The sequence below is a fragment of the Columba livia genome, chromosome 4 (genome assembly GCF_036013475.1).
Source record: "Columba livia isolate bColLiv1 breed racing homer chromosome 4, bColLiv1.pat.W.v2, whole genome shotgun sequence".
Taxonomy (NCBI): domain Eukaryota; kingdom Metazoa; phylum Chordata; class Aves; order Columbiformes; family Columbidae; genus Columba; species Columba livia.
The window spans coordinates 51540561-51828918 of record NC_088605.1 but is presented as its reverse complement, the minus strand read 5'-3'; the positions used below and the strand labels follow the sequence as shown (position 1 = coordinate 51828918).

Sequence of the window (288358 nt, the reverse complement as noted above, 5' to 3'; positions counted from 1 at the left end):
AAGGAGATATGAATTTGCTGCCTTGTGTAAAATCATATGTATAAACTTGGTAAGCGTGCTCTCCCTAGCTGTCCCTCCCAACTAGAGTTCTTTTAGCAAATTCTTCATTGACCAAATTATTCAGTGTTCTGTGTTTTTTACCAAGAGTAGATAATAAAAAAGATGTGTCTACTTATTTACATGGTAGAAAATAGTAAAAACTCTGCAGTATTATCAACTACGATGAATGAGAACTGGAATTGGAGCCTATGATTTTCATCTAATTTCATGTTAGACTAAAGAATTAAGACTATCGTCATCTCTTTGGAGTAGTTAAATTCTGTTCCACATAGTACTGATAGGGAGAGGCTAGAGACCATGTAGACTAGTGTAAATCTAAAGAAACTACTAGAACTCACCAAACCTTTTCCTCTGAATTCAACACATTGTGGTTTGAGCCTTCTTTTTTTCTTCTTTTCCTTCAAACTCTAATGTCCAATATTTGTTTTCTGATGATTATTTTTTCCTGTGTAGCATGATAAAATACACTGAAGTACATTATCTTATTATTTGTTTATGTACTTGTGTGCAGGGTCTGTGATGAATCACTTGGGCAAAAAATAGTTTGTCCTGGATTAGTTAAAATAATGTGTTTAGAAGCCCCTGGAAAATGGGAGACAAATAATGTTCATTCCAAATTTTCAGATGGATAATTAATCTTTTTAGAAAACACCAACATGCTTCTGGGGATTGGCAAACATTTTCACATAAACAAGTAACGAATGCAATACTATACTCCTGAAGCAAACAGTATAAATATTTGCTCCATTTCAGTTTCATCCTAGATTTATCCTGCCTCAGAAAAAGCAAACCTGTTGGCAGGGAAACACTTACAGTTCTGTTAGTAGGAGTTTACAGCCATGAAGTGGAGGGAAGCTACCATTTTGCTGTTTGACTAGATCCACACGGAGCATTTGTATCAGTATAAATATTGCTGGTAAGAAGCTAATGATTTTTTTTTTTTTTTTTCTCACTGAAATAACTATTTCTACAGCTATTCGCTTGGATTCCGTTGTCAGTAAACATGCATACATACCTAGAGAGTCAACTGTGGGAGGGTCTGAGCACTCTGTTTTGCTTTAACTGTATCCACATGCAAAGATAATCAAGGTGGGCATGCACCATTTTTCTTCCACCAGGATCATGTAATCAATGTTTTCGTGAAAGGCCTTTGACACTATACAGTTGTGTTTTCCCAAGAGAAGACTATAATCCACTGGTAGCACTTGTCTTGGATGTCAGGGTCTAGTTCATGCTGATATCTGTGCTGCAGCCCGTATCGCTGCTGCATTGGTCTTCTATATATGTAAGGCACCACATGGGATGGCATATTCTTGTAGCAGTGTTTCTGAAAATGTGTCACTTGTAAAATGTTTTTCATCCTAAGCTCCAGGAGAAATGAGAAGACAAGGTAGTCTGGGATTGCACTATATTTCAACTGGAATGAGAGAAAAGCAAGACCTACCTACTTCCACTCAGAAAGTGATGATCCCAGGCTAGAATGTACATTAACTTGCTGAGGATGTTTGAAGACAAGGAATGCCATTTGCTTTATAAACTAAGGAAAACCAGATTGTTATGCAGCTACCGCAGTTCAGCTCCTAAATCTCACCTTTCCTTATTGTGTGTCTTGCCAAGTCTATTGTGGCTGCTTTCTCAGGGTCTGATGAGCTCCACTCAGAGACTCAGCAGAGAAGTGTTTCTGTAGCCCAATAATTGATCTTTAATAGAAAGAGCCACTGCTGTTGTGGATTTGTATCAAGCCGTCTGTCAGTAGGTGGTAGGCAAGTGTAGTAAAAATTATTATGCCCAGCAGAGACTACGCTGTTTCACCTCGCTGGTGAACGAATATGATGGATTTCAAAGAAATCATACTTTTGCATCTGCACTTGAAGAGTAAAAATATGGTTTTGGTACTTGTTGCTGGCGTACAGCTGAGAGCTTGTGATAGTATCATAAGCTTGATTTTGGCTTTATGAGTCCAAGGCTCAAGTGTGTTCAGTGGAGGGGCCAGAAAGGTTGAAAAGTCATTTGGAATGTTGATGGGTACCACACACGTTGTAGTGGGAAGAATGTTGTTAATTAGAAACAAATGCCAGCCTTCAGTATAGCAAATTTTGAGGAAAAGGGCCTGTCAGATCCAGGAGTTTGGGCCTTACTTTGTTCGTTTTGAATTTGCCTGGGGACTCTTTCTCAGTGCTGATCAAAAGTGGTGTGCAGTTGTTCCTGAGTGGATAAAATGCAAAACCATGGTGGATAATTGATCCTTGGAAGTGCGAGAGGGTGAGAAGGAGTTTTGGATCATAGCTAAAATGTGCTTCTGCAGCCAAGTTAGAGCATGCAAAGAAGTTGCTTTTCCACTTCAGTATTTTAAGATGACCTGTAACAAAATCCAAAGAATGCTTTGCATATGGTGTGCATTCATATCTTTCGTACTGCCTTGTATTTCCCCTTTTTCATTGCAAAATAACCATGTGTTCAAATGATAGCCTAGAAGTACAAATATATGTGTGGCAGGATGCAAACCCCCCTCTCTCCCTCCCTTCCTTCGATATGAAAGGAGTAGACACATCTCCCTCTCTCTCTGCTATTTGAGGCTACCAGCTTCTTTTGTTTAGCCCCAGAGCCGTTAGGAGAAGGGCGTGTGAAGGCACCAGTGAGCCGCTGGGCGCCCGCAGCCAGTATGGGGGACATTTGGAAGCTTCAGGGGCACCCCATAGCCAGTGTGGGGGTGCAGAGAAGCTTCTGGAATGCCTACAGTCAGATCTGATCAGCCAATAAAAAACGTGACTCTAGTCAAGACTCCGCCCCTTCTCACGAATCTCTTGGAGCACAAGCCAGATGCTGCCGCAGAGAGCCCCCCCTCCCCGGGATGGAGACTCCGCTTGCCTTGCCGCCACGTGTGTGAGTAAAATTTCTCCTCATAGGACTGCGAGTGTATTTACTTTCCGTACTCAATACGAGCACGTGTAAAATTGATCCTTACATAATCGCAGGTGTATTTTCCTCCCATGCTTCCACATAAGCATGTGTAACTTCCCGTGCACATTTGCACGTGTACTTTCCATGCTTAATACAAGCACGTGTACAATTAACCCTCGCAGGATTGTGAGTGTATCTACTTTCCGTGCACGTTTACACGCATATTTCTCCTCGCAGGATTGCGAGTGTATTATAAATTTACCCTCGCAGAATCATGAGTGTACGCTTTCCGTACTCAGTACAAGTATGTGTATCCCTTTAAAATAATCCCACACCGTGTTCAGGCAAGTGTGTACCCTTCCCGGACTCAGGGGCAGCTCCAGCATTGTTTTGGGTGAAGCCACTTGCAGGCACACTGTGGACCTCCTGAATTATAAGTTGCTGCCCCTTAATAATTTTCCTCAACTGATATCCAAACCTGTATTCAAGTCACTTTTGGAGTGCTAAAACCCTGTTTCTCACCGGTTTAATAAAAGTTGTTTTGGACCCTGGGACCCTGTTGTCCCTTAAACTAACCTCGGGGTGCCTCTGTGACAATATGTCATTCCACTTAAAGGCTGTACAAATCAAGTAAAGAAGTTTTTCAAATAGAATTAGTATTTGCAGATATGCAGACCTAGTTCCTAAACAGCTGAGCAGTTTTTCTCTATCATAGGATGGTTTTAGCCTTTGTGAGCCAAAAGATCAGTCTCTGTGGTTTGATTCTCTAGAGTATTTTTTCCTGTCATTAGTCCCTATATTTAAGAATGTCTTCATGTTGCAGATAATGTTCTGATTTGTACTTTGATAAGCCTGGATAAAGTTGAAATATTGGTATGCAAGCTAATAAATTCTGAAGTCTCTTTGCAAAGATTTCCAGCTGCACCACAAATGTACTCATTACGTGGGATGTGAGGAGGAGAGGGACAGCAGAAAGAAAAGTGGTGTTATAGTTTCATGTACACTTTGGAAAATTTTCCAAACTTTACTCTCTGTGTAGTCACTTTAATGATACACTCTGAAAAACTAATGGTGTAATTAGTAAATACATGGGATAAGATATTGATTATACTTCTGTCAATATAGGATATTGACAATACCTCTCAGTCCTTGTGGAATTACTGCCTTGCAAATAGTTGTAGTCTGTTTTGGTTGGGTTTTTTTTTGTTTTTGTTTGTTTGTTTGTTTGTTTGTTTTTTCAACCTTACTCTGTAGTTAGTACCTCAAGGAAAGTGCAGTTATTTGCCCTCGATCATTTATTGTCAGCAGCTGTGAGCAGTTGAGTAGTACAGCACGATAAAAGAGTTTCTGTGACAGTGGCTGTGGCATGAGAAGTGAACAGTTTGTGCAACTAGATATGTTGGAATGAAACAGAGCAGAAGTGTATTCTGAATGTGTCTATATACAGTATACATTACGGGCCTTGGTGAAGGCAGAAATTGCAATCTCCTAGCCAGAAGTGAGAAGAGAGAGTCCTTTCAGAGAATCAGAAGGTGTTGCAGACTCCAAATATCATCCAGCTCCTTTAAGATGAGTGGCTAAGAAACACTGGCAGATAGTACAACCCATTGTCCCATGGAATAATACTCAGAGGGATGATCTTTTCATTTAAATATGGATGTATGTTACAGAAAAGTATATTGTTCGTTTTAAGACTCAAGTAGCTTGAATTGAGCAAACCTGGCAGGAATGTGAGAAATTATCTAAGGTTGTGGATGCTATTTATGTGCTTGAATTTTTGTGGGCAAACCAGCATTCTGTAATGTTTCCAGCAGCAACCTATGGCAGAGTTGGCAGCTATGGGTCTTGTGACAGCAGGTTTGGTTTGTAGGTACTTGACAGAACATCCTACTGTATGCTGAGCGTACACATTATGTTACAAGGAGCAATTTGTTTATTTGAATCTTCTTTTGGGGGCTTTTTGCATTCCAAATACATTTTCTGTCTATAGGGTGGGATTGATTGTCTTTGGTAACTGAAATTTGCCTCAGGACAAGAGATGCTAAGGTACCACTTCCAGCCTACTGGTAAGGAGAAAGTAAATGATCACCTGCCAGCTCATGAGTCCTCTCATACTTGACATCTGTGGAAAATGCAAGTGGCCAAAAAAAAGAGCAGCTGTATTCCAGTGTGATCCCAGATGGAAGAAGGCTGAAATGCAGAAATTAAGTTTTGAATGCCCTTAAGAGTTCAAATTAAAACTGAGGCCCTTTTTGGAAATCCTCTTGAGCATAACTATGGATTTATGTAAGTCAGGAAACGTTCTTAAGGAAGTGAGAGTTAGAGGAACTCCACTGTAAAAATGCAGTGTGGTTTGATATGTAACTCTTAGGCTGCAGAAGATGCAATATAATCTAACTCAGCTTCACTTGCAGTGAAAGAGGAAGGTAAAAGTGCATTAACTTAAACTTGTTCCCCCACGTACAAATGAAGACCTTTTCCTTAGCTAAACTGGTGTATCATAATTGAACCCAGAGCTGATTCCAAAGTTCTTCCAAAAGGATGGTGGCCAAGCCTGGTAATTTTTTTTTTTGTTCTTGACTTGACTGAAATAATAATTCCAGACACTCTGAAATCTTGAAACTGCTGACGCCAGGAGGAATTTTGTGAACTATTTCAGTGGAATAAGTATGTTTTTTCCTCCTTTTTAATAAGACAGGTTGAAGCCAATTCAGTTGCCACTCTCTTGGATGGTAGTTGTCTGTGCAATGCACTGGTCTTTTAAGTTGTAACAGTGGTTTGCTGAATTGTGCACTGAATGATGAGAACATATCTTCAGACTTCAATACTGGTGATGTGCTGAGAGTGGCAGATGATTTATGAAGTTTTCTGTCAACTGTACAATACTATATGTGGTAATTCACCTAGAACATTGACTTTAATTTATGCTTATAATTATGTTATTATTGAGTAGTTTTGCACAGATTAGGCTGTTAATTTTGTATTATTTTGAAGTCATTAGAGATGGAAGAGGTGGAGACAAAACCAGTGGACAGTAATATGTACATTTTCAGAAGAGGGGGTTTTACAAGTTAGTAAGTGATTGAGGGTCTCAAACAACATGTTGAATGGTCATTGTGAATTGTGTTTTCCAGTGGAAAGAGAATCTATTCCAACAGTCTGAGACAGGCACAGACAGCCCCTGGTGAGTGGGTCTGTAAGTAAACAAAGAGCAGCATTCTTCTGTTAACAACAGCCACTGAATGGACTGAAGCCCAGCAAGCCAGTTCAGCTGTTAACTTGGAGAACCTGCCAGGTAGCCCTTCATTTATGTAAGAATCCTGCAAACAAACAGGTTTAGAGGTCTGGAATTTCTGAAGGATAAACAATAATTGTGGAATTAATATTTTGCTGTTCTTGCTACTATGAGTATACCCATTGTACTTACTAAGACTTTTAAACAGGTAAGCGAACATAACAGACATTATGCTAGTGTCTGGGCTCTGGTTTTCTAACATACACTAAGCTTGTAATTGGCTCACTTGCTCTATCAAAGAAATTTACAAGAAATAAAGCCTTTATTTCTTGTTGCTACTCTTTAAGCTATACATCTCTCCAGGTGATAATAATAACACAAATATGAATAATATCCCACCCACTGGTCAGCAAAACACAAGTGAGTGTAAAGGGAAGGGAGAATTGTCTGGAGAGCAGTGTCTGGAGCAGAAGACAGATGTTTGAAATGCTAATAGTGGCTAGGAGCCAGCATGCAGCTAATGGAGCACATGAACTGTTTTCTTTGGAGATAAGTATTGCGTTTACTAATACGTCTTTGCTTTTTTAATACTTACTGGTATTAAAAAGCCCTCCATGCAGAAACTGAACTAATGTCTTGTAAACAGGGTGAATATAGCATCTGAAGCTCTTGAATGTTACAAAGATTGTTTCTTTTTTTCGTGCTTTTGATTATGCTACAACTTGGAAGAGTATACAGAGAAGAAACATTTTATATTATGTCTGTGTAATGACTGCCAAAAACATTGATGTGGTTTAGCAACAGACACTTTTCTCTGTAACATAAGGTTTATGACTAAGCAGCCCAGCATTCTTGGTAGAATTCTTTCTTACTGTTTCTATCTAAATAAATTTGTTTTATGAAAGGAAGTTGAGCTACCCGTCATGTTAGCGCTCTCTCAAAGATGAAAAAGAAACACTCCGAGAAGTCAAATGTATTAGCTTTGTCTGAAGTTTGTCACAGATCAGAACTCATAGCTTATTTTAGAAGGGCTTCTTACCTTGTTTTGGGAACCTCTATTCTTCAGATCTCTCTGTAGATATGTGGATTGTAAGGAATGTTAGCATCAGGCTGCAATGACCATTCTGTTATTATGTCTGTCCCAAATCTATCTGGAGATACTGTCATGCCAGTTACAGAAGTTGCAGCCATTTTTTTGCTTAACCTGAATTAGTATTCCAAACTTGCAGCCTGTGCTATCTTTTATTGCTAAAATTTGATGTTGAGATGCTGGATATCTTTGTAAACCCAAGGATAAGTAAACCTGAAAATAGTAAAACCTGGAAAATATAATATTTTCGCAGCAGTAAGACTATTTCTTAATGTGAAACTATATATGTATTGGTATTTCTGCCTGCATGTATGTCCATACACATGGAAACTCCTTGTATTTGCAAACATCAGGAGATATCCCCGAGTGTAATAACACACCTAGAATAATGAATTTTTATTTTTTTTAACATCTGATGGGAAATAACAGAAAGTTTGGGATTTTTTTTTTTTGTATAGTTATCCCAGGCTCTTTTCCGATATGCTGGTATTTGCACAGCCATTGAAGGCTGACTATCACTAAATTTAGCAGGTGACTTACAGAAGATATGAGCTTTTGACTTCAACACTGGATGGGAGTAATATGATACTATTAGCAGTTAACTACCAGCCAGCCACTGCATCGCTGCTTCCAGTTATTTCTGAATTGCTGACCTGTTTCTTGTGTGTATGGTGTCCTTTTTTCAAGGCAGTGTGAAATCAGATGTATTTTTTCTCAGTTCAAAGCTGTAACAAGTTACTGTTAATCAACAGATTTTAATTAAAGAAACACAGCTGTAAGTAGAGAGACCACCTTTACCACAGTAGGCAGGTATCTTCTATGAGGCTCCAAGTACTGGCTCCCATTTTGACATCCACATCCTTTGATGCATCACTGTCATATGGAAGAGTCTTAGCAAGAGAGAGACCTCTGATATCAGTCTGGGATACCCATCCCTGAACACTACAGAAGAGCTTTAGGAAGGAATATCTGCATCCAGGGTACCTTTTCTGCCTGCTCACTGCCAGTGTCAACACTCACCCTCAATACAGGTAAGAATACCATTTCTTAATGCGTTTCTCTTGATTGAGAGGTGTATGTGTGCATGAGGTTTCTGGTGAAACTAGGGCATTGGTCTTGCCTCAGCAGAGCAGCAGTGAATAACTGCTAGCTTGCCTACAAGAGCTGTACACCTTGAAAAGCAATGCCCTGGGACTGTGAGAGAAATCTTTGACACACTAACTAACCCATACCAAATTCTACCTGCCCAGCAACCATCTTGTTGGAGTTCTTAGCTCTGTCCTTGTGACAAGGAGGCTGAACATGCCCTACGCTTTGTTAATCCTCATTTCTGTGACTTCTGTACAAAAATATTGCTCATGGCTCCGCTCCTCGACAAAAGCAGCAGGTGGGGAATATGAGACTTTAATGGCATTAGGCACAGTGACTCTTGAAATCCTGCCCTAAAGGTGATGTTCTCATGTAAAATTTGTGTGGTTTCTGATATTTGGAGTATAAGGCAGTGGCAAGTGTAGCAGTTGGTTAAGGTAGTGCTCTCTGTTCCTCTGCCCCCTCCAAGCTTGGGCAAGCATTGACAACACAGTCATTGAGGGTGCAAGGCAGTGGACTTGAAGAAAGTAAAAGTTAACCCTTGTAACTTTTACATGTTTTCTTTCTTATTGATCATTTTAATTCTCAGATTTTATCAGATTGTAAGTTTTTAACCATGGACATAATTTTGTAGTATGTGTACATGCTTCACCTACTACTAAGTACCTCTAACCACTGCTAGGGTTCCCAGGCAGATCCTATCTGTAATACAAATTATAATTCATGTAGTTCTTTTGTGCTAAAATAAAATTTACATTTATTCTAGATAATGGCACTCACGCAAACTATTGTGCTTGAAATAATTTTGGAACTGAGTCACATAAAATCAAATTAGCTTATATTATTGCTGGGAAAAAGAAAGTCCTCCAGCAGCAATTACGTCTACATTTCTGAATAGTATTTTCTGTATGTGTTCCCTATGCTTCATGGACTGTATATGTACTTCATTGCATCAGGGTCGTTCAAGATCTTAGAATTTATAGGTGCACAGATACTTCTAGATTTTTACAGCTTGACACTTGGACTTGCAGAAGAATCTAGGTAATTAGCGCCTAGTAGTACTTTCATGTGCTTGAGATAAAAAAATAACTGTCTCAGAATACAGTTTTCCACTGGCCCTGTTTACATTAAACAAGACAAAATTACGTGACATCTTAGGCAAGTCTTTGGCTACAGAGACTGTGCCTCTTTGAAAGGACTGGAATCCTTAGAAGCATTTTGGTTTAGAAGACAAGGGAAATGTGTTTGGAATGAAAGCAGAGAACAACTTGATAATTTCATATGAGAAGGTAGAAATTGCAGTCTTAATAGTTCTGGAAGACCATGGTAGAAGGGGTCATGTGACATCGCTGCTAACCCTTTAGCATGAGTTAATGTGAATGTGAACTGAAGAGTGTAATTCCTCACTGCAGAATTGCAAACTAGGCCTCTCTTTGCTAGATATTAAATGGAGAAGAACACTGAATACTGCATTCAAACAAGATTATACTGTGTACCTACGAACATATCTTGTTACACACACACACACATATATATACACACACACACGAAAACAGGCTGTGTTGTTTCCCAGGTAGATTTTTTTTTTTTTTTTTTTACTAGACTGCTTACAGTAGACTGAGCAGGGGAAGAAAAATCCTGCTTACCCAAATAAAAGTTACGGGTGAAGTGGCTATGACTGGCACTTACTTTTGTTTCAGAATCTATTAATATTACACAGGTGACTTTGATGTCAGACATGCCTTTATATTATTTAGAAAGAGAAGTATTAGACTGACTGACTGTGACTGTGAAACTGTTATTTCTTGGACTTAAACCAGCATGGCATATTTGGTGTAGGGCTGTCTTTGCTAGAACATCCCACATCAGAAAACAAATTTCAGTGGCAGCGTTTTATAGACTGTATGTTAGTTTTTTTGTGGGTGTCCTCTCTGGACAAACTGTAGGTTTGTTAGAATTAAATGTGTGGCTGAAAGACTGCAAATTTTCAAGTTTATTTCTGTGTGTGATATTTTTTAAAAGAAGTTTCAAGCAAAGATCTGTAGTAGTCCCTCAAGTGATTGGAAAGAAAAGTGGGTAATTTTTGATGTGTAAAACTGACAGAGTTCATGTGTTCATTAAATATTAATTTATGCATATGCAGTAATGCCTGTATTGAACAAGAAATAACCAAATGGAGAGGAGGTAGGAAAAATCTTGCTGCATAGACTTAGAACTGGGGACCTTCATTGTATTTCTAGCCTGCTGCTGTGTGACTTTCAGCAATCACTTCACTAAGTTCAGCGGTCACTTAAGTTTTTTGGGTTTGTGCTTTCCTTCTTGGCCTTTATCTAGCCTACTTTGGTTGTAAAGCTGCCTAACTAGGGTCTATCTCTGCCTATGCTTTACTTTGACAAGCTAATCCATGTTAAAATCACAATTTATTTGTTCACAGTGGGATTTAAATGCAGCTTGATTTATAGTTTAAAACAGTCTACTTTCCAGGCGTGAATACTTCTAATGTATAACCCTAACACAGCTTTTTATACAACCAGTAAATAAAATGGTGTTTGCTTGATATAAGCTAGCAAACTAGGAGTTTTGCTTTCTTCCTGTCCCACTTTGTTCTTAGATACAGTTCTAAGAAATAAAGACAGTTCAAGATTCCCAACTTCTGACTCATAGCATTATGTGATTTATGTTGTGTTGAGAAGAGTCACGCAGGCTATAGCACAGTAGTTGTGTGTGTGTGTGTGTGTAGTCAGTGTTGCCTTTTTGAGTACTGTTTGATGCACAGCTTCATATTTCTGCAACAGACAATAAAAATGCTTGTGACTTCCAAGTGGAAACTACATGCTCATGAGATGTGTGTGTCATTTATCCCTGTTACTGTTTTCTAATATAAGTCTTCAAATTAGTTGCATAGGTTCAGTCATTTCAACCCTCCAGTTATTTGATTCTATGTAACATAGGTGCTTAACCCTTTCTGGTACCATTTTGATATACTGCTCACATCATTAAGGTAACTGTTCAAATAAATGAAAACTAGAGACCAATAAATTGGCTTCTGCATTTACTATTAAAAAACCTAGGTCAATGGCCTGATTCTGATGCCATAAGAGCTTTGTGCAGGGAGTATAAGCAAAAGTAATTAAGGAATTTTGAAATATGTTTCGTTTGGGTAGGGGAGAGTTGTGCTCCTTCACACCACGAGGACAGCCATAAGGCAAGTTTTTCTATTACATGTCATGGGAGTCCACTGAACACTGGAAACAGAATCTGAGTCCAAAGAGTTGTTTTCTTAAGTACAGAAGACAGTTTTGCTCAAAGTAATTTAGTCAGACAACTTCACTGATGTTACATGTGCCATGAATTTGACCCCTGAGATATGTAACTATCGCCCTAATTTGGTGCAACTGTATGATTGCAATATGATTTTATAATGTTTTAACATTTGCAGCTTAATCTTGCCCACACAATTTAACAAAAGTGACAAAAACTGGATTTAATGCCGGTGAGATGTTCACTGGACTGAAGCAAACATTTGAACTTGCATCATTCAAATCACTGTTGGTATGATGCTTCCCTTCTCTATCACATCTCAAACATAGTTTCAGCCAGGGTAAACCCCAGGGCTAATCCACAATATGGTGCTTTGTATTAAAAATGTGAATGTTTGAACAAAACCAAGGTATGCATGCTAATTGGATAGCATTTACAATTCTAGGGCTATGCTCATCTGTACTTGTGTAGTCTTGTGGAAACACTCAAGATCCAGACAGAAAGGTTGGAGTCATACAACTGCTAAGTGAATTCGTACTAATGGCACAAATATCATGCCTCCTTATCTCAAGCATATCAGTCTTCAGTGGTACCTGTTGCTGATCCTTATGTTGTGTATGTGAGGCCTGGCTGAAAACAGCACAACCTGCTGTTGTTTTGGCCAGAGTTCTAGAGTTTCTTTTTCTTGCCTTTTGAAACTCTATTCTGAATCCATTCAGCTACAATGCAGAAGGAGATCTTTGTCAAGAGGAAGAAGAACCTATTGATCCTTATTACTAGGCAAAATAGTAGAACATTTTGTTGGCCAGCTGTCAGAGAACTCAAGAGGAGTAGTATATTCCAATTCCCTTACCTAGATCCTGGCAACTGCTCACCAGAAGTTTATTGGACTCATTGAGACGCAAGCAGGAAATACTGACTTGCTGGCTTGGGTTGTGGAGTTTTCTCTGTGCTACAGAGAGAAAAATCTGATGTGCATGGCTAAATGTTTTGTTATGGGAATTTGCTTTGGCTAATGCAGTTTTTAAGACCTGTTGGTTCATTGAGAGGTCAAGGAACATTTATGTAAGAGAGTCTTCTATAACATTCCTTTAACTTGGCAAGCTGAAAAATCACAGTGCGAGTTTTTCTCCTCCTTTGAGTATTAAATTTTTGCATGGATCCTTTTGATTTCCAACCAAACAGTGGAATTGCTTTTAAAATGTGAAGGCAGCATCACATAAAGGCAGAGAGACATGTCTTATGAATTAGTTTCCATTGTGGTTTTTGTTTGTTTGTTTTCCCTACCTCCCTATTAATGAGAGTTTACCTAAACCCCAGCACACTAAGAGTTCTCAACTGAAATACTATACAAAAGGTAAGATTTGTCTAAGCCTGCGTAAGTCCACCTATCTACTGTTAAGATTTTTAATGCATTCAAACATTTTGGAGATAGCAGGTATGGGGAAAGGCCTTGTATTCTATGTGTGAAAGCTGCTTCTTTTGACTGAAGAATCTGTAGTATTGCGGTGTTTCTGTATTTCTTTCACATTTGCCATCTGTATAAATGTTCAAGACATTTACCTCAAGTCCATTAAAAAAAAAAAAAAACAACAAATAAACAAAACAAACAACACCAAAACACTTTTGAGTGAATTCCAGATTAAGAGCATCAGGTTAGGAAACATTTGAACTGATTTTTTTTTTCTGTAGAAAGGCAGACAGACTCGTCTGTCACATGCAGCAAAGTGGGTTGCAGGGTGATTTACCTGAGCTGACTTGTGTGACTTCAAGCAATAGAAAAAGCAAATGTTTCTCCACAGAGTCTTCTTATACATGAAATATTCTTTGTTACACTTCCATATGCAGTTATTTCATATTATGTGCACAGAATTAATATTTGATTTATATAAAGCTGAAGGAGGAGGAAGACTGAGGACACATTGCTGAGAAGCAGGATGAGATTCCTCAGCTTCCTCATTAGCTGCTAGCTGCCAGAAGGATTTTGGATATCATAGGAACAGTTGAAGGAACACTACTCTTAATTTTATTTTCCTCCTTTTTGCCATTTCCCTTGGGACAGAATTGTATTGGTTGTTTTTTTTTTTTTTTTTTTTTTTGACAGATTCCGTGCTCTGCAAAAATGAACTTAGAGCAAAAGTAATTGTTTCATTATGGAGTCAGGTGCTTGATGTACATTTGCCTTTTTTTTTTTTTCTTTTGATCCTGGGATTTAAACAATACTAACCCAGTCCCTCTATGCAAATGCATACTTACAACATCTAGCTCATACTGAAAATATCACCAGAAAACTTATCAGTTTATTTTCCTGCCAGGATGATCCTACATTACCTGGACTGAAACTCCAAAACCCAGCCTTGCCACAGACTGTGATTTCAGCTGAGAAGGTAACACCCTTGAGCTGAGTCTACGCAGTTAAATAAAATGAGCCAGATACTGCTCTTTGGCTCAGAGGGCAGATGTCCTAGCTTAGTTTGCATCTGTGCAGTCTGTAGCTAAACACTTCTATATCAGAAGATGAATGGTTGCATCAAAACTGCCTTGTTAGTAGAGGTTTCCTGAATCGTGCTGGGGTATTATTCATTAGAGTGACAGATGACATGGGCAAAAATTGGGGCGGGGGGGGGGGAGTGAGAAGGAACAAGGATGAATGGCCATCTGGCAGTGTTTGTGTTAGAGCCTTGTCCCTGTTTTATATGTAAGCAGGGACAGAAGCCTGTCAGTTCAGTTGTAATAATATTAAGTGTCTTCTGTCTGCTTATATGGTCTCTTTCTTCAATTGGCATCACTTAACAGAGAGCTCTCAAACATGAGAGCAAAGCCTGTCATACCTTGCTTTGGAAAATGATACGGTGTAAACGGTCCACCACAACTACTGGGGCCACTCAAGACTGGAAATATACAAGTGTGTGCACTTTGTTTTTCCCGCCAAGGTTCAAAACCACTATATGGCTGGTCATCTCAGAGTCCCCTACTCCGCCCCAGCCGTTCCTCCCCACCCTCCCCTCCCCCCCCCCCCCCAAAAAAAAAGATGCCTGGATTTAAGAAACTAGTTATGGAGCAATATTCTAAATGATGGGTCAGCTCTGTGATTCTGCTGCTTCTTTCTCAGGAGAGGTAGTTTATACCCATGTGTGATTTTTATGATAAGAGTAGTGAGAATCAACTTTTTGGGTACCTCAGTAGTATTAGAAGCTTAGCTGTCGTGAGACAATGTGGAGAATGCAAAATTGCCGGCAGGACCTCTTTGAGCATGACGGGCGGGCCGGTGAGAGTAATGAGTCTAATTCAATATGAATTTAACATCAATACCCTTTAATGAACTCTTAACAACACTGAATATCAATGTCTGCCAGACCACGTTTTTCCAACCCTTATATACTCTATACCGAAAGGCCATGCGGCAAGCACAGGCTACGATTGGTTACACTTGCAGTCATTCTTCCCCCCCCACGATGGTGATTAGCTGCAGGGCACTGTCCACATGCTATTCATGCGCAGCGACGATGGCAGTGCCCCTCCTGCAGCCTGGGTCGAGGGCAGACAAGCTTCTGTTTACTTCCATGTGGTCCTAGTGCACCACAGCCACCCCAAGCCCTGGCTTGTTCACAGCATACGGCCCAAAAACTCTGCACACTTAGCCATTTTCACTGGCCAAAATTGAGCCAGCAGTAATGCATATTCAGCATAGTCACTACTCAGAGAACAGCCACTTCTATCCTTTATCCCACCAGAATTAACTGCCAAAACTGAGAAAAAAAATCAGTTCTTAATTGAAGATTTATCTTATGACATGGGTTGGTTATACTGATCAGAAACTCACAGGCAACCTGGAAAAGAAGTTGCCTTTTCTTTCTTTAGGCAGCAGCAATAGCATTCTGGTTCAGTTTTTTGCTTTGTTTGGTCCAAGTCAAGTCAAGATTTCCATCATCAGGCAGAGCTTTAGCTGATTTTTCATTTCCCTTGATGTTGCTTTTCCAAACCAGTGATCACAGAATCACAGTATGTTAGGGATTGGAAGGGACCTTGAAAGATCATCTAGTCCAATCTCCCCGCTGGAGCAGAAACATCTAGATGAGGTTACACAGGAACGTGTCCAGGCAGGCTTTGAATGTCTCCAGAGCAGGAGACTCCACAACCCCCCCTGGGCAGCCTGTGAAAATAGTCAGTGCATTTGCCATACTTACAACTTAGTTTCTGCCTCTGCCTGCTCTCTGCTTCCTGTTTCTACCTATGTTCACATTGGTATGTGCTGCAAAATAGCAATTTTGGCAGATGAATTGGAGTGCGTCACGCCAACACCATGTGAAATGGAGATTGTCTACTGTAAGACAATACAAATCAGGAAAGCTTCAATAGGCACCTACCACTGGAAGGGTCAATAGTGTCTGTTCTAAGGCTTCCATACATTATCCTCTCTATCTAGTCTATTGAGTGCTACCTTAAGGCAACATTAAAGTTTGCCCTTACCACTTGTGTTGGAACATGAGTGAGTCCCAGCCTCAGTCCTCTTAAGTATAGACGCTTTATTCTGATTTTCAGCATGAATTTTATCCCTGGCTAGTTTATACCCTTTTATTCTTTTGTTATCAGCATCCTTTAACTGAAAGGTTTTCTCCCTTCTTTGACACTCCATGATATTTTCAAATAAATGGATATTCCAAAAGGACATTGAAATCTGTATCTGGATTATGGAAATGGCATTTCAGTTATCTGTTAAAATAACTTCTCCAATCTATTCCATTGTTGTATTTGTGTGTATTGGTGATTGTGTCACCAAAATGAAATCCTGTTAGAATTGATTGGAAATATTATTCAAGCATTAAGTACCTTTGTCAGGAGAGGAGGGAGAATAAAAGACATTTACTTATGAAGAAAGAGCCCACAAAAGAAAACTTTATCCACAGGATGTACAGAAGTCAGTAAACTGCTGGGCTCTCTTTCACTCTGTCGTCTGAAGGAATGCCATGAAATGTGTCATGAAGAAAGCTCTAGCTCTGGTTGGTTGTCCTCCATATGTGCTAGATTTAAGAAAATCTGCAGGTTTGCTGCTGATCTGGTAGGGAATTCCTTTCTGTGAAAGGAAAAATCATAATTTTAAATTGTACTGTAGTAGAAACTTTTGTTGATATTGCATGTGGCATTTGTTTGCAAATTTAGCTTTATTCTGTAGGAGCTCAACAGTAAACTTGGGCTACCAGAATAGCTGCCAACAGCCTTTTCCACCAGATCTTTTTTGTGGTTTATCTATGAGACTTATAGTGCATCTTTCCTTACTGATTTGACTTTTCAGTTACTGAATTCAAGGTTCAGTAAAGCCAGATATTTACTTCATTATTGACTGATAGTACTATAAAATAGAAATGCAATGTGATACCAGAGATTTACCATAAATCACCTTTCTGTACTTTGGTACTTTCTGTACCAAACCATTTTGTTGGATGCTGTACATGGTTTCTTTGCTTATATGATATACTTATGGTAAAATGGGCAAACTTCCTGAAGGAATCAAGGTATCAAGGTGTCTTACATGGTCCAGGAGGTTTGGAAGTAGTCTGAAAAAGTGCTCTAGATAACAATATTTCTCTGTAAAATTAATGTCTGGCATATTTTTTCTGTTAAAGCTTTTGGAAGGTTTTTATTTTAAATTGAAAAAAGGAGAGAACCCCAGCCTGTGCCCTCACTGGACTACTTTGTGATTTGAATTAGGTTTAATATTTGTAACCAGTTCTCAAAACAGATTTGCTTGTGGTTCAATGCAGCGTCTTGTACAACTGTCCAAAGTTTAGGGGGAAGGAAAGGATGAAGGGGAAGATTGGGGGCTTGCCTATGTGGGCTTGCTGTGGACAATCTACACTGTATATGTCAGTAGCTCCTTGAGGAATGGGTTGTTTCTGCTTTTCTGGGTGGGTCAGTTCTGCTTTTCTTATACTGATGGTGAGGGAATTTGGGTTCTTGAAGGAAAAAAAAAAAAAAAGAAACCTACATCTTTTTAGACTGAATAAAGTATATAAACCTGCTAAAGATCCTGGTTCGTTGAGCACTTTAACATTGCTGCTCAGATTTCACTGCTGCTTTTATCCACTCAAAATGGTATTTTAGCACATTGCACATTGTGTCTGCCATGTTTGTGCATGTGTGGAGTTCTGTCAGGCTTCCAGTATTTTTCAAGCTAAAATAAGCTTTCCAAATATTTTGCAGCACCCCAGTGCACCTTTGTTTCAAAACCACTGATAGAGTGGAGTGCCTTTTACTGTTTAAAATGCTTTTTTTGAGCCAGCTGCAAACGATCTGCTTTTGCTCTTTTTTTTTTTTTTTTTTTTTTTTTTCCCCATCCTTTTTAACCTGAAGCACTGTTTGGGGAGCTTATGCAGTAGACTAGAGCTTCAGTTTGAAGTGCAGAGTTAATGTCCAGAAGAGGGCACCCCTAACCCAGGGGAGCATAAAGGTAGTTTCCCAAGCAATACATCAGAAATCCGTTTCCTTTGTCCTGCCACAAGTGAGCCAGGAATTATGTACATGATAACATGATAACACTGGATTTGAATAAAAAGCCATTATTTTTCAAGAGGCATTTAAGAGATGAGATTTCTTTCCTTTCAATGAGATATGTTTCTGAGGTTTGTTTTATTTTTAAAAGACATTTATTTAGAAATAAAAATAAAATTAACTACTTCTGTCAAGACCTTACCTATCCCTGATGTATACAAACAGTGTCATCTAAGTAGAAATAATATTTGAGCATTACATGTTTGCTGCCAAGTTTTCAAGAAAGTTAAACTGCTGAGCTGGTGCTGGTCTCCAGCTAATCACCCAAATGTTTGCTAGTGATGTACTGGCTTTTAGATGACATTACTCTCCTCTGCAGGAGCAGAGTGTTTCCTTCATTTATTCTGTTCATTCAGTTTAGTCCAAAACACCTGGTTCACTCACAGTTGAGGAAACCAAGTGGAGGAGAGGGAGCTTGTGAAGCAGGGATGCTGCTTTTACTTTTTGACTGTAGGAAGGAAAGAAAGCTGGGATGTAGCAGTGCTAAAACCCTGAAAAACATAACAATAAAAAGTGTTACGTTCACTGATTACAGGCAACACTTGAATTAATTTATTATTTTCCCTTGCAAAACATAATTAAGAGGTCTTCTTTTAGGCTTACGGCTTGTTTTAACTGAGCTGCTGCGCTTAATTTAAAATTTATTAAAACTTTATTAATTGTGTGCTACTAAAATGGATGCATAATGTATTCTGGTCATTGAGAAGTTCAGTTCAGAGGTTTTATTTGCATGTCTTAATGGTTACAAATGATGAGTGAATCTTTCCTTATGATAACAACTAAAATTTGCAAATGCAAACCTTAGGAAATGTTCCTTGTTTCTGAAAGAAATCCAGTTTCTAATCAGTGGTGATCTATAATACATTGTTTTGTAAAACACTTGAGTACTGGTCATTTAATAGAAGTTAATACTCAACAAAGGGACATCTCTCTCTTTGCAAGTGTTCTCAGGTTTTAGCAATCTCACATCCCAGGATAATGGAAATTCCAGCATCAGGTCTGATTCTGTACTTTCGCTGCATCACTTCCTTTTTCACTTTTAGGTCCTCTCCTTGGTACTGCAGGGATTCTTTCTGCAGTCAAACTATAATAGCTTATTGTGATTGTAACTGATGTATCACCTCTTTTTAACTTCCTGTTTGTTTTTGAGTCAGGATAATGAATTCACACTAATCAATCCAGACGATGCTGGAGTTTATTCTTTATGTTTAAGAGTCAGTTTGAATGGACATCCTGGGAAACTGGAGTCCTTTTCCTACTGGTTAGGTTTGCCAAAGGTAGCCAAATTTCCATTTAAGTCCCAAGAACTCTGTGCATGAGTCCTGAACTTAAGACCCTGAAAACTTTCTCATCCTCATTTTCATCCCTGTTCCTAACTTTTCTGCAAGTATAACTAACAAGGGTGTTTCTAATTTGAATGACTTGAGAAAGTTCGAAACTGAGCTGGAGTATCAGAATTGAGTGTTTCATTTAAGTAGGCCTACATAAATTTGTAATTTTTGGCCCAATATCAAGCTAAGTTAGATCTGTTCTGTTGCTTTGCTGATTCAATGTCTGATATCAATATCTGTTAATGTTTAGCAGTCTCAATATATTTCGGTATATATGATACTATGAACGAAAAGATCCACATTAAATTGATGGTACACAAATAGAAAGTGAATGACTGGCTATTCGGATGTTTTGAAAGAAAAGAAATGCTTGTTAGAAAGAAATGTCTTCTGGTTTTCCTAATGGAATTATAAATGTAAGAGCATGCTTCTTGCTTAAAATAAAATATTTTTTTACTGTTTCTTCTTGAATGTACTATACTAGAACTTTTAAAGGAAAGGCTAGCATAAATGGTGCTGTTGTAACGGTTATGTATATAGAATGCAGTAATAGTGCCATTAATAACATGCTATTGATGCACGTAGCATCAGGCAAACCTGACTGCAGACATTGCTTCCAGTGGGAAATGGAAATGAGAGGAAATGGCCTCAAGTTGCACCAGGGAATGTTCAGATTATATAGTAGGAAAAAATTCTTCATGGAAAGTGTTGTGAAGCACTGGAACAGGCTGCCCAGGGAAGTGGTGGAGTCACCATCCCTGAAGGAGTTTAAAAGATGTATAGATGAGGCTCTTAGGGACATGGTTTAGTGCCAGAGTTAGGTTACGGTTGGTCTTGATGATCTTGAGAGTCTTTTCCAATCAAAATGATTCTGTGATTCTAAGGTCTTTCAAATATGCTACCTTGAAGTGGGATCTCTGTTCTGTGCCTGCGGGAATAAATACTCCCTCATTTGGAAGAACCTGTGAGAATTACATCTGAATTTCTTCAAAAGTTAATTCTTTTTGGGGAAGGCTTAACTTGCTAATAATAATCTTCTACTGTCTCCTAAATATGTTAAATGCTAACTCATAGAAATGATATGGTTTTATAGTATTACTACAGTGGTTCTTGGGTTGCTCTCTGTTGTATTTATCTTTAAAAGAACAAAATAAGTGGGTAAAAGTGGTTGAAAAAAAATCACCTACTAAGGAAATATGTGTTTGTATCTATTCAGGTAGAAGATACACATAGCCCATTAATAAGCAATGCACAGATCTCAATAGATTTTTGTGGTCACCAGTAAGAAATTAAGTTTTCAGGTACATATTCAGTTATCCAAATTATAACCCAGATCTCTTAAACCTTCATACTGAGATAAGAAGTCTGAGAACAAGACTGCTCCAGAAGGATTTGGTACTGTCTGCTCTTTAACTGTGAAAGCAATGCTGTGATTTCTTGTCTTTCTTTTAAAATATTTGGGTGCATTCAAGATCAAATTCCTGGCTCAGTCACTCTAGGTAATAGTGATAAATTTAGATAAATCAGTAGATATTCCGACAGTTTCCAAAATGAAAATAAATTATGCTGGAAGATGTTTGCTCAGGCAGGAAAACTGATAAACTAGAAGATGCAGCAGGAGGAGTAGAAGGCAACAGAGAGTGAGTCTGATTGTCTTGGGTGGGAGATAGAAGGCAGGCAGGTGGCCATGCAAGAAATTATCAGTGCGACAGAAAACACTTGGAGGCAGAATGCTTGCACCTACATGCTTTTCTCTTCTGCATGATTGGCAATGGAGAAAGGAACTGATAGAGACAAGGGAAGTTTTATTATGAGTTGTTTGCTCCGCAGAACTTAACTGCTAAATACTGTCCTGGCTGGTGTTTTGACTAACAGAACAGCTGTGAGTCCCCTATAAAGAGTTATAGTCATGTGTGACTGTGACAAAAGACTTAGCCATCCATCTTCCCTAGCTCTGAAGAAGGAGAAATTGTGTGTAAACCTTAGTGGACCTGTAGCCCTAACTCAGTGTTGAGTTTATTCTGCTCAGTACACTGTTCATTGGTGTATGGGAGAATTTCTGCCAGGTGGAATTTTAGTGGAATGGTGGATTGGGAGCAGTGCTTGCTGGATTTAGCTTTGGCATAGGGAGAATGGCATTTAAGTGGCAGCCTACGCTAGAGCTGATGAGGAGTATGCTTTCGGAGAGGTAGAGTCCCTCCCCGGGGTGAAAGATTTGTCTGTGGCCACAAAGCTAATGCAAGCAGTTCCTGTTTAGTGTGGCTCCTGTAAGATATGAAAGTGTAAGGAAGAATTAGATTAAATTATCTGGCTGTCGTAATTTCTGTATCTTGTTTGAGCACTGACTACAAAGACAGTGAACCGAAAAATATGCTACCAGAAATACTGGATGATGATATCAATAAAGCATAGGTAAAATAATGTTGGTATTTGCTCTAATTCTTCCCTATTGCCTTGGGTTTCGGCCTCCACGTACTCCCATTTTCTGGACTACAGAAATATCCATGTGACATAAGTGTTGCTTTAATGATTTATCTCTGCCACTGAATGTACTTCAGTGCTTGATAAGGCATACCTGGCTATGAATGATACAACAAAAATATGCTGTCTCTTACAGTCATGTGAGTAAATCTTAGCATCAGTCCATTTTACATTGTAGCTTTTATTACTTGGTGAGTAAAGTTTCATGTATTAAGGGTGTAAACATTTTTTTCTGACAATTGTAAATTTATTTTCTTTACTTGGTGTCTCTAAATTAGAGCAAAGTTTCCAAGCCATTCCAAACAATTTTCTAACCTCTGCTAGAACATTCAGCAAATGTAGTCTACAGAAGCAGTTAGCTTAGCCAGAAAATATTTTTTCGTCCTTGCACAGCACAGTGTTTTTAACAATCTTCAGAAAGAACACAGCAACTACTTCTTGTTGGATAGAGGAAAAACTACCTCGGTCTAACAGGCAGCCAAATTTTTATCTTTCTGCCTACCCAGCGTTTCTTCAGTAACCACTATTTAAATCACTGATACTTTACTGTGAAGGGAAGGACTCTTTGAAGTGCTGTGATTCACAGATCTTTCTAAAACAAACTAATATCTTTGGAAGAAAGCTATGTCAGATAATAAGGAAAGAGAAGCTTGGAAAGTGATTTTTTTCAGTCACTATATTTCTCTGATTTCAGCAACATAAAGAATCTGCCTGAGATTGCATGAAAAAATTCTCTGGCCAGTGGAGGAAAAAGAGGAAGGAGGGGGAGATGAAATTTGAAATAAAGAACAGCAGTTGTGTGTGTATTGAAAAGAGAGAGAATAGGTGCTCTGTAATACTTATTATATATGGTGATGTCAAGTTTGAATAATTTACATATCTCAAGATGATAAAGAATACAGTTAGATATCTAAAATTATCACCACAAATTCAATACCTATTCCAGACTTTTATTAAGCTTCAGTTAGAATTAATTTCACAAGTTTTGTCTGCTAGGTCAGTAACTAGCATAAGTGGAGTGAAGATTTTAGGGAGAGGTTTTGTTCATACTTTTTTTTTTTAATAGTAATTTTCTGTAGAATTAAGTCATCTCATTCTTAAGTTTTATTATTATGTGTGCCTGTATATTACAAGTGAAAGCCAAATGTCAAAGAATATTTAAGAATTTCCCCTTGATACAGAGGGAGATACAGGATCACAGAATCACAGAATGTTAGGGATTGGAAGGGACCTCAAAAGATCATCTAGTCCAATCCCCCTGCCAGAGCAGGAACACCTAGATGAGGTTACACAGGAGTGTGTCCAGGCAGGTTTTGAATGTCTCCAGAGAAGGAGACTCCACAACCTCCCTGGGCAGCCTCTTCCAGTGCTCTGTCACCCTCACTGTGAAGCAGTTTCTTCTCAAAATTAAATGAAACCTCCTGTGTTCCAGTTTATACCCATTGTCCCTTGTCCTGTCATTGGTTGTCACTGAGAAGAGCGTGGTTCCATCCTCGTGACACTCACCCTTTACATATTTATAAATATGACTGAGGTCACCCCTCAGTCTCCTCTTCTCCAAGCTAAAGAGATTCAGCTTCCTCAGCCTTTCCTCATAAGGGAGATGTTCCACTGCCTTAATCATCTTTGTGGCTCTGTGCTGGACTCTCTCAAGCAGTTCCCTGTCCTTCTTGAACTGAAGGGCCCAGACCTGGACACAATATTCCAGATGTGGTCTCACCAGGGCAGAGTAGAGAGGGAGGAGAATTGCTATTCACAAAATGACACCTGAGAAAAATCAATATAAATGGATAAAGACCAGTCCCACAGTACCTACTATAAATATAGGCCCGTCCTATATTAGCACAGAACAAAAAAACCTCATATGCATAATTTTGTCAGTTTGTCTCTTCAGCTGCCATCCATATGCCCATGTCAAGTGAATATACTGAGAAACACAAGCAAACAGAATGCAAATGTGGCCTTAAAGAAAAAAGGCAGCAAACCTTCCTATCAGACCCAGAGATGAGAATTAATTTTTTTTTCAAAAAACTCCAGTGGTCTCTGCCTGTCTCCCACTCCAGCCATATCCGTGAAAGTTTCATAAAGCATTATGTAATCTGAAAATGTTGCCTCGAGTTTTCATGAGGGCAAACTTCAAATCATGCAAATAACATAAAATATATAACAACCCCAAAGACGCCTAATCTGACATTCACTTATCAGTGACGTGTATTACCAAATACTGCTGTTTAGGGGCAGCATAACTGGGTTTTGTAAACATGGGAAATGTTCCCTGAATGCTAAGTTCAGGCACAGAATCTCTAGTGTATTAGGTGGGATGATGAGTGCCTGAAGTTCGAAGGCCACACACTGCAGAGTATGGCTCCACTCACAGTGAAATAATGTCATTTCTTTACAGCTGACTGGATTCTCAAAAGGTCACATTTCCAGCAAAATTTGAACTTCTGGCTGACTCCAGATTTTAGAGGACACTAAGTTCAGGTTTTTATTTTAAACAGTGCTTAAACTAGCCATACATCTTATTAGAGAGAGAGAGAGAGAGCAGGAGACTGCTGACATAGGATGAGATAAAACTGCAGTCTTTATCGCATTTCATTGCTAAGGAACATCTTGCACCTATCAGAGAGAGGAGGGAGAGGTCATCCTCTGACTCCCCCATCTTTGCTTTCAGGGGACTGTCTCAGAGCACTGGGTAGTCTCATTTTCTGGCTGTGCTCCAGCATCAACAACTGCGTCGAAGAAGAGGTTGCCAAGAGTGGGCAGCACAGGTTGAAATATGACTGGTCACACTGTAATTGCTGTGCCAAGGAGCATATATAGTCAGAAACATAAGTTGGGATCTTTCAGGGTGGAAGCTGCATGCACAAATGCATACTACCCTAGCCGGTGTTTGATTTCAAATAGAACATATTTTTCTAAGAAATAACTGAATCACTGGGGAATGCTGGAATTAAGTCAGAACATGAGATTCCAGGAATGTCTTCCTGTCCTAGTAGCAATCAGAGTGAGGGCCAGGTTTGGCATCTTAAAAGGATTGTTTTTCAGGCTGATAATAGTGCCTCAGTCAAAATGAAAATTGGTCCATCAAATCAAAATCTGGCAACGGTTACCATGGCCCTGGTAGAAAACAGACTTCTTCACAGTCTGTGAATGCAACACACACTGGAAAAATGCAAACAAGTTCATGTTTCATCCCATTTCCAGTTCTGACACAGAAAATTAAAGGCTTTCCATGTTGTTCTTACTTGTAAACATAGAAGGGAAGGCAAAGGACTTAAAAAAAATAGGTACAAACAATACTGGACCCCATTTTTGAGTTTAATGGATTCAGAAATCAAGTATTTTGCAGAGATGAAAGCATAGAACTAGGTTACTTGATGCTTAAGTTCATGCTATTTCACTGGCATCATACTGGCAGTGATCTAAGTAGCCATGCAGTTTGTAACCAGCCTGCAGCAAAGTGGGTGAAATACTGCACAGAGAAAGTGCTCATCATGTCCCAGCTTGGCGGCTGCATGCAGTATTAGAGACGTCTCCATACAGCCATGGTGCAAACTCACAAGGGGTTTTACAGTTCCCGTTGTTTGTCAGCTTCACGAGAAGCACAGAAAGAACAGAACACAATATGGGCTTGGGGCCTGATGGAAATCCTGATACAGTTTGGATCAGGCTTCCTGGGATTGAGTTTGCAATATATGAAAGTGACCTATAGAAAATGAGCAGTAGGTGAGAGAAACAGTAACTGGTATTTGCTATCAGAAAGCCAACCAATGGCTGTCAGAAGAGTTTGTCAACATTCAGAGGAGTTAAAAACAGGTCTATTCACACCTATTTACAAACAAGAAATAAACACATGATTCAGAATCAGATACTTAAGATTTACAGACACAAGTCTGGAGGGACTACTCCATATTTACAGGGAACGTGAGGACATCCTAAGTAGTTACTGCCCACAAGTGAGACATGATAACTGTCAATACAGACATTCTCATTTCATTACAAAAGTCAACTTGAAAAAACAGCACCAAAACTAAAAGTAAACTCAAAATCATCCTCATAGCTGAAGTCTCTCCATTATCCAAAGCATATTTTGCTCTTGCCATGAGCCAGGAGGGTGCATGCTATGAGTTCTGGAATTTCACTCTTCTTAACAGTTGCCCTGTCTCTGTTTTAACATGAGTATTTCCCATGAGCCTCCTGCAGTCAGCCACCTTTGCTTTGAAAAGAAATGTCACAGTAAAAAGATGCCACACAATGCAGAATCCTTTCCAGGTATGTTTGTAACATCGTTACATTAAACTGAGTATTACTCATAAGACCAGACACAGGAGTACCACATAACTGATTCACAGACATTGCAGACACATTGTGTTGAGTTTGCAAGACATGGACAGTCAGATTTCTCTCTCGTGTCTTTGATCTACTTTAGCCACCTGGAAGCCTGCCTGTGAAGCGTAGAGATGCTTAAGATATAGTTTTCACTGATAGTTCATCCTTTTGATCTTGAATACCCAAGATTGAAGTGGATGCTACCAGTGCTACAAAATGACATTTTGATCTTGTTTTTCTCTTGCACAATCAGTATTGCAAAAACATTCGGCTTTGCCCAGCCCTACATTCCCTCAATGATACGGAAGGCATTGACTTTGGCTTTCAAAATATACAGATGGAACTGCACAGATGCTTCAGCCAAAGGCACTGTGAGACAGCACAAATGAGAGGTCTAAAATCTGTTTGTTCATTCACACCCTAGCAAAAGAAACCTCCATAGCCAGACATACCACCTATTAATCTGGAACAGACAACTATGATGAGAATATAATTTCAATATGCAAAAATAGATACAGCAAAAAAGTGCTTAATGAAGATAGACATTTGGTCACAGCTGCTACTAAGACTAGATTCAAATAATAAAAAAATTAAAAAAAAAATAAAAAAGAGCATATTTAAATTAGAAGGGGAGATTGACAGTTTGCTTCTGTAAAGAAATCCCATCCTTGACATTCAAAATATTTAATCCCAACTACCAATGAGTCTTCTAGATCCATGGAAGGCATCTTTCAAAAAACACTTGGAGTCTTTGCAGACCAGAAAGGGTCACCACAACTTTTCTGTGTCTTTCTTGAGTTGAATCAGCAAATAAAAGAAGTGCTTGTGCTCATGGTGGCTGCTTGTCCACAAAAAATTCAGAATTGGGTACACTCAGAACATCAGAGACTTTTTAGAGTGAAAAGGAATATTACTTATGAAATTTGTACAGATGGAGTTTTGTGTGTTGTGTGAAAGGACTGGGGTCAGTCTTCTTAGACACAATAGGACTTTATTCATTATGGATGAAAAGATTCAGATCTTACCATTATGCAAGTTCAGTTGTGGTTTAGACAAATTTACCAGACTTGCAGAAGAGTGACTTTAACTACTCAGACAAACTAGCTGGCACACTCGGAAAAGCTACTGGAGCATTTGTATGATGCCAACCCATCTGTTTGACTTATGCAACACAAATATAACTTCCATTATCAAAAGGAACAAATAGCAAATGCTCTTAGCAGTTTGGGCTACCACTCCTTATTGTGAGGGCATAAGCTGATCACCAGCTGAGATCACAAAGAAATCCCCTGTGCTCCAGCCCCATTGTGGATATAGTATTAGATAATGAACAGTATATTGAGGAACGGATTATTAACACCTTGCTTTAAAGCATCCAGAAATGCGATATTAGGCCAGATGGACAATTATCTGTTCTACTAAGACAATTCTTCTATTCTTGAAAATGCACCATTGTTCACCAGAAATTCCAGATTATTACTGGGTTCAGTACCATATGAATCACTAACCACTTCAATTGCCAAGATGTAAGCAGATTTTTTATTTTCTGTAGCTCCTGGTATTTCTCTAAGTCAGGCTCTTCCCTCTCACCCTTGCTAATCCACACTGCCAAACTAGGGAATAGCCATCTCTCTTTGTCATGGTAAAGCAGTAAAAACGTTCTCGTGCCACAGGACATATAGCCTTGATCCAAAGCCTTCAAAAATCTGTCTGGGATACAGCACAATATAGGTGCTGCCACTATGCTCAAAATAAAGAGCCTGAATTGTCTAATAGCTGAAAACTGCCTTTTTTTGAGACAAGATGCTCATGTCAAAGAACTTAAAGAGAATGAGGCAGCCAAGTATTCAGCCCACATGAAATTATTTTGGCAGTGAAACCAATGAAGAAAAACACAATAAAAATTCTGCAAAGAACTTTGCCAAGTATTTCTTTGAAAGAAATTGTACACAGCCAAGAAATGTTGATTCCACACCAAACTCCTATGCCAATCTTTCCTTTCTTCCTTCCTTTTTATTTTCTGAAGCTGGTACCTTTAAATTTTAAAGTTTTTTATAAGACAGAAAGAGTACCTTGCCAATGACTTGTCCCCTACATCTCTGAAAGGTTGGTTTTCATTGTTTTCCCATTATTTTAAAGTATTTTAGGTTCTAAGATCATCAGAATTTGCATGACTTAACAGTTGCAAGACTCTACTAAATGTCTGATATGGCAGTGAAATGGTTAACAGCTTAATTGTCTACACAGAGACTGTAAAGGAAGAGCACAGGCAAAAGTCACCTTGGTAGAGACGAAAAACATCTAGATGACAGCCTCATGATTGCTCATCTGTACTTAATAATAATGAAATCAGCTGCAGCCCTTGTAATAACATGTAATAACATGTAATAACATGTAATAGAAATGTTCTGAAAATTTCTATTCCACATTTTTAAGACTGAATAAACCTTTCAAAGCTTGATTCTTTTAAGCATCATCTCACTGGAATTATTGCTAATTGTCACTTATTTCCTTCATGTTCAATGAATTTTAAACAACTGAAAGTAGCTATTAGTAGTTTTAAAAAGACAAAATTGAAACGAAACACTAAAACTTTCGGTTTGCTTTCAGCTGCTTAAATTGTTATTGGATATTCAATTGCAATTATAATTACATATTATGTGTTTTTTGAACTGTACTAAACCTACAGTTCATTAAGACTCCAGTTTGATTTTGTCCAAATAATGCTTGCCTTTAGTTTTGTATAAAATGGGAGAGGACTTTTCAAACTGCATTTGCTTCTGGGAAAACTATTTTCTTTTACTTTACACAAAATAAATATCTGCTTATTTCTATTTTATTTGAAAAAAAATTTTTTTCAGAAAAATGCTTGGGAAGCATTCAGAAAATGTCATTTAACCCAAAACTTTACTAGGATATCCTAGTGGTTTTGGAAACCTCCAAGCAGTCCTGAGTTCTATAGTATACACTAGGCTGTGAAATGTATACAATACTGGGAAAAAACATCATGTTAACTTTTAGCCAATGTGTTAAATGAGCATAGGACAAGCAGTAATTCATTTAGGAAGATGAAGAGATGAAGTCCAAGTACACCACATATGCACTTAACTACAAGACAAATCAGTGCCACTAAGCTTTTAGCTGAATGCTTAGTTCCTACGTGCACCTTTAAGATGGGGACTCCCTCTGGTCTCAGAGCTTGTTTCATGAATTGTACGGACAAAGCAATCCTCAGGTAGTCAGCAGTGTCTTGGCTACCAACTTTGAGCCTCTTCTGAAAACTACTTTTGAGTCAGTAAAGCTGTCCCAAAAAATGGAGTTTGCCCTGTTTGAAACAGTTAGTCACCCTGCTTCAGAGGACAAAAGACAAATGTTCCCTTGAGACTGGACTCAACACATTGAGATTCTCCTCCCTCTCCGTTAATCTCTGAAGTATAACAAATGACATCTTATGGGGTTAGGAAAAAAACTTTTTTACAAAACTAATCCTATTGTTTGTTCAATTCTTGCAGTTTCACAATGTTGGCTGGAGTTATTATTATTATTGGGGACAGTAATAATATACTGTAGGATCTAAATCAGTAAGCTGGCTCAAATAGTATCTTCTAGGATAGGAACAGGGGTAGCCTTCACCTAAACTGTGTCGACACAAGTGCACAATATGAAATGGTGGGTCAAGTCAGCAGAAAGGTGGCACTAGGTGAAAGCTATGAACAGAAAGACAGGAGCCAGTCATGGCACTGCTGGGCATAGTAACACACCACCATTATGGACGAGATCATCATGCTGCCTTAGAGCACGTGAGAAGGGAGCTAAGACTAGTGCACACTCTGTTCTCAGCAACTTGCCTGGACCACCTTTGAGAGTTACCTTACAGAAATACTGTTGGTTTTTTTCTTCAATGGAATATAAGGGCCCCCCCAAAAAAACAGTTTGGAAAAAAAAGGCAGCAGCAGAAAATGGTATATGTTTTATAACTAGAGTCAGCACAATAAATATGAATGAAATTAACAATGGTCACATTGTGCATTAGATAAATAAAGAGCTTGAGGCTGCTACTCCCTGTAACACAGTTATTCTTCTAGAGAATTGTTAGTTTTGGAAGCATTTACCATGCCTGTTGTATTTTTCTGAAAAACAAAAACATTTATTCTGCCCTTTTTCAGATGAGACATAAAATAACAATCCTAAATTGATGTGGCCATTAAAAATCATCTGCTATCTTTTGCAAGAGCATGGAGAGCCACCTCTAACAATCAAGCCAAGTCCCCATTGCAGAAAAAAGAATTCTCTCTCCTATCCACTTCCCAGGTTATTTCACATCTGAGTTAAGTCTTAGGCTGATGTTCATCTGTATCATTCCATTCATCATACAGCCACACTGTTGTAAGTCATATTTGGTTCTCTCTCACCTTAAAAAACAGCTTCGCTGACTGACTGTACTGAGCAAGTACAGGAATTATTTCAGCATGCTACCTTATTCTGCATTTCCAAATCTTTTTAGGAGCATTTGACAAACAAAAACTTCCCAGAAAGCTTCCAGACTTTCCATACACTACTCAATACTGCCATTTTACAAGCACAAACAGAATGTAAACTTAAAACTCCAGGTTTCATTTTTTTTTTTTTTTTTTTTTTCACGGTTACCTACAGAATCAATGCCATTCTGTGCATTCTTTTCCTGATCTGCCAGAAAATAATATCTCTGGGCTGTGATGCACTGTGAAAAGAACAAGTTATCCTCCTAATCTCTATGTTTGGACATAAGTGTTCTTTTAAATATGTCTTCTAAGTTCATAAATATGTCTTCTAACTTGATAAATACATTTTCTAACTTCATCCACTCAGTCTCAAAGACAGAATTCGTTTCAGTCATTTTGACTATGGACAGGACAACCTATGCGGCTGTCAGGAGCCTGCTGTGCTGGCCACTTTATATACACTAAATTAACTTGTGTAGACTACTCTTTTACATATGCCATCATGAACTTCATTCATATTTACTTCACTCAGTTTCACACCCTTAAATCCATTGTTTAATGGATTTAGCTCATCCCAAAACAGTTAAAACTATGGTACAGAAACACAGGCTTTGATAGGGAACATTTTCACAAAAGTCTACAAAAAGGGCTACAAAAGTCAGCTTAAAGGCTTAAGGTGAATTTTTCAAAACTTAAGTGCTCAAAATCCTCCTGAAACTGAGTTGGTAAACTGCATTAGGCTTTGAAACTTCCTCAAGCTGCAGTAAATCCACATTCTTGTTTGTGGCCTCATGAACAAGGTTAAGTAACCACCTTTAATTAACTAACTGCCTTGAATTAATTTTGTGTGTGCACACGTGGAAGCAGACAAATGGCCAAAGAGTTTAGAAGCAAAATGGCCATGCAAATGGCAAGATCTACAAAAGAACCACCCAGATCAGGACTAAAATCAATAAAGAAGTCCTGGGATAAAAGCCTTGACCTAGGCCCAGGTAGCTACCTGATATGACTGAAAATACCTTGTACATCCTTTCAAACAGAAATCCAAGACAAACAGTCATACTGCAGAGATCTGAGGATTTGAGAAATATCTCCCTGTTGCATTTTAGGCAACCTTTTCATTACCTGCCTTCAGAAAAGTATCTTCCAGGCAAACCATTAACAAGATGTCAAAAGCTCCCCTCAAATATTAATATATATCAGCTCAAGGCTGACAATAAGCAGTATTCAGCCTTCTGACCCCTGGAAACTGCCCTATAGTGAAAATACAGATGTTGCTCATTCAGAGACACAGAAAGCATGCATTTATATCCCAAGCAGGTAGGGCTCAAGCCACCTCCAGTTCCCGTCTGGAAATAGGTGGCTTTGCCATCATGAGAAGGTCTTGATGTTCAGATTAAACACAGTCAGATCTAATATATGACTGTACTTGGTGACACCTGCATTTTTGAAGCCAAGTCTTCTTTGTTTGACACAGTCTCCCACAGCATCCTCACTGCTAAACTGAGGAAGTGTGGACTAGATGATCAGGTAGTGAGGTGGACTGGGAACTGGCTGAAGGAAAGAAGCCAGAGAGTTAAGGTCAATGGGGCAGAGTCTAGTTGGAGCCCTGTATCTAGTGGAGTGCCTCAAGGGTCAGTACTGGGACCAGTACTATTCAATATTTTCATCAATGACTTCGATGAGGGACTAGAGTGCACTGTCAGCAAGTTTGCTGATGACACCAAAATGGGAGGAGTGGCTGACACGCCAGAAGGCTGTGCTGCCATCCAGCGAGACCTGGACAGGCTGGAGAGCTGGGTGGGGAAAAATGTAATGAAATGTAAGAAGGGCAGGTGTAGAGTCTTACATCTGGGCAGGAACAACCCCAGGTTCCACTATAAGTTGGGGAATGACCTATTAGAGAGCAGTGTAGGGGAAAGGGACTTGGGGTCTTGGTGGACAGCAGGATGACCAGGAGCCAGCCTTGTGGCCAGGAAGGCCAATGGTGCCCTGGGGTGTATTAGAAGGGGGGTGGTTAGTAGGTCCAGAGAGGCTCTCCTTCCCCTCTACTCTGCCCTGATGAGACCTGGAATATCGTGTCCAGTTCTGGGTCCCTCAGTTCCAGAAGGACAGGGAACTGCTGGAGAGAGTCCAGCACAGGGCAACAAAGATGATTAAGGGAGTGGAGCATCTCCCTTATGAGGAAAGGCTGAAGGAGCTGGGTCTCTTTAGCTTGGGGAAGAGAAGACTGAGGGGTGACCTCAGTCATGTTTATAAATATGTAAAGCGTGAGTGTCACGAGGATGGAACCACGCTCTTCTCAGTGACAACCAATGACAGGACAAGGGACAATGGGTATAAACTGGAACACAGGAGGTTTCACTTAAATATGAGAAGAAACTTCTTCTCAGTGAGGGTGACAGAGCACTGGAAGAGGCTGCCCAGGGAGGTTGTGGAGTCTCCTTCTCTGGAGACATTCAAAACCTGCCTGGACACACTCCTGTGTAACCTCATCTAGGTGTTCCTGCTCTGGCAGGGGGATTGGACTAGATGATCTTTCGAAGTCCCTTCCAATCCCTAACATTCTGTGATTCTGTGATCCTGTATCTCCCTCTGTATCAAGGGGAAATTCTTAACTATTCTTTGACATTTGGCTTTCACTTGTAATCTACAGGCACACATAATGATAAATCTTAAGAATGAGATGACTTAATTCTACAGAAAATTAGTATTAAAAAAAAAATGTATGAACAAAACCTCTCCCTAAAATCTTCACTCCACTTATGCTAGTTACTGACCTAGCAGACAAAACTTGTGAAATTAATTCTAATTGAAGCTTAATGAAAGTCTGGAATAGGTATCACATTCTGTGATTCTATGATTTCCTTGTCAGCTTTCAGCTATTAAAAAATGCAAGCTTCTTTCAACCAAACTACTTGTATATTTAGGCAGATTGAAGCATCCATTTATCCTGAGATTTGACACCAACATGAGGTAAAACATTAAAATGTTTACAGCAAATTATGCTTTATTGTCAGGTTTAGATGAACGGCTGTCACTTAAACACACTCTCAGTTGTGCAATTTGCAAGGACTGGCAATATGCAAAGAAAAAGTACAATTTGTTTTATGTGGAAAATTAGCTGCTCTTAGAATTGACTCTAGTAAAGCTGGAAACTATGATAATGATATTTTCATAACACAGTTAAAACTGAGCCAGCTCAGGTGGCACCATGCTTTCATGCACAGTGCCCAGATACACACATTGCCAAATTGCATGGAGCCTGATCTTGCTGCTGGAAATGGGAGGAAAATCAGGGCAGAGCTAGTTCTAGTTCTGTTGATATGTCCATATTCTATCCATGCATACTGGCACTGGATCAAGGAGTACCTTTTATTTGTGCTTCATTAGTGATGAAGTTATAACAGAGCTGTGAACTGGTGAGGATCTTAAAAAAATGTTTTAAAACTGAAGGGAGATAAGATGGGTCACTTTTTAAAACAATCATATTTGTGTTATATCCTCAAGAGGGTAATGGAGTTTATTTACAAGTTAATACAAACATTTTCTTTTTCTGCTACTTTAGAAATTCAACATAGTTGTTCACAAAGTGAATTAATAATTTCCCATAAAGCCACCAAGTGACATTTGGAGACTTCGCATATTTGTGTTCCTTGGACAAAGCTAAGTCGCAGGAAAGGTGGTGGGAGTTTAGTTGGAGGACTACAGAAGCAAGTCTCTGTGCACTCAGGTCTGAAGCAGCTAACAGATGGATGCCAGTGGACACATTTGCACAGCAGTTGCTGTTAGCACATTCTGCATCAGTAGGAAGCTTTGACCCGTAATGATGTTATTACTGTCTTTGCTGGAGTATGAAGCATGTGCTAAGTATAGTCTCCATCTCCTCTCTATATAACCAAAATTTTTGGATTTTTTTCTGTCTTGGGAGAGATCTCTACATAGTGGTCACTTTGTTTGTATTTTATTTGTACTGGATAACTGGAAGAAGGCTTGCTTCTGAGTATGGAGAACCATGTTACAGAGAGACATGTTAGCTTCCAGCATCTGCAAACATGCTGCTTGTCTTTGCTAAAACCGTATCATCTCCAGCTACTCACTAAAAGGCCTTTTTTATCTGAAATATTGCAAATGCGAGCTGTCAGCAATCCTACTTTTCCCTAACATTCTCCCTATTGGTCCAGGAGAAACAGGAGCTTGAATGGCAGATCAAATATGGATAAAAGTGTTGTCTGCCTATTTCTTGCGTGTGCTGCTGTTCTTAGGCCCAAAAACTCCTCGTAGTCTCAGAAACATAGCCATTTTATCTCTTGTATGGTGTTGAATAAACAAAGGCATGGCCAAAAAAATTGCAAAATTCTATAGAGCTGAAGATTTTTATTTTCTGTTTTGTTGTGATTGCTATTTTCCGCAAGCTATGAAGGAGATAGTAACAGTCTTTAAAGCATTTTTCTATGGAACATGCCTAGTTAAAGCTTTTGGTCTTTTTCTGTTTGTCTTTTGTGGGATGTCAAAAAGCATTTTCTCATGCTTGTATTAGAGTAGATGTCCTTTGAGCTGTCGTTTGGAGGTTTCTCCATGTTGCACAGGATCATCAAATCAGACACTACTTGTTTATAGAACATGATGATGAAGAAAGAATCCCAGAGAGGATTTTGAGCCTTTTGGTGTGCTCATGCCACGGGCCAGGCACAAGTGATACTGTTAGTTGTTGATGAGCTTGTGGGGTAGGCAGACTAGCCTTGTTACTCTTTTGTATCTCATCAGAACTATTGTGTTTCGTTACATAAGCGTACTGATTGGATTTAAATTGACCAGATCAATCGGTGAATGGAGTAGCACTTGAAGCGGAAGGAGGTGAAAGAAGATGGGGTACTGGTAGCACAGTGTTTAAGCAGGAAGGAAACTGCAGACTTCTTGCCTCCTGTCCTTTGAAGGTAGCACTTAGTTAAGAATCGGCTGCCACTATCTAGTGAACTGTTGAGAGTAAGTTAGAGGATCCAAAGGAGCATGTGACTTGTATTGATAGCTGCTACACTGTGATACAGCATTTCTGCACATTAAAAACCTTATTTATCTCACTGAAACCATTGCAACCTCCACCATCTGTAAGACAGACTGTTGGGAGTATGCCTCCAAAAGCAGTTAATGAGAGGAAAATAATGGCAATAATGGAACAGGGAATAAGCTTCTCAGGGACACTTGCTCAGGTATGAAACAGCAGCTGTTAGTGAATGCTCTTGCTTCTGTAACTGCCTATAAAGCTCCCTTGATAGCCATCCCATTTTCTTTGGTCCTCAATAAAGGAGTTCGTAAAATAAGTTCACAATATCATTCTCCCTGAAAAATGGTATTACCTGAGTTTATAATGTATTTCCTTACAGATTCTTGTATGAGAAGGCTTTTAGCTTTCAGAGGGCTTGATAACCTTTCCTGCATCTGGTCATAGCTGGAGCAAATTCAGTAGAAAATTAGATCCTTAGGATAAGGTTTTGTAGAATGGTATTGAAACCTGCCACAATCTTCCTCATTATTTTATTTGTCAAGGTTTCATTATTTCTATAGAGCTTTATTAAACCCCATTATCAACATCTTGATTTCAGTCCTCTTAGGTCTATTGAAAAAGTGTCTGGTCCTACTGTGCATTTCTAATAATTATTAAAATTAGTTGATCTGTTAGAAATGCTGTAATTAACAGACAGTTTAGATTGGTGTTGTCATTACAGGCAACAGAATTGGAGAAAAAGACAATATTACAAAAATTCTGATGTTTCACAGTTTAAGCACCCAATTTTCAGATTTTTATCCTGATTCTTTTGCATATTTTATTCAGATCATCTACATTTTACTATTAATGAGAAACATATATTGTTTAAAAAAAAAAAATTAGAAACAGCTTAAGCAGCTTTGATTACCAGCTTTGATTCCTCCATGCTTCCTTACCAGAAAAAGACAGACAAATTCTAATGATTCTCTTAGTTACGATGAACTATAATATATGTCAAAAGGAGTGTCTTTACGAGTTCCCTGATCACAGCCACCTCTGTGGTGGATCCCATGGAGCATGGTGGTGAAGTACAGCCAGAATACTGCAATACATAACTGAAAAATGGGTTTGGGTTGTGGCTTGTGGGCAAAGTGCTGCCTGTGAATTTTGTGCTACCACAGAAAATTAAAAAGTCACAAAATGAGCTTGGCAGGGCAAGCAAGCAAGTACCAATTTTAGACTTCTAAAAACAGGCATGGCCTTCTTAGTAATTTTTGCTAGGCGTTGCATTCTCTGTCAAAAGGTATCATAGCTTCAGCAGCAGTATGCCTGCTTAGTTATTGATTCAGCTCTGTCTTAGAGTAAAAAGATATTTTTTCTATTTTCTGTCCTATTTGCATGCATATTTTCTTAGTATTTAGTCATCAGCTGTGCTAGATAGAACAGAAATACATAATGTCAGATGAGGGCAGTTTCCATCCCATTATGTTTATGCAACTGTTTTGGTGGTGGGCAAACCTAAACCCCTTTGGGCCTAGTCTGGCTTTGGACTCAGTTCCCTGCAGTATGGCTGTCTGAGCTACATAGCCCGAATTGAAATACCTAAGAATCTGTCTTCAGTGCGTTTGTGACAAGTTACTGGATGCTCTGCTGACTTGTTTGTATGGTGCTGTGAATCTTAATGTCATGCTCAGGAAGCACTTTTAACCTACTATACTATGTTGCTGACCAAGAAACGGCTCAGGAAAATGAGAAGGCGATTTTGTTTTTAGCAAGTGTAATAAACAATTCTAAGAGTTAGAGATGTTTGTTCGTTAAAGCTTCTTAAAAGGAAACGCTCAGGGGTTATTGAGTTAGAGATGTTTGTTCATTAACACTTCTTAAAAGGAAACGCTTAGGGGTTATTGTGCAACACGGGAAGCCCCTGCCCTTTGTTATGCAATTGCCTTAAATGTTCGATCCTCTAAAGGTGGGAGGGGGGCAGGGGTAGGTGAGAAGATAGGAGATTAACTGCCTGACAACAGAGGACACATTCGCAGAAAGAACAAGTGACGTGGCACTCTGAGCAACGAACCCGGCACCCTATAAAAACGCTGGAAGAAGTTTTCCCCACGCGCGCCATTGGAGAAGCGAATCTCATGGCCGCCCAGCGCTGTCTTTGCTTATTGCGTTGAAATCCATCGGGAATAAATTTGTGTTATTCAAGTTAATTTCGAGTCAAAATTTATTACAATTTGGTGCCGTGACTCAGATGAAGGATATTCGGTGGCAACCCCTCTAAGGGAGGCGCCCCGCTTCTTTTTTTAAGCGGCCCTTGTGGGACTCTTGTCACCAGATCCTTCACCGACGAACATTCTAAATTGCAATAAGCAAAGTAAATGCCGGCAGCCCCTTAAACTTTGTGCACGAAGACCCGAGTGAAGACGCAGGACGCGTGGTATAGGCCGGTTATCCACTCGGTTGGGAGTGGGATTCCTGAGATACAGCAGAGGGTATCTCAGAAGACGGGACAGAAGAAAAGTAGGCATTCTGTTCCCATGGGAGGGGAACCGCAGGAAAGGCTTCCCCCAATTCCCCCAGATAGTCCGTTAGGATTAATGATTAGGTATTGGGATGATTACCCCTCTAGGCGGGGTAAAGGCAAAACGAAAATGATACATTATTGTATGGAAGTTTGGGGTGGTAAAGAGATCCGTAGAGACCACCTATATTGGCCAGTTTTCGGATCATTTGAGGACTGGATCTGTCAGGCTTTAAACATTTATGTTAATTCAAAGGAGCCTTTTAGTTCAGAAGAAAGCGAATATGCATTATTATGAATAAGATCGGAGACTAGGGTTAATCTATACTCGTTAAAAGAAAAGGGGGGTGATAAACATGGCCGCCAGAGAAATAAGCGGCATGAGGAAGAGATCCCGATGACACCCCCACCTTATGTACCACCACCGCCACCCCCGGTACCAGTTCCTAGCCCAGTCCCTAGTCCACCCCCTTCGGCACCGAACCCAGAGGGTTCGGATGATAACCAGTCCACGGGGCCTGTCACGCGTAGCAAGACTAGGCAACAGCAACAGCAAACACCAGGGCAACTATATCATCGCTGTGAGAGATCGCAATGGGAGGGCCTCAGGCGGGAATGGGATATGTGGCAGTACCTCTTAATTCTGGGGATGTTAGAGATTTTAAAAAGGAAATGGGGAGTTTGCTAGAAGACCCGTTGGGGGTAGCGGAGCGGGTTGACCAATTTTTAGGGCCCAACGTATACGTGTGGGACGAGCTGCAATCGATAATAGGAATATTGTTCACTGCAGAAGAGAGGGGAATGATCCGTAGGGCCGGTATGCGGATTTGGGATGAACAGCATCAGCAAGGTCCTGCAGCCAACACAAAATGGCCGCTGCAAAGACCTGACTGGAACGATCAGGATCCATTACATAGGGGTCATATGCAAGACCTACGGACTATATTAGTCCAAGGCATTAGAGGGTCTGTTCCAAGGGGTCAGAACATTGGCAAGGTATTTAGTGAACACCAAAAGAAAGATGAAACACCTACAGGGTGGTTGGAACGGCTCAGGAAAAACTTACAATTGTATTCGGGGTTAGACCCTAGTACCCCTGTGGGAGAGGCGCTGTTAAAAACACAATTTGTAGCTGGATCTTGGATAGATATTAGGAAAAAGCTAGAAAAATTAGGAGATTGGCAAAATCGTGGGTTAGATGAATTATTGAGGGAAGCTCAGAAAGTGTATGTTAGGAGAGAGGATGAGAAAGAGCGGAGGACTGTACGAATGATGGTTGCAGCAGTCAGAGAAGGTACAGCCCAACAGCAATGGAAATCCAGAGACCGAAGGGCACAGTATAAGGGCACAGTCCTAAGGCAAGACCTCTTAATGATGAGACTGCAATGGAACAGGGTGAGCCGATAGAATGCTTTTACTGTGGAAAGAAAGGGCACATGAAGCGGAACTGTAGGAAGAAAATGGTGGATGAGAAAATGTTTAAAGCGGAATAGGGGTGTCAGGGGCTCTTTTTGCTGGGGACCCAAAAAGGAACGAAGCCCTTGATAAAACTAAAAGTGGGTCCTCAGCAGCAAGAAATTGAATTTCTTGTAGATTCTGGAGCAGAACGATCTACCATACAAACTGTACCCAAGGGATGCGAGATACCTTCCGACACTATGCAAGTAATTGCGGCAAAGGGAGAGCCATTTTGGGTCCCTGTTATAAAAGGAGTAGTTATTGAAACCGATTTCAAAATAGGAGTGCGAAATTTACTTTTAGTTCCTGAAGCTGAATATAATCTCTTGGGACGGGATTTAATAATTGAATTGGGTGTTAATTTAGAAGTAACGGGGAAAGAAATTCAGATAAGATTATGTCCTCTCAGGGTGGAAGATTAAAATAAAATTAATGCTGAAGTATGGTATACGGAAGACTCAGTAGGGAAGCTGGACATAACACCCTTTAAAGTTAAAATTTCTAGTCCAGAAATACCCATTCATGTAAAACAATATCCAGTATCCGAAGAGGGCCGAAGGGGATTAAAACCAGAAATAGAAAGATTACTAGAAAAAGGCCTACTCGAGCCCTGCATGTCCCCCTTTAATACCCCCATTTTACCCGTAAGAAAGAAAGATGGAAAATGGAGACTACTACATGACCTGAGGGAGGTGAATAAAAGAACCGTGAGTCGATTCCCTGTAGTGGCCAACCCATATACCCTCCTGAGTCAATTAGGTCCGTGTGATCAATGGTATAGTGTTATAGATTTAAAGGATACCTTTTGGGCTTGCCCGCTTGATGAAGAGAGCCGAGACTATTTTGCCTTTGAGTGGGAGGACCCAGATACGCATAGAAAACAACAATTGTGATGGACTGTGCTTCCCCAGGGGTTTACGGAGTCACCTAACTTGTTCGGGCAAGCTTTAGAACAAATTCTGCAGGAATATGAGCGCAGTCCAGAAGTGGTACTAGTGCAATATGTAGATGATCTCTTGTTAGCAGGGCAAGACGAAGAAGTGGTTAGACAAGAAAGTATTAAATTATTAAATTTCCTTAGTCTACAGGGGCTCAAAGTGTCAAAGACCAAACTCCAGTTTGTTGAGCAAGAAGTGAAATATCTAGGACACTATTTAAGCAGGGGGACCAAACATTTGGACCCAGAAAGAGTAAATGGATCTTGTCATTGCCAGCCCCAAAGTCTAAACGACAGATAAGACAAATGTTAGGACTAACTGGATACTGTAGACAATGGATTGAAAATTATACAAAGAAGGTAAAATTTTTGTATGAAAAATTAACACAGGAAAAACTGGTACAATGGACAGAACAAGATGAGGAACAATTTGACTGCATAAAGAAAGAGCTGATAAGTGCCCCTGTGTTGAGCTTGCCAGATATACGGAAACCATTTTATTTGTTCACTAATATAGATGCAGGGAGTGCATACGGGGTCTTGGCACAAGAATGGGCTGGACATAAAAAACCAGTAGCTTATTTATCTAAATTGCTAGACCCCATTAGCAGGGGTTGGCCAACATGCCTACAAGCAATAGTATCAGCTGCATTACTAGTAGAAGAAGCACAGAAAATAACATTTGGAGGAGAATTGCATGTTTTGACACTGCATAATATACGAGGGGGTTTGCAACAAAAATCTGATAAATGGATAACAGATTCTAGGTTGTTAAAATACGAAAGTATTTTAATTGAATCCCCTAAATTAACCCTAGAAATTACTTCCTTGCAGAACCCTGCACAGTTCTTATATGGGGAATCTAGCGAACAATTAACACATGATTGTTTGCAAACAATTGAAGAGCAAACAAAAATAAGACCTGACTTAGAAGAAAAGGAATTGTCAGAAGGAGAAAAATTGTTTTTAGATGGCTCCTCTCGAGTCATTGAAGGGAAACATAAATCAGGATATGCGACAATAAACGGAAAAACTAATAAGGTCTTAGAATCAGGGCCATTAAATCCTGGGTGGTCAGCACAAGCCTGTGAGTTGTATGCCGTTTTAAGAGCCTTACAATGGATCGACACGGGTAGTGGAACCATATATACGGATTCGAAGTATGCATTTGGAGTAGTACATACATTTGGTAAAATTTGGGAAGAACGAGGGTTGATAAATTCCCAAGGGAAAAACTTAATACATCAGGAATTGATCACACAAATCTTGCAAGAAATAAGAAAACCTAGAGCAATAGCAGTGGTTCATGTAAAGGGACACCAGAAAGGCCTGAATCCCATTATTAGGGGAAATAACCTTGCAGACAAAGAAGCAAAAAGGGCGGCCTTATTAAATCTTAAAGGATTGACTTGTGAGCTGCCAGATCCAAATAAATTAAGAGAAAATTGCCCTAATTGTGGACAAGGAACAGAACGGGAAAAAGATTTCCCTTGCTATGAGTGCTGGAAAGAGTTTAACGTAGACGCTATTCCCTGTACTTGTCTTGGGCTAAAAGATAGACAGTGTCCTAGCCGTCCACGCTCAAATATATATGTCTTTAGTACTGTAGAAAAAGAAAAGCTAACCAAATTAGGGGCAAAGCAGCAAGGTGAACAATGGAGATTAGAAGATGGGAGAGAAGTAGTTCCAAAAGTAACTGCAGTCGGTATAATGAACAGGTTACATGATATTATGCATTGGGGAACGCAAGCATTAGTAGATCAATTTGCCACAAAATATGCTTGCATAGGAGCATATAACATAGCAAAACGTATTGTTGAAGGGTGCCTTACATGCCAGAAAGTAAATAAACAACAAATAAGGAAACAAGTTCCTGGCGGAAGGGAACTCACATACCGGCCATTCTCAAGAACACAGATTGATTTTACAGGGTTACCAAAAGTCGGGCGATACCGCTATTTATTGGTGCTTGTAGACCATCTCCTGCACTTTGTGGAGGCATTTTCAACAACTAGGGCCACTGCTCGTACGGTAGCAAAAATATTGTTAGAAGAAATAATTCCCCGATATGGAATAACTGAAGCTATCGATTCCGACCGGGGCCCACATTTTGCATCAAGAATTATTACAGAAATCTTTCAGGCACTAGGTACTGACTGGCAGTATCATACTCCATGGCATCCACAAAGCTCAGGAAGGGTCGAACGAATGAATGGAGAGATAAAAAAGCAGCTTACTAAATTAATGATAGAGACTAAGATGTCATGGGTAAAATGTTTGCCCCTAGCACTGTTAAACATAAGGATCCAGCCGAGAACAGACCTCGGAATATCACCCTTTGAAATGTTATATGGAATGCCATTCGATTTAGAAACGCCACAAGATCACCCAAAAGTGAGTGATTTTCAGATGAAAAACTACTTAGTGCAGTTGTTGAAGCAAAGGAAATACCTTTGGGAAAAAGGGTTGGTGATACAGCGTCCACCTCTGGACATAAAAATACATACCCTAGAACCTGGAGATAAGGTACTCATAAAAACATGGAAAGAAACATCATTAACCCCTTGATGGGAGGGACCTTATGTTGTTTTACTCACTACAGAAACAGCCATCTGAACTGCCGAAAAGGGGTGGACACACGCCAGCCGAGTTAAAGGTCCAGTCAAGACTAATGCCTGGAATGCAGAGCCCACAGACGACACTCTGAAAGTTAAACTACGGAAACAATAAATGGACTTGGGCTTGTTGAATCATATGGTGCAAGTACAGAAAAACGATAAAGTTGTTTATGAATATCCCATTTGTAAAAATCAAAGAGTTAGATGTATTAATATAAGTTGTAATTGTTATCCTTTTTATATGCTTTAGGTGCATAGTGTGCCAAAACAATTGGTGGTTGCATTGTATAGACGGTATTCCCCTAGAGGAATACGCAATCAATGTTATAATATAGAATTAGAAATTACAGATTTAGCATTGAAATCAAAAGTCAGACGAAAAAGAGATGCAACTCGACAGTCCTGACTGGTGGTGTATATACCACTACGAAATATAGCCTGAGCAGTTTTGCTCTCACCCTAATGAACCAACCCCACTAAAACAAATAACAAGGGTGTGCTGTAGAACTACCATAAAGAAAATACCATGCCACTCTCCTAATAGCCAAAGACTATAACTGGGAAGCGTATAAACAAAGGCATGGAGAGCAAAAGCATTCAGGGTTTCCTGAAGAATATTCTTGCTGCTGAGAAGATGGTTTACCCCGTGGCTCGAAGCAAGCGGGTCGATGGGCGAGGCAGAGGAATAAGAAACGGTGGAAACAAGAGCCTGAGTGGAACTATGCCAAAATATTGGCCGAGCTACCCCAATGTTAAGCAGCACACCCAGGCACTAGCTAAAAAGCAAGGAGGAATGAGCCAGAGTCAGTGCAGCCCAATCTAGTACACTATGTTGATGTTGCTATTATTGCTGAGCTATGGAGAAACAGCGCATAGAACGTATAAGAGGACTTTAATTCAAGCAGAGGAAAGTCGTGTGATTGAAGAAAATGTAACCATTTGTGCAGCTTTCAAGGAGGAATGCTGTGTATATGCAGACCACACAGGTCTAGTAAGAAATACCATGAATAAGCTACGAGAAAATATAGAAAAACGAAAAAGGGAATATGAATCTCGGGAGAGTTGGTACGAAACCTGGTCTAGACAATCACCTTGGCTTACAACCCTCCTCTCTACTATAGCAGGGCCGTTGATTATCTTAATGCTAGTGTTGATGTTTGGACCATGTATTTTTAATAAAGTAATAGCTATTGTGAGAAGCAGGCTAGAAGCAGCACATTTATTATTAGTTAAAGCAAAGTATGAGCAGTTACCCAATCAAGATGATACTGAGTTATTTGTATTAAGTAGTCAAGAATTACGACGCTTTAATGAACAAAATAAGTAGAAAAAGAAAAGGGGGGAATTGTAATAAACAATTTTAAGAGTTAAAGATGTTTGTTCATCAAAGCTTCTTAAAAGGAAACGCTCAGGGGTTATTGAGTTAGAGATGTTTGTTCATTAACACTTCTTAAAAGGAAACGCTTAGGGGTTATTGTGCAACATGGGAAGCCCCTGTCCTTTGTTATGCAATTGCCTTAAATGTTCGATCCTCTAAAGGTGGGAGGGGCAGGGGTAGCTGGGAAGATAGGAGATGAACTGCCTGACAACAGAGGACACATTCACAGAAAGAAAAAGTGACGTGGCACTCTGAGCAACGAACCCGGGACCCTATAGAAAGGCTGGAAGAAGTTTTTCCCACGCGCGCCATTGGAGAAGCCGCCCAGCGCTGTCTTTGCTTATTGCGTTGAAATCCATCGGGAATAAATTTGTGTTATTCAAGTTAATTTCGAGTCAAAATTTATTACAGCAAGGGTGGTTTTAACAAGTTTATAATGTATTATGTTAATGCACCCAATATTTGGTTTTGTTTGCTGCTGGAGAGATTTTGCTCTAAGTAGGTAAGGTAGAACTGTTTTGCCTGGAGATTAAAACATACCCAGAAGACATGAGGATTTTAGGTGACTTCATGAAAAAACGTAGTGAGCTAGGGTTTTGGAGTTGTTTTTAGATTCATTAGAGCCATCTGCATCCTCACCAGCAATGACAGTGGAACATTCCTTTAGCTATTACATGAGGCGGAATCTCCTTTCCAAAGTACTAGAATGTGCAGTCGGTCCAGACATCTGAACTACTAGAAAAAAGAAGTAGGGGGACTGTGATTTTTTTGTGGAATGTATTATTTTTAATCAAAATGCCCTGGATTTGTGAGATTAAAAGCATTTGGGGTCCCTGCAATGAGCAGCTAATTTGTAATTAATGAAAGATATTAATGCAGAAACCAATAGAATGAAAACACTAACCCAAATGTTTTGCTGTAGATGGTAAGAATGCTTTATAGCCCATATAAAACTCTTGTGAAATATTGCAGTAAAAATCCTTTCCATTGTGCTCTTGTAGTGTGTCAACAATTAGTGGGTTGATACAGTATAATATATTAATGCAGTGAAATCTAGTTATTAAAACAGGATTAGAGAAGACTGAAGCATTCTGCATTCTGTTTTTTTTTATCATCAGACTATTCAGGATTTCAGCATTAATTCTAGATGTCAGATGTTGACACTATTCATTGCAGGTTGAAATAGCTAAGTTTAAAAAAAAAAAACAAGCAGACCCCCACCCCAGGAAAAACAAAACAACACAACAACAACAAACAAACAAACAAACAACAGGTTTCAGATGCCACAGTCTATTCCAGGAAAGCCTGCCAAGTCTCCAGAAAACTGAACTTAGTAACTGAAATTATTACAATCATAAACTTCTACAGAATTTTCATTTGATTATTCCTTCATCCTAAAGTATTTAACAGATGTTACACACAGGACATCATACACTTTTCAGGCTTCATCTGCAAGGTCATTGTACAACTAACAGCAATTTTTGCAGCAAATTGCACTATGTAGGTATAGTGGTGCACCCTTCTGAAGTGTTCACTGTGCAGCTTGGGAATTTGTGATATGCACCCTCTCTACATCAGGAAAATATCATGCTCTCACAATTATGTGCTTCATTGTACAAAATCTGGAAGAGGGTAACACATAAATAAAATATGCAGTCTCTTGTGAGACTGCAGATGGAGTGTGCCACACATTTTTAAAAATAGTATAATAGTTAAACGAATTAAATAGTTTTCCAAAACATCACTCTTGGTATGACTGCTAGATGTCCATTAATGATATCGTTTTGTGGCAGGAGAGTGTGGAACACGGGAAACAGTCTTCTTAGGCTAAGTTAAATTTGCCCCTTAGCAGTTATCTCTGAAAGTTAAACGGATAGGCATTATTCCATAACAAATCCAAAAGCAGTAATGTAATAAAAAGAGGGACAATAAAATTGTAAGCAAGGGGGAGAGTCTGGGTGATCAGAGCATTGGACAGAGACTCCATTTTCTTTTCTTCACTTCTGTCTTGGTATGTCAGTTAGACCAAATCCTTTCCTTACTGTCTATCCATGTGAAAAGAGCTGGGAGGATGCTAAGCTGTATTGAACTACAAGCTCTCCCCAAATGTTCGTTTAATGGATACACGTTTCTCTCCTACTCAATCAGGTGCGAGAAGTTGGCTATTGCTTCCTTACAGAAGAGAGGCAGGTATTCCTATGACAAACTGTGTCATAAAAACAGAAAGAAGGGAAAGTGGTAGTGGGCATCCAGTTCCCTGCAGCACCTTGCTAATACAGCTAAATACCTCCAGAGCCAAATATAGCATCAGGCTGTTTATTCTGTGCAAACCTTGGTATCACTATGACCATGTAAATATTTGGGAGCATTGCTCTTAAGTGGGTGTTGGCATGACTGTGTCTGCACTGTCCCTGCAGTGTCCACACCTTTCCTGACAGAAATTAATGGAAAACATTTCAGGCACATCAACTCCTTGATTAGCTTTAACTTGTGTTTGCTAGACTGATCTGTGAAAAGGCTGCAAAGGAGAGGATCTGAGCAACGGTAATAAGGGTTGCTTCAGCTGGTACTTCTGAAAGTGGAGCCACAAGTTATCCCATGTTATGCAATGGTGTATCTACCTTCTGCACATGTGGTTTGAAAGAGATGTTTGTCGTTAGCCCTAGAACTGTGGCATGGTATGACTTTTTCTTTTCTCCCATGTGCCACTGTCTGAGAAGTCTGGTAGACTCTGCAGCTGTGGCACACTAGCTTTTCCTTGCAGTGATGAGTGTCTCAAGCGAGGGTGGACTTGCTAACTGCTCTGAACTATTCTGAAAATGTGGAACTCGTTCCCTCTGGAGTTATGAAATGTGGACAGACTCCTCTTTTTTTTTGCAGTGGAAAAGTGTGAAATCATAGCCACATTGACTAGAGTTGTTATTAATTTAACAGTTAAACTTCCATTATGTTTTACTGTTTGCTACATGCCATTTTTATGTTTCAGTTTTATGTATTTTGCAGTTAACTGTTTGAAAGGAGAAAGAAGTGATTTACTAGGACTCTGCCCTTCAGCCCACTAACTCTGTGCTTTTCTTGTTGCTAGGATGACGTTTGTTTCATATTACATGTGGGCATATTGTAGAATATAAATGTGTAAAGTTTTACTGTCTCATTTCTCATGAGAGAGCCCTAGGAAAAAAAAAAGACTCTATGTATGTTGTGTTAAATCATCCATATATGCAGGTATAACTATAGCTATAAGTACTGTTGTTGGTTTGGAAGATAAATTACTGAGAGGTGTCTCACTGTTCCAGTTCAAAAACGCTCAGGGCACAGTGTTTGCTTTTTAATTAGCAACTTAGTGTGCTAGTTTGAAAAACTAAAAAAGCTGATGCATGTAATTCTTTGAAATAAATAGCAGCCTTTCTGTTATCTTAATTAACCTTGGCCTATGTGCATTATCTTCTACTTATTCATCAGAAAAGGTTTTCTCAAGCATGTTTGCTTTGGCTTAACTGAAAATCTGTTATTTTTTTGCATTAATTTTGTGCTGTGTGGCGAAGTTCTCTGAGCAACCCCTTTTCTGAAAGAAGCTCCACAAAAGCAGGTGGGTGTGACACTGTTGCTTTGAATTTCAACTTAAGTCTGCCATTTGGTACAAGTGAATATAAGCTCCCACTAAAGTAAGTGGATGCTCTGTATAGGAACCACTGGCCCATCTGGTGGGGGCTTTCATTTGAAATTCGTACCAGAAGTCTTGGTAGCAGTAGCTTTTAGTTAGATAAATAAAGACTGCCTGAGGGGCAGTGCCAAATGTGTGGGGGGGGGAAGGCATGGGGTACTTCTTCCTTGGCCCACCCATGCAGGTATCAAATGTGGTGTGGATGGTTTTGTTTCCAGAACCCTCTAATCCGAACACCTGGGAGAGGAGACTGGTTTATGCGGTGGTTACTCTCCAAGAAACAGGGAGAAAAGGTCTGCTTGGTGAGCGATATGTGGCTATGGCCTCATTGCACCTTCTTCTCAGGCAGAAATATGAAGCTGGATGCAGAAGAGGATATAGAGTGGTCTGTCTGAGCTGTTGATGAAATAACTACTGCAGTATAAGGACTGAATGCACAGTTAAGCATGGGTTATTAGAGGTACTTAAGAAGGCTTTTGCTGAAATAACACAACTGAAGCAACCCAAAAATCATTACTATATGCACACTGCCGTAGTGTGTTCACAACTGATAAAGTCCAGTGTATTGGTCTAATTCTGTATAGATACAGCACTTTAGTAAGATGGACCTAAGGCCAGAAGCTACAGAAGTGACCAATGCAGTTGAGTCAAGAGTACTAGAATTAGCACTTGTATATTGTACTTGGGCAGTTTTTATCTCATGAAAACGTAACTAGATTGACCTCCTTTTACTTAACATAATCTACATGGTTATTATTTTATGTAACTGAAATTATTTTGAAAAAGATGGTGCAAACTCTGCTTGACTTGATGTCTTGCTTCCTATCTGTGAAGCTTGTTTTTGTCTTGTGATGAGGCTGCCTGCTAGACTATGACAATGAAATTATACCGTAATCACACAGGTTTTTAGGAGAAGCAACTTATTTTTAGTTCCCTGGTTTTGAGATTCCAGTTTGGGAGTTAGCCTGAAGGTTTCAGGCTTTCGCTGGCCTTTCCCCACTGGAAATAGGGACATGTTGCCCCTAAAAATTGGGCCAATTCAAATTTGCATGAGGAAAAAAAAACCAAACCAAACATAAACAACAACAAAACAAAAACACAAAACAAACCAGAAGGCATTTATTAGAGTCTGCTAAGTAATTTCCATTGATCTCTGTGGTAATTTCCAATATGGAAGTCCTAGAGAGCAATGAGTTGAATGTAAGCCAGCAATACAGCAAAGAAGGGCCAACAGTATCCTGGCCTTTGTTAGGAAAGCATCACTAGGAGGGTGAAGGAGGTACAAGAGGGACATGGACATACTGGAAAGTGACCACCCACAAAGGTGGTGGACTTAACCATCTGTCATATGAGGAGAGACTTGAGAGAGCTGGGACTATTCAGGCTGGAGCAGTGGAGGCTCAAGAGGATCCTACTGTTGTATATAAATATGTGATGGGGAGAAGTAAAGAAGACTGAGGTCTTCTTAGCGGTGCCCAGAGACAGGACTAGGGGCACTAGGCAAAAATTGAAATAGAGGAAGTTAATTTTAAATGTAAGGGGGGGGGGGGATGGCAAGAAAACACAACAAAAAACAACCACAAAAAAACCAAAACAAACAACCAAGCCCCCCCCAACAAAACAAAATCCACACCAGTACTGTGGAAAGTGGTTGAATACTCTCACAACAGGTTGCTTAAAGAGGTTGTGGATTCTCCATCACCAGAGAGAATTCAAAACCCAACTAGATGTGGTCCTGAGCAATATGCTGTAACTGACCCTGCTTTGACCAGAGGGGTTAGAGTGGGTCGTCTCCACTGGACCCTTCCAAACCCCAGTGTTTCTGTGGTTCTGTTGGTCAGAATTTGCCTTGGGCAGCATTATATTTGTCTGACATTAATGATGATTTTGTGGTTGATTTTTTTCTTCTTTTTTTTTTTTTAGCTGTTAATCAAAGTATTTTGCTAAATGAATATTTTGTAAAGTACAGTATATGTTTCAATACTATTCTGGTGGGTTTTGATGTTACATACATTTCCATTTGTGTCTATATCTTTTTGTTTGGTTGTTTTTTTTTTTTTTTTTTTTTTTTTTTTTTTTTTTTTTTGTTGTTGTTGTTTTTTTAAATTGGTTTCCTGAGTATAAGTTAAGTTGAAATGCATAGGAAATGGGCTATAAAAAAATGGGCTATAAAAAAAAAAGCCTGTCTTGGAATTAACTGTTTTTTATTAACAATTGTACCTTGTCAATGATTTAAGGTTCAGTCTCAGAAAAGAAATACAGCAATGGCATGTTGTGGTTTTGTTTTGTTTTGTTTTTTCATTAAATGGTAGCAGACCGCTTGCCCAGAAGTCAAGAAAGTGTTTGGGGTTCCAACAAAACTTCTTTGTTAAAAACCTAAGAATCTCAATAGCTTTTGAATATACAGAGAATGCAAGACTTGGCTGAAAGGTAAGGAAGAACCCAGACAATAAAACATGTCTGGGCTTAAACTTTCCAAATATGTAAGGGTTCCAGTTATGGCCACCTCTGCTGTGAAGGAACATTTCAGGAATGTAGGGCTTTATCAGGGTTGGTTTCATTGCTTCTGCACACAGAGCTCCAATTTCATTTCTGGTTTGGCAGTGCCTCATCCTGAGCCCTGTCAGGACTTGGTGTTTCATCTGCTAGCATGACCTAATCACTGTAGTAATGCTGCTGAAATAGAAATGCAAGGCACGTTTCTGAAGCTGAAGAAGTGTGTAGCACTCTCGCACTCTGTGCTTCTGCCAAGGGCAAAGACCACGAGGAAAAGAGCAATGCTTGCAGTGCCCCAAGGTCAGCTGATGGAGACAGCTCAGCCAGAACCACAGATTGGTAGATGACATGTACAGGGGGCGTTTTTGGTTGTTGGGTTTTGATTTTGCGACCCGGCAGCACCCAGCAGCCCTTGTGAGAGCGGCTGATGTGGCGTGGACATTGCCATGGTGACAGCGATCACACCCACCCACCCCTTGCCTTGAAGAAGTCTCAGAGAGGGCAGCAATGCGTCGCTGCCCACCAGGCACTGGAAGGGGCAACCAGCTTGTGAAGTGATTGAGTACCAACCACACTGTGCTACAGCAGCGGGTGTGGTAGCTCATGCAGCAGGGTGCAGAGGTTGTCACTCCTTGCTTGTTAGACTGTCTATCTCACCTATTGGCAGTGTCCCAGACTGCATCAGAAGACTGTGGTCTTCTCCAGACAGAGAACTTGTTGCAAAAAGACTGTAGCAACCCAGAGGGAGAACCCGCCCTGAACTGTGACTGTTCAGGTCTCTGGCTGCAAGGAGTGCCAGCTGCTGCCAGGGGAGGGAGGCCAGCATTCCACCTGCGTGGGGTGTGAGAAGGTGGAGGATCTGCTCAGCATGGTGGTGAAACTTAAGGAGGAGGTCAGGAGACTGAGGACCATCAGGGAGTGTGAAAAGGGGATCTGACTGGCGTGCCAGTCAGAAAGGTTCCAGGGAGATACGCTCCAAAAGGTGATGGACCCTCTGCCCTGCTAGGCAGAGGGGAGTGACCTGAGACAGCCCCTGCCCTGTCACTGTCAGACAGGGGATGAGGAGGGTTGTAAGTGAGTTCCAGTTTGGTATCACAGCCAGCCTCTCTCCCTACCTGCTTTGCTTCCCCAGGTGACCCTCCGTAATAGGTTTGAGGCCCTGGATCTTGATGAAGAGGTAGGTGAGGATGTGGTGCAAGGCCCATCTACAAGGAAGAGGTGGTTGACTCCACACCTCAAGACTGCCTCTGATAAGAAAGAAAGAAAGGTAATTGTAGTAAGCGATTCCCTTCTGAGAGGGACAGAGGACCCAGTATTCAGAGTTGACCCCCACCACAGGGAGGTATGTAGTCTGCTGTGAGCGTGGATCAGGGATATCACCAGGGTACTCCCCAACCTGGCGCACCCAAGGAACTACTACCCACTACTGATCTTCCAAACAGGTGGGGAGGAAGCTGCATCCTGTAGTCTGAGGGGAATGAAGAAAGATTTCAAGGCCTTAGGATGGTTGGTGAAAGAGTCTGAAGCACAAGTGATTTTCTCTTCCCTCCTTCCATTTTCAGGTGATGATATGGGATGGAATAGAAAAATTCAGTCCATAAATGATTGGCTATAAAACTGGCGCTACAGGCAGGTCTTTGGACTCTTTGATAATGGCTGGTTTTATAAGACACCAGTCCAGACAGTGAGAGGTGTGAAAGGTTTATCTCACAATGGCAAAAGAATGCTGGGACAGGAATTAGCAGAGCTCATTTGGAGAGCTTTAAACTGGATTTGAAGGGGGATGGGGTTGTAGCTGGGCTTGCACCAGTGGGGCAGCACTTTAGAGTTGATAAATACTGGGAGGCCTCTCATCTCTCTAGGGTGGAATCGGTGTACTCACCTTGCTCCCTGAAATGCCTGTATACCAATGAGTGCAGCATGGTGAATAAGCAGGAGGAGTTAGAAACCTGTGTTCGGGCAGGAGATAATGATCTGGTGGCAGAGACATGGTGGGACAGCTCACGTGACTGGTATGTGGTCATGGATGGCTATGTCCTTCTCAAGAAAGACAGGCCAGCCAGGCGAGATGGTAGAGTCGCTCTTTATGTGAGAGAGCAACTACAATGTACTGAGTACTGTCCAGGGGTGGATGAGGAGCTGAGAGTCTGTGAGAGAGAATTAAGGGGCAGGGGCGATACAGTTGTGGGTGTCTGTTACAGGCCATCCGATCAGGATGAGGAAGTTGATGAGGCCTTCTACAGGCAGCTGAGAGCAGCCTCACAGTCACAGGCTCTGGTTGTTGTGGGGGATTTTAACTACCCTGATGTTTGCTGGAAGGAGTACTCAGCCAGCCAGCCACAGTCCAGGAGGTTCCTCCAGTGCATTGAAGATAACTTCCTCATGCAAATGGTGGAGCACCTGACTAGGAGAGGTGCACTGCTGAATCTCATCCTCACTAATGAGGAGGGTCTGGTTGAAGCAGTAAAGGTTGAGGGCTGCCTTGGTTGCAGCAGCCATGAGATGGAGTTCGGGATCTCATGTGGCAGGATCAGAATAGTAAACAAAATTGCAACCCTGGACTTCAGTAGAGCCAACTTTGGCCTTTGCAAACAATTGCTGGGGGAAATCCCATGGGCAAGGCTGCTTGAAGCTAAAGGGGCCCAAGATAGTTGGGTAGCATTCAGGGACTGCTTCTACCAGGCTCAGGATCAGAGCATCCTGACACGTAGGAAGTTGAGGAAGGGAGCCAGGAGACCTGCCTGGTAAAACAGGGAACTGCTGGGCAAGCTCAAGTGAAAGAGAAGCGTTTACAGATCATGGAAGGAGGGGCTGGCCACTTGGGAAGAATATAAGGCTGTTGTCAGAGGATGTAGGGAGGCAACTAGGAAAGCTAAGGCCTCCTTAGAATTAAATCTTGTGAAAGGGGTCAAGGACAACATAAAGAGCTTTTTCAAATACATGGCAGGTAAAACTAACACTAGAGGCAATGTAGGCCCACCGATGAATGAGGTGGGTGCCCTGGTGACAGAAGATACAGAGAAGGCAGAGTTACTGAATGCCTTCTTTGTCTCTGTTTACACTGCTGAAGGCTGTCCTGAGGAGCCCCGTACCCCTGAGGCCCCAGGGGAAGTCAGGACAATGGACAAGTTTGCCTCGGTTGATGAGGACTGGATTAGGGACCAATTAAGCAGTCTGGACATCCGTAAGTCCATGGGTCCAGATGGGATGCACCCGTGGGTTCTGAGGGAGCTGGCTGAGGTCATTGATAGGCCACTCTCCATCATCTTTGCTAAGTCTTGGGAAATGGGAGAGGTGCTGGAGGACTGGAGGAAAGCAAATGTCACTCTAGTCTTCAAAAAGGGCAGGAAGGAGGGCCCAGGTAACTATAGACCAGTCAGCCTCACCTCCATCACTGGGAAGGTGATGGAACAGCTTATCCTTGGTGTCATCTCAAGGCATATCAAGGATAAGAGTGTCATTAGGGGCAGTCAACATGGCTTCACCAAGGGGAAGTCATGCTTAACCAACTTCATCGCCTTTTATGAGGACATAACAAGGTGGCTAGATGATGACAGAGTGGTGGATGTGGTCTATCTAGATTTCGGTAAAGCATTTGACACAGTCTCCCACAGCATCCTTGCTGCTAGACTGAGGAAGTGCAGTGTAGATGATCAGGTAGTGAGATGGACTGTGAACTGACTGAAGGAAAGAAGCCAGAGAGTTGTGGTCAATGGGACAGAGTCTATTTGGAGCCCTGTATCTAGTGGAGTGCCTCAAGGGTCGGTACTGGGACCAGTATTATTCAATATATTCATCAACGACTTGGATGAGGGAATAGAGTGTACTATCAGCAAGTTTGCTGATGACACCAAACTGGGAGGAGTGGCTGACACGCCAGAAGGCTGTAGTGCCATCCAGTAAGACCTAGACAGGCTGGAGAGCTGGGCGGGGAAAATTTAATGAAATATAACAAGGGCAAGTGTAGAGGTTCCACTATAAGTTGGGGAATGACCTATTAGAGAGCAGTGTAGGGGAAAGGGACCTGGGGGTCCTGGTGGACAGCAGGATGACCATGAGCCAACACTGTGCCCTTGTGGCCAGGAAGGCCAATGGCGTCCTGGGGTGTATTAGAAGGGGGGTGGTTAGTAGGTCCAGAGAGGCTCTCCTTCCCCTCTACTATGCCCTGGTTGAGACCATATCTGGAATATCGTGTCCAGTTCTGGACCCCTCAGTTCCAGAAGGACAGGGAATTGCATGAGAGAGTCCAGCGTAGGGCAACAAAGATGATTAAGGGAGTGGAGCATCTCCCTTATGAGGAAAGGCTGAAGGAGCTGGGTCTCTTTAGCTTGGAGAAGAGGAGACTGAGGTGTGACCTCAGTCATGTTTATAAATATGTAAAGGGTGAGTGTCACGAGGATGGAACCACGCTCTTCTCAGTGACAACCAATGACAGGACAAGGGGCAATGGGTATAAAGTAGAACACAGGACATTCAATTTAAATTTGAGAAGAAACTTCTTCACAGTGAGGGTGACGGAGCACTGAAGCGGGCTGCCCAGGGAGGTTGTGGAGTCTCCTTCTCTGGTGATGTTCAAAACCCATCTGGATGCCTTCCTGTGTAACTTAATTCCTGCTCTAGCAGGGGGATTAGACTAGACGATCTTTCGAAGTCCCTTCCAATCCATAACATTCTGTGATTCTCTGATTCTGTGATTCCCCAAAAGCAACGCATGCTCCAGGGCTGCTGCAATAGCAGTAGCTGATATAAGTTTACATGCTAGTTGGAGATGGATTGCTTTGCTGAAAGGTTTAGGTGATGATGGTGTAAAGCACTGAGTGTAGCTAAGTCCAGCTCATTGTTTTTTGCCGATTTGGGATGTGACCTGAGGAGTGGCACAGTGTACCAGTTATGTAGTAGTAGTAAGACCCTCCACAGGCTGGCAATTCTTCCAAGTTGCCAAGGTGTCTTGTAGGTGCTCAGCTCTCAGTGATGGTCACTGTGATTTAGTTGCCTCATTTTCCATAAGCTCTTTGGAAGTTTGACTCTGAATTCCAAAATGACAGTATATACTTACAGTACTGCCTTACCTGAAAATATGCCCTGCCAAAAAAAAAAAAGCATTGTGCACCACCTTACCTATATACTTTTAGATACAGTTGATGTGTAATTGAAACTTCGCACTGGATTAGCTACCGTCTCCAGTTCAGGAGAATCCTAAACTGTGGTGCAAGTAATCCAGAGGAGCACCACTAAGTAACATTATTCTAAGGGCAACCTATCAATCAGTCGTTCATGCACTGGGAATGAATGGAAGGAGTGGGGAGTTGGGTTGTTTTGATTTAAACATCAGATTGTTTTGAAACATAGTCTGTGCAGTATGTAGGTCACTGCTAAAGGGATAAACTGTATCTGCAAAGGTGCTGAGAATGATTAATTTTCCTGGACAGAATTCTAGGGTGCTCCAGTAAAGCTGCATATCCTCATTCATGATGTGCTCAGATTTCAGATGGTCTGCCCAAAGGGGAAATGTATCCTGGTAACTGCTGAAAAGGGAACTTCTGTGGATTGGCACCAGTTCATGCATTGAAAAAAAATAATTTTTTTGCTGCATTTAGGGTAGCTTTTCAAGGATGGTTTATTTACATTTCCTTCTGTGTTCTCTAACCTTTTGCATCAATGAGAGCTTATATTTGTGTGCTTTCTAGCAGCTGCCAGGCATCACATAAGATGAGTATTTTGGCCTCCTTTTACTGCCATGAGCAAGCAATACTTGTATTGCTGTGGAAAATTGCGCTTAGAGTGCTGGCTGAGTGTCTGCTTCTGTGTGGGCAGAGCAACTAATGGGATTGGTCTGCAGGGCCGTGTTGCTTAACAGAGACAATTTTTTACTAGTCAGTCAAATTTATGCTGGTGATTTTGTTTCTTATAGCTATGAAGTCACATGGGAGTGAAGGCCTTCTTTTGAAGCAGTCTTTAACTGAGAAGTTCAGGTGAGATTTTCTCTGAAATATAAGGGATGTATCATGTAAAATCTCTGCAGCAGTCCTGACCAGAGAAAAGCTGTCTGCGTTCAGACTTTAGGCAAAGCTCTTTATCAGGAGCTTATACCAGGGAGGTCTGCTCTAGGATCACTTATTCCCCATGAGCTTTCTCCTTCCCCTTAAGCTCATGGAGTGTATAGCTCTACCTCTTTCACTGCTGTGCGTTAGACTGGCCCACATACTCACCAGAAGAAAAGACATAATTGTGTGAGGAGGATGGGTGGTATCCATGCAGGGGTACCAGTCTGTGCACCAGTCCGTGAGGGACAACCAACCTGGCCTCCAGGTCAGGCTTACTTCAGGTATTTGCAACAGGGCTTTGGGTGGAGCAGGAATGGCAGAATTTCACACTATTGCAAGCAACTGTTCTGACAGGCATATAGGTCTTTTTCAGCTAACAGACCTGCACTGCTTGGTCTTTTCCACCCCTGATTTCCTAGACTGAGATCTCAAAGATGCTTATAGTAATAGGTTTTTTGGTCATTGCCTATATGATGCCTAGCCTAGCTAAAGTCTGTATGGTCAAACAGTAGATGCTAATTGTATTGTATTATTTCAAACATGTTAAAATCCATCCTAATGGAATATTTGGGGAAGAGCATGAACCTTGTTTCCCTTCTGCCCCTTGATCCCAAGCAGTCTGAACTTTAGTCAGGGCTCTTCAGTCTCAAACAAAACGTTTAAAACTTGGCTGATATGAAATTTTAAATCACAGTAGAAGAAAGTCTGGAAAAAATATTTTATATTCTCCAATATTAGCTTGAAATAGTAATTTATTACTTTTTGGTACTTTGTTTGGTGCTCACATATGCAGGAGTGTATTTTTAAAGCAGATTCTGTGGTTATTACGCATTCCATCTTCTCATGCTTTACAGAATAATTGTGGTTCTCAAATTGTAACAAAGGAACATGTCTTGAGGGCCTGAGTTTTTAGTGTGACTGCCAAGATGGCGGAAAACAAAGCCTGAGTTAGCTCCTATTCATTCTTTCCTATATTGCCCAATATGCAGAGTCCCTGGTAGATGAGAAGCAGGTGGAGAGATTATGCAGAGAGAAGACACTGCGTGTGTTCTGTGCATTATGCTGCTAAGATTACTTAAAAATGGCTTTACTCAGTAATTATGTCAGTCATATTTTTTAGTGCAATTTGGTAAGTTCCTCTGAACACTATTCCTGGTATGCGCATGCATAACTTATAACTTGAAAGAATGCAACTTTATAATTTAAAAGAAGGTTTGCAAAAGGTGCTATTTACCGAGTAAAATGTATTTTCAGGGAATCTTGATGGATTGGTTTATTGCTGCTGCTGTTTTTTCTGGAAGCTGACACGTTGTGGAATTGTGCCTTCTGGGTCAGAGATGAAAGGAGCTGGCCAGTAAGTCTGTGGAATCGAACAATTTTTTCCAAATGTACAGTAAAATTTTAGCTGTTCTGTTGAAATGGACTGTTTTGCCTTGTCAGTAAAGACTAATAATTTATATTTTTGCAGCAAAGAGAATATTTGGATTTTTGTTGCAGGACATCTTTGGTTGTTGCTGGATTTTTGAGGAGTCTGAACCAAAAAATGCTCTTATTTTTATTTTGACCTCTTTTTCATGAAAAATTGTTTATCATATGAGACTGGCCACCTGATTGTTTTGGGATGGCAGGAATTATAAAAGAAAAACAACGCAGATGTACTGACATCATGTCACCTCTGAAGGTTTCACACAAATATAGGCATTATCATATCAAATCAATGGCTCTCCTACTGCATGTCTAATTGCATGTCTATTACATTATTATAATACTCAGTGTTGAAATCATGCCAAAAGCTTGCAGTCTTCAATAGGTGAGAGAGATAAACAGGGGAAGTGCACTAAAAGTAACTTTACAGTATCAGTTTAAGAGATTATTTCGTTTCACATTCCTATGCAGTACAGTGTTACCTATACTTTTTTTTTTTTAAATCCTGTCTCAGCAAGAAGCAGGAACCAAGAGAGGAGGAAATGTTGCAGGTGAATTCAAATGTAGTCTACTGACTTTCCTTAAGCAAAACCCCAGCATGGTAGATTTTTTAGGTATCGTAGTAAGAGCATAGGCAAAGAAAGAAAATTTGCCAAGTAAGAAACTGTTACAGACCTTTACTAAATAAATAAATCGGTGCTCTCTAGATACGAATTTATTGCCGCTTATACAGATCTGAGGCTGTTCTGCTCTCTCATTGTAACATCAGTCAACGTGGAAGTAACAGTGAGAAGTGTGTTCAGAAGTGTGCCAGGGTTTAAAATTCCCTCCTTTGTATTTTATGCAGTCAAACGTGTGTATTTTTTAAAATTCCTCACCTTCTCATGGTTGTTTCAATGTTTTCAATTCCTTTAAGTCAAGTATTTTCTTACAGGGGAAGAGTACAAACAAAATTGCTCAGATAGTAATGTCTGCCATTCTTGGATGGCATTTATATAGTGTGTTGAAAAGGCACAATTAGGAGGGGCTAACATCTGATGGCCCGTACTGATCTTACAGAGGACCAAGTAAGAATTCCTAGAAGATATGTATTAGGCCTTGAAATATATCCTGCAGGGGACCCTGACTCCAGCTGTAGTTGTTAATAGGCTGATAAGGCCTTAGTTTTCTACCCAGTACCTAGGCCTGCACACCAGCAACACAAAAATAGCTGGTAGTGGGCATTTGGTATGTATAGCCTCAGCTGAATCTTCATTCTCTTTGCTTTTCTAAATCTGTGTCATATTCTAACCATGCTTTGTGTAAACAATGGATGAGAAGTGGGTATAAACCTTTTACTGGCTGAGTGAAACCATTGCTCTTAGTACTCATTTGGCATAAAGCATAGGCTAAACTGCCTGTTTGAGTTGCGGATAGGTGCCAGCTCTGTGCACTTGACCATTAAAAAAAAGTTTTACATCTGTTGGTTTGTCCACTAAATTAACTTTGTAATTCTAAAAGCAAGGCCAATTTTTTTCTGTTTCTTTTTCCTTTTTAAGCTTTTTTTTGTTATCTTTTTCACTGACATGGTTTTGCAGAGGTGAAGGTTGTTATTTTTAATAAGTATCTTTACCTAATGTTGCATATAGAATGTGTATGATTATGAAGAATAGACCTTCAACATCTTTTATCTCGAATTCAGTTAGTTAAAGATATTTATTGGTAAATATTCTAATATTCCTTTGCCCTTGCAGTCTTGAAGTGTTATGAAAAATAAAGAAAAAGCAAAATCAAGTTCTAGATGAAAAATCCTAGGAGTCTGCCCATGTAATACATACTGCTTAAGCAGACCTTCATTTACTGAGGCAGTGGCCTCTCTTGGAAGCCTGTGCTTTAAGTTTGGGAAATATGAGGCTTTTCTCTGCATGTGCTATTTAAAAGCCCAGCCCTGTTCAAAGCCTGGCACCCTTGTGGTAGCTCAATAGGCAGAGAGGAAAGAAAGGAATTAGTGGGACCAAAGGATATACTTTGAAGTTGTAAGGCTCCTTGTCTTTGGACAAATGTGTGTACGAGTGGTAAAGAAATCTTACTTTGTTCTTAATAATTGTCTGCTTAGGCCTTCAAAATTATAAACTAGGTAGCAGCCATGTCCTGTGCCAGAATGCTTTATTTAGATGGGTGACCATGAAAATCTCTAAATCTTAATATTATTCCTACAGAGAATGCAAGAAAGCAGCCAAACCTATTTCACAGTGAACTTCATTTCTGCATGGAAAGAGAGAGCCTAATACAAAATGTATGTGAAAAGCTCCCTTGGTTCCCTCACATTTCTCACATCAGTTTATATATGATACCACTTCTGTTAATTAGAAATGGCTTCAAAAGAAACTTTGCATCTAAGCAGAAGGTAGGGAAGTGAGGGGTTTTGGTTTGACCAGTGTATAATCTGCAGAAGATAAAGGAAGTATATTATTGGAATTAAATATTTTAATATGGCAGTGTATAATTTTCAAATAATTTCTTCTGACCCAGTAGAATACTGTTTTATTGAAAAAAAACCACTATTAAGGATACTTAAAGAGGTTTTATGTTTAGGACTCTGTCAATATCACACCTGCCTTCAAAGGACTATCATTCTGCTCATAGGTCTGATATATTTTCATCTTGTTGAAAATATTTATGGTGGGAAACGACATTGCAGTGTTAAGACAAAGAAAGCATAGCGTGGAAGCTAAGTTGCAGGGAAAAGTACTGGTAAATTGTTGAGATTTGTGTGTTTCTTGTCACCACTCAAATCACACCCAAATTCAACTGCTTTATGATTTTAAAGCAGAATTTTTAAAAGTCTGCCGATGTTTTTAAAATTTCAGATTTCAGCTGAAACTCAGACTATTAAAACAGGATAAAAAAATCTGAGCTGGAAGCATTCCCAGCCAGGTTGAAACCAAACCACCATTGGAATTTTCACTTGGCAAATCTGACCTTGCAAAACTGCTTTGTGTATTTCCAGGCCATTAAAGTATGGACAGTCTAAGATAAGCAGCTAAACTCCACGTATTTATTGCAGCTAAATCTAAGTTGCAGAGGCTCACTCACACCACTGACAAATCTCCCTTGTTGAGAGGCATGTACAGGCTTGGAGTTTGCAGTGTTTGATCATTATTCCTGTGTGTTACACAATTCACAATGATGCATTTCTACAATCCGGAATGACCCAAAAATGTACTTGAACAATCATTTTCAGTTTGGTGGAGCAGTTCCTGACTCCTGCGCAGGCTGATGACTTGAACTAAATGGGTTATTCTTACGTATATCCACAAATATCTGCAAATTTTTGCAAGGCTAGAGAAAAAAAAAAGAGTAAGGGTATGTTTGTGCACTGTATTTGCTGCATTTTGTTTAAAACAACTGATTTAGCTTGAGCTGGTAGAACTTTAAATCAGGCTACATTGAAAAGGCTATTATTTTGGGGTTGTTTGTAATATGTATATCTTGATCTCAACAATAAACAAATAAATAAAAAACCCCAGCCCACAATTATGTTTAAAAGCACTTCATCTGCTTTTAAATAATTAGGATTTTTTTCAGTTGAGAACTTACCTGTATTTTCTGTTGTTTGGATGGAGGATGTATATTGTTCTCAACAGTATCTGTACATTAATTTAACAGCAATAGATTACCATTTTTTTGGTAGAAACTGCAAAAAAAATCAGCTTTAATAATTTCAGAAATTTTGGAATTTCTGGAACTATATTCAGAAATATAAAACTGGTTCATTTTTTCTGAATTTGAGTATCCTCCTACCAAACTATGAAAGGGAAAGATTTCTGCCAAAAAGTATAGACAGGTCCAGAGGGGAGCTGCAGACCTATAATCCCATGAGAGTTTGAGTGTATTAAGTGTAGGTTATCAAGGAGGAAATGACTTTTTTTTTTTTTTTTTTTATCAGTGACTAATGTTCCCAACAAATGCCCAGGGTTACTCCTTTTTGTTTATTAGTAAAAGAAGCTGAAGGGCAACATTGTGATTATCTTTTCTCATCTGCTGTTTCATTAAGAGAGGGAAAAGTGCTTTCCTGCATAGTAGACCTCATATTTTGGGAGGTGAAAGCCCTTCAGGAATAAGATGCAGTGTGCTGGCTGCTGTTTTACACAATTGTCAGGAGAAGTACGAGGGCAACTCAGTTTTTTTTAGCGTTTTAATGTGGGTTCAGTGGGCCTAGGAACCCTCAGCTCCATACAGATCGGTGCAGCAATAGTTAAATCAGGCAGAAGAGTGTGTGCATGTGCAGTGTTTTTGCCTACGTTTGCAGTATATCCCTGACCTTTTTTCCCAAAAGCATCGGTAGTCAGGATGGTGGTTCTGCATTTGCATGAGTATGAGCAGATACTGAATTGTCATGGCTGTTGATGGCAAATACCAGCATAAAGAATATTTTCAGGGTATTTCATTAGAACATGCAGATTTGCTCTTTTATAAATAGGGAAGAACTGATGTTGAAAGAGTAGAGGGTGGGCACTGCTAATGAATCCAGGACCCTTTGCTGGAACACAGGGAATTTAGGGATTGATTGTTGCAAGACCTAAGAAATATATCCCTTGGGAGCATTTCTGAACCTTAAGTGCATCCTACAGGGATGCCTATTTCTCACTTCTTGCAATAAAAGAGTGTAGAGAATCCTGATTATCATCTTCACTGGCTTGCTGTAAATTAAATTTTCCTTCTACAGGGAATTCATATTGTAAGTATGCCCTGTGTGAAATAAATTCAAGTTCTTAGGAAATAAGGCATGGTAGTTTAATTCTTGCTTCCTTAGTGAGTAATCAGATGCTGTCTTCAGGGCTGAAGCAACGGTATGTGAGCAAACTGGGTTATCCCTTAGCCAGTGCATGGTAACTTTGCAAGGGTCAGCATGAAGTGGTAGACATGGGTTAGCAACTGTGCTCATGAACATGAGAAATCCTGCAAATAATAAGGTTATTTAGTCCAATAGAGGTTAAGTATTTATTTTGTGTTCTTATGAAAAATCAACATGAAAAAAAAATCTTATTTTGAATGGTGGAGCTCATAGACAATAAAGCTACTGAAATTTAGCCAGAGAAGAATTATTATTTCCTCATAAGTATTAGATTCTTGAGATACTCGTCTATTAGTACAAGAATATTACATCCTTGTCCTTTGGGAATCACCATTTCAATCTTTGTCTGCTTCATTCTGTAAAATGCTCTGTGAGAACGAAGCAATTCCCTGTATGAAAACAAATTTTTTCTGGCCTTTTCCCTGCTGAAGAACCCTATAAATACAGAAAAGAATTAAACAGAAGAGAGGAAACAAAGTTATACTTTCTTATTTAGGAAAAAAAGTCCATTTAGAAAATCATGTCAGGATTTTCCACTGGCACCCATGAGAGGAGCAGTTAGGATTGTGTTGACAAACATAACTAGTATGCACAGTTGTAATGCTGTTTTTTAATTGCATCACTACACTGGTCTGTATTAGTTTAAGCCTATTCTCTGTGTGTTTCTTGGCTGTGTTTGTTTATGAACAGGCATCAGTGAGTGTTTTTGTTGCCTTCACATTTCTCATAGTATCGTGTGAGGCTTCTGCATCTGGGAATGTTTATTAGATGGAATCTGGGTAGTGGCACTGATTTTTAGAGCCTCCATATATCAGGTTTCCGTATGCATGGCAGATGGCTCTTAGGAGGGAGCTTTGTATTTTAATACATTGAATGAGATGCTTGGTGATAGGCTGCCTAGTAGTTTGGCAGTTCTGCAGCACTGAAAGGAAATAGAAGACCCTGCTGGCATAGAGCGCAGGTTACACCCCATTTCTGCGGGGTTTATATATGTAATAATGAAATGGCCTATTAGAGAAGAGCGTGAGCGAGTCCTCAATCCTGATACTGTTTATGTGTCAGTAGTTTACTGTGCTTATCATTCTGTCTTGGTAATTGTTGGAACAGTTCATGAAAAGAGGAGATGTGGAGTTGCGTTTGTTTTGTTTCGTTTTTTCCCAAAAGATGCACTACAAACCTTCCGACAGGTTTGAGTGGGTTACTGTCACGTGGATGACAGGCAGCTCTGTTAAACTGTTAAAAGTGCATCGTCAAGATTTGATTCTTAATGAAGTGACCATAGTATAGTGAATAGTCATCACAATCAGCCATAACTGTTGGTTTTGTGGAGATGCAAATGTGCACTACAGTATCTAAAGCTGTATATATACTTGGCATAACAATTTAAATGTTCAGACATTGTGTTATATGTTTACACCTGTGTAATACCTTGGTCTTCTACATTACAAGAATCATGATGAATCTGCAGCCTGCTTTAAATTACCTGTAAACTTCAGCCCCTGCAAATATTTCAAATATACTAAGAAAGTTAATGGCTATGGTGTGGTACGTAAGCCTGTCATTGTTTGAATTAAAGTTGGGAATCTTATTCAGAGGTCACTGAAGTCAGTGGGGTGACCAAGGCCTTGACTGGCTGTGACTCCTGTTGCTCTACCTGCAATGATAGCTAGCAATGGTGATTTGTCGCCTTGTGAAAATTACCTGAAGCTTCAAACAGTTTTCCTGGAAGTGGAGTGTCCACATAATGGAAATTACCCATCATGTTTGGCAATTAGAAGAGAAAAAAACAGGGCAAAATTATTTGCCTTGTAATGATAGTTATCTTCCCTCCACATGTTTTTTGGTGATCTCAGTGTAGGATGTAGCAGCAATGACAAGGGTCAAGTTCACACTGTCAAACTGGAAGGCACCAGCTTGCAGAGGTGGAAATCTGCTGAGTTTTATATAAGTATCAACTTGAATTTTCAAGCAACTTCAGATATGAGACTATTATTATGGTCTTTAAAAATGCAGATAAAGAATTACATGTTCTTTTGGAGTTGGTGAGCATCCTCAGACACAATTTTGCTTGGGATGAACTTATTGCACTAGTCCGCCTGCTAATATCAGGGATGTTAGGGATGCCATGGTGTTGTGTCTAGAGAGAGTGCATGCATTTTTTTTTGAGTGAATGTAGCTGCGATACTGTGAAGTCTGCATAGTAGCATCATACTGTGTGTTGCTTTATTTTAAATGACTTCTTGTTAATGTGTCCTTGTGAATTAACAAGATCTAGCAGATATGTAAAAGATACCTCTTTCCCCATAGTGTATTTCTCATGCTGTCACTAGATTTACGGTAACACCAGGGGAAAGCAAACTTAGAAATATAATTTGCATCATTTTATCCATCAGCAGAGTAAAGTTTGATCAACAGCATGTTTTGGACTTCAAAATATGTATTTGATATGTTGTTTATAGCTGTTGGTTGGATTTGTCATTTTTGGAAGCTGTTGAAAGGAAATGTAATGTGGTCTGCAATGGTAATTCCTTCATACATATATCCATTGGGTGTCACTCTTCTTTCTGTTTGATCTATACCTTGTAGAGGACATCATTAAAAAAGCTGTCAGATTTCACCTTGCTGCTGTTTTTTTTTTTCTTGGATGTGTGCTATTGAGTAATAATGATTAGCGTTACTACTACTTGGAATAGTAAAAAACAAACAAAACCAAAAACCACCAAGAAATCCTAGTAAAAGCAGAAGAAATCATGACTGGCTATTGCTTTCTACCAGTCAGTTCCATTAACCGTTCCACAAACAGAACCCTCATCTCAGCTGATAATTAATTTTACATCAGAACTAGACTATGGGACTAGATGTGATGTGATGTTTTGGGAAGAAGCAGTCATAGCTGTGCAGGTAGATCTGAAAATTCAGAGAAGAGCTTTCAGTAGCTCACTTAGATTCCCAGATGATGGAAATATGGATCTGTTAAAGTATACCTCTCAAAGTTGCAATTCTTTGTTTAAAAGCCAGGCTCCTTGAAGTCAGAAATAAAGAGTTTAAAGCATTGGTTTTGTTGGAGAACACAGGACTTTGTGAGGCTCCCCATATTAAAATTTTGACTAGTAGCACTACTGCGGTATCGTACTAATTTTCTACATTGTTGGCATAAAAATACCACTTTATAAAGAGTTCATTGTATTGAAAGATGAGAAAGTACAACTCATACACATCATAAGGCCAAATAGAAACTAGTAGGGCCCTTCCCAGACCTGTAGAAATGACATAGGTGCTGTCATAGAGGAAAATGAGGATAGTTATCCTCTGTAGGAAATGATGGTCCAAAAATGTAAGAGAGGGAAATGATCTGGTCGTCATTTCTTCACAGGTGATACCCCAGTGAAGTTTTTTATACGTATGTCTGTATTTTTGTGTATACATGTACTCCTGTCATAGTACTCTGTGTTTTGGTAACCTGGCTGTCTTGTCATTCCTGGTATTACTGTGTAGATCCAGCAAATCATGAGACCTGCCTAAACAATACATGGTCAGTTTTAGCTAAAGTTAAATCAGTTTTATAGATGCTCCGCAAAAAAGTGCATTTGTGTTTCCCCGGACATTCAGACTGCTCCATGGAAAATCTTATGGCAGATTTTAAGCTATTTTTATTTTTGTTACCGATATTTTATAAAGCTGTAATTTAGGACTTGAGCCTGGATTAAATTTATATGCATCTATTCAGTGGGAAATCATGCTGGAAATTGCTGGTGAATGGTGTTTCTAACAGCTCCTGGTTTCAACAGGCTTGGAAACATAGACTTTCTGGTTTCCAAAATTCCATCAGACTTCAAAAGATATTTTTGTCATTTTAGTTTGGCTTTTTAGGCTAACTTGAACTCCAGTTTTTAATTTATTTGAACTTTGTATGCATTCTCAGAATTGGCTCTGTAGAGAGCCTGGAGGATTTCTATTTATGAGTCCCCTTTTATACTTTCAGTTCATATAGCAGTAATATTAAATTCACTGTTTATGTAGCAGTCTCACAAAGGTCTCTTTGAGCTTGGTGGCAGTCTCTATTTATAGACAGGTAAGAGAAGTACACAGATTTAATGACCTGTCCATGGTCACCCATCCAGCTATTAGTGACAACAGTCTTTCTTGACACCTTGCTCACATTGCAGCAGCCATAAGACTGTGTGTGTGTGTGTTGGATGGATTCTTTTTATATGAAAATTATCTGGAATTTGCATGATTTCTAGAACTATAATGTACAAGGCACTCTGTGAATGAATGAGTGATAGCTGATTTTCTTGAGATGAGCTTCTGTTCTTATTTTAGTGACTCTATTGGACATTTTTACCCAGGGGCAGCTTGTGGATAAAAATGCATTTAGAAATGTGTGTCTTCTGTGTAACTTCAGTATTGTACTGTGGATACCAATATGATTTTTGCTGTATGCACTAATTTGCACACACATTTTGAGAGCTTCTGTGTGTCCATTTTTGAAATGGCTAAGGAGAAAAGAATGGGGTAGCTTCTTTGGACAGAGGGAGAAATGCTTATGGAGAAATTACGCACCAGAGGAGTCTGGAGAGCTCCAGGGAAATTCCAGCTGACCTCCATCTTGCCCTTCACTGCTTTTCTGTCTTTGTCTTGAAAGTCCTCTCTTCTTGAGCAGCCACATGAAATGTAATATTTTCTGCACAGTAGACAAGATGGGAAGTCTGGCAAGGCCAGCTTTTGAAGAAAGTGGTGTCAGAAATCTTTTCTGGTTTGTTTGTTTTGTTGGTGTTTTTTTGTTGTTTTTGTTGTTTGTTTTTGTTGGTTTGTTTTTGTTTTTTGTTGGGGGCGCTGCTTGGGGATGTGTGTGTTTTGTTGTTGTTGTTTGGTTGTTGGATTGTTTTGTTTGGGTATTTTTTTGGCAGTGTATGTCATTATGTGTCAACAACTTATGTTTTAGAGGCTTAGGATAAGCTGTGTGTATGTGGGGGCAGGTGTGAGCACAAGCCAGGGCATAGTACCGGTACAAAAAAGAAGGCAGAGTCTATCATAAAAATGTGAGGACAGCTAGTCTGTAGAAGTTAGCTATTCTTGCCTTGGGCAAGTGCATAAGCATGTAAATCTAAGAAAAATAAGTATTCTTTCCGTAGGAAAGTTAGCTTAGCTAATATACTTAATTTGCTGCTGGTTATCTTTAAATTAGAGTTAAAATCCTCTGCCTGATTGATTCAAGATGTATTCTTTTTTCCTGCAAGGACTCTTAAATCCCATGAGAATTCCTTTAAACATCTGTTGTGGCTTCACTAGACATAGCGATGCGTGACTGCTGTGGTACCGTAATTAGATATGGCTGTTTGGTTAGCTGTGGTTGCTGTGTCCATCTGGTACCATCTTTATAATGTGAACAGTTACATACATCCCATAAGCCAAATAAAAGCATCCATTCAGCATTCTGAAATTGGACTCAGTGCTTGTTTTCTCAGCAAATTTTATAAATCATCGAACTCTCAATTTGAAAGCTTAGAATATGCATTTGAGTACTGAGCTCTTCAAAACGGCTGCATCCAGGGTGCAAACACAACCTTTAAGACAAAGCATGTTAAATATGTACTTTTAATGTTAGCTATGCTTATATGGAAAGAAAGTAAAGATATAAGCAAAGCCTCCAGTGCCAGTCTAGCCTAGCTTACAACAGTAAATCCAAAATGCTCTTTGAAATTAGTACTGATGGTTTACACAGTTCTGAGAATGAGAATTTGGTAGACATTTTCACAATTCACATCTTGGAATTTCCCAGAGAAATATCTAAGAGTAAAATACTAACCAGCAGATTTCACAAATTCTCTGTTATTCAGTCTCAGCAGCTAAATATTGCGGGTAACTTTCTCATCTTTGCGAACGCAGTGGTGTGTTTTAATATTGTACTGTGCTTATGTTTTACTACTTCCAATCAAAGCTTATTTAGCTTGCAGATTAGCAATATATCTAAAAATTGAACGTAATAGAAAAAAATTAAAAAGCTACTCTTACAGATGTGTCTTAGGATAAGTCAAGACGTTATTTTTGGCAAATCCATTATTATTAATAAAGGTTCTGCAGTTGGGACTTTGTTAACCATTCCATAAATGATCCATCATGAGCCACGGTAACCCAATTTATCGTTGTGAAGGCTATATTGTCTCTGTATTTTCCTGACTGCGCTTACATTTTGTGGGGAAAAAAAAAACAAAAAAAAATCCAAAAAAACCAAACCCAATATATATTTTTTTTATTTAGAAGCTACCATTAGTCATTCCCTGTGTCGTTGGTAAAATTTAAAAAAAAAAAAAAAAAAGTCCATCAGAAAGGTCTAAGTTGTCTTAACCCAAAAAACTGTGGATTTATAAACCAATTTCACCTGTGCGTAAATAAGAATAACTTCTGTTTAGTGTAATTCGATCCACAGTGTTTCAGCAGAATTAAATTAACCTAAGGAATTGAGGTTAAGAATGATGTGCAGCCTTACTCTGCTGTCACTACAAGTGGTTCATTTTTGTTAAAGCCAGTTTCACCTGTTCAGTCACCAAAGCTAACTTGCTGGGGCTCTGAGGAAAGGTAATAATCTGTTCACTTGATTTCAGTTTAATCTGTTTTAAGAATGGCCATAATTCTGTCTGCTTAAAACCCTGCTATTTTGGTGCTTAGAGCAATTAATTTTTTTTCTGAAAACTCATATTTGTAAGAGCTAATTTTTCTATTCCTTTAAACATACAGACTGTTAAGGGCCTACTGTTACATTAGTGTATATTGTAACATCTAATTTCTTTTATGTAAAATCTTGGGAAATCATCACTGCTTAAGTTCATGTTTTGGTGCAGCTGCCATGAATGATATGCATCCAGTGAGTATTATTTTAATGGTCTCATGAAGGGTAAAATTCCAAAATACTTAGTACTGATTTAATACTACTTGTATTAAAATCATCAGCCTGTTTACCTCATATTAGTTCTTGTTGTAAAATTGTGTGACCTCCTTGTGTATTATTTCTGAGCACTCCTGCATATCTGGCTGAGAAGTCTTTTCTGTATGGCTGGCATGACCAGCACAGGGAAATGTTCATTCTTCCTTTGCATTTTGAATGCATTTCGAATACAAGCTTTACCAAAACCTATGTTTTGAAGCACCTCTTTCTGCCTTCCAGACGTCTTTTCTCTGCCTTCTCATCTTTTTCACGTTATTTTGAATGCTTTTCAAGAATTGGCCAGGTTGGCCCTCCAATAAGTAAAATGCAGGGAATGGTCAACAAGATTAACTAATTATTTGTGTTTCTGTTATTTTCATTCCTTAAATTTATTGGTGGTCATTAATTTGACTTATGATCATGTGAAAATTGGCTTGAAAACCTGGAGCTGTATCTGAATGCTACCAAAGAGGAGGTGCAGTTCAAGTAATATGTGTAAATAAAGACTACCATGTATTCACATTTGATTGTCACTTTTTTGCTTTACTGGAGGAATGGGCACAGCTTCATGACTCAAGTGGAATTACACTGATTGTGTCAGATTATCTCTGCTAATGCTGGTGGCCAATTTCTAGTATAAAGAAAAAAAATAATATTATTTCATCATTGCTGCAGGTAGATATCAGGCTAAGAGACACAATCTTTCATGGAGATCTCAAGGAATAACAGGCTGCATTGCTATATGCTGAGAGCAGGAGTCTGAAAGGCTAACTTGGCTTCTAGTCTAGGCACAGCTGCTCTAAACTGGGGTTGTAAAGAAGCCTGCCCGGTCCGCAGAGCTGAAAGTAACTCCTGCGTGTTGATTCTGCAGAGTCACAAAAGTGTCCTTGAAAGATGCCTTACTGCAAGGGTGGTGACAAAGGAGTTCTTCAGTTAACAACGAACTTGTCTGTTGAAGAGACTCCACTTAGGAATGAGTTAGAGAAAGGATTAAATTCTTAACTACTAGCTGAATCTTTAGCACAGGAATGCTAGGTTTGTAGATTAAAAGACTGAGTTTATATTCGGATCCTCTCATAAAGACATTAAATACACAAGAGGAGCTGTGACATATGGGCCGTGTTCCACATTTTCAAAGCATATTTCAGAATTAATTGTGCTGACAAAATTTTATAAAGAGCAGCTCTAGGCTCTTTTCTTTTTGCCAACAGTTGGTTCTGGCTGTCGTCTAGCAGATGAGCATGTATTTATGGTTTTATTATTTTGGGCTTGGCTCACATGCTTATTGTAAAGATGATTGGAGGGCTGGGGGGAGAATTACCTTACATTCATTAAGCAGGCTTAGAATACTTGCAACAGTTGACAAGTTTTTAACGTGTTGCCCTGAGTACCTGGGAAGTCAGGAGGGGGAACAGCAACAGGACTAGATAGGGAGAGGTGGGAGTGAAGCCTGGAATAGGATCCAGGCTGTGCTGTTGTTTGCAGATAATATAGATGACTGTCCGGGATCCAGAGGGCTGAAGTCTAGTCTGTGGAGAATTCCAGTGTGGTTTAGTCTAGACTAAACATTTTTGGATGCATTGAGTCTATCACTTTTGCTCAGGCTCCTCTGCCAGGGACTAATTGGAGCTGATGATCACCTACCCATGAGAATTGTGAGTTCCATTCGGAAGGTGGTTGTTTTTTTTTTTTTTTTTTTTTTTTTTTTAAACCTTTCAAAAAAAACATTTTACAGAATACATCTGTCTCTAAAATTATGAAATACTTTCAGCATAGATTCAGGTATTAATGTTTAATACTCTCCAGATACCTTAATTTAAAAATTATGCCAATTACAAACAAACAAAAATCCACCCCTCTTTCTCATTTGGTTAACTAAATTTACTTTCTGCTCTTTTATTTTCAGACTTGAGTAGCTCTTTCCTTCAGGCCTGTCAAGGGTTAAGATTGCGGGGTGACAATAAAACTCTGGCAGATGTATTGTTAACCCCCTTTTCCCCCCCCGCCACTTCCCCCTCCCTCTCCCCCCTTTCCACTAAGGAGAGGCGATTGGGAGGAAAAGAAGGACAGAGTGAAGAGAGTTGGAAAAATTAAAGATGTTTTACTAAAGCTACTAATAAGAATAGAGAAAATAATACAAAATATACAAAACCAATCTTGAAAGTCTCAGCAACTGCAGAGCCGGCAACCAAAGTCCTGGATTAGACTCTGCAGCCAATCGGAGCTGGATTCAGTCTCTCACTAGGCCTCAGTTCGCAGGGACGACTAGCAAGGTCCTCTCCTAATGTCGGCCATAAGCAGAAGGGAAAAGGCAAAAAGGGACGAGATCCTTGTGATCTCCCACTTTTATATGAAGTATTCACGTGAATGGAATGTTATACACAGTTGGTCAGTTTCTTGGTCTCTTGCTTCTCGTCGCCCCTCTCGTGAGATGTCCATCCGTGCTTATCAATAAGTTTGCATTCCATTGCTAGGTTTACCAAAACATGTGTCTGGTTCTCCAGGAAAATGCAGTTAATATGAAGGCTTTAGCTGACAGGCAAATTCACTAAAAGAGAAACTTGTTTTTAGCAAAACCAGGACAAGGCCTTGTAACATGGAATGTATTCATTCATTCTTGTTTTCATAGGCTTTCGTTATATGTTTCTCCCACAAAATTTGCATGTCATGGTGAAGTGATATGGGTGGGATTTCCAAAGGGCTCACCCTAATATTACTCTAAGTCAGCAGGATCAGTGTTAAGCTGTCTGTGGGTGCTTTTGAAATCTTGTTGTTGCTCAGACAGTTTGTGTTTGTTCGTTCACTTCTTATAATGCATTTTCCATGGGTAGACCTTGAATGCTTTTACTTCATACTGAGTTTTCAGCTTATATTACTTGACAATGTGAGCAAAAGGAAGGCGATATATAGTGTAATATAATGAATTTTAGTAATTATTGCAGATTTGCTCTCAAATTTTATAAGGCGATTCTTCTCTTCTCACCCTGTCTTCAGTGTTGTCAGGAAAGAAACCTTAAGGGCAGATATTTTAATGTTGCCAATCAAACAAAGGCTTTTTCAGAGAAGATATATCAAAAGGCAATCGTTGTGAAAATTAAGTGTTTTTTTAATTAGTTCTTTTGTGTATGTTTACATAATGTTAATTTGGAAACGAGCTTTTGTAAAAGCCCCAAAGTTCTGAATAATACAATTATAATCAATGTACATTTCCATTTTTTTTTTTTAAATCAAAACCAGAAGTAGCAGTGAAGGAGCTGCAAAACTCATGAACAGTCAAAAACAGAAACTTTGCAAAGGAAGCCTACTTATTGCATAAATGTCTTCAGGCTGCTGCCTCAAGAAATGATATTTATAAGCATAAGGTAGCCTTGCTGTCATTGGGATGAGGTGAAGTGTCTGTGTCATCAGGTATTTGTGTAACAATAGCATTAAAGGAAGTATGAAATTACTTGCTGTTAGTGGAAGAATCTCTTGGTAAGTGTGATGAGATATTTGGGACTTCAGTAGCCCTTGCATCTGATGTAATCCATTGTTATAATTTTAAGTCTGAATAGTTTTGTTGGAGATGACCCATCAAGTTTCTCAATATACTGATTTCTCTCATTGCAAAAAGCCTCCTGAAATTGGTAAAACTTTAAGTGTTTGGAGTTAAAAGACGTAATAATAGTAGCTGTTGCATACCTTACTATAAGAATCAGAAAATAATTGTCTTATCTTTGTGTGGTGAAGTTCAGATTAATACTATTTTTGAAAGTCATAGCTCAAATGTCTGGCTGAATGGGAAGAAATGCAGAGTCCAAGGAAAGTTCTCCTCACTTACTTGTGGTTTCATATTTTCTGTGATAAAGCCTATTTTGTCATTAGTCAGTTAGTTTTGTTACAGCTGTCATACAGCTATATACTTGACTCCTCTGTCCTTCCAACAGGAGTAAATGCTTCCTGAGGGGCTCTGCCACAGGACTCTTTCTTGCCAGCCCAGGCAGTCTCACTTAGAGCACTATGAAGTAGCAAGGAGAACATGAAGTAGCACCGTAAGGGATTTTGTAGTCAATTTGATCAGCTTTCCCAGTAAGAATTTTTTAATCTATTTTTTCCTCCTTTTTTTGTGTTTTATTTTTTGGTTGTTTTTGTTTTTGTTTTTTGTTTGTTTGTTTTTGTGGGTTGGCAGAGTGTGTGTGTGTTATTTTTGTTTTTGTTCAAGTTCCTCCTCCTCCACTATAGGATGTACAGACCATTCCCCTAATACTGCCAATCGGTTTGAGGAAGATGCTCACTGCTTTTGAGGAAATTTCAATGCTTTGTATTAATTGCGAACAAGCTTTCAAGAAGCAGTTGTAGCAAAGCTTAAAATCACTAGGAGATTAAACTCCCAACGTCCTGTTATTCCTCTTGTAATAGTTGAAGCCTCTTGAAATCTTCTGAGCTCATTTCAGAGCTCCTGTAGAGATTTCTACAGGGGTCTTTGGAGTGGTCTGGCTCTTCTGGAGAAGTCTTCTCCAGGAGGGTAATATTCCTGCTTACTCCTACCTCATTTGTGTCCTATAATTTCTTGGAAAGACTTCTGAAAAAGTGGCAGCTGACTGACTCAGGATGAACTGTACTTCAGTTCCATAACCACCAGCTAGTTGGTTTTTGGGAAATTATTTGAGGAGTAGATGAAGACTTGCCAACAGTGCTGTGTTCTTAGTGAGAAATACTAGATTCTCCAGTAGTCTCCAGCAATGCTGGTGAACATATGAAGCTGTTGAAAAAGCTGTGGGACATGGCAGGAATTTTTTTTTTTTTTTTTATGGGCTGACCTAATTGCATTCAGTGAGTCCCCAGATAGATGTGATGGTTGCTTGCTCTGCCTCCCATAAGGTCTTTAAAGTGCTGAGTTTCATGAAACTTAACTTGTCCACACTATTTGTTGAGATTCTTTGCCAAGCCTCCAAAAGTGAACCTAAAATTGTAAGTCTATTTGCAATTCTTAACAACCTGTCTTCTTTCCTCTGGGTCTTCATACAAAAATTTGACTCCTTGATGTTCCTTCTGTACACAAGGGAAATTGTTAAATGTAAGTACAGACAAATAAAAAGTGAGATACGATAAGGATTGTTTTGAAAACAAATGTTAATTCCAGTTTCTAAACTGTCATCTGACAGACCAGACAGCAGTTCCTCTTGTGTCAACAAGTCTCATTCTTGTGGTCTTTTGACTGACTTTTTGTAGATAGATTTCAAATGCCTGCCATGAACATGAAGTCCTAGAAAACAGTTGAGATTTGCATGCAAGACAGTCTCAGTCATTGTATCTGCCTTCCTCTGCCTCTACAGATTTTTGCTGTCCTCTCTGTGTCTGAGCAGTGTCAATTCTGTAAGTAAGCAAGACAGTAGATGAAAGGATGATGCTTAGTGTTGTTCGATGGAGGCCTTCAGTCCTGTGTAAGACTGTAGAAAGTGTATATTGTCAGGCCTTTATTGCTTTCTAGGAAGAGAATTACACAGTGGCCTCACACCTAATTTCAACTTGCCCTAGGATTAGGGCATCACAAAAGTTTTGTGTAGTGTTAAAATTTCACCATTAACTTTTGTGGAGGAGAGCACACATGGCTTTTCTTTGAACACTAGATGAAAGCCAAAGTAAAAGGCTACTGTTGTAATGATACTTTTTTTTTCTGAAGAGTCCAAGGTTGATCTATAAACCATTTGCACTTACTTATAAGAGCTTGTGCCAGTTGTATGCCCTCTAATTACATTAGCCCAGGAACTGAGGTGTTAGGAACAGCACCAAATATTTCAGGAGGTGCCAAAAGTGATTTCTTCGAAGCATTGATGCATAATTTCAGCCTGTGTTGAAGTCAAGTTGTATTTTAGCAGCAATTCTTTCACTCTCTGCTATAGTGTTATTGAAGTCATGTTCTTTGAACGTGCTAAGTGGAAAATACTGGAGAAATGCCATGTTAAGATTCAAAATGCAAGATGAAAAATATTGGGTTCTTACATCATTGTAAAAATGAGGATATAAAAGACCTACAACAATAACCCAACAATAATTTATTCTCAAATAGTAGAAACAATGACCCAAGTAGTATATATTACTATCACTCCATTAAAGTCAATTAATTTGTCTTGATTTGGAAGAGGGGTGTCAAACTCATTTTCACCAGGGGCCACATCAGCCTCGTGGTTGCCTTCAAAGGGCTGAATGTCATTTTAGGACTGTAAAAACATAGGAGTAGTTACATTTTGACACCCCTGATTTAGACAGAGTGTCCTAACAGAGGTGTCATTACTTCTTGCATTGTTTTATGGAGAAAGGGCTGCCAAAAATGCAATAATGATGGACTTTTTAATCATTTAACTCATATGCATAATTTCAACTCATCAGTCATAATCACATTATTAATCATAGTTCATCAAATTAATTATATGTAAGATAATAGTAACAACAATAAATTTGTAATGTGAATATGACCTTTTTTATTGAACTATGCTGTTGAAAAAACACATTTCTTATAGTAAGGCAAGCTGGACTCAGGAGATGTGCAAAGTATTTTTTCTTAAATAAACCTAGTATAAAAAAAATGTAGAAGAGGTCTTGTCACATGGTTTGAATTTACCTTGCCCATAGCCAGCAACCACAGATTTGATTTGTGATGCAGCAGGTCGCTGGAGACCATAGTGTTTGCATTAAAATACACTTAACTTCATTAAAAGGCAGCATATACAGATAAAATGTGATCAGTTACCAGTTTTAATAGAATTACTGTACAAAAATTGGCAAGAAAACTGCTGCAAGCATTGATGTGTCCTGTTATGCTGTTTCTTCTAACATATTTTCTTAGTTTCTACTATACTTAAATGCAATGTCTATTCTTAATTATTTCCAAATGAAAAAAAAATAAGACATTTTACAGCATTGTAATAAAAACTGCAATGCATAGCAACAGAATTAGTCTGCTTGTTAGAGAAAGGTTTTAAGCAATCAATAAATATAATTATTTTAACTAATTCCATAAAGGAAAAAAGACCAGCATGCTGGAGTCAATTCATAGGCTTATACTTTTCACTGACTTGATTACATTTAGCTTTGGAGGAATATATAACTAATTTTAATAGAAAACACACAAGTAGATATATTTTCATTTGAGAAAATTTTGTAATCAGTTACAAGAGACAAGAACAGATGACCCAAACCAAACATGAAATTCATTATATTTTCCTTGCTTAGCATAGACAGATGCTTTAAACTTAGTCTACAAGCAATACTCTTGCTGTGAAGTGGTGAGGCATGCAGTGGGAGGATAGAAAGAATGAAGTCAAAAGAATTGCCACTTGTAGGAAAGAGATAGGAAAGAGATGGAGAAACTGTAAAGGGTGGGCTTTTTCTCTTCAAAAATGACTGCCAAGTAGTTTCCTGACTTAAACAACTATTCTGAAGGGCCTGAGTGAGACATTTTGGGTATATACTCACCTCAGTGTGGTCTGGGATTTAAGTATAAAGCAAAGCTGTGCTCAGCAAACTAAAAATATAATACTGTGCCTCTTGGATGCTAATGTTTACAAATTGTGTGGGTTCTAATGTATGTAGCACATTTTGTTTGGTTGTTTTTGGTGGTGTTATTGTTGCATTTTCTATCCACTGCCTTGGATTTCCTTTATCTTTTCTATTACAGCATTTGTGTGCCTTCTAATAGTTTTACTTGCACAGACACTGAATTAATCTCAAGATTTACTTGGATTATTTCCCCTTTTACTCATTTCTCTCCTTGAAGCAGTGATGTGAGAATGTCAGCTGCTGTCCTTAAGTCAGAGGCTTTATGTATCCAGAAGGCAAAGCTGGTTTATTTTCTTTTTCATAATCTCCTTTAACATATTGCCAATGTGTCTATCACTTCAATCTGCTGACACTTCCCTACTGCATGTTTCAATTTAGATAATGTGAAGGAAAACAAGGCAAGCAGGCACCACTGATAGTACTGCTTTATCTGTGCAAAACGCTTATGCTCACTCTGAGCTGTCTAAATGTGAAGGTGTTTCTGCCTGGCTTTAAAGTCATCCAAATACCACGCATTTGGAAGACTGATATCCAGTTCAGATTAGGTTTCAATTAAAAGGATGACTAGAGGGACAAAGTCTGAGAGGGGAATAGTAGTAATAGGAGAAGACCACAAAAGAGTTTAGAAGTGGAGAAGAGAGAAGAATGAACAAGCCTAGAAAAAAAGAAGTGGAGTGCAAAGGGAAGAATGTAGGAGCCAATGGAGAGGAAGCACAAGGAAAATCAAAGGCTGCAAGAAAGTAATGGGAAGGGAGAAGCATGGATAGGGAAAATAGTAGAAATTCTAGAAATGGTGCTTATGTATGATTCCTTGTATTATGGTAATTTTATCTTTGTTATTATCACATGTTTCTCCTGATTTAAATCCTCCCTCCTTTCTGTGCTTAGCACGTTAGTCGTTTATTGGTGTTTCTTATTTCATCTGCGTCTTTAGTGGCAGAAACCCTTTGAAATTTTCCCCTGGCTTTCTGTAGGTGCAGGATTAAATCTTCTGAAAGAAAGCAGTAGTGTAAAGAAAGAGTAACAGGCAGGAATTTGCCTCTTGGTAAAAGGAATTCCAATAAGGAGCACTACATTTCAGAATATCATAAAGCCTTCTTTTAAATTGGAATTTCTAATTTTAAACTGCTGAAACTGATGAAGACCTTGGCTGTATCAGCTGATCAGCTCCACAGGGGTCTTTTTCATCCTTTAAGTCTGTGACTTTATTAAATTGTTTCATTCTGAAGGGAAACCTCAGGAAAACTCCTCTTATATATATTTATAGTTAGCTATCATAATATTTTTCCAGAAACCAATTGATGATGATTGCCAGATAACAACAGCAGGAGTATACTTTGTTTTTACAGAGTAATAACTCATTTCAGGAGCAGTTAAAATTTAAGGCTGACAATAGGATTATTATGGCAGAAAAACAGAGGTGTCAGTTCTGTTATGCCTGTCAGACTGGGAATGAAATTCTTTGGTACTAATAGCAATCATGACAGAGTTTTATGTATTAATGGAGACATCATAATTTCCTGTCTCCTCACCCAGCCTTGTCCCTAGATGTGTTTTGATGCTTAGACCACCCAGATTCTGAGACAATTACTGCAGCTGAAGTCTAAATTCAGTTCCAGAGCATGGCCAAGAGGACTACGAGTCACAGAATGAGTCACAAAATAAAATAATAAAAAAACAACACTGAAACTTGAAGAGGCTACTACTGTTCTGTGTTCCTGGGAGTCACCAGGAGAACAGGATTCAAATACTGAAGGAGAATAGGTGAAGGACAGTATAAATCTACAATTTACCTACCTGCTCTGGAAAGGATAAATGCTATATGGGATGCAAATGATTATGTATAAAGTGATCAATGCTTATTTTTTCTTTCTTTCATCCTTTTATAGGCGATGAGAACAGAGATGCCTCATAAGTGTAAGGGCAATGGGCTTTGAACAGATGCTGACTGAACATCTGTGGGATATTTAGGAGCTGACTAAAGCATCATATAATAAAAGGAAATGCTGACTTTAGGTTTTCTAAGGGGCTACATAATTTGATGATTACTAACAATGTCTGTAACATAGTGATGTCAAAGTCGGTTCAATCTCAACTTCAGGGAACGCCTAAGTGATTTCTGAAGTATATGGCTTGAAGGCTGGTGGCCAACTTTGTCTGGCGTATATCAAGCTCAGTTTTGCCAGGAGCCAACATTAGCAGAGGACTAGGAAAATAAGTTATGAAATTCAGTTTGGCAAATTCTGAGTTTGTGTTAACTGAGGGTACAAATTGTTTGATGTAAGTGATTTTGTGTTGTTGGTGGGATGGAAGTTATGGGTGGGATGTGTGGCATGCAGCTGCAACAGGGGAGGCACGAAGATTCATTATCTTGAGAGATAAACCCCTTTGCATGTTATGTTGCAGAATATTTATGTAATGTGTGGGATAGGGAGATTGCTATTGGCATTATCCTGGTATCTGTGCAGACAGAGTCATCTTGTGTCCTTCCCCAACAGAAAATAATGCATTTTCTGGCTTGTGCCTTTCTTGTGGCAAGAAGAATTCTGTGGGACTGTCACTGCTTCTCTTTGTTCTGACTTGATGGAAGGATTGGGACTTTTCTTTTAAAAGAGAAGAAATCATTGCTGGCCACAGAAACAAGAGAAAATCAATGACTGTGTCTTGTGTAAAGAAGTAGGAGCAGCAAAGCTGTCTTGATAGCTCTCTTCAGTGTTAGTCTATAATGCAATATTGTATTGATTGTGTTCTTTTGTCCTGTGAGTGTCTGGAGCTGTCTTCCTTTTGTTTCTGGTAATGTGAAATTATATGAAGATATTGACTTTTAATATTTTCAGTAGGAGTAGTTTGGGAAGTACCAGCTGTCTCTATCTTAATTTTTATATTTCTTGGACTTTTTCATCTTCTCATTTAGATTTTTACTTTCTAGTTATTTCTGCTTTTTCATATTTCTGTTTTGATATTTTTGCTCCCTTTGTTGTTCTCTACTCTTACACTCCCTAGGAAAGTATGACAATTCAGGTATTAATACTGGATGATTTTTAGTACTATAGTTTCAGCTTTTAAACTTGCAGCTTTCCCTTGTTTTCCTAATGTTGATGAATTCTGTGTGAGAACGGTTGCACTGATCTTCTGTATTGATCACAGAGTAAGCGACTATTTAACATAAAAACAGTGGAACTGGGTCTTAACTTTTTTCATTCATCTTCTTATCATAGCTGAACTGGACAAGGTGCTGAGCAAGCGACTCTAGCTGACCTTGCCCTGAGTTGGACCAGAGATCTCCAGAGGTTCCTTCTAGTCTCATTTATGCTGGGTTTTTTGTGGTAATCTACATTTCCACCCAACAAATAGGTAGAAGATGGAGTAAGTGAAGCTTTTAAACTGATTAAGATACTTCTGTCTTCTGAAAACTGATACTAAAAACCATATTCCTCTGCCATGGACCTCCACAAAAGTCAGTATCTGATGCAAGCTTTTCTTTCCAAATACATCCCTCCTTAGCCATGCCTTTCAAGATTTGTTGTCAGTCAAACATTCAGTCAAATTCTTCCCTGAACACTTTTGGTGAACACACAATGTACCTGGAGGAAAACCCACAGTTGTATTGTTTCATCATGGCTCCCCATCATTCTCAGAGAAACATCTTGCTGAAAGAGATGACATTTTGACAGGATGTAAGAAAAGTCTTCATTAGGGCAGTATATACCAGCTTGAAGTTTTTCTCTTTTTCATTGCATTAGTACAGGTTTTTCAGCTTGTTGTTTATAAACAAGTGCTCATTTTTTCTGAAGATTAATAAGATTTCTGTATGGTGTGTTTATTTAAAATATCTTAAGATGTAAGACGTACAGATCCACCTTGAGCCTCCTTAAAAGAACTTACCCCCAAATGGTAAGCCTTCAGAGGCCTATTTTAGTGAGTTATAGCAATTAGAAGCATGAATTCTGTCTAACAGCTCAAACTGCTTCTGTTGACCTGGAATTTTTCCCAAAACCTGCAGAAATTTAACAACCAATATTTATCCAGATAAAACACACTGTCCTGGCCAAACAATTAACATTGTTAATAGGTACTCTGATATCAGGCTTTTTAGAGTGCACAACACCTCTGTCAGCAGCCGAAGCAGCAGTATCATCTTAGTCCAACACTGCTTAGGTTTCTGTAGATATATCATAAGCACAGACTTAAAGTCGTCCTGAACATGCCACTGTCATTCACTTTTGGAAATGCTGATACAGAAGTGTCCTATGGAGCCAGCAGCCATCAAGACCCCACTGTTGTCAATCCTGTATGTGTGCAGGACAAGCATTTCCTGCATGGCTTCCACCTGCCTTCTAAGCAGGACAGAGAGCAGCAAAAGAAAGCTGGTGCAGTGAGGGGAAGTGATGTAACTGAGCTTATACAGAGAAAAAACCCGCATCTTCTAGCAGTGCAGATTCTGCAGTGCTGTCTCTGCTAGCTGCATATTCAGAATAACATTTAAGCAAAATACTTAGGTATTAACAGAAACTGTTTTGGCTTTGAGCCATGTGTATGATGTTTTAGTTATGTATGACTGAAGTCACTTTAATTCTCATTATCATTGTTTGCAGGAAAGATCTGCTTAGCTTTCCAAGGATGAAACAGAGTTCACAGGGTCTCTTCCTCTGAAGACGAATTATTTGTAATATATTCTTTTGGGTGACTCCTTTTTAAGAGAAATAGGCTGGGGATTTCTCCAATTGCTTTTAGGAAAAAAAAAAAAAAAAGTTATTTAAGTATTTAGAGGCATAAAACAGAAGCTGAATTAAATGCATTGAATGCTTATTTTGTCAGGATTATGTGTTGCTCTTCACAGTAATGCAAATGTTTTTTCTACAGGAGAAACCATTCTGTGAAAGTAAGGCAACAGTTTCTAAAGGTACAAACAAATGGCTAGTTAGATTAGCAATGATCAGAAAATGTTTCTGAGGACAGAGTAAAGGCAACAATTTCATTTTCTGTTTGGATGGTAAGAGACAAATTTAATTTTTGTGCTTGGATGGAAGCAAACTCAACTTTCTGTCCCTGGCCTAAGCAGTGGCATGTGGTTTTCTGGTACGTTCAGTGAGATTTCCTGAAGATGTTGTGGCTGTGTTTTCAAGGGCTCAGCAGCTACCAATGGGGCCAGAATTAGGAAGGCACCATGCACAAAACAGCTTCCACTAGGACAGTTCATCTTGGCTTTTCTGACTTTCCCAGGAGGTATGGCCCTTGCTATGTTGCAGACTTCCTCTGAACCTCCAGCTGTAAGATACAATTATTAAATATGTAAAACTTTTCATATTCCTTCAGTGAATCAGCTTCCACAGACACATATTGAGACCTTCGGCCTCATCACTCCTTCTGAAAATACCTTTTTTTCTTTTCTTTCAGAGACGTGAGCAGTGGAAATTTAAAATCATAACTTCATCCATGCTGTGAACCATTCAGGATGATGAAAAGCGTTGAAATGAAGCCCCAAAGCAATCTGTATAGTCATTTTGAACATAGTCTCCCCAGTGTTCCTGGCACAAGGTTTTCAGTGAATGTTCCCAAAGAAAGGAGTCGCTTTGTGTAAACTATCTATCTATTGTCTGCTTTCATTATAAAAGCATCAAATAGCATTTCTTTTTCCATAAAATTCCATAGACTTATCTTGCCAGATGTGGAAATATACAGTTGTGAATCAAACCAGTGATTTTCTTTACAACACTAAAAGCTATGATTCTCAAAGGCCCTTCGCTATTGCTTCCTCCTCAAAATCAGAAGATACTATTACGAGATGATATGTAGACTTAGTCTCCAGCTCTTTCTCAATTTTTTCTGATACTGATAAGCAATTCATAATGGTAATGTGTTACTGGTATTGTGCAGCACTGATTTGGAGTCAGAATGGCCTGGAAAGGTGCCCTGGAAGTGATTCTGATGTACCAGAACTGTGTCCCTGGCTGTATATAGTAGTCTGCTGGCACCTCCTTCTTTGCAAAACTAGCTAGGTTTTGAATCTCTGTTTTATGATGTTTTACATACTGCAAATGTTGATGACATCCATCTGTTGCTTTATTGTGATTCCAAGACCTATAACAAGCTAAACATAAAAGCTGGAAAGGTAACTAATCCTTTTGAAACCAGACACTTACTTGCAAATTCAAGTGACTTTCCATGTAGGATTTTTGAGTACAGCAAATTATCAATGCAAGATTTACCATGGAAGCACATTTATTTTCTAAATAAGGAAGTTATCTTTTACTTCTTTATAAGCCTGATTTACTCATTCTGTGTAGAGTGTCATTGTTTCTTGCTTTTTCTTTGTGTGTTCTCCTGGGGTAGCAATCTGCAAACTACTAATCCTAAAACTCAACTTATTTTCACTGCTGAATTGCTGGAGTCTTCAAGGGACATCTAACTGTTCATAAGGTATGAGTCAATGCATATTTTCTCTTGAATTCACACATTCACATCTGTTTATGCCAGATGAGGATGTTTGGAATCTTGGTCCTTTCTGAAGGAAACAATTTAGCTGGTGCTCTGTCAGCAGACAACTACACAAAACCCAAAGGATTTCTCCTGTTGATCATGTGCATCGGCCTGAAGTGTTGTCTTTTGTTTAAACACAAACTTTTTAAACATCCAAAAAATCAGTTTCTTGCAGTGGGCAACTATAGCAATTACTTGGCCTTTATCAGCCAGTGCTCTCTTGTCAAAGCCCCTGTGGTCTCGTGTCAAAGTTATTTGCACAATGCTTGCTAATTAGTAACTGGTATTTAAATGTTTCCCTGCTATCTTCTGATCCATTGGTGTCAGCAGTCAAGGGGAGGAAAGTAAAAGGGAGAACTGTTGGTACAGAGTTCAGATAAGAGGTATTTTCAGTATTAGCTTGAAGTCAGTCTGTCTTTTGAGTTAGAACAAAGTCTGTTTAGTAACAGATATTTCTATGCACAAAATCCAACAACTAAGTTCTTAAATCCATTGCAAAGTGGATTCAACCAAACTGTCAAGGAGATTGGAGTATTTTTTTGTGGAAAGTAGAGTTCTTTTGTAGAGTTCTTGTTCTAGTATGAACTGATTAATTCCTTTTACTGTGGAAGGTTTCATCTGTATCATTGCGTCCCACTATGGTTTCTTTCTTCGTGACATTCTGCGTGTTTTATTCTTCTACTCTGCAAATATTATTGACTTGAGCTTCACTTTGACTTCATGTAGTAATAAAAATGGCAAGTATGTAAAGTTTTTTTGTGTTAGACAAACATTTTGTCTGAATCTAGGATCAGCTAGAAGAAGCTTTTTGCAGGACACTCCATTAGTTATGTTGCTTTCATTGTACAATTTTTACTAATAAACAATATTGTTTCTGCACAGTATCTATGTTATGGTAAATATTTAACTTTTTCCTTTCTGGGACTAACATTTCCATAAACATGTCTATATCTCTGGTAGCATAGTGACAGACTTGAACAGATTTTTAAATACTTGGGAGCACTATTTTTAAATAATACAGTATATCATGACTGAAAGAGCTTATCATGGAACTGTGAAATGATTGTTCCAGCTTATCTGCATGAGCAGACACCTGATTTCAGTGCAAAATTGTGACAATGCAACACTAATAGTAAAGCAGGAAATAGAAGACTGTCAGAGTGTGGAACTACTGCAGATTTTCTGAACTGTCAGACAGATAGGTGACAGAAATGGTTTCAATGTATGTCATGCTAGGTGGTTTAACCACTGCCTTGGGAAAAGGGATATGGCTACAGATGATCTCTGTAGCTCTTTGTAGCCCTATCTTCTGTCTGTTCTAGGGTCATTGAGACAGTTGCATGTGTGTTTTTGCAGACTGAACACCCATCTTTTCCATTCCCTCTTGTTCATCCTGGATTCTGCCTCTCTCCAAGGTGACTTGGTTCCAGGAATGAACCAGTATCACAGTTTGATTGCAGGGTGACAATAAACCGTGGCAGATGCTTTGCTAACCCCCGCTTTTCCTCCCTCAATCCCCCCTCCCCACTAAGGAAAGGCAATAGGAGGGCAAAGAGAGGCAAAGAGAGAGAGGGCTTGCAAGTTGGAAAAACTTAAAAATGTTTTACTAATGCTACTAATAAAATAGAGAAAGTAAGACAAAATATACAAAACCAACCTTGACATTCCGGCACAGCTCAGCACCAGCTCCGCACTGCAGACCAGGCAGGTGGGAGTCCTGGGTTGGACTCTTCAGCAGACCGGAACTGGATTCAGTCTGTCACTAGGCCTCAGATTTGCGGGGATGTCTGGCAGACTCCTGCCTAATGCTGGCCATAGTCCAAGAGGGATGAGACCCCCGTGATCGCCCACTTTCATATGGTGTTATGACATGGATGGGATGGAATAATTACTTGGTCAGTTTTAGTCACCTGTTCAGTTCACTCCTCCTTGCTTATGGGATGTGCATTCTTATCAGCAACCTTGCACACCATTGTTATGTCTACCAAAACATGTATCCAACTTCAGAAAAGTGCAGTTGCTAAGAAGAACTCCGCTGAAAGAAAAGTTCACTGAAAGAGAAACTGGTCTCATTTTTAACAAAATCAGGACAACCAGTCAGACCTGGAATGCGAAACTTGAACTAAATAAAAAGGTGGACACAATCTCTTCATACCAGTGGAATAACTGCCATTAATTCAGTGGGGTTTAAGTGATGAGAAATTGTGCTCATGAGACCAGAATGCAGTTTGAAAACATTTCAAGTTGAGTGTATTTGAAGTAGCTGTCTTAAAGTCTTTGAGTACATGCCTTTTTACTGTGCAATTGCTTTATACAATTTTGACATGTTAAGGTTAGCTAGGAAAATGCATTTACTGCTTTTTCTCCAAATACTGTTTTATATGTAACCTGTATGCTTGTTAAACCATAAGGAGTTAGTGGAAGGATTTCTTCAATAATATTTCATCCTGGAAATGCTGTCCTAAAAAGTGGTGTCTCTTGAAGAGGCTGAATCTAATGATGTACAGAAACACAGGAAGGAGCAAAGCTGCAGATAAATTTAACAACGTCTATGTTTGAACATAGTATGCTGCCAAGTGGGTTAAATAGCATGATCTTTCAATGAAAAAGCTGCTTGAAGCCCATAATTATAGTGTCTTTGAGAAAGCAAAGTCCATTCATTATAGAGCAAATACTTCATGAACTATGAATCTCTATCTCATGCAAAACTATTTTAGATTAAATCTCTTTCCAGTTTTCATTGTTCAAATAATGATATTTAGCTGAGGTCAGAGTATTGACAGTGCATTCCTATCCCTTGGGTTTATTAACTGGCTTCAGGACCAGACCACAATGTCAAACAGCTCAAGTTGGTTTTCGATTTACTCTGTGTTTTGGCTATTTTAAGCTGTGCTGCTCCTTCCTGCTGCAGTCTAATCAATGTAGCTATTTGGTAAGTGCTTCTCCATTCTGTGACATGCCTTATTTGCTAAAGCTTTGCTTTCTAAACAGAAACATCCACTTAAAATGCAGAGTCTATATTTAAGACTACATTCTTCAAAATGAACTACTTCCCAGTTCTGAGTAGTAAACCACGGTTAAAACAGTAACGGAAAGATGGTGTACTCAGTGAGGATCAAATCTGAGGGCAACATCTGGATTTGTTAGTATGAACAGCCCAAGTATGCTGAAGTGTTGCTTTTAGAGCAAAATTTTCTCCACATCTGGCTTTTTGGTCACCCTGTGTACATGCTTCATGCCATTAACAGTAACAGGACGTCCAGGCAGAGCAGGGTAGTAAGGTAACAGAGCTGAAATCTGTTATGGGATTAGAAAGGACCTTGGCAAATGCAGTTGCCTCTGTATCATAAACAGCATCCTGAAGAAGCCCATGCAATTTCTTTGCTAAGTCGGGCACGCTGCATGAAAAAACAGGTGGTTTACATTTCAGCTATATGAGCCATGTTTCATTGAAAGACCACTTGCTCAAATAAAATATTGTTCTATGTCCTCTGAAATATGTAGAAGTTTAAAAATAATTTCCTCAAGTCATTTCAGTTGGGGGGAGAGAGGCTGTTTTCCTCTGGGAAGTTTTATAATGATGGCCTGTACATCATTGTTCCTCTTGTCATTCCTGCCCGTTCAGAACTCTGCCTTCAGAAGAAACAAGAATGTGGCTGTGGTTCCTTCACTGTTAGTTTCTGTGGCCCTTAAATCACTTAAGCAGTTGGTGTGACCTCTTAGGAGTTGCTTTCCTTTAGATGGTTTGATGCTGCATAAAATTGAAATGTCAGACAGTGATTCTTTTACTGTTGATACCCTCAGTTCTTCCTGACATCTGCATTGTCAGTCCATTGTCAGTAGTCACAGAGAATGAGCTGCCCACACGTTTTTGGAAATCTAACTCAGACTGGATGTAATATCTTTTTATTCAATGGCCTGTGTACATGAACTTCCAATGACTGTTTCAGAGCTGGGCAGGGAATCAAGGGCTTATTTTTCCTACTGATGAGACACCTTTCTGGAGGAACAGGAATTGGAAAACCAGATGGACGTGGAGTGAGATAAGGGCTGCTATGCCAACTACTGAATGACAAATATTGTGCATGAGGACCATCTCTAAGCTTTGCTTCTCATCTCTGTTGGCCTTCTGGTGTATCTTATTCATGTTTCTGGAGGTCAGCAACTAACATGTGGCTATCATTTGTTTTGAAATCAAGGGGCACTATTATTTGATATGCAGCAGTACATACCTTAGCAATTACAGCAGTACTCTGCTGGGCCCCAGCACTGCCTTCTTTGAACCTGACTATGTAACTGAAATTTTCACAGGCAAGTGCTGCAAATCTTTTCCTCTAATTTTGGGTCACAACAAACAAACTTGATCCTGTGGAGGGCAACTGTTTTTGTAGAATTTAAAGGTGTGTTTCACCGCCTACCTCTTATTGAGCTGAAATCTGAAATCACTTACAGAGCCATAGAACAGTTTGGTAAGGCTGCACTGTCATATGTACAACACTGGGGAATTGTGTAGATTTTTCTTCATCCCTGCCCAGACTTTAGACATAGAAAAGGAAGTAATCTATCTCATGCAGGCAAGAGGGGGTGATTTCTTCAAGTCAGCAACCTTTAAACTGAACCTTGTTTGGCTTTCTAGGTAGCACCACTTTGCTGTACTTCTTATGTACAAGCTACATAACCCCTGCTGCAAAGCTACCATATGCTCAACACGTTCAGAGAAATGATTCTGTACTCCTCATACTTCAACCATTTTTTTCCTTGTATTTAGATTGATTTCAAATATATTTTGAGGTGAGCCTAATGATCCTTTACATAATTGCAACACAGTTAAAGTAGTTGCACAGTTTTTAGATATTTGCTTGCATTCCAAAAGTGTTTCTTCTTCTTCCTAGGCCAGGCAGACTAGCAGTGGATGTATTTCTATTTCAGTCACTGATTTCTATTAAGAGACAGCCAGCAAATTGGTTCAAGTCATGGTAACAGTTTTCATTATGTAAATGCAGGTCTGCAGCACTGAATCCACTGATTGGCTGTTCGATGGTTTGCACCTATATAAGGATGGGGATTTTTCTCCTCTGACTGCTCTTGGTTCTGTGCTGGACCACTGTGAGTTTTGGTTCTGAGATGAGGTTAGCATTTACACTGGTTCAGCAAAAGTAGCTCTTGAGGTTCATCTTTTCAAGAATTGGGATTGCCATTGCTGAATTATACCAGCTCAAGGACCAAAGCAAAAAATCTAGGGCTAACTCACTGATTGCATCTGTGATACAGTTTGATTTTGAGTATCATATTTAGAGAAGAATAAAATAGCAGGAGGTGAAGCTATATTTCATTCACTGTTTCATTGTGCATTCCCAAGTTAGTAACTATTGTAAGCCTCTTGTGCTACAGAGCTGAGAAAGCAAACTGATTTTTAGAAATGACGCACACTGGGACGCAGACTGAGATTCACGCACAGACAGAGATCTTTTTCAGGAAGGAGCGCAGAGCCAGGCAGAGCAGAGAGCTGAGCCAGGCTGAGACCCTCTTTATTAGTCATTGACAATTTACAGGATTTCCAGATATGGACCTGGACTAAAATGTAAGATGTTTTTCCAATAATTGTTACTATAAACACACCACACTCATATTATGTTTGTTTCAGTTACATTCTCACTCATTCACAGACCAGGCCCAAGGACATTCATGCATCCCATGCACATGGGGGGTGCTTATCCAGCCTGAGATACCATTCACAAGTTTGGGCTATCACTCTTTACAATTATGAGAAACGTACTTCACCACAATATGTCCAAGGCCATTTATATTTTGCTGTTAGTATTATTTCTTTTACCGTCCAGATGGTCATGTTAGTATTGATTGTCCTGTATCATCCAGGTGGCTGGAACTGCACATCTTGCTTTCCCACAGTGGCTCTTTTGAAGACAAATCTTGTATTGATGGAAGTTTCAAAGTTAGTAAACTTGACAAAGCTAAAGGTCGGTTGTAGTGTTGCATTTCTGTGGCTTCCCCTTTGCTGTGTAGGTGGTGTGATTCTCTATAGGTAAAAGAGGGTTACTGATCCCCATGTAAAATCTAAATTATAATTAGCCAGAAAATAAAAATAGTTTTCGGGTATGTCTCTGACATAACTGTCTCAGGCCCTGCATGGAGATTATATTCTAAGTCTAAAGGGTGTTTTCTGGTAGGAGTTATGTCAGGTACTGTAATGCTACTGTCCATATGATACTTGGGCTGGTACCTGGTTTGAATGATGCTTAGTAGACAGCAATGGATGCCGAGTCAGACTTTGTACAATCATGAAAGGGAATGATCTTGCATCACTTAAATGTACTAGGAGAAGAGCATATCAGGTGTGTACTTTCTGTGATCCATGAGCTACCTCATAAACTGCTTACTACTCTGAGATGGCCTTCTCTGAAAGAATTGTTACTTGTGTAGACAGGACAAAGCATAATTATTCCTGAATGATAAATCTTTTCTGTTGAAGTGTGTCCAATAGGAGATTAAACTTTAAAAGCCCCAGGACTTCCCCAGAGTGCACAAAGTGCGTTGTATCCTAAAAAGATGCAATTGTCTGCTTGCGCTTCATTGTGGCTAAAAACTAATGGAAACATGGTTTGCAGGGTCATGTCCCATTCTTTGTACCTCAACACATGTAACAGTTCACATATTCAGTGCTTTCCAGAAAGCAGAAGTATTATAAGTTAAAAACAGGAAAAAATGAGATGTATGTACTTCTGTGCTATTACTGAGATCAGGAATACGGACTGGTTTTTGAAGGAAGATGACAAATGAGCAGGATGCCTCATTTTGGGGGAGGGTATTCTTGTTGTTAAGGTACCCTAATACTGGGTTTCCCAGTTGATTTGGAGGCCCTGACATGGGCCTTTTTCAAGACATGGTGCAAGTCATCCTTCTCTGTATGTCCATTTTGACTGCGCTAGTAAATTAAGGCTAATATTTTCTACATCCCACATCAATCTCTGTGTGTTGAATCATTTGTTTGTGATGCACAGTTTCTACTGTAATCAGGCCCTGGTTTCTGTTGAAGACATTTGGTACTACTGTAGTATCAACAAAATTAAATACTGTGTGATGGGTCCTAATCCAGAACACTTACGGTAAAACTTTATTAAATATCCTTGTGCAACATGCATTGGAGCTTTGATGTGTTTGTGCCTCTCATAGACTATCTTATTTGTTTACTGAAAGATAATAAAAGATAGGCATTGTTTGAGAATTTTTTATTTATATCTGGTTCATCGTATTATTATAGTATTTCCTCTGTCCCCATGGAGGTGCTACCATTAGTTGCAATAGAGTTATATCAAACTGTAGTAGTTTATACAGACCTTATCTGGAAACATGCGTTTCCTCTCCCTAGAAAACAGAATTCACAGCTTACATTGTTTAGTGACGTTTTCTACAGATATTTTCACTGTTGAACAATTTGTTTCTTGTCTCTGTAGCTTGAGGAAAGGACATCAAGTGAGTCAAAAGCTTCATGTATGTGAAGACTCAAAAAAGTGCTGCCATCAGTGACTCCCAGCAGGGACAGGAAAGGCTTCTATTGTGAATTGCAAAGAAATGGCTCTGCCTGCGTAACGCTGGAGTGGGCTGCAGCAAGAAAGTCACACAAGGGAAGGCATAAGTCAGCAGGTAAGCCTCTCGGTGTCTCATTAATCAGTCCAGACACTTCATGGTTTCTCAGGTTTTGAAGTCTGTGGTGCTCAGAAACACTTCAGCAAGTTCTTGTTGGAACTCTCTGGTTGCTGAACAAAGTAGGGAAGAAAGAGAGAGCGGGAAACAGAGAGAAGAGGGAGTTACTGACTTGGCATGGGGCACTAAAAAGGGAGCCAGGCATCTGACTTCAAGTTTTTTGCCTTGTTCACAGAAACAGGTAACCTGATGTATGAGATTTTTAAGGCATTTGGCAATTTTTGGTGCAGAATTACAGTGAGACATGTCTTTGTCCTTTCTTGTCTTCTTCCAGTTTTAAACAGCTATCCCTGTTAATTAATTAATTAATTCCAAATTAATTAATTCCAGCCACTACTGCTACTATTTGTCACTGCGCTCTTGTTACATTCTATCTATGGTTATGTATGCCCTGAATAATTGAGTGCCTTTAAGGGCACAATTTGCAGAAGCAGCCACATCACCTCCCCACTTGAAATTAGGTACTTGGAATAATCTTCACTTGGGTGAGAAGTAAAGAATACTAAGCTGCTTTGGATAATAAAGTTAGGTTCCAATTTTTAGGTTTTTTTGTTTGGCTTTGTTTTTTTGGGGGTTTTGTTGTTGTTGGTTGGTTGGTTGGTTTTGTTTGTTTGTTTGTTTTTAAAGAAAGTACTGGCCAAAGATCTTTGTCTGTTCATTTCAGTGGGAAATTTTGAGGTGCTTAGCACTAGCAAACCGACCTATTTATTTATGTATGCTTTACACATGGACTTTTGGTTCACGTAAGTCAACAGTTGTCCTCATAAGTTTGTATGCATCCCTTCATAAGATGGATGTAAGCCAGAAAACATTAGCCTTGGGCCAGATCTTCCCAAAGGATGCCTGCCTTGATTCAGGTCTTGTTGTGTGACAGCAGTGTAAATCAGGAACATTAATCTTCAGAAAGAAGGCCCTACCAAGACTGTAGTTCAACTACCACAATCACTAGCTACTTCTCAAAAAACAGTGTTTTCAACTCAGGATTTTCATAAGTCACAGTCTTGCCACCATACGTGTTGCAGTAAATTTAATTTCATAGATTACACTGCACTCAACACTGTGATTATATCTAGACTATCTGACACATCCTATTTTAAAACACAGAGTGCATTGTACTGCATATATGTGAAGTAACAGCAGGCCTTTCCTCTTCAGTGGTGAAAACTAATCTCCTGTAAAGACAGCTGTATATTTTTTCAGAACTTTAGGGAGTAGAATATTACAATATATAATTTATGGACATGCAGGCTTATATTTACTGTTGGTTTTCAACTCTTTCTTGCTAGGTTGTAACCCTGAATTAGAATTTAATTCTAAGAAAGAATTTTAACCAGTATTGAAACTGAGAAAACATCCAACTGTTTTTTAAAAATTATCTGATTAATTTGAAGCCCCAGTTTATTAAGGAAATTCCTAGGACAGGATCTAAAATCAGTAAGAATTAGTTGGGTATTTTTTCCATATTTTTGCTCCTAGAATAATTCATAGAAATAAGTGCAGATGGAGTTGTTAATAGTACTCATATTGCTTTCCTTCATCTAGAAAGCTGAAGGAGAAATGCCTTTTTCCTCTCAGTGCAGACAGAATCAGTCCTGAAACACCTATATGAGAGTGTAGCGAAGCGTTTCGGCTTTTCCCTGGATCCAGTCCGCTCCTGTGTGCTTTCTGCTGGGTATTTCCTATACCCACCTCAGGGGAATGCAGGGCAGTTGAAAATTCTGCCTTTTACTCCTCATTCCTGTAATAATAATGAACCTAGATCAGGTGCTGTATTCAGTAAGGAGCAATGAACAGCTTAATGATAGGATATTAAAAAATTGAGGAAAAATATTTAAATGCAAGTGTGAGAAATGCAGAATTCTGTTTATTTTGTTAGATCTCCAAACCAATGTCTTTAAGGCAGCATCTTTTAAAATGATTAAGAGTTAAATCATTAATTTTTCTCACTACCTGCTTTTACACAAAGTCTGTTATTTGGCATTAAATTATTCGTACACAAACTAGGTTAAGCCTGCCGCCACAAAGCACTCAAGAAGCTAAAAAAATAAGAGCACTTATATGGGAATGTATATACTTCAGGTTCTTAATGAACTTAAGTTTTTTACTGTAGCATGGGACTTAATAGATGCCCAAGGAAAACTTCTGACAAGTATGATAGGGGTAGTGTAGTTTATCCGCATCACAGTGAGTACCTCTAGCATTTAATTCAAATTTCTTATTCAGTGTGTACCTGCTTAGTCAAAACTGAATCTTTGTAGTTTTCATTTAGGAACTGTTTTTGTGCCTGTGATGACATTGCTTCAATAAAATACAAGTGCTTAGCTGAAACTGTATCATAGCACAGAAGTGTTAAGCATGTCTCCCAAGTATCAAAAATTTACTTCTGATCTTAGATGCCTATTTAGAAATACAGTCTATGGTAAAGAACTTTGTTTTAAGCTTTCTTTCTAGTGTCCCAAACTGTAGTTATGAATATTAATTATTGATCATTCCAGAAAGGAGGCCCTCCTTCTGGCCACCTGTATGTGTCCCATTAGTGAACACATTATCGTGTCATTGTTTGAACCTCAGATGAGGTTCTTAAAAAATATACACCATGTCACTTCAGTCATGTAGTTACAGTGTGAATTAGGGCAAAGTGGAGAAGAATCTGCTGATCTTACCTGTATGGATACTCTATATATTTTTGGTTTCACCCTGAAAACCTCAGACTCTCCACCTGTGTATTCAGCAGGTTTTGAATTACCCATCAGAAATGATAATTTAAAAAAATCAAGTCTGATCAGAAAGGCCACACCCTGAAAAGTGGTGAGGTAAAAATGCTGCTTTTTGGCTGCCAGCATTTCAACGTTTTAGGTCAGTCTTTTTCTTTTTTTTTTTTTTTTTAACAAAGCTAACCTTCAGTGCTGTCTGATAAAATGAAATAAGAGTGAAAAGTTCAAATATTAGACTTTCCTGTAGAGCTGGTTTCATAGTAGCCTGACAACCAACATCAGTAGTATGGTAGTAAGGATTTCATGTTTCTGTCTCGTCTGTGGTGGCCTGCTGAGATGGCGTATGCCTGGGAGTGAATAAAAACTCCTAATGGCTAAACCAATCATGTACCTCATATAGAAGTCTAGCTTAATGACTGAAGGGGATTTTTCTTTTCCTCTTCAGTATCTCAGATCAGGTATCATTTATATGTCTGTATGGAGGAAGAATGGGAAAGCACATCACGCCTCAAAAAAATTGTTTTTTCATTTATTTAAATAGCAATGGGAGCCTCAGTCTTGGATCCTAAATTCAGTTCTTGATCAAATTTAGGCTGTTGCCTTGAAATCCATAGTTGCTTTGGAGAACTGAGAACAAAAGTTCATGCAGGTAGGGCACAGAGGGTGAATATTTTGTTGATGTTACAGTTATTGTTAGGGTTGTGCATGTGTGTTGAGGCAATAAAAAACCAAATTATATCTTAAAAGATGTAGCTTTTTTCAAGACTTCAGCACAGAGGAGAAAAACAAGAAGAAATCTTTGTAGCATTCATTAGAAAGCTTCTGCTGGGCCTTTTTGTCTGTTTATTGATGTTGTTAGCATTTTTTTAAAAGTGAGATTAACTACATTTCATGTTTGTCTGCTAAAAGTAGTATGTCATCTTACAGGGAAGAAGGTGTTAGGACAAACACCTGCTGAAGATCAATGATAAAGTGCAAGTTGTTGCTTGAATTATTTATAGCTGTTGTCTTTTTCATGAGCAAAATTTGGCCTTATTGCATTGCTGTGGGAATGCAGAAAGCCCCAAACCCATGCATATAGTGCAAGAGAATAATTGTGCCTGTCTTTTATCAACAGAACCTAATACACAGGTTTTGTGAAAATGGTAGCAAAGGGGAGAACCTTGTCTTCTCTTTTTGTCAGGTGGTGAATACAGAAGAAATGTGAAGGAATGCAAATTCATGGGCATTGTTCTGTGGTGTCACTTGTGGAGTATGAGAATCGGATTTGTAGAGTCATTCCTATTCATCAGCCTTCTATCCTAGCAGTGATACGCTAAATTAAGTGGACGATGATTTCTCTTATCTGTTCTTTGACTACATAGAGGAAACACAACTGTTCAGGAGAAAAGCAGACAGATACCTCACTAGGCAGCAGACACTCCTCTTTTTCAGCTCATCTTTTCCCTTAAAAAACTAAAAGCAAAAATCCAAATGTCTGATTTCTTTAGCAGTGATCAGTAATTCAGCTGTTTTCTTGCTCATTCTGAAGAAGAAAACTGCTGATTCTAATTCTTGCAGGGAATATGAATCTATTTAGTTTAGAAAACCAAGATCATGTTTCTTTAAACTCCAGTTATAAACTACACTGCACAATCAAGGCATACAGTGAGTGAGGCATGTAATCAGTAAATACTAAAGTGTGTTTAAAATTAGCAGTGTGTTCCTGAACCCAGTTAGAGGGTTTCTTGAATCTGCATGTGGATCTGCATCAAGCAACCACACAATTTTTAGTTCGGTGACTTCTTTTCCTTATAGTAGGTTGTTCTTTGCTCAGAGAAGAGGTTATAACTAAACCTGTAAGTAAAAATGAAAAAGCAAGATTTACGTATAAGGCCACAGTAAGATTTCAGCATAGTGTTCACCTCGAAGCATAGTCGAAGCACAGTGAGATGCACAGTGAGATGCAGCCATATGCTTAAAGATAAGTATACGAATCACGACCGCAGGAAAATTTGGCTCACTGGTTGTGCTGTCTGTGAATTTATCATTAAATATGTAGTTTTGTGAGCAACATGAGCCTAGGTTTCTAACAGATTTGTGTCTCTTTGGTGACCGATTTTGGAGGCTAAGAAGATATGTTTGAACAGAAGCTTTTTTGATGTATATAGCGTTTTTAGGACTTCTTTTCCTGTAAGGCTCATGTTGCAGCTTTTCTTTTAGGACATTTGGACAGTCTTTCTCCTTTACTTTACTGCCTAGATTGCAAAATATGCAGGAACCTGATTGTCTTGCCAAATTTTGTTAAAATTAGACCGCAAGAACAAAACTTAGTAAGGAAGCACTTATGTATGCACAGTGATAAAAGAAGTCTTTTTTCTCCAGTAAATTAGCAAGAAAAAAAAAAAGGTTTGGACTTTTCAATCATCTGGCTTCTACTTAATCAATTTTCAAGAGGTCTTAGTAGCCTGTGTCTTGATATTTGATAACTGGTGGCAGTTGTGAAGATAAAGCGGGAAAGGTTTATCTCGCAGGGGCAAAAGGATGCTGGGGCAGGAATTAGCTGGGCTCATTTGGAGAGCTTTAAACTAGGCTCGAAGGGGGATGGGGTTGTAGCTGGGCTTGTCCCAGTGGGGCAGTGTTCTAAAACTGATGAGGACCGGGTGGCCTCCTGTGCCCCTAGGGAGAAATTGGTGTGCTCTGCTCGCTCCCTGAAATGCCTGTACACCGATGCACGCAGCATGGGGAATAAGCAGGAGGAGTTAGAATCTGTGTTCGGTCGGGAGATTATGATCTGGTGGCAATTACGGAAACATGGTGGGACAGTTCACATGACTGGAATGTGGTCATGGATGGCTACGCCCTTTTCAGGAAAGACAGGCCAGCCAGGCGTGGTGGTGGAGTTGCTCTCTATGTGAGAGAGCAACTACAATGTACTAAATTCTGCCCAGGAGTGGATGACGAGCGAGTTGAGAGTGTATGGGTCAGGATCAAGGGGCAGGCTGGCAGGGGTGACACTGTTGTGGGCATCTGTTACAGGCCACCAGATCAGGCTGAGGAAGTTGATGAGGCCTTCTATGGGCAGTTGAGAGTGGCCTCACAGTCACAGGCCCTGGTTGTTGTGGGGGATTTTAATTTCCCTGATGTTTGCTGGAAGGACCATTCAGCCAGCCAGCCACAGTCCAGGAGGTTCCTCCAGTGCATTGATGATAACTTCCTCATGCAGATGGTGGAGGAGCCGACTAGGAGAGGTGCACTGCTGGATCTCATCCTCACTAACAAGGAGGGTCTGGTTGAAGCAGTAAAGGTTGAGGGCTGCCTGGGTTGCAGTGACCACGAGATGGTGGAGTTCAGCATCTTGGGTGGCAGGAACAGAATAGCAAGTAGAATTGCAACCCTGGACTTTAGCAGGGCTAACTTTGGCCTTTTCAAGCAATTGCTGGGGGAAATCCCATGGGCAAGACTGCTTGAAGGAAAAGGGGCCCAAGATAGCTGGATTGCATTCAGAGATTGCTTCTTCCACGCTCAGGATCAGAGCATCCCCACACGAAGGAAGTCAAGGAAGGGAGCCAGGAGGCCTGCGTGGTTGAATAGGGATCTGTTGGGTATGCTCAAGCAGAAAAGGAGAGTTTACAGGTTATGGAAGCAGGGGCTGGCCACTTGGGAAGAATATAAGGCTGCTGTTAGAGGATGTAGGAAGGCAGCTAGGATAGCCAAGGCCTCCTTAGAATTACAGCTGGCGAGAGGGGTCAAGGACAGCAAAAAGAACTTTTACAAATACATAGCTGATAAAACTAATACCAGAGGCAATGTAGGCCCACTAATGAACGGGGTGGGTGCCCTGGTGGCAGAAGATACAGAGAAGGCAGAATTACTGAATGCGTTCTTTGTCTCAGTCTACTCTGCCGGAGGCTGTCCTGGGGAGCCCTGTACCCCTGAGACCCCGGATGAAGCCAGGTCAATGGAGGAGTTTGCTTTAGTTGATGAGGACTGGGTTAGGGAGCAATTAAATAGTCTGGACATCCATAAATCCATGGGTCCAGATGGGATGCATCCACGGGTGCTGAGGGAGCTGGCTGAAGTCATTGCTGGACCGCTCTCCATCATCTTTGCCAAGTCTTGGGAAACGGGGGAGGTGCCCGAGGATTGGAGGAAAGCAAATGTCACTCCAGTCTTCAAAAAGGGCAAGAAGGAGGACCCGGGTAATTATAGACCGGTCAGCCTCACCTCTGTCCCTGGGAAAGTAATGGAACAGCTTACCCTTGGTGCCATCTCAAGGCATATCAAGGATAAGAGGGTTATTAGGGGCAGTCAGCATGGCTTTACCAAGGGTAAGTCATGCTTGACCAACCTCATAGCCTTTTATGAGAATGTAACAAGGTGGATGGATGATGGCAGAGCAGTGGATGTGGTCTACCTTGAGTTCAGTAAAGCCTTTGACACAGTCTCCCACAGCATCCTCACAGCTAAGTTGAGGAAGTGTGGTCTAGACAATAGACTAGTGAGGTGGGTTGCAAACTGGCTTAAGGAGAGAAGCCAGAGAGTGGTAGTCAATGGTGCGGAGTCTAGTTGGAGGCCAGTATCTAGTGGAGTGCCTCAGGGGTCAGTGCTGGGGCCAGTATTATTCAATATATTCATTAACGATTTAGACGAGGGAATAGAGTGTACTATCAGCAAGTTTGCTGATGACACTAAGCTGGGAGGTGTGGCTGATACACCAGAAGGCTGTGCTGCCATTCAGCGGGACCTGGACAGGCTGGAGAGTTGGGCGGGGAATAACCTGATGAAATTTAACAAGGGAAAGTGTAGAGTCCTGCATCTGGGCAGGAACAACCCCAGGTTCCAGTATAGGTTGGGAAATTACATATTAGAGAGCAGTGTAGGGGAAAGGGACCTGGGGGTCCTGGTGGACAACAGGATGACCATGAGCCAGCACTGTGCCCTTGTGGCCAGGAAGGCCAATGGCATCCTGGGGTGTATTAGAAGGGGAGTGGCTAGTAGATCGAGAGAGGTTCTCCTTCCCCTCTACTCCGCCCTGGTGAGACCACATCTGGAATATTGTGTCCAGTTCTGGGCCCCTCAGTTCAAGAAGGACAGGGAACTGCTGGAGAGGGTCCAGCGTAGGGCAACCAAGATGATTAAGGGAGTGGAGCACCTCCCTTATGAAGAAAGGCTGAGGGAGCTGGGGCTCTTTAGTTTGGAGAAGAGGAGACTAAGGGGGGACCTCATTAATGTTTATAAATGTATAAAGGGTGAGTGCCATGAGGATGGAGCCAGGCTCTTCTCGGTGGCCAACAATGATAGGACAAGGGGTAATGGGATCAAGCTGGAACACAAGAGGTTCTGCTTAAATTTGAGAAAAAACTTCTTCTCAGTGAGGGTAACAGAGCACTGGAACAGGCTGCCCAGGGAGGTTGTGGAGTCTCCTTCTCTGGAGACATTCAAAACCCGCCTGGACATGTTCCTGTGCGACCTCACCTAGGCGTTCCTGCTCCAGCAGGGGGATTGAACTAGATGATCTTTTGAGGTCCCTTCCAATCCCAAACATACTGTGATACTGTGTGATACTGTGATAAATAACTTCAAAATTTAGCCCATAAATATTAAGTACCTTTGTTGTTAGATGAAAATTTATGCTGTCAAATCTGTTGAGTGAGAGAGTAAGACTGAAGAACTTTTAACATCGTCTTTAGACAGAAGGAAACAAATTGCTTGTCTCACTGCTAAGTTCATGTCAATCTTAGATCCACTCTTGTGGAACATTTTGCTTGTTGGGTTTAGCAATCTAGAGATCTAGCAACGAAGTCTGAATCCTCTTGAGTTTTAACTTCATAGAGCCAATGGGAGGGAGAGATTAGGGTGTTAGAGAGGTGCTTAGTGCTTCCTGAACTGGCCCAGAGCTGTGCTGTGAAGTCTCACCTCAACCCAGCCCCAAAAAGGAGAGCTGGGCAGAACAATCCCTTACAGTGCAGGACTTTCTATTTTTTCTTCTAGAGCACTGATGATACTACCCACTGCTGTGCTATATTTGCACAGGAGTTATGTAGGTGTTTCAGATGTTTGAGTGGCCTCTGCTAGCTAGCTTGTAGCTGCTTCTGCATTATATGAGTCTGCCCTAATAACTCAGATTAAAAACAAACAAACAAAAAAGGCACTAGAAAACCATTTTGTTTGTCTGTGTTTTGTCCAAATTTAGTGCTCATACAAGAACTCATGTGAATGTGAAGCACAGTGGAAAAGAGGACTGGGAAAATTAATTAAGAATTAATATTGGCAGGGGTGTATGGAAAGAGATTAATAGGAAAGCAATAACAGCCATCCTTAATGTGAGACAGAGGCCTCTTCCATTCAAAATAATGAACAGAAGTGAGTTTCCCCCTTACAAGATGTTGAAGGCAAAAACTGTTAACTTAGACAAGTGCTGGAGCTCTGGGATTTTACTACATTGTTTTGAAGTTTTCCAGTCGCTGGAAGATATTGGAAAAATATTTTCCTAGATATTAATATTGTTCTTGTTGTAAAATGTATTCCTAGACCAAGTATTCATTTTAGAGGACTCTAGCAAATCTATATTTTTATTAAAAAGCCAAACAAACAAAGACCCTTTTTTTCTATTAATGGCAGATGGTAGGCAAAATGGGAATCTGGAAGGAGATAGGCCCAGGCTCTGCTATCATAATTTCAGAAAAATGTACCTGGGGTTGTATTCTAACTGGCAGGAAAGCTAATTACTTTAAAGGGGAATTCTTTTAAATATGAAGTGAAAGGTTGCTCATCAGTGAGACTGAGAAGGCCAAGGCTTGTACCAATCAGTGGAAGGTTTTCCAGATGTGTTAGCTTAGGCTCTATTTTTTTTTGTGTGACTATGGAGAAGTCTTCTTTCCTACCATACTTCTTTTTACTCAGTACCTCTTTTCCTTTTGCTGCAACAATGTCCTTTATTAAACATTTTTTCTAGGATGCTGAAGACTTACTATCCCTTCCGTATACTTACCCCTTGATGAGGTCAGAGGCTCGCCTGGTAGCAATCCATTGTTTTCTAAGGAGCTACGCTAGGTTGTACTAACCAAGAGGATCTGTCTTTCTCCCATATGACTGTATAAAAAAAAGTGAATGCTTTAATATATGTACAGTGGAATTAACCTAAATAACTACGTTGGTATTTGGAAAAGTAATCTGAAATAGAGCAGTATGTAACTGTTGAGTTGCTGACTCATCTGGAGTGGGCAATTACAGTTATGATGGGCCAGCTGGATGCAAAGAAAAGTGCAGATGGAGAACATCAGTGAAAGCTTAGGTTAAAAAATGCAAGAATGCCAGGCTAGGACAAGAGAAGGACTGTGAATGATATTATTGCACAAATAAAAATGAGAATAAAACATCACTGCACTGTCAGCACTTAAAAGCAATCAAGAGAGTTAAGTCAAAGTCCAGGGAAGTTAACAGCCTCCTGTTGCCTGCTATGGTCTTTGGGCTGAGCTCATCAAGTGGACTCAATTTTGCTTCCAATGGCTAGGTATAAAGGCAGCTCTTATCCTTCAGCTATTTTAGAGGCTATTTTGGGCAAAAAGACAAATATTTTATTGGACAAATGTGATTGTCAGTCCAGAATATTTCAAGATATTTTCAATGCTGGTGATTGTTTTTTTACTGTAGCTGGTTGAAAGGATAGTGTTTCTGCACGGTGTCACAGAGGGTTTTCTATGTTCACCACTGATCTTGATGCCAAACCATAACTTTGTTTGGGGTTTAGACTGGCAGCCAAGTAATTTGCTGCAGCTGAACGGAGTAACTGTGTGAAATGCAGGTGGAGACTGAATGTGTCCAAGTCATACAGACAAATCCTTAGTGCAAGAGAAGAAACCACAAAGCTCTCCTCTGAACTATTTAGATATATTTGCTTGCTGGAAGATTTGAGCAGTGAGAGGAACATCAGGACTCTTAAGAAGTGGGGAGTGGGGTGCTTTTCCAGGAAGATTTAAGGTAGACTTTAATTTTACATGGAGCATCCCATACTTGAGGAATACCAAAGTGTTTTATACAGTAGTATGTTGAATATAGAATGGTGACTTGGTAGGCAAAACAAAGCAACCACTAAATCAGTTCACACGCATAACATTGGACAGCAAATGGAGGGCTTCAGTAGTAGTAGTGCTGTGATTTCTGACCTCTCACAACTCCTCCTGGGGTGATGTTAAGGGGTTACTGTTTATTGCTTTCCACTCTGGCCTGTATCAGAGGCGGGTAGCTCACTTCTGGCAACAATAACTGAGGAAGATAACTTTTAGATCATACCCATGTGCCTTGCCAGAGCTCATGAGTTAGAGCCAGAGCTTCTGACTGCAGGAACTGTGCCATACATAAGAACCAAAACATTAAGGAAAGAAATCGGCTCCTTTTGGAAGGAAATAACTGCAACTCTAGCCAAGTCAGGTTATTCAAAAGTGTTTTTGTTGTTCATGTGGGGTTCGTTCCAGTTGGTGTCTCATTAAACAGCTTACATTGCTCCATTCTTGGTTAAACAGCCAAAACGTGAAGATACAGAGCTGTTTAGCTGAAAGAGAAGGCTTGGGAGTATCTTATTAATATCTGAAATACCTGAAGGGAGCATGCAAAGAAGGTGGAGCCAGATTCTTTTTGTTGGTGCCCAGTGACAGGACCAGCGGCAATGGACACAAACTGAAACACAGGATGAACCTCCTGTACATCAGGAAGCACTTCTTTCTCTGCGAGGGTGACCTTAGCACTGGAACAGGTTGTTCATATAGGTTTTTGTGTCTCCCACACTGGAGATAGTCAAAAGCTATCTGGACATGATCCTGGGCTCTGCTTGAGCAGGGAGGTTGGAGAAGATGACCCGTAGAGGTCACTTCCAACCCCAACCCTTCTGTGATTCTTCCAATGGCCACATTTTGTTGAACTTCGATAAATCTGTTAACTGGGACACTGTAACATCTTTCTCAGATTTGGTTGAAACTAGAGTCAGTAAGCAGCAACTGGGTATACTGCTTATTGTTTTTTACAAAGCTGACTATAGTCTTTTCTTATCTTAAGGACTGGTGCCCTTTCCCAGCCCCAGGCAGTTACCACTGATACTGTACAAACCTACTGAAATTTGTCAATCACTTGAGAGAAAAGAAACATTTACATTGAGGTGCATATGAGAATTTCTTTGCCTTAATTTCCTGACTCCTTAAACTATAGGTTTCTGTTTTCTCAGTTGTGCAAAATGCAAAGCTGCCACATGTGGAGATATTTATTTATGTAGGAAAAGGAAAGAGAGTTTGGGTTAGGAAGCTCATTCAGTTTCTGCAATTGTTTTTGATAAGAAGGTAAAATTAACAATCCTGTTGAAGTTTACCACTAGGATTCAAAAGATGCAAGAGACAATTGCTAATTCACAAAGTATGCTCATTGTAAACACTTGGTTCCTTTGTTGTCTGAGAAAACAAAGAAAAACCACATGGGCCAGGAGTGACCTAATGGCTTTCTTTGCCCATGTTCTTGCTGTGACAGTTGAGGACCTTGCTGGTGTGTGGGAGAAGGTAAAGAAGGGAAGGAGGCTACGCTTTCCTTCCAGGCTTATGCAAAACCACTTAAAAATTCCAGCAGAGTGAAAGATAATGGAAGGCTATGATTTGGCCAGCATTGGGTGAGGGATACAGACCTGAGGTTGGTCATAATGAATGATCATTCTGTATTCAGGTGAACAGTTGTGCACAAATTTGATTTTGTAGTCTTCATATATGTGGAACCCACAATTTCACTGTCTGTTAATAAACCAGTTCTCAAGACTAGGCTTTGGGCAATCTTCTTAAGAGCCAGTGTCTAAAGTCACTATAGAAATGTTTGCTTCTTGTATTTTCAGTGATCAACTAAGCAAATAGCATCTCTTGCATTGGCATATGCCAAATTTGCATGTGCGCCATTTTTTATACCACAAAAGTTGTATTTGCATATCAGATAGACATTTACATATTCAATTTTATATACAGATATTGGCTGAGGAGTCTGTGTGTGCAATTGCAAACTTGTCTGCATGTCAGAATTTTTTTGAACATTTGTCTCTTCATATCTTTACAGAATCTGGTTTATGTAAAGTGAAATGTTATCCTGCACTATTTGTTGGTAGTAACTAGAACTACACAAAATACTCACAATTAAACCACAGACCATATATGCTTCATTCAGATTTCATTATGGTTTCAACTTAGGAAACCTTTTCTATAAATTTGGTCTAATACTTGAAGACCTTTTAAATGGCCTGAGTGCCATTGCTGTTTAAATCATATGAAATACATAGCTTTACATAGTTCTAAAGAAAAAAAGATAAAATCCTGCAGTTTTTATTATATTTGCCTTTGAGGTGTCAGATTCAGTAAAACCTGAAATTCCAATAAAACTTGGAGCATGCCAACCCACGTGGATTACCACCCAAAGTCATTTTTGCATGACTTCTATACATTGTAGCAATCTGTAAGACATAAGGGGCTGGTTAGTAGTCTATGGCCCTGAACTGCTGTCAGAAGAAAGTCCTTCTATGTCTGGCCTATGCTGTGGTCACAGAATTGACTGCAAGTTATTGTAAAGATTCCTGAGCTAGTTTTAAGCTGGATAACTGCGATGCTGTGAGCAGTCTAGGCACCACATTCTGAATCTCAGCTCAGACAAATTTATCTACTCTTTCTGTTGTTACAGCTGGACTTACAGCTAAAACCAAGTTAACATGAAGTTACCTTGGATGCAGTGCTGCATTGCATTCATTCTTATGCGTTGGAAAGAGGAGGCATCTTCCTGGTTTCAGTCTGAAAACTGTGTATGCTCAGAAGTCTGTAGAATTGGAGGTGTCTGCAAATAAAAGTGGAACCGAAATTATTTCCTTCCAGAAAGATAGGTGTTTGGAGGCACTGGGATCCACTTCCAGAGGAGGCAAAATTAGATGTCTCAGTTTCTCCAGGGCATATGTTTAGTCAGAGAGGAGGTGAGTAGAAACGAGCAGTAGGGTGAGGTGTAGTGATGAGATTGTGTTATCTCTAGATAATGGTCTCACCAAAGTCTGCATCGTATGTTAGTTCTAGTTAATGAACTAAATTGTAAAAGAGGCATGAGTATAATAAATGAATATGTTATTTTGGTTTTGCACTGAGGTCTACAAATCCTGAGAAATCCAAAGCCTAAAAGTGAGTCTGTTGCAGTGACACTTTACAGTTATTCTGTAAAGTGCAGATACTTTTACTGATGTTGGTTCTGTGTGTACTTTATTTCTGTTGTCTCTGCAAGCAGAAAAGAGCTGAGCTCCACCATCTTCAATTTCTTTTTTGTTTTTGTAAGAGTTGAAAAAAACAAAAAACCCCAAACCACCACCACCACTGCCAAAACAACACAAAACCAAAAACAAACAAAAAACCCCCACAGACAAACAAAACCAAAACAAAAAAGACATGAAAAAAGCAGGCTGCATAGAAGCTTATAGGTAGCCCATATAAATTATGCAGCAAAACAGTCCATTTGTAAAGTAGAGGTAGCAGACCAATTGACAGCCATCTCAGACTGAAAAGCTGAGATGTACAAAATAATTTGGTTTCGGTTTGGTTTGGTTTTTTTCTGCATACATGAGATGTTGTGAAAACTGTTGAGAGGGAGAGGATCACTGTGGATACTGGTACCTGTTCTGTGTATATGCGGAGTTATTTCTGAGAATCTGCTCTTTAAGGTCCATGTGAACCTGGACAATCTGCTGGATAATCCACTGCTGGATAATCTGTAGTTTTCCTTAGTGCCAAGAGTCCAAATTGTTTTTCCTTCAAGTAAAAAAGATCTTTAAAAAAGAAAAAAAAAAAAAAAGAAAAAAAAAAGAAAAAAAAGCCAGAAGGCTAAGAGTGAGGTTTGGAAAATTTGCCTTAAAATGAGCATCTTAAGACACTCATTCATTTGACTTATTAGGAGAAGGGCAAGAGGAGACTAAATTGCTTTGTGTTTATATGGAAAGCAAATGTTTGTTAGAGTAAGTCTCTTTAACAGAAGCAAGACAAATGGGAGCTGAAGCAGCAAGAGGTAATACAGTTGATAATAAGGAACTGAAGATGGAAATCATAATTTTGTAGGTAATGAACTGTTTGACCAGCATATCTTGTTGGCTTCTCCCTTGCACCGGAGGACTGCTACAGCTCAGACACCTTGCCAATTACTAAGGGGAATTAAACTACCTATGTTATTGTCACCGTTTACTGCAGGGCGACAATAAACCATGGCAGATGCTCTCTGTTAACCCCCTCTCCCTCCCTTCCCTACTAAGGAAAGGTAGTAGGAGGAAAAGGGAGAGAGACTTGCAAGTTGGAAAAAGTTAAAAGTGCTTTACTAAAGCTACTAATGAAAAGAGAAAAATAACACAAAATATACAAAACCAACCTTGAATTTCCTGGGGCAACGCAGCATTGCCCAGTGGAGCCTGCAGGGCAGGCACCCGGAAGTCCTGAGCTGGACTCCGCAGCAAACTGGAACTGGATTCAGGGATGCAGAGTATGGAACCAGGCGTCGGATCACAGGGACGACAGGCAAGGTCCTCTTCAGATGCTGGCCATGGCCAAAGAGAGCAAGACCCTCATGATGTCCCACTTTTATAGGGTGTGTGATGTGTATGGGATGGAATACTTAGTTGGTCAATTTTAGTCACCTGTTCTGTTCGCCCTTCCTTGCAAATACGTCCCTCTCACTTACGATACATGCAGAATTTATCAGTAACCTTGGCTGCCATACCAATAAGTCTAAACCTGTGTCTCTTCTGCATACCATTGCCACTGTTATCAGCTCCTGTCTAAAAAAACATGCAGCCAAATCCAGAAAATTGCAGTTACTTAGAAGAACTTAGCTGAAAGAAAAATTCACTATAGGAGAAACTGGTCTTGTTTTTAACAAAACCAGGATATTCTACCCCTTGTTCCATACTGTTTATGGCATGCTTGGGCCTTATCAATACATGCTAGTTAATTACTACTACTATATATATACACATATACATATACACAGGTGTAATTCATCATTCTCTTAGTTCAGGGACCATTCTTCTGAAAAGTTCGTTAAGTTCATTTAGTTAATGACTTTAAGCTTAATTTATCACAACAGTCTCCCAGGGCAGGAAAATGGTATACCGACTGCATCTCATGCCCACGGTTTGTGGGTCAAAGACATCAACTTCGAAGAAGTTGTCAGGTGCCACTTATTGAAGCCAGCTCTGGTTTCATCACCACTGCCTTGATCTGAAGGGTGCTTATTGAACACTGTTACTATGGCATATAGCATCCTGTAGCAATTAACATAATGCAGTTCAATACTAAATATTCTCACCTAAAATCAAATCCCCTTGAGGTACACATCAAACTTCCCTATCCTTCAGCATTACCCACCAAGTGCTGCCAGATCCTTGGGTGAAAGTAGTCCAATGAATGGGCTTGCCTTTGCCTGAGACAGAAGTCACCCAGATTGTTGTTCCTAACATATTTTTTCTGTGTACTACAGGGACTTTATCTCCTTATACAATACGTAGAATTTCTAATTGGGCAGGCCCGGCTCAGTTGGTTGATCCTCTAGTGTTAACCAACCAAGTAGCTTTTGCTAAATGTGAATCTCAGTTTTAAAGGTTCCACCACCCATTGCCTTTAGTGTAGTTTTTAGCAGACTCTTGTACCTTTCAGTTTTCCAAGAGGCTGGTACGTGATATGGAAAGTGATATACCCACTCAATACCATGTTCTTTGGCCCAATTGTCTATAAGACTGTTTTTGAAAAGAGTCCCATTGTCTGACTCAATTCTTTCTGGTGTGTCGTGTCGCCAAAGGACTTGCTTTTCAAGGCCCAAGATTGTATTCCGGGCTGTAGCATGGGGTACAGCATATATTTCCAACCATCCGGTGGTTGCTTCCACCATTGTAAGCACATAGTGCTTACCTTTTACAGGTGTGTGAAAGTATAATATAATCAATCTGGCAAGCCTCTCCATACTTATATTTTAACCATTACCTTCCATACCATACAGGCTTTAGCTGTTTGTCTTGTTTGACTTTGGCGCATATCTCACATTCATGAACAACCTGTGAAATAGTGTCCACAGTCAAGTCCACCCCTCAATCATGAACCCATTTATATGTTGCATCTCTTCCTTGATGCCCTGAAGAATCATGGGCCTACTGAGCTAGGAAAAGTTCACCTTGATGTTGCCAGTCCAAATCCACCTCAGCTACTTTAATCTTAGCTGCCTCATCTGCTTGCTGGTTGTTTTGATGTTCCTCAGTGGTTCGACTTTTAGGCACATGAGGATCCACATGGCGTACTTTTACAGACAGGCTTTCTAGCCGAGCAGCAATGTCTTGCCATAGTGTGGCAGCCCAAATGGGTTTACCTCTGTGTTGCCAGTTGCTTTTCTTCCATTGCTGTAACCACCCCCACAAGGCATTGGCTACCATCCATGAGTCAGTATAAAGTACTGGCCACTTTTCTTGTTCAGCAACATCCAAAGCCAGCTGGATGGCTTTCACTTCTGCAAATTGTCTAAATTCACCTTGTCCTTCAGTGGCTTCTGTAATTCGTTGTGTGGGACTCCACACAGCAGATTTCCACCTCCGATGTTTTCGTACAAGACAGCAGGATCTATCTGTGAACAGTGCATACTGCTTTTCAGTCTCTGATAGTTTATTATACGGTGGTGCTTGTTCAGCATGTGTTTACTTCCTCCTCATCTGGTGGCATCCCGAAGTCTTTACTTTCTGGCCAATCTAAGATCCACTTCTAAGATCCCTGGGCAACTGGGACTCCCTGTTCAAGCTCGTTGTGTGATCAATGCAATCCACTTACTCCATGTAGCATCGGTTGCACGATGTGTAGAGGGAACCTTCCCTTTGAACATCCAGCTCAGCACTGGCAGTCGAGGTGCTAGAAGTTGTGCTTCAGTACCAACCACTTCTGAAGCAGCTTGGACCCCTTCATATGCTGCTAGTATCTCTTTTTCAGTTGGAGTATAGTTGGCCTCAGATCCTTTGTATCCTTGACTCAAAAAACCTAAGGGTTGACCTCGAGTTTCCCCTAATGCTTTCTGCCAGAGGTTCCAGGTGGGGCCTTTATCTCCAGCTGCGGTGCAGAGCACATTTTTAACATTTAGTCCAGTCCAAACTGGCCCAAGGGCCACCGTATAAGTGCTTAATTTTTTCAAAGGCTCGTCGTGGTTCAGGGCCCCACTCAAAATGGTTCTTTCTCTGAGTCACTCGGTAGAGGGGGCTCACAATCTGGCTGTAGTCAGGAATATGCATTCTCCAAAAACCTACAATGCCCAAGAAAGTCTGTGCCTCCTTTTTATTAGTAGGTGGAACATAGCTGCAATTTTGTTGATCACATCCATCGGAATTTAACCACGCCCATCTTGCCATTATATTCCTAAAGACTGGATCTCTCGTGCAAGTACTTTGACCTTGCTTTGTTTTATGGAAAAATCAGCATTTAGAAGAATTTGAATTATTCTCTAACATTTCTCAAAAACTTCTTTTGCTGTATCACCCCATACTATGATGTCATCAATATATTGCAAGTGTTCTGGAGCTTTACTTTGTTCCAGTGTGGTCTGGATCAGTCCATGGCAGATGGTAGGACTGTGTTTCCACCCCTGGGGCAAGCGATTCCACGTGTACTGGATGCCCCTCCAAGTTAAAGCAAACTGTGGCCTGCACTCTGCTGCTAACGGAATAGAGAAAAATGCATTAGCAGTGACAATTGTGGCATACCACTGAGTTGCCTTTGACGCCAGTTAAAATTGCAGTTCTACCATGTCAGGCACAGAACCACTCAATGTTGGTGTAACTTCATTCAGGCCGTGATGGTCTGTTAGTCTCCACTTGTCACTAGATTTATGCACTAGCCAAACCGGGCTGTTAAAAGGTGAGTGACTCTTACTGATCACATCCTGGATCTCCAGCTGATGAATCAACTTCTGGATAGGAATCAAAGAGTCTCGATTGGTGCAATATTGTTGGCGATGCACCGTTGTTGTACCAATTGTTACCTGCTGATTGTCAGCCATCAGCTGTCCTACAACAGAAGGGTCATCTGAGAGACCAGGCAAAGCAGACAGCTGTTCAATATTCTCAGTGTCCACAAATGAAATGCCCACCAATACCCTTAAAATACCCTCTCCTGAGGTAGTCTATGCCAAGGATGCATGGACCATCTGGGCCAGTGACAATGGGATGCTTTTGACAGTTTTTCCCAGTTAGGCTACTACAGTCAGTTCCTGGGATCTCCCAGTCACTCAAAAAATACTGATGGATTGTGTTCCTTTATAGTTTGAGGGGATTATCATGCACTGAGCACCAGTGTCTACCAAAGCTTCGTACTCCTGGGGGTCCATTGTACCAGGTCATTGTATCTGCACGGTCCAGTAAACTCTGTTGTCCCTTTCCTCCGCCTGGCTGGAGGCAGGGCCCCTCTCAATTGTGTTTTGCACAGTCTCTGGGTATGAAGTAGAGGTTCCTTCAAGAGGATCAGAATCTCTTCTGCCCCTTCTGGAAATTGGAGCAGCCATTTTCCTAGGAGTTTTTCCTTTTAACTCGTGTACTCATTCCTGAAGTTCTGAGGTAGGTCTTCCATCCCACCTCCACATGTTTTCTCCCTGGTCACGTAGGAAAAAACACAGTGTGCCTCTTTTTGTGTACTTCTTCTGTCCTTTCTCTTGAGACTGGAAACACCTTCTCCTAATAGCTGAAATACAGGTTCGTACAGGTCATGAGTGGAACCTATCTTCTCTGAGTTCTTTGATTTCTTGCAACAGCTTTTCAAACTGGTCATCAGATTTTTCACACAGTTTCTCCGCAGTTGAGACACAAGTCCATAGAGAGCCAGCAAGGCTGTCCTCAAAGTCCCGAAACTGCCTTATCACATCAGAAATGTTTTGTACACCTGCAGCTGTTCAGGTCATTGCTGCCAATGACTTGGCATATGCAGGTTGTGCACTTTGTACAAACCTATGCCACATAGGTGGTGTACAAAGGAATCTGTCTGGGTCTGTCCCCTCTTGGCTGTTTGGCCCAAAATAGACGATCTCCTGCACAGCTAATTCTCTCAGGAACTGGATACCTCTCTCCATAGTATCCCATTTCCCTGGATTACATATAACATCTTCCTTGAAGGGAAACCTTGCCTTCATGGCTGCCAGGAGTCAACTCCTGAGTGTGGAGGAGTCATTCTCTCTTGAAATTGCCCTATCAAGGGTGGCATCCCTTGACAGAGATCCCAGCTGCTTGGCATCCCTACCTTCTAGTTCCAGACTATCAGCTCCGTTATCCCAGCATTGGAGCAGCCAGGTTACAACATTCTCGCCTTCACAACGACTAAAGTCTTTTCGCATACCTCTCAGCTCACTTATGGAAAAGGATCAAGTGGTCACTTCCTCTCCTCCTTTTGTTGATGAGGATGCCTCTTGTGTTGATAATGATGCCCCTTGGCCTTCTCCTGCAGCATGGGCAGCCCACCTTGTGACTCTCTTAACACCAGCAACTGATGCTGACATGGGCTCACCACCTCTTGATTTATTTCCAGAGTCTAAGTGACTTATCACTGGCATTGGCCTAATTACAGTGGCTGTTGTGGTTGCAGAAGCAGTGGTGGTGCCCATTTTGGAGGGGTACAATAGTTGCCTTGTTAGTCTTTGAGGCTGGAGTCTTTGAGGCAACAGTGTCTGTGTTCAGGGAGGCAGCGGCCTTGGCAGCTTCACTCTGTGTGGGAGCTGGAGCTGCTTTGTGAGCTGCTGAAGCTTGAGAAGCTGCAGTATCGTTCGGCAGGGGGAGAAGTGGCTACGGAGGCTGTAGCCACTTGCTCTGTTTTGAGCGGCCAGCAGCTGTAGCTGTGCTTGTTGCCAAGGCTTGTGCAGACACAAGTCTCAGGAGTTAGAAAAGGTGTCATCCTCCTATTTAAACTCATCTCTCTTATCACTAGTATGACCTGACACACATTCGGCAAACCTGACAATATCAACAAAGTATGGTCAAAGCTCCATGGATATTCAGAGCTCTCAAAAACATCTGTAATCTGTCCTAATGTAAAAGGAAAGGTATCATTAGTCAGCTTTTCTATAGGTTGGCACATTCAATTAGAAAACATGTAGGTTTATTTCTCTTTAATCTCTACCAGAGGTTTCTCTAGGTACAACAGTGATGAATATAAATTAATTATCAGCTGAAGTATAATAAAATAAAACAGTGCCAAAACACACAGTAAGGTCATCACCATCGTCCAGTTTCCAGTTTCAATCTGCTTTAATACTACTAGATGATGTCCAGAGCACACAGACCTGTGACTATCTCAAACCTTTGAGTTGGCACCATGCCAAGAAAATTGAATCTGCATCACAGCAGGAAGAACACTAAAATCTCCAAATTTTACCCCTTTTTAGTGCCAAATTTTAACATTTCTGAGCCACACGTTGGGCAGCAATAAGTCTGACACTGTTCACTGCAGCGTGACAATAAATTGTGGCAGATGCTCCCTGTTAGCTCCCCTTTCCCCTGTCCCCACTATGGAAAGGTAATAGGAGAAAAAGAAAGAGAGACTGACAAGTTGGAAAAAGTTAAAAATTGAAAAAAAAAAAGAAAAAAGTTAAAAAACATGCAAAATTTATCAGTAACCTTGGCTGCCATAGCAATAAGTCTAAACCTGGGTCTGCATACCATTGCTACCATTATCAGTTCTTGTCTGAAAAAACATGCAGCCAAATTCAGAAAAGTGCAGTTACTTAGAAGAACTTAGCTGAAAGGAAAATTCACTAAAAGAGAAACTGGTCTTGTTTTTAACAAAACCACAAGAGTTACATATAAGTTAAAACAAAATCATAAGAGTTATTCCTTTTAATTCATAGTATGTCCAAGCTGGAGGAGAAAAATATATGAATCTGAAATTTAGGTTCAAGAATTTGAAACTGAGAATGATGAGGTACAAATTTCCCTTTCTCTTTGCTCCAGAACTGGGCTCGTTTGAGGTGACATGGCTTGAGTGAAATAAAAGCAGTGAAAATGAATTGAAGCAGAAAAATGTGTTGAGGAAGAGTAGTCAGGATGCTTAGTGTCCTGGTTTTGTTAAAAACAAGACCGGTTTCTCTTTTAGTGAATTTTCCTTTCCGCTAAGGTCTTCTAAATAACTGCACTTTTCTGAGTTTGACTGAATGTTTTTGTACACAGGAGCAATGGTATGCAAGATCTCTCATAAAAACGCACATGCCATAAGTGAGAGGAGCATATTTGCAAAGAGGGGCAAACAAAACAGGTGACTAAAATTGACCAACTAAGTATTCCATCCCATTCACCTCAAACACCCTACAAAAGTGGGACATCACGAGGGTCTCGCTCTCTTTGCCCATGGCTGGCATCTGAAGAGGACCCTGCCTGTTGTCCCTGCGATCAGAGGCCTGGTTCCAGAACCTGCATCCCTGAATCCAGTTCTGGTTCACTGCGGAGTCCAGCCCAGGACTTCCAGGTGCCTGCCCTGCAGCTGCCAGAGCAGCGGGCTCCACTGGGCAACGCTGAGCTGCCCTGGGAAATTTGAGATTGGTTTTGTATATTTCGTATTATTTTCTCTATTTTGTTAGTAGCATTAGTAAAGCATTTGTAACTTTTTTTCCAACTTGCAAGTCTTTCTCTTTTCTTCCTATTGTTTTTCCTTGGTGGGGAGGGCTGAGGGAGTGAGGGGGAGCAGGGATTAACAGAGAGCATCTGTCACAGTTTATTGTCACCCTGCAGTAAATGGTGAAACTTAGAAGCAGTTATTTACCATTTGCAAAAGACAAGGAGATTGTATACTGCAAAAGATAAAAGAGGAGTTATCAAAGCATGCTACTGCTAGCTCAAAGAAGAAGCGGAGAAGCAAGCTAAAAAATGCTGAGAATGGCCAGAAAGTACTGAGATTTCCAGTCATATTTTAGTATTCTATGTGTTTGCTTTTTAGGCTTTCCTCTTGCAGGGTTTAAATGTTCAAGTTGTAACATGTGAGCCAAAAGTTCAAAAAGCCTTTTGTTTTTTATTTATGGAAAGTTGAAAGTCTATGCCTGTGTTTTATCTAGGATAACTAGCAAAACCATGTCCTATGAGACTTGACAACACTGATGACTGAAAGGCACATTATTTTCTATTTAGTATACATCAAGGAAGTTTTACAGCAACTTCCTCTCTTCTTATTTCCATTTAAAACCTCTGCTCTGATGCAGAATGAAAAAAGGATGCATCAATTTTCAGTACTCTGGCAGTCACAAATCATGACTCCTCTTGTTTTTTCTGGCTAAGCTAGTGTCAGACCTTGATTTCTACTAGATAAATTGAAACATTTATCTTTCTTTTGCTGCTTCTTTCACATACCTGGCTATCTGTAACCCCTTATCTCCTTGCTCCTTTCTTCCATTACCTTTTGTCTTTCTTTTGCAGTTCCCTTGCTTGGCTAATCTTGGACCTGGTCCAGCAGCTGGAGCTGGGCAGTCTAGTTCAGCAAAGTTTGCTCTGTCACTGTTTCATTGGAAGAATAAGACCGAAGGGCTCTCTGATGTATCTTAATCAATGGCTTGTGTAAGTAATAAGCAAAAAGGATCAGCCGATACCTTACCACTGGTAGAATTACGGAGCATTTTCCATGTCTAGCTGAAACAGCTGGGGGAACACCGAAACATGGTTTCTAATTTTTGTTACATTTTGTGCCAGTGGCTGTGTGTCCCTCTGTAATTTGTACTGTTTTGTAAGCTTGCCCCCACCCACCTTGTTTGTGAGTTAGTTTTATTTCTATTCGAATTAATGGAAACACAGCAAAGATAAAAACTGTTCCCCTAAATTAAGAAAACTGTTGAGAGATCATAAGTATTTGGAAGTTCACTGCTGCAGCATTTGTTCTGTTTTGAATATGGGATCAGTGAGCTATAAGCTGGCACTTTTACTTTGCTCAGTGTATTGAATTCCCTCTTCTGTGCTGAATTCAAAGTTCTAGTTGAGTGTAGAGTGAAACCTATGGAAAGACTGTGATATCAAGTTTCTTTTTCAACAAAGCTGCAAAGCAGCAAATAGCAACTTAATAGAATAGAAAAAGGATTATCTTGCATGTTTCAAGCTACGTGGCACTCTAGAAGAATCATTTGATTAGAATTTTCAAAAGGCATTTTGTATTGAATAGTGATTGGCTAAGCCCTTATTGTCCTTGTAGATTTTAAATATGGATTTTTCTTCAAGATGCAGATCTCTTCTAATGGGAATGCAAGTTTAGAAATTCTAATTATTTGTATATTTTATTAAAAGACATTGTACTATTGCTTAGGATATGACAAGGGAAAGATAGGTGAATTATGGTGGCAGTGAGTGAAACAAATGAGTGGTAGCAGTTACTGATAGTGTAAATTTGTCTTGAATTTTCTTAGATTATGAAAGTACCAGTTTGAGGCTGAATGCTACCTTTGAGTTTTGGACCTCCTTCTGTAACTTGTCTCAAAGTCAAAACCTGCTCCACTGAATGGGAGACTGAGGAGAAGCTGAAGAAACAAGACACCGGTAAAACAAAGATTTCATATTGAAGTTGGAAACTTAAAGGTAAGTAATATGGTTTAATCCTCCTTGCTTCATTATTACTTAAAGTCCATCAAAAACAGCAGAATGCCTGTGTCCGTTGCAAGCTTATGTTTATTCATGTTTCTCCACAACTCCTGAATTTGTGGGCTGAACTCAGCTGAATCTGATTAATATACAAAGGTATCAGAGGTAATGAAGTTCCTACAAATGACACACACTGTGTGAGCTTACAGATTACCACACACAATGTGAGATTTGAGAAAGAGCTTTTCTACACATTCAATCAAAGGAAAATCTGCAGTCAGTGCTCACAAACAAGCATGTGATAGGAACCTGCAGGAAATCAGGCTTGATTAGTTCCAGTGCTTGGGCAATTGTACTTCTTCCCATTTTTCTCTCCTATTTTTCTTAGGCTCCCTCAGCAGAACATTAGAAGACAACTACTGAGACTAGAGCTTAATTTATAAATGAGGTCTCTTGTTTCTGGTTATTGTAGTAGCTCTCTGACTTAAACTGAATATAAATGAAACTGCCAGGAAGAAATGCATATAAAGCTTAGTAAGTTATAAGCCTAATGTATGAGCCTTTGGCAGCAGGTGAAAATTTAGAAACTGCGGAAGTTTAGAAATTGCAAAATGTACCATGATTTCATTTGCAAAATCTTCAACATCTGAGTGGGTTTTCGTGATAAGGATCGGGGTAAGGATCCACACGGCTTTTATGTATTAGTTCATAACCGGGATGTATTTTGTTTTTGTTACCTGCTATTCCCTTGAAGAGTAAGTATCCCAGCCTTTGTGAAAACTTCCTGCTGTCTGAGTAGTACTTGTGAAATAAAGGTGGAAAGAGGACAGAGTGATATCCCTGAATTAAATTGATAGTTGGATCTGTAAGAAAATATAACTGATAATCAAACCTTTCAAATGCCTTGCATTTTTAATTACGTTTTAAATTAAGTGTTGTACGTTGCAAACCACCCAGATTTCCCCCATAACCATGGCAAATAACACCAAGCATTCCAGTCTGGGTAAAAGTGTGCAAACCAAATAAACGGAGTAAATAACTCTGTATTTTTAAAGTATTTTTCCATTTAGTTGTCACACAAAAGTGAAAGTGCTGTACTTCAAAATCCCAGAAAGAGAGGGGGAAAAATCCAACTAGCATAAATCTGCATGTAGCACCTCTCTAATTTGAAAAGGATGCCTCAGGATGTATTTGTACTACTTGTTTGCAAGCACAGAGCTGGCTTTATGATAACTAGCTTTGATGGTGATGCTGGACCGGTGTTCCTAGTTCCTGTTTTTTCTCAGATACTTATTTTCCGCCTGAGCTGTGCTGGAAAATCTGTTGGTAGTGTGCACTTCAAAACTGGTGACAGGATTGATCCAAGTTGAACATAACCTTTACAGAAAACAGGGCAGGTGGAGGAGTTACCACAAGGTAACTACTCTGATCTGAATGTCTAGCTGGTGTGAGTATTGTCCGTTGCTCTTGCAGTCAAAGCAGGCTTAACTTTTTCACCCTTGAAATTCAGTGCTTAGATTTTAAATTTTAACTGTTCCTCCCTATAACAATGTTGTATGTATATGTGTGTCCATTGTGTGTTATGTCATAAACACTGATAGACTTTACTAAACAGACAGAAAATAAACAAGAAAGAGTGAAGAGAGTCTCTGTTTTTATATATTTTGCTGTATATTTTTATGCATATATATATATGTACATAGCTGTGTGTAACTATACTAATTTGAGGTGAATTTTGAAATATTCTTATGCAATTGATTGCCAACGGACTGGAATATAAATGAAATCAACACATAACAATCCTAAAAGAATACCCTGCTTAGTGTTTTAATCCGTTTTTAAATATGGATAAGAACAATCAGCCATCTCATGCTGTATGGAGGATTTCTGTGCAAGCATAAGAAGGAGAAAATATTGATGTTGGAGTTCGTGTGTGATAGCTGAGCTCTGGAGGATGCTAAGGTGATCACAAACTCTGTCACATTTGAACTGAAGCTTGCAGAGTAGCCTCATTTCACTGGAATTTATATACCTGAAGCTGAACATGTGCATTCATATTACAGTCCCTTCTGCTAGAGTTCTCCTTCTTCCTCCCTCCTCCTTGGTGCATGGAACTGGAAGCTGCTGCTGCTGCTTCTACACTTGTTGGACGTTGCCTAGAAATCGAGTCAGAAATATTAGTTTCTAATTAGGGGTTGTGCTTTGTGCATGAGCTACTCAATGCCTGTGTCTGAGCATGGCACTCCCACCAGAGAGTGGATGTTGTTGCAGGTGGACTTGTGAGGTGCTGTCAAGCACAAAGGCTCTTTCGAAATCACTACTTAAATTTTTCTCACAGTTCTGCCTTTCCACAGCCTGGCAGCTGAGAAAGCATTCTCAATAGACACTTGCTTCATTTTTAAAATCTTCCTTGGCAATTGGCCACTCGCAGAGGCAAGATACTGGGTTGGATGGAAGTTTGGTCTGATGTGTTCGGCTCTTCTCACGTTGCTGTATTCTTATTTCCTGTTCTCTGTGTCTGATTACATGTTGAATCATATCACCATAACCATGTCAGTGAATAGAATTTTGTGTTTCTTTTTCATGCTGTCTCTCAGAACAGATATGAGGTTCAGGAAATAAAATTTTGCGGGGAGCTCTGCTGTTTCTAGGAACCCAGAGCAACTCTCACTTTCCTTTTAACTTGATATGTGCTTGGAACTGCTGGAGTAAAAAAAAAAATATTCCTTTGATAGAGATTTGATAGCAGAAGACCAAAGGCGAAGAGGTTTATCTTGTAAAAAGCTACTTCCCCATCTCACTTTATTGTTTCCTTGGTTTAAATGCCAGCAAGAATAGCAGAAGTCCTTTGCTTTAAATTTGTTCAGTCCTGGCTTATGACACACTTTATCACTGCTTGGTTCTTTTTGGATTTACTCTCTACCCCATGTAAATTCATCAGAAAGAGATTGCTGCAGTAGTTTCCCCTCTTAAACAGTACACGAATTATTGTTTCATCTTGCAAAACACTTCTTTTCCCTTTCCCAGAAACAGTGAGCAACTATGTTGAATGGACCTTTCCCAGAAACAGTGAGCAACTATGTTGAATGGATTTCTCTTCAAGGTTATTTTACAGGTCAGGAGGTTAGCTTACTTTTGTATTTTTACTTCAACTGTTTCAGAAGAAATCCTCTGTGTGTTCTCCTGAATTGTAAAGGCTAGTAAGAATGAGAAGCCTAAGTCATCCATTAATCCATAGGAAAAGTACTATTCAAGCAGCTGAAGTGAAAGCTCTCACATGCTGGCCTGGAAATAACCCCAGCCATGATGTGGTAAGATGACCCTAGGTAAGGTTAGTAGCTCAGATCTCATTTTCATTTAAGCTTCTGGTTTTCCAACAGTATTTGGAGTTGTCACTTGTGGTTACAATGATCTCTTAAAGCAGATGGATGCTCATAGAGGGAGAGTGGAGTCCAGAGAGGCAGAGAGGTTTATTTGCTAAACATCGCTACTCTCTTGTCTCAACTTATTCTTGTTTTGACTTAAATATATAATGACCATGACCCCATGTGATAGCAGTAAGTGGTATCAGGATTTTAGCTTAAGCTGCTTTGTGGATTCAAAGCACCTGTTTTAATTCCTTCTGGAAATGGAAGTAATTTGGAAGAGCCCCAGCAAATATAAGTCAAAGTGGTAATGCTTGCATATTTTCTTATGAAGTGCCATGAACCTGAATGATCTGTCTGTGTGGTGTAAGAGATTGAAGCTTATGGCTGGGCTTTTTCAGGAAGGCATGAAAAAGCTGGGTATCTCTGTCCCGATGGCCTGAAGGCTGAGTATGGCACTTAAATGAGCCTTAGGTCAAACCTCGTTCAACTTCTTTGAAAATCCTGCCTTTGCTAGCCTTCCATGTGCATTGGGGTCAGTGTGCAGTGCAGAATATGTACCAAAGCAAGTTCAGTGCTTTTGTATATGAAAACATCTATTTAAATAATATAGAAAACTGATTAGACTGTGATTTCACGATCTGGTCCAAGTAAGGATGAGTGCAATATGTAAGCTAGCAAGAAAGCAACAACAATGCAACAATCCACAGGTAGCTATTTTTTTCCCTATTACAAGCCCATCTGTATTTGTGGCAGGTGAGGGAAATCCCAAAACTAAATGAACAATGTAACCAGTACTTCTGTCTCTAAGCCTGATATTACTACAAATGGACCATTAAGGTTTCTGGAGATAGTGGCTATGAACATCTTTTCCATACCTAAACAATGATGGCTCCAAAAGAACAAGGTTCAAAAAGAGCTATTTCCAACCCCAGTTTAAAAGTAAAACTCTCTAACCTCTAACTTCTCTGAACTTAAGCAGTTTTATAAAATTGTCTGTAGTAATGACATCTAGGAAGTTGCAGCAGTCCTGTAACCTGTGTGTGAGACTTTCTAATCAAAAACTATCTATTTCCAACTTAGTTATGTGTTTCATATTGAAAATAGAGGGTTAGTAATGTCTTCTGTCAATTAAAAGTGTTAGGAATGAAGTGGTTACTTAGGTGTGTGTGCACAATGTATGCATATCCTAAAATAATATTAGCATTTCAACTTTCTGGTTGTGTCTGCTTATAAAGTTACTCAGGATTCTCCTATGTTGTCAATATTTTCAGAAGTACTTACTTTTATCTGTTTTTTCTAATTTATGCCTAGATAAGTCTGCCAGGAGGTGTCACATATGCTAACATCTCTAGAAACTTCCTTCTCATTTTTGTTTTGATCCAGGCTGTGTTCTCTTACAAGAAACCCATTGAATGGGTCAGTATCTATAAGATTTACTGAAAGCACTTTGTACTGTGGTTCTGTTATGCTTATTTGCAATGGATAATGTTTCTGCTTTCATCCAGAACTGGGGTTGTTGAGAAATAAAAGTGCTCGGCCCAATCCTGCCACTGCATCCATAGTGACAGCTCCTTCATGTTGCACACTCTGTCACAGATTCTAATTTCAGCCTTTACTCTTGATGTTGACTTAATTTTGCATGATGACATATATGGGCACTTTATCTGTGATAATTGACTAAAGGAAATTTTAATTCCTTATTGTATTAATTATTCCATCTGGACAATTCCTGTTCAAATATATTTAAGAGTTTAAGAACAGCTTGCATGTGACCTTGGTGAGATGAATGGCATACCCATCTGTGGTAACACTACTTCCCCATATTACATGCAAGGAAGAAGCAAGTGATCCTCTAACGGAGATTACGCTTAAACATTTAAAGTACCTGATAAGAAAGCGGACTTTGTCCTAAGTATAAATTTACAGACTTTCACGGCCATCCAGATGTCAGCTGTGCAACACCACCCGCACACGGTGAGTGGACAGATGTCTGAATTGTGTAACATTGCAAATGCATGAGCCCTTCCAAGCTCCAGCAGTCCTCTTCAGAACTGCATTCCTTCTAGGTGAGTCATTTGTGTGCTGAGTCTGCATTGAGGTTAAGGGTGGGTCCTTACATTAGATTGCCCATCCTAACTGTGAGAGGACTTAATTGAAGAGAGTTAAAACTGACTTGGAGCTTAAATTATTCAACTTTTCTATTAACTTCGGAGATAATAACTTTAATGGCATTGCTGAGGAACCATTGCTAGATGGTCTAAATTCCTAATAAAGTCCAGTTTTCTCTTTATTGGTTTTATGTCTTTGAGCTCAAGAATATAGTGGAAATAAGGCTATGTGTGCTTGAGGTGGAGCATATGCTTTGTACTTCACTAGGTTTCTGGCATAATGCAAGATACATTTAATGCAAACATAACAGCATAAACTGTTTGCCTCTTTTCTTTATAGACACTGACATAATATAATGCAAAGCTGATGTGCAGGGCATAAGACAGAGCCTGCAACTTCATATGGTCCTGGTTAAAATCCCTTTTGAGCCGTTGGCAGCTTACAGGAACAGTGGTGTCTCTTGAGTTCCAACTGTGGTCATTATTAAAATGCCTACAAAAGGGACTACTGGCAACCATCCTCAAGTTGTTCTTATTCTTGTGACACAGAATGATTTTTTTTGTAATAGAACCAAGGAAATGGAAGTAAGAAAAAACTACTGACAGGATTGACTTGAAGTATTTTGTGAGGTAATCAAGATAACATCATAACCCTTTGGAGTAGGCAGCTTCAAACTGCAGCTGAATCAGACATTTTCATTGACTTACTTAAGGAAGTCTTTCAACAGGATGTTATGGATTTTTACATTTAGTTTTTCATTTCTGTGGTGCAGTTTTTGTCTTTTCTGTCAAGCCAGGATAGTTTTCATTATGTTTAGGAGGTAAGGGAATGCTCAAGTATGCAACTTCCCTCACTCTTTATGGAAATTTTTTTGTGTGTGAATCAATGGCAGAAAAGGAATCAGAGTACCAAAAAAAATATTCAATTCATCTCTGTAGTCATACAATAATCTGTTGTGCCAGGGGAGGTTTAGATTGGATATTAGGAAAAATTTCTGCATGGAAAGAGTTGTCAGACACTGGAACAGGCTGCCCAGGGAGGTGCTTGAGTCACCATCCCTGGAGGTGTTTAAAAGACAAGTAGACATGGCACTAAGTAACACCATTTAGTGGTGGACTTGGCAGTGTTAGGTTTACAGCTGGACTCAATGATCTTAAAGGTCTTTTCCAACCTAGATGATTTGATGATTCTATGATCCCTTCCCCAAAAATTTATAAAGAATGTGACTAAAACCAAAGCACTTGTTAACAAGTTACAAAGGAAAAGTGTCAATTTGGTGAAGCTAGTGGGAGGTGTACATGCAGTAGGGTGAGATACCTATCTGGCTTATACTACATCCTATCTAATCTTGTAGCTTTATGGGATTACTCATGCAGCCTCATGGAGGTCATAGCCTTTATGAGAAGGCTTTACAGTATCTTTGTTCTCAACCAACAGCATGCCTAGGCTGCCACAGGTTAAATTTATGTAGCATGTGCTTTGGGATAGGTTGATTCCAGGCAGATGTTACACTGATTTGCACAAAAAATAAATAAAATTTGTGGAAAAATGAGTCAGATGGCAGTGCAGGCTGTGAATATGCATCTTCTTCACTAGCAACAAGTCTCTGGTTCATTGGAAGTGGCTAGGGGAGGGCCAGCCATGGTTGTTTCAGCTAACCACAAACTCCTTCAAAGAAATAGATATTTGAAGGGTTTGTCTGTAAACCTCCTAATGAGAAGACTTTAAATTATGTGGTGTGTCTCTGTTCTGTGGCAGGGTGGCCATTACACTAAAAGACCCCAACATTTTACAGTGTAATTTTCCTCTACAGTAAGCAAACATTGATGGCGCTTTTTACAGAATTCTTACAGAGGACTTTAGACTTTCTGATATCTTCCTCTTCTCTGTTCCCTCTCTCCTTATGACAAGTTTAACTTTACCTGCTAATATACTGAGAATTTCTTCCCTGTTCTTTCCAGTAATTGTTGGTGTGCTATTTTGGTAAAATGTGACTGATGACCTTTGCATATGAATTCTAGTGTTCTTGTATTCATAGATGTTTTGTTGGGCAGTACTTGGCTACAGAAGTAATACATGTTAGTGCCTAAATGTTTATCTTAGGACATTAGCAGCACTGTGACATTTGTCTTACTTGCATTACTTATGACCTTCATTGGTTATGAAGTCCTGGGAATTAAATGTTACTGAAATCCAGTTCCTCAGGCCTGCTTGGCTGTCTGAAGAGAAAGGCTTACTTGGACAATTCCAGAAATTCAAACGTGCTGTCACTCTTTCACTTATAATAAATGCTATGGAAAGAACAGCCACTCTGTGGTTGTAATACTTACAGCATCTCTCATCATTTTGCATAATTGGGAGGAGATTTCCATTTCAAAGGGAGTACTGGGCAGCCTTTTCTGCGTTACTTAAGTCCTCAGATTGTGTGCTTTGCTGGTGGAAGGTACTGTTCTGCCCAGTCAAAGGAACAGAAAAGGGGAAATGGAAAGTAAAAAATACCCATGGCAAATATAATCCCTGTTTAAGATCTCTTGAGTGCTGATTTCCCGAAGCCAATAATTTCTCTTTCTCTTATCAGTGGAAAAATTATTGAGAGTGTGTGAGCAGCCATCTCTGTGCATCCAGCAAGTGCTCAGCCTCACGTGCTATCTGTATGTGTATATTGTCTGTCTGCCTATACATACAAGGAGATTGCACAGCTCTGCACTGTCCAGAAAGGTGTATGTGTAAAAGTATAAATCAGGAATTTTTGCAACCAGAAAAATGCTAGCAAAAATAAGCAAGCGTAGCACACAACCTTTTCCATACTTCCAGCGTACGTGTAGAATTCAAGTAAGCCCGTTCTATGTGTAGAGGCAATTATCTAGAATTTTAACACAGAGCACACACACACCATGCATTAAACACACTGACTGTGCAGGATGAGAAAGATGTTTTCCATCTGTATTTTCTTCTGAGGGCTTAAGGTAAGCACAAGCATTTAAATGGGCCCTTGGCACTGTCAGAATCTGTGTAGTGTGTTAGGGTCGCTGCCTCAGCAGTTCCAAGAACCTCTTGCAACACAAGAACAACTGATTTCTGTATCAGTACCGCAGGCCATTAAAAGTTTGGTCTTACTGAATCTTAGTTTTAGAATGATTTATGGGTATTTGCTTGTTCATTTATTTTGAGGATTCGAGGTGGTTTTAATTGCATTTTATTTGGCGCACACCATTTCAAAATTAACCACCTTAAAATAGGAAGAATTTTATGGAATGTATCTATTGAAGGAAGTTGTCATAAGCACTGCCTCTTTCCACTACTTTTTATTTTTCAGAACATTCTTTACAACAGTAATATTCACATCTCACATTTTTCTCTCTGGTTTCCTATGTCCTGTGGTTAAATCTTGACCATAAATCTTATTCTGCCTTGTTAAAAATAATAGGTCTACAATGTTTCTTCATTTAACAATCTGTTAGATTAACAGTGTCTTTAAAACAATTAAACATAGTTGTATGGTTTAATATTCCAAGTTTTAATGCACCATGAAGGAGAAACTATAGACTTTTCCATTTATAAAGCAGTTGCATTTCACATGCTGTCTGGCAATTCTTGTCTGACACCTAGGTATTGAAATCCCTTTTTTATTCTGCTGTGGTAAACAGACAAAAAGTGTAATATCAAAAAAAGCTTCTTGTGGAACTCAAATGACAGAAGTAATTGGATGGCAAATAAGGCTAAAATTATAAATATGGTATCTCAGAAAAAAAAAGGCTTTTGCATAATTGGAATGCATGTCTGGAGTTTTCATTTCATGGAGCTGGAGAGAAGATAGTAGTTTGGATTGTAGAGGCAACATTCATATGCCTGTATGACAGCAGCAACAAGGTTTGGAGCTGCTTTTGGCACCTTTGTTATCTGTGATGCAACAAATTGCCTGGAGAGCAGAAGCTTTAGCTGAGACTCTGCTGTTTGAGGGCAGTTGTACAACTAACTGTACAGGCATGCAGCAAGGCATAGGTTTCATTTCAGAACATAACATTTGGTCCTTGTGTATCCAGGCTTTTGGACTTTGGGTGGGGTTTGTTTTGCAGTAGTATGAATACAGCCCTTCGACTGAAAGGTCTTTGTGTGTGGACTTTTTATTGTGTGCGCTCACAATGTCTACTACAATGGGGCTCCAGTCCATGAATAGGACCTCAGGCATTACTGAAATGCAAATAGTAACAAATTTTAAAAGTGAGGTGCAGGCATTCTTTTCAGATGTATCCTGGACTAAGAAACTGATTTATATTGCCTTTGGTTTAACAATCACACTGTAGAACTCCTGCATCTCTAATAACGTGGAAAAAAAGTAATTATATTTTTCATTAAGCAAACAGTTAGCAGGCTGGAAACCTGACCAGGTCATTGTTGAGCTTAGGTAAGGAAAATGTATCCACACTAACTCTGAGTTTTATAAGCATACAGGGCAAGGTCTTTATGAGGAACACTCTTTTTTTTCCTCTCAGTGGAAGAGTTGCAGGCTGAGAGCCACGTGAAGCTAAGGGAACAGGCACAAGCCGCAGAGGTCCCTCTCTGCCAGGACCCTGCTGCCTGTGGCTAGCTCTGCCTGCAGCGCTCACCCCGGCATGGCATACAGACCAGTGGTACGTGTACTCCAGTTTCACTAGAACAGGAACAAGAACACAATCCAAGTCTCTGGTCTCACTGATGATCCTGCCCTGTGGCTATATTTAGATCAGGGTATGATAGAGAAGGACAACCTGAGGCCCAATATATCAATCATTAAAAAAAATTAGGATTTGACACTAAAGCTGACTGTCAGCAAAGCTGGTATTTGGAAGTAAATAACAAACTGTGGGTTTAATGGTAAAGATTAAAAGATGGGAGGGGGGAAAAAAAAAAGAAAAAAAAAAAGAAAAAAGGAAAAAAAAAAAAAAAGCCCAGACATTGTAATAGGGATGTGTTCTTTAGTTTGTGGAAGTGACAAAGAAAGTAAATTAATCTGTAACTACCTTAACCTAGACTGTCTTGTACCTTTTTCTGAACCAGCCTGCGTTAACTTTTCTTAAAGAAAGATGTCCTCCATGGCCTACTGCTACAGCAGTTCCTATGAAAATAAGCAACCATCTTCATATGTGTAGAAAATATTTTTAGGTTTTTGAAACAGGTGTTCAAAGTGGATGTCTCTGCCATCTTAAATAGGCAGCTTGGTTTCCCTTTGGCTAATTTTTAGTGCTTAGTCTGTTTTGGAAAGAACAGAATTAATGTTTTCCAAACCAGCCACCATTAGTAAAAGTCATCACAGACTGGCAAAGAACATAACAAATCAGTAAGTCAGTAAATTATAATGGGGAAGAAAAACTTGATTCATAAATATCAGGAAATGTAACTGCAAAACTGAATATTAAACCACATGTGCGTGCATGATTGGTGAAGACTGTGATTTGTCTAGACTATAGATTATATTCCTACATGTCATGGTGAAGTTTACTAGGGGCTTGTCTCAAAAAAATGTAATATTTGAAAACTTATGTTGAATAGCAGTGCAAAACTCCGGTGTATTTATCTTGGTTGCGTAGAGGGAATATTCTTCTTTAATGGTTCTTTGTTTGAATTCTTGTTCCAGTAAAATCTTGCTTTGAGATTGTTTTGTGTTGCAGGCATGGCTGCTCTGAAAGAATGTGCAATTTCATAGAGACCATGTTCTGGAGCATTTATAATCAAGTAGCACTGCATTTTACTCACAGGATTGAGTGCTTACTCCTTAAGTACTGTTTTAGCCATGCAAATACTGCTGCACTCTCGACACTCCAGAATCTGGCCCTGTGCAAAGCCTTTTTAGACCTCAGTGCCTCTTTGCTTCAGGGCCTAACCTCAGGTTCATAAAATATTTGTAGCTTTCCGTCTAGTGCATCAACAGAAAGTGCACAGATGCAGGAATTCTATCTGGCATAGGGTTAACAAGTATGCATGCATCTGTAAATATACATACATGTTATACAGTTACATATATGTATATATAATAGAGATGAAATATGCACAAGAAAATACATTATTTCTTTGATAATAGTATATCCATACTTGGCTGTTAGAGATGAGAAATGTCTTTAATTGAACTTTCAAATACTGTCTTGATTTATGTTTGTTACAGATATGGTATTCAGTCTTGTTTCTTATTAGAAATAGCTGATGAGACATCTAATTTTAACACCTTGTTTTTGCTCTCTTGTGATTCTGTCAACTCAAAGACTGCAGTCTCTGCAATGGTGTCCAGATCTGTCTTTTGTGTATCTTTGTTTCCTTGATGTTTAGAAACATCCTACCTGATTAGGAAAAATGCAACAACCTAGGATATAACACACAAGTTAATTGAAAGAATGTTTTTAAGATCACAGGAACAGCATTACAAAATGTTTGTTTCTCTGTATCTGTTGTGTCATGGCTTCCTGCACCTAGATACTCCTTTCAAAGTTCTGTTCAGCAGTGTTCCATGCAGTGCCTGGATAACAGGTAGTGATCAGAATTGCTTTTTTGAAGAGTTCCTCTGAGATACAGACTGAATTGCTTAAACCAGCTCCTCCTGCGTATTCCTTGTTGCAGGGAGCCTGATCTTGTACATTTGTAAAATTGTGAAGTCAAAAAGAGCATGGCTTGGAACTTAGCTAAATAAAAGGGAAGAAAAGGAGATAAAATAATGAATTGCACCTATAATTAGCCAGCATGAAGCACCAAAGATTGTGCTGGTCCATCATTTCACTGCAGAATACAGATGGTTTGCAAAGCACTCAGGTATGTTGTGTTATGGAAAAATCCACACGGAAATCAACACTGTGGTTTTCAGGATTTCAATAATGCACAATAAATAAGGTCTGTGGTCACAAGCATCAGTGAGGGAAATGAAATGTGGAATTCCTGTATGCTAAGCAAATGGTACCTGTTGTGTGCACTGGATGAGGGAAACATCCTGTGGGAGAAGTGGTATATTATCAAGTAATGCCAGTCAATGTCTTAATTAAGGCACAGTGAAAGAAATCTTATGCTGGCATCCTGAATTTGGCATTTCTGAACTGACAATTGTGATGCTGTGCCTTTGCAAACTTACTGTCCTTAATTAACCTTTTAATATATAATTATGTACCTAGCAATTTACAGGACCTCAGCCTTTCTGATTCTGCTCTTTCCAAAAGTGGTTATTGTGCAGTTACAGCCTGCTTCTTATATTTGATGTATAGAAACGACCTTGCATTTGTAACAACAGATACATACCCAGGCATTTCCACATTTTTTCATAAGAGAACATAATGTGGTTCAGGATCTGTGTTCTCTGAAACAGTAGGGCTGCTTTACAGGCTGGTGTCACAGAATATCCAAGATATCTCCTGAAAATCAAGGCTGGAGGTCTGCTTCTCTTAAATGTTGTTATGAGCCAACTCGAGTTTAGTAGAACCAGTATTTTCTTTTTATGTGATGTTTTCCGACAGGCAGTTCAACTTAAAAGATTATTATAGTTAAGCTTTCACACTTTTGCTCTGAAAACTGAGTGGCAACTATCTGCTTGTTTGTGCTAGATGGAGCCCAGTAGAAACTTATTTTTGTTGGTCGTGACATCACATGAGTGGTAATACAAAACATGCAACAGAATGTTATGATTTTAAGTTTGAATCCATATGTTCCCGTATTAACCATCTCTTGTAACACTAGATAATTTTGACCCTGACAAAATTCAGTCCTCACTTTGAATACTGCTGAACTGCAGGGATGTAGGAGTGTTTTATCTCTGGCTCCTAAAAGCTATTTGCAAAGCTTTTTGTTTCCCTCTTGGGGATGCTCCTGGTGGTATCTGTTACCAAGTTGTTATTCCACAACTTCAACTGCATAACATCTTCTAGGCAAATATAAAGGAGCAAGCATGTATGGAGTGTGGTGTTGGAGATTTTTGTTTCCAGAAGGCCCTGGGGGGAGAGCATTTTGGTTTCTGTCCAGGCCAGGACATTGCTTTATGTGCAGCCAAGATTTATTTGTGTGCTGAGTTCCAAGCTGGGGGTAAGAGAAGTCGCTTTGCAATTGGACTCCAGTGTGGTAGGAGTCTTGGGGACCCTGTAGCTTTTCCTGTGCAGCCTTGGGTTGGTATGAAATATGGAAACTTAGGTGTGTTGTCACAGGTTGGGGAATGCTTCTCAAGATTACTGCACTGGTGCGAAGCTGGTGCCCCTGTGAAGGCAGCTGAGGCAGGATGAATGGGCAGGAAGGTTTTTTCTTTGCAGCCAGCCTGTCCATTTCCCTTCTCAGGCACGTGGGCAAAAAGACGGGGATCCCAGAGTATTTAGCGAGAAGCACGGGGACAAGTCAGTTAATGAAAAATTCGTGTGGAGTTAGGAAGTGTCTGCGTTTATAGCCGTGCTGAGCCGTGCCGGCCGCCGGCTCGCCCCAGGTCCGGGGGCTGCGCCCCGACGCCCTCTCCCTGGCGATGGGTGAGCCTGCCCAGCAGCGGCAGCCTGCGGCCGGGCCGGGGCTGGCGGCCCCTGACGTCGGTGTGCCGGGCCGTGCCGAAGGCGGAGCCGCGCCCGGGGGCCGTTGCGGCTTTATTAGCGCCCCAGGTTGTGATGCGCGGCGCAGGCAGGGCGCAGCGAGCAACAGGAGGCGGCGCGGTGACTCGCCACCCCACTGCCGCCCGCGCCCAGCCCGCCCGGCTGCAGCCGGCCTCGGGGCGCCGGCGCTAGCGGGGTACAGCCCGTGCTTCTCGCGCCCTGCCCCAGCAACGGCGACGGGGGGGCACCGCCGCCGCCCGAGGGGAAAAAAGGAAAAAGACGAGGAAAAAACAAAGGGAAGGCGAACGGAGGAAGAGCGCGGTGGGGGCCGGGAGCGTGTGGTTGGGCTGGGCGGCGGTCCCCGGGCGGCCGGCTCGTGATGGTGCTCCTGCCCCTGTGGGTAGTGGCAGCCGCGCTCCTGGGGGTCCGCGCTGCAGCCGGCCAGCAGGTGAGTGGCAGCGGGGCTTGGCGAGGCGGGGTGCCCTGTTCTGCCCGGCTGCGGAGGGCCGGACCTCCGCTTCCCTCGCTTCTCCTTTCCCTTACCCTCCTGTCCTTCCTGTGGGGAAGTGCCCTGGGGCCCAGCCCTCCCCGCGGGGTCCTTCTGCCAGCGGCCCAGGCAAGCTGCCGGAACTGCGATCCCTTCCATCGCTGCCCACTCCCTCTCCGCTCCCAGCCGGGCGGCCAGGGGCGCTGCGAGCTGGCCTCGGGGTCATCGGCCGGAGTGTGGCTTTCGGCACAGACAAGCCAGCCGTTCTGCACGTGTTCAGGCAACAAGCGGCACCGGCCTCGGGCTGTAAATTAGGCTTTGACAGATCAGAGGTGGCGGGCTGGGAGTGTTTACTGCTGCTTTTTTCTTGCGCCGAGCCTGTTTCATCCATTCCTCCACTTCACAGGTTTCTGTATCCGACTCTCTGATCTGGGAGGGCGGAAATGCCAAACTCAGAGCAAGCTTTAGCTGGGCACGCAGCATCCCCAGTTCCAGGCCTGTTCCTGTGGCAGCCGGGGAGTGTTACTTCTGCGCCCTCTGTGTATCTTATGTCTAGTGAGACCTGGTACCACACTGGTGCTGTGCTGGCATTGGCATCAGACTGGTGCCTCTGTCCCTACTGTCACTTGGGAAGTCTCATTGATTTTCCTGTCCTCTAGCACAGAGATGAAGAAGGTGAACTGTCAGCAAACTGCCTCATTACCACCCTGGCACCCTTACTTCTCAGGACCTATCACTTTCATTGACATTAAGACCTTTATTTGGCCACTGAACTTAATTTTTGACACAGTGTTATGACATATAGAATGGGTCATTCAAAATCAGGATTTCTTAGCAGCTGTATTTATGCTAAACTTACTATGGACTCTGATATGTTCGTGGGAACAGCTGTTTATTCAGTTAAGGAGAAATACCATCCCTGGAAACCAAAACCAGAAATGTAAAAAATGGTGCAATACACACCGAGTAATTTTTCAGACTTCTAGAAGTACTCTGCTGCCACATGTTGCATAGTAATTACACTAACAACTTTGTGCATGTGTTTCTTTTCTCTTCTGCAGGCTGGTAAAGAAGAACAGCTCCAAACAGGTAAGTCTATTTAGCTATTATTGCTGCTATCAAAAATAAACTCAACAAACTTGCTTATTTTCTGGAAAAATTATCTGTATGCAGGCAAGCATTGCCTTGTTGTACCCCCACACCATTACCACCCAGGAGCATTTGTAGTTTCACAGTGATGTGGCATGACTTGAATTTGCAGACCCTCTCATGTCTTTGCATCCTGATAAATCTGTGTTTCCCTTCTTAAAAATAAAACAACAAAATTTAAAAATTGCAGTGTGCTTAAACCAACCCTCTGAATGTCACAGCGTATCAGCTCTGGGTCAGACACTTGGTCTTCATTTCTGAATCAAGGAGGAAATGCCTACTTCATTTGGCCTGGGCAAACTATGTCTTCATACTATTCTTCTGTATTGGAAGCATTCAATCTTTTATTTTAGCTGGAAAAAAAATTGTTTAATGCTGAGGCCTCTCCATATTCTGTTGATGGCACAGTGTGCTTGCTGCATGCCTAATGATAGTTGATCTCTCTTGCATTGTAAATTGAGATGTAAGAAAGTAGCGCACAAAGTTGGTGTCTGTGATGGATGAGGGTACTGAAATGAAAGGTACTTTCTAGTGCCCATGAAGTATTTCATATTGAAATGAAAGCTTCTCTGGCTCTTTCCTAAAGACAGAAAGCTTCATACAGTTAGTACCATGGAAACACACCTTAGTTTCAGAAGATCTGTGTTCATTTAAACTAAATTAATTTAGTGCTCTACGGGATGGAAGAGGTGGTGGAATGATGCAGAAGCTGGTGTTATCTCTTCCAGAATGTTAATGCAAGGGTGAACCATCTTGCAGGTTCCTTGGTTTACCCAGTTGTGAAATTAGTCTTTTAACAATTTGCTGTTGAGCCCAAGTGTCTGCACAGTGCTCTGGTGCTTTTAAATGAGCGGAGCAGTAGCAATGGGAACAAACTCCTGTCAATTCTATTTCCAGTTGTTGTTAGGTCTCCAGTTCTGGGATTTTGATCTGGGGTGTTGTTCAGAAAAAGGCTTTCAAGTGTTTATCTACATTTTGGAGATCTTGTCTCAATTTCAGTTTTGGCACTGCATTCTTCTGGGCTTAGGCTGATTTCCACTGTGATCAGTGAATAATAGGAATTGAGGCAGTTAGGCACGTTTAAACCTAACTGGCAACAGACTCTTTCTTTCCACTGGTATGCTAATCCTGTGATTTATTTCTAGTTGTTTCCATGAGAAATGGGTTGTATTTGAATTTCAGAAACCATAAGCTATACAAGAATGTGTCTTTTAAATTATACACTACATCAGAAAAAATTCCTTAACCTGGAGAATAACTTTTTCTCCTTTAACTTTTTGCTTTCTTTCATGGTCTCAGCATTGCTGTAGTCTGAGAACAACTGAGGCACATATGAACCACAGGAGACAGATGTTGTGGCATGGCAGAGAGTGAATCAGGCTCCCTGAGCAAAGGCCCCAGCGCCAGGTGTGTGTGCTCAGTGTGGGACAGGATCTCAGCCTGGCTCTGGTGGCACATGGGGAGCTTTTGCAGCTGATATGATCTTGCCCTCCTCTACCTGGGAAGGGGGAGGTGGGAGAAGAGTATGATGTCAGCTGGTGGGTCTGTTCACTCACAGATCCATGGTCCCAAATGTCTGGTTGGTGTGTGTAGGATGCCCTTGGTGTTGGTTGGTGCCCAGCAAGAGAGGGCTCACTGGCACATCTCTTCAGCACAACTGCACAGCATCTCAGTGGTTCTTTGTTCAGAGTAGTTTAATGGCTTCCCAAGGTCAGACCATCTGTGAGTCACTCTGGCTTTCAGGAATTGATGGTGTTTCGGTGAGAGGAAATGTGTATGTTTTCAAAACACAAACAGCTAACACAGTCATTGGGATTTGTCCTACGCTTTCTGTCTTTTAAACTGTTAATATTTAAAGTGATATTTTATCCTGTAAATTCTGATTGAAAATTATGGCTTACTCAGTTTAGAGTTTTAATGATGATAGTAAAACCTGCACTAGGATTGTCTCCAAATGGGCTGTCCTACTTCAAGTCCATGTTAAGTGTCACTTTGCACTGGTATTTTATGTTTTGATTTGGCCCTGGGCTGGCTGCTGTCAGCAGCTAATCTTTTTTTTTGTGACCTAGAAAGTTATTTAGGACAAATGAAATAATATAGGATTTTTTTAATATCAGTATGGAATGTATCATAGAGATAGGGAGTTACCCATGCCTAATTAATTGAATGCATAAGGTAATGCAAATGCCTGGAAACTATCAGGAGGAAATGTTACTGCTGTCACTCATGAAATAGTAAGACTGAAGGTGCTGGCACTTGGGCTGGTTCTATGTCTTCCCTTTGCATGCCTCAGCTTCCCACGCAGCAGAGCTTCCGTGCTGCTCAGCGCTATTTCTGAAAGAAAACTCTGTCTAACCTGCAAAACACCAGTGCCAGGCTGCTCCAATGATGAAAGCAGAAAACGGTGATGACAAAACTCCTGCTAGGGTTGTCTCTGTGTTCCTGCACCATCTTTTCTTGTTATTAAGCAGCAGTTTGCTAAGTAACTGGAACAGCTCTGTGCTCATCCCATTCTGTCAGAAGATAGGAACCCATGACAGTATTTTTATTGAAGTGCTGTCCTCTTTCTGCAAAGCAGGTAATTATTTTTTCCAGTGCTTCCACTGCAAAGCTGAGTGTCTGACATCCAGCAATCTGACTGTATCATAGCTTGTGAATTGAATTCAGAAGATGCAGGCACAGTGATGCTCTGGAGGTGTTATGTTGGCTCCACTCCTTTTGCTACCTGAGCAAAAGTAGGTGAGCTGCTTGAGACTGCAAACTATGTTCAGATACATTTCTCCAAGAGAGGTGAGGCAGCTCTGGAAGGTGATGGTAACTCCCTGGTCATCCCAGCATGCGTGTACAGGTTAGTCTGGGACTTAGCATACAGCCCGATGCTGGGGCAGCTTGGACAGGATGTTATCAGAAGTTCCTGCACATTTGTTTCCTTGCACAGTACCCAGCATCATCTTTGCCAAACCAGTTGTGCTTTTGGTGTAATTTTAGTGGGTTTCCACATTCTTGTTCCTAATTGAAATATTTGCTAGCAGTATAAAGAGGCAGGTATGGTTACTGCACATAGTGATTAATCTACATCTCATTGCCATGACAGAGAAAAATTATGCTGCCAGCACTTTCACTCAGTGGACAATAATTTCACAGGTCATGGCGATAGGCAAAGGAGCATCTGTGATCAAAAAAATTATTTGTTCATGAAAATTGGTCCTTGAGTTGCAATGCTGGAAAAAGGAGGGTCCTGTTATCAAAATTTATTTATGTGCAGCGTAAGCAAGAGAATAGTCAGAATAATGAACACTAGATGAAGTTTAAATACTTGTTAAAAAAAGAAAAAGTTGTCTTTGAACTTGGGTAGCTTGGTTTAGACATAGGAATAATTTTTCTGAATTTTCAGAAATTCCTGCTTTTCTGCTGATTCCACTGATTTCAGTTTAGGCTGTGCTTTTGAAATCTACTTTCTTAAGTGAATGATTATACATTCGGAATTCCACTGTGGACATCCACATGAGCAATTTTTGATCTGTGTATTTCACAAAATCTTGCACCTGAAAAAATAATGCTCTTCCAAATGCAAATGACTAAAACCAAAAAAAGGTTAGGGCTTTTGAATTTCCATTGTCACCAGCTGTTTTACAGTGCAAAGACAACTACTGTGAGGTGGTGGTGTTAATTCTTGGGTTTCATGGGTTTCATTTGAGAGGAAAAAGGTATGGGCAGACTTTTTCAGAGGCATTCTTGCTAATTATGTTTTGGCACACAAGGAAAGAATGTGATGTTCTTTCATCAATGCTTTCTTTTGACTTAAGCATTGTGCAACAGCAGTTTAAAACCAGATGAAAAAATGAACAAAATTTTAAGTGTTTTTTCTATTGCTCTATGTTATTCTCTGATCATTACTGTAAGCTTTGAATTATCAGAACAGAATTACTCTGAAATTTTAGCATAGGAAAGGCAACACCTACAGCTGGAATAGCATTTCTGAAGGCTGTGGAGTCTGTGGAAAAAGGATAATAGAAGTCAGCATAGGAGTTTAAATGTCTTCAGTATTCAGTCATGTCACATTTAATTTTAATTGCCTTTGAACAAAAGGCATTTCCTCTTCCAGCTCAGCATTTAGAGACTCTGGAAAAGGCTTTTACTGACTCAAAAACTTGACAATTCTTATTTTCCACCTCTTATTCCTACCTTCTTGTGGCTAACTGGCTGTTCTTGTTATTAGCAAAGTAACTTTTTTTGTTCCCGCAATTAGAAGTCTGGGAATACTGCTGCAAGATGTGCAGAGCATTTTCTTGGTCAGGCAGTGAACACAGAATTTGATGATCAGACTGTGGTCTCTGGCATTAGTCATCGTGCTTTGAAAATAAGCCACGAAGAATCTTGGTGAGGTAGAAGGAGGAATGTCGGTCTGCGAATGAAATCTTCTCATCGAAGTGCGGGAAATGTGAGGGTCTAGATTTTCACTGTGACCCAGTTAGGATGTACAACCCAGTAGCTCTGTCTGCTACTCCTGGCCTGATGTATAATTATTAGAAATGAGTTTTAATTTGGTCCATCCTCTGAGGAAAGAGGTGAGCAATCCTGACTCAGAATTCCCAGTGTTTTACATGGGAATTATCCTAAGGATAATGTCCTAATTAGGATACCAGTTTTAGAACCTGATCGATCTTGTAGGTGTATGGCAAAATAGGTTGAGTTGGCTGCTGCTGAAAAACACTATGATTCCTATCTGTAGGACATGGAGTATGTTTTCAGAACAATGGACTTGAAAATTATAAGGAACTTTTAACTTGCCTGTGTTATGTGAAGATATTTAGAGTACAAGAATTAAAATGTCTGTGTATGTCCTATGAGTACTATATGTTGTCTTTCTGTCAAATCCCTCAGTAACTGGCATAAAAGAAAACTGGAGAATAAAAGCAATTCTATGAAGCCATTAGGAATGTGTTCCTACTACAGTTATTAGTTGAATGGGTCAATCTCTTAAAATGGGCAGCCCCTGCTCCCAGTAGAAAGGAATTTGCTACTGAGCTTTTTCTCTATTAATGCACAGTTCAAGTGTGATTCACACTGGGAGCAGGTAAAATTTAACTTGTTTAATTAAGTATATTTATTTGAGGAATTCTCAGGGGCACTTAGTGGTAGCATCTGAGCTAGCCAATTGTGGAGTTCTTTTAAGTGAAAAGTACCAATAGTATCACTCTAATATTGCTTTAGCTAGTTAGGAAGGGAAAAGCTAGGGAATAATTATTTCTGTGATAAGTGTCTTTCTAACTCTCACATAATCTAATACAGAGGTAATAAGACTTAAGGTTTGGCCCAGCTCTTAGCAGCAGTTTAGCCCACAGCTTTACCTGGCTTCTTCTCCTTTTGCAGGATGAAAATTGGACACCAAATATCCTGATTACTCCCAGATTACAAAGGTGTTGCAGAAAAGATAAGCTCATTTGATGGGCTTGTTTTACAGTGGTGTAAAATTACTTGAAGGCAGAAGGAAACACGTGTGTGTCCCGATGAAGGGCTGCAAATGTGATAAGCGATAACAGAAGACCTTTCTCTGACCAAAGGGGAGATTCTCTTCCTTTTCTTAGCAGTGCCTAAGAATAGCAGAGAGCACAGAGGGCAAAAACATTATTCTCTTAGGTTATTAATGCTATTTTTGGATACAGGTAAGGGATCACACAAACAGAGGTTTTTTGGGGGGTGGAGGGTATTGTGTTCACCTGGACCAATTCAGAACCCAATTGCAAGTTTTCTAGTCAGCTAATGTTGCTGCTAATTACACAGGAATCCTGAACTGACCAGCGGGAATCACAAAAAATGAGGCAAATGGGGCTTTCATTGCTGTTATATTTTTTTCTATGGTGACTTTTCTTGTTTGGCCAATGCCCCTGCTAAAGCTGATTAACCTTGGGATAACTTTTCCTACTACTTGGCGTCGTGCAGCCTTGTCTGGCCACACCATTGAGGTGTCTGGGGATGCTCTGACACTGATCAAAAGTATTAAAGCAGTGACTTCTTGGCAGCACACCTTGTGTTTAGGACACGCTGCCTTAGCTAAGGATTGTGCCATTGAGCTTCTGTAGTATTACCTGAGGATTTCTTTAGTACTATCAACAGAGTACTGTTTTGCTGGTTTTATAGCTCCTGTGTATTGCAATGAAGTGGAAGTTTTAGGTAAAAATTTTTAAAGTTCTGCATTTAGTTTTTTTTCAATAATTACCTTCTCTGGTTTTGTATTCTGTTAATCAAGTTATGCAAAGAGGAAGGGTAATAGCAAGTTGCTGGGTAAGGGTATTCGTTAGAGGAGATCTGTAGAGGGAAGAGTTACTGCTTGTACCACTGCTGACATTGATTACTTTATCAACAGTGTGTGATACCCACTGGATTCTTTTCTGTATTTCAGTTTTCTAAGACTGCAGGAATATATATGGAAATTGCAGTTATAAAATGAGCGTGGCACTTTATTTTCAAAATCTTAATGGAGGTCTTGACACAGGAGCAAGCAATTCTGTTTAAGGTTTATGAAGGAATTGCATGGTATTTCTTACAAGAGAATTCAAAAGGGTCACTGCCTCTTCTTTGGCTATTAAGCAAACCTAAACCTCAGGAAACTCCTCAGATAAATGTGAAAAAATATTTCAGGGTTTTCTCTGTACATTTTATGAAAATAGTCATCAAGGACCTGCTTCTTGAAAATTTTGTCATGTGGAGGGTATTTTGCATGTGCTTAATGTGTATCCCAGCATCTGTGGTGTGTGTTTATTGAAGGTGGCTAACTGGGCAGTTTCTTGTGTTGGTCCAACTTGGCATGATCCATGGGCTTTCCCTTAAGCTGAAATGGTCTTCCTCTCACATTGTCACTGGTTTGTCATACCTTGCTTAAATTATGATGTGTCAAAATTCTTCTTTCTTACATGTCCTCCTCCCAGTGTCTGTGTAAAAGTAGTACAAAGCATTTTTATAATAGCAGTTGATAGCATTAAGAATTTTAAAAGCCTTGCTGTGAGGTACCCAAGTGAAGATTTATAAGCTTGAGTGTTCCAGCTAAGGAGAGCAGTAACATGTAACTTATGTTTGCTTATGTTTTATTATTGGTGTGCTTAAATCCAGGCTAGCTTATCTAGTAGATGGTTTAATGTACATTGGTGTGGTAAGTGGCACTGTCCTCTGTCCTTTTGAAACATAGACAGGTTTTTATCATTTTTCAGCAGATGTTGTCAATGGAGTGATTTAGAGCAGCTCTAACAGGAATCCTATATCGACAATATTGCAAGCATAGATATGAGTCAAAGGGGTCCAGCACACGTGGCATTTGATGTTAGGCCTGAAAACACAGTAGTTGTGTGTTGTATAGTAAACAAGCTGCAGCTGGAGTGCACTCTGAGTGAGCATAGCCTGTAACATTTAAGACAATGGCTTGTCCAGTCCTTGCATGTACCATTTGTTCTAGTGCCATACATTTCTGTTCTTTGGTCTTCAGGCTTATTCCATACTCTTGTTCTAATTTTAGTTTGCTTTTGGATATTTCTCTTGGCAGAATTACAAAAAAGCAGACTGAGACCGTATGGGTTAGTGATTCCAGTTAGTACCAATGCAGATGGAAGCTATATCTCCAATATCCTCTCTGCAAGTCACCAAAGAAGATCAACACGGGAGGTATCCCAAAGCCCCAAACAGCTGTATTTTAACGTCACTGCATTTGGAAGGGAATTCCATCTCCGGCTGAAACCCAACACTCGTTTAGTGGCTCCCAAGGCAGTAGTAGAGTGGTACGAAGACTCTGTGGAAACTGGAAATGATGCCGGTAATACAAATCAGACTAGAGCTGCTACAGAGAGATTATGGAAAAAAGAGCCCCTGTGGACCAGCTGTGCCTATGTGGGAGACATAACTGATATCCCTGGAGCTTCTGTTGCTATTAGCAACTGTGATGGTCTGGTAAGGCTTATTTAATGGCATTCATGTCTGATATTTTACCATTTTGCACACAGCTTTTTTGCTTTTAACTGCACTTTACTAGTTGTATCATTTTAAGAACCTCATTTCATAAATCCCTTAGAAAATGCCTCAGTATGTGTTGATATATATAGCCCTACTGCTTTACTCTGGGATAATATCTCTGATTTTGATAAACGAAGTCCTAAATGTCACTAGTGATAGAGAGAAACTAAACCTACAATTTTTTTTTTTCCTTTTTATTTTCATGAGGTGTTAAAAATGGGGGAATTAATAATGGTGTTATTTTTAAGAATTAAAAGATGACCTGTTGTTGAGTGAATGTAGAATTTGGCATCCAAAAAGTCACTGTGTACTTCTCAAGTAGTAAAATTTTAGTCCAAGAATAGCAATGGATTTAAGTTCTAAAGTTTTTATCTATAAAGCAAGCATGCTTTTTGTTTTCTTAGATGCAATTTTGTTTCATCACAAGGTATCATATGAGAATTGAGTGGTTCATATCTATAAAGGGTCCATTCTCAAAATTGTGCTGGCCTGCTTGCTGTGTTAGTTGAAAACGTGATATTTCGTTGTGGTTTCAGCAGATGCAGTGACTGGCTTGGTACACAAATATTGAAAGACCAGGCATGTATTGAGTACACATAACCATTCATTAATTCAATCATGTGGTAAAGAAAGCTAACAATACTTACCTTGTACTCTTTAAGTAGCAGAAGCAGTGGTGGAACATGACTGCAACATCCAGGAAGATTAATATACTGGTTACTCTGCTGGTATTCAGGAGGCGAATCATATCAACAGGTCTGCAACAAGTATCCCTTCTTGGAAATAGGTTTCCCTCTTCCTGTGACATGTTAATGATTTGATTCCATTTTGCAATAAGTACTGTCTAGCAAACCTCCCTGTCTCTGCTGTACATAATTTATTTCAGGTAAAACATTGCATAAATGTCTCGGATTCCTGATTCAGAGTTTAGGGCTACGCACAACCAAAACTCCTTGGCTTTCCTTACTTAAAGAAAGAAAATACTAGTGGGATTTACATCTGAGCTTATCAACTACCATCAGTTTGGTGGGGTTTGTTTGGGTGTTTGTTTTTGTTGTTGTTGTTTTGGTTTTGGTTATTTAGGAGAATATGTTGGCAGTGTGCTGTGTTTACAAAGGCCGTGCGGACATTTGCCTGGATAGATATAGCTTCAGATGTAGTTCTTAGAATGAATGAGACACTGGGTTTGAGAGCTGTGTTTTAGAAGTAATACTGAATTAAGTTTTTGTGTTAAGTGAGACAGCACAGTAAGACAATAAATTGGATTAAAAGGAATTAGATTAAGGAGTACAGTAGCTTTGGCAGAGATTGCCATGTGGCCGACAAGCTGCTTGTGTTGTTTTTTGAGTTAACTGAGATGAAGTAGTCGCTGTCTTCACAAACCTCCACATGTATGAGAAGACAGTGGGTGTCAGAATGGTCCTAAGTAAAGAATAGGGGGCTAGCAGAAGTAACTTGAAGTTAGCATTTCTGGCTTCTCTGTTGCTGTACTGTGTGTCTCTCAACCAAGCTAGAATATTTTATCCTCAGTGTATCCTAAAGATGTGAAGAATGAAATAACATTGCTTAACAGAAATGAGAACAGTGAGAAATTTTAGGGCCATGTGCCTATTGGAAAGATTTATTTTTGACTTAAGAAGAATTTAGACACTCTCAAGGGTAGCCAGGTAGGTCCTTATGTTTTGGGGGAAAGTAAAGGCAATTACTGTTGTAGCAGTTTGCTCAGTGTATAACTTATAAAGGAAGTTTCATATTATAAGTAACAGAAAAAGAATACTTGGCTGAACACCAGTTAGTGAAAGGCCGTGCAAACTTTTTTTTGTGCATAAGATATTTAATCATGACTTGTAAGACACCTGCTGATAGCTAGGCAAAATTGTGTACTGTCTTGAAGTGTACTTCAAAGACATTGCTGAATTTCATATTGTTTAACGTTTGCTCTCAGAACTAGACATATGGTCATGAGAAACATAATGGTTCTAAATTTTGGTTGCTTAATTGTAAGTACATGGAATAATTGGCACTTGCACTAGTAAAGAGAGGTTTTATCCAAGGTTTTTCCCTGAATGGAAACTTACATAAACAATTTAAAACCAAAACTGTTCAAATATTTTGTTTTTTAAATGTATCTACTTTTGCAGTGGAAGTCAGCTGCATGCCATCAGTTTTGCAAAATCCTGACTTCACATTGCTTAATATCCCTTGAAAAAAACCCTGCTTATTTAAAAGCTCACGTGCAGGTGCGTGAACTTGTCATAGCAAAAGAACACTTAATTAGCCTTGCGTTTTTATTGCTATGTTTGAAAAAAAATAATAGGGTGAGTAGATTACAAATGCTATGTAAGGTAATAATAGTGATTAAAAACCCCTGTAAAGGAGAATTCCATAGCATTCATATGTAAAACGTGTCAGGTGGATTTGTAATGCTGTCTAATACTGACTGGGTTTGATATTGTATGGGTAGAGCTGTCTTTCAGATAGATTGTGCTTCCACAGGTTTCTATGTCACATTTCTCCTGTTGTTTTGGTCACAATAACAGTTTTTGTTACAATATTTACAGCGTTTATCAAATATTTGCTAGAGTTGCAGCAAAATTAACTGAGTTACAGGCATCAAGCAAAATCATCCTTCTTGAGTTCAGATAGCATGTGTGGAAGTCCTGCGTTGTATCATGTCAGGAAGATTGTGTAGCTTGTAGTGCTTTGCAGAATTTGGCCTTCTGGTAATTATTGCTGGTTCCTGCTGTAGTTACTGCTGCTTTTGTCTGCTATGTTCATGTTATTAATACTAAAGCTTGTCCTGTGATGGCAGCGTTTTGAAGTTAAGATGGTGCTGTCATAATGCAGAAATATTGATCCAGCAGTGGGAAGGGAAGAGTGCTGATGAAGAACATGGTATTTTTTGTAGAAGTTTATTTTTGCGTTGTGCTGACATTCATCAGCTGAAAGGGACAGCATCCTTGGGCTCTGTGGGCTTGAGAAACTGAAGCCTGTCATCTCTTGTCAGAAAAGGGTAAAAGGAGACAAACTCTTCATAACTTTGATCTGCAGATAGTGAAATTGTAGTTTCACAGACAGCAGCCTGGATTTAAGTCCACTGATTCATTCTTCGCCTTTTCTTTATTTGGCTTTGGTTTAGTAGATGTTCAGAGGCAGTATGTTGCAGTGATGGAAGTACATACAGTCGTTTGGGCTCAACAAGGCTCAGCTTACCCAGACCATGCTTGCAGGCTGTATGGGGTCACGCATTTGTAGCCTTTTAGTTTTTGCATTACCATGTCTCATTCTGCCCCCTTCCTGCTTTTAGTGCCTGTGCAGTAACATCTCGCCTCGGTACTCTGCTGCTGTCCATCTCATTAATCTCAGTTTTACAAAGGGGAGTACGTATTATTAAAGGTTATTGCAAGCCTCCCTGCATAAGTAGTTGTCCAGCCCCTTCCCTGTTTACATGAGTAGCATCTTCACTTTTGTCCTCCGTATAAAGATCAGATCCTGCAAACACTCACGATATACTTAAATTTAATATAATCTGACATAGTAAATCAGATAATGGTGCCTTTTCTTCTGGATGACTGTGGGAATGTGTTTTGTGTGTGTCTGCACTCAGTAAGTTTAATGTAGATTCCTAAACAAGGTCAAGTTAATGTTCATCTTCTGGACAGTATTTTTGTGTCTAATTCATGTGTTAGGCTTCTTCTAAGATGCCAAGATGCTATGAGGGCTTTAGTGGCTTAACTTTTCAGAAGCTACTAAAGTTTTTCAGACCTGGTGGTAATTTTGTTGCTGAGACAGTATTGGTATGCATCTAGAGAAACATATGGTTTAGAGAAGAAGGAAAATAATTGCAAGACATTCAACAAGGTGGAACTAAGTTCAAAGCAGATTTTGCAGGTGGCAGTTTTTACAAATTGCTTATGCCCGGTGCAGTGCTGCATCTGCTGTGGAAGATGCAGAAAATTACTACCTTCAAAAATCCCTTACAAATGTTTCTGATTGTAAAGAAACAGAGCACAACAAACTTTACATTTAGAAATAACAAAGTAAAAGTTTTTAAATTGGTCCCTACATTTTTGTTGTAGAGAAAATTCCTTCAGTTCATCAATTGTCTTTCTTCCTTTTGTAACAAGCTCCAAACCGTTGCTGGTATGCAATGCATTTAGCCTGTACGTACATTTTGAATTATGTCATTACAGACATATTTGTCCTTGTTACTGTGATCTGGTTTATATTGACATCTAGGCATTGCCAAGTGTGAATGTTGTCTTATGTTTCTTCCAGAGCATTAATGTTACTTGTATTAAATGAAAGGGCTAAAGCCAGTATGGTTGATCTTTAATCTTTGACTTGAGTTACCAGGTAAAATGTGATTTGCTGTGTTTATTGGAAAACCACGGCCTTCAAGTCCAGGGCTGCGTATGCTCATTTGAGGGTACAACTGTTTGCAAATGAAACATCTTCAGTAGTCTATCTGCCATGTAATGGTCAACTGTCAAAACAGGGAAATCCTGAAAGACAGACCAACTGTCAAGACTGAAAATAAAACAAAACAAAGACAAAAAAACCAACTGCTCACGTTTATGACTTGAGACCAATTATTCCTCATTTGCTTGTTGTCATCTCTTTTTTCTAAGGATATGAAAATGGGAATAAAATTGTGAGTGTCTTTGACACCATTAAAGTCAGTACACAAGTTGATGTTCAGCTGTTTGTATTTTGGGAGTTTCAACATGTCCTCAAAGTTTTGTTTTGATCATAGGACATGACAGTCCCCTAGCACAGACTTCTTGAAAGTACTGAAGGGACTTCTTAAATGTTAGTCTTTAACTTTGCATCTTATTTTCACCTTTTGCCTTCATGGAAAGAAGCTGATAAGAGTTCCCTATTCTCAGTGATTATGGTACGCTTTGCATTAATGATTTTTGAGTTATTTGAAGTGTCTGAATGGTAGGATGTACAGAGATGTGCACAGTTACTTTCCTTTGGTAAATATGTTTGAAGCACAGACTGGAGTATTTCAGACTTGAGATACTTGCATGAAGACTCAAGCCCTGGTTCAGGAAAATCCTCAAAAATATGCTTAAGTTCAGGCATGTGGTTAAGTGCATACCAGGATCTAAGCAGTTTCAGAGCATTTTCATTTGTTTCAAATCCTTTTTATTACCTGTTGCTCCATCAAGACTCAAGTAAAGGCTTATTTCATGTTCACATGTTGGTACTAATGTATTGTTTCAGTGTTATTTCCCCTAAGTTGGCAAAATGATGTTACTAAATGGAGAAACAGTTGTTTTCTAGGAGCTGTTGATTTTTTTTTTTGTGTATATTAAAAAAGCATTTTGGAGACAAACACTTGAACTGCTGCTGAGCATCTGGTTATAGACCATGGGAAACTCTTGATGAGCTTAATTTCCAGTGTTCTAAATAATATTATTAGGGAACCACTGTCGAGCAGGGCTGCTGTGGGAAGGTCATTGAATCATTTTGACTTCTCAGCACAATGGCGATGAGTGGGTAGTGGACCACAGCCGCAGCAGGCATAGGTATGTGTGCTCTCAGATGGGATGAGATGTGCATCAAGGCTCAAAATGGGACCCTTCCCTTATCCCTAGAGGTCTCTCCCAGTCCAGGCTGTAGGATTGTGGAGCAGCATGGGAAGCTGTGCGCTTCTGCTGCCCAGACTGCAGCTGAGTGGACATCTGGTAACCCAATACTTCTGGGAGCGTGAAACACTGGAAAACATGATAAATGGCTTGGGGGATATCGCCATGTCCTGACCCTGTGCTGCTCTGTGCAAATGGCAGCAGTGTCTTAGACTGATTTCACGTTTTTATATTCATGTTACTCTGCCCTATTGCGCGCTTTCCACAGTAATTACATCCTGCAGTGTACTCCCTTAACCTGCCATGCCTGTTCTCACCACTTGTATTCTGCTGTACTTGGCAGCCCCGCAGACTTATTAACTGGACTGGATATGTTGCAGCTGCCTCTTTGCAGTGACAGGTCCCGTCTGGTAACCTCAGCCAGTCCTCCCCATTTGACTGAGCAAGCTGCTGGGTCAGTGGCCTTTGGTCACTGTCAGGCTGGGCTTGGACTTCATCCCAGTCACCTCTGGAGTATGTAGCACTTCCTAGAGGGTAATAGAGACTTTTCAGACATAGCAATCCAGAGTACAGAGAATTGTTCAAAGCTCAAAAGTTTGAGGAACTTAGGAAAATGCAGTACTGCCATGTTGCTTATTCAGGATTTCAGGCTTTATGCATACAACACTGAGGGAAGTGGTATTGAAAAGGGAGGTGATGGGTAACTGAAGTAAAATGTCAATGTAGTATAAAGTAATAAAATATATACGATCCTTTAATATGTCTAATTAGCTTTCTTCAAAGCTGTCACTCAATAAAGTAGATATTTCATCTTTACTTTGTGTAGTGTAGTCAGAGTTTATGCAGATGGTTGCTCAAGCTCCATTTGTTTCTTTTTGTCTGTTTTTATAAGTTTTTCTAACGGGGCCAGATTTGGGCTGATGACAGATTTTTCCTTGCTTTGTAGAGGAGCTGATTCTTTAGTCCTTGTATTTCCTTTTCTCCCTTTGCCTTGCATTTCTCCCATTCTCTTTTAGAATAAATTACCCTTTCCCACATAAGATCTCTCTTCCCACATAAGCCTTCCAAGTCCCAGCTCAGCTCTTAGCCATCTCTGCTTCCCGCCTTGTTCCTCAGGACTACTACATCAGCCCATGCCCTAAGTAAAATTAAACCTACTTGAAAAGAAAGCTCTTTTTCAGAGATGCAGAGAAAATTTCTTTGCTTAAGCAGGTAGTTTTAGAAACCTATTGTTGATACCAATTTCGTGGCTGCCTGTTTGAGGATGGTCAACTGGGGAAACCTTTGTGCTTTGTACTTATTGTACAAAGTAGGAAGTAGTAAAAAGGGTTATACTCAGAGATTCCACTTGGTTGTATGCTTTATGTTTTCAAGGCTGATTCACCCTCTAAGTCCTCCTCTGAAATAAAAATTTTCCAATGGGCTACATCTCTCTTTCCCTTTGTTCCAAGAATTGTGCAGTCATAGGAAAAACTGAATAGCTATACAGTGGTACTGCTATGGACTTTTAAGTAGATCAAATTGGGCCAAAATATAAGTAGCCACACAAATATCTTTCATAGCATGGAAATATGCGATCAGTTTGGGTAATAGGTTTTCCAAATGGAAAATAATGCTGTTTCTTTTTAAAATGGAGAACAAAAGCAAAAAGCCTGATGGTCTCACTGATCTGAAGAAATCCCTCCTGCAAGAGCTGTTTTCCTCCTGTGTGGAGAGGGATGGAGGCAGCCCTGCTTCCTTGTTGTTTTGTAAAGGGTGCTGAGAATAATCCTGGATAAGGAAAAACTGGGAGTGTGGCCTGACACAGTTAAATAAGTAAAACAGGTGAAGTACTTTGCACATCCCTGCAGCATGATGATACAATGAAGAGATCAGCTCCTGCCGTGGCAGAATGAGGGGACCACTGAGGAAGATCAGCAGAGAGATTACAGATCTCTTGGGCTTTGGACTATTAATCAGGACCAGGAAAAGCCCTTCTCACTAAAGGGATCATGGGAAGATTTGAGAATGATTTTTTTCTTCTCTCCAGTACCTTCCACCAGGCATGATTTCTCTGTGAGAGAAATAAAGAGCAACAATTGGGACTGTAAGCAGGCTTCAGCAAGCTATTTGAAGTTTACCTTTGAAGTAACTCACTTTTTCCCCCTCATTGCTTTGATTACAGTAATTCCTTGCTTAAAACCAGAGGTCATGATTGCTGACCAAATCCTAGGCTGCTGGAGCTGACATGGAACTTCCAGGGCCCCAGCCAGGGTTTGTGTGCAACATTGCTGTCATATATACAAGGGAATACACCTGCATGTGCATACTGGACACTGCAGAATTTTTAAAGTTTTTTTCTTTCAAGGAGCTCAACAGTCTTCTATATAAGCTGTACAAAGATTAAATGATTCCAGTTCCTTCTTAATTTACGCTGTGGTGCAAGTCATGCTTGATCAGAAAAAGGGGGGAGGAAAAAACAGCCAAATTAAAAAAAAAAGTCTGTTTTAAGTGTTTATAGTTATTTTTGATTGAGAAATTAGGCTTTTCTTACTTAGTAGCACATCCATTTGAAGATTAGGATATTTATGAATTTTTTCCACTTTACTATCCAGGTAAAAATATGTCTGAACCGCATCACTTTATGCTCTGTCCATTTGGCTTCACAGTAGTCCATTTAGCAGCATTAACAAATTCAAGATAATACAGATTTAAAATGTGTTTAAATCTACTAGGTAACAGTTATGTATGTATCTGTCATAAGTCGTGAGGACTGCCCCAACCTGGTTTTATTAAAAATCACTGTAGCTGTTTTGAGGATCCTGAGACAGGTTACAGTTTTCACATTTTAAGGGAAGTGTTACATCAACACAAATGCATTTTCTGGACCTGTGTTTCAGGAGACAGCTTCGTATCCCTGGCTTTGTCAGGAAAGAAGGTACTTGAAGTACAAACCTATTGAATGATTTTCCTTGGTATTTAATTGCCCTTTAATCCCTTCCCCACTCAGTCCTTCTGCCCTTCTCCAGTAAAGCCACTGGTGTCTTTCTGCCTTCCTCAGGTACAGGTTCCCCACTCAGGTTTGGAATGTGACTGTATGAACATCATACATAGAGAGAAACCTTTTGCTTCTCAAGGGTAGTGTGGCAGCTAAAATTGAAAATAGCAGTTATTAGGTTTTTAGTTTATTTTAAAAATATTTTTAATGTGGCATATTTTAAGGAAGTCTGTGTAAAAGTAGTATATTTTAAGTCCATGTGTACCCATCTGGAGGTGTTGTGTGTCTTAAAAAGCAGAATGACTGTGTTCTTATCTCTCTTTGCTTACTCTTCGTGCCACTGCTGGAGTAGTGAGAAAGTGGTTAAACTATGAAAGGGATGCTTGTTTATGGCTATGAATATGTGAAAATAAACATCTTGCATGCATGGATTTGGACAGTTCTGAGTTTATGTTCCAACAGCATGTCCCTACAGAACAGTTGTGGGTTTACAGCCCTTTTTAAGCTAATCTTAACAGAAAATAAATTTTACAAAGCTCCTCCTTTGTCCTGGTATGTAGAGGACACCTATACTAGGCTTTCTGTGGTATGGGTGCTCTGCAGAAGAAAGAAAAGGTTGCCCTATTTCTGTGTAATCCAACAGAAACATTTTCCCTTAATTTCACTCTCAAAATACCACTGAGTCTGCTCCTGAGTCCAGATTTTTCCAGACTGTGCAGAACCAAGGAGGGGCACATACGGATGCTGAACACTTCACAGCCTCTGTCACAGGCAGCAGTGGGTGTGGTGGAGTTGGCATTACTAGTGCTGGCTTTGGTGTCACATCAGTATTTCATCTAAAAACTGACCAATTTTTAGTGTCCTCATCTTGGCACTTTTTTTTTCCTTAACCTCTTTCATGAATAGCAACACAGTGTGAAATTCAGTACTCATTTCATCAATGTTTATTCCATAAGTATTGCTGCATAGTAAATTAACTTCTGCTGGCATTTGTGATTAGGTAGTATGTTGCTGAAAAATGAGGTTAGTCTGAGACTTGAGCTGCTTCCACTTACTGGAAGAAGTTTCCTTAATTTTTCAGGGTTTAGCAGCAGCAGCTTGCTGTAGCATCCCAAACTGCATCTCAGTCTCCTCAGCATTAATTTGCAGTCACTCCATGGTAAAAGCAATGATGAAGTGTATTGTAGGATGCATTCTTTGATGCTCTTCTTTTGCTGACACCATACCTTCTTCTGCTGTCCAAGACAGAGAGCAGGACCTACAGGGACAACATCCCCTGTCTGAGGGGAGACAGCAGGCAAAGGACCCCCCTGCAGCAGGAGGCTTTGGGCGCTGAAGCCTGCTGCTCTCCTTTGTGGCACTGCCACTGGAATCCGTCCTCCTCGTTTCAGCTCTTTGGATTAGAAGCAAGCCAGAGGGTGATGTGAGTTCCACCTCTTTTCCTGCACTTTTTAATGTGGTTCATCTTGCCTCTCTTCTGTTGACTGGTATCAGAGCAGGGATTGCAGAACAGCAGAGGGGCTCATCCATTCTTGTTAATGAGAAGTATTTTGATGAGGCCTTTAACAAGGCTCCCTTAAGGTTCCAGAGAGAAGAAATGCTGTGCCAGAACAGAAGCAGCCTTGCTAGCCTGGCTCAGGTTCTCCCACACTCCCCTTGAAATAATTGTTACAAAATGTGTTTGCAGAAACCTAAGGAGACCATAGTGCAAGCTGACCTTGCCCCTCAGGACATTCCTTTTCATCACCTGCTTTGCTTGTAGCAACAAGATAGCTGGAAGTTAAGATGATCTTTTCCTTTGTGGTTTACATGCAATTCAGGGTGGACACAAGGAGTATAATAGGCAAGGGAGCTCCGCATGCATGTTCATGGACGCCACCACATGTGTGTCTTGCAGGACCGTCCTGGAAGTCGTCCTGGGTCGCAAATAACTTTCAGTCAGTACCCATGTATAGAGAGGTTACACCATCCTGATGACAGCCTTGTGCAGTCTGTGTTTTGGGAACTGCTTGCTCATCTGTCATATTTTCATTCAACAAAAGTAAATTAATTTCTTGCCACAACAGAGTGGCCTGGGAACAGTCATCCTCAAATGACAGAAATTAGTAACAAGACACTTTTCTGGCAGTTTCGATGTTAAGGTCTACTAGATATCTCAAATATGTCAAAATTATATTTTGCCCTTTGGGTTTCATGTCACTTTGTAATTCTGGTCCCTTGGAGCAGATGGCCTCTGAATTATTTTCTCTGACCTAGAACTTCATGTGGAGACCTGAGAGCCATGATTGTCTGAGATTTGTCCCATTCTTCTGATGGCACTGAACTGAAGAAATGAGCTGCTCAAGTAAAATAGTCTTGGAAATACCTTACCTTGTTCTCATGCTGGCTCCAAACTCTCCTGTTTTCTTTTCCCTCTCTGGAGCTTATTTCTTCAATCTAGGACAAAACTTAAAATGTTAGATGGGATGGAAACTGTGCATATTTCTCATGGGACATAGAGATGACACAAATAATCAGCTCATCACTTTCCTTCATCTCCAGCTCCCTCTGAAAGATCACCTGGGCAGTGAGGTGGTTTTAGTGGATGGTGCTGTACAAGGTGTGCACTTTTTTTCTTGGCAGGCTGAAAGGGTATTTTCCTCTTGGGAGTCACTTCTGCAGATGGATTCTCACAGAATGAAGCTAAGGTTGGAATGAATAAGGGAATAGTTTCCAGCAGACTGCTCTTAAAGTTGCCAACACTGTCAGGTTTTGAGGTGGTCTTGGGCTTCTGCCCAATCGAACTCTATCTGTTGATATTTTTTGCAAGAATGTGTTGTTTTATCCATCAGCAACTGTATCAAATGCAGCTTTATCTGTGGAAGGATCTTTTTATTTGAAGGATTCTTTTTCAGGTAGGATTATTTCCATCCTTGTACTGTGCAGGGAGTTAGGTGGTATGCCAGCAGTGCAGTAGGTGGATAATAGCAGTAAGAAAATAAGAGATTAGAGACTAAGACTGCTTGTGAAACAGCTTTTGGGGTCTGGGAAAAAAATTGAGGGAAACAGAAAAAATCTGTGCATGCATAAGGCTTCCTTTATTGCACTGAATTGGTTCCCTTGATTTACATTTACAGCTGCACATTTACAGCTTTCTGTTTGTCTTTTAAGATTTTTTTTTTTTGAAGTCCACATAAATTGTAATAAATACCTGCTGAAATGTTTTGAGTGAATTGCAGAACCCCTGTTCTGCTGTGACTGATGTGAATAAGAGCTGAAAGCCCTCCCCATCTGCTGGCACCTCAAAGGAGGACAATTTTATTTCCTCAGGTGTGACTGCATGTAGCAAATGTTTAGAGCCTAGGAGAGTTCATGCCTTTTTCACCTGCTAGAGGATTACCCAGTCACAAGTCTTATGAAAGTTTTAGGACAACAATCCCTTTTTAGTTGGAGAAAAAAATGATATTTTCTTGGTAGCAGAGAGCACCCATCTCTTGTGGGAAAAGGCTCTTTCCAAATCTGCATGAGATGAGATTTTTTTCTCACCTCACTGATAAGCTGCAATAGCTGCTGACAAGAGCAGTGAGCTTTTCTTCTACCTGAGTGAAGAACTTTTATGGATAAATGCTTCATTCTGAAAACTAGCCTCCTGGCCTCTGTGGGGTCTGTAGCCACAGATGCACTCAGGGGAATGGGGGAAATGCTCCTTGTCTGGTGCCTTTGGATAGGGGTGGGTTTTACTTCTGCTGTGACCAGGGAAAGGCATTATTTTAGTGTCTCATTAGTGCCATACTATGTGTTTCTGTAGCTTTTGGAGGAACTTGGTTACTAGAGAACTTTTGTGGTCTTCTTCCCTGGACTATATCCATTCCAAAAAGGTGAAAGTGATTTAGCTTTTTATGGAGTGGGCTCATAGGGAGCATTTACAAACACTTTTTTGGTAACTGGAAGTAGAGTTTTGATATTTAACTTAAAACACGGTCTCCATTTACTCTGTGTTCATGAGAGAGTGGCAGAAGGTTATTAAATAATTGAAGGCAAGGGTGTAAAGTAGAATCAGTCCCATCTCTTTGACAGTCCTGCATAATTCCTTGTTATTCAGTTAAGGAGAGCTAAGATGACTGGCACCAAAACTGCTGTGTTTTCTAGGCAGCACTTCACTAATATTGATTTTTTTTTTCTAGGCTTTCTGCATGTCTTGTGTTGTAGCAGCAGCAGTGAACATGATGTCCTGCCTGAAAATTCACATTTGAAGCAAGTAAAAGTAACACTGGTTTATGATACAAAAGAGAAAGCAGGTTAGAAACTAGATAAACAGCCTTAACTGGAATTCAGAGAGGCATAACTGTTTAGCTGGCTTTGAATAATATTTCACCTGATTGTAGAAAGTTGAAAGTCCTGAGTGATCATCTGCACAACAAACTGCCCAGGCTTTTTGCCTGAACAAAGAGTCCATTGGAAGCAAATGGCTGGATGAACTGTTGTTGCATCAGGTGATGCAGCAACTGGATTTTCAGAAGCATCAACACTAAACGGGCAAAGTGCTGCTCACGTGCTGGGAGGTACAAGGTAGAGGAAGAGGCTGCTGCCTTCCTGTCAAACACGTCTGAGCATCCAGTGATCTGTTGGGGATTTGGAAGGAGAAGAGGAGATGAAGTCAGTTCAGGCTGGCATTTGAGTGATGTGAATTGATGACATCCAAGTTACCTACATACTCTTTAGATGGCAAGGATTTAATTTAGGGGGCTTCTGGAGCCTCTTCGGAATGTCCAACAGGAAAAGCTCCAAATTCTTCATTTAGGAACTTAAGAACTACTCCAGGTTTGCCAAAAGGTGTATGTGCTACAGAATCACAAATTAAGTGCCACAAGTGGAAAACATGGTGCTAGGAAGTCTAACTAACAGTGGTGCTAGTCTCATTTTTTCTTTATAGATTGGAGAGAATATCTGAAGGTGAATTAAGGCACTTCACAGTATGTTGTTATTTAGGTGCAAGTGAGAACAGACAGTTTGCATTTTAAGCTGCACTGGTAATGCTAATGCTGAATATGGAGGTGTTTTGATTAGGTAGTCTTCCCTAGAAAGGGATTTAGAAACAGGTGTCTGTAGAAAGTCTGCATGAAAAAGCTCTGACTCATCATAAAACTAAAATGTCCCAACTTTGATTGTCCCAACTTTGATTGTCACAACTTACAGACATGTATTCACAGTTTATTTCTGAGTTTGACAAATTGCTTTTGACAGAGTGTGGTTTTATGTGTAATTCATCCCTTTTAAGCAATATATTTAGGAGCTTGAACTTCTATTCACAGGTTGGTGTAACACACCCCATTTTGCCTTATCTCATGAGACCAGGAGCAGAAAATGGGACCGGTAGTACAGAGCCCAAAGCATGCTGTGAAGCTGAAAACAGGGCACGTGCATGTTGCCCCTATTTGCAGCTTTTCTGCTCTAGGTACTGCTGCTCTACTGGTATCTTCCATTTAAAGTGTGAAGACCTACTCAGAAGTCAAGAAGGAGGTTTTCTTGTACCACTTCCCTGTTTGATGTGTAGAAGATAAGCTGGCAGAGGTGCAGAGCTATCAGTGAGTGGGTCTGAGCTCCTTCAAGTGATACTGTGCCTGGCATAGGTGATTTTTAAAAAAATTGTTCTAAACAAATCACTGGTGACTGGGTATCTGCTCTGGGTATCTGTTTTGTAGCTGTTATTGAATCACACCTTTTAGTCCTGGCTATGCATTTTCACAAAACAGTGCTTTTAAGGCAGTTCGACAAAGAATTTCCTTTGTGGATTTTTGCTTTTTGTTACCAAAGTAGCATATGCTTCTTAAATTTTTTATTCGTGGACACTCACAGCTAACAGTTTGTAAAATAACCCAAGCTTAGTATAATTACTAAGTAAAACCCTTTTTAATAGTTTTAGTAATAAAAACCAGATTGCCTAACTTCTGTGTACCCTTGATAACGCACATAGCACACACGAATTGGGCTCTGATTCACGTTTTGCCTTCACGTATCACGTGGTAAAGTATGTATCTCAGTAAAAGAAAGTAAATACATACTGAAATAGTCAACATTCTCAAAGCTTAATCCTTGTAATCCCTGTCAAAATTCTTATTGACTGTAGAGTTTATACTGAATTTGAAACTGCTTTTTGTAGGTTAGAGATAAAAAAGCCATATTCAGTAATGCCTTTTTTTGATGTTCCTTGTTTATTCGGTGCTGTACTTGTATCTGGAATTTGACCTAAGAGCTGGATGGTCTGAGGTTTGCAAAGCGGGCAAGAAAAGAGACTGGACAGAAAATACTACTCAGGGCTATTGAGAAAAAATGAAAAAGTGGAATGCAGACAAGATAGGTTTGTCTGTTGTAGGAACTAATCATTGGCATAAAAGTTCTTAGCTTTTTCAGAGGGTCACACTGAAACTCTAATCACTGCTCTCTGACTCAGGCTCTGAAAGAGTTATGGAAATAAAACTTAGTTCAGCCTCCTGACCTTGTATTTCATCAGGAGTTTCTTGAAATGATGGATAAAGCTAAAGCACTGTTGTTCCTGGTATTGGGGTGAAATATTTGCTTTCACTCCGATACTTAGTTTTCATAGACTACTTCTGTGACTTGATTAGTAACATTAATAAGTTAACTTGGACTTTATTTTTTAAAAGTAGCAACCATGCAGCAGTAAATTAACTTATTAACCTCATACAGATTACACTGTCGTTTGCTTTTCTTGTTTCTAACCTGACTAAATTGCTAATGTTTAAAACTGCCTTGCCTTTGAGAGATCTTATCGTGGGGTGTTTTTTGCACAAAGATGTAGACTCAATTTGACATAATGAGTTTGATGTACATGTTACTAGTTTTGGCATTTCAATACCTGGAAATGGTGCTTCCTAGCTTTTAATCAACAGAATATTTCCATTCAGAGTAAAATCCATCAGTTTCCTGTTTAATTTCTATTTGAGGAGGTCCCGGGTTTTCACCCTTGACTTCAAATGACTTTTATATTATCTTGGAACGTGTTTTACTTAGGGGCTTCTTTGTTCTCTCAATTGGTAGCTTGCCAGCAGCATTAAGTCTTGTGTAGCAAAGGACTGGTGAGTGCAGCTCTTCCAACTGTGGTGAAAGCCCAAGTACTTTGCAAAGCTGATCTATGTGCTCTTTACAACATAAATTAGCAAACTCTCTAAGTTGATACTTGTGGAAGTAGACTTTATTAAGGTTGAGCCAAGCTGTCTGGTGTCTTATTGTGTCTGAGGAGTGTGTGAATTATTCCAGTTAATAGTCTAGAGCTGTATAATTAGTTTTCTATACAGTCCAGGGAAAATGACCTGTAGAAGAAGCTCCCTGGGGAGAGAAACTACAGCCAATTCTGTAGGGAGCAGTCCACAGTGAAGTCCCTGTATGAGCCTGCTTGCCTATAGACTCAGTGAAGATGAGGTAAAAAATAATGAATTTCTACTTCATAAATACAGTAGAAATGAGTCAGAAGGGGTCTGAAAGATCACGTGAAGCATCTTGCTGCTGGAATTTCTGGTGGGTGCCAAGTGGGAGGTACCCACCTCACTGATTCACACTGGCTGTATGTTAGGACTTGAGGTACCCAATGACCTAGAACAGGGGTGTCAAACTCATTTTCACTTGTGGCCACATCAGCCTCCTGGTTGCCTTCAAATGGCCGAATGTAAATGTAATAGTTACATTTGGCCCTTTGAAGGTAACCGTGAGGCTGATGTGGCCCCAGTGAAAATAAGTTTGACATGCCTCCCCTAGAAGATCATAGAGTTGATGTCAGTGTTGGATGGAGATGTTCAGGTTTGTCTGTCTTCCACAGTGCTGAATGCTCTGTGATGTAAAGTGTGGTGTATAACTGGGGAGATGGCAGCATGAGACCCTCATCAGCCAGCTAATAAATGCTGTGTGGGCAGAGTGGACCTCACGGGTACCACAGCATTGCTTAATACAGTAATTGATGTTATTCAGTATCTGGAATGTTTGTAATTTGTGATAATTCTGTCGCATCATTCGTGACTGATGCATATGCATTGCAGATAAATAAAAATTGCTTTTGAGGGCCACAGTAGGCATGGTGCTGCTGACCTCAGGTGTCCCTTTTTCCATCTTCCTGATCATGAGATGTTAACATTTTGGGATTCTTACTTTAAGGGAATTCCTACTTTAAGGACAAAGCATTTTGTCTGCCAGTTTTGCAGTTAAAATGGATCTGTGTAGGTTTTCCAAGAACACATTTTTCCACATAAAATCAAAGTTTGTTTTTCTTTTTACTTTCATATAACTTGTAAGGGATTCTATTGATTTTTCTTAGACTTTCTGAAAGAGGAAAAAAGAAACCAAACATTTGGATTAAAACCAAGCATGAGAAATTTTGGCATAAAGGAATTTACTTATGTATGTTTATAGAGGAGGCTAAAAAGCTCCTGTGGAATGACCCAGTAAGATGTTTCCATTTTCTTCTGTGCAAAGTCAACAGAATTTGGTTAGCTCAGTGGCTCTTCCAAATATCTTTTGCTCCTTAAAGTGGTGTGTCAACTAGTGTATTTAGAGTGCTTTGGTTCCTTGGAGGAGCAAGGAGAAATTGAGGGAAGGAATTCTGCTTTCACATCGGATATAGAGATGAACAAGGAGTAATTTTAATTTTAAGCCCTGTACATGTTAAATGAGGTTGCAGATTTCTGCAGGAACATCAGTCTATTTTTATTCTCCATCCTGGTATCCTGTTTATTGTAGGTCATGCCTTTCACTAAGAGAGTCTCACTACCAGCTGAGGACTCCTGGATTGTACTGGGCTGTAGGGTTTGAAGGAATGTCTTGGTTCAGGCCTGCTGTTTCTGCTGTGGTTTATGTTAATCATGGCACTGATTAAAGACCTCCTTTTAAAAAACAGACATGAAAGACACTCTGTGTTTCTGATCTGAACCAATATCATTTAATTCTCTGTCCTCTCTATTTCATCTTTTACTGTATTAATGGACCATTTAGACATCACAATCCCCTCATTGCTTTCTTAGTTCTTACTTTTCTACTACATTGCATAATGGTCAGTTGTGCATGGCTTTTGACTAGATTACTTCTCACAGCAGTGTCAAACTACATTAGTAATCTTAGTGATTTTTTTTAATTGTTATTATTATTAAGATTAGACTGAGACTGCTAGATGTTTTTGAAACTAAGAATGTGTTTGTATTTAAAATGAGTTTATTAGCCAAAGGAAAAAGTATCTTTAGTTAAGGAAATGGATATTGTTTCTGGTCAGCTTGACATTTGGTATTTTAGTATGAGTATATCTCAGCTTCTTATTCCTAAATTGTGTCCGTAGTTTGGAAGAGGATATTAAACATTCTTATGTTTTCATGCTGTTTCTGAGTTCTCGTCCTGGTATTCAGTCGAACAAATAATATTTTTCTTTGTAGCTGCAGAAGATTTTTTTTGTTTTCGAAGTCTGGTATTAGATGGTTAGTGACAAACTTCCATGGTATGGACAATTTAGCTGGCTGTGAAACCTGTGTAGTGTTTGAATTCTTCATTTGATTCAAAATTGATTCTAGTGTTTAAATGTTATACCACTCTGAGATATTCTTTAGTAAGGAAAATCTTAATGCTGCTTTATGCTCTCCATGTTTAATAGCCTTCAAGAACTGAGACTAAAATGATTCAGGAACTCTTGCTTTAATTCTGAAGTGTATTGCCAGAAGTTCTGCAACACACAAAACATGTGATGTAACGTGGACTTTATATCACATTGATTTTCTGAAGAGGAAAAATGAGAGGCTGAATTTCGACATGCTGTACTAGAAATAACTCAAGAGGTGCCAGTGCTGAAGAAGCCAGCAAGTCTGCATGCTCTGCCTCAAAGCCCAGAGCCCTGGAAGCCTTGGAGGGGTCTGTGGGGACTGGAGGCCCAACTATGGGGGAGCTGTGAAGCTCCTCTCTCCCTCCGTGGGCACTCAGCAAATGTGTCAATAACATCTGTTTCTCAAAATGTGCAGAGTACTGCCATATTACATTTTTCCAGCATTCTTCTAATGTGTAGTGTTTTTTTTATATGCCAAGTATGTTGAGGCCATAAATACTTAAACATGCAGTAGATGTGCAGTGAGAGAAATATGTCCTTTTGGACAGCTTTTCCCCTTCCATGCCAACCCTGCGAGACAGACCTCGGCAGGGGCCTGGATTGCCTTACGTGAGTGAGGAGCAGGCTCTGCTGGAGGTGCAGGTGGCAGTCTCTAAGCAACCAAACCCTCCTTGGTTCATGGCACTGTCTCCTGGATTCACAGATTCCTTCTGAGAACATTTTATCTGTGTAGCTTAGTCTGCTTATAACTTTGTGTGGTGGCAACTTGATTTATATCAGTATCGTCAAAATCTTGGTATGTCATATTTTCAGCTGCACGACCAAATGCACAAGGGTAGGGCTTGTTTGATCAGCATCAAAGAGTGAGGCTGTGTGTCCAGCTACCACATCCATGCTGTAGGCTTTTCAACTCTCCAGCTGTTTGTCTGTGTGGTTCTAGGTCTTTGCTTGTCCATCTTATTTTCTGTCACCTTCATTTTTCTAAGCCTACTCAAGCCATGAAAGATTGTTCATACCAGTTCCCTTTTCTCAGGGAGCACACACAGCGGTGAGGAATTGGGGTCCTGGCAGGGTCAGGGACAGCCCAGGAGCTGCCCATTCTGTCTCCATGGTCTGTCCTGCAGATACAACAGCTTGTTTTATTTTTCCTTTATCTGCAATACTGATAGCAGTGTGCAGTGACACAGACTGTGGGCAGAGCGATGGCCTGTACCTTCCTCTTTGATTGGGCTTCTCTGCATTTTTAATGAATTTGAATTTTGTATAATTGCTTGGAATTTGAAATGAATGCAGTTTATGGTCACTTTGGTAAGCTTTTTATATTTATACCAAATCTTCTACATACTCTATGTAATTTTTCAAGTACCTGTAGCGACTTTTATCGGATCAGTACTATATATTGTACACAACATTGTGATAAAAATAATTCAGATCACTGAGTCTAAATTACTCAGAAGTGTCATAAGTAGAAGAAAGTGTGTGATATTTGTTTTCACTCTATTTTGATTAATCATTACAAATGTTGACCTATGCAAGTTAGGCAAGTAAAAACTACAGAAAGAAGAATAAATGGAAAAAGATTTTAAAAGTAGCTAAGCATTACAGGTATCTCAGTAGTGTTGCGAGCAGAAGGGCAACTCTTCCCTCATTTGCCAGATGTGTGTTATATACAAGTAACAGGACTTGTGTACATATTAAGTTACTTGACTCCATCTATCCACAGAAGTCTTTCTGAATGTATGACGTGCTGGGAAGGTATTATGCGGATGGCTGAGCTAATAATTTTTGTTTGGTACAGAGCACTAATATTGTGAATATTCACTATAAAAAGATGCTGTGGGAAGCTGGGCAAAGAGATTCTATATCTACTATATCTTTTCCCTACCAGGAAAATATATCTGTGCTGTCAGAAACGCATCTGTAGGCATTCTGCCACAGGTCTTAAGCCCAGTAGATGATGGAGATTCTTTAGTATCAGAGCAATACATGTGGATCCGTGTTAGCTCAGTAAATGAAGCTGCAGGACTTTGCAAATGTGTTTCTATTTGATAGTTCTGTTTAGTGGTAGACTATATTCTGATATTCCTTCTTTATTACTGTTATTGTTGTGTTTGCATGATATGGTCTTTGCTGAAATGTGACTCCTTTTTCCTATGGGTGTCAGGAGTTGATTGCTTAGGTTAGTGATACGCAATTATTACAACAAGGTGATAGCTTGCCCCACTGTAGTGATTTAACAGACGCAATATTTGTGCATGCTTTACGCCACGCATATGCTCAGGTAAATGACCCCTCTGAGTCACCCCAGCAAAAAACTGCATCGGGGTGGGCTGCTGGTACTGCAACACCTCATGTAACTTTCTCTTTGTCTCCACTGTTGTCAGGAACTTGTCGGCCTTTCCTTCACATTCAGTAGTGTGTGTCTGTGGCATGATGAGGCAGACTGAAAGGCCTCTTGCAGAAAGGCTACAGCTAGCCATCAGTCCTGGATCTACTGGAATGATTTGTCAAAATCCTGGCCCAATTTCTACTTTTTTGCATGAGTCAGGTCATGCCCAGTTAAAAAAAAACTTGTGGAGTGAGTGAATTCTCCTGCCAACTTATGTACATAGCCCTGATTTATGTAGCACAGTTGTGTGGTTTTTTGTTTGCTTATCTCCTTCTTTAAGCTTCTAAAAAATTTTATGCTCCCTCGTATGACTCCATGCTGGGGTGTATGGGTCCCTGTCCATGGAACATGGGGTGCAGCAGGGCCCTGCCTCACTCAGGCTCAGAGTCAGCTTGGCTGCCTGATCGGTCAGATCAGGTACCTGTTTGCAGCAGAGGCTTAAAGAAGACACTGTCCATGTGCCACAAAGTAACAGTCTGCACTTGTAATGATGAGTTAGCATCAGATCATGCTGTGTGATGTATCTTGTTGTGTGCTCAGACCTAAATAAAGGGATGTGTACTTTGCACATGACCGAATTCTGGAAAATAACACTCTAGCATATCAACTCCAATATACCCGCCAGTTGATAGTTATGAACTGAAAGAGGGGCATCCTGGGTTAAACTCTACAACTTCAGAAGTTTCTGGTATATTTTTGCAGAAGAAACCCAGATAATCAGTTGATTCTTGACAAAATATGGATCCCACATGGCATGAGAAATGGCATCCAGCCAGTGAATTGAAGGTATAATCCTGGAGCTACAAATGTAGGAAGCTTCTAACCAATTTCCACCTACTGTAGCTCTGTTTTGGTGGAGGCAGGCAAAGGGAAATGTGCTGCAGGCAAAGCATCCTTCTTTGCTTTTATTATTCTTCCAATAAATTAACGAGTGCTCAATGAGGCTCCAAAAAGTTTTCGTCTTTGGATTAAAAAAGTGAGCAGCAGGTAGCTGTGATGCAGGTTTTGCACAGTCATTGAACTGAACACACCTTAAACTAACATGAGATGGTGAAAGGTAGTAGTGTTTTTGTGCTGAATCTGTGTTTTTAGACGAGGCAGCACCTTTTTTATAAAAGCATGTTTATATTGACTCCTTAAGAAGTTTAGACTGGATGGCTGTTTCCAGAAGCTGCCCCCTCCCCTTTTGCCAAGTCACATAATGTTTGTCTTGGCAGGATGCAGTGTCTGCTTGGCTGGTGCTGGGATATTAAATTGAGGGAACACAGAGCTCTTGATGCTTTTCAATAGGGCTTCTATTTAGTTAGTGGCAGGGTAGAGCTGTCAGCCACTTGTGATTGTCCAACAGGGAAGAAGAGCCCTGGGAGAGAGCCCTGGAAACATTTTCCAATTTAATTGATAGAATGGTCAAAAAAACAGCATTTTCTGGAAGGTACCAGCTTTGTGTTGGTTTGATTGTTGAGTCCTTTTGCTGCATTCTGGCTCTGTTAGCATTGATGGTGGGTGAAATAAATGATGACTCCAGCTCAAACTACTTGGATTGCTGCAACCAGCTTCCTCATTTTAACTTATCACACATGGAGAATCTGTTAAGTTTTGTTAAGAGCTGAACAATTGATTTGTGGCCTAAAGCGCGAATAGATTCAGATACCCCAGTTCTGACACTTACATACACTGTACATATGTCTGCATTCCATTTTAAGGCATATGCAGTGATTGGTTCTTTCATTTAGCTGCTGTGTAGGAAACCAGGTTGCTGGGAGTCCATCCGAGGTGCTTGTAGGTAATACTGGTCGAATGTGAAACTGGACTCTGCACATGCATTGTCCCTCTTTGTTACATAGCACTTTTGTTGGCCTTCATGAAAGAGAATGTTCCTCAAGTCCTCTCAGTCAAGTAAAGCCCTCTTCTACCTCCACCAGGAGCTCTGAAGAATGGAAAGGGGGGGGAAAAAAAAATGTAGAGAAATCTCCGGGTGGGAGGGTGGGGGGTGGCGAGTAATTCCTTTGCATTTTTGCAAGCTTGGACAATGTGTCACTGTTTGTCTTTTTCTTCTACTGGCTTGCTGCTGCCAGTATCCTACTTCTCTTCCTTTTGTTCAGAAAGAGCATGTCTAAGGACTTGGTTGCCTACACTGTTCCACTTGCAGAAATGTCTTGGTTTTGGAGCAGATGACAGTTGCAGAAGGTGAGACAGGAGGGCTAATATACCGTGTTTACTCATGGTTAGCCTGAGAGGCCCCTCGTCACATGAAAGAAGAGCTTTCTTCTCTGAATTTAAGGACAGATGTCAAGAGGGTAGAGGAACCTCTTCCTAAGTGGGCTTGTTTTTCCTCTTTGAACACAAGCTGCAATCCTTTGTAAGCCATCATACATACTCGTAGAACAGCAAAGTATTTAATTTCACAGACCTACATGTATTTGGGCCCTACTCTCCTGACCTTAGGTAGTTATAGTCCCTTTGCTCGCACTCAGATGATAATTGATTGGAACAGTTGTTGGCTCCAGAAGTCTTACATCTTGCAGACAAAACTTGCCTGTGTGGTTTTATCCATGTCCTCACCCCTAGGTTGCAGTAGTTAGATTAAGATCTTGGTCTTCTAAGGAAGCAACTTCATCCTCCTTGAGCATAGTCTCTCCCCTGAAACAGAGGCACCTGTCTTAGTCCTTATGCTTTACTTTCACGCATGCCACATGGCTCTAGGAGCAGCCATGTCACAACTTGTAAGTATTTCAGTATTGTGTTTCTAAGTAGCTCAAAGCAGCCTGACATGTTCAGTTCTCCCACTGTTCAAAGCTGGCTTAGGAGAAATAGCTGCTATTTAATGCTTCAGTTCCCCAGTGTATCAGGTCAGCATTTTAGAAGATATTTCTGCATAATACGAGGGCACTAAGGGCAGTTTAAAAAGATAATTGATACTTTTATCTTCTCTGTGGTAGATGCATTATGTCTTACAAAAATGCAGGCTTTTCAAATTACAGATGGCAGCTGAAATATATAATGAAGATAAGTGCATACATAGATTTAAAAAATAGGAATACCACACAACATTGCAATGAAAACATTTTTCACTGAAAGTAATTATTATGTTGTGTGCTCACTGCCATTAAGCCAATGGAGAATAGCTGAATGTTAGAATTTAGCTAAGATTCAATGTTGTCCTACTTAAAAGTATACATTTTTAGTGGAACGAAAATGGGCAGTACCAAAACCCTTGTGGATGAAAGTATGTAGAGCTCGTTGTGGTCATAATGCTGGTGTCCAGGTATCGTCCTTGCTGGAGGAGCAGTGGGATCTTTGCATGACTGGCTGCAGTTTCAACTAGTTGTTCAGTTACAGACAGCCTTTGCAAATGGATCCTGAACCTTTACAGGCCAATCTGAAAAATGGAGGATTTTCCTACTAGTATCCTTTAATATTCCCTGTGTTTTTTTCTCCCCACCCCAACTCTGACCCTTTCTGATTGAAACCTAAAACTTGCTGGTTTGTGTCCTTAAGCTGTCTCTGCTGAGCATAGCTTGATGGAAATGCAGCCAAAAGCCAGTCACTGAGCAGCATTAACTGGAGGCTTGTAGAGAAAAGGGAGAGTTAACTTTATCCCAGGAGGAGCTGATGTGGCACTCGGTTGTTGAAACCACGTTTCATCCTCTTTTCTTCGGTATTTATTACATTGGTGCTTTCTGATGAGCTTCTGGATAAGTGGCACAGTTTCAGGTTGTTGGTACTGTGGCACATGTGTTTGGATCTACTCTGAACATGGGATCCTTTAATCACTTTGGTCACATCTGTTTAGTTGTTCAGTGTTCTTTTCTAGCATTCATATACAGATAAAGATGCATGTAATGCTTGGTTTCAAGTGACAATGTGCTTGTGGTGTATTTGGTTTATACCAACTGGTGGATCAGGCATCCTACTGTGCTAGAGGCTGTGGCAGACACAGGATGTGAAGACAGCCCCTGCTTTGAAGAGTTTACGGAGTCCAGTGTGAGACAGGAGGGAACAAATAGACAGGAGAGTGGTGGGAAGAGTAAGACATTATTGATGAGTATGTTAGATAGAGGTCTCAGCACTTTACAAACCTAACTTTTGCCAAGCTTTTTTTCATAGGCAATTAGGTATATTAGTGTTTTGTACAGTGAGTTACATGAGAAAAAGAAGCTTTTGTGTTTAGTGGCAGCACGTCCAGTGTATGAGGACAATAATAATAAGAAAAATCAGAACTTGGAATAGAGTTGTGCAATGGTGACTGGCAACAAAACGTGAAAGCATTTACTGACCTCTTTGCACTGAACATGAGATGATAGGTAGGATGGGGGTATTCTGTTATGGGTTTATTTTGTAAAATAAATGCACTGCATACTTTAACAACCCAAAGCATTTCCTACTTGCCAGTAACACTCGGTGGCAAGTATTAGCAGCACTTGCCTTGATAATGGCCAACAGTGTGACTCTGCTGCCTTGTTACACAAACTCTTTTTGACATTTGAGGGTGAGCCTTTCAAAATACAGCTGAGAATTAAATGACTTGTCCTCATTGCAAACCACTAGAAATGGGGCATTTAACTTCCTAAAACACTTTTGAAAATTGCACACATAACGTTTACTCCAATACTGAAGTTAAATGTATCCATTCTTAATGGTCACTCCACATATCTCTGTTGTGCTCCTCTCTCCTCTCTTGCAGTTAATACTCCATGCATATTTATACAGAATCATATTTCCCCCCTAAATGCTGTTGGTTTTGGCTCAGTAAGTTAACCCTTAGTTTAATCTGCCCGTGTAGGTTATTTTCTCAAAGCTTTTTATAATTTGTAGTTCTTTTATTATTGTCTGCGTCTTTTTGCATTTGAAAAAAATTGCAGTTTTCCAAGTTCTGCTTTGTCAGTGGGTTGTCCAGTAAAGAATACATCACTTGCTGTCCTCTGAGAAATCCTCCTAGGTGGGCTACGTGTACCAGACTACATTTGGCTTTGCTCCCAGGTGCCTTTTATTATGAACTCAGGCAGAACTTGGTCCTGCCTCAGGTTTAATTCAGCAGAAAGGTTTTCCCTCATTTTCCTGTGCACCATTACTTCTGGATTGAGGAGGACGAAAAGTGTTGCAGGGATAAAATGCATTAATGGTCGTGAGTAATTTAAAGACAATTACAGATATTATGCAAAGTGTGTGCACACAAGGTGCTGAACAGACCTTCAGCAGGTTTCCCCTGTGATACCCTTCAGGGAGGGGCATTTGCTGCCCTTTTGAAAATGGGAGAAGTGAGTCTGTAGGACAGCTGAGAAGTTAATCCGCTTCCCCTGAGTTTCAGGCCAGGCTGAAACGATGCTAAGAACAGGTGGGTTTTTTCCAGGCCTCTGCAGTTGCTGTGCCACAAAGGCTTCTTTTTGCTTTTGGTAGTTTTGTTGTGTTCTCTTTTTCACATTTTAAGACTAATGAGGCCAGTTCTAGATAAACTTCACAGAAACACAGATTTTTAAACTGCATCCTTCAGTTGATGGAAATTTTGAACATTATTAATTTATAAGAAAAAGCAGTAAAATTAATAGCATTCCAAGATTTCAGACTCTGCTTTCCTGTATCACTCCATAAAAGTGCTTTTGTGGAAAAAAAAAATTCCACTACTTACTTCTTTTTTGAAAATCCACCACAGTCTTTTCTCCAACTGAGTCTTTAAAAATATGTGCTCTAAACACCTACTTGCTTTTCTCTCTGGCTGGTGAGGAAGAAAATGCTGGGTTGACAGTAGAGTTTACAGTGAAGATTCACTTGAAAATGCAATGCCTGCTTATGCCCTTCTTTCTCCATTCGTTTGGAAAATCTCAAACTCTTTTTACTGATGAAATTTGTGGGGAAAAAAAGTCAGAATGGAAACAAAGCTGGATTCTGCATTCATGCTTGCCTGTAGGCTGTTAAAATGGACCATAACTGTCCCTGTTGATTCTAAATCTCATTTTCCAATAATAAGGAAAAAATATCATATTTATAAAAATTTGGCTACTGTCCTTTACAACATGCTTTGAAAGATAATGCAACAATATTAATTTTAACTTGTATGTATTAAATGTCAGACAGAACATGTAAATATTGGTACTGTTTACAGTAGTGTTAAGGTAAAGCAAGGGTATCTCAAAAGTGTGGGCAAATTAATTTTTCAAATGCATGTGAAAAATGTATTTAACTTCCACACAGGTGATTCAAAAATCATACCTGCAAATGAAGTGGAATAAACCAAGGCTGAAAGGAGTGGAAAGGATGGTGAGGGAGGAAGTAAATGAGAAATTATGCTTAATAAAAAACATATGTGTTCTTGTTAGTATAACCCAGGAGCACCTTTTCTGTGTTGTTTGTTTGTTTGTTTGTTTGTTTTGTGTTGTTGTTTTTTTTTAATCCATGTTTTGCCTTCTTCAGCCCTTTAGGCTTGGCCCTTTGACTACAAAGCCATAATTGCCTGGTCTCCACTGTAATTCTTCCTCTTTCTCTTGGGATGGTGGGGAACTCTGTTCTTCCAAAAAGCACATCACCATGTGTGATCAATAGTCTGTGAGTGCTGACTTCGGTCTGTGTGAGCCTTTTCCCAGTGTGTATTTTTAATTAACTTCTCTGCTGTGCCATGGGAGGTTGTGAGTTGTGCTGGAGGTCAGATCATTGCTCTCTCACTGGATCTGCAGGAGACGTTGCTCTTTAGGAACCCTGTGTTGGTGGTGGTTGGTTGGTAATCTAGCCATCTGGCTCCACTGGCAAATTTTGTGGATAAATTGTGTTAGTTTATTCATTATTACAGGCACAGATCTCCTCAAAACAGTTCAAATCCACTGAAATTGTTGGAATGAGCTGCTTCCATGGAGATGAAGAAAAGATAGAGATACATCTTACGTCTGTATAAATAATAATCCATAAAAGCTGTTTTAAAAGAAAAAAAAAAAAAAGGAAAAGGAAAGGGGGTATGAATTACAGTCTGACTGAAGTGAGATCTGACTTGGAGAGGAAGCAGGACCTGATACCACTTGTGGCTTCAGGTGTGTGCCAAGGCAGAGGCTGCTGGGCATCTTCCACAGGAAAGCCTGCTGTGTGCTGCAGTGATGGTGCCAGAAAATGACAAGCCAGGTGCTTTGTAGATCAAAGTGCTCGTCTGTTCTGCCACATTTGTTTGCATAGAAAGGTCACCCTGAATCTTTATGCCTTTTATCTCAAAGGTTTTACTTGATAAATTTGCCCTTTTTTTGCCTTGTGAACCACATGAGTTCAGCATGATTAGGTGAAATGGGATGTCTGTTTGGGGTATTGTTCTTCTTAATTAGTAATTAAACTTCTAAAATAGCAACAGTTTCTATCTCTGATTAATGCAGCCAGTTTATTGGCATCTGTGAAGTTAGGAGACTTGTGAAGCAGAAGAGTTGTGGCTTAAGAGGGGTGGAATGTGTTAGGTCTGTCAAAGTGGTTTATGGAGAGTTGTGAAAATGGAAACTGTACTTGATGATTGCAGATTATTCTTATATTCCTTTTACAGCAAGGCACACCCGTTCTCAAAAATATTATTGCAGCTCTTTCTTTGTAGGTTTAACACAGACAAGAAAAAGCATACACATTGAAACTGGAAAGCGAAGGCAAGCTTTGCTTCTGCACTGAGCACTGCTTTTGGATAGAACTACTTTCAACTCACAGGCAATAGCGTCATAGAAAATTTACAAAAAAATCTTTATGCCAAGATTGGGTCTACACAAGTAACATAGCAACTGTAGTTACAAAACTTTGCTTGCCATTTTTTCTGAGCAAAGCTAGTAAGCTATTAACATGCAACGGGGACTTGTTAAATCCCAGTGTAATTATGTGTACTAACCACATAAAAAACTGGCTTGTGATGCTAACCTGAGTTATTACAACCAAAAATCTCACTTATTACTGCTACTCACATAATGAAAACAAAGGAAGAATGTAGTATTTCGATTTATGTAGTTTAGCTAATATTTGAAGAAATTCATTAACTAAAAAATTGAGTGTAGATGTAAGAAAGCACACAGAGCATAGAAAGCTTATGGTGAAATACTATTTGAAACATTTTGAATATTTTTATTAAAATATACCTTCACAATTCTGTCTGCTTGTATTTGACAAATTACCTAAGCTTGTGCTATGATAATCTCCACTTGTAGCATTGCTGTAAATAAGTTCAAAGGCACCCAAAGTTGGAGTATGGGATTGCAACTATACCTCCTCCACAGGGGCTGGGGAGCTTGGGAGCAGCTTCTATCACTGTTGGGATTGTCTCCTTTGTTAAAATTTTGTGATGCGCACCCATCTTGTGTAGCCTCTACAGTCCATAAGCTCTTCCAAGGCCTGATGCAGGAACCTCTGGCCACAACTGTGCCTTCCTGAGACCTTCTACATATCTTAGAAGAAACAAGACCCCTATTTGAGGGTTTAGCTTCTATGGCTTGAGCAGGGGCTGCATTTTCAGCCATTGAGAGCACAAAAGTACTTCCAAAATCCAGATATGGGTGTGGTCACTAGGTTCGGGTAGCGGACCTTGTCTGTTCCATCAGACTTTCTTTTTTTTTTTTTTTTAAACTTCATAGTTTGTACATACCTGTGGTTGCATTCGAAGTGCTCTGGGAGCCATCAATTTATTGCTTACTTGCAAGAAGAACATTGTATAAAAGGAAGGTCATAAGGATAATGCTTGTTAGTAGTTGCTCTGCTAAATTTTATGTAAACATGATAATATAGTGATAATAATTTGCAGATTCCTCAAAATATATATGCCATTGGTGTTTTCCTGTATTTTCAAATATTCTGAGTCCATTTTCCCCTACATGATGTTCTTGCTTTCACTGGCTGTGCCTGAAGGAGTGTAATCTTGCCACCCTTAGATTTAAGTAGAGTTTTTAAAGTGACTGTTTCCTTAAGTGTATTGTCAGATTTCCTTTACTGTTATTTACTGTGATGTATATTCAAGTGCCAGCAAAGAATCTTTTTCTTCCTGAGCATGAGTCTGCCTTCACTTGAACTGGACTTGTGCAGGTGTGACTTAGTCCAGTGAGTTTAATTGTAGTGATCACCAGGTTAATCTGCCTGGTCTGCAAACCTGTCCCACAGCTTTTGCAGGCAGAAGACTTAAAGGGAAAGGATTTTGAGTAACTGTCGATAGCTAGATAGAGGATGGAACAGTAGGTGTTCGTTTAAGTGGGAAACTATATGCCTTCTACTGATTTTAATGAAGTAAAAAACCTGAGCCATAAGGGGTTCAGAATATATATGAGTTAAGGATTAGCAGAACATTACAGTACATAGCATGCCATACAGAGATGACAAAATAGCTGTGCATGACATAAAAATGGTAAACTCCTACCTGACTTTGGTCTTAGTTGGGTTTTGAAGGGAGTGATGTATCTCATGCTCATGCAAGATTTTTTCTTAATGCCTTTGAATGTTGGCCTTCGCCAGATGAACATCCCCACAGTTCAGAGGGATATCTCCTCTGGCAGGAAGTCAGTGAAAAGGAAATCGAATGGTAATTTGATTCTTACAGTACAGTAATATGTTGAGTAGTTTGTTTCACCTCACTTGATTCTGGTTTTAAAAGCATCAGGCCGGGTCTTTAGGCTCTCAAATGACATACAGGCATGCTTTCTGTCTTTCTCACCAGGCTGGAATGATAAGAACTAATAAGGATGAATACTTCATCGAACCTTTGGAAAGAGGAAAGCAAATGGAAGAGGAAAAGGGAAGAATCCACATGGTTTACAGGCGATCAGCAGTAGCACAACATCCCACTGATATGCTCCCTGATGTCCATAGAGAAGGTACAGTACCCCTGTGTGCTTGTTTGCAAGCCTATTCCAGGCAGAAAGAGGCAGTTCTGATGGAGCTGTTTGAAAAGAAAGTGTTTAGATGTTTTGCTGAAATATGCCATCAGTCATATAGGCAGTTTCTCTGCCCAAGAGCAGTGCACATGTGCATTCATGTAGAACAGAACTTAGCCATGAGGTGTCCTGTTCAAGAAATGCTGCAAAATGTTTGCTTTTATTTTCCCCTCCTTAAACGGAGGACAAAGTTTGTACTGATTTAAGCAGAAACAATTCTGAGCATTACATAAGTTGGTAAGATACTGTGCGACACAAGATGTTAATAGAAATACTCGTATGACTTTAATATTCTAAGTTGTTATTAAGGCTTACCTGTCTATACAACTTCTCTTTAAAATTTGGGTCTGATTTCTTTCTGAGTAATAGCTAAATTGTGCCATGACTGTTACTGTTTTTCCTCTTCTCCTGGTTGCAATTAATGCAGTTTGAAAGCAGTTGTCTTCATTGACTATATTTTGACACATCCAAGGATTCCCCTCTGTCTTGAAGATACTGTGGTTTGTCCATCTGAGAACAATTATCGTGTAGTTTAATCCATTTGCTTCCACCCCGCTTTTAATATTACACAAATCTTCACAAACCAACGTATTTTATAGTTAACATTGAGGTTTTTGACATTATGGTCTGTGTATGAAAGAGCAGCTCCCTTTAGAGCTCTGCCTTTTTTTCTCTCAGCTTCCCAACTTCCTGTTTGTTTTTTGGTTAACGTGTTCTTGGAGCTTAAATGGGTTTGAGAAGAACGGGAAGAACTATGTACAACACAGGGAACTAGAATTAGATACAAATATTAGAGAGGAAGCAAGCAGTGCCCCATTCCCAGTCCATGTGGGTTTTAATTGTTTAGTGTGGTTTAGGAGTTTTGTCTCTGAAAAAGCAGGTAGGAATTGTCAGCGATTTAGAATAAAATCCTATCAGGCTTTTATTAGCCTTTAGAAGATAAGTCTGTGCTGCCAATTGCACCATGGCACAGGGATATCACAGTAGGCTTGGGGACCAGCAGCAGTCTGAAATATGTAGGCTAATTGACCCAGGTTTTCTCTGAAACCTGTACTGCCACAGGTACTTTGCTTTTGGTATCTAAACAAGGTCATTCAAATGTGGCTTTTGCACCTCTGTTGTGTGATTGACTGAACAATGCTGAATAAGCCTTTGTGGTAGTGGCAATGGGCTCACTGCTATGTTTCTACATTGAAACCACTTCGTCTGCTGGACTGGCAGAGTCAGACCACGGTTAGACAGGAAAACTACCATCTTAAGATCAATATCCTAGCAACAATCGCAACACAGTGGAGGATTTATTGCTTCATGTACTGTGTTCTCAGATATAAACACACATATCTTGTTTTGTTTGTTTCTCCTCTTTTTGTTTTATTGCACTTATTTGTGATAAAGTTTCAGTGAGCTTTCTTAGAAAGGTGGGAACCATAAATCTGGGTTTCTGGAGAAGGCATTAGGATGCCTCAAGCTATTGATCAGCATGGGTTTAGCCTTCCCACTTTTGCAGCAACATAACCCTACCCCTGAAGCAGTACCCTCTGCTGATTCCTCTTTGCAGTTGTCTGTAGCCTCTTTCAGGAACGATGGCATATCGCATGCACCACTGTATTGTTGTCATCATTAACTTTGTGTAGAGGTTGATTTCCTTAGAAGTGCATTGCATGAAACACTCAAGAAATTAGATGGGAAATCCTGCCTCATTCTTTTGAGAAATGCTGTGGGATTACAAACCTGTTAACGTATATGGGTAGGCCTTGGTCTTCACATACAGAAATGCTTAAATAGTCTTATTTTTATTTTTTACCTCTTTCAAATAAGCCCCTCAAGACACGTAGCAGAAGATGAAAAGACACGTGGGTATTTCAGAAAGAAAAGTGAAGTTATAGAGTGATAGTACTTTTTCTTTTTTTTCTTCTTTCTTTTTCCTTTTTTTAAAAAAAAAAAAATTTCATCTTCTCTCAAGTTAAGGAGCTAGGAAAATATACCAGAAGCTGAACCTTTTAAAAAAATGGTACAGATATCCTTTAAACTGGTGGGGGTCTGTGTTCTTTGTGGGTATGCGCACACAATTCAGACTCCTTGAAGGAACGCTTTGTTGATTATTGCCTTTTTATACCCCACTCTTTTCAGTCATTCTGGTGTGAACAAGATCTGTTGCGTATAAACTGTCCTGAATGCTTGGTGGTTGTATTATGCTTATAAAATGGCCCATCTTCTATGCTCTCATCCTTAGGTATCAGGGAAATGTGGATAATTTTCCACATTTTGACAGACCAGTGCCAGAAATGGTTATTTATATTTTGTGGGTAATTGGTCTGCTAATTCAAAGGATCTCATTTTACTGTATCTCTTGGAACCTCATCTTTCTTCTGCTAATGTGAGGCAATGTCGGGACATGCAAATAGTAGTAGGTCCTGACCAGTTAATCTTAAAATCCTTAAAAACAAAACAACAAAAAAAAAACCAAAACCAACCAACCAAAAACCCCTAATTGGTAGCTGCTGTCTCCATTGCACTGGGTAAGCCTGTTTGCTGGTTTGAAGTCCTGAGCTCAGGTTAGTTCTTCTGGACAGAGGAAACTTTGTCTTTTGCAGGACAGCAGCCAAGGCCCCTCCTGGGAAGTCCTGGCTATTGAAAACCACTTAAAGATAGCAGGATGTGACATGGCATCAACAAATGTCAAGTGGATTTCTCCCCTGAGAACAGACAAGACTCTTGATTATTCTTCCTTGTGAAGAACCGGATCAGACAGGAGTCATAGAGAAAAGCATGTGAAAACTGTCAGCTCATAATGTTGAAGGAGGTGGAACAAGAATTACCATACCACATTTTCAAAATACATGTACAGCCCCAATTTTTGTCTAAATTTGAGAAAATGATTGAAAACTTCTATCTGTGCTCAGAAGTGCATCATGATCCTGGTGGCAGACTACAAATTAACAGGTATATGCTTACAGCAAGTGACAGTAAGTCAAGACAGGCTGCTCAGACTGCAGAGGACCTTCTCACTGAGCTTGGTAGGAATACAGAGAAATATGTGGCTCTCAGAATTGCCTAGAAATTTCCAGCTGTTGCAGAATGCATTCCTTTGACTTGTGCTGGAGGAGAAACAGAAATGTATTTACTGACAGTGAGGACTTAGGCCAGCAATCCTAATGAATCTCTTCAGGTTGGGAAAAGGTGATAGATGCATGGGGGGAGGAGGGGAGGTACTATTTCCACAGCAAACAGCCTCTGGACATCCATTACTCTGGCAGTCTGAAAAGGGGGGAACTAGTTTCAGCTATGATGGGTTGCAGCATTTAGCCTACCAAATGGTTATTTTTAGACTAAAGTGAGTGAGCTGCTTAGAGAATAACCTCTTATGAAGTGTTACTACTTGAGTATTATCATCCTTGTCTGATACTCTTTCATGAAGACAACTTCTGCAAGGCTCTACACTATTTCTGAAAATATTTTAAGTAGTTGCTATACATCCTCTGCTAACGTGGACATACCTTGTGGGTCAGCAGTTTGCAGGATGCCACCCAGCATATGCTGTGTTGTAGCATTTGACCACTCTATAGGGTCACAAATCTGAGGAGTGGAAAATGCTCTACCTTCTGCATGAGTGTCAATGCTCAGGAAGAAGGGTGTGCCCAGGCCAGGAGGATGCAGTAGTAGAGCTTATGAGACTCTTTTTTTAAAGACACTGGGCATTTGTTTTTAAACATCTGGGATGAGCATCTGGTTAGGTATAGTCTGGGAATCCTATCATAGAGCCAGATGACCTCTAGAGTTCTTCATAGGTGTAAATATGCATGGTTGTCTCCTAACTGCTTTTCTGTAACAGATTGCCCTGGCATGACAGTTTGTAAGCTTGGCTTCCCCGGTAATTTAAGTCTTGATTGTAAAGACACTGGTGATCTGTGACTTCATATTGGGGGAGAAGGGTCTGGGGGACAGAGAATGAGCATACAGGACTGAAAAAAATGGAAGAATGTATGAAGCTGTCATGTTAAAACATCATTTAAGTTAATCTTTAAGCTTTTATCACTAAAATATCTTTTCACTTAAGCATTTAAAGAAATGCTTTCTGGACAAGCCTGAGTTGGAAGGTTTTGAAAGACTGGTGATGATATCATTCTGTCTGGCCGGGATGAAAAGAATCTGTTCTCCTTTGTTAATAAGCTGACAAACATCAGTGAGATGTGTGATCATTAACCTTATTCCTTGAAAGCATTCAAGAAACAATAGAAACAGACAAAGAACTGTAGAGTTTAGAATGAAATTTGCACTCAGGAGGCCTTCTCTGCAAGTCCTGCTGAGTCAGGCTCAGGTGTATGGTAAAATAAAATCAAAAATGTATTTCTGAGAAACGTAAAAGCCTCATCCAAGTCCACTGTAATTGGTGAGATGACTCAGATTTATGTTAGGAGGCTGATGAGGCAGGTTTTGGATCACACTCTGCTTGAGCTGATCACAGAGAGTTCGATTTATCTTTCCTCCTGTGCATTCATTTCTTATTTTTTTATGTGCACTTTCTTTTCATATGGTATAATGATGACATCCAACCTTAAGCTTGGAAGTTACGCAGGTTGTTAAATGTACCCAAAAGTTTTCACCCGGAGAGCAATTCAGATTAAAGTACTTTTGTAATTATTTCCTAACAGAACACAAGGGATACAAGGAATAGGAGCCTTTATCTCCCAGCTTCCTTTCAGAATTTTCATTTTCCCTAAAGAACCCAAGTGCTTGTGTGGCTGATGGTGTTGCCATGGCACAGGGTTCAAGTGTCTTTGTCCCAGGTGGGAAACATGTAGGAGGAAGAAATTATTTGGGAGTTACTCCTGGTTGCTGGGAAATGAAACCCTGGAACAGAAGGCAGAAGAATGGGAAGACTATTGCCTGCTCGGAGACCTCCCTCAGCTCTTCCCCAGGCACATTCGTATTACTTAGAGATGTTGTCATGACAGAAGGTGTCTGAACTCTTTCTCAGCATAATTTCTCATAACCTATGTTCCGAGGGAGGATATTTTACATACTCCACAGGACACCACACATGTTTGGGAATCAGCAATAACAGGAAAGATGGAACTGATTTCTCTGGAGACTTAGTACATGACATCTTGCAACATGCTCTGGTACAATATAGGAATTCTTGCCAAAGTTGCATTGGTGGCAATAACCTGTGTATGTGTTCGTCTGAAGACATCCTTTCTCTTTATCCAGAACTGCTAGAGCTTTTGCTTTCAGCTGTCTTCTATAAAACAAAATCAATATGATTAATTGAAGTTCTTGATTGATTGTTTGTTGGGTTAGGTTGGTTTGTTTTATTTTTTTCAGGTAAGAGTTTGCTTAATCAAAGGAAAGGTAGTCAACAAAGTACTTTTCCAAACAAAGGCAAATGACTATTGGTGATGAATGTATTTAAAATACATGAGGTAAAAAGAAAAGTGATCTAAGGAAGAGATGAAGTGGGAGGAAAAATGATGAGAAAACCATCATGCACTTCTATAAATCAAAGTAGATGAGTAATATCTTTGACTGCAATGTAATACAGCTCTCTCCAAGGGTTTGAGCATGTGTTTGCTTGCAGAGAGAAGTGTACTCTCAGCATGTTTAGGCGTAACCTGAACTAGATTCTACCTCACTCGCTTGGATATCAGTATCAGTCAGTATAACTGTAATATCAACTCATTATCACAAAATATAACCAAGCAGCTACGTATATTATTGGATGTGCAGAGCCACTGTTGCTTTGGTCTCAACTCAGAATGCCCTGTGGTAAACATGGCCCAGGATGTGTGTCTTCTGTAGGCTTTCGTATGAGGTCTAGCCCATAATTAGTTTTCAGATCTGCTTTCTTTCTCCTTGAAGTTCATAGTTGGGCGTGGCCAACTTGTCCTCAGGTGTAGTTTGGGATTCATCTTGTACTTGGAAAGTGTCTTGGGTTTAGTATTTCCTGTCTCTCCTCTCTTTTTTGAATGCTATCTGTCACCAGAGACCTACAGGAAGACTGGACAGTTGGCTAAGGAATTGGCTTAGTGAGCCGGTTTTCCTGCTCATTAAGTCAACTTGATGTCATGTACTTCCACTAATGTGCTGGAGATGCTATTTAGCAATTAGTTGCCAGAGCTCAGTGATGAATGCTAATATCTTCATATGAGCAGTTATTTACATCCAGCTTCAGGAAAAAAAAATAAATCCAATTCTTCCTTAGATAAGCATCCAAAATTAGTGATGTGAATGGATAAAAATTAAGGTGCTTGTCTGTAGACTGTGAATTAGATACTGTCTTTTGGGACATCTCTCATTTCCCTTTGTGGACCTATCTGCTTGGCCTCTGTGATGCAGCGTTTCATAGAATCAAAGCACAGTAACTCAGCAGTTGTGTTTTCAGTATTTCCAAGGATGGAGATCCCATTACCTTTCTGGGCCCCTGTTCCAGTGTTTGAACACCCTCACTATGATTTTTTTTTTTTATTTAGTTCCTACCATCTAATTGGAATTTCCTGTGTTCCAACTCTTGTCCGTTACCTCTCATTCATTAAAAACCTTTTGAACAGTGGTGGTCACTGTGTCCAGAAATTGAGGAGGCAGTGAGGTAGCTGGGTGTTTCCTGGCATATTCATTATCAAGCTTTGACCTTTCAAAATTGATGTAATAATTGGTCTACATTAAAGGTTGAGTTAATATGCATAAAGCATTTGCATGTGTCAAATGCTCATAGAATCAAAGAGTCAGAGAATGGTAGAGATTGGAAAGGGCCTCGAAAGATCATCTAGTCCATTCCCCCCACCAGAGCAGGAACACCTAGATGAGGTGGAAGGTGTCCAGGTGGGTTTTGAAAGCCTCCAGAGAAAGAAACTCCACAGCCTCCCTGGGCAGCCTGTTCCAGTGCTCTGTCACCGTCACTGAGAAGAAGTTTCTTCTCAAATTTAAGCGCAACCTCCTGTGTTCCAGTTTGCACCCGTTGCCCCTTGTCCTGTCATTGGTTGTCACTGAGAAGAGCGTGGTTCCATCCTCGTGACACTCACCCTTTACATATTTATAAACATTAATGAGGTCACGCCTCAGTCTCCTCTTCTCCAAGCTAAAGAGACCCAGCTCCTTCAGCCTTTCCTCATAAGGGAGATGCTCTACTCCCTTAATCATCTTTGTTGCCCTGCGCTGGACTCTCTCCAGCAGTTCCCCCTGTCCTTCTGGAACTGAGGGGCCCAGAACTGGACACGATATTCCAGATATGGTCTCACCAGGGCAGAGTAGAGGGGAAGGAGAGCCTCTCTGGACCTACTAACCACCCCCCTTCTAATACACCCCAGGGCACCATTGGCCTTATTGGCCGTAAGGGCACAGTGCTGGCTCATGGTCATCCTGCTGTCCACTAGGACCCCCAGATCCCTTTCCCCTATACTGCTCTCCAGCAGGTCATTCCCCAACTTATACTGGTACCTGGAGTTGTTCTTGCCCACATGCAAGACTCTATATGTGCCCTTGTTATATTTCATTAAATTTTTCCCTGCCCAGCTCTCCAGCCTGTCCAGGTCTCACTGGATGGCAGCACAGCCTTCTGGCATGTCAACCACTTCTCCCAGTTTGGTGTCATCAGCAAACCTGCTGACAGTGCACTCTATTCCCTCATCCAAGTTGTTGATGAACGTATGTAATAGTACTGGTCCCAGTACCGATCCTTGAGGCACTCCACTGGTTACAGGCCTCCAACTATGGCCCATTGACCACAGCTCTCTGGCTTCTTCAGCCGTTTACAGTCCACCTTGCTACCGGATCGTCCAGTCCACGCTTCCTCAGTTTAGCTGTGAGGATGCTGTGGGAGACTGTGTCAAATGCTTTACTGAAATCAAGATAGACCACATCCACTGCTTTACCATCACCTATTCACCTGGTTATCTCCTCATAGAAGCCTATGAAGTTGGTTAAGCATGACTTCCCCTTGGTGAAGCCATGTTGACTGCCCCTAATGATCCTCTTATCCTTGATATGCCTTGAGACGATGCTAAGGATAAGTTGTCCCATCAGCTTTCCAGGGATGGAGGTGAGGCTGACCGGTGTGTAGTTACCTGGGTTCTCCTTCCTGCCCTTTTTGAAGAGTGAAGTGACATTTTCTTTCCTCCAGTCCTCAGGCACCTCTCCGATTTCGCATGACTTAGCAAAGATAACGGAGAGTGGCCTAGCAGTGACTTCAGCCGGCTCCCTCAGAACCCACAGGTGCATCCCATCTGAACCCATGAATTTATGAATGTCCAGATTGCTTAACTGGTCCCTAACCCAGTCCTCCTCAACCAAGGCAAGACTCCTCCATTGTCCTGACTTCTTCTGGGGCCTCAGGGGTATGGGGCTCCTCAGGACAGCATCTGGCAGTGTAAACAGAGACATCATTTTAAAAAGATCATCCCTTATTATAAAAAGAGTCCTAAGGGTTAGTAAATGTATTGAGATTATATTCCACGTATATTCAAGAAATTATATTCATGAAGTGCACTGCTTTAGACCTGCTATACTGCTTGTCAGTGAGGCTGTGATACAAAAGCTGAGGTTCAGAGTGGTGCAGCGCTTGGGGAAGGAGTCCATTCGTGGTAGGCACCTAATTATAAAATTAAACATAAATATAAGATCCATAGTCTCTGCTATGCAGGCTTTAACCTGTTGCTCCGGAATACGTAGGAGTAAAAGAAAATCCAGACTTCTTATGTGAGAAAAAGCTTGTATAATTTTTTTAAGAAAGAAACGTGAGCAGGATTGGATCAAAAGGTGCTAGAAAGTGACTTACATGCTCTGTCTGTGTCAGAGAGGTTGCACGTACCTCCTAATGATGGGATTGCTGCGTGATAACTCTTGCTTTACTGTGTGTACTGCATCAAGATGTCCCCTGGAGTTCACTGACTACTTCCGTTTGTTCCTCTAAAGTGCTGCACAGACAATAAGTAGCAGTAAACTTACCTTGTCTGTCTTATGTGAGATGACACAGTATTGGGCAACCAGAGCTGACAGGAATGCACATGCAAATGACTAATGATGGGAGTAGAGACATCCATCTGTTTAAGTCATCTTCAGTTCTTGGCAATAACAAAGGAAAATTTTTCTTAAATAAAACCAAGAATAAAGGTTTGATTCCAACCACAGGCAACTAAAATCAGAGTAGTAAAACACAGCAATCTGTATGAAGGGAAAATTGAAAAAATGGAGAAAGATCAGTACATGCAACTTGCAACCTTTCCAACGGTTATCCAGTTTCTCAATAAAAAAGATAATAACTGTTGCCATGTGAAGGGAGCCTGTGTCATTTACAGATAGTATTCTTAAAGTAATCTCCAAAGACATGAAGACATGGCAAGGTAAGGACCACACTGTGTGCCTTTTCAGCTCATGTCCAGCATAATGGATAGATCTGGTGTCCTGTCAAAGAGGAGCATCTTGTAGGACTTACCTTTGTTTCTGATGAATAAGGAGGTGCTAACCATGGTGCTTTGTCTGTATTGGTATACACCAGCCAGCACTCCATGCCTTCCCTCAGCACGGAGGTCACTGGAGCTGGTTTTGTGTACTTGTTGGCTCTCAGTAGCTCCAGTAACTCACTGGAGATGATGCTTTTCAGAGCAGCCTGATTCCCAAAATGAGAGTCATAGTGTCAGATAAAAATACAGTGAAAGAACAAGTAGCTCTTGCCAAGATTTCCTCTCCTGCTGCCAGTTTCATTCCCATTGTTTGAGGTGGGAGGTCAGGAGAAGCTTTGAAAGCAAGGATTATATTAATACAGGTTAACCAGTCTTATAAAACCAACCATTATCAAAAAATCCAAAGCCCTGCCTGTAGCACCAGTCTTTGAGCCAACCATTTAGCGACTGAATTTTCCTATTCCATCCCACATCGTCCCTTGAAGATGGAAGGAGTGAAGAGAAGATCACTTGAGCCCCTGAGTCTTTCACCATCCTTCCCAAGGCCTTGAAAAAGTTCTTCATTCCCCTCAGACTACGGGAAGCAGCTTTCTCCTGTCTGGAAGACCAGCAGCGGGTAGTAGTCTGTCGGGTGCACGAGTTTTGGGGAGCTCTCTAGCGATATCCTTGATCCGGGCTCCAGGTAGACTACAAACTTCCCTAAGATGAGGGTCAGCTCTGCATATTGGGCCCTCTGTTCCTTTCAGAAGGGAATTTCCTATTCCTATTACAATCACCCTTCTTTCTTATCAGAGGCAGTCTTAAGTTGTGAAGTCAACCGCGTCTTCCTATGTGATCTTGTAGGTAGGCTTGGCACCACCTCCTCAACTACCTCTTCTTCAAGATCCAGGGCCTCAAACCTATTATGGAGGGGCACCTAGGGAGACATAGCAGGCAGGGAGAGGGGCTGCCTGTGACGCCGAACTGGAATACGCTTCCAACCCTCGTCATCTTTTAGGTCCCCTACCTCTGCCCCCACATCTGGAATATTGTGTCCAGTTCTGGGCCCCTCATTTCAAGAAGGACAGGGAACTGCTGGAGAGGGTCCAGCGTAGGGCAACGAAGATGATTAAGGGAATGGAGCACCTCCCTTATGAAGAAAGGCTGAGGGAGCTAGGTCTCTTTAGTTTGGAGAAGAGGAGGCTAAGGGGGGACCTCATTAATATTTATAAATATATAAAGGGTGAGTGCCATGGGGATGGAGCCAGGCTCTTCTCGGTGGCAAACAATGATAGGACAAGGGGTAATGGGATCAAGCTGGAACACAAGAGGTTCCACTTAAATTTGAGAAAAAACTTCTTCTCGGTAAGGGTGACAGAGCGCTGGAACAGGCTGCCCAGGGAGGTTGTGGAGTCTCCTTCTCTGGAGACATTCAAAACCCGCCTGGACATGTTCCTGTGCGACCTCACCTAAGCATTCCTTCTCCAGCAGGGGGGATTGGACTAGATGATCTTATGAGGTCCCTTCCAATCCCAAACATACTGTGATACTGTGTAACCATAAAGGTCACAAGTGCTGGACAGCGTTGTAGAGCTGAGCTCCCTAGTTCAGGTGAGAAGTAGCTCATTTCTAGTGCTGAGCTTGATAAGAAAGACACATATGAGATGGTTAAAAATTCTGGGAAGTTGGCTGGGTAAGGTAGCAAAGAGCAGAGGGTGGTGTTCCTCAGCGGTTCCAGGGATTATTCCAGTCATCTGCCCTTCCCCAGCCATGCGCTCCTCATGCTGTCAAACAGAGTATGTACCAGAACAGTCTTGTCTGAAAAAACACACTAATTGGAAGCAGAAGAGCTGCCTTGTCAAGATGAGTTTATGTGAATTAGAGGTCAGGAACATGAGGAAATAAATCCTCCTACAGCTTGCGGGGGCTGATACTTGTTTATTCTTGTTTATGTGTTTTACATACACATTGTACTACTTTAGTACTGTAATTGGATACTAAGAAAGCACCAAGATACTAATGGAAAGAAAAGATCCTTTTAAAGTCATTCTGCGTTCTACAGTTGATGTTTTTAACCTATGTCTTTTATTGGAAAATGAATCCAAATATGGCACTTTGTATCATAATACAAAATCATAATTTTTGTACCATATGACTATTGCTGTATTTTTTCCCCTAAGTTTTCTGCAGTATTGGCATTTCTTACTATTGGCATACCTGGTTTTAATGAGTTCATCACTCAGTGAGTTTTAGAAAGATTTTAGCAATGCAGGAATAGATAAGAATCCAAACTAAAGGGGGAACTACACAACGTAATTCAGTTTGTATGTTTGAAAATTTCTGGATATTACGTAGTCACCCCTGCTTTATGATAAAGGAGAAAGAAAAGTGATCTTGTGTACTTTCAATGAGCAATTTGGATGCTTGCAGAGACTGTCTGGCACGTTGCCTTTACGAGGGCTGCATGGGATTGCTGCGTGATAACTCTTGCTTTACTGTGTGTACTGCATCAAGATGTCCCCTGGAGTTCACTGAATACTTCCGTTTGTTACTCTAAAGTGCTGCACAGACATTAAGTAGCAGTAAACGTACCTTGTCTGTCTTATGTGAGATGACACAGTATTGGGCAACCAGAGCTGACAGGAATGCACGTGCAAATTACTAACGTGAGAACACCATCCTTGCAGTTAATTTTGCTCCCAGTATACAGAGTTTCTTCAGATCCATTTCTGGGTTACAGAAGTGTGTAAATCTTTCCAAAATGCAATGGTAAAGCACTGCAGAGTAACAATATGACCCAGCTGTTGTTTGCTATGAAAACAGTGTGTTGTTTTTTTTTACCAGAATGCCTTGCCTAATCTTTCAAGTAGTCTAATAACATGGGATAAGATAGTCAAGATAGTTAGGATTCTAGCGGTTATTAAAAGATATGCAAGTCCGAGTCTGCAATTTGAGTTGGGAAAAAAGAGAATTGCTATCTAAGGGAAGCTGGATTCTCCTGCCATAGTGATGGGGAGAGGCTGACCTGTGGGAAACCTCTTAGGCTCTGTCAAATACGGTGTGGTTTGGGAAGAAAACCCAGAAAGCGATGAAGAGCTTTACTGGCCTGTACCTTTGCAAATAGCCAAGGAAAGCTTTTTGTTTGTGTGTCTTCTTTAGCAGCATGATTGGCAGTGCCTTTTTTTTTAAAAATTCTCTGGAAAAGTCTGAGGACATCTCTGAAGGAGAGGCACAAGTAAGGGCTCTGGTGTAGCCTTTGGAGTCTTAAGGCTCCACATGGATAACAAGCAGGCTGCTTCATCTGAAAAGCTAGAGTGGTGTGCATGCCAGAGAGCAGGTTTATCCCAGACCAGGGTGGCATAGCTAGATGACTAATGAATATAAATCTGTTAGCAATGCTAAGGCAACAGAAAGTAATAACACTGCTAATTATTTACAAAAGTCAAAGAGTGGTGTGACAGTGACAGGTTTGTTTCCTGCCCTGAAGTGTCTCGTAAGTTTTTGGGCTTGTGTTTTTCCTTTCATGTGACAGTTAATGCTATCATAGTTTTACCAATTTGGTATCTATTCCTACATTCAGTCTTGACAGTATTTCAATTGTGCTGCAAAGTGCTATACTTACAGTTGAGAAGATCCATTTCTTTTTACAACATTTGACTGAGTGGGGATGAACTCATGATTCAGGACAAGCCTCCAGGGCTCAGTTTGGACTAGATGTGTAAGATGCTCTGTCTGTCCAGCTACCAGGAAAAATGGGCCATGTGGCTAAGTGGTGCATGCAAACAGTTCCAGCTAGTGGCTTCTCTGGCAGCCTGGTGCTGGGAGCAGATTTGTCTCAAAATCAAAGGATCATTTGTCTAGCAACGTCACAAGCGATGGCATGCTGAGTTGTGTCACCTTCCGCCTCTCCCAGCAGCTCTGTGTGGTAAGAAAGAGCTACTTAAGCAGGTAGATTGGAGAGGACTCTAGGGAAGAGAAGAAGCCACTGAGAATGTTCCATGGAAGCTCTGAAAGCAGCATGAGCAATACCACTGGGAATGATTGCAGACCTCTCTGCCAGATTCTGCAGGCCTTGCTGGCCTCTGAAGGAGTTTTATTGGGGAGAAAATAATAATAAAAATAAAAGTAATAATTTAAAAAAGGCTGGCCTTCCTCAGGGGTTGTAGTTTTAAGGTAGTGTGCGCTTTAAAATGGAAAAAAAAGCCCAAACCAACAAACCTTTCTGGAAGCAGAAAGGCCTGCCTTTCTGTGTCTCTAGTACTCCTTCAGCCAGCCGAATAGACTCTGATTCTTCCTTGTGTTTTCATAGCAGTAACAGGTAATGACACTCCTAGGCTCACTTACTTCAGGGCTGGGTCTGTGGCTTGTCTTGCTGCCTACAGCTGTGCTGTTCCAGATGTTGAATATGGCTTAGCAACATGGTGCTGGGGACATTTACTGTTGTGTTTTAATATGGGCGGAGTTATCCTGGAAAGCTCATCAGGAAAAAGGCAAGAAGCAATCCCTGAGAAGCCAGTTTACAGAAGAAGCTTGAATAAATGACATAGTCACAACTTTATTAAAATGTTTTTGAAATGTAAGTCTTTAAGAAATTATTTTACCCAATAGGGAAAGATTTTTGGATTGTTGAAAAAAATTGTGAAGGTAATGATTTCATTTTTGAGAACTTGAGAAGCTATGATTTTCACAACTGAAAGCAGTTGAAAACACAACATAAATACTTCCTTTGAATCACATCTGTGTTACATTTCTTATAATACAGAGTGTGCGTAGCGCTTGGTGCTTTTTGTCTTGGATTTATTTTTCACTTAGATCTTGGATTTCCTAACTGACTCAAGTTAGAAATAAGTGTCTCTTGCTTCTTCCATTTTTGGATGTAGATTTTGATTTTGGGTTTTTTTTGAGTGTCTGTGATTTGATGATAAAGATTCTTTGTGTGGTTTTTTTACACTTGCTTAGGGCAGAAAGGAAGGCTGTAAGCATTTTTTTTTCTGCAAGAACAGTTCCTCAGGAAATGATCCTGTAGTACACCTGGAGTTTTTTATTTCCTAAACTATGTGTACGAACTCTGGTATGCCTACCGCAGCCTATCTGAAAATGATACAGGCAAGCTGGCCAGGCTGCCTTGCTTGTGGTCTACCCCCACAGCAGAACCCAAGCATATGGAGCTGGGGAACAAACACCTGTTGAGCATGATTAGGAAGCTCTGACAAATCCTTTATGCCTCATATTGAACAGTTTTTCAGGTTAAGAGAAACTGCATTCTGATCTGCAAGGGTTAAGGTCAACATGAATATTTTCTCAGTTTTCTCACAACATAGAGTGAATATCTCAAGCTTAACTTAAAAATTGTGTTGTTGAACATTTCCGGATGCGTTAAGTCCAAGACACTTGGTCCTTTGCGCCCATGTACTTTTGGGAGTCAAATGTCATTCAGTTGATTTTCTCCAGATGGTAAATATTTCTCTGTTTCTCCTTTCACAGACATGACCCTTTTCATGTGAAAGTGGTGTTATTACTCAGCTGATCTACATTCCAAGTGTCAGATATAGTATGTTTGTTTGTTTTCCTAATGTTGTTTCCTGCTCCCATGTTGTTATCTCTTTATAGTTTACCCAGTTTAGGCTTCCTTTATTGTTCACCAAAGCTCTGACATATTTATTGAAAATTCAGCTGGTACTTCTAGACTGAGAGTAATTCAAAATAGATCTATTGTTTTAATTTGCTCTGGGGCAAAAGCTGTTTTGAAAATCCTGGAAAAGTATCTTAAAATGAAAGCGTAACTCATTCTGCTCTGTGATTTATTAATAAAATACAATTAATATAATCACAGATTATATAATTAATAGCAGCAGAGATTTTTTTTTTTTCAGCAAAAGTGTTGGATATCTTTTTTAGATCTGTGATAGCAACAGAAATCCAGTTCACAAAATGTTTGATTATCTTTTTAATTTTTTTGAAATGCTACATTTTAACTAACACTTAGTGAGTATACAGGAACCATATAATTCATTCTTATAACTATTGTAAATAGTTTGTCCCTAACAGTGCTTGAAAGTGCACTACTGCATAACTGGCTTCTGCTCAGGTTTTTTCATAGCCAAATAAATGTTGTTTGGGGTTTTTTTTTATCACTAATCACAAGTGAATTTGCTAAGAGATGCATTTGAGTCTGTGCTTTGGTATTTTACCAGTATTTCACAATTTGCTTTCACAGGGTTGATTCTTGATTTATTTCAAGTCTTCTTTATTAATCTGTTTGCAGAGTTTTCCCTGACAAGAATAAGTAAAAATATATTTTTATTACCTCCAGCATTTCAGAGGTTCAAAGTTTCTGATGTCCCAAAAATTTACTATAAGAAGCAAAAAGAAGTCTTCCTTTAGTTAACAGGTACTCTTCAGTAGGGAACACAAGGTGAGAGAAATCGATTGAAGGAATCTAGTATTTGAGTGACCGGCATTTCAGTTTACATAATGCCATGCAATATTTTGGTGGCTGATTATATACTAACTTAATTGGACAAAGGCCAATGAAGTTCTGGCCTCCACAGATCTGCTTTGTTTGCTTTTTTGTCAAACATGCTTTTTATTTTTGCTGGCGAGACAGACCTTTTTTTTTTTTTTTTTTGACATCTGAGGTTTGTCAAGCTACTTGGAAAAATATGACAATGAAAGACATCTGGGCACCCCATCCACTTTCTATTGGGAAACATCTGCATCGTTATTAGGAACTTCTTACTAGCACTGCAGTGAGCAGATGCATTCTCTTTCCATCTCCAGACTAACTGACAGTTGCTGTTAGTGAAAAGAAATTTGATAGGTGCTAAAAAGCACATACCTGTTTCTTGATTGGGCTTTTTAATACCACATATTTAAGATGCCTTAATGTTTGTTCCTGTGTAAGGAATAAACTTGTAGCATTTGTGGGGGGTAGTGATGGAGAAAAGACAGCAGTGTCTCCTTCAGGTTATTTGTTGTCTGTATTGCTAGGACTTAAAAAAGCAAAGCACTTCTTGAATCTTCGCCATGCAGCTTGATTCACAGCTGTTCTTCAGATGCAATGGTCCGTGTAAACCCAGAGTCCTCTGTTTCAGGCTGCCCTTTTTGATTTTTAAAGCCTAAAGAAATCTGCATTAATTACCTGACCATTTTATTTGATCCACCCTATGTTCTATCTTAGGAGAATATTCTTCAGCTTTTCTTTGGTTTTTGGGTCTTACGTCAATCATGTTTATCCCTTCCAATTGTCTTTTTTCCAGTCCAGAGGGAAATACTTTATTCGTCACTCACAGTCTGTAAGCAGGTTCCTTATTTGTGGCCATCCTGGTCACCTTCTCCACAGCTTTCCACCCCTCTCCTTCTGGTGATGGCGGTGCGGATGGCTGCATGCAGTGCCCAGGGTGTAGACATGTTGTGAGTTTGTGCACCGGTATCATGTTTTGCTTCTGTGCCTTTTGTAACAATTGGTGCCGTTTTGGATTATCAGTCAAAATCAGTTGTTTTTAGAGAACTCATTGCATTGAATTTAGTATCCCTTTTCTGAGTGACCCTAGGTAATGGCACAGAGCATAGGTATACATTTTGCTGTGCTTTCTGCTATATCTTTGTTTTCAGCTTCCAGTACCTCCTAATAACTCTGTATTTTGCAACTGAGGTATAAGTTCTTCAATTAACTTTAGGTGTTACTGCTTTAATAATTAGAAACTTTATTACCTTTGTGTGTATTACCTTTTCCAGGTAACTGGTAAATTTCTTGACTAGCACAGTTTCCAGCATAGATTTGGTTGTTCCTTTTAAGAAGAGTGGGTGTTACACAGAAAGGAGATGGCATCACGCACCACCTGGCTCACATCTTATACACTGTACCTTGTGAAAAAAACACACAGTTCTTACTGGGGTGGGGGGGGGGCGTTGAATAAATCATTATTACCTTTAGGGTGAGCAGAATTCAGAGAGCATGATCCTTTCAGACAATGAGGAAAGGTAAACCTTAAAGAGTTGAATGGAAGCCCCAGCCTTTTGGTAGGGCTGTCCTTCAAAGCCAACTGAGGTATTATACTTCCAATTACATATTAAAAGATAAAATTATGGCAAAATCTTAATTTGAATTGTTACGACTGAACTCAAATTCAGAAGAGAGTAACTTGATTTGCCTCTGAGTCTTAGCAATCTACATATTTTATTTCATAATCTTCACACCTCTCTTGCATTTAGTGCATTTTAAAACAGACTCATTCTTCTCAGAAAGGAGCAGGATCCACACTGGATATATATTAATGACATCAGTGGTGCTTTCAAACTTCCTGCTTCTTAGGGAATTCCTTTGTTAATAGACGGTTGGCCTGTACAGGGTTTCTCTTGAAAGCATTTTCTTTCTATGAGGTTTCCTTTCCATAAGGTGCACGTTTGATAGTGAGCCTGCTACCTGATGATGGGACTTGGGACAGCTTTTTTGGCAATACCTCGAATAAATGTACACTCTGCTTTTAACCTGTGCACAAGTAAAGGCACTTCAACCTAGGTGGCTTAGCAGCTGCTAGTAGTGTGACTTCAGCAGCCCCCATGCTGGGCTTAGGCAGCCTGGCAACCCCCACAGTGCGGTCACGTCCACACGATGCTGTGCAGCTGAAGAGCAGCTCTGTACTTCACGTTGAGGAGGTCCACTGCAGGAACTGTAGTCAGCTTTGTCACTTTCATACTAACACAAGCCATTTTATTAAAAGTAGAGAAAGAAGAATTTGGCTTAAAAATACCAACTAATTAATTAGCTTTAAAAAATTAGAAGCTTTGATACGGAATATACATAGTATGGTTTGTGGAAGGCATCCCTTTGGCCTAGAATGACCTCACTTTATCCAATCTATAATAAGATGCTAAACTGACAATGTGCTGTTTTTCTAAAAGTGAATTGCATTTAGACTAGATAGAAAAGTTGTTGTGGTGCAACTGATGAGACATGGAATGCATGAGTGAGGCTTTAAAACACTTGAAATGCTGGAAGGGAAGTGAAGGTAACATTCTGTTGGTGAATAGAAATCCTCATGAAGGTATGCAGCATCAATAGAGCAGAGTATCTCAAGTCAATGGGTTTAAATGCTAAGAGAAATGTCCTGTGGATTAGTAGAATTATTTCGCTGCTTGAAAGTTAATCCTGCATATGTTGGATGTACTAATAGTGTTTGGTTTGCAGTTTTCCCCAAAGAGTGAAGATCATTAAGCAATTACATTAAAAATTAAGTTTGTTTTGAAGGTTCATAGATGATTTCAAAATGGAAATGTTTCCATTTAAACAGAGGGAGTGCTTCTATTTAACTCTGTGTTAAGTCTGGTGTCATACAACGCTTTTAATGACAGCAGTGTTGTCAGCAGACCTTTCTTTACCAGGAGCCTGAGGCATGGTCCAAGTCTTGTCTCAAAAACACTCACTGGGTTTGCCTTTAACTTAAAACAAGTAGCAATCAGTTGGAAGCAAAACAAAACCATGTTTACATCATGTTTACAAACCCAAGATGCTTAGATTTTTTTTGTTTGTTTTGTTTCTTGTTTAAATGCTCTGTCAGGTAGCATGGATCTTTTCCCCCATTTTACCTGCTTCTAACCATTCTTCTATATCACAGTCTGAACAGTCTGCGTTCTGACATTAGAAACAGTGTGGAATGACTTTGAAAGCGTAGTTATGTGGGCACTGAAATAAAATGTTTCTAAACATTTAAACACAAGCATTTCAAATTACTTGATAAAAATGTATTTCCATGTGACTCATCTTGTAAAAAATACTACAAACTTGCGATCACCAGTAGTAGGGCTTTTTTAACCCTCGTTGTTCATCCCCCTTACCTTGTGAGCATCATAGAGTTTCTGTGATGCTCTTGTAGCTGGTAGTATGTCCCAGCAGATTGTATCTCTCATGCTCTGCTTGCCTCAAGTCCTTCAGGTCCCCTTTAGGGACAAAATGCCCTATTGAGAGCCAGGGCTTCTTCACCCACATATACCCACACACAGAGGTGTTCATAGAAGACTATGAGAATTTACTCATTTGGAACCTAAAGTTTTTTGTGTCAGCATTTAACAAATGTACCATACCATCCCACCCTCGTCAATATTGATATTATTAGCTTATCTGGAGCTTATCAACAGTAAGAACGGAGAGGCTGGTACATTTGTGAACTCTGGGACTCAAATGAGTTGTGGCTCTTTCTCATGTCCAGGTAATATGAGAGCAGGAGAGGTAAGATTTTGCTGAGTGACTTTTCTATGAGGAAAAAAATGAAAACTACCTGCCCAGTGACGGAGAGTTCTGGTCTTCTAAACAGTATGGATGTTTTTGGCACAGTATCCTTGAGCCAAAAGCATCTGCCTCTTCATTTGCCTTCCTCTCCTTTTTCCTACATAAGATAAGCTAACGGTTTCCTGCACTGTTTTAAACTGCTGCAAAAGTAGAAGACAGGATTCTGGCTCTAACGTCAGGGAAACTGAGGCAGCAGCTGGCTTTTCAAAGCAGGGAAAGCTGGATTCCAGGAAAGAAAGACAGCTTCTTTGCTGGGCAGGGTGCTCCCTTAGGAAGGCCTAAGACTTCAGTTATTTTGCTCTTAGCAAGTCTCCCCTGCTCTGTACTTGGTCTCCTTTTTCTCTTTACAAAAGAGAAAACAATCTGTTTTTCCATTTTTCCTCGGAAGAGGAAAATTGAGAGAGGTTGTGGAGGCTCCTTCTCTGGAGACATTCAAGACCTGCCCAGACACATTCCTGTGCAATATACTCTAGGTGTTACGGGCAGGTGGGTTGGACTAGATGATCTCCAGAGGTCCCTTCCAATCCTAACTATTCTGTGGTTCTGTGAGTGGATTTGGATAACAAGAGCCTCCCTGAAAGCATTTATTTACTTGGGACATAATAAGCTGCGCTCAGTGTCTTCTGTGAAGGCTCATTTGGGATAATTATAGTATTTAGAGCTTGAGTGGGATTTTCAAAGACACTGCAAATTATTACCCCAGCTAGAAGTAGGTCAGCTGATAACCAGGGTGAGGAAAAGACTGCTCCACAGTCGGTGCCAGAGTTCAAAACCAAATCTAAACTTCCTGGGTCCTAAGTGGGTACTTCATCCTCCAAATTGCGCTGCCTGTCTCACTAATGGCTACATTGAATTTCAAATGGTGTAACTGAGAGTCAGCTTGGATAGTGTTTGATTTTCAGTCCAGAAATAGAATGATCTTTTTGCTTGATTGTTTTATTGAAGCTTTTTGTTGTCTTGCTTGTATAAACCCAAGACTTCATTTGTGCAGATCAGTATGTTTTGGTGGTACATCCCCTTCCCCTTTTTATGTGGTGTTAGAGGAGAATGGCTTTGTACATATTTTTGCCATAATCTTGGACGATATCGTGGTACATGTACTGTTTTGAAATAGCTTGGGTATGGAGGTGTTTGTTGGTCTTGGAATGCTGACTTACAGTGCATTCATGGAAAAAAAGCAGGAACCAGAGTTCAGCAGCATTCAGTGACAGTTTATAGTTGGAGCTTTTTCTTTGTATTCATGCCAATGGAATTTTGAAAAATGGCTGAAATTCCATGTGGCAAGAAAGAGAAGCTGTGACTAACACTGTGATGCATTTTTAAAATTGATATTACCTGCTGTTATGCCACTTCTACGCTTCTGCTCCATTGGTTGCTTCTGTTCCTCATAATTTTAAACAGCTTTTCTGCTAGCTTAGATTGTTACTCTAACATTAGTCACACTGACATCTTCCTTTGGGGATCTGGCCAGTGCAACCACACTACCAAATCTGAATCCAAAGTAGGGATGAGCTAGCCTTTGTGTTAGTAATTGAATCCAAGCTGGACTCCATATTTTTGGATGAGAGTTTTAAAATATATGAAGTCTTTCAAAAACAAAGAGCATAAATACCATATGGAGCTTTTCAGTTCATTGTCTGCCTTACTCATTCAAGGCAGGTATTTTTCAAGACCAAGTACTCCAACTTTTTAAAGTAATGTTAAGTCAGAACAGAGAAGCTTGTTTCCTGTAACTTAGAATCTCAGTTCACTCTTCAGTCTAGCAGTACACCTCTTCCCAAACAGCAGCTGCATTTATGTTGAATATTTTGAGAGTACTTTGCTTGTAGCTATACAGATGTGCAACAGTCTGGAGATGCAGTTGTTTTGCCATTCATCAGTATAATTTAGATTTTTAATTGAGGCTAAAAATTGGGTTAACATGCACAGAAAAACTCCCAGAGGATAATATACCTCTGCTCAAATTAACAGGCTTTTCCTTCTGTGGGTCTCTAAGCCCTTCTGAAAAAGTGGGGGACAGCACTTTTACATGTATTAGGAGAGAAATGGTTCTTCTTTTTTTTATTCTGTTTTGTCTCTGTTAGGGATGCTGCTGGACAGTTTCTGCTCCTGTTGGTGGAAGTGGTGATGTAGATACTTGTTACATGGAATAAAAAGTAAAGGTAGGATTCTTGCTTCTGCAGTGCTCTCTCTACCTAACAAGGCGGAAGGGCAGCTTAGCACTTCAGGATCCAAAGCTTGCAACTGGAAGAGAAATTGAACTCAGATATGGTGTGGTGCTGTAAGCAGCAGTTTCGGACAGTGGAAACATTTCAGCAGGAGAAAGAGGATGTTAATGCTGCTGGGGGCATCTGGAGTAGAGCAGCTCTCCTAACTGCAGCAATGTCTCTGGTCTGAGTTAACTTAAGAAGAGGGTGAGCACCAAAGCACTTCAGAACACTTTTCATCCCTTTTTCTGAGCTGCTCTGCAGGGGACCACACCTCAGGGAGATGCTGCTGATTTGTGGTCAATGATCATCTGTGACAGTGTAGCAGCTAAAAGTCCTGAACCAGGATTTGGGGATGGATGGCATTACTTTGCTCTGCAAATGCAGGAAGGGACTGCATCCCAGGCAGCTCAGAGCCTGGAAAGGCAACGTGGCACAGCCTTGTTAGCAGCTGGGGGGAAGAGGGAGTGGTAAGGGAGGAGTGAATGAAATAGTCAGCCCTCATATATTGATAAATGAGGACTTCACATTCACTGATGAGTTGAAAGAGGCTATGTTTGCAGTGCTGCTGAATGGGAGTGGAGTTATAGAGTGAAATGACTGGTGGTGTGAGTCAAACATCTGCATTCCAAGCACTTATATCAAACCAGCTATTGTGTCATTGCACAGACTTAAATTCCTGATGCTCAGGCTTCTTTTTGCTTATGCACAGCTCATCCCTGTGCCTGTGTATATGCTTCATTGTGTTTTCTCCTGTGAGCTAGTTTGTACTTATTATCAGCAGTGAATTTCAGCTGCCAGTGTACCCTGATCAATATATATGACAAGATCCCTCTACAAGTTCTTCATCTATTTTTACATGCTACTTCTTTTTTTGCTAATTAAAAAATGTATCAGGACTGTATCTGCTGTGTTGTTAATCATGTCCAATGACATAACTGTCACACAGACTATCAAGGTATTTGGCTGTGCAAAAAGAAATTATTCTCTACACACCTTGTATTTTCTTCTAACACCAACTTCAGCTTTCCACAAACTGTACTCTTCTTTCAGCACCTTGGGATGTCTTCCTAGCTGCTTTTCGCACAGTATTCCTGTGCTCCTGCAACACAAATAATATTTCACTAAGCATTTTTTCTTCGTAATTTTGTTTAAAAGTCATTGAATTTACTGATTAACATTAGCTTAAGAGGTCCTTTTGTGTGTCTAAAACTGGAAAAGGGCAGACTGAAAACTCAACAACAAATTTGACCATAAAATGCTGTCTAATCTGGACCTCTAGTTTGTGAAAGTCACAGGTAATCCCCACAAGTTTTAACTTGGTATTATTTGAACATTTTAAGCATCTTCATTCAGCATAGGATTGATACCAGACTGTCTGATAAAGTGAAATCTGCTGTATACTTTGATCTAGAGATCACCTATGTACACTTCAAAACAATTCTTGTCATATTCTGTCCACCTTTCTCTCCCTTCTTCACCCTTGCATACTTCACGACAGATTACACAGTAGGGCTGTTCTCCCTCTAGCATTTTATCTGCCTTTTGAGGAGGACTGTCTCTTTTGGTCATATTTCTAGTCAGACTCGTATATTCAATGGAAAATTCTACCTAAAACTTCTCCCATCTCAAGGGTTTGGTTTGTGGTTTTTTTTGTTGTTGTTTTTTGTTTGATTTTGTTTGGTTTTGGTTTTGTTCGATTGTTTGTTTTCTTTTTTCTTTTTTTTATTACTATTTTCTCACCATCTCTGTTAGCTTTGCACCAGACTGGAGGGCTCATTAAAACATACTGTGCAGGAAATTGAGAGAGGCACAAGAACTGGACCCTTCTTGCCAAGAAGGGAAAGCTGGCAACTCTCCTTTACAGGGAAATGCCTTGGCTTTGAGGAGCAGCTTCATAGAGAGAGTGAGCTATCGAAGAGGCATATGAGCCACAAAACACTTCTTGAAGTGCCGTTCCACAAATAAATGGCATTATGGATGTTCACACATTGTGGTGAGATTCCATCAATAATGTTAAAATACTGTGTTCAAATTAATTTGAATATGAGGGTTGGAAAATTAGTTTTATCTGAGCAGTCTTGAGATTAAGCTGCAAGTGTCAGGAGGGCGACAGTTGGTTCTGGGCATAAAGAAGTGATGTCAGGCAGCACAAACAGAGCAAAAACGAACCTTTCTGAAAAAAACACTTTCTTTAGTTACTGCTTTTTCAAACAAATGTAGATGGTACCATCTTTCAGGCCAGAAAGAGATGGAGATCAGAATGGGAGAGTTTATGACCCGGTGCTATTTGGGATGTGATTGGGATGGGGAGAAGAAGGTGGAAATGATCAAAATATCCTGTGTGGAAACATTTTGAGTTATATTCATAACACATCTGTACAAGGTGCAATTGAGGTGGGCTCACAAACAGTAATTTGGTTAGATGGAAAGTGAAAAAAAAAAAAGTGCTTCTTTGTAAAAGAGTCTGTATGAAGAAAGGAAAGTATCAAAGGGTAATGAACGCATAATGAAATAACTTCTGTTGCAGTTATGGAGGCCGTGGTGGTTTTGGCCTTGCAGAAGACTTTTTTTTCCCCTCCATGAAAGGAAACAGGAAAGCTAATATGGGATTCTCTCCTGCTTGTAAACCAGTTTTGTGGTGTGATTGTCAAAATCATAAAACTGGTAAGCTGCATATTTGCTTTTTTTTTCTTCCAATGAAAATACTGTGGCATCAGTAGGTACATAATGTCAAACTGAATGATTTTTGTAAATATATAACGCTTGGGTCATATTGTATATAATTGTAGCCAGAGCTGTGACTAGGAGAGGTTCTGCTTCACAAGGAACTGTGAGATTTGAGAACTGCCTTTCGGTTCAGGACAGCTCCCTCCCCTTTTAGCCCTTCCAGTTTTAAAATTCTCTCTTACAGAAAATGTATGACTGGGAGATGAGGGAGGCTTTGACTGACTGTGATTTCATGAAATCTAATGTAGTGTGCGTGTGTGACGTGGAATATTGATTTCTGATGAAGAATCACAATTTGTCAACCCTGAACAGTTATCTGGAATATATTTATAATCCCCCACCTTGTGTATTTTTTTTCCAAATGATACCTTACAATTGCCATTGAAAAACTTATCCCATCAATATTATTACAGTCATTTCTTGTGTACAAGTCAGTTAAATAAATTATTTCAGCTTGAGATAGGGTTGACAGCCAAATGAAACCATCCTCAAAACTTTTATACACCTTAATGTCTAAACATTGTGATCCAACGTATGCCTAAATGTAGTGTATATATATGTGTGTGTCTATATATATTCGCTGGTGCTTTTAAAGAAAGCTGACTTTGGGTATATTTGGTTCCCTTCTTACAGGGCAGTAATGGTGTTCAGTGTTTGCTAGAGGATGAGATGTTGACAGTATGGATTTTGAAAGGGCATCATTCAGTATCTTGGGTAAACCATGCACATTACCTTGACACAAACAGAGCGAGAGCCTTTGCATTGAAGTCACCGGGCTTTCAATGAGATCCATGATCTTTAATGCTTGCCTAAATCAGAGTTTGCTGGGGACTTTCAGACAGAAATTGCCACACTCCAAATTAAACATTTGAGGAATTGCTTTTCAGCTGCTGGGAAAGCTTTGCCAAGACAGTCCTCAGTTGCCATCTGTTGGGGTACAGGCACAGAGTGAACAGCTTTGTGTCCCTCAGCAGCCTGTCATGCATGTAGACTTTTGTCTGAACCCTGCTCCTGGCGCTGCCTGGCAGTTGGTCGCTTGCAGCGGAGGAAGCCTGTCTTGCACTGGGGTCAGCACAGCTGCAGGTGCATGGGCTCAGCGAAAGGCCAGTCTCCAAAAACCAGCTGTTGGGTTTGTAATGTCAGAAGGTTAGAATCCCCTTAGTGACAACTGAACAATTAAAGACAATTATGCTTTCAGCTACATTAACAAGAAACTTGGTACTAGAACACTGAAGGGAAATGCTGTTGTCAAACACATGCGTAATTCATGACTCATTGCAAGGGTTCTCTGTTTTGGTAATATGGATTGCACTAATATTTCCCCACATTTCTTTCCAGTTTTACACACTTGGTTATTCCTTTTACGTGACTGAATAATGCAAATTCCTTTCTTCCATCTCCTTTAAATGTTTTTCTCTGCATAAGCCATCAAACAGCTGAGTCTGCCCATGATGCTTGCTTTCTTGGCTTTAGTCTGCACTGGTGAGCACATGAGGAGAGGGTGCTTGGAGTAATGCAGCAGGTGCTGATCCCTGAAACCTCCTCTGGAAAAAAAGTACTCTCTGGGGTGGGGTAACAATCAGTTGAGGAAAATTACTAAGGGGCAGCAACTACTACAACAAGCGGTCCACAGAGTGCATGCACATGGCTTCACCCAAAACAATGCCGGAGCCGTCCCTGAGTCCCGGAGGAGTACACACTTGTCTAAACACGGTGTGGGATTATTTTAAAGAGATGCACATACTCGTCGTGAGTACGGAAAGTGTACACTCGCGATTCTGCGAGGGTAAATTTATAATACACTCGCAATCCTGCAAGGCTTAATACACGTGCAAATGTGCACGGAATATTACACGTGCTTATGTGGAAGCACGGGAGGAAAATACACTCGCGTTTGTGCGAGGAAATAATTTATACACGTGCTCGTATTGAGCACAGAAAGTTACACGTGCTTGTGTTAAGCATGGAAAGTACGCCTGCAAATGTGCACGGAAAGTTACACATGCTTATGTGGAAGCATGGGAGGAAAATACACCCGCGATTATGTGAGGATTAATTTTACACGTGCTCATATTGAGCACGGAAAGTTACCACATGCATATGTGCGCGGAAAGTAAATACGCTCACAATCCTGCGAGGAGAAGTTTTACTCACACACGTGGCAGCAAGGCAAGCAAAGTCTCCATCCCAGGGAGGGGGGATGTCGGCGGCAGCATCTTGCTCGTGCTCCGAGAGACCCGCGACAATGGGCGGAGTCTTGACGAGAATCCTGTTTTTTATAGGCTGATCAGATCTGACTGTAGGCATTCCAGAAGCTTCTCTGCACCCTCACACTGGCTGTGAGGTGCCCCTGAAGCCTCCAAACATTTCCCACACTGGCCGCAGGCGCCCAGTGTCTCCCTGGTGCCTCAGCACTCCCTTCTGCTAATGGCTCTGGCCAGGGTGCTCTGCGGACAAACAAAAGAAGCTGTTAGCCTCAAACAGCAGAGAGAGAGGGAGATGTGCCTACTCCTTCCATACTGAAGGAGAGAGGGGGGTTTGCATCCTGCCACAGCCTCCCCCATTTCAGCTGAAAAATTTACTTTCTTATTTTCCTTAAGAGTAAATATTTTGAAGATACATTTCCTTCAGAACCGAGGCTGAATCCTTTTCATTAAATTCACTAACACAAAAAATAAGTCTAAATCTCGAGTGTGATGAAAGAGAAAAATCTTGGTTGAACAAAGCAATTTTTCCTAAGCTAAACTGGGGTATGATCACTCCAACAGCTGCTGAATAGCTATTGTAGGCTGTCCTTGAGAATATCACATAATTTATCTCATTTTTAGTGTGATGTTCACTTCTCTAAGTACCATTCTATTGAATGCCAGCATTAAATATCTCTTCTGAAACAAAATCTAGAGTTTAATACTACACCAAGATGCTCATTTATTGTGACCAATGCCTTACATACATGACCTAAGCTACCAAAGCTATTCCTTTGCAGACATATCAGCCTCCCTGGTCAACAGGAAGACAAGTGCCATGTCTGTGCAACCATGTCAATAACAGCTGATACCTGGAAATAATAAGAAATAAACAACAAACCCAGCCCTGTGTCTGTTGTAAGCACATTGGAAGAGTGACTCAAGGTGTTGAAGAATAATTTTGGCTTTAATACCCGTAAAGAGGTTCATTCAGTTTAGAAGGGAAACAGGCCCAGCTGTTGCTTCTGTTATACCTCTTCTGTGGACAGACACGAGCATATGAGAGGTAGAAAGAAAGTATTTCAGTCCTGATAAATTCAGACATCTTTCATTTCTTCATGTGCAAAGGTTCTGGCTTTGGCATTTTGACAGCACTTATCTCTTTCCTCCTCCAGTTCTTATTTGTAGTTTTAGACTTCAGGTGTTTTATTGCATCAGGCTGAATGTCTGCCCTGGTCAGCGTCCTCCAGCTGTATCACCCAGACTTCAGAACTCCATCTGTACAGTTAGCGATGCACCAGAGGAGGGCTGCCAAGACAGCAGAGAGTATCGAACTCTCAGCAGTATGGTCATTAACATGAGTTTGTGGTGTTAGTGGTCTGTTCGCACTTTTGGAGGTTCAACAAGACCCACAGCAGTGTAAGTCAGTGAGAAGTGTATTTTTGTCTGTTCCCTTTTACAGAAAAATACCAAAAGTACCTTTTTGGATTTTCCAGTGTGTTGCCATCAAAATGTTCTGGTACTTCAGCATGTTTAATGTAGCAGGTTACAGTGCCCACCTTTTCACAACTGACATTTTTTCCTTGGGTTTTTATTATGTGTTTTCACTGTTGGTAATTACATTAATGGAAAATCTCAGCTGCATCAGCTTCAGCTTTTCATAGCTCTGCTCTCCAGCTGGATGGCAATTTTGGCTCAGAGATTGTTAGTAATGCATAGCCCTTCAGCTGAATTGTTTTAGTGAGGGAACCATTCCTTCTGCTTCTCCATAGGCAACAGAATACAAAAGCTGCCCTGGAAAAGGGCAAAGACCTTTTCCTGAGCTGATGAGCAAGCTTCTCTGTTGCAGGGATCAGACTGACAGGCCTCCACAACTGGGATTTAGTGGAACTGGACCACAGCACAAATTTAAAGATACTTATTTTTGGGTAAATCATTAAATTGCATGTAAACCATTAAAATGCATTAAATTTGCTTATAGAAGTCCTGCCTTGGCAGTTACCACACTCCACATCTTTCATCAACAAGAGGTAGGGAGAGTCGTTTGTCTACTTACTGCTGTTCTGCTTTGAGCAAGGACACACCTCCCCACCCCAAATAATTCCGTATCAAATGGAGCTGTGTTCTGTCTTGCTGTTCTGTCTGGACAGCATAGTAGGCTTTGCAGACTTCTAGAGGCTTAAGGCCAATAAAGCAATGATTACAGTGTAATTGTTGCTGACAGTAGACAGTGGGCTGCTCAGTAAAGATAATGACTGTGGCTGGGAGTACGGATGAGCACAGGCCATACCATGCTCCTGTTACACCTTTGCTGTGGCATAATAGGTTCCACATGTTTAGAAACAAATTCATAGCATTTAAAACTAAGCAGCTGTATATAAACACTTCTCTCCCTTCATCTAAGTGAAATGAGCAACCAAAGGAATAGTTAGGTGTCCAACAAAACACAAGATGGAAGAGCCACTCTGATGAGAGAAAATGATAACTAAGGAAACATGGTGAAAAAAGTCCATTCCAAGAAGAATCTTGTTAAGCTTTTATGATTAAGAAATGGTTCCTTTGCTGATATTTATTTTTCCCCTTTTTCCCATGCCACCTGCACTTTATCTGCTTATAAATAACAGTTTCTTAGGTTTATTTATTATGTTTTCCTGGTAGGAAAATTTTCTCTTGTTGCTGGCTTCCTTTGCATCAGAGGTTTAGAGCGTCCGCTGCCAGTATGTACTTGGAGACCACTAGGAGGTCTAAAGTAGCAGTTGCATCAGCCCTGATATGGCTACTCTTGGTCTTTTCGTGGATGCGTTGTCAGGTGAGCTTAGTAAGTTTACAAGAAAGCACATTTTGACTTACACGTGTAGAATTTAACAATAAAAAGCCAGCTGTCCCTGCTTCAAGGAGATAGCAATCAATTCAGAATGACCTCTTAAGTCCCCGAATCTGTCCAGGTTGCGGAGGGAAACTGTAAGCTGCCTTCATACACGGTAACTATGACCATCCTTGACAATTGCATTCCTTACAACAAATTAACTAGCAAAGCTAAAAACTGAGAAATACTCATTTGACTGGATCTGAGGAACTCTTTTCATTAGGGAGATGGTAGCTAAAAACCTAGATGCAAAGATGTTTGTAAGTGAAGGATGGCCAGCAAGCAAGATATCAGCTAATTGCTGACAGTGTTGAATACTGCATCTTAGAAACTGATTTACCTGTTCTGTTATAGAAGAATGCCAGGTGGTAAACTGGACTTCTCTAATGAGAAGTGTGTTTTAGAAAGGTCATTTGTGGCACACATCTGTCCAGGAATGGGAAAGCACACAATGTGGTCACTTTTACATGTTAGATGATCCCAGGGATATTTCTGGAGCTAGAGAATACAAGATTTTGACAGAAGTTCTGTGGTGTTAAATGTGTTTAAATAAGCAGGGACTGGTAAAGTGTGACTGGTTTTCTTTATTTGTGCTATATTTTTTGCTACAGTTATCCATGGTTTTGCTGATAGTTTGTGGAGACTGATCCTCTACTGTCCACCTCCCCCAACAGTGTGTTTTGCCTTTTGAGTGTTTTGTTGTTGTTGTTGTGTGTGTTTGTTTGTGTTGTGGTGGTGGTGGTGGTGGTGGTGGTGGTGTTTTTTTGCTTGTTTAATGTTGGCCTGAATCCAATTGTGTGGTGCTATTTTTCTCCTTCCAGGGACATATAGATTTCTAGGCTGGCTTACGCTATCAAAGTTTGAGATGAGGAAATAATCTTCCTCTAAGGCACATGATAGTTATGACTTTTAGTCCTATCTGAAGCTCGCTGGGAAGAGCCTTCTGTTCTCTGGAGCCCAGTGGTAAAGGCATATGATGTTTCCTGGGGACTACTTTGAATTAAGTGTCTATCTCATGGTTGCCTGAGACTACAGTGAGCTGACTGTAGTGCTCCTGTCACTCCTCTTTCCCGAATAGGAAGCTTTGCTTTTTCTATGCTTTCAAACAACTGACAAAAGCTACCTCAGATGCCTAGGAGTAAGGAATCCAATGACTGAAATAATTTAAAAATCTTATTACAACTTAATTAATGAGCACTGGGGGGCTACATCTCTGCTAAAGCAAGTTCCTTGAGCATTGGAAATTCTTAGTAGTAGTCTGCTGCTGAAAATACCTGTTTAAAGACTTTAGACCCTGGAACTCTTCTGAAGCCTTTATGGATCTCGGGAAAGCTGCCCAAAAATGCAGACAGCTGAAGCCATCTAGCATTTCTTCTTCTACCAAGTTCTGAGTTAGTGAATAATTTATGAATGTGACCAATGTTTTTTAGTATGTGGTGGACTTCAAAGGTTATACCAATTTCTGAATTGCCCTGTCCTTTTATAATGCATTACTCAATTTATGGATCCAAGGATTCTTTAAGTGTGCTCTTCTGTGAAATGATTTTCAAATGATTTTCAGATTGATTTAATGATACATGAAGCCGCGCATACTTTTAGGTTGTTAATGCTGAGATCTTTGTTCTTCGGAGAGCGTGTGACTTGAAAGTCATGGAAGAGCACTCTGTGCTCTTACTAGCTGGAAACTTTGGAAGTAAAGGGCTGGCTAGTCTGAACTGTAAAAGCTAAGAAAGTCCTCACATATCCATATGTGTTTAGTTCCAGCAGACCAGGTTATCAAGGTGTGCATTTCAGCAGTGGGCCAGTCTGTAAATTATTGCTGACTTAGTTCTTTTCAGCTGCAAACTGAATACCAGAGCCTCTGAAAGTGTTTCTTCCGTGCTTTTAGATATTGATACAGCTGATGACTTTGCAAAATGTGACTTTTTTTCCTTGTTATTTTTCATCTTTTATTACAATTTTGCTTAAAGCTCTCACTTCATGACTGATTTTAGTGTTATGTATAAATGCACCGTTCAGGTCCTGGACTTGTTTGGATTGTACAGGTACATGAAGCCGTGTTGTTTGTCTGCATATATGACGTGAACTGTCATACTAATACAGTGATATTTAGTTGAAGAACTTAGTGTTGTGTTAAGAAAAAAATGAATGGTTTTGGTAGCTTTGTGCCTATCTAATACGTGACCTGCAAACTTCTGCAGTATATTCTGTATTTGCATGTAAGATATCAGTCAGGTCTCTTAAAGAGCCTGACCAAAATACTCGAGTCTTCTTCATGTATACAAAAAAATTATGGCACTTACCTGATGGAATGATCTCCTCGTATTAAAGTGCAAAACCTTCGATTTATTTGTGACCAGAGGCATAAATCCAACTCTACTAATCTGCAGAAAGAAAAAGAAAAATGTGTATTCATCATTTAGAGATTTATTATCAGTATCCCAATTAATGGTAAGAAGTCTCAGGCTGTGCAAAGATCACTTTTGTCTGTGGCCCACTCTTGCCCATCTTCAGTTTCAACTGTTGTTCTGGGGTCATTTGTACAAGTCACATCTGTCAGCTCTCAGCTCTGCTAGGTAATCCCAGCAGCCTGCCTGCCACAGTCCAGTGTGCACTGGATGTCTACCCAAGGCCATGCTTTGGCAGCAAAGTACACTGAGAAAAATACATGTATATTCATTACCTCATTCTCTGATGAAGCAAACAAAAATGAAGTGTTTCCTCTCCTAGGGGTAGTTGTTGTGGGATTTGTTAATGGATACATTCTTTAGTTCAAGCTTCCTCTTTTGAAAGCAAGGCCGGACAAGTCCTGGGGCCCGTTTTAAGCTAATGCAGAGCTGTGATCTGGCATTTGTGGTGGCAGGGCAAGGTGCTAATGTATTCCTTAGGCCATGGGACTGTTCAGAAAGTAGGCTGTGAATTGTTACCCTCTATTACTTTCCCTCTTTGCTACATTAGTGGATATGAAAAATGTCCTTACTGTGTTCTTAAGCTTCTGATCGTCAAAGTATAAGCCAGTAGTCCTTGAGCAAAGAGGGGCAGCATGTTCAAAACTTTCTCAGTTTAATCCTGAGACTTAGTCATCATCTTTTTGAGAGTCATTTACTAAGCCTGAGGGATCTGAGATGATAAATCTCACTGCACCTGTGACACTTTCTGCAAGTCTGTCTGAGAACCTGACAAGTGCCTTGTATGAGTCTTTGCAGTATTTCTTACAGCACAGTGGTGACAGCTGTTTTTACTTAGAGCTATAAAATGTATTGAAGGAGTTTCCAGCATGTGTAAATACCAAACTAGTTCATACGGTGTCAGAACTATGGAAGGAAGATCTTTTGAGAAATTACGTCATAGGCATTCTTTGGCGTAGATCTGGTCCATGCTGCGGGCTTCATTCTTTCCTAAAAACAACTCTGGTCTTGAAAGTTGGCATGCCTCCTGCTTGCTTTACATGAACCAGACTCATTCTGGCTCTGAAAGTTAAAGGCTATAGATTTATTCACTAACTTTTATATCCAATTATTTATAATAGTGCTCACCCAAGTATGTTTTCTAGCTGCTTATCTTAGCGCAAGTGTATGATTATATGTGCTAGAACTTCACAGTGACATTTCCACTCCCAGAAGCATATCTCGCATGCTTTCTAAGACCTAGAGCATGACAAGTTTATAGACAAATCTAAAATTACTTCCGCTGTGAATCAACGGAATGCAGAACTGTTGCAGTGGGAACTAATTATACTGTTAGTGTGTCAAGTATAAGATTCCGTCTAGCAAGGTCATACTTTCCACCATTGAGAACTGGCTGATGTTGCTCTTTTGCATTTTCTATTACCAGTTTCTGGTCATAGGATGTAAAAAGAATAATTAAAAGTTGGTCCAAATTCAGAGACATTTAATTATAGTTTCCTTAGTCCTATGTAAGTTCTGGATTTGTTTTGTGTATGTTTGCTGCCAGGTAAGGATAACCTACATTTCTAGAAAACCTTCATGCCAGGTAGAGAAGTGGTGACAACAAAATTATGTGTTGAAGTCCTAGCCTTTTCCTTTGGAAAAGTTTAGCTCGATCAGGTCTAACCCTACTCAAATATATACAGAATTATGCCTTTAGTTGTCCTGTGTGACTTCCTAAGTGTGCTGCTGGCATTAGTCCATCATGTAAATGAGTGCAAAGAAATGTTTTTGCTTGATGATGCATGGAAGTGAAGAGTACTTCCTGTTATGTCAGAGCAAAGCTGGCTCTGCAGAGCCAACAAGGAATAGAGTGCAGGAAATCTTCCATCCTTCTGAAAATTATTCTGCAGCTGGAATTGATAAGATACCAGAGAAGCAAATATTTTATGAAAGCAGTCAGCACTACAAAATATTTTCTCTTTTAAGACTAACAACGAAGATAATGTTTGTGTTTGTGACTTATCAAGTTCATGCATTTAATGAATAATCATGCAACCCAGAGATTCAGACCTTTGCTTTACTCCTTGTTTGTATGTAATTCTACCAGTCATTGTCACTCTTAAGGGTCCCACTGAAGAAAACATAAACAGAGCTAATGCTCTAAGCTGTAATTCACTTAATCATCTCAGAAAGGTGAAAGATATCCAAACTACATTGAAGTCACAAGAATTTTTTCTTCTCTCTTAATTCCTCTAGTGTGGCTAAGCTACTGTGGAGTTGTGGCTACTATTTTTATTTCACAGAATATTTCATCAGGCCAGTATCAGCATTACCTTGCAAATGCAGACAGTCCTGCTGTAGTCTGGGAGGTGCTTCTTCCATTTCAATGGTGTTTCTTCCCAGGCTTCTCCTACACTCTCTTGGCTGCATTATCACAGCTTTAACAACAAGTCACTCTTCAGATGACTGTCTCTGTTCACATTTGCTTCTTCCTCCTTACCCCATCTGTTACATTAGACAAGCACCCTCTAAATAATCAGTACCAGCTTGGAACAACTGATGACTGCTGATGAAGAACAGGAACATTGAGGGGAGGCAGGAGCATATTTCTCCAAAAATCTTCATTCCTTCTCTGATGTCATATCCCTGGTCTTCAAGGGAGACTTTCAAAAAACCAAACCAAAACAAAACAAAACCCAGAAAACCTGGAAAATAGGTGTTCATAATTTTACAAGGTAAAAAACTCAAGCACTCAATGCAATAGTGGTTCAATGGTACATATTAAACACATACCACCGCTGCCCCAAATCCTCAGTGTCCTAGAAGTTCTAAAATTGCCTTTAACTCCATTTCCCATAGGAAATGCTCTGGCATCTCTATCCTCTGCTGATGCCTCCTCCGATCCACAGATAGCCATTCCATTTCTGGTCATATAACCTAAATGGTGTCTAATCAAACTCAGAATGGTTGTTTTCAGCTTGTACTTCTCTTAAAGGTTTATTGTTTCTGTGTCAAAAGGGCAGCTTGTGTGCTTGCAAGGCTGTTGGTATTTCCAGTTCTGCTAGTTGGCTTTACAGGATGTGACATCTCCCAACAAACCTTGCCTTGCCACCTCCTTAGACTTTCACAGGCACAACAGCACTTCCATCTGCACAGCAGAAGGAACACCTCATGTGTGTTCATGTCTCTAATTTTGCTTTTCTGGGCCTTTGTTTCTTGGCATCTCTTGGGCAACTTAATTCATGTTGAGTTTTTCTTCCTAATGCTTTAACTCCAAAACATCTTAAATTAGTATTTCAAACATTGTGTTATTTAGTCTGTAAAGTGACAGCATGTTTCTTTATGTTTTCGGTATTTTCAGACTACTTATATGTTTGTGCTGTGTGACAAGCTTCTTATTTTGGCCTTTCTGCAGCCCTTTTGGCTGCTCTCAGGTGAAGATTATTTTCTGTAAACATATTTACACTACCCTTTGGCTAAATTAGGTTTTGGCATGCAAATAAGTTCATATTCTTTTTAAGACAGTTGTATTTTTTAAACTTCAAATTGAAGTACATTCTCTATTTAATCTAAAACTGATTATAACTCCACTGCATGTTCAAGTGATGGAAGCACTTCCTTCTCTCTGAAATTCTGTATTTTTGTTACTGTTACAGTGTAGGTTTGGCTCGGTGAGGATTTGACCTGTCTTCGGTGAGGATTTGACCTGTCTTCCCCTCTCTGTTATGGACAGCAGCCATGTAATTCCTTTCAGAGTGTTCTGACGGCTCCTGGTCTGCACCAGTGAGAAACTTCATCCACAACAGTTCACTTAGATATAACCCAAGGGAAAAAAAATGGGAACAAATGCACAACAGACACTATTCCCGGTGTCATTTGCTTCAGTGGGAGCTGTATGGTTTTCCCTGGTTTTTTATTTCAATTCTGAATTTAATGTTATTTCGGCCAAGAAGCCTGGAGGAATTACACATTTAAAGACTCAGAGCTGTATTTACCATGGGACATCTGTCTCTTTTCCACCCACATTCGAAACATGGTGCTGAGAGGACCTCTGTAAACTAGGAGAGACTGACATCTCACCCATGCTCTTCCTTAGCTGTGAGGATGCCTTCCAATTACTAGCACTTCATGTTAATTCCAGTGGGGCTTTCCAGAGCAAGCTGAATACTTAGCTCCCATTGTGAATTGTTTTGGATGCTTTTGAAAACCTGCCAGAACAGTGTGGTTCAGAGCTGGCTGACTGGGATACCAGTTTCCCATTGATTTTGTTGGGTAGCGGAGAGAGCAGCATAACTGGCGGTCACACCCAGGTAACTTTCTGATATCTTGGTTTTCTGCTACATCTTCCATGCTTTTGCCAACAAACATACTGTACTCTTTGAAGAAGAACAGGAATGGCTTGTGGTTTGTTCTGGATTTTTAGTTTGGTTTTTATTAATGTCCATGTGATCATTATGTCTTCCTTGAGGGAAATGTTCAATCTGATTCTCTCCTCTGTGTAATTGCACTATATTGCTGCATAAAAAGAACTGGCTTTGTTGGTGTTACCAAAATTTCATAGATAGTATTTATTTATTGTGAAATATCCCAGACAGACACCCTGTAGGGTATGCGCAGGGTTCTGGAAGCACTTAATGGATAGAGCTCTTTACATGCAGAAAAGAATGTTTGACCAACCTGAATAGTGTTCTATGATGGCATGACTGGCTGGGGAGATGAGGGAAGAGCAGTAGACATTTTCTACCTTGACTTCAGCAAGGCTTTTGACACAGTCTCTCACAACTTGCTCATAGGCAAGTTCAGGAAGTGTGAGCTGTATGAATGCATGGTGATATTGATCATCAACTGGCCAAATGGGAGAGCTCGGAGGGCTGTGATCGATGCTGCAGAGTCTGTTTGGAAGCCTGTAGTTAGTGGGGTTCCCTGGGGGTCAGTGTTAGGTCCAGTCCTGTTCAGCCTGTTCATCAGTGACCTGGCTGAAGAGACTGAGTGCACCCTCAGCAAGTTTGCTGATGATACCAAACTGGGAGGAAGGACTGACACACCAGAAGGCTATGCTGGCATTCAGCGAGACCTGGACAGGCTGGAGGACTGGGCATGGAAGAACCTCATGAAGTTTAACAAGGGCAAATGTAGGGTCCTACACCTGGGGAGGAATAACCCCAGGCACCAGTACAGGTTAGGTGTGGACCTGCTGGAAAGCAGTTCTAGAGAGAAGGACTTGGGAGTTCTGTTTGACAACAGGTTGACTATTAGTCAACAATGTGCCCTTATGGTGAAGAAGGCCAGTAGTATCCTGGGATGCATTAAGAAGCATGTGACCAATCAATGGAGGTTGTCTTCCCCCCAACTCTGCCCTGGTGAGCCCACATGTGGAGTACTGTGTCCAGTTCTGGGCTCACGAGTTTAAGAAGGACAAGGAGTTACTGGAGTGAGTCCAGCAGTGGGCTATGAAGATGATTAGGGGCCTAGAGCACCTTTCTTAGGAGGAGAGACTGAGACCACTGGGTCTGTTCAGCCTGGAGAAGGTTGAGAGGGGATCTCATCAATGTTTATAAATATCTGAAGGGTGGGTGTTAAAATGGAACCAGACTCCTTTCAGTGGTGCCCAATGATAAGATGACAGGTAACGGGCACAGACTGAAGCATAGGAGGTTCCATCTGAATATGGGGAAAACTTCTTTACTTTGAGGGTGACAGAGCACTGGAACAGGCTGCCTAGGGAGGCTGTGGAGTCTCCTTCTCTGGAGACATTCGAGACCTTCCTGGACACATTCCTGTGCAGTCTACTTTAGATGTACCTACTTAGGCAGATGGCTTGGACTAGATGATCTCCAGAGGTCTCTTCCAGCCCTAACTATTCTGTGATTGTGTGATATAGAAAAGCCATGTATTTTATAGTCAACTTGCTTGGTTACAGTTATTTCAGATCCAAACTCTGCCTTTCACTTAGCCCCCAAAACCAAACAAGGAGAAGTTTTGGCAAAAATTAAGCAAAGAGTAACAACAAACTTGCATACACATTCCATCAAAAGCAATAACAAAATTAAGGAACTGAATCTCAAGAGTAAAGATTGCAAGTCTCAGTATAGGTGTTTTGTGTGGGAAGGGGAGATCTTTTTAAAATGATGTCTCTGTCTGCACTGCCAGATACTGTCCTGAGGAGCCCCATACCCCTGAGGCCCTGGAGGAAGTCAGGACCATGGAGGAGTCTGCCTTGGTTGATGAGGGCTGGGTTAGGGACCAGTTAAGCAATCTGGACATTCATAAATCCATGGGTCCAGATGGGATGCACCTGTGGGTTCTGAGAGAGCTGGCTGAAGTCATTGCTAGGCCACTCTCCGTTATCTTTGCTAAGTCATGGGAAATCGGAGAGGTGCCTGAGGACTGGAGGAAAGAAAATGTCACTTCACTCTTCAAAAAGGGCAGGAAGGAGGACCCAGGTAACTACAGAGCAGTCAGCCTCACCTCCATCTCTGGAAAGGTGATGGGACAACTTATGCTTGGCACCATCTCAAGGCATATCAAGGATAAGAGGGTCATTAGGGGCAGTCAACATGGCTTCACCAAGGGGAAGTCATGCTTAACCAACCTCATAGACTTCTATGAGGACATAACCAGGTGAATAGATGATAGTAAAGCAGTGGATGTGGTCTATCTTGATTTCAGTAAAGCATTTGACACGGTCTCCCACAGCATCCTCACAGCTAAACTGAGGAAGCGTGGACTGGACGATCTGGTAGCAAGGTGGACTGTAAACGGCTGAAGAAGCCAGAGAGCTGTGGTCAATGGGCCATAGTTGGAGGCCTGTATCCAGTAGAGTGCCTCAAGGATCGGTACTGGGACCAGTACTATTACATACATTCATCAACAACTTGGATGAGGGAATAGAGTGCACTGTCAGCAGGTTTGCTGATGACACCAAACTGGGAGGAGTGGTTGACATGCCAGAAGGCTGTGCTGCCATCCAGTGAGACCTGGACAGGCTGGAGAGCTGGGCAGGGAAAAATTTAATGAAATATAACAAGGGCACATATAGAGTCTTGCATGTGGGCAAGAACAACTCCAGGAACCAGTATAAGTTGGGGAACAACCTGTTGGAGAGCAGTATAGGGAAAGGGACCTGGGGGTCTTGGTGGACAGCAGGATGACCATGAGCCAGCACTGTGCCCTTACAGCCAATAAGGCAAATGGTGCCCTGGGGTGTATTAGAAGGGGGGCGGTTAGTAGGTCCAGAGAGGTTTTCCTCCCCCTCTACTCTGCCCCGGTGAGACCGCATCTGGAATATTGTGTCCAGTTCTGGGTCCCTCAGTTCAAGAAGGACAGGGGGAACTGCTGGAGAGAGTCCAGCACAGAGCCACAAAGATGATTAAGGGAGTGGAGCATCACCCTTGTGAGGAAAGGCTGAAGGAGCTGGGTCTCTTTAGCTTGGAGAAGAGGAGAGAGGCGTGACCTCATTAATGTTTATAAATATGTAAAGGGTGAGTGTCACGAGGATGGAGCCAGGCTCTTCTCAGTGACAGCCAATGATAAGACAAGGGGCAGTGGGTCCATACTGGAACATAGGAGGTTCCCCTTAAATATGAGAAGAAACTGCTTCATGGTGAGGGTGACAGAGCACTGGAACAGGCTGTCCAGGGAAGCTGTGGAGTCTCCTCTGGAGACATTCAAAACCCAACTGGACACATTTCTGTGTAACCTCATCTAGGTGTTCCTGCTCTGGCAGAGGGGATTGCACTAGGTGTTCTCTTGAGGTCCTTTCCAGTCCCTAACATTCTATGATTCTGTGATTCTGTGATCAGCTGCCTTTTCTAAGTGAGCCATCCTTTTCTCCATACCTTTCTTTGATTTGTTTACGAGAGGTGCTTGCAGCTCATTTTTTGTGTCCAGTAGTTTCTCTTGTTGCTGTCCTGGATGGAAATGCACGTAAGTTCAACAAAGATAAATAAATAATTGACTAAGCTCTCTAGCAGCCTGAAAGATCTGAGCATTAAGACTGAGGAAAGGGGCAGATAAAACTTATTGAGAGTGCCTGTCTCTACCCTGCTAACACTGCTTTTGAGAGCTACAGGAAATACAGAGCTTCAAAGAACTACAACTAGGAGAGAAAGCAATTGTGGAAACTCATTTATCCAGTGCTTTGTTGTGCAAGGGCTGTTCAGTGCAACTTCAGAAGTTAAATGATGAGTTGGCCTAGTTTCCTTTCTTTGAAAATGGCCTGATGGAATTTTTAGTTGCTACAGAATGCAGCTGTCCTTGGGGACATTTTGTACAATACCACACTCATTAAGAAGGGATATACATTGATCTCATTTTGTTCCAAACTGATTCTTTAATTTTGAATTAGTGAAGTTGTGGAGCCTCCCTAGACACTGCTGCCAGCTGTATTTTCAGGAAAAGACTCAATTAGGCAACTGAGTGCTTGCTTCTCTTACATCTGTCAGTACGTCATAACCTTTTACCAAAAAGAAACTCTATTTTGTGGCTGACTGTGTGACATACTCCAAGAGAGTCACAATGCGTGGCCTGCATGGCTGTTGTGCAGCAGCAGGTCAGTGCAGTGATGCAGCCGTAGCTCTCACAACTGATGATCAGCTCACACACCCAGGCTCACATCTGCCTTGCAGGTCATTTTCGCAGCACACCCTGACATACAGCTGTCCTTTTCCGGCACCGCTGCTGGCTCTTCACCAGGCTCAGAACTTGACTTCTGTGCTTGCGACCCCCTGGTCTCTCCATTCTGTCTCCGCTCATGCTTCCTTTCTCTCCACAGATCTGATCTCTGTTGATCAGTTTTCACGCTTGCACTTGAGTTCCCTCCTGAAATACGACTCCTCCTTCCCAGTTTCTTCTTTTTCTCAGGAGACAGTATAGGTGAGCCAGGCTTCTGTCCAGATAGCTGGTCAGCATTTGGGAGTGGAGCATGAGGCACATCTGAAGGGCACCAGCACAGCAGCAGCTGTTGTATCGATTCAGCATATCAGATGAAGGCATATCACTTGTCTGCGACTCTGGTCTCCTGGACGGGTATCACCTCGCTCTGCAGTGCATGTCGTGACTTTGAGTAAAGGAGTACCTTGTCAATGGGCAGGTTTATGGTTACAGTGCATTAATCTCTGCCTCATACTTACAGATGGAAATCTCAGAGTCTATGTATTCTCCTCTTTGCTGAGATTTCTCAGGCACAGGGGAAGCAGTCAGGGACTAAGCAAGGCACTGCTCTGTAGCCACCTGATCCTGAAGATAAACCCATTCCTCCTGCTGCAGAGCACTTCCTACCTTCCCTCACCTGCCTCAGCTACCTCCAAAGGAGAAAAGTGTCAATACATCGCACTCAGCTCAGTTTCAATTAATGAAATGTGTCTGAAGAAAGGATGCAACATCCAGACGTATCCTGTTATTCCTTAAGCAAGTAAGCAGATATGAGGAACACACATTCATAGATATATATAAGGAATGCTGCTGATATCAATGGAATTGCAAGGCAGTGCAAGTATCACAAAATTCAGCCCACATATTTTACAATATAAGTTTGTAAGAATCTTCCATGTGAGAAACACTTAGGGTTCTCTTTAGGTGTACAGAGGTTTGACTGACGACAGTGTTAATGAAATTAGACTTGAGCAGATCACAGCTTTATTTAATAGTAGGGAAAGAGCTATAATTTAATTCTTTTAAAGTTACACTCTAAATAGAAAGATATATTCTGTAAACCAGAATATCTGGTTTGTTGGGGTTTTTTTAAGTACAGGAAAGCATTTAGGAGGTGCACAATTATGCCCAATTTTTTATGTGTTTATGTTAAAAGTTCAGTGTTTCAGAAAAAGGATTTAGAAGGGAAGCAGACTTTACTAGTCTGCAAAGGGTTATGGCTTTTAGAATACATACATCTGGGTTCACAGAGAGGCTCTATAGATGTATTTGTGCTTGACAGAAACTTACCATCTGATTCCAGCAGCATGGTTCCAAGTCACTAGAGGTGAGTTTTCAACAAAATGCAATGACAAAGCGTGTGAGGGAGATTTCCTTCTGGTGCATCTGTTCAATTTCCACTACTTCCTTTGCTGCATGCACAAAACTCCTCCTGCTTTTTCTTGGCTGAGGACCCCCAGCTGGGCTGGAGGAAGGTGTCATTCTTTGTTCTCCTTTTTGCTAGATGATACATGGTAGACAAGCTCTGATATGTGCTGTGGAAAAAATAAAATACATACCGGCACATGTGCATGCAATGCTGTATGTTTTGTTTTGCTACCCAAATGTTTGCATAACCATTTCACTTGGTGAAAGAGCATGGACTAATCTTTTTTCAGATAGGTAAAACCGTGATGTAAAAGGTGCAGGGGACTAGCACCACAATACCAGCCAAGAGGGGGAACAGCCATGGTTGCTTGTCCGAGCTCAGTGCAGCAACCTCAGGAAGCGCAGACATCGATCTGGCCATGGGAACAGATGTCACAATACCAGAACGGTCTGTACATGTAGTTCCATCTACAGTAACGGGGCCCCTAGGGTATGGATTGAGTGCACTTTTTATAGGTCATTCTTCTGCTTCAAGACAGGGGTTGTTTGTTTTGCCAGGATTAATAGACTCTGATTATGTTGGACCCATAGGCATTATGTTGCAAGTCTTAACAACGCCTGTGACTATTAAACAGGGAACCCGTATAGCACAGTTGGTACCCTTTAGAGCATGTGTTCCAAAGGCTTTAGATACGGAAAGAGGTCAGAAAGGTTTGGGCTCTACCGGAGCCCCTGTGGTTGCTTTCACAGAAAAACTGACTTTGGACAAACCATCTAGGGTAGTTTCCATATATGGGCCTGGAAGTGAGATTAGGAGAAAAAGAATGCTTTTAGATTTAGGCGCAGATGTGATGATTATCCCTCGCACTGATTGGCCTCTGTGTTGGCCTTCAGAAGCAGTAAATACCATGGTTGTGCGGATAGGGGTGGACACTCCTACCCCCATCAGCACCACATGGTTAAGATAAGAGGTCGACGGCTTAGAGGCATGGGTACGACCTTACGTTCTGAACACGACAGTTGCATTATTAGGAAGGGATGTGATGTCTCAGTGGGCAATAGTCATGCAGTCACCTTTTTGATAATGACCATTGCAGCAAGCAACACCCGGCCATGTATGAAGCTGAGTTGGGAAACAAATGATCCTGTCTGGGTGGATCAATGGCCATTACCAAAAGAAAAGCTCGCACATTTAGAGGAGTTGGTTGAAGAGCATCTCCGTCTCGGACATTTGGTCCCTTCCACCAGCCTGTGGAATACACCTGTTTTTACTTTCCAGAAGAAATCAGGGAAGTGGCGTTTGTTACAGGACCTCAGGGCAATTAATGCAGTAATGAAAGATACGGAGGCACTGCAACCAGGTCTTCCTACCCCAACCATGCTTCCAAAAGATTGGGATATAATTGTCATTGATTTGAAGGATTGTTTTTTCACGATCCCATTACACCCAGAGGATTGTGAAAAGTTTGCTTTTACTGTTCCAGTGCTTAATCATCAAGCTCCCACGAAAATATACCATTGGGTAGTGTTACCTCAGGGAATGAAAAATTCTCCTACTATTTGCCAATGGTATGTAGATTTGGCTTTAAAGTCATTCAGGCAACAACACCCTCAGATGATCATCTATCATTGTATGGATGATATCCTTTTGTGTAATGACAAGAAAATCAGTAAGGATACAATAATTCAGTTGACAAAGCAATTAGGTCAGTGGGGTCTGGTTGTGGCACCAGAAAAGGTACAGCGAACCGTGCCATGGAAATATTTAGGATATTAACTAACTGAGGCCGTGATTAGACCTCAGAAGCTTATTGTGAAAGCAAAGGTAGCAACTCTTCATGATGCAATGAAGTTGGTAGGGGACTTGCAGTGGATAAGAAATGTTGTGGGAATTACAAATACAGACTTGCAACTGTTGTTTAGTCTCCTCCGCGGGGGATGTGACCCCCAAGAACCGCAGTGCCTCACACCAGAAGCATAAAAAGCACTTGAGCAGATTGCAAGAAAAATTTCACAGAATACTGCTCAGCGGGTAAGAGCAGAATTGCCTGTTACTCTTTATGTCTATAATACCAATAAGGAGGTGGCAGGACTTTTGGCCCAGTGGAGCATGGAAGAAAAGGATCCGTTGATAGTATTAGAATAGATATTTTTAAACAGCCAAAAACAAAAAACCATCATTCAAAGGTGGGAAGCCGTTGCCCAAGTGATAGTGAAAGGACTAAGCTGATTTCTGACATTGTCTGGATTGTATGTTGCTAGAATTGTGATCCCTATTTCTCTCAATTTGTTTGAACAGATCCTTCTCAAACACGATGATCTTGCCTTAGCTCTTGCCTGGATTCCGGTGCAGGTGGGCAATCATTATCCACCACATCCCTTGTTTAAAACCAGCCTCCCCTTGGAGCTTATGTCAGTTGTTAGTGAGTGTCCATTAGATGCCATAACCATTTGCACAGATGCGAGTAGTCACTCACGCAAAGGAGGTTTTGTATGGTTTGAGAATGGTCAGTGGCATTCAGAGATTGTCGTAGCTGAAGTATCGGTTCAAATTTTAGAGTTGCAAGCGGTGATAGTGGCATTACAAAAATGGCATAACTGTCCAATTAATCTGGTAGCAGATTCTCTTTATGTTGTGGGAGTTGTACAAAGAATACGTAGAGTGCTTTTGCAGTGAGTTTCCAATTCCTTGTTGTTTGACGCATTGTTAGATTTGCGGAACGTGTTAGATTATAGGACAGCGCCAATATTTATAATGCATATAAAAAGCCATTCTAACCTGCCAGGTGGTCTAGTTGAGGGAAACAGCATTATAGACAGACTTGTGGCAGTAACAGATATATGTCCTTTTGAACAAGCCAGACAAGCTCACGAATTCTTTCATCAATCCTCAGCAGCACTCCGAAAACAGTTTGCACTTACCAAGGAACAAGCTTCATCCATTATTGCAGCTTGTCCTGATTGTGCCCGCATAGTGCCTCTCCAACAAAAGGGAGTAAATCCTCGGGGCTTGCAGCCAGGTCAGTTATGGCAAACTGATATTACTGAATTTGCACCATTTGGCCGACAAAAGTACATTCACATGTCCATAGATACCTGTTCAGGACTGCTGTGGGCTACAGCTTTGACCTCAGCAAATGCAAAAGTGGTAAAACGTCATTTATTACAAGCTTTTGCTGTCATGGGTGTCCCTACACAGATCAAAACAGACAATGGTAGTGGAAGGTACAACACCTGTTTGGAGTCCCTTATAATTCTACTGGCCAGGCCATTATTGAGCGTGCACACTGCACCCTGAAAAATCTTTTGTCTATTTTGAAAAAACAAGGGGGAATTGGTGTGAGCCCAGAAGAGGTATTGATGAAGGCGTTGTATGTGCTGAACTGGCTTAATCCTAAAAGTGAAACTGAAATGGAACCTGTTGTTATGCACTATATAAAAAATGTCAAAGATTTTTCCGAAAATGTACCTAAGGTTAGTGTGTTTAATCCGACAACACAACAATGGGAAGGTCCTATGTCACTAATAACCTGGGGAAGGGGATATGCTTGTGTTTCTACAGGTAATCACAAAAATTCATGGATCCCAGCAAAGTGGGTGAGACCTTGGCTAGCTAACAGAGAAGAAACTGATTGCAATGATGACAACCCTTAACCTCAGAGGTGTTACCTACCGCTTTTAGCAATGGATGTAGCCAATGTTGAGAATACCACTTTGTAAAACAGAGCAGCAATTAATTTTTTGTTATTGGCTATGGTCACAGTTATGAAGAGTTTGATTGTATGTGTTGTTTGAACTTAAAAGATAAAAAGATAAAAGATTTGCAGAACAAGAAAATAACAGAAGATGTTGGGTTTTTGGGTTGGGTGCCTTGTTTGGTTAAAAGGAATATTGAAAACAGGTCCATTCTTGTTAATTGTAATTGTGTTAGCCTTAATGTTCTTACCTTGTATTTCGCATTATCTTTAAAGCATGATACGGCATATTATTAATATTATATTAAATAAAAGAGGGGGAGATGTAGTGGCAGAGCCTGCCCTGGGGGGATGGGGTTGTCTCCAGCCTGGCTGAGAGGTGAAGCCAGAGACAAAAGAAACGAAAGGAGCACCATTAGAAGGTAACAATAAATGAGCAATTGCCGGACACACGCGTACAGAGCACATGGACAGTACATGCAGCCTATCACATTATTGTATAGCACGAGTTACAACCAATCACATTGTTACAAGGTGCGTGGACAGGGCAGCTTTTCTATAAAGCTAGCCCGGTCTGACAATAAAGCGAACTCTGTGAACACCACATTGGTGTGTCATGTTCCGTCTCTTGCATGGAAAAAGCAACAACGTTTATGTCTTACTATTTCTTGTAGAGTCTCTTCTTGGCAGCCTCGGAGACCTGAGTTCCCTGTACAGCAGCATAGAGCAGCAACTGAACAAAACCCTGAGGCAACGCAGGCATGCGGGAGATGATGACTACAACATTGAGGTGCTGCTAGGCGTGGATGATTCTGTCGTCCGATTCCATGGCAAAGAACATGTTCAAAACTACCTCCTCACCCTAATGAACATAGTGAGTATCTTCCATAGTGCTGCACTGCTTGTTTTGGAATGTGAAAGGCTTTTATGAACTCTTGCAGGAGTATCTAGGAGACTATGCTTGGGACAAATACAAATGTGATAATTTTGTCTGCTGTTGGATATGGTTCTCTGTTTTTAAGATGTTTCTTTAAATGGATCTTTTTTGCAGTAGTTTTCTTTGGCACATTCTAGGGTAATTCCAAGAATTTGGAAATAGCTGAAAAACAGTGGGGAAAAAAATGTAAACACTTCTAATAATTCCTGACTTCTCCCACAACACAGTTCTGAAGGAGAAGTTGGTTAAAGAATAAACATGTAGAGCAAAAAAGTGTTCTCAACACCTAACAGCTCTTTGAAAGAAAGCAAACCTGCTAGTAGCATCTGTTCCTTAACTGCTGTGACAATAGCTGTATTTACACAGAAAGTACAAAGGAGCAGAGACTCAGAACTTTATTATAGAGTGTCTTATGGGGTTTGCAGGTATATTTTCTCTACATATACATTTCTGGCTGTAAAATCAATGGCTAGGTACTGTATTTGAAGATACAGTCTTGAACCACACTATCTGATTCCATGCAAATGCATGTTACACAGCGGCAGAGTTCACACTATACATTACAAATCGCATATTATATCAGCACTGAATGCTAGAATTGCTCAAGCTTAAATGTTTTCTGTTTTTCACATATTAGAAAAAAAATCTTTAAAATATATATGAAACTAATGTAAAGGAGATGTATAGTGCCTTGCAGTGTGTGGCCTTAATGCACGTAAGCATCAGACCCATACGGATATATCAAGGGTGTCAACCTCATTTTCATCGCGGGCCACAACAGTCTCACAGTTGTGTTCAAAGGGCCGAATATAGTTTTAGGACCATATAAATGTAACTACTCCTACATTTATGTGGTCCTAAAATCATATTCGGCTTTTTGAAGGCAACTGTGAGGCTGATGTGGCTCCTGGTGAAAATGAGCTTGACACTGTTAGGATACATCTTAGAAGCTATGGGGATCATGAAGTTTTCCAGGAAATAAAACCAATATAACAAGGACAGATTTTAAGAGAACAGGTTTACAGTTAGTAATGGTTTGATGAAATTATTCTTGTGCATTTTTATTTTTGTTTGTTTTCTTTTGGTGTTGTTTTTGCACTCACCTTTTTATTCCTGGAATTAAATTATTAAATTAATTCAATTATTATTAAAATTATTACATTAAATTAATTATTAAATTAAAGTTATTCTATAGGCTTATAAATCATCTTTGTAACCCTTTATTCTGTGTGACATCAGCTGCCATCATCCCTGACTGAGAGAATTCAGGCCCTTCATTACTTCAAAGTACTGGAAGCACCTTCTCCCTCTCATCCCAAAGCCCCCATTTCAGGTCCCCTTACTACACAGCATTCCACTTCAGGAGGGACGTCCAATGTGAATAACAGGTGGTGCATTTGGCTTTCAGTGCTTCTTTTATGGTTAGTTTACATGCTTGTGCTGTTAATCTTTATGTCTGCATTTTCCTGCTCTTAATGCCTTCCCTTGCTCCAAACTTGATACCATTTTGCCTGCAGTGACAGGCAGTGACGCTACATGTGGCCGTAGCACATGAAAAGGTTAATTGAGGCTCAACCTTTCACTTAGTTCATTATAATGTGAGTTATGTGGGGGTGACTGGTGATTGCTGGAGTGACAGGAATAACCCCCTTGCACCTCATCAGGCCAGTGGAAAATCTGCTGCCAGTGGGTTAATGAAAGAGGTGAGATCAGTGACACCATGAAGTGATGGGAAAGCAGGTAGTAAGACTCAGCATTGTTTCCAAGACTTCTTGGGACAAAGCCTTTTTGTTAGACCTCATGTGTAACGCAGGTAACACAGAAATGACAGAAACTCTGCATGTAGAATGATTGAGATGTTACTTCTCTCCCATGCTCTCTCCCTTTGACCCAAGCTTTGATCCAATGTGACTTTATTGCAACACTCCTATTTAGTGCACACTGTGCAACAACTGCATCATGTGGCTACTCAGGTATGGAGACCTGAGGCTGAAAATTGTTACCTCTTCTGTTTCAGACTAAAAATATGTTGCCATATCTAGAGAAGATCTCTTTGCTCCCTTTGAAAGTGCCTCAGTCAGCTAAATAGACTCTCTCTTCATAAGGAGCTGTGCTGCCAACGACACAAATCCTATGTGTGTGAAAGACTCTACTGCTTAGGTACAAATGAGATCCCTCAATACTGAGTGGAAGTACAGGGCCAGGACCAAACTGTACCCACAGGTATGGTGTCATGGTAAGATCCCAGTTAGCTTTTAGATGTTTTAAGCCAGGTCCATTAAAAGAAAAACTCTCTTTGCTAAGAGCACAAACATGCCAAACATCTTTGAAAATCTGCCCCACCTTACTAGCTCCAAAAATAAGGACCAGCAGTTTAAAAATCTAATGCCTAGTATTTGAGAGGAAAAAAAAAAAGCTTGTCTATGTGAATTTAAACCAACTGATATATTTTCCAGCATAAATCTGTGTAGAATTATAATAACTCTGTACAGAATCATACTGTGCTATAAATCTGGAATCAGAAACTCCAGACATATACACAGATTTTAACTGAAAAACAGAATTTAGTCTACTAGGTTTACAACCTGCAGCTTTGTTCAGTCTCATGCCTTTCCTACTGTTTCTGTAGTTTGGCACTTGTATGTTTTAGATCACTGGTAATTCAATATGCCACTAACAGTAAGTAAATGGATACTGTAGAATCTTGATTTGATGAAAAGAGGCTATTGAGTCATGTCTGTGCCTTTGGTTCCAGAACCCGAAGCATTTAATCATAACTTCCTCTCCTCCTCTGACATGCACACAGAAAGCCTTTGACTGGGGTGTGTTAGGGAGCTGGGTGTGAAGCTCTTTGAGGAAAAACAAACCACTGAACCTGGGCTGCTCTGTGCACAATCTGAGACACCGGTGAATCGACAGCAAGATTTTCATGGCCATGAATGTATGTCTACTAACTGTGTATCTTTGTTATTAGTAGAAGCTGCTTTTTTAGGCTTGAGGGACACACAAAGCACATGAGGAAGTCTTTGCTTGCTCCTAGATTGTCAGCCACTGGGAGTGTAGCTGTTGCAATCCAATACACTGCTGACACCAGCACACACAGTTCAGAACAGCTGAACAGACATGTTTGACAGACATGAACCTGACTTTTGGGTTCAGTTTTAGGTTTGGATTTAGTGGTGTGAAGATCCAAGAACTGAACCTCGCATATGTAGACTTGCATCTTTTCCTAAAAGTAGGAAGCTCTGGGTGAGAAAGAATTTGTGACAGATGTTATTAGTATTCGTGATGATTTTTGCAAAGCTGATGGTAATGATCTGAGATTTGCCTTCCCAAGCAGGGAAGCTAAAGGCAGTTTTGCCACATGTAACGCAGCATACACAAGATAGCTCCACCGTAGCTTAAAGAGAACAAACATATACAGGCATCATAAGCAACACTATTTTGCTCAAGTTCAAAAAAGCATTATATCACATTCATTCAAACCTATGCCAAGACTCGTTATCGCAGGCACTGTGCCATGCTCACACAACCATACTGCTCTTGGTGCCAGAGCTGGCTCACTGGGAACCAAGCACTGCACAGCCTTGCCATGCCATTGCAGCTCCAGGCGTAGAGGTTCATTTTCAACTAAAGAAATGCCTGAGATGTTTCCCTATACTTAAAATTTGTATGTACTCTTGGCATAAGAAACAGGCTGGAAAAACCAGCATCAGCAGTGCATCTAAAACAGATGTTAAGGGTCAGCTCTGGAAGTTGGAAACCCAGCTGTTAAGTTCCGCTCTGTCAGGAGCCCAGTCCTGTGTCTGTCACATAATGCTGTCCCATACTGGTGTTGAAGTCACTTCTTGAAAGAGGAAAATCAGTTTTCAGCACTGTTTAATGTTTTATGGAAATGTGACACTGTCAGTATATCTGGTGCTTTGCAGCAAGCTCTTTTGTGTTATGTTGTCTCTCATAACATTGCTTTGCTCTCCTCCATGCTACCTAAGAGAAACCTCTAACAAAAAGAAAAGCTCTTTATGGCACTGCATTCAGTTTAAAGGAATTTTTTTAAAAAAGAAAAAAAAAGACTTTAAAAATGTCTTCAAAAGACTTTTAAAAGTCTGTAAAAAAGACAGAATGGTGAAACGTTCATAGTGATTGTTTTCAGCAAGAGGTAGCCAGTACAGTTGGACACTTCAAAAAAGCTTGATGTTTTCAGCACTGTTGTGTTAGACCTGAAAGTAAAGGTCTCCTGCATTAGGCAACTGACATTTGTTACTCCCTTGGGTGGTTACTTAAAACAAAGTGTCCCTGGATTAACGTAACTGAAATCAGAAAGATATGCACAGAAAGCACTAGGTTTTACTAGGGGATTCTAAGTGGGTTTGGGATTTGGCAGTATTTATATCTATCCTTTTATTTTTTTTCTGGAGAGTAATCCAAAATTGGCCAGGAGAGTGGTACTTCCATGCATCTTTCATTCTCAAATTTCCAACTGCTTTTGACAGAATTCCTCTTTTGGTGATCACTATCCACTCAGCATTGCAGTGTTGTGGGTATCTCCTTCTTTCTAAATAACAATTGTAGTTTGTTGTCCATCACTACTACTAATTCAGCAACAAAAAAGAAGTCCAGATTTAATTATAATTCTGTGGTTTCAGGGAGGTGTATATCAGAACTGCTCAGTGCTGCAGTCACTAAGAACCTTATGATTAACTTAAGTAGGGAAAGCCCCAGATATGTATAAAAGTTTCTGCCAGAGGTCTCCGTGCACACACACTAGCTGCAGTTCCTTATCTATCCATCAGTTGCTCTTCTTTATGTTTTTTACAACAGAGGTAAGACAATCATGACTCTAAGAGCCTTTCTTGTTCACTTCTGCCTCTGTCTAGAAGTGCATAGCATGGCCTAAACACATTACTTGAGACATATCCTGACATTTTCTGGTCTCTAACCCAATCATTTGCCTGACAGTTACTACCTCGGATAAAGGAAAAGAGTCAGATCAGTGTTCATTCTTTTCTGTGCAGTTCCACATGGAAATGAGAGCTAATGCTGGTGACCAACTACAGCATGCATGAGGTAAGGTAATGTGCAACATTTTTTCTGTGCAGATCTACCAGACTATTCTTGCTAGCAGCATTTCAGAAATGCCAGTTTCCCCTGAGCAGTGACTTGTGGTGGTACTTACCTCCAAGAGTAATTTGTATTGCTGAAGAGTGTGAAATAGTAGTTAATGTAGTTTTTGCAAAAGTAGAAACAAGTAAACTTTTGAATCCAGAAAATCTGAGTTGAAAAGTCATTGTTCATGTGAGTAACAAAATATTATTGATACCGTACTTGCAAAGAATCATTTTCCTTTTACCACATACCTCGTGAAACATCAACAATAACTCTTCATTGAAGATGATTTCAAAATACTGGCTTTTTAGTTTTAAAAACATTTAACTGTCAACAGCAGAGCTGTTCCATGTTTTCTTAGATGTCTGTGGCTCCATCTACTGGGACTATATGTCAATACAGAGCCTGAGCAAGCTGAGACACCTCTTCCCTGAGAAGCTGTACATTGACTACAGTAAGATCATTACCTCTTTTAGAAGGAATGCTTTTGGAACAATCTAGTCATTCCTGAAAATATTTTAACAACAGTAATCTTTTTCATATGGCTTTATAAAAACAAGATGCAGGTAAAAAAAGGAAATAAGAAGAAAAGATGATGCAAAATAAATGCAGGGATAGATGACAGACACGGAAGAGTATCAGGCTTTAAAAATTCTCCTAATAAAAAGTTGTATAAAGTTGCCAGAGTAGCCCAAGTTCAGCACTGTTCCTGCCAGGTTTTTTTGCCCCTGCTCAGTGGCTTTCTGAGGGGCTTCTTTTTGTTGCAGAGTTTAAATGTGTGTGAGTGTTTGCAGAGCCTGGACATCTACAAAAAATCTCACAGGAGGCAGCGGAAGTCTTGTTGCCAACTTGACTGGGCTGTGGGCTGGGTGTTGCATTGGAAGAGGAGGAAGAGGAGGATGCAGCTTGCACTCTCTCACTTGATGCCATTGAACAGTCATCTTCTAGCCTAGCTTCTGTGCTAAGTGGGTGTGCTTGAGTGGCACAGTTCAGAAGAAAATTTCTGCTTTATTTCCTCACATTTCAACGTCACAGTGAGCACTGAGGGATGTTCTTTACAGGCAAATAGCCTGTTCCATCAGTGGTGAGTTTTTCTCTTGAGTTTGGAGTTGTTGCTCTTGCCTGTCGTCCAGCTGATGGTTTATGCTGTGGAGCTGAATTGCATGGCTTCGAGAATGGCCCAAGCCCTCTCACTTCATCACAAGACTGAAGAGGCTATGTCAGCTGTTTTTTCTTCAAAGCCGCACTTCACAACGCTGAACATTAACACAAATATTTGATGCTGTCAGGCTTATAGCTTAGCTGTTGTCTGTCAAGGTTATTAGTTAGGGAGCTGTTTCTATAGGATACTGTCATCAAGCATTCACTTCTCTTGCGTATCAGTTTACATCATTTTTAATCTACTATTCCCCTCAGCCTATAGTGAAGACGAATGGTGGCACACGAAGGTGTCTCTAAAAGAGCTCAACACACTCCTTGCCATTTAATCTAGTGATTTATTCATATGGATAGTCAGCAGACCAGTAGATGACTATTTGTTTCAAAGCTGTTTCATTTCCAGTGATGTGAACAATGAGGCAACTGATGGCATTAATCATTAAATTCTGAATTACTCAACTCTCCTCATTGCAGAATACTAATTCAGAAACTGCACTTTGTTTCATGCAAGTTGTACACCGAAGTGTAACTAGTTTCAACAAGGCACAAACAGAAAGTTATTGAAGCTCTATGGTCCCCAGAGCAAGTCAAATGAAGCATTTGATGTAACCAGAGAACTTGCTGTGAGTGGGCAGACACAGGAAGTTGTCAGCGAAGAAACTTCTGTAACCTTCCTCAGCCTGTTCAGTTACTCCTAAATCATTTCTATTGAAATATCTTGATAACTTAGAGAAGTCATCAAAGATGCCATCCATTCTAAGAGAAGGAAATTAAGAGCTGGTAATCAAGGTCATACTGTTCTCATACTGAGATTTTCATCAAAAAATATTAAAGGAGGTTGCTACAGGCAAGACCTGAAACACAGAATAGGAAACCAAACTCTGTCTGGGTCAGCCAGTAATAAAAAAAGGAAAAAGCAAGGGTGAGTCCAGGATTCTCATGTCTCTTCGTGCTTTGACCTGGCAGCCACAACCCCTCCTAGTCCTCCTGCAGCTGAAAGCCAGAAGGGACACTGATGCGAGCAGATCTGGGACATGGTTGGAGGAGACTGTGATGATTGGTGGGGCTTTGCTGGGAAGGTGGTTTACTCCTCCAAGTCATTTGGGATCTCAGCCCTTGGCAAAGGCTGTGGATTGCCTTGGATTAGCCTGCAGCCCCTACCTGTGCACCATGGAGGATGAGTCAGTGGGCGCTGGTGGGCAGCCCTGACAGGGAATTGCAAGGTACCTGCACAAAACCAGCTGTGCATCTGCACCTGGCTGGCTGGCTGCCCCAAGTTTGACAGGCCAGCTACCAACAGCTCATACTGCAAAAGGTACTTAGAGGAACTGTCTAATGTAGCTGGGGAATGTATGGTTGACTGTGGGTCAAGAGGCAGCAATTTCTGTGACAGGTGAGAATCCAGCCACTCTCCCCTTAGGCTATATGGCCAGTTGGACATCTGTGATATATTTCACAAGTTTGGATCAGGCAAATCAAGCTTACTGGGCTGTGATTTACCTATGTGCTTTGTACCAATATCTTGAAATGTAATTTATTTTGCCATTCTAACCACAGTGTAGATGCAGTCACAGCAGTTGGAAAGTGCTGCAGTCTACACTGATGTTTGCCACACTTTTTTTAAGATCTGTGGCCTTCCAGCAAGGTAACATGTTTCCCAAATTTCCTGTGTCTAAGTCACAAGAATATATATGAATCCTGTAGTGGGGTAAAAAATGGTGTTATGGAGAAATCTTGAAGACTTGAATCTTTCAGTCAATTCCAGGATCCTTTTTGTCTCTAGGAAAGTCATACTTGTTGTTTCTTGGCATAAGGGACACTGTTAATGTTTTTTCTGACACAAACCTTTGTTGGAGCAATACTATTGCATTAGCAGGGAGAAAATATGAAATGACTGATCAAACTTAGAGATAATTGCTTAACAAGACAGACACTCTGACTTACATGCTCATTCCTTGTAAAACTGTCCTCCTGACAGTCTACTCTCAGCTGGTCCTAAAAGGGATTACATTTTTAAAAACCATGGACTGAAATCATTCTGCCAGGTCGCACAGTCTGGACAACTCAGAATGACTTTTTTCATGAGAGGAAAAGGGAAGTTCTGTTTAGCCTCATTCAAAAAAAAAAAAAAAAAAAGAAAACATCAAACCTCTAACTCCTTCTCCAGTATACCAGTCTCTGAACAGTGGTGTTTATTTTTCGCCAGTTACCCATAATATAATATTTATTTTGCTTTGAGGGGAATGAGTAACTTCATTGATGATCTGCAGATTTATACTCTGATGGCAGAATATTTCTCACCTTCCCAGACACAAGGAAGGTCCTCACTCAAGGAGAACAATTTTTGATCTATCTGCATAATTCTGTGGGTTTTAACTTCACCTCCGCAAGTATTCTTCTTAGTACAAAAGTGAACACATACTTCTAATTTATCTTGAAAAATTAGGGCAGCAGCATTAGTTGCTTCTAAAAAAAATTTCTTCAAAACAAAACCCACTACGAGATATTTCCGTTTTTCAGTGGAACTGCAGTATTACTTGTAATCAGCTGCTTATTTTCACAAAACTGTTGGATACAGCATTTCTTTGAGATGTTATTGGTTTGTGAGAGTTGCTGGAAGGTGGTAAATGGGGCCAAAATTTATTGGAGCATTAGAACTAACAGAGGAAGTGACTATCTAATCTTTATTTGCTTTGGAAATATCTTCTTAGACTAGAATAAAAATTCAGCCTTTAAATGATGTGTACAGATCTCACTGGTGACCTCTGCAGACCTACTTTGCTGCAAAGCTGTGGACTTTTTTATGAGGACTCCCTGGGGGCTCTTTCCTGTATGTTTTCTGCACTCCTTGAGGATGAGGGTTTCGAAGTCTCATGAGGTGGTCTTTCGGTTGGGCGTTTCCTCAGGCTAGCAGTTGTTTTTAATGTAGTAAGTTGTTTTTAATGTAATAAGTCTTTTAATGTAGTTTTAATGTAGTGTTTAATGTAGTAAGTCTTTCTAGATCACATAAACATCACATGCTTTCATACAGTTGGTGCGTTAACTTGCAGAAATCGAGTCTATTTGGAGATACCACCACTCTGTAAGGTATAATACAGCGCTTATGCCTCTGGCAATACCGTTCACTTTAAAACTTTCAGATGAAAATTTCCAAAGCATGTCTGGGATTTGGAAATGCTTTGCCCATTAGTTTTAAGATTGATCTAGAATCAAGAGTACTGTCTTTAAAGCTAAACACATGCCTACATGTGTGCAGAGACGGAACCTCATTATTCAGTCATTGTCTAAATATTCTGCCTTCCTGATGTAGAGCTTCAGAATGCAAAAATGGCTTTAAGTCAAATACTCAAGTATTTTTCCTAGGACAAGCCTATGCTGAAGTTAACAGCACAGTTCCTTGAGTGAGAGCTACTGGCAGCTGAATCTTTTAGAAAAAGAACAAAAATATCCTCGCTCACTCTCCTTGTTATAATACTAATCCCATGTGTTTAAACTGATTGAATTGAGACAAATGATTGATGAAGCAAACAGAAACAGAATCTGGAATTCATCCACAGCTGGAGTGGCCAGATGACATAGCAGAGGTGGCCATGTGGAATGGATAGTGATAGTTTTATCTATTGTTAAAGCAAAGTCTAACTGCTTTTAAATTCCTTCAGTGAACTCAAACACACTGCTATAGCCTTGCTTTCAGGAATAACCTCATTTCCCTCATCATGTTTATCAAATGAGTGAAATGAAGCATTCAGATAAGAATTTGCAGGATTTGGACTTAAAGTATGGTTTTTTTCCCCAGATCAACTTTTCTATTGGCCCTGATCCAAAGGCTGTTAAACTTGAGAGAGGTCTTGACTTGTGCTTCGGAAAGTTCTCTGTGAGGGGCTATGTAATGACATTTCTCACTGCATAGAAATTATTTGAGACTTGAATCCTCTTCTAAGAAGACTGTCGTGGTATAAGAAATAATACATACATGGCCTTGGGACTTCTCTTGCTATCATCAGTGATTTTTTTCTTTTCAATCTTTTTTTTTTATTATTTTTTTTGTTCCTCAGGTGAATGAAATCTACCACGATGAATCCTTGGGTGTTCACATAAATGTTGTGCTGGTCCGAATGATCATGTTGGGGTATGCGAAGGTAAGCAAGCCTTTGAACCAGTTCTCTGCCATCATTTTCTTTGTAATTGTAGTCCATGTGAATCACATGAAGTGCTGTGGAAACAGAACTCAACAGCAGGTTCCAGAGAACCTGCTTGGCATGTGGTAAATGTGTTTGCGCCCTCATTCCTGAAGCTGATCATGGGTGTCCCTTTGTGACACAGGTGCAAGCCTGGTGCAGTCTGCCCAGGCTTACAGCCTCAGTTCTTGCCTTTGTGAGTCCTCAGGGAATTAAATCCGTTTTGTAGATGCAATTGTTTTGGTTGACCAACACAGCTTGCTGGTGCACTCCCTCCAAGCAGTCTGCCAGTGTAACTATCCCCTTTCCTCATTTTGCGTACATTCCTTTTATTGGATCAAAGAACACTCCTCGGCTTTGTACTCCACAGAGAGTACATGTAACAACACGTTGATTTTGCTTGTAATATTCTCTCTGAATTTAGAAACAAATGCTTGTTAAATGGTTCAGGATGAGAGGAAAGTGCTAATGCTGCTTAGCATTTGATAAAGATCATATCTGTTCCATTTAACTCAGATATTGAATTTGGACCAGTCAAAATACCAGTTTGATGTTTGTCTTGCAATGAAAATTTCTTGAGCTTGTAAGCACACACTGTAGCGAGTCTCACAGAAACAGATGTTTAATCTGTGTTAATCAGTAGACATTTACTGGCGCTACAGTGTTGTGCACCAGTTGAGGCACTGTCCTATGTGTTTATATTATTCACTTCCTCCACACAGGCTGTGTGTGTCACTACTTTGTCATAGCTTATTTCAACCGAGTCACACTGTCGTCTGGCAGTCCAGAGGGTAAGCAAGTTTCAACAAAAAAAAAAAAAAAAAAGATTCAATCTGAACATCTTGTGTCTTCCTTCTGCATATACAGGCTCTACACAGAAAGGCCATTACTTTCAGAGATGATGTGAACACTGTCTTCAAAAAAAACCCTAAAGATGTGCTATTACACATGCACGGTCACAGTTAACATACACATTTTCTTTTCTCATAGGAAAGGAGGTTATCATGACTTAGAGTGACAGGGTCTTAGGAATAGAGAAATTTCCTACCTTGAGGAGCTCCTGGGTCTAATCTGTTGTTCTTTCAGTCCGTTAGCTTGATTGAAAGGGGGAATCCGTCAAGAAGCTTGGAGAACGTTTGCCGCTGGGCATATCAGCAGCAGAAGTCAGACCCCAATCACTCTGAGCACCATGATCATGCCATCTTCTTAACCAGGCAAGATTTTGGGCCGGCTGGTATGCAAGGTAATGCAGCTGACAGAAGCAAAACTCTCTGGACTTGGTGCTTTTTGTCTGGTGCCTGCCAGAAAAGAGGAAAATTTGAAAACTGGCTTGTTATATGATCCTGAGACAATAAACAACATAGGAATTCATTCAGCAAATAGTTAAGGCAGTATTCAATTTTAAAGATATATTGAAACCCCATCCTGTTGGGGAAAGCATGTACACGTCATAACTTTCAGTTCCCTCTTCTGGCTCTAGGAAAGGCCCGCATGGACAGCCTGATCATGTACTCATTGCTCTCTTGTGGAGAGAAAGTCCTTCCTCCCATTCATGTTACATACTTTTATAAAAGCAAGTAGACCTTACTATGGTAGTCCTTGCCATTTCTATCTAACTGTAGAAGACTAAGTTTCTTATTTGAGAGATGTAAGCGAATAGCTGTTTACCTTCTTCAAATACCAGGTGTGTGTGTGTGTGTGTGTGCAGGAATCACTAGAAATGCTCAATGCACTTTGCATTCAACTTTGCTATTATTTTACTGCGTTGTTCACTGTAGATTTCTTTTTCTAGATAGCATACTAGTTACCTTGATACCTGCATTAATCTTTCTGACTCAAGGAACTGATGATAATGGGAAGTAAATTCACAAAAATTCAATGCAGATAAATGAATCTGCCTGAGTTCTAAAATTTTGCTGCTCTGTGCAGCATTGCAACAAATTGATCCATTTTTTCATTTCATTGGTTCTCATGTAGCTACACTGCAGCATGTGCATCCTGTAATGATTTCTCCAGCCCAAACAAGCACTTTCATCTCTTATGCTGTGGTCTGTGGTAGGACTGAGGGTTCCTGTGGCTGTGCACATTTCTTGCTTCTACTTGCAGGTAGAAAAAAGGGACTAGAAAATAGAGCAATTTCTGAAGCAAAGCACTCTTACTAAATGTAATGGCTTCCAATGCAATAAATCTAGTATTAGGCATTCAAAAACACCCTCTGCCTTCTATGCCTCATTTTCCTTGAACACACCAACAGTCCTGCTTGCTCCTTGAATGTTCCCTGTGTCAGTCACTAGACATTCCTATAATAAAACCCCAGAGCTTCTCCTGGTGCTTCATGCCCTGCTCCAGCACTGCAGCTGGTTTTGTGGCTCCAACCCTTCTGCCAGCTACCAGAGTCTACTCTAGTGTTGCGCCCATCCTCTGCACCTTCAGACTCAAATCCTGCAACATACCTGTGAAGAAAAGGCCCCCATGCACTATCCAGTCATGCAGAAGCAGTGTAATACGTCTATAATTTAATGTAGTGTCAGTAGTACATTCAGCTCTAAAGTCCAGAGCTTACAAATCTTTACCTAGCACCAAGGTAAGACTGACCTGCTTTCAGTCAGAAATGCCCTTTAGCAAGAAAGTTTTTGTGCTCATTTGCTGGCGAGCCCATATTGTCTGAAGTAAATTTCTGATTTTCCAGGTAGCTTATTGAAAAATGTACTGTGTTTTGGCTATTCAGCTGGAGATGCTTTAGATATTTGTGTGCAGTATCTCCATGCTTCCTTCACATTTCAGGGTCTGATTTCTCCTTCAGGTCTTGACTAGCAGGCCTGGAGTAAAACTGTTTGGGATGAGATATCAGGCAGAATTCCATGTCTTCAGAAAGATTTTAGCTTTTGCTGAGGAAAAGACAAGCACTATGCACATGGAGGTACTAATACAAGCACGGGCGAAAAACCTCAGCCTACAGCTCTACCCTTTAATTGTATGGGAACCTTGTCCATTTTTGGTGATAAATTTGTAAGTGCCTGAAGTAACACAGATGTCTGTGGAATCAGTCTCAGTCTGTCAGAGCCATTTCCTCTGTTTGACAACAATTGCAAAGAGAGAGAGAAAAATGACAATCAAAGGAAAGGAATCCTCGCTTCTTCTCAGGTAGTGAATTTATTGGGGTGTCTCACATAAAATCAATGTAATGTGTAAATAAATCAGACATGCTTTCTTTCAACAGGATATGCACCTGTTACTGGCATGTGTCACCCTGTCCGTAGCTGTACTCTCAACCATGAGGATGGGTTTTCATCAGCTTTTGTTGTTGCCCATGAAACTGGTCATGTGTAAGTCTAACTTTTAATGTTAGATTACCAAGAAAATATGGTGCTCCATCTCCTGCTTGCCTCAGGTGGTTTAATTTTAATGGCTATAAGAAAGCTATACTATTTTGATTTCTATCCCCTTCGAATGCATCAAGTGGTTTCATCAATGAAGAGATAAGTAGGTGAAGAAGGGAAAGGGGAAGAGAGAGGAGGAGCTTGGTTTCTGTAGGGTGAGAATGAGGAAGAGGTCAGTAAGAAAGGTGGAATGCCCAGGTAATGGAGACAGTAGCTTGTCAAGCATCTTCTTTCTTCTCATTGAAAATGGTAATTTGTTAGATTGGGCACTTCTTCAAGAATGATAAGATGTTAGGTTGAGAGTAACTGATTAAGCAAAGATCTCAGCTGTCTGAATGAATGGATGTCAAGCACTGAGGGTCTCATTTTTATCTTCCTTGAGCAGTGCAGGCTACTTATGTTTTTCTGACAGTGTCCAAGTAACAGGAGGAATTTAGCAAAACTGGAGATGACTGAGTCACTTGTGTATTAAGTTGTACCAGGTGCACACTTGGAGATGCAGCATGCTAACCATGTTAGCTCTGTGGAGATGCAACCTGGTAACTGTGTTAGCTCTGTGTTTAAATAGGTGCTTTTGATAAATGACTATAAAAACATGAACAGTTAAATGTCTGAATGATCTGCTCCCTAACAAGCAGAAGAACTGTTTTCCTTCTTCTGAAGCATAGGAAGTCATCATCATCTAGTTAGTTCATTCCTGGTATTAACAATTAAAGTATAAATGAAAGAAAATTCAGAGAGTCCTTACCTTTTGGCATCAGAGAAGATCCATTTGAAATACAGGTGATATCTGTAGAATGCAAAGAACAATTTCATTTTGCATCATTACATGTGCATGAGAAACTGTTTTCTTTACAGCATTTTTACCAGCTGAAGAGCAGAAACTGCCTGGGCTCTGATACCGGTTCTTTGTTACAGGCTGGGAATGGAGCACGATGGGCAAGGGAACAGATGTGGGGATGAGACAGCAATGGGGAGTGTTATGGCTCCCTTGGTGCAGGCTGCCTTTCATCGTTACCACTGGTCCAGATGCAGCGGCCAAGAGCTCAAAAGATATATACAGTAAGGACCTGTCAGCACTCAGCGGTAGTTGTTTTACTAAAGGCAAGAGAAGTCTTTGCAGTTCCTGGGATGTGGGGCCAGTGTGCTGCCCTCTGCTAGACAGCAGAGAGGAAATGAGTGGCAACCCCAGTGCAGAAGAACAGGCACAAGTGTCATAAACTGGACTCTTGACTGTGAAAGCCCTTTTTATAAACACAGCCTTACAGGGGCCTCAGAGTTACTCTTCATCCAATTCTTACTTAGGCTTCTTTCTCCATTGCAAATGGCTGGTTTTGCCAGTCAAAACTGAGTGAAAACTTCATGAGCTGACCCACATCTCCTACAGATGAGACCTTATTCATAACACAAAGCATAAAATAGTAATTGATTGAGACCTTAGAGCTTCAAGTGAACTACCTCAGTGCAGGAGGAGCAGCCCACCAGTATTGCTATTTTGAGACCTCAGAGTTAAACAGGAATGAGGAAAAAGCAAGCCTTGTTCTTGCCCTTTGCATAGGCAGGGCTCCAGCCCTGTGAATACAGTAGGTTTTGGATAAGAAGGCTTGTTTTCAGGTTGCTGTTCTGTTTCAAAGCTCCATTAAGTCAGTGGAAAGGCTCCGTGTGACTTCAGCATGCTTTGGGTTAGGCATTATATTAGGAATCCCACTTCAAGTTGAAGCACATTGAGGTGTTGCCCTCTGGCACTGAGAGTGAGGAAGTGTTTGTTTTCTCCCTCTAGTGACAGGAATGTAAAGTGCAAATTTCGTGTTTTGCAAGGGCAGGGAAGACCTGGAGATGCTTCTCCACAGTCTTCAGCAAATGCAGGGATTTTGCTGTAGGATCTTCCCACCCAATGGTCTGTCATGTTGCACTAGGCAGTATTCCTGCAGAAGGGACTGTGATACTTTGGGGAGCAATAACTATAAGTAAACAGGACAGCAAACAGATCAGAGAAAAGGAGTATTGCCTTACTAAGAATAAGCACTTGGATCTTGCTGATCAAGAAAAAAAACACCACATCTCATTATTATTTTTTTTTTCCTGTGTATCTTTCCACAGCTCTTACGACTGTCTTCTTGATGACCCCTTCAAACATGATTGGCCTAAACTTCCTGAACTGCCAGGCATCAATTATTCCATGGATGAACAGTGCCGCTTTGATTTTGGCGTAGGCTATAAAATGTGCACAGCGGTATGTCCAAGGCAGTCATGGTGAAGACAAACGTCCATTTAGCAAGTTGGTGTCTGGCCTTATTTAAAAGCTGCAATATATGCATTTTCTCCTAATTGAAGAGCAGTTAATGTAATAGTTTAAACAGATCTAGAAAGAGGAGAGAGATATTTATGGATGGAACACAGTCCTCTGGGTAATTTGGTTTAACAGTCAAGTGGACAGCAACACAGTCCACATGACACAGACTTGTGGTATTGATCCTAAGGAAGAAGGGAAAAAACCTCACTTTCTTCCTACTTCTTTGCGTCTCCACCTTTCTTCACGCCACCAGCTCAGGACTAGAGGATGCAGAGAATAAGCAGTGCCCTTTTCTTTATGAAGATACTGTACTTGTGGCTGTTCATGTGTTTGAGATGAACTGACTGGGTGGGTTGAATGCTTGTCTGAAAAGTATTAATAATCTAATTTTGAGTTTCGTCTCATAAATATTCTGCATTTCAGTTCCGAACCTTTGACCCATGCAAGCAGTTGTGGTGTAGCCATCCAGATAACCCATATTTCTGTAAGACTAAGAAAGGACCTCCACTTGATGGCACAGAATGTGCCCCTGGGAAAGTGAGTATTGTGTTTTTGCTATGTTTAAATTGAAGAAGGAAAAAGAAAAAAAAAAAAAAACAAAACAAAAAAACCCAAACATTTATTTGGGTTGAAGGGCACAGGGGAAGACAAGGAATTGCCTAGCATCCCCTGGATGGAGCCAGAGGAAGGCAAAAGAGGGAGCTGTGCTCTCCCTTCTTGCTGTTCTGTGAACAGTGAAGGTTTACCATAGTACAAATAAATTTTGGACATTGAAACCATAGCCCACTTCTAGCCTCCCTCTTCTGTAGCCGTTTTGTTATGTTTTTTTGTATTCTTGTCTCATCTGCCAAGTGTCCACAAAGTGCCATGAGCAATCGATGGTAGCAGATAATGCTGTCACTGTAGGACTGCTTCTTAGTGCTTGTGTTCCAGACATCCCATAGCTAAATATTTGTGTAGGCTTGGGATTAGCTCTTTTTTTTTTCCCTTTTGTATGCCCATTAATGGGTGTCCTGCTGCTAATTCATTTTTAATTATAAAATTATGCTCAGATAAATGTTTGTTTAGCAGATTTCCTGTATTTTGGGATACACAAAAGCAAATTATACCAGCTGCATATGCCCTAGCAAGCATCAAAAGTACACACTGCTCAGTGACTAGTCGTCTGTTTCAGCCCATTTGTGTAAGCATGATATTTGGCCACTATGAAGGGAAAAGAAAACCAACAATACACACTATTCCTCAGCAAAATGTTTATCCTGCTAATATTCAGAACATTAAAATTACTTTTTAAAGGTGGTAGCGACTAAGACTCAAATGATACAAAGACTTATTTAAGTGGAGAGTGGGGTGGAAAATGTTGAGCTTCCTGTATCCGCCCATGGAACGATTGGGGATCAGGTACCCTCAGACCCCAAGTACATAAACCCTCACTCCCTTTGTCCTCTGGAAAGTCCCTGCTTGCAGTCTATTCTTTCAGATGTCCTTTCTCAGCCCATGCGATCACCTCTGTATTCTTTTATATTTTACCACATTTATACAGTTGGTTTGTTTTTAGTTTCTGTTCTCATCTGTTTTCCTTGCCCAACTTCTCAGTGGTGCTATAAAGGTCACTGCATGTGGAAGAACACTAACCAGCTGAAGCAGGATGGCAGCTGGGGACCCTGGACAAAGTTTGGCACCTGCTCACGAACCTGTGGAACTGGAGTTCGCTTTCGAACGCGCCAGTGCAACAGTCCAATGTAGGTCTTCTGTCTAGATGGTAGTTCCAGTCAAGTGGAATTGTTATAGGCATCAGTTTAAGTGACATTTATGTTTTGTCTGCCAGAATTCACATTCTGTTCAAGCCCCTTGAAACATGGCTTTTTGCAGGGAGCCAGGGTCATTTTTGGAGAATTCAAGAATTTCCAAAGGAAAGCCTGTGGAAAACCATCCCGAGGTTGATAGTTGATGTGTAAGACAGTCAGGAGTACATACTGTGTGCCCTCAGCAAGCTGCAGGGTAAACCTAGATATTCTCTAACTGTAAATCAACTATCGGTAGCATATATATGCTCATGTATTACTTCTGCATTTCAGCCTCTGCACAGGCAAGCACAAAGGTTATACTGCAAGTGTGTAGCTGTGCCCTGTAACTGCTCTGGTTCCATTTCTGTCACTTCATACCCCTTTTTTGCAAAATCGTCTCTTAAAATAGAATGAAATTTCACTTAAGAAAGAAGAAAAATCCCCAGACCTAGTGTCCAGAGGGTTTTAGAATCTCTTGAATATTTTCTCTTCACAGGCCCATTAATGGAGGTGAAGACTGTGCTGGTGTCAATTTTGAGTTTCAACTTTGCAATACAGAGGAGTGTCCAAAGCACTTTGAGGACTTCAGAGCGCAGCAATGTCAGCAACGCAATTCCCACTTTGAGTATCAGAACAGCAAACACCACTGGCTGCCATATGAACATCTGGACTGTAAGTTCTGTTATTTGCCTTTCTCACAGATCAGTCCTGGAATCTCACAGAGCTTGTGGGGGATCTTGTTCATTCAGCCATATAAAGACTAGAAATAACCAGTGTGTCAGTGAGTGGTGAGACTAAAAAGCAGGAAAAAAGGATGGCCCTAGAGGAAAAGGGGGGATGCCATGTGAGACAGTTATAATTTCCCCAACCCTAGGCTAACTAGCTTCCCCTGAGTTTCATCCTTCTCTTAGTGAGAACATGATGTAGCAAGAGGCTTGAGGCCCTCAGCTCCTGCTGGAATAGCTGGTGGGTTCTAGTAGCATTTAACACACTGCACTGGCAAGCTCTGGCTCTCTGCTGTTGGGGCAAAGCATGTAAAGCTGCTGGCTGGGTCGTGACAGACTCTTCCTGCCCTCTGTTCCATGTGGCTGTTCATCTACCTGAGTGCAAAGTGTTAATGTTTAATTGTGGCTGCTGCTAGTTACTTCCACGGAAAGTATTAACAGTGTTTTTCTAATGGCACTACTTCAGAAGTCCTTCTTAGCATTTTCCAGCTCTTATAGATATGCCTCAGCCTGATTCTGTCAGTCTGCATTGCTGACATTAATCCTAACCTAGTAGTTAACCTTGAGTGACAAGTACAGCTTAAAGCACAAAGGCAGCTTCCTAGCTCACTGAAAGGAGCCTCTTCAGAAAGGAACTGATTTCTGGGAGAATATCTCATAGTGATAGGCCCATAATTCACAGAAAAGCAGATAAGTTGCTTTTTGTCCCCGCACAGCTGTCTGTTTAAGGTCCTTTCTATTTCTGTCATTCTGTCTTCGTTCCTTTAGTGGGATATTTTCCTGAAGCACATCTGTATTGCTGTTAATTTATGCAGTTACTTCTCTTTCCTTGCTATGCAGCTAATAAGAGATGTCACCTGTACTGCCAGTCCAAAGAAACTGGAGATGTTGCTTATATGAAACAGTTGGCACATGATGGGACTCGCTGTTCCTATAAAGATCCCTACAGCATTTGCGTTCGTGGAGAATGCGTGGTGAGTGACAGCTTCCCAAGGTCATTATGGAGCTTGAAATGTGCTGTTGTGGTTACCAGCAACTTTGGAACCAATCTGCAGAACTCCATCAAAAATGCAGAGATGGACTTTGCAGATGTTTCTGAATTAAATATGTGCAGCATCATATTTCTCATAATTCCTTGAGATTTAAATTAAATTAGAGCAATAGCACAGATCTATTCCATGGAAATAGTCCGCTTCTCTTCGACTGATTGGTTAATTTGCCTTTTTTGTACTTAGTTTTGTGTCTGAAAAGAATTGTGTCTATTTTTCTGTCTTTACCATCTTTCTTAGTCTTGAAGTACAGTGACTATAACACAAGAATCAATTCCTGTTTTTCACTTGGAAACTATTATCCAGTACCAGATTTGCAAGTAATTTGTGTTTAAATAAAATCAGTCAGTGTTGTGTGGTAGTTTGTGCATTAATTTTGAGATGGCTTCCCACCACAATTTAAACTTAGAGCCAATGACAAAGCCTTCTCTCTTTTTTTGGTTCTTCCTCCTGCAGAAAGTGGGTTGTGACAAGGAAATTGGTTCCAACAAGGCTGAAGATAAGTGTGGTGTCTGTGGTGGAGACAACTCTCATTGCCGAACTGTGAAGGGAACCTTCACCCGCATTCCCAAAAAGCTTGGTAGGAATCTCATTTTCATGTATCTGGATAGCTTTTCTGTTGCCTCTGGTGTTTCTGTCATACTTACTGCTTTGGCGGACTGGTCAGAAATGCAACCTACTTTAAAGCAACAAAACACAAGTTGTAAACTAATGGTCAAAAGTAGCGTAGTTATTGATAAAGAAGTGACATCTTTAAAACAGTGTCATATCTCTGTCCTTTGAAGGACTTATTAAAAGAAAGCTTGATTTGTCAAGTGTATCAAGAAATACCATGCAGGGCATGTTTAGTTGTTCTTTGCAAATTCCCAGCCAGACAATGCTTGTGAAAAGTGGGGATACGCTGAGTTTAGCAAAACAAAAATGCACCATTCTTCTAACAGTGAAATGCAGAAGTCGTCAAGGCACTTTGCATAAGACTAACTATACCCTGCCTCTGTCTCTGTCTGTAGGAGGACTAGAGGAAACTTTTTTTTTTCCCCCTTTAAGCTTTTCTCAAGTTTTTCTTCTCACAACAAGCTTTAAATGGAAGTCTGAATTTCTGTGCGTATGAAATGAGTGTGTGGATCCTCATGTCAAGTTGGTTTTGTATGATGCTTTCTCACAAATTCTAGCCCTTTAGTCAATAATAAATTCAGGTGAGTTCTGAATCAAATATAAAAACATTTTGACAGGAATCTGCATTTCTAATACCCTTTAAGTTATGTGGCTGACATGCAGTGGAATGTACAATAGCATTCTGCTAGCTCAGAACTAAGAATGACCTAGATAAAATTTTCAGACTGTACTTTGGGGTATTTAGCAACACATTACGTATCAATAATAGTTGAAGATCTCCTTGGACTTCTTCAGAAATTTCTATTTAGTCAGTTATTTGTTAAGCCAGGGCAGTATGCTCCTGTACATTTTGCTGTGACTATTTTGTATTTTCAGTCCGGGGAAGCTACTCAGGGATACATATCTCCTTTATGACTGTGAGCAGTTATTTCAGGACTAGAAATGTCTGATAGAACTAAGTGCTTTAAGACAGAGTGGAGAAAGGCTAAGGCATAGATTACATTAATATCTGCAGTAACAGTTTAGAGGCTGGTAACTGCTGCCATGAAGCAAGCTTTACTGCAGAATTAATAATTACTATTGGACAGTGAGCAGCCGAACTGAACTTGGACGAAGATAAGTTCATGTGCAACTGGAAATAAAATACTTTAAATATTTTGCTGAAAATACTTATTAATTATTACTAACTAATTGGAAAAGTTTACTAATTGTAATTATCAAACTACAGTAGAGAGCCCTTCTGAAAGGGACGGTTCTCTGGAGGCTGATGGGTTAGACACCCAATAATGCAAGAATCACTCAAACTTCAGCAGCAATGGACTTAGGAGTATAACTTGAGCCTCATATATAGGCCTGTGTATTTCTGGACCTGGCAGCTACTGTGCTTTCAAAAAAACAAAGAAGTGCTCAGCCTTCTAAAAGCATGGCTGATTTTTTCACTAAAATTTTTGGGAGCAGAGAAGATATTCATGTCACAACTCTGAATCGAGTCCAGTAAGAACTTTTTCTCATGAATCTGGTTTCTGTTGTCTACACCAACAGTTTGCAGCTCCTAGCTGTGGTTTGCATCACTCTCACTCTCTGGGAGATGAACAGGGCAATCCAGAGGCCAGCAGTGGCCAAAATGTGCTACTGACCCCACCACGTTCTGGCTCAGCATTTCTGCCTGTGGGCCAGTGAGACCCACTGCATTGTCTTCTGGGGCGCCAGCATGTGACTGGATGTTTGCACAGTATTTTCAGCATCTGGAAAGCATGAGAACTCAAAGTGACAGTGCTAGGAGAGAGGTCAGGGAAGATAGCTGTTGATCAGCCACTTAATTGGAAATGTTTAGGAAAGCAATAGAAGCATTTATGAAATGTTTATTGTTTTACAGTAACTTTGGCAATCTAGTCATTAAAAAGACTAATTGACCTCTTCCAACAGGAAAAGATATAAGCAAGAGGTGCCAAAAAGAATTCAAGTTTCTGGAGAATGAAATCTGCAAGTATCCAACTTAAAATCACCTACCTGAATTTTCACTGGTCTGACTTTCATTGACTATTAAAATTTACTAGATGTGTCTAATTTTGCTTTAAATGCATGGGAACATGTAACATAATTCAAACTTGTAAAGACCATCTGGCTGACAACATAGTCAATGAAATAACAAGACTTGGCTCCCATAGCACTAATTACAGGCATTCTATTTAAGGGAAGACAAGAGGAGCATTTACTTTGCCCAGAGGAGCACGCAATATTTCCCTTTCTGAAACAAATGAGTCTAAAAATATGCTGGGTAAGTTTCAAGTGCTTGCAGAAAGAAAGGCATCCATGGCAACTTGAGAGTTTTTGATGCAGTTCTCATATCCATGCAGGCATTGACAGATAACGCCAAGTCAGGCAAAAACTTTGTTTCATATGCCCAAAAGACAGTAAATGAAAATATTAACAAATGCTGTTTGTGCAGTCACTCATCAACCAAGAGCACGATTTTACATATTCATTTTCTTCACTTAGATTTTTTCCAGGGAGCTGGAGTATGTCAAGCATATGACAAACTACTGATGCATTGGTTAGTCCCAGAATCCCCAGGATGAAACAGAATTACTGAAATGCTTACATCTTGTGTTTGCAGTGCACAAATACTGAAGTTTTGTTACATCTACACTGCTTCTACAAAAGGGCTGGATTACTCAGGAAGATTACATAGCAGAGTACGAAACAGGGAGGAACTTACTCAACTCTTAGAAGAGGGATCTACAGAGATCATAATTAAATTTGAAGCTGTTAAACATAAAGTAATAGAAATATGAAAATACCATGCACTCAAAACGCTTATGATGCTCCTGTTTTAAACTTGATATAGAAGTACCTGGAGACAGGTCCCTAGGCAGGATTTTAGTCTTCCTAATGACAATACTTACTTAAGGTGACACTAATTACCTGTGGCTTGGACTGATAAAAAATTGAAATTTAAACTAAGAATTATTTTCTTTGGGAACAGCTTTTTACTTTTAGCTGTAGAGAGCTGAATTCAGCCCTCTTGCTTAAGCAGTAGCAATGTAATTGATGCATTTTACTTTCAGAGTTGTAAATAGTTTGCATTCACTTCCATATGGACAAGCCTTTTCTCATGTGTAGTGACAATACACTCTGTCCTACGCCCACCTTTCTCTAGTCTTTGATGTCTCAGTAGTAAGCAGACACACTTAAGACATTACCATCTAACATGACAGTAAGTAAACTCAAATCTAACAGCCTGGCTGATGGGGGATTTGGAAAAAATAACCAGGAAGACTTGTGGGTTTTCCCTTTGTATGCTGAGAAACATAGGAAACATAATTTTGCCTGAATTGTTCATTGATATGGCCTATAGCAGTGTAGCTTATTAAGAGGCAAATAGATTTGTAGCTGGTTTCTCTTCTCTCTTTGAAAGAGGAAAAACACAGGGAGGTCCTGTCAAATATGTTACAAAACTATTTGCTCAGTTTCTTTCTGACAATGCTGCTTAGTTGAAGATGGATGCCCTCTTCTGCAAGTAGAAGCTGGATAATGTAGTGTACTCTTAACCATGGCTGTTACTTCTTCCCATCTCTGCTTTCTCCGTTGACTACTACACATGACAAAGGGTACCTTAAGATGTTTGATATTCCTCCTGGTGCTCGACATGTGTTTATCCAAGAAGACGAGGCTTCTCCTCACTTTCTTGGTAAGTATTTCTTTCCTCAGGTGTGGCTTTGAGGCATGATGAGAAGGACAGGGCAGTCATGCAGAAGAACCTGAGAAATGAGATAACCAAATTCAAGCATTTAGGGTAAATACATGCATTCAGAATTGCATGTTAAGACCTGAGTCCTACACTGTAAGCTCAGCAAACAAATATTTGAAATATTTGATTGCAAGATTAGCAAACAAATATTGAATTCTTCGAGATAGTAAACTCATCCTATTTTGCATGTTTGCTAACAAAAGCTTATCATAACTCACATTAAGACTGGCGCTGACAGTGTAAAATATATGTATTCTATTATGTGAATCAAATTCAGTGTGCTTAATTATTATTATTTGCTGCAGATTGTAAGCAATAGATTTTAGATGGAAAGATGACTGGGGAACTTGTGATATATTTGCAGTCTGTTTCATTTCAGATTTTTCTCATGTTCATACTGTTCTCAGTCCATTACTTACTGCTTACCATTTTCTCATGGTTAAGGGATTTTTAGCTCACACGATATGGATGAGATCTTCCATGGATTTTAATGACTTTTTAATCAGCTCCTTATGTGCTAGGACAGTGTCTGAGTTGTAAACCCTTCAGGGAGAGGTTGATTAGTTATTACAAAGAAAATTAGAAAAAGAAAATTATTACAAAGAAAATAGAAAATTAAAAACCAAACCAAAGCAACCAACCAACCAAACAAAATTGTTTCAACTGCGATGATGTCAAATAGGGAAACATGACTTTTGAGGTTCAAGAGCTTTGTTTTGGACCAAGCATAGCTTTGCTTTGGCAACAAATGTCTTCGCGAAGCTACTTACTGCAGAGCTCGTGCATTTGCATTACTGTAATCATAGGAACTTGTAAGATTTCTGCATAGATTTTATAATGTTTTATGGTACACTGAAAAAAAGGTGTACAACAGAATAAAGAACAGTACATTTTTCAGCTTTCTAATATATTGGCTTCTAATTGGAGCCTAATAATAATCCCCATACTACATGACTTCCAGTGTGTAGTACAGGAAGCCAAAACCAAGTGGTTTCCCAAGGGTTCAAATGCCTCAGCTCTTTACTTACTGATTTTAGCATTTGGTACATACGTACCCAAATGAAACTAAAATGTGATGAAAAAGTTCAATTTTTGTAATTTGAGGAATATAAGAAGTACACTTCTAATCTCCTGAGGGGTCTGTTACACTAACAGGCATTCCCACTAATACTGATTTTGGTTACATGCAAATAAGGAATGACAGGGGATTCTAAAGATTTGACCTGAGTTCCTTGAGACTACCTGTGCTTCTTGGGAGCTAAGCTAATGCAGGAAATGTGCACACTACATAGGAAGAGGTATCTCAATCTCTCTCTAGTTCTCTGTCTATAACTAATTCATGTGGACAGGGACGTACAAAATTGAAGCAAATATCCAAAGGTACCTGCCATCAAACTGGAATTTGGAGGCTGTATGAGATGGTCTTGGAGGGTCTTTCTCTGACCTAACACATCTACAGCGCTTGCATAGTGCATTGGGGTTTTTTGCAAAGGACCATCTGTAATATCTCCTGTCAAGTTTCACGTAAGTCACTGTGATTGCTGACAATATGATGGGAGGCACGACTGCCACTGTTTTCAATCCTTTTAGCAATTAAGAACCAGGCTACGGGACACTATATTCTGAATGGGAAAGGGGAGGAGGCCGTATCACGATCTTTCATCGACCTGGGCGTGGAGTGGGAATACAACATAGAAGACGACATAGAAACTCTCCACACTGATGGGCCCTTGCACGATGCAGTGGTTGTGCTGGTATGTTAACATATCAAGCAGTGGGAATATGGTGGGTTTGTCTTAAGTTAAAAAAGTGCACGGCCAGCATGGAGCTTGCGCTGAGATAAAACAGTGCGGTGCATTGCCTCTCTGGAAGACTTGTGCCAGTGAGATGGCTGATAGGCTGAAACCCTTGTCTCACTAGCTGTTACCCTCTCATAAACTGCTGCCTGTTCACGCAGCGGTACCATGTAAATCAGAAGCCAAATATTGCATTTCTGACATCAGTGGGACACAACCAGTGGACCAGAAAAGGCATGGCATATCAAACCATGTTTGAGACCAGCCCTACTCTTTAGCCAAGTAAATGATGTGGCCACAACAATCCTTTCATCCTAGATGATGGTGTCTTACTTGACCAGCTTAGAATGCTAACATAGAAAGATCTCTCATTTTAAATGGCTCTGTGTTGATCTTACTATGGTTAGTTCTAACTGGGACGATGAAAACCAATTTTTTTCCCTCAGTTAGTTAGCTAGCGGTTTCCATGTTTCCCATAAGGGCCAGGCCTTGGTTTCTTTACTTTGCAAAGAAATAAATAATAGCTCTGGTTTTGTACCACTGTTTACATTTGCTTATTAATAGATCATTCCTCGGGAGAATGACACAAGATCTAGCCTGACTTACAAATACGTCATTCATGAGGACTCAGTACCAACTATCAACAGCAACAATGTCCTACAAGAAGAAACAGATACTTTCGAGTGGGCGTTAAAGAGTTGGTCACAGTGCTCCAGACCTTGTGGTGGAGGTAAGCAGATGAAATAGCACCTTCTAGTAGTGAATGACAAATCACCAAAAGTAGAAAAGTAAAAGGTGGGTGAAGTGAATGCTTTAGGAATCTTGGGCTTCCTTTTTTTAAAAGCAGCTTGTTATTTTGGGTGCCCACACTTAAAATATCCTAAGTGCCTGACTGAGTTAGCATCACACTTCACGCCTAGGAAGAAAAAGTCCTTTTTAAGTATTGAAATTCAGCACCCAAAGCCACTTTGGAAGTACAGACTCAGACGTTTATGCTACTGAACCTTCATTTTGCTCATGGTATGTACATTACACTTATGCAAAGAACGGGCAATGCTAATGTTAAAAGTAACTTTAACTCTTACATAGAGCAGTGGAGTAGGTGATGTGTGCTGGTAGCAAGAACACTAACTTGAGACTTGAGTTCATTCCTCGGTTAGCTGGTGACCTGCTGCTTGTCATTAAAGACCTAATTTCTCCCCTCTCTGTGCCATGATTTGTGTGTAACACAGAGGTAAGACTAAGGGGTTGTAACTGTCCCTTCTGGCCTTAAAGTCATATCATGGTGTCACATGATAGCACCCACAGAGTGCTGTGTGGCAATCTCAGGCTGGACAACTGAACAAATTGTGAGAGTGTTTAAATATATCATATCTGTCATGTAAAACCATTTTATTAAAACTTAGACTGAACCCAAAAATTAAAACAAGGATGTTTTTCCTCATTTTTCTGAAATATTTTCCAGGGTTCCAGTACACCAAATATGGGTGTCGCAGGAAAAGTGATAACAAAATGGTTCATCGCAGCTTCTGTGAAGCCAGCAAAAAGCCAAAACCCATTCGCAGAATGTGCAATCTTCAAGAATGCACACAACCCCTGTGAGTACATCTGGCATAAAGATGTAAAAGATTGCTTGTGGTAGGTGTGGAAGTTAACCCAAGCCAAATTCAATAGGGTGCTGATAGCCTTCTACACCAAGTCTTGCCAAGTCTTGGGAAACGGGGGAGGTGCCCGAGGATTGGAGGAAAGCAAATGTAACTCCAGCCTTCAAAAAGGGCAAGAAGGAGGACACGGGTAATTATAGACCGGTCAGCCTCACCTCTGTCCCTGGGAAAGTAATGGAACAGCTTATCCTTGGTGCCATCTCAAGGCATATCAAGGATAAGAGGGTTATTAGGGGCAGTCAGCATGGCTTTACCAAGGGTAAGTCATGCTTGACCAACCTCATAGCCTTTTATGAGAATGTAACAAGGTGGATGGATGATGGCAGAGCGGTGGATGTGTCTACCTTGAGTTCAGTAAAGCCTTTGACACAGTCTCCCACAGCATCCTCACAGCTAAGTTGAGGAGGTGTGGTGTAGACAATGGAGTAGTGAGGTGGGTTGCAAACTGACTTAAGGAGAGAAGCCAGAGAGTGGTAGTCAATGGTGCGGAGTCTAGTTGGAGGCCAGTATCTAGTGGAGTGCCTCAGGGGTCAGTACTGGGGCCAATATTATTCAATATGTTCATTAACGATTTAGTCAAGGGAATAGAGTGTACTATCAGCAAGTTTGCTGATGACACTAAGCTGGGAGGGGTGGCTGACACGCCAGAAGGCTGTGCTGCCATCCAGCGGGACCTGGACAGGCTGGAGAGTTGGGCGGGGAATAACCTAATGAAATTTAACAAGGGAAAGTGTAGAGTCCTGCATCTGGGCAGGAACAACCCCAGGTTCCAGTATAGGTTGGGAAATTACATATTAGAGAGCAGTGCAGGGGAAAGGGACCTGGGGGTCCTGGTGGACAACAGGATGACCATGAGCCAGCACTGTGCCCTTGTGGCCAGGAAGGCCAATGGCATCCTGGGGTGTATTACAAGGGGGGTGGTTAGTAGATCGAGAGAGGTTCTCCTTCCCCTCTACTCCGCCCTGGTGAGACCACATCTGGAATATTGTGTCCAGTTCTGGGCCCCTCAGTTCAAGAAGGACAGGGAACTGCTGGAAAGGGTCCAGCGTAGGGCAACAAAGATGATTAAGGGAGTGGAGCACCTCCGTTATGAAGAAAGGCTGAGAGAGCTGGGTCTCTTTAGTTTGGAGAAGAGGAGACTAAGGGGGGACCTCATTAATGTTTATAAATGTATAAAGGGTGAGTGCCATGAGGATGAAGCCAGGCTCTTCTCAGTGGCAAACAATGATAGGACAAGGGGTAATGGGATCAAGCTGGAACACAAGAGGTTCTGCTTAAATTTGAGAAAAAACTTCTCAGTGAGGGTGACAGAGTGCTGGAACAGGCTGCCCAGGGAGGTTGTGGAGTCTCCTTCTCTGGAGACATTCAAAACCCGCCTGGACATGTTCCTGTGCGACCTCACCTAGGTGTTCCTGCTCCAGCAGGGGGATTGGACTAGATGATCTTTTGAGGTCCCTTCCAATCCCAAACATACTGTGTGATACACTGGAGTTCCTATGTTATGGATGGGGTTTTTTCTACACGTATAAGAATGGCTACCCATCTTATTGAGTGGTTTCATCACAAAAATAATGTATACTAAGGGCTGCTTGACCTGGCAGCTGTTTGGAAAACAGGTAAAAGTTGTGATGGTTTTTTATTCATTTTCAATTCCCAGCTGGGCAGCAGATGCGTGGGAATACTGCACGAAAACCTGTGGGAATTCAGGCTACCAGATCCGTACTGTGCGTTGCATTCAACCTCTTCATGATGGTGCAAACCGCTCTGTCCATTTCAAGTATTGTAGTGGAGATCGCCCTGAGAGCCGCAGGCCATGCAATCGAGTACCATGCCCTGCACAGTGGAAAGCTGGACCCTGGTCTGAGGTAGGCAAGCAGCAGTCATGAATGAGCACCTTACCCTGGCGACCATCTCATGCCTCCAAACTCAGATCTGTGCCTGGGCTGAAATCTCCCAACTGCACTGGACAGAGTTTTCCAAAACCTGATGATCTGCAGCAGATAATGCCTGCCAGCTTTATGGGCTTTTATAGGTCTCCAGACTTTTGCAAAAAGTAGCAGAGGAAATATTCCCAGTATCAGATACACAATCCTGCAAAACAAACATTGAAATTTTGCTTGTTTTTCTCCAAGTCTCCAACTTTTCACTTCCTCACTTCTGAAGACAGCGTAACATTTTTTACTAACTTGGACTGTTTTGCAATCACAGAATTTCCGCACGTGTTGATATTGTTATAATGACTTAGGACTGAAAGCTGAACCATACAGCTAACTCAGTGAACACTGAGTTTTCTCTATCCCTTGTATTCTTTTTATATTACATTGTCAAGATCAGGTATCAACTACAGGAAGAATAAGTAGCAAAATTCGCAATATACTCTGATAATAAATTTAACATTACAGAAAGCAAGAACCAAGGGAAATACTGTCCTCCTCCTCTGCGTATTTCTCCATAATGTCAACCTTCACTAAAGGCTACTTTCAAAACTAATTGCTGGGGTGTATAGCCTGAACTGAAAGCCAGCCTTGGGTTATTTTAGACACATTCGTTTGTGCACATTGCTCAGAAAGCTGAATGTCCTGACTTGTCATTGCTCAGAAAGCTGAATGTCCTGACTTGTCCTGTGTCTGTTCCATAGTGTTCTGTGACCTGTGGGGAGGGAACCAAAACCCGGCCAATCATGTGCCGTGCTGGTGACCAGTGTGATGGAGAAAAGCCAGAATCAGTGAGGGTTTGTAAACTCACTCCCTGTAATGGTAAGAAAACATCTTAAAATCACTGCAGTAGATGAAAGTAACCATTCCTTGTCTCAGTGCAGCCTGTATGGATAGCACAGTGTTGGGTAGGGATACTAGACACAGGTATCATCCATTAGGCCTAGATAAAAGCTGAACTTTCTGTGTTCATGTGTACATGTTTCTAACACAAGGTAGAGCTTATGCTTATGAATGGGAAGTGTGCCCACCAAACTTGTACTGTATTTTAAAGACAATATACTGTCAGGTGACAACCACACAACACCATTCATCTCTTGCATGCTAGAAAGTACACCCTTCATTGGAGATTCTCCTGCTTTTTTCTGGTTAAACACGCCCTGTTATTTAGTCCAGCACCTTATTGATACTGTAACTCCAGGTGATCAGTGCTTCTCACACACCAGGGTCTCTCTTGTAAACATGCTGAAATAGGGCGTTTAGACATGTTGACCATTTGCAAAAATTTGTGCTAACAGTGAAGGTCAATCCAAAGTTCAGCCTCTAAATCCAAGGGTAAGTTTTGCAAGCCTGCCAATTAAGGGGGAAAAAAAAAAGAACCACAGAATGTGCGCATTACATTGCTCTCATATAATTTTTTCGAACAGATTTTCAAGCTTTTAATGGCAACAAAGCTTTTCTTCCTTTGGGTCCATGCCTCTTAGATTTGGAGTTTGTTTTTTTTTTTTTAATCCCTCATGGTAGTCCTAACATTCTGATCACTAGGTGGTAGAAAAAAAAAAAAAAAGATCAAGAGTTCTTAGAAGGCACGGCATGTTTTTTCCTAGAGTGAACCTAACAGCTTCCCACACGTCTGGTAAAGGCTTTTGCTCGTATTTGTCTTCTCCCAGTGAAAGAATTCTGAGCAGAAAACAGTTCTGGGAGCAATGAAGAGTTATGAAATGGTGTATTCACCAGGTGGGAGCAAACCACTATCTGTGACTCTACAAAAATGTACAAGATTTAAAATTCTGGTTTTCTTTGGTGATAAAAACATTTCCAAAACTGAAAGAAATAAGGCTGTATCTTCGTCAAACTATTAAAATAGTTTTTATCTCATTCTTTAAGCGTCAATTGGGATTTTCTTGGATAATCAATGTTAAATTCCTGCCTTTCATAATTAAGCAGCACACAAACTTTTTTCTCCATGTGAGAGTACTGTATCTCTTTCTCTCACCATACTCAGAGCCAAGTGCCACTGACTTATAAAACCTACTATCCACCTATATTAGATATATGCAGTTGATTACTTTGTACAGGCCTTGTAGCTGAATCATGCTGGTGAATACTGTATTCTTAGCGTCTTGAGTGCTTATTATATAGCCCATCTCACATGCCCCAGAGAAGGAAGGATTTCTACAGTTACATGTAAGGGGGGCCTAACAGGGCTCTGAAACCTGAGGTACATTTCTTAAAGAACATAGCAGTGCATCACAGGAGCTATTAAAAAAAAAGGAAATAATGACGAGGGAACTGCACTGATCTATCCGGCTTTGATGCAGCAACCTTATAGCACAACCTGAGCTTTATGAAAATGCTGTGAACTGCAAGGGCATGGACAGCTAAATCCAGTCCCTCATACCTTTGACAAAAACCACAAGGTCCCTGGGGATTCTCCTCCTCAGAGGGCATGGGCAAGGGCATGGGCAGCTAAATCCAGTCCCTCATACCTTTGACAAAAACCACAAGGTCCCTGGGTATTCTCCTCCTCAGACAGACTACATCCAACTCCTCTCTCTGAGCTTAAACCTCCCTACTCTGCTCAGGGTTTTGGGCCATAACTTTTACCAAGCATTGGGATTTTCAGGCTCTGCACTAAGTAGCTTAACAGTATTCTTTCAGACCAAATGGTCTTTTTTGCCATACTTTTCTGATGTGGTTTCTACCATGTTCAGTGTTTTGGGGGAATACAGCTAAAATAGCAGGAATATCCTGTAATATTTATGCAGATCAGCTTTTTATGCATGGCATTTCTTTACTTTTAGATCTATACAGCCTTGATTACAATTTTTAGTTTCAGGGCTTTAGACTTAGCAAAGCGTTAGACTATATCAGGTGTTTTTGACAAATTACTGTTTAAATGCAAGATTGCTGAGAGCTTAATCTTCATGAAGTAGTCATGAACATGCACTACAGTTGGTGTGACTTCTTTTGTGCTATGTGGCATATCAGCATTTCTCTTCTGTTTCATGCAAAAGCATGCTTGCATATGGGAGAAGAGCCACCAGCTCTTCCACCACATGCCTCAGTGGAGCTGTCTCGTAGCATGGAAAAATTAGGACACCTCCCATAGATATTTCACCGAAACTTCCTGTGTCTCTGTGACTAGAAGGAAACAGGAGACAGGATTTTATCCTGCAGGTCCAAAGCAATGATCTGAACAATAGTCATGTTGGATACATGATGTTACCATCAAAATTCTTCTTTATCTGTCCAAATTTAGAAGAATGAATTTTGTGGCACTTGCACAAATAGATGAGCTCCACATAAGAGCCTGTATAGAACAGACCTTGAGAAGTCTTTAGACGAGCTATCCCTGCTTTGCAACACAAGATACAGAATGAATAAGAAAGCACCAGTCATTTTAAATTTTCATCCCTAAATACCAACTTTCAGCTCAAAGCAAGATTTCTCAAGAGGATGCTGCCAGGAAGGAATGTACTTAGGCTTCCCATGATGTTTGTGTCTATTCTGAAATCTAATGTGAAAAGTTTTGAGTTGATCTAAATTATTTTCTAGTAGCTTCATCTTCTAAAGACTTTCTAGGGAGCCGATATGCTTTCTTGTGTCTTCTGCACTTAGTTACCATGAAGCATGAAACAAATGGTGAGAAGGGGAATTTTTATTGTGAACATCAGTGGAAGGATACAAGCACTTACTTACTGAATAGGAAATGGTTGGCTAGGTTTTGCAGGATTAACCTAATTTTTTTTTTTTAAAGGATTATATGAGTATACAGCTCCAAGATTGTACTTATGGAACCTACTTAAAGGAGATAAGTACAAAACCAAATCTTCGCACTATCACTTGAGTCATGAAATCTAAATGATCACAAAGCAATTTCACAACAATTAACCAGGAGAGAAGAGGACCAGATAAGGTGCCCTGTCACTTATGGAAAGGCAAAAATAATTGTCTGGTACCTTCTGTTTTGGTTTCTCACTTTAGGTGATATTATTTGCTTGACTTACATACTGATATAATTGCAGTATGTTAATAAGATGACTGCTGTAATTTTCCAGATCAGGTGCTTTCATTTACACAGTAGCATAATGATTGTTCAAGATATGATGCAAAGATTTGTGTTTCAATATTAGCTTTTCTAGTTTAGATTAAATCTGATATAGCCCTCAAATTGCCCACGCTAGATTCCTGCTGAAAATAGTCTTATAGAGCCTTTGTGGCATACATACATTCCCATGCAAAGTTGCAGATTTAATGCTAGGCCTGTCAAGAACCAACAAACATTTATCCAAGGAAGCACATCAGGGAAGCATGGAAAAATTTTGTGTTACATGCTGCATTCACATCATTTGCTTTTTATAAACAACATCCCACAACCCCACTGACGTATATGTGTATAATTTTACAGAATTCAGTGGAATTAAGCTGATTTACAGTGATTCAGAGATTTGGCTATGGTTAATATTTTAAAACAGGAAAACTGGATTGCCTAACATACTATTGACATGTGGTGAGGCAGCATCTGTACACAGGTGAAAAAAAATCACAGTACAGAAAGTTAATTTCAGAGCTTAAGTGGTGTTACATGCCATCTGTTGCGCATTAAAATGTTGACTACGTAATTGCTAACTATGAATGGAGGACTAGACATGAAACAGATCTTCTCAATAGCTGGGGTTAACTTTTGGCTTTTCCTGTTATAATTTGGCATACTTCTATTTTAAGTAAAATCCGTCATTACCATTTTAAGCCAGCTACGGTATCTTAGGAAAATTCTGTTAATGGCAACTTTTTGCCCCAAAGTGTTTGAATAGTGACTGGATGCACCAAGCTGCTCATTTGTCCCCACTGCTGGTTTTATATCCTGTGAAGAGTTACATGTTTGTAGGTTCCTGATCTGATTCTGGAGTGCTGCTAGGGCCTTGGTATCCAAATTAGGAGACTGAGGGGAGACATAGATGCCCTGTATTTCTCAAGAGTCCCAGTTGCTGGGCTGAGTCCTCTGTGGGAGAGAGACATATTCAGCTGGAACACAACACCAAAATGCACAGTCTGTTTTGAGGGTCCCTGTAGATGTCTGTGAGAAGGTAATTACCCCTCTCTGCCTACAGATGCTTTGACTTGAAAACAGCAAGATGACTCTTCTGAGTAGCATTGACCTGCTGCAAGGCTGGACCAGGTCACCTTCTGAGGAACCTCCCTGCATTATCTTGTTGGGTGTTCATGCCACCAAGGCACATCATATTCTTAACTACACAGATAAATAACAGCATAAGTGAGTGGTAGGATGAGTTAGACACAGGGAGGAGAGTAATAAGGAAGTATTAAATCTCCTCGTTTTAAAATCTGCCAATGGTGCAGGCCATTTCAAATGTTTGGAGCCAACCTTCAATCTTCTTCTGTGCTTTAACACTGCTCTGCTCAGATACAAACTGAGAATTTGACTATTTCTGTCAAATGAGTAAAGTTTTAATTGAAACAGTTTCCCCTACAGAATACCAAACTATGCAGGGAACATGTACCCTCATACAGTCCATACAATAGACTGCAAGACTAAGGACAGAAATTCTCAACAGTGCCACCTGCTCATGAATGCTACAAACTCTCAGTGTTTGTCCCAGCCCTGGTGTTCCTGGTTTTGATTGCGGGGTGACAATAAAACTCTGGCAGATGTATTGTTAACCCCCTTTCCCCCCACTTCTCCTTCAGCCACTCCCTCTCCCCTCTTCCCACTAAGGACAGGCGATTGGGAGGGAAAGAAGGACAGAGAGAAGAGAGCTGGAAAAATTAAAAATGTTTTACTAATGCTACTAATAAGAATAGAGAAGATAATACAAAATAAACAAAACCGATCTTGAAAGTCCCAGCAACTGCAGAGCCAGCACCCGAAGTCCTGGATTGGACTCTGCAGCCAACCGGAGCTGGATTCAGTCTGTCACTAGGCCTCAGTTCGCAGGGACGACTAGCATGGTCTTCTCCTAATGTCGGCCATAAGCAAAAAGGAAAAGAAAGGGACAAGATCCTCATGATCTCCCATTTTTATATGAAGTATTCACATGAATGGAATGTTATACAGTGTTGGTCAGTTTCTTGGTCACCTGTTTCTTATTGCCCCTCTCGCAAGATGTATCCATTTGTTATCAATAACTTCTCATTCCATTGCTATGTTTACCAAAACATGTATCTGGTTCTCCAGGAAAATGCAGCTAATATGAAGGCTTTAGCTGACAGGCAAATTCACTAAAAGAGAAACTTATTTTTTAACAAAACCAGGACACCTGGTAACAATAAAACTTAGGACTTCATCTCCGAGTTCATGTGACAGTCTGAAGGAGCCTGAGTACTGATGTGCTCTTAGCTCAATATCAAATTCTTAAAGAAACTTTGACATTTTTGAGACCTCTGATAGACCTTTGACCTCTTTAAGATCTTGTCTCTAACTGAAAGGAACACCACACACAAGGCATCTGATGCCTGACCTATCTGTTAAAATTCAGAAATATATTTTATCCAACTATATAACCTTTTAGTTTAAGAGATCATATAAAAGGCATCTTTGAGAAATATTACTTGGGATTTCTTTTCTTTAAGGGAAAATTTAATTGTTTTTAATACATAATGTTGATAGATGATATCCTCAGGCTAGAATTGAAGGTGGTGTGGGCTGGGTAGAGCTACATCTGGCCTGGTGTTTGAGAGCTCTAGTACCTTAGCTCTGGAAATTGTCTGTAGCACTCTGCAAATCTAACATGCCTTTCCACAGCTCTTTGAAAACGTCAGCTTCTGTGCACATCAGAAGCAAAGTGACTGCTGATTTCTTTGATACCTGACTAGGGTTATTTTTTAGGGTGGTGGTGAGTTCTGTCGGGGGATGAAGCATCTCAGGTTACATATCCAGAGTAGCCCATCATTTGGGGAATATAGTGAGAACTTTATCTGTGCCCGTGTAAATGCTGTCTGGGCATTTCAGTGCTCTTCACTAGCTTTACCATCAACATGATGTTTGTTTTGCAGATGACCCCTGTATGGGAGACAAATCTATCTTCTGTCAAATGGAAGTGCTTGCACGTTACTGTTCCATCCCTGGCTACAAGAAGCTGTGCTGCGAGTCCTGCAGCAAGCGCAGCAGCACCCTCCCACCACTGTTCCTTACCAAAGCTGCTGAAACCGAAGAGGAAGTGATATTTGATCAAAGCGATCTGCCTAGGGCTTTGATGATTCCAATGCCCTTAGTGCCGTACTATGCACAATTCATGCCTGGGAGAAGGTCCCTGGGCAGGCTTCCTTTTGCAGAAGAGGATACAGATACACATGTCTTCCCATCAAACAGTAAGCCCAAAGGTTCTGAATTGCCGCAGTGGAAAGCTCCTCAGGCAAGGAAGACTTCTAGGTTGTTTGCTTTGCTACACGAGTCACCTGCCAACAGCAGCGGTCTCAGTCCTGGTAATGGCCTTGCTTTGGCACCAGCTGTTCCTGTGGTACCAGCTAATAAAACTGCAGCAGGTGGTCCTTCTCCATCGAGAACCTCAAGGAAGAGCAAGAAGCATGTTGACAAGGGATGGCCTTAGAGGTCCTCCACTGTGGAAAGATGACTGTGAATTCTTCATGGACGATAGCCATTGAAAGAGGCTTTGTTTGGCTTGGGGTTTAACTTCCTTACTTCTGGACACTATGGTGCATGCTGCTTTCCACAAGCAGTACACTGCAGGTCATCAACTTATTTTCCTTGTAAATACAAAGAAAAAGAAGTGCTGGTTCACTTTGTAGTTGCTCCCATCCTCCTCCCACGCTGCGTTATCTGGTTAGCTTGAATGCATTGGAGGAAAGCACCAAAGAATATTCCTAACAGTGAGCAGAAGTTGCTGAAGGCACCAGTCAAGCTCCAGTGCAGAAAAGGGGCCCTGACCTCAGCACTCACCTCCTTATTTTTACGTTTAAACACTCACATGTAGAAAATGCCCCACCACAAGAAGTACGAAATGTTTACACTACGCAAAATACTTTTGCAATGGAACAACTGAATCCATAAGACTTGATTTGCTCATTTATCCATATGCATGGATATTGTATGAGCAAATTTGCAGCTGTTGTGTAAATACTGTATATTGTGGGAAATCAGTATTATTTTTAAGAGTTTTATGCTGTGAGACAACTGTTTACCTGTCTTGCATTCTGAACAATTGCTAGGTGCCTGCCATTGAGTACTGCCTTATTTACATTCCAAGAGTTGATTTTTAAAGCAGCATTATCATAAAAGGAGGAGTTCTGTTTTCATATGAATTACATCTACTGATACTAGCAAAGGGGGTTTTTTTGAGTATCAGCAATGTGATGCTTTCTTGTGAAATGAGGAAAAAAGTGTAAACCTAAAAGCATGAGTCTACATATAGCCACTAACCCAGATTTAGACATTTTAGTGTAATTGCAGTCACAGGTTGGAAAAATTATTTTACATGCCTGTGCAATGAACACCTGCGGCCTACACTGAGCAGGTTGTTCCTTCAGTTTAAGAGTAGCAGTGCCGTCCTTTAAGTCTCCTTTTGTCTGAGAGATCAGACCAGTGTAGGGAACCATGTATATACTGTAAGTACTGCAATGTTCAGAAGTCGAAATGACCCCTGTTTTCAAGATGATCTGTTTGTTATTTCTGAAGCTGAAAAAGCATCACAGCAATAGAAAAATATATTTTTTTTTCTTTTCCTACTGGAAGCATTGATTTAAAAGTGGGAGAGATATTTATTTTTTAGCATGGTTCACCTCAAAATCTCCGCAACCACAATGCATCTGACTGCAATAATGTACTACTAATTTATATCAATAACAATCTTGTTCACAGTCACATTCACCAATCACACTCTCTCCTGTGTGTTGCTGTAAAGTACTTGTATATAGGATGGAGAACTAAAGCTATTTATTAAAAGTTGAATTCTTGATAGTATTTTATGTACTTAATATTTACACTAAGGGCAGTTGACTATTCTTTTTACCAAGCTAAAATAGAAATATTTAATTAGATACCTGTACATGCTATGTCTTATGGATAGAACAGAAATTTAAGCTAACTACTGTAGAGAAACTGTTGATCTTATTCTTAAAAAAAAAAAAAGGCTTATGACAATTTTTTATTATCAACATCTTTAATTCCTAAGTAGGCTATTAAAATTTCATGTTCACTTTTTGCTTGCCCATTTAAAAGTCCTCATGACTGACCCATTTAAAGAATATGTGCCTCTGAAATTCTATAAAACAGATTAGGACTCTGAGGATTAAATTATAGAAAGAAACATCTGTAGTGATTAGGTGGAATCACTAGGCTGAAATAAAGATGAAGATTGTTGTCAGAAGACCTTCAATGTTACTGACAATATAGCTGGATTAATTCAGTTCAGGGAAGTATATGGCCACACTACACAAGATGCATCTTGTATCATCTAACCCACTGAAGTATTGACTTGACACCTCTAAAGATTGGCTGCTGCCTTTCTGCAATGCCTTTGAAGTGCCAATAAATTAGTATTAAACAGATTGCACAGACAATCCCTGAGCCTCAAGCAGACAAATAAGGTGTGTTTGAAATTCCCCAGAAGTCAATTTCTCTTTTCTCTCTGTCTTTATTTTTTACATATATACAGTGTGGGTGTAGATAATCCTTGTACCTTTTTGATTTCTTTTCTACCAAGCTAATTTCTCTTTCTACAAAGTGTACACTACTGATACTGTTTGTTGTATTGGGGAGCACGTAGCAATAAAATCCTTAACAAGTCTTTCTATGGTTTGATTCACATGGGAGGGTCTGTTTTTATTAAGTTTCATCTTCTGCAAAATAAAGGACCATTAACATCACAGTTGTGACCTTTACCGTTTTGAAAAAAAAGTTCATTTGAATTAAATATTTAACTTGATTTTTGAAAAACGAGGTCCTCATTTTGCTACTGGAGAGTGCAAGTTGCAGAGAAATTTGGGGAAAAGAAGGAGTGCATTTCCTTTCATCCAAAGACTTCCTGGTATATGTGTGTGTGTCCAAACCTTTTATCAAGAACGTGTAACGTTTTTGTCTTTGCTTTTTGAGAAAGGGTATCTAAGGAATTCCATGCCAGTCAGAGGCAGCTGCTCTTTTCTTGTTTAGCTATTACAGAAGTGTTTGCTGAGCTGATGAGAGGATTTCAGGTCTGCTCCAGCCACTAAAGACTTCCAATCCCCAAAACTCACCCATGTTTCTTTAGTACAGGTGCACCTTTTAAAGAGAGTTCTAGCCTTCTAGTCCATCTCTCTTTAATAATGTTTGAGACCATCCACTCTAAAATGCATCCTTTGATATGACTGCTGTGTTTCTCATTTGACAAGTGCAGGCATGCAGCTGTAGCTGGTATTTACCTGAAGCCACAACTTCTCTGTGGCCACGAGATGGTGTGACACAGGGGCAAGTCGGGATACATCATGGGCGTGTGTACTTGTGGGCTGTCACACAGACCCACTGAGTCACACTAACGCTTAAGGAAGGGAAGCAGCTTGTGCCATTGTGCCCCATGCTCCAGTTTCACTGCCTGAGGTCAGTCATTCTGGTATTGTTCCAAAAAGCTGCTAATTTTTCTGCAGCTGTGGTTGCCCATTTTCAAGAACGGACTGGAACTTCTAGACAAAACCTAATCTGGTAAGAAAATATGGAGGTCTTAATCTCAGAGATGCAGATGAGAGAAGCTTTGGATTTTTAAACCAGCAGAACAGAGACTGAGAGGGAGATCTAATTGCTGAGTATACACACATAGCAAGTACGAACAAGGACAGGAACAGATGCCAGCATTTACAGTACTGCAAGTAGATACACAGTGTTGTGTTGTGTTGTGTTGTGTTGTGTTGTGTTGTACATGTACATACCTCCAATAAAGATCTGCCAGCTGGCAGTCCCACATGATGCACTGCAATCTGATGGAGGAGAGAAGACTTCCACACAGCTCTGCTGAGGCTGAGAGGCAAGGCACCTCTAGTCCTGCCTGGAGATGGGAGGGCCTTCTGCTGCACATGACAGTGCTGCAGATGTACAGAGCATCCACAAACCTGCAAAAGAACACAGCTTTAGTATGGCAACAGCCTTTGCCTCTGCTATAAATAAATGCAGTGGAGCATTTACTTCCAGTGTGTTGGTCTGCACCTGAACTTGGCAGTAGCATTTTGGTATTTGATCTGTAATTATTTATTTTAATGCTAAATGATGTCACAAAAAACACTATGTGATGATAAAATAAAAAAAAAGGCAAACCAGAAAATTAATACTAAGAGGCCATATTCCCAACCCACTGCATCAATAAGAGGAGTTTCTATCACTCAGTTTGGCTTCAGGTTTCGATTAAATCTCTGGTTTACTACGTTCTGCCAAGAATTACATTCTCTGAACAAATTCCTGGCAGTTTTAAGCTGGGCAATTAAATCTGCAGTAAGTATCCAGTTGAAGTCAAATTCTGTTAGAGAGCACTAATAGTAACATTTCACAAGTAAGTGTCCATTAAAAAAAAATCTAAGATCCGTTGAAGCACCACTTGAGAGTGCTGAAAAAGCTCTATTACTCAAAGTTCAATATGCAAGATGCTAGGATAAATGGCTTGCAATTGACAAGGGCAGTTGTCAACTGCACTGTTTTTCCACTTCTGATGTGGCTAACAGAATCACAGTACCTGAGAGGTTATCTATTTGAAACGGGAACTGCAGCTTCAACTATTCCTGCAACTGCAACATGTTACCAGGTGACAGCTTGTTCAAATGCTGCTTAAAAATTCTTCAAGACCAGCAGACAGTTTTTCATGTGACAAAATTCAGGCATTGACTTCTTAAAACTGTTAGAGGTATGTTTGAAAAGACAATCTGAGCCTCTCATCATTTGAATTGTAACTAAGGCAGAGATTCCTGTAATATTGTAGGAAGATGTCAAGCATCTGTATTCTTTTGAAAAAAAAAGTCCTTTTCCTTTCTAAATTTTCAAAATGCACCAAATTTAGGCTTAGGTGAACCTCATATCAACACACTGCTAAATAGATCTGATTTTTTATGGAGGCTTCATATTTTCACGTATTAGTTACATGAATTTTTTTCCTAGTTCTCTGAAAGAAAGACTGTGCCCAAAACAAGACCTATCACATGGTAGGTGTCAGATGAATTGGATCTTATTAATTACACAGAAAGGAGGAAAAAAGTCTCTATTTTAAATTCCATAGGAAAGTATCCCAGCTCAGAAGCCATGAAGATAAGGGAGGGCTAATGGCAGAGCTGGGATGAGAAGGCCCTGCTGGATTATTTAGCAAGAGCATGCTAAGTGTCAGCTTCTGGGTGAATTGTCTTCATATGGCTGCAAGAAAATGGACAGATAGCTGCTGCTAGGATAGTGGGAGGGAATCAGACCATGGGAGAGCAATCTCAGGTTGTCAAACCTGGTAGGTCAGAGGTATGTGAAAGATCATATCCAGGAAGACCGTGCTTTATCAGGATCGATCAGTAAAATCATCTTTTATTATTCAGAAAAAATAAATCACCATCTGCCAAACCATAGAAATATCTGCTCTCATATATTGTGTTCCAGGCTCCAAGTCCCTGTTAGAATTATTTTGGTTTTGGACCGCCTTCACATGGAAGAAAAATCCCATCCCTGTTTATGTATGGAGCATGTTCTTTTCTATTACATAAAGATGATTTCTAGGCTCTTCTGAGACAGATTTATTACCTTTTAGTTACAATAATTTGGCATACTAGGTAACCTTTACTTAAAAAAAAAAAAAAGGAGGACGGAGGGATTCGCATTTTATTTTTTGCCCCCCCCCCCCCCCCTTTTTTTTCACAGCCCGCAGAGATACCATGCATTTCATTGAGAGACACATTGATTTCTTACTCCCTGGGGGGCGCTTTTTAGGATCTTGCAAGAACTGTTTCCTTCAGAGTCAAGCCAAAACCCGCAAGCCCTGGATATGCACTTAAGACCACTTAAGGGCTGGCCACAGTTTCACAAGAATTTGGCTGGCCTCACACCCAGCAAATTTCAAACCTAGAAGTATGGATGACTGCCAGGGTCGCTGGATGCTACAAACGAGAACACCTGAGACAGAAATGGAGATGTGATGCCTATGCTACTGCTGAAGGAAATGCAGTAGTTCAGAACAAGTGAGAGCCTTTTCTGTTTGTCACTAGGTATTTATTTTACCTATTTTAATGCCTGTTCTTTTGGGTAAAATGCACAATATTTTTGCCTGTTACTTCTACCTTTGTTCCACATTGTAAGGAAAGTAAAAACTCCTCTGAAATTCGATGGGTAAGCAATCCAAATGTACACACATGTAAAAGAACAGATATGTACTCTGTGGGGAGGAGTCACAGCTATTCTGTTCCCTCCTGTCAGGATGACTGCTTTCAACTGAACATTAAGATTGCATGGGTATGCATGAAATCAAAATTATAATAGCACATTTAAATGAATTAATTTCATGTGCTTCATGGTACATGTGTCCTGGACCTAAACACCGAGTCTCCTACACTATGATTATCCTCAAAAGGGTGCAAGAGCATCTCTTGCATTCTAATACCAATCCTAAACTACTTCAGCCCAACTACAGAATCTAAGACAAGTTATACACAGACCTTCCCATGCTCAAGTTTGTGCTAAACCATTGCTAGACTGATGCAGAACACTAGAGAGCACTCCTCTTCCTATGTGCGTGCTGCTCTATGAGACAAAGTCCTTCATATAGAAACTCAAACACATTTTTAAAAAGGCATTAAATTTTAAAAAAATATATATATACCTAAAGTAGCAACTCTAAAAATTGTACTTCTTTTATTTCCTAGGAAATCTAGTGCAGGGACAGGTGCACTAGAACAGACTCATCATATAGCCCAGGCTGACCACATAGCTGCCATCAGTAGTAGATGCTTAAAGAACATATGAACAAGGGATGCATAGGATGGCCGTCTGTTCCCTGGCAGCCTTCTCCCTCTGTATGTTGTGTATTCATTACCCATTACTAAATTTTGCTTGCTTAGAATTAATAAATCTAAAAATGCAGGGCCAAATTCTCTTTCCACAGTAGTTTTACATGTACTCCTCAGGCTTCACATCAGTGCAGGCAACTCAAGTTATTATATTTCAGTGCCATCAGCAGAGGTTTATGCTTCTGAGGAAAAACAATTGCTTTAAATGTGCATTTCTCAGTCAACCAGTTATATTTACACACTTTCAGGATCCCATGACTTGGGAAAGAGGTACTACTAGAAAAGTCTGACAATAGCATAGGAAATCTGTTTAAAACTCAAGAGTGCTTTCTGAGCCAAAGAAAATGCATTTTGGAAGTCCTAAGTGGCTTTCTTAATCTTTGCCATTGGGAGTAGGCTAGAACCACTCATGTTTCCAAAGTGGCCCCATACACCTAGCACAGGGAAGGGAAGGGGGCTAAAAGCAATGCTATTAAAAATGAACTCCCTTCTGAGAAACACTGAGGTGTCTCACCCAGACCTCTGCAGTTAAAGGCAAGTGCAAATCTTTCTCTCACCTGAAATGTAAAATACTCATGAAAGGCCAAAATCACATTTACAGGACTGTCAGCATTTCCTTTTTAGATGCTGGGAAAAAAAAGTGTACACCTATATCTCTCTTTTGATCTCTTGCTGTGACCTTCCTTAAACTCTGAACCCTTGGAACCTTCCTCTGAATGTGACACTGACACCACTGCAAAGTCTGTTTGTGATTTAGGGAGACCTGAAACGATACAAAGCCCTGAAAATAGGTCCTTTGGGGATCCTGAATAGAGAACGAGGATGAAGACTGCACTTTGTTACTTCTTTCTGATTAGAGACTAGATCCTAGCTGAATGTTTTCCAGGAAGCAATGAACAGTGGAGATAAGGGTTATATACAGACTCGTGCCCCATGGGAGACACCCTACCACAGGACTAGTGGTACTCACAGCCTCTACTGGGGATGCCCTCACCCTGCACACCTTAGGCCTTTGCCATGCTCCAAAGAGCACCAACATGCGTTAACGCTGGTGCAGCCTCACACAGCAGACAGAAAGTTTGAGGCAGATGTTGTACAGTAAGTGTCTTGGAACATTAAAAAAATGCCTTCCTCTCCAAGATATTCATAAAGTAAGGCAGCCCACCACTGCTATCCATCCAAATCCCTATTTAAACTCTCCCCACAATGCACTCAATCACTTGTGTGCACTTTGGCAGACTCTTCACAGTCAAACGAAGGAAAACACTTGATTGTGTTCCTGATACATGGATATGCTAACACAAATGTGTCCCTCTGTTAGTGTGCTTAGAATTCTGTGTTCGTGGTCATAGTTGCAAGTGCAAGTGGCTTCTGCGTGTATGTAATATATATCTCTTATTTGTTATTAAGATTGGCTGATTGGACACCAGGAACACACTCACACTTAAACGTCAAAACTTGCACTGAACATTACCTTGAGATCTCCGGGATTACTGGTTTGCAGATGAATGAATCCCAGTCCCAGATCCGGACCTGTTGCAAACCACTTCCTGATGCAGCAGGTCTACAAGAGTAAAGCAGCTTCTGGGTAACCTTCTTCTTGCGTTGGAGCCTTACCTGAAAGTTTTCCCTGTTGGTCTACAAGCAAACAGAGACGAGTGCACACTGACGCACTCAAGCATGTCCACATGCCCACGCACTAACACCTGGATACATTCTCCCACACATAAAAAAATATGGTTCTGTACGCACATTCCCATACATGCAGAAGCAACTTGCACTTGCAACTGTGGCCACGAATGCGGAATTCTATGCACACTCACAGAGGGACGCATGTGTGTTAGCATATCCATGTATGAGGAACATGATTGTGCTCCGACTCTCAGCTGTTCATACAAGATATAACATTTATTCTCTCAGGTGGTTTGCTTCGTCTGACTGTGAAGAGTCTGCCAAGAGAAATAGATAGCATGGCATGACTTTCCAGTTCTGCCTGCTTCTGTGTTGGTTGCTTAACTAGCAAAGTTGACTTGTTAACTGTGCAAAAGAAAAAAATGCATGTTTGTTCAGCCACACATAGGAAGGACTGTTTCCACAAACAGCACAGGTGTGCACTTACACCAGCATATGTAAATAAAAGTACACTTGTGTAAACATGTAGAAATGTGTGCACACATAGCCATAGAAGCATTCACATGGAGGTGGCATATTGGGTCGTCCCAACACAGGCACCTATTCGCAGGTGCCCCCAAATATTTATTGTCATTCAGCCATGTTCAAGCGTGTGCAGAATCACAATCTTTTAAACATGCCTGTTTACACTCAGAGAGGCATAAACGTGTGTGTAATGCACAAGTTTTGAAGAAAGTCTCTGGTTTTCTTTTGTTACAGGTGTCACTGACGGCCTTTACTGCAATCAAGATTAAAGAGTAACCTGCCTGGATTCACTCTTCAAGAGTGAAGAAAGCACCAGATAAGGAACAGACATCGTAACCAGTAGACCAGCTTCACATTTTTTTTCCCAATATTGATCTTAGTGATTCTAAAAAGTTATCTGCAGTTATCTGCAGTAACAAATGCTTTTATTCCTAGTTAGGCTTTACACAAGTTTTCAGTGAAAGCTATTATAGCCCAAAATGAACTAAAAGAAATGTCTGCATAGGTCAAATCTGAAACTGCAAAATATCCCTGGTTGGCATTACTGGTGATAATTATAGTCTGGACAACAGTGAATTTTAGTTTTGTTACAAACAAAAGACTGCTACACAGTATTGAAATCCAAGCAGTCACAAATTCTTCTGAGAATAAACTGAAGTATTACATGGAGTCACTAAAAATTATACATCTCATAACTCCAATTTTAATGCTAATAATTTTTACTTTCATTATGCTACAATGTTCTATTTGGTACTGTTATTGGGTAACAAATAGCCTAACCTGAACTTCCCTGATACAGATTTATTCAATTTCCTTGTGTCCAGAGAGAGATCAGGCCCACCCCATCTGCTGCCCACTTTGAAGAAGGTGTAGACTGCGATGAGGTGCCAGCCAAGGCCCAGCTGTGTCTCATGCAGAGGTCTGCAGACAGCCCTGCTTTTGGCTCTGCCAAGGTCTGGGTAAGAAGAGAAGCTGGGCAGGGCTGGCAGTTCCCCTGACAGATGCATCAAGTCCCACAAGAGGAAGATGATGGCCAGAGAGCAAACATCATCCATAAACTAGAGTGAGTGGCCAGTACTGGAAATGGCAATGAGAGAGACGAATGTCCTTGGGGACCTTTGCAGCCCAACCGTATCACCAAGGGCACAGACCGGCCTCCTCTCTCCTGCACCTGCATGTCTCAGTTCTGCACGTCACACCCACTGGAGTGTGTCCTCACAGCTCAGCCAACAGTTGTGGTTTTCTCTCCAGCCCAGCCCAGTAGAACAGCCCAGTCTGGGCTGGCCCCACAGCAGTGCCCAGCTGAGGGTGCTGCACAGAGCTCTGGGCACTCACCCCTCAGCCCCAGACTCTCCAAAGGGCACAGAATCTGCTGGGGTCAGAAATGGTTCTCAGCCTCCCCCCCAGCCCCACTGCTGGACATGGCACAAGGAAATGGAGACCAGTGAAAATCAAGGGCTCTTGGTTTCAAGTCCAGATCTGCATCACAGACAGCCTGCAGCCCCTCAGTGCCAGCCCCTCTCCCCCCGGTCCAGAAACAGAGCAGCCTGCCCCAAATGAGTGCCTGCAGAAAGAGACTTCTCTTATGGGCCCTACAGGCATAGAAATACTCTCTTGCTCTTCTCCAGGGACATTCCTTTTTCCAGGTGAGGGTGTCCAGGCTGGGCCAGCCAACTGGTCCTGCTTTCCCGCCCTGTGCTCCCCTCACAGGGCCCTGAGCTGGCAATGCTGCTCTGCAGAGTGAGACAGCTGTGGTGCCCTGGGTCCATGGTGTGACTTTGCACTGGTCATGCTGGTTGGGGTAGGAAACAGACACAGCTGAATGAGTGTCGCTACTGACCCTTTCCATCTTCCCAGCTAGCTCAGTAGTCAAGGACAAGGCTGGGCAGGACCATGGGGTGTCTCTGATGGCACAAAGGGGAGGGCTTCACTAGATCCAGCCCTTGAACTTTCTAAGATGGTGTCCTGAAACACTTTCCAGTCAAATGTCCCTTTACTTGCTGGCTCCTCACAGCCTCTCCTGGCATTTCAGAGCCCTTGCTATCCTGTTTAGCTCCTCAGGTTCACCTTCCTTTAGGAGACTCCACAATGGATGGTCATTCATTTTATGAGGTCTGTTTTTGTTTAACCCAGCAGGCAGCTAAACATTACACACAACCATTCTCTCACTCCGCACACCCCAGTGGGACAGAAAAAAGAATCAGAAAAAAAGAAAAAAATAAACTTCATGGGTTAAGATAAAGACATTTTAATAAGACAGGGAAAACAATAAAAATAATAAACAGTAGTAATAATAGTAAAGGAAGATACAAAAGAAGTGATGCGCAATGTAATTGCTCACCACCCGTCAACTGATATCCAGCCAGATCCCAAGCAGCAATCCCCTGGTTAACTTCTCCCTAGTTTATATACCGAGCCCCAGACTGCTTCCATGAAGATACACAAGATGATTTTCATCTTGGTAGAAGAGCTCCCTTCTGGGATCTACTCTTAGGCATCTCCCAGAGTCTTTTGACCAGAGATTCTTGCTGTCCTTGAAATCATCTGTGTGACACAGGCAGGAGGTATGATCTGCAGGCATTGGGTCATGACAGCCACAGGGAATGCCATGATCGTCTTTGGCACCTCTGAGAGAAGCAGAGACGCAGAAAGGGAGATCGAGCCCAACAGGGGAAAAGACCATGGGAGGTCACTTCTAAGGATGGAGGAATGTGGAGGTCAGAGGGAAAGTGCCAGGTAAGCAAGGGGAAGGCATGGGAATCAGCCCTGAGGAGAAGCTGCGAGCACCCTGTACCTTGGGGCCCAGTGTCTCTTCTCGCACAGGCAGGAGCACCTGGGGTGCTGGGACAGTTCCCAAACCAAAGCTCAGTAGGAGCCTTGGGCACTTGGGGAAAGGTGCTTGGGAGGTGCTGGAGTTTATGGAAGAAGCTTTGCCCCACCCAGGAGAGAGGTGAGAGCTCCTGGGGAAAGGAGGGAGGCAGCAATGGCATTAGTCCAGCCTGAGCAGCCAGATAGGCACTTGGGGAAGAAGCCTGAAGGAGGGCAGATGCACCATCAGACAAGAATTTCTTCTGCCACGGCTCCTGGGGAAATCAGGGGCACAGACGAGAGCCCTCACCCCCAAGCCCCTCCTCACCTCATGGTCTTGAAGCTGCTTCAGCAAACAAGTCCCAGCAGCCTCCAAGGTGTTAACGGCCGCAGGGACAGTCCTCATCACCCTGCTTGATTTCTGGCTGCAGATCTTCACACCAGGGAGCAGTGAGGATCTCCCCAGCCTCCCCCAGCACTGACAGCCCATGCTGGGCCATACTGGCACAAGGGCAGCCAATGGGATGAGAGAAGGGAGTATGCCTCTTACTGTGAAACTGGGAAGACCACACTGGCAGACAGGGGTCATTCTGGACTCCCTAGTGCCAGAACAACAGCAGCGTACTGGAGGGAGCTCAGCGCAGGGGCTCTGAGCTGGGCAGGGGATGGACATGAGGCTGTGCCAGGAGGGGCTGGGAGGTCTGGGACTGGGCAGCCATCACAAGAGCTGGCTAGGCCAGCTTGTCTTGGTGTGGTCCCAGGCTGCTCCATGGAGGTAGGGACAGGACAGAACCAGATCCTTCTGGGACGTGACCGGCAGAAGGATGACAGGTGACGGGGACACAGACACCAGCACCCAGAGGGACAGACACTGCCTCAGCCTCCCACCAGACCCTCACCTCTGAGAGCTTTCATCCTCCACATGGCTGCAGGATGTCCCAGATCAGTGCCCTGTTCTCTCTAGGTCCTCCTGCTGCGAACTCCACAAGAAACTGATGCAGCACCAGCCCCAGGTGGACGATATAGCAAGAGCTGGGGTCAAGTTCGAGGTTATTTATTTCTCGAATACTGTGCTGTACCTCTAATCCTGTGTTAAGTTTTGGACCAATACTACAAGAAAGACTTTGAGTTGCTGGAGTGAATTCAAAGAAGGCCAGTGGAGCTGGTCAAGAGTCTGGAGCACAAGTGTAATGGGGAGGGACCTGTGGGTGTTCCTGTTGTGTATTGATAAGAATCACGAATCATGGCTGAAAACATTGTGGCAAAACTAGTTCATCCAGCCACAGGAGACAACACATTCAATATAGGGGGAACTGCGATTTACATATCAATGACAAGCTAAGGAGCTACAGATCAGGCCAGCTGGCCAATACCGGAGGTGGAGGATGAGCCATAGGGCACACAGCCCCATTTTCTGATATGCCCAGCTTGGCACACAAAGGGGAAAAGCTGAGTCCCCTTCAACATGGCCCAGAACTTGTCGAGACTTGTCAATCTTTCGCAATCACTCCTTCCCCCAGATTTCTGCATGGCACAAAGGGGAAAACTGAGACCCTTCAACATGGCCCAGGACTTGTCAAGACTTGTCAATCTTTCGCAATCACCCCTTCCACCCAGACTTTCCTCTACTCCGAGAGCTATAAAAAAGCTCACCTAAAACAGCACTACTAGGGAACCCACCACCCTGAGGACCTTCAGCCCATCAGCCTCACCATGCAAACTAGACCAGACACCAGAGGACCTGAACTACAAACCCCAGCATCCTTGCTGCGGGACACCGGAGGCCATACACCATCATACAAGTCTCGTCATCCACACTGTGGAGCTGTTAAGAGTGGCTGGATCCCTCACCATTCCTTTCTCTCTGTTCTTTCCTTCTCTTCTTTTTTGTATATCTCTATTTCTTTGTCTCTCTTTCCGTGATATATTACTCTCTTTCTCTCTCTCTTATGCCTTAGTTTTCCTTCCCTGTCTACCACTCACTTTCTCTCTTTTCCTTTTGAACATGAAAGGGTAACATCATCTTTAAGCTCTGCTGTTGGATTCTGGTTAAATTTTGTATTATAGCTACTAATGGTTGCCAATGCATTGCTTGTAGAAGGATTCTTGCTGTTAATGTATTGATAAGTTCTGTGATATCATAAAATACTTTTGCCAAGCCACTATTCACTGTAACTAGTATTCCAACACATGCTTTTAGTAAAACTCATAATTGAATTGGACCCCTGGAGTGATTGTCTGTCATTCACTTCACATAACCTCACAGAATTAACCCAGAGTTAACTCACACCTGGTCTCATCTGTTGAGTCAGGGCATGTGCTGCGTTCAGAGTTAACTCATCCCTCATCCCATCTGTTGGGGCGGGACAGTTCTGTCTGGAGAAAAGGAGGCTGAGGAGCCTTCTCACTCTTTACAACTACCTTAAAGGAGGTTATGGAATGGAGGGTGTTGGTCTTTTCTCCCAAGTCACAAGTGATAGGATGAGAGGAAATGGCCTCAAGTTGCACCAGGGGAGGTTTAGGTTGGATATTAGAAAAATTTATTCTCAGAAGGGGTCGTCATGCATTGGAACAGGCTGTCCAGGAAAGTGGTGGAGTCACCAGATGTGGTGGTGACATGTAGATGAGGTTTTCAGGGACATGGTTTAGTGCCAGTGTTGTATTAACATTTGGAGCTGATGATCTTTAGGGTCTCTTCCAACCAAAATGATTTTCTGATTCTATGATTCTCTTGCCTTGAGGAAGAGCCATGAGAACCCATCACCTTCATGGAGACCCCACAGAGGGTTCTCAAGTCTGCAAGAATTTCTTCCCGGCATCTCTGCAGAGAGGGAGAGAGCAGTGCCAGGCAAGGGCCTCGCTTGTCTAAAAAGGGAGCTGCTCACCTAGCTCAGATACAAGATCCAGCAGACACCTGGCCCCATCAACACTGCCCTATGGGATATTGCAAAGGAGACGGTGTTGGTCAACCCGTCTAAGTGCCTCAGCCTTATTCTCAGGTGTGTTTAACCAGTGGTGCTTTTTCAGAGTGACAGATGAGACAGAGAGACATGTCAACGCGGAAGTCACGGACTAGTCACACTATCAATATGATCAGACAGTAGTCACTTTATTAGCAGAATCATCAGACTTATATACGCTATTGGCTCTCTTATTATGTGATAGCTGAAATCTAATTGGTTGCATGCACTGTTAATGAGCTGTTCGCGCATCCTTAAACCGTTTCTGCTAGCTCAGTCCTTTTTGGTCTGCGACCACCAACTCCCCCCATGGCATCCTGTTTATTCAGACAGGCATTGGCCACATACACTTGCCTTTCTTCCTCATTTTTCTGCTGCATAAGCTTATATCAGCATTTCTTCAACCTTGATTTATCTTGCTACATCTTTGAGACCTGCACTTTACAGGCTAATCAAGTTCATTTCTAAAGTGTCTGAATTGCTCACTACATGTCCTTGGTCTTCTAAAAACCCCACAGAGACAGATGATGTGAAGACAGCTGCTAGTGACATCCTGGTGGATTTGGCCTACTTACACTTCCACTTGGTCATGGCTGAGCTTCTGGAGCCACCTGAAGGTCATGGGGAAGGATCCTTGATGAGATTTTTCTGCTCACATTGATCAATATGGCAAGCAGCTACTGTACAGCTCGCTTGGCCTCCTGGTTTGGTTAGGAGCTGGTCCAGCTCTGTTGGGCTTTGTCAGGACCTGTCGGGTTCTGTCAGGTTGTGTCAGGCTCTGTTTGGCTTTTCTGGGTCATGTAGGGCCCTGTCAATCTGTGTCACACCCTGTTGGGCTCTGTCAGGCCTTGTTAAGCTCTGTCCAGTTTTGTTGAGCCCTGTTGGTCTCTGTCTATCTGGGACCTGCTCTGTAGGACTTTTTTAGACTTTGTCGAGCTCTGTAAGGCCCTGTCAAGTCTTGTCAGGCAGTGCTGGGCTTTGTTGATGCCTGTCGAGCTTTGTCGAGCTTTGTCAAGCTCTGCCAGGCTTTATCGGTTTCTGTCAGGCCCTGTGGGGGCTTTGTAAGGCCCTGTCAGGCTCTGCCGGTGTCTGTTGGGCTCTGTTGGGCTTTTTCAGGCTCTGTTGGGTTAGGTCAGGCTTTGTCGGTGTCTGTCAGGGTCTGCCAGGCTCTGTCAGGCTTTATCAGGCTCCATCAGACTCAGTCAGGCTCTGTTGGTCTCTGATGGGCTCTGTCAGGCTCTGACAGTTTTTGTCAGGCTCTGTCAGGCTTTGTCGGTCTTTGTTGGTCTCTGCCAGGACCTTTTGGGCTCTTTCAGGCTCTGTCAGAGAACGTGGGGCTCCGTCAGTCTCTGTTGGGCCCTGTCATGCTTCGTCTAGCTTTGTCGGGCTCTGTCTGGCTTGTTGAGATCTGTCAGTCTCTGTCGGGGTCTGTCAGGCTCTGTCAAGGCCTGTCGGGATGGTCAGGATCTCTCAGGCCCTGTTGTGATCTGCTGGGCTCTGTCTGACACTGTCAGTCCTTGTGGGACCCTATCAAGTACTGTGGGACTTTGTTGGGACTTGTCAGCTTCTGTCAGGCCCTGTGGGGCCCTGTTGGGCTCTGTCAGACTTTGTCATGCTCCGTCAGGATCTGTCAGTCTTTGTCATTCCCTGTTGGGCTCTGCCAGGCTTTTGTATTGCTTTGTAGAGCTCTGTCAAGCTCTGTCAGGTCCTGTTGGGCTCTGCCAGGGTCAGTCAGGCAATGTGAGGGTCTGTCAGGCCCTGTCATAGTCTCTTTGACTTTGTTCAGATCCGTCTGGCTTTATTGGGCTGTGTTGGTCTCTGTCAGGCCCTGTCAGGCAATGTGGGGCTCTGTTGGGCTTTGTTGGGTCCATTTGAGCTCTGTTGGATTTGTTGATCTCTGTTTGGCTCCTTAGGACTCTTTTAGGCTCTGTTGAGCTTTGTCAAGCTCTCCAAAGACCTGTTCTGCTCTATCAGGCCCTGTAAGGCTCTGTCAAACTCTGTTGGGCTTTGATAGGCCCTGTCGGGCTTCATCTATCCATGTCAGGCTCTGTCTGTCTTTTTCAGGCTTTGTCGGGCTCTGTCATGCTATGTCAGGCTTTGTCAGGCTGTGTCAGGCTCTGTCAAGCTCTGTCGGGCTTTGTCGGTCCCTGTCAGTCTCTGTCAGGCTCTGTTGGACTTTGTCAGGCCCTGTCGGGCTCCATCTATCCGTGTTGGGCTCTGTCGGTCTATTTCAGGCTGTGTCAAGCTCTGTCACACTTTGTTGGCTCATTCAGGCCCTGCTGGGCTCTGTCAAGCTCTGCCAGGCTTTGTCGGTTTCTATCAGGATCTGTTCGGCTCTCTTGGGCCCTGTCGAGGTTTGTCAGAAAGTGTCAGGCTCTGTCGTTCCCTGTCAAGCTCTGCCAGGCTTTGTTGAGGTTTTTTGGGCTGTGTCAGGCTCTGTCAGGCTCATTTAGTCCCTGTTGGGCTCTGTCAGGTTCTGACAAGCTTTGCTGAGCTCTTTCAGGATCTGTTGGGATTTGTCAGACTCTGTCAGCCTCTGTCAATCTCTGTTGGGGCAGTTGGGATCTCTCAGGCCCTGTTGCGATCTGTTGGGATTTGTCACACTCTGTCAGGCTTTGTTGGTTTCTCTCGGGCTCTGTCAGGCTTTGTTGGGCTCTGTCTGGCCCTATCAGTCCTTGTAAAGCCTTGTGGAGCCTTGGCATTTTGGTTACCTTAATTTTGTGCTCTGAGATCAAGGTAAAAGAACCATCACGAGTCCATCGCTGAATGGGCTGTGACACCAACAGAGCCCAACAGAGTCTGACAGAGACTGATGATGCATGTCAAAACCCAACAGACCTTGACAGAGCACAACAGAGACCGACACAGATCGACAGGGCCAGAAAGAGCCCAACAAACCCCAACAGAGCCCTAACGCCCAACAAAGCCTGACACGGCCTGACTATACCACCAGGACCCGTAAGAGCCTGACAAAACCCAACAGGGCCTGACAGAGCCTGACAGAGCTTTACAGGGCCTGATAGAGCCCTACAGAGCCTGACAGAACTTGACAGGTCCCAACAAAGCCTGAAAGAGATTGACAGCACCCAACCAAGCCTGACAGACCCTGGCAAAGCCCAACCAACACCAACAGGCCCTGACAGAGGCTGACAGGGCCTGACAGAGGTCAACAGGGCCTGACAAAGCCTGACAGGGACAGACAGGGCCTGACGAACCCCAACAGGGACAGACAGAGCCTGACAAATCTCAATAGAGCCAGACAGAGCTTGACAAAGTGCGACAAAGGATTGACAGATACTGACAGAGTATCAAGGTTTAAGGCAAGGCAGCAATAAACTGTGGCAGATGCTCGCTGTTGCCCTCTTACCTCCCAGCACCCCTTCCTTTAGATTGGAAAGATGATAGGGAAGACAAGAGAGAAGGAAGAAAGACTTAGACTTCTAGTCAGAAGGTTTTAAAGAATTTTACTAATGCTACTAATAAATAGAGAATATATACACAATATGCAAACCCAAACTTTAGTGCTCAATGTGGAGCTGGCGTCACTCCAGCGGCAGTGGAGCTGGGTATGCGGAGCTGGCATGGGTCCAGCAGGTGCAGGCCAGGCCCCTGTAAGTCATGGGCAGGACTTCACAGCAAACTGGAAACTGGTTGCAGGGATGCAGGGCCTGAGGCCTGTAGATCACAGGCAGACAGGCAGGGTCCTCTCTAGATGCTATCCATGGTCAAAGAGAAGAGTGACCCTCATGACCACCCTCTTATATAGGGGGTATGACAATTATGGGATGGAATACTCAGTTGATCCTCAGCTGGTCAGTTCTAGTCACCTGTTCCATCCACCCCTCCTCAAACACGCCCGTCTCACGACGGAACATGGGAAAACTTATCAGTCTTTCTTGGCTACCATAGTAATAAATCTAAACATGAGCTTCTTCAGCGTTCTGTTGGTCTTCTTATCAGCACTGAGTACAGCATCCTAGGAAAAATGTGCAGGCTAAAACTAAGAAAAGTACAGCCACCTAGAAAAACTTAGCTTAAAGAAAAATCACTAAAAGAGAACTGGTCTTGTTTTTAACAAAACCAGGACAAAGAGCCCGACAAGGCTTGACAGAGCCCGGCAAAGCCCAAATGTAATTGACACGGCCCAAAAGAGCCCGACAGGGACAGAAAAAGACTGACAAACCCTGACTGTGCCCTACAAAGCCCGACAGGGCCTGATGGAGCCCAACAAAGCCCGACAGAGCCCGACAAGGCCGAATAGGTCCTGTCAGAGCTCGACAGATCTTGACAGAGCCTGACAGAGCCTGCCAGGACCTGACAGAGTTGGATAGATCCCAATGCAGTCTGTCATGGCCCGACAAAGCCTAACAAAGCTTGACAGGGTCTGATAGAGCCCAACAGACCCTGACAAAGCTCAATACAGCCTGACATAGCCTCAGCCTGGCAGGACCTGAATGAGCACGACAGAGCCCAACACAGCTCAACGAAGAGTGACAAAGATCAACAGAGCCTGATAGGGAACAACAAAGCTCAACAGAGTCAGACAAGGGCTGACGGGGTCTGACACAGTGTGAAAAAGATTAACAGAACCTGACAAAGCATGACAGGGCCTGACAGAGTCTGACAGGGCAGAACAGAACCCAAGAGACGCAGACAAAGCCTGACAGAGCAGAACAGAGCCTGGCAGAGTGCAACAGGGCCTGAGAGTGCCTGACAGGTCTTGACAGAGCCCAGTTGAGACCGACAGAGTCTGATGGAACCATAGAGGGCCCAACAGAGCTCATCAGAGACCCACAGAGCCCAAAAGAGCCAGACAGAGCCCAACAGTGCCCAACGAAGCCCGACTGGACCTGATACAGACTGACAAACTCTGACAGAGCCCGACAAAGCCTGAAAGGGTCTGGACAGAGACCAACGGGGCCTGGCTGAGTCTGACAAAGACTGACAGAGCCCATTTAAGCCTGGCAGCACCTCAAAAGGCTTGACAGAGCCCAACAGAGCCCCATAGAAACCGACAGAGCCCAACAGGTCTCAACAAATCCTGAAAGAGCTTGACAGTGTCTGACAGACCCTGACAGACTGTGACAAAGCCCAACAGAGCCCAACAGGACCCGAGAGAGGCCAACAGGGCCCTACAGATCCAGACAAAGCACAACAAGGCCTGAAAGAGCCTGACAGAGCTTGACAGAGCCTGACAAAGCCTGACAGAGCCCGACAAAGACTGATGGTACTTGACAGGACCCGACAGAGCCCGATAGGGATTGACAAAGCCCAACAAAGTCTGACCAGCACACTACAATCAATAACAGGGCCTGACAGAGCCTGGCAAAGCCTGACATAAGTAGAAAGAGCCCAACAGGGCCTGACAAAGCCAAACAGAGCTTGACATGGCCCAACAAGGCCTGACAGAGCCTGACAGTGCCAACAGAGCCTGATAGAACCTGACAGAGTGTGGCAGGGCTCTACAAAGCCTGAAAAAGGGCTACAGGGCCCAAGAGAGCCTGACAGTACTTGACAGAACCTGACAAAGCCTGAAAGAGCTTGACAGGGCCTGACAAAGATTGACAGAGTCTGAGAAAGCCCTACAAAGCCTGGCAGACCCAGACAAAGCCTGACAGAGACCAACAGAGCCCTACAGAACCTAACAAAGCCTGACAAGGCCCAACAGAGCCTGACAAAGCCTGACGGAACTTGGCAGGGCCTGACAGAGCCCAATAGGGATCAACAAATCCTAACAAGGTCTGACAGTGCACTACAATCAACAACAGGGCCTGATGGAGCCAGACAAAGCCTGACAGAGCCCAACAGAGCCTGACAGGGTTTGACAGGGCCTGACAAAGATTGACAGAGCCTGACAAGGTCTTACAGAGCCTGAAAAAGCCTGACTGTACTTGACAGGGCCTGACAAAGCCCAACAAGGTCTGACAGAGATCAACACAGCCCAACAAACTCCGACAGTGACATGGGATTACAGAGCGTGAAAGGGCCTGACAGAGTCCGAAAAAGCCCCAAAGAGCCCGACAGAGCCCAACAAAGTGTGATGGAGCCCAACAGGGTCTGACAGAGCCTGACAGATCCTGCCTTACAGAGCCCGATAACACCAGGGAAAGGGGTCTTGGCCTTTTTTATTTCCTATGTTTCTTGATCTCAGGGTAGGAGTTGCTATGGATAGGGATTGGTTTTTTCTGTGTGTGTGTGCATTTGTGAACTAGGCAGATTCGTGCGACCACAGGATTTTGTCGCTCTGTCTATATGTGTAAGAAATAATATGTGTATAATGGTGTGAGACCACTACAGGGCGTGTGGGTACAGGAAGTGTGTTCAGTTTTATTTGTGAGTGCAAATAGGAAATGTCTGTATGAAGCCTTGTGAGTTACACAGGAGTATGTGTGTGTGCCCCGATGTGTAACCAACAGTGTGCATATGCAGTGAAATGAGTACATAGACATCCACACATGAGCTTTCATTTGTGTCCATTTCCCTCCTCATCCCCAAACATGGTTTCCCAGTTACTCCTTTCCTCTCACAGACCTGCTGCAGGGAGAGTTTTGCAAGAGGTTCAGGCCTTAGGATTGAGATTCATTTTTTCTGGAGACCAGAAATCCTGGAGGTGTCAGGGAAATGGATAGTGGAGATGTAGTCAGACTCTGTCAGACCCTGTTGGCCTCTGTCAGTCCCTGCAGAGCCCTGTTGTGCTCTATAGGGCTCTGTCAGGCCCTGTAGGGATTTGTTAATGCATTGTGGGTTTATGGGCAGGCTTTGTTGATCCCTGTCATCAGGCTCTGTTAGCCCTTGTCGGCCCATATCAGGCTCTGTTGGTCTTTATCGGGCTCTGTCAATCTCTTTCGCTACACCCCCAGATCTGGCCCCCCAACCTTGCACCCTCAAATCCTGCACACCAAACCCCTGCCCCACCAAACCCTACACCCACAAATCTCTCACCTCCAAATCCTTCCCCCAAAACCCTGGGCCCACAAACGCTGCACCTCAAAATCCTGCCTGCCCAAACCTTTGAATATGGGTGCAGAGTTTGGAGGGACAGATTTTGGGGTACAGGGTTTGTGGGGCAGGATTTAGGGTTCAGGGTTTAGGGCTGGGGTTGAAGGGTTTGGGTGCACCCCCAAAACCTGCATGGCTGAATTCTTGCCTCCCAAAACCTGTACCACCATGTCCTGCTCCCCCAAACCCTCCACCCCAAACCCCTTCACTTTCAAGCCATGCACCTCCCAAATCCTGCACCTCCAGTTCCTGAACACATGAACCCTACAGCCCAAAACCCTCACCTCAGAGCCCTTCACCCCAAGATCTTGCACCCCAGAACACTGCACCCCAAACTCCTACACCCTCAAACCCTGAACACCCAACACTGCACCCCAAAACGCTGCACTCCCAAATATTGCATCCCTAAATCTTGCCCCCCAAATTCTGCACCCCAAACCCCTGCACTCTTAAATCCTCCCCCGCAAACCCTGCACTCCTCATTCCTTCATCCCCACGTCCTGCTCCCCCAAACCCTGTCCCCCAAACCTGGCTCCACCAAACCCTTCACCCTAAACCAATGCACCCCAAAACCCTTCTACCCTCAACCCTGCATCCCCAAATCCTGCACTGCCAGGTCCTGGACTCCAAACCCTGCACCCCAAAACCTTGCACCGCATAACCCTACACCCCAAACTCCTGCACCCTCAAACCCTGAATCTCCCAACCCTGCACCCCAGATCCTGCATCCCTAAACCCTATACCCCAGAACGCTGCACCCCCAAATATAGCACCCCCAAATCCTGCTCCCCAAGCCCCTGCACTCTCAAAACCTGAACCTCAAATCCTGCACCTCCAGATCCTTCACATTCAGATCCTGTGCCCCTAAACCCTGAACCCCCAAACTCTGAACCCTCAAATCTTCCACTCCAAACAATTCAACCCCAAACCCTCCACCCCCAAGTCCTGAACCCCTAGATCCTGCATCCCAAAACCATGCACCCCAAATCCTGAAATCCCAAATACTGCAGCCGTCAATCCTATCATGCCCCAAGTACTGAACCCTCTAGTCTTCCACCCCCTTACACTGCACTCTCAAATCCTGTCCCCCAAAACCCAGCACCCCATTTTCTGCACCCCAAGATCCTGTTACCTTAAACCCTGTACCCCTAAATCCTGCCCCCCAAAAACCCTGCACCAAAAATCCTTCCTGAACCTCCAAATCCTACACCCTGGATCCTGAACCCTTAAACCCTGCATCCCTTAGTGCTCGAACCCCTAATCCTGCACCCTTTAACCCTGCACCCCCAAATTCTGCCCTCTGAAATGCTGCACCACAATTCTGTACCCAAAACCCCTGAACCCCCAAATCCTTCACCTCAAAATTCTTTCCTCCAAACCCTATATCTCAAATACTGCTCCCCCAAATACTTACACCCTAAAACCCTGCACCCCAAAATCCGCACCCCCCCAGATCCTGAACCCTTACACCCTGCACCCCCTAATGCTCAACCCCCTAACCCTGCACCCCCAAACTCCGCACTCCGAAACCCTGACCCCCCAATTCTGTACCTAAAACCCCCGAACCCCCAAACCCTTCATCTCAAAGTTCTTTCCCCCAAACACTACACCCAAAATACAGCCCCCCAACACTTGCACCTTAAAACCCTGCACCCAGAACCCCTGCACCCCCAAATCCTGACCCCAAACATTGCACCAAAAATCTTACCTCTACCTCCAAATCCTGTACCCATATAATCCTGCAACCAGATGCTTCCCCCAAAATGTTGCACCCTCAAAACTCTGCACCCCCATAACCCTGCACCCCAAATCATTCCTGCAAACCCTGCCCCTCCAAACCCTGCACCCAAAACCCTGCACCCCAAGATCCTGCTACTCTGAATGGTGAAACTCCAAACCCTGCACTCGAAATCCTGCATCCCCAGGTCCTGAATCCCCAAACCCTGTACCCCTAAATCCTGTAACCCCAGGTCCTGCCCCCTCAATTCCTGCACTCCAAAACCCTGCCTCTCAAAAACTTGCACCCAAACCCTACACCCTGAATCCCCAGTCCTTCACCCCTGCTGCCAGCTCCACCATTCCCCACACTCCCATTCTGTCTCTCGCATGAGTGATTTGGGGTGTAGGGTTTGGAGTGAGGAGGTGGGGAGCAGAGTTTAGGGGTGTAGGATTTGGGTTTGCAGGGTTTGGGAGGGAAGGAATTGGGGGTGCAAGGTTTGGGAGTTCTGGGTTTAGGAGTGTAGGTTTTGGGGCACAGAATTTGGGATACAGGCTTTTGTAGTGCCTGTGTAGGGTTTGGAGATGCAGAGTTTGAGGTGCAGGATTTAGGGGTGAAGGGCTTGGGTGTTCAAGCTTTGGGACTTGAGGATGTCAGATTTAGGGGGTAGCATTTGGGGGTGCAGGATGTAGGGATGCAGATTTTTGGGGCTGCAGGGTTTTGGGGTGCAGGGTTGTGGAGAGCAGGATCTTGGGGTGCAGGGTGGGGGGTGCATGGTTTGAAAGTGAATGGGTTTGGTAGGGCAGGAATTGGGGGGGGCAGGATTTGGGGGTATAGATCTGAAGTGCAGGATTTAGTACTGCAGGGATTCAGGGTGCAGGATTTGGGGGCAGAGGATATGGAGGTGCAGGGTTTAGGTGTTCCGAACCTGGGGGTACAGGGTTTTGGTGTGCAGGGATTGAGGGGAAGGATTTGGGGTACAGGTTTTGGAGGTGCAGAGTTTGGGAGTGCAGAATTAGATGGTGTAAGATTTAGGGTGTAGGGTTTGGGTGTGAAGGGTTTTGGGGTGCCGGGCTTAGAGGGGAAGTAACTGGGGGTGTAGGATTTAGGTATTCAGGCTTTGGGGGTGCAAGTTTTTGAGAGGCAGGGTTTTGGGGCATGTGTGTGGTCTAAAGGAGAAATAAAAAGGAAGAAGAGGTGCTGAGGGTGGAAGCTTTTCCTTGCTGTCAGGAAGTAGCCCAAGTTCCTTCAGATATGATTTTTTGCCTGATATCAGGCTCTGCTCTTCTTTCGCTAAGTTACCTATTTTGCAACATTATATATGTGTGTGAACAGGTATGTACTTATCTGTAGCTGTGTATGCATGCAGGTGGTAGTTTTTGCACACATCTGGATGACTGTGGAAATGTTTCTGCCTGTGTTTTGGTGTGCATAACGAGAAAGGTAGAGAAGAAAGCCCCAACACCAATGAAGGCAGACTGCAAATTTTCTTACGCAATCTGTTTCTCTCAGCATGCCTAGTCCTATAAAGGAAACTGCTAAATGTTCAATTTGCAAGGGAAATTCGACAAAACATGCTGTACATAGGAAGAACAGCACAGTGTATCTTCACACGCTTACCATTGAACGCAAAGACATTCCAGCTTCTATGAGCAAAAGCCCGTCCGTGTAAGTTCATGATGGCGCATGTTTTCTGTGTTCACACAAAGGCAAAGTGGTCCACTTTTCTCTGTGTACACACGCAATTACGCTGTCGCTTGTAAACAGAGGTACCTGTGTGCATGCAAAACTACGTATTAGAATGCGTCTGCATACGTTTGGGTAAACAATTGAGTGTGCATGGTCAGACAGCGGTATACATTCAGGCCTGCCTAGAGATACACTTCTGCAAGGAATGAATGTATGTACAACCACTTGAAAGTGTGTGCAATCGCAAGTTTAGACTGAGTGTATAATCTCAGAGAAGCACCAATGTGTTTGCGTTCAATCGTATATCACAAATAAGGTTATGAACCAATGCCCTGCTGTTTTTTCTCTGTGCGGCATATTTTGGTTTTTTTCTCTTGCAGATTGAATGCTTAGAGGTTTTCTTTGTATGATGGCATTATATAAGGTGAGCTACTAAAATCATGTATACTGTGATTAATTTACAAAGGGCTTCGCCATCGTAAACATTGGACATGATCAATGCTTTCTAGCCACTCGAAAAACGAGTGGATATTTTTCAAGTTTAAGATGCTTTTGCATGACAAGAGGGAGATGAAATGATACATTGTTTAGAAGCAGAGTGTTTAATTTATGTTTTTCTAGTAATTCATAGCTGTATTCTACAATAGAAACTCAATTACTTCTGTGTGTACTAGTTGTATTTCCGCCAAGAGTTTTTAATGAGGAGAGGTCAGTCAGCGACACATAGAAAGCCCCTCAGAAGTGCCCCAGAAAGAGGCTGCAGTAAAGGGACGCTAGATAGCAGCAAAGAATGTGAAAAAACTGATGCCATGCTAACCTCAGGCTTAAGCAACTGTTTCTTAGTACAAATGTACTGTATGTGAAAAATTTCCAAAACCAGCAGAGCCTGTCTTAAAAAGCTGCATGTATGTAAGTCTGCGTGTCTGCAAGAACAGACGTCTGCAAATAAATGTTCATGTTCACGCAGAAGAAAGTAATGCTATTTTTGTCTGCGTGTGCAGATGCGTTGACGTGGTGGCTTATAAACAGAGGTCCCTGCATGCATGCAAAAGTACATGCTAAAATGCGTCTCTAGGTATGTGGGTGAAAAATACATGTTAAGAGAGCAGCATATCTTCACTCTTGCCCACAGACACACTTCTGAAAGCCCCGCACCGAGGACAAAGACGTAGCCTAGGAAAACTTGCCTTCTGCCTTCTTCAGTGTTGGAACCTAGTTGCTATCCCTTCTGTTTGTCCACACGCACACATATGATTCCTCACAGAAAAACACACAGAAACCTTTTCCACAAGCATCCAGGTACGTGTACCCACCACTACCTGCATGCATACGAAGCAACAGAAAAGCACATACTTTTTCACTCACCGATACAGAAACAGGTGGTCATGCACATGCACACACTAGTGCTTCTATGCCCACTAGGAATGATCATCTACAACCGAAGGAACACCTCCAAACGCATGACTACCATCGTATACAAATGTACAAACACGTGCGATTGATACAGACGGCTTCTCTGCACTGGCATTCCACCATTACAAGAGAAAAAGAGCGGAGCAGTACAGCGACCAGAAAAACGTTTCCATCGAGGTCATTTCACGAACAAGCAGCACAGCCAGTGTGATGCACAGGGCTGCATCTGTAGTCATGCGAGGGTCTGTGTGTATACAATCGTTGGAATAGAAATTTGTCAGTCTGCAGAGAACAACACGAGTTTGTACGTTTATGCAACACGGTAGCGCAGAGTTTGAACGTGTTCCTGCATTTGTAGGCGCTTGTGAGTCGCTCCGAGTGCGTGTACGAGCACGCGCGTTTCCTTGGAAGCTTAGTTATAGAAGAGCTGTAGCAGGTGCACAACTGTGTTTGGAGAAATTTCTTCATACACGTAGCAGAGTTCTGCCCTGCTTGCAGGTGGAAACATAAGCGATAGACAACAGAAGCCATTCAAGTCGTGTACACTGTGCTTCACGCGCAAAGGACTTGGCCATGCTACACAACGGACACGACCAATGTTTTCTAGCCCTCCTGCAAAGCGAGTGGCTATCTTTCAAGTGGAAGATGCTTCTGCATGACAAGAGGGAGATGTCTACTTGCACAGTGCTGCTATTCTCATGTGGACGGATGCGAGCGAGCTCTGCTAGTGTAGCAAAAAAGCAGATGCAGGCTGAAAGACAAGCTGCTCTGAGATAATTCCTTCCCGTGGCAAATGCTTCGCAGTCGCCCGAGCAAAGATGCTTAGCAATAGATGGAGAAGAGAAAAGAAACAGGACGTGTCCGAAGGAGAAGGAGCAAAAGGAGAAATCTCCTTCGTGCCATGTACCCGAGGGCAAACGCTTTGGAGCAAGGCAAGGCAAAACGGCAAAGCAAGGCAAGGTGAAGAAAAGCAAAAGGGCAAAGCAAGGCAAGGCAAGGCAAAAGGGCAAAGCAAGGCAAAGCAAAATGGCAAAGCAAGGCAAGAGAATGCAATGCAAAAGGACAAAGCAAGGCAAGGCAAGGTACGGCAAAAGGGCAAAGCAAGGCAAGGCAAGGCAAAAGGTCAAAGCAGGGCAAGGCAAGGCAAGACAAAAGGGCAAAGCAAGGCAAGGCAAGGCAAACAAAAGGGTAAAGCAAGGAAAGGAAAGCCAAAATCGGAGAGCAAGACAAGGCAAGTCAAGGCAAAAGGGCAAAGCAGGGCAAGGCAAGGTAAGGCAAATGGGCAAAGCAGGGCAAGGCAAGGCAAGGCAAGGCAAATGGGCAAAGCAAGGCAAGGCAAGGCAAGGCAAAAGGGCAAAGCAAGGCAAGGCAAGGCAAGGCAAAAGGGCAAAGCAAGGCAAGGAAAGGCAAACAAAAGGGTAAAGCAAGGAAAGGAAAGCCAAAATCGGAAAGCCAGACAAGGCAAGGCAAGGCGAAAGGGTAAAGCAGGGTAAGGCAAGGCAAAAGGGCCAAGCAAGGCAAGGCAAGGTAAGGGAAAAGGGCAAATCAAGGCAAGGAAAGGCCAGGCAAAAGGGCAAACCAAGGCAAGGCAAGTCAAGGCAAAAGGGCAAAGCAAGGCAAGGCAAAACGGCAAAGCAAGGCACGGCAAGTCAAGGCAAAACGGCAAAGCAAAGCAAGGCAAGGCAAAGCAAAAGGGTAAAGCAAGGCAAGGATAGCCAAAAGCTTAAAGCAAGACAGGGCAAGGCAAGGCGAAAGGACAAAGCAAGGCAAGGTAAGGCAAGGCAAAAGGGCAAAGCAAGGCAAGGCAAAAGGGCAAAGCAATGCAAGAGAAGGCAAGGCAAAAGGGCAAAGCAAAACAAGGAAAGGCAATGCAAAATGGCAAAGAAAGGCAAGGCAAAAGGGCAAAGCAAGGCAAGGTAAAGCAATGCAAAAGGTCAAAGCAAGCCAAGGCAAGTCAAGGCAAAAGGGCAAAGCAACGCAAGGCAAGGCAAAAGGGCAAGGCAAGGCAAGAGGGAAAAGCAAGGCAAGGCAAGGAAAGGCAAATGGGTAAAGCAAGACAAGGCAAAGCAAGACAACAGGGAAAGCAAGGCAAGGCAAAAGGGCAAAGCAAGGCAAGGCAAGGCAAAATGGCAAAGCAAGGCAAGGCAAAAGGGCAAAGCAAGGCAAGACAACGCAATGCAAAAGGGCAAAGCAAGGCAAGGCAAGGGAAGGCAAAAGGGCAAAGCAAGGCAAGGCAAGGCAAAAGGGAAAAGCAGGGCAAGGCAAGGCAAGGCATAAGGGCAGAGCAAGGCAAGACAAAACAGCAAAGCAAGGCAAGGCAAGTCAAGGCAAAAGGGCAAAGCAAGGCAAGGCAAGGCAAAAGGGCAAGGCAAGGCAACGCAAAAGGGCAAAGCAAGGCAAGGCAAGGCAAGGCAAAAGGGCAAAGAAAGGCAAGGAAAGCCAAAAGCTCAAAGCAAGACAAGGAAAGACAAGGCGAAAGGGCAAAGTAAGGTAACGCAAGGCAAGGCAAAAGGGCAAAGCAAGGCAATGCAAGGCAAGGCAAAAGAGCAAAGGAAGACAAGGCAAGGCAAAATGGCAAAGCAAGGCAAGGCAAAAGGGCAAAGCAAGGCTAGACAACTCAAGGCAAAAGGGCAAGGCAAGGCAAGGCAAAGCAAAAGGGCAAAGCAAGGCAAGACAAGGTAAAAGGGAAAAGCAGGGCAGGGCAAGGCAAGGCAACAGGGCAAGGCAAGGCAATGCAAAAGTGCGAAGCAGGGCAAGGCAAAGCGAGGCAAATGGGCAAAGCAAGGCAAGGCAAAAGGGCAAAGCAAAAGGCAAGAAAAGGCAAAAGGGCCGAGCAAGGCAATCAAAGGCAAGGCAAAAGGGCAAAGCAAGGCAAGGCAAGGCAAGTCAAAAGGGTAAAGCAAGGCAAGGCAAGTCAAGGCAAAAGGGCAAAGGAAGGCAATGCAAGGCAAGGCAAAAGGGCAAAGCAAGGCAAGGCCAGGCAGGCCAAAAGGGCAAAGGAAGGACAGGCAAAAGAGCAAAGCAAGGCAGGGCAATGCAAAAGGGCAAAGCCAGGCAAGGCAAAAGGGCAAAGCAAGGCAAGGCAAGGCAAGGCAAACGGGCAAAAAAGGCAACGCAATGTAAAGGGAAAATGGAAAATCAAGGCAAGGCAAGGCCAGGCAAAAAGGCAAATCAAGGCAAGGCAAGTCAAGGCAAAAGGGCAAAGCAAGGCAAGGCAAGGAAAGTCAAAAAGGGCAAAGCAAGACAACGTAAGGCAAAAGGGCAAGGCAAGGCAAAACAGCAAAGCAAGGTAAGGCAAAAGGGCAAAGCAAGGCAAGGAAGGTATGGCAAAAGGGCAAAGAAAGGCAAGGCAAGGCAAAAGGGCAAAGCAGGTCAAGGCAAGGCAAGGCAAAAGGGCAAGGCAAGGCAACACAAAAGGGCAAAGCAAGGCAAGGCAAGGCAAGGCAAAAGGGCAAAGCAAGGCAAGGTAACAGGACAAAGCAAGGCAAAAGGGCAAAGCAAGGCAAGGCAAAAGGGAAAAGCATGGCAAGGCAAGGCAAGGCAAAAGGGCAAAGCAAGGCAACACAAAAGGGCAAAGCAGGGCAAGGCAAGGCAAGGCAAAAGGGCAAAGCAAGGCAAGGCAAAACGGCAAAGCAAGGCAAGGCAAGTCAAGGCAAAAGGGCAAAGCAAGGCAAGGCAAGGCAAGGCAAACGGGCAAAGCAAGGTAAGGAAAGCTAAAAGCTCAAAGCAAGACAAGACAAGGCAAGGCGAAAGGACAAAGCAAGGCAAGGCAAGGCAAGGCAAAAGGGAAAAGCAAGGCAAGGCAAGGCAAAAGGGAAAAGCAGGGCAAGACAAGTCAAGGCAAAAGGGCAAAGCAAGGCAAGGCAAAAGGGCAAAGCAAGGCAAGGCAAAAGGGCAAAGCAAGGCAAGGCAAAAGGTTAAAGCAAGGCAAGGCAAGGCAAAAGGGCAAAGCAAGGCAAGGCAAAAGGGCAAAGCAGGGAAAGGCAAGGCAAAGCAAAAGGGTAAAGCAAGGCAAGGAAAGCCAAAAGCTCAAAGCAAGACAGGGCAAGGCAAGGCGAACAGACAAAGCAAGGCAAGGCAAGGCGAGACAAAAGGGCAAAGCAAGGCAAGGCAAAAGGGCAAAGCAAGGCAAGGCAATGCAAACAAAAGGGTAAAGCAAGGCAAGGAAAGCCAAAAGCTCAAAGCAAGACAAGGCAAGGCAAGGCGAAAGGACAAAGAAAGGCAAGGTAAGGCAAAAGGGCAAGGCAAGGCAAAACAGCAAAGCAAGGTAATGCAAAAGGGCAAAGCAAGGCAAGACAAGGTATGGCAAAATGGCAAAGAAAGGAAAGGCAAGGCAAAAGGGCAAAGCGGGTCAAGGCAAGACAAGGCAAAAGGGCAAGGCAAGACAAGGCAAAAGGGCAAGGCAAGGCAGCACAAAAGGGCAAAGCAAGGCAAGGCAAGGCAAGGCAAAAGGGCAAGGCAAGGCAAAAGGGCAAAGCAAGGCAAGGTAAAAGGGCAAGGCAAGGCAAGGCAAAAGGGCAAAGCAAGGCAAGGCAAAAGGGCAAAGCAAGGCAACACAAAAGGGCAAAGCAGGGCAAGGCAAGGCAAGGCAAAGCAAGGCAAGGCAAGGCAAGGCAAACGGGCAAAGCAAGGCAAGGAAAGCTAAAAGCTCAAAGCAAGACAAGGCAAGGCAAGGCGAAAGGACAAAGCAAGGCAAGGCAAGGCAAAAGGGCAAAGCAAGGCAAGGCAAAACGGCAAAGCAAGGCAAGACAAGTCAAGGCAAAAGGTTAAAGCAAGGCAAGGCAAAAGGGCAAAGCAGAGCAAGGGAAGGCAAGGCATAGGGGAAAGGCAAGGCCACGCAAAAGTGCGAAGCAGGGCAAGTCAAAGCGAGGCAAATGGGCAAAGCAAGGCAAGGCAAAAGGGCAAATCAAAGCAAGGCAAGGCCAGGCAAAAGGGCAAAGCAAAGCAAGGTAAAGCAAGGCAAAAGGTCAAAGCAAGCCAAGGCAAGTCAAGGCAAAAAGACAAAGCAAAGCAAGGCAAGGCAAAAGGGCATGGCAAGGCCAGAGGGAAAAGCAAGGCAAGGCAAGGAAAGGCAAATGGGTAAAGCAAGACAAGGCAAAGCAAGACAATAGGGAAAGCAAGGAAAGGCAAGGCAAAAGGGCAAAGCAAGGCAAGGCAAGGCAAAATGACAAAGCAAGGCAAGGCAAAAGGGCAAAGCATGGCAAGATAACGCAATGCAAAAGGGCAAAGCAAGGCAAGACAAGGGAAGGCAAAAGGGCAAAACAAGGCAAGGCAAGGCAAAAGGGAAAAGCAGGGCAAGGCAAGGCAAGGCATAAGGGCAGAGCAACGCAAGGCAAAACAGCAAAGCAAGGCAAGGCAAGTAAAGGCAAAAGGGCAAAGCAAGGCAAGGAAAGGCAAGGCAAAAGGGCAGAGCAAGGTAAGGCAAAACAGCAAAGCAAGGCAAGGCAAGTCAACGCAAAAGGGCAAAGCAAGGCAAGGCAAGAAAAGGCAAAAGGGCAAGGCAAGGCAAGGCAAATCAAAAGGGAAAAGCAAGGCAAGACAAGGCAAAAGGGAAAAGCAGGGCAAGGGAAGGCAAGGCAAAAGGGAAAGGCAAGGCCACGCAAAAGTGCGAAGCAGGGCAAGGCAAAGCGAGGCAAATGGGTAAAGCAAGGCAAGGCAAAAGGGCAAAGCATGGCAAGTTAACGCAATGCAAAAGGGCAAAGCAAGGCAAGACAAGGGAAGGCAAAAGGGCAAAGCAAGGCAAGGCAAGGCAAAAGGGAAAAGCAGGGCAAGGCAAGGCAAGGCATAAGGGCAGAGCAAGGCAAGGCAAAACAGCAAATCAAGGCAAGGCAAGTAAAGGCAAAAGGGCAAAGCAAGGCAAGGAAAGGCAAGGCAAAAGGGCAGAGCAAGGTAAGGCAAAACAGCAAAGCAAGGCAAGGCAAGTCAACGCAAAAGGGCAAAGCAAGGCAAGGCAAGAAAAGGCAAAAGGGCAAGGCAAGGCAAGGCAAATCAAAAGGGAAAAGCAAGGCAAGACAAGGCAAAAGGGAAAAGCAGGGCAAGGGAAGGCAAGGCAAAAGGGAAAGGCAAGGCCACGCAAAAGTGCGAAGCAGGGCAGGGCAAAGCGAGGCAAATGGGTAAAGCAAGGCAAGGCAAAAGGGCAAAGCAAGGCAAGGCAAGGCCAGGCAAAAGGGCAAAGCAAGGCAAGACAAGGGAAGGCAAAAGGGCAAAGCAAGGCAAGGCAAGGCAAAAGGGAAAAGCAGGGCAAGGCAAGGCAAGGCATAAGGGCAGAGCAAGGCAAGGCAAAACAGCAAAGCAAGGCAAGGCAAGTAAAGGCAAAAGGGCAAAGCAAGGCAAGGAAAGGCAAGGCAAAAGGGCAGAGCAAGGTAAGGCAAAACAGCAAAGCAAGGCAAGGCAAGTCAACGCAAAAGGGCAAAGCAAGGCAAGGCAAGAAAAGGCAAAAGGGCAAGGCAAGGCAAGGCAAATCAAAAGGGAAAAGCAAGGCAAGACAAGGCAAAAGGGCAAAGCAAGGCAAGGCAAGGCCAGGCAAAAGGGCAAAGCAAGGCAAGGAAAAAGGGGAAAGCAAGGCAAGACAACGCAACGCAAAAGGGTAAGGCAAGGCAAGGCAAATCAAAAGGGAAAAGCAAGGCAAGAAAAGGCAAAAGTGAAAAGCAGAGCAAGGGAAGGCAAGGCAAAGGGGAAAGGCAAGGCCACGCAAAAGTGCGAAGCAGGGCAAGTCAAAGCGAGGCAAATGGGCAAAGCAAGGCAAGGCAAAAGGGCAAAGCAAAGCAAGGCAAGGCCAGGCAAAAGGGCAAAGCAAGGCAAGGCAAAGCAAAATGGCAAAGCAAAAGGCAAGACAAGGCAAAAGGGCCGAGCAAGGCAATCTAAGACAAGGCAAAAGGGCAAAAGAAGGCAAGGCAAGGCAAAATAGCAAAGAAAAGGCAACGCAAGGCAAAAGGGCAAAGCAAGGCAAGGCAAGGCAAGTCAAAAGGGTAGAGGAAGGCAAGGCAAGTCAAGGCAAAAGGGCAAAGGAAGGCAATGCAAGGCAAGGCAAAAGAGCAAAGCAAGGCAAGGCCAGGCAGGCCAAAAGGGCAAGGGAAGGACAGGCAAAAGAGCAAAGCAAGGCAGGGCAATGCAAAAGGGCAAAGCCAGGCAAGGCAAAGGGCAAAGCAAGACAAGGCAAGGCAAGGAAAACAGGCAAAGCAAGGCAAGGCAATGTAAAGGGAAAATGGTAAATCAAGGCAAGGCAAGGCCAGGCAAAAAGGCAAATCAAGGTAAGGCAAGTCAAGGCAAAAGGGCAAAGCAAGGCAAGGCAAGGCAAAAGGGCAAAGCAAGGCAAGGTAAGGCAAGGAAAAATGGCAAAGTAAGGCAATGCAAGGCAAGGCAAAATGGCAAAGCAAGGCAAGGCAAAAGGGCAAAGCAAGGCAAGACAACGCACGGCGAAAGGGCAAGGCAAGGCAAGGCAAAGCAAAAGGCCAAAGAAAGGCAAGACAAGGCAAAAGGGCTAAGAAAGACAAGGCAAAGCAAGGCAAAAGGGCAAAGCAAGGCAAGGAACAGCAAGGCAAAAGGGCAAAGCAAGGCAAGGCAAGGCAAAAGGGCAAGGCAAGGCAAGGCAGAAGGGCAAAGTAAGGCAAGGAAAGTCAAGGCAAAAGCGCCAAGCAAGTCAAGGCAAGCCAGGCGAAAGGGCAAAGCAAGGCAATGCAAGGGAAGGCAAAAGGGCAAAGCAAAGCAATGCAAGGCAAGGCCAAAGTGCAAAGCAAAGCAAGGCAAAGCAAGGCAAAATGGCAAAGCAAGGCAAAGCAAGGCAAAATGGCAAAGCAAGGCAAGGCAAGGCAAGGCAAAAGGGGAAGGCAAGGCAAGGCAGAAGGGCAAAGTAAGGCAAGGAAAGTCAAGACAAAAGCGCAAAGCAAGGCAAGGCAAGCCAAGGCTAAAGGCCAAAGCAAGGCAATGCAAGGGAAGGCAAAAGGGCATAGCAAAGCAATGCAAGGCAACGCCAAAGTGCAAAGCAAAGCAAGGCAAAGCAAGGCAAAATGGCAAAGCAAGGCAAGGCCAGGCAAAAGGGCAAAGCAAGGCAAGGCAAGGCAAAGCAAGGCAAGGCAAAAGGGAAACAAATGCAAGGCAACGCAAACGGCAAAACAAAGCAAGGCCAGGCAAAAGGGCAAAGCAATGCAGGGCAAAATGGCAAAGCAAGGCAAGGCAAAAGGGCAAAGCAATGCAAGAGAAGGCAAGTCAAAAAGGCAAAGCAAAGCAAAGCAAGGCAATGCAAGGGAAGGCAAAAGGGCAAAGCAAAGCAATGCAAGGCAACGCCAAACTGCAAAGCAAAGCAAGGCAAAGCAAGGCAAAATGGCAAAGCAAGGCAAGGCCAGGCAAAAGGGCAAAGCAAGGCAAG

At 41.2% G+C, this 288358-nt stretch overlaps 1 protein-coding gene across 10 annotated transcripts; it reads left to right on the top strand.

Moving 5' to 3' along the window:
- The first annotated feature begins 91596 nt into the window (after positions 1-91596).
- ADAMTS3 (ADAM metallopeptidase with thrombospondin type 1 motif 3) lies at positions 91597-256125 on the top strand. 10 transcript variants are annotated; one of them, XM_065061650.1, is made up of 25 exons: positions 130152-130567; positions 131668-131695; positions 137129-137421; positions 139293-139693; positions 169934-170090; positions 216581-216780; positions 227163-227246; positions 228372-228528; positions 230506-230611; positions 231584-231727; positions 232766-232898; positions 233382-233495; positions 234555-234700; positions 235242-235417; positions 236311-236444; positions 236976-237099; positions 239061-239117; positions 239329-239412; positions 240745-240825; positions 242476-242639; positions 243246-243411; positions 244147-244279; positions 246003-246210; positions 246984-247101; positions 253297-256125. In XM_065061650.1, the coding sequence occupies exons 3-25, from the start codon at positions 137403-137405 to the stop codon at positions 253848-253850; spliced, it is 3660 nt and encodes a 1219-aa protein (XP_064917722.1). In that variant the 5' UTR covers positions 130152-130567; positions 131668-131695; positions 137129-137402; the 3' UTR covers positions 253851-256125. The 10 variants fall into 10 exon arrangements, with proteins under 10 accessions (XP_064917728.1, XP_064917727.1, XP_064917726.1 ...); XM_065061656.1 differs by lacking the exons at positions 130152-130567; positions 137129-137421; positions 239061-239117; positions 239329-239412 and adding exons at positions 91597-91781; positions 114981-115118; positions 115955-116123 and having other exon boundaries at positions 253297-256046; XM_065061655.1 differs by lacking the exons at positions 137129-137421; positions 253297-256125 and adding an exon at positions 250040-253275 and having other exon boundaries at positions 130149-130567.
- The last annotated feature ends 32233 nt before the right edge of the window (positions 256126-288358 follow it).

Coding starts and splice junctions, on each gene's coding strand:
- ADAMTS3 (XM_065061649.1), top strand. CDS start 130,499: ATGGTGCTCCTGCCCCTGTGGGTAGTGGCAGCCGCGCTCCTGGGGGTC. Junction 139,694..169,933: donor TTAGCAACTGTGATGGTCTG/GTAAGGCTTATT, acceptor CTTTCTCACCAG/GCTGGAATGATAAGAACTAA. Junction 239,413..240,744: donor TGAGTCTAAAAATATGCTGG/GTAAGTTTCAAG, acceptor CACATGACAAAG/GGTACCTTAAGATGTTTGAT.